Raw genomic sequence first — 288,358 nt, forward strand, 5'->3', positions numbered from 1 at the left:
CACAGAGGCCACTCAACACCTTTATTGCAAACCACAACAGCTAATTAGAGAGAGAAAACAGAAGGGAATGCCTTGCCACAGTGGCAGGGTGGGGTGGGGGGGATGGGATTGGGGAGGGTGGGAGGGACACTGGGTTTACGGGTGGTGGAGAATGGGCACTGGTGAAGGGATGGGTTCCCAAACTTTGTATGAGGGAAGTATAAGCACAAAAGTGTATAAATCTGTAACTGTACCCTCACGGTGATTCTCTAATTAAAAATAAATAAATTTAAAAAAAAAATTCAGTTTGTTTTGAGTTGAATGAAACTGGAGGGCATCATACTAATCAAAATAAACCAGAGGGAGATCAAATAACAGATGATCTCACTCATCAGCAGTACACAAGAAGGTAAAACAAGGAAATGAACAGTGGTTGAATGATGATGGGCCCTTGAACTTTGGTTACAATATTACTCATGTTATACCCTGATATTACTAGACAGGGTAGGAGAGGAGGAGCTGTGGAAATGAGGAGGCATAGTACATACAAGTAGGTACTTGTAGATTCATTAATAAGAAAACCTTATTGTTAAAACTAAAGCCTGTGTTATTGCTATTTCAACATATTTTTTGCTTTAGGCATTTTAGAGTCATTTTTCCGTTATTATAATAGTCACCCCTATATTTTTATTTCTAGCTATTTTTCACAGACTGTAAATCTTTCCAACCTTTTACTTTCAACCTGCTTGAATATTTACATAAAACATGTTACTTATATACATGGTTATGTACTTGAATCCTTTCTTTTAAAACCCAAATCTCTGCCTTACAAGTGGAAATTTTAAACAAATGCGAAAGGAATGTCATTATTAAGGTAGGGCTTACATCTGTCATTTTGCTCTTTGTTTTCAATGTCTTAATTTCTTGCTATTAATCAATAACTCAATTATAATATTGCATTGCATAAAGTAGTTTTGAGTACCACTTTATCTTATTTTTAAATTGTTAATCAGAAATTTACTATGCGATAGTACAGTGCGTAGGGCATTTGCCTTGCACGCGGCTGACCTGAGTTTGATTCCTTCATCACTCTCGGAGAGCCCGGCAAGCTACTGAGAGTATCCCGTGCGCTCAGCAGAGTCTGGAAAGCTACCCGTGGGGTTTTCGATATGCCAAAAACAGTAACAATAAGTCTCACAGGGGCTGGAGTGATAGCACAGTGGGTAGGGTGTTTGCCTTGCACGCGGCCGACCCTGGTTCGAATCCCAGCATCCCATATGGTCCCCCGAGCACCGCCAGGAGTAATTCTTGAGTGCATAAGCCAGGAGTGACCCCTGTGCATCGCCGGGTGTGACCCAAAAACCAAAAAAAAAAAATAGTCTCACAAAGGATACATTACTGGTGCCCACTTGAGCAAATCGATGAACAACAGGATGACAGTGCTACAGTGCTCCATTGATACATACGAACCTTAGGGCTGGAGCAATGTAGAATGGGGAAGGGCTTACTTTAAAGGTGTCCAACCTGAGTTCAATGCTCAGCAAGCAAAATGGTCCCAAGTGCCCTGTGAGAAGTGACCTGAAGAGCCAGGATTAGACCTGGATCACCCACTGGGTGTGGCTAAAAAAAAGGCAAAAGCAAAAGCAAACCAATAAAGCATTGTTCCAGTTCATGTCAAAAAAAAAAGTACTACAAGTACTATAAGTAGCATGGGGACATTGGTGGAGGGTTATGGGCCCTTTAGTGGTGATGAGGTTCAGTCATTGTGCATCAAAGCCATGAACGTTAACAGAACTATAAGCATGTTACCTAAACTACAACACTAATTCTTTTTTTAAAGAAAACAACTTGGTGAAACGTAGACTGTAGACCAAACGTGATGGCCACTCAATACCTCTACTGCAAACTACAACATCCAACAGGAGAGAGAACAAAAGGGAATGCCCTGCTGCAGAGGCAGGGTGGGGTGGTGGGGGTTGGGGTGGGGGTGGTGGGAGGGATACTGGGAACATTGGTAGAGGAGAATGGGCACTGGTGGAGGGATGTAAACCAAATGCAAACATGAAAGTTCATAAGTTTGTAGCTGTACCTCACGGTGATTCACTAATAAAAAATTTTAAATAATAAAATAAAATCTCAGGGCTAGGGAAAAAAAGAAAAAACTTGGTGGGCCTCCTTGACACTTTAGAAACGCTTTTTTTTTCTTTTTTTCTTTTTTTTTTCCACTGAGCTGAGCTAGAGTGATTCTGTGTTCAACCCACTATCATTTTTCACTGTACAATCCCAGGACAAGCCCAACATAAATCCAGAGACTAAGGAGCCCTTTCAAGGGCTCTGGCCACCAGGGGGTGTTATAGTCAAAGCATCATTCTTGATTCGGCAACGACGCGTCTGAATGAATCTTGTCCCCCTCAGCGCCCCGTAGCAAGGTGCCCGCAGCCGGAGGAACCGCACTTCCTTTCTCTCGCGCGAGTTCGACCAGGCCCCTCCTCGGGCGCTCGACCCCCCCCCCCCCACCCCTCCACCCCGCGCCTTCCCAGCGAGCGCGCCCGGGTCCCTCCCGGTGTCTCGCGGCAGGGGGCGCTGTCTGCGGCGTCTCCGCGACCCCGGCTGCCGCGGCGACGATCTCCCGGCGGGCAGTGCGGCCCGGCTCTCGGGCGGTGCGAGTGCCACGTCCCAAGTGCTACGCGGAGCAGCCGGAGCGGGCGGAGCGCGGGGGGCGGGGAGCAGCACAGAACCCGGCCCGGCTCACAGGATCGCCCGCCGCCATGGGCTCCTCGCAGAGCGTCGAGATCCCGGGCGGGGGCACGGAAGGCTACCACGTCCTGCGGGTGAGTGAGCAGGACCCCGACGGCCACCCGAGAGCGGCGGCGCGGGCTGGAGGCGGGGCCGGGCCTGGGGGAGGCGGGGACCCCCCCCCCCCCCACACACACACACACGCCAGCACCACCGCGGGCACCTTCCGGGGATTCCAGGCCGGACTCCGGAAAGGAGCAGCGGCCGCGAACGCTGCCTGGAGGCTCGGGCTGGTCCGGGAAGGGCCGCTCGGGTCCCTCCTTCCCGGGAGCGCCGCGGCCTGGGGGGGCTCCTCCGAGCGCCCCCGGGGAGAGCGAGCCGGAGCCGGAGCCGGGAGCGGCTTGGCGGGCCACTGGGTCGGGGAGGAAGGGGCTGCCTTGCTGCCCGGAGTGGCTCAAACCTTGACCCTCACCCCCCTGCTCCTCCTCCGGGCCTCCCTGCTCGTCTGCTCCCAAAGTTAGCGCGGGTTGGGAGGCAAAGTCTGCAGAAGAGGCTTTGACACTAGAACCCGCGAGTGAGTTTTAGCTCCCACCTCCCATCCCCCTCTCGGGAGCAGGTAGCCGGGACGCCGCAGGAGCCCGGCGGCGCGGCGGGGTGGCCCGACAGCAGGTGTGAGTTCGTCCCGGGTGGGCGCACGCCGCGCGAGATGCCCCCGCCCCGCCCCCCGAACTCGGGTCCGATGGACTGGACGTGGACGCGACGTTGCCGGAACTTTGCCCTGCCCTTCGCTCGTCAAGCCCCTGATCTTTCACGCACCCTGTCTGGTCCATCTGGTCCGTGTTTCCCAGCCCGGCAGCCCAGGGTGGGGTTTTTTGTTGGGGGGGGGGGGCGAGGGCGCTTTCCGTCCTGTCCCCGGGATGGAGGGGCCAGGTGGAGCGTCGCGGCGGTGGCCCAGGTAGGTCCCTGGAGACGCCGCCGTGTGGTCGAGTGCCATCGGCGACGCAGGGCCAGCAGCCTCAGGGGCCAGGATGCGCCCGGAGTTAAGGACCAGCCAGGAGTGGACACGGCCTGCGGGTGGGGTGGTCCCAGGGCTCCTCGCTGCCGAAGCCTGGAGAGAAGACGCGTTGGGCCGAGATGCCCCGCGTGAGTGATGGTGGCGGCACCGTGACCTGTCCACAGAGTCTTGCCCGCCCCGTTTTCCGTCCCCCGGACTCGGGAACGCCAGCCGAGCCCAGAGTGTTTGCGCCGGGAGGGAAAGTGCTGCAAGGCCTGCCCCTGGCCGCTGCGTGCTGCGACGGGAGTTCTTCCGTGCTTAATTGGTCCCCTGAGTCCGGGTGATGGATGGCCCGTCTGATCTGGCCGGCTGCCCCGCACCTCGTCGGTTCCGCTCTCAGATTCGGATCCCACGCTCCTTAGGGGTGGGAAAGGATGATGTCCCCAGAGCGGGGAGACTGTCAGTAAACCTTACTGCCCCTCCACTACATCCTCCCCCACCCCGGTTCCTTCATTCCCTCCAGCCAGCCAGCCTCCTCCGAGTGCATCGCTCTTAGCGGCTGCGGGGTGGGAATGACCGCGCCACATACCAGATGGGAAGGGAAAGTTTCTGCCTGCCATGGTCTTCACTGTGCCCTGTCGTCTGATTTTGAGTTTCTCAGGTTTGGGCGTGTGTCGTCTCGTTTCACCTGCTGGTTCTCCTCATGGCAGATTGTGGCTGTAAATCCCTGGGGGGAGATGGGGGGCGTTTTTCTGGTATTTTCATCATATATGCATTCAGTGGAACATATTCATGTTAACTTAAAAGGCGAGGTTGAAGGAAAGCTGGCCATCCAAGGGTCTCAATTCTACTGTATTTTCATGTAAAACAAATGGAAGTGTATTTGCACTCCTGGGATCAGCGGGTGGATCCTAGCAGGGCTCAGGGGACCATATGGGGTGCTGGGGATTGACCGTGCAACCGGGATCCCTACCCGCTGGACTGTTATTCCTCCTTTTGAAGTTAATTTTCTTAACATATGTGCACTTCAGTAAATCTGTGATTATACCCATTTGATTGGGTTTCGCCATGCCAATCACTCATTCCCATTGCTGTTATATTATTAAGTTGCCTATAACGCAGATTGAACTTCCCATTTTCCCATTGTTTTTCCATATTAATTTCTTCTTGAAATGCGTCCTGATACTCCGTGTGGTGTACTGTCCATTTCGTGTATTACAGATTATTGCACATTTTCATATTTTCATGTGGTACTCTGTTCCCTCTTAACCCAAACCGTTTCACTCTCCCCACCTCCCAGTACCACCATAGATAGTTCTTGATTATCCTTTCAGAACGTTTTATGCTTACAAAATGAATACCCCATCTCTCTAATGTATTTTTTTGTTTCTGTCACTTGGAATCATACTGTTCATACTCCTACATACCCTAGTCTTCTTATTTACTAATACATTTGACTGCTTTTCTGTGGTAGCACCTACAGGTCTGTCTCATGCCTTCAGTTAGTTCTGTAGAATCTGTTGTAACATAGTTTAGTTAAGTAGCACCTCCTGGTGTTAGACTTTGAGTATTTCTTGTGTGTGTGTGTGTGTGTGTGTGTGTGTGTGTGTGTGTGTGTTACAAGTACCTATGTACATATAAAACCTTAAATCCTACCTTGTTTTCATTTAAAATGTGCCTTTTTCCCAGTTACTTAATTTTAGTGTTATTTACATAGGTAAACAGAGGTCTTTATTTTAGTAAATTACTGCACTTTTGTATTCATTAGAGATCATTTGATACATTCAGTAAGTATGTAAAAAAAGTTACATGTAATCCTATCATCTAAAAGGTATACTGTTGTTTTTTAATTTAGTCACTCAATTACAAAGTTACAAAGCTATTCATGATTGAGTTTCACGTTTACAATGTACCAACATCAGTTCTTTTCATCAGTGTCCCTCCACCAGTGTTCCTAGTTTTCCTCCCACCCCCAGCTACCTCTATTGCAGGCACTTTTTTCTTTTTCCATTTAGGCACAGTGGTTTGCAATACTGTTACTGATAGGGTATCCAACATATCACCTTACCTCCTTTTCGCACCTAGTCCTCTTCTAGAGTAACCACTTTCTCTGCCATTGTCATAGTGGTCCCTTTCCTGACTGTCCCATCTCCCCAACACTGCCAAGTTTCCTACTAAGGACCAGTTCTCCTGCCCTTCATTTCTATTGTTTTGGGGGTATTATTCTCCTACGATGTTTCTTTATATAAGTCTGGTCATTCTATCCTTCTCCCTCTGACTCATTTCACTCATTAAAACAGATACCATTGAAGTATTTTTCATAGCCTTTCCCCCCACCCTCAAGCATAACGGCAACCCTTAGCCATGTTTCACATATATTTTGCATGATACAATATACTCAGTAATAAAGTAAAAAACTATAAGAAATTTCTTCTACAACCTGAATATCCAGCAACTGAGGAATTGTTCAATGAAAGAGGGCCTGCTGACAGTTGAGAATGCTATGCATTTCAGCTTCTGTGAAAATTGTGTTTCAAAACAGTGGGTTTAGGTGTGCCTCTGCACACACATGTACATATGCACAGAGAGGAAAATAAAATGAGAGGGAAGATATATATTAAAAGAACTCTTAGTAGATGGTGACAGTTCAAGTTTTAGCAGCTCTGTAAAAGTTTCTATCTTGGTTATGAACTATATGTATATTTACCAAAAAAAATGTGGCTCTAAGAAAAAATGTGTTGCATTTTATGGTCACAGCTGGCAGTGCTCAGGGCTTTCTTCTGTCTCTGGGCACAGGGCTCACTCCTGGTGGGGCTTGGATGACCATATTGGTTGCTGGGGGTTTGACCCGACTCAGTCTTGTGCAAGGCAGATGCCCTATGCACTGAATTATCTCTCTAGCCCCTCAGTGCCACTTTTATTCCTCCTCTAATTCAGAGGTTCCTAAACTTATTTGATCTACTGGCTCCTTTTCCAGGGGTGGGGGAGATCACTCCGCAATCCCTGGAAATCTATCTTCTTTAAGCAAGCTATCGGAAATGGCTCCCCAGTCACACCCAGGGCTACTTAACTGCCTCTCTGGATCAGCCCACACTCCCCTGAGGAGAAGTAGAAATTCACCCACTTTTAGAAAATACTGCTGTAATTTAACATCAGGCAAGAAAAATGTTGATCCAGGGTTCTCAATTTTGTCAGAAGTTACTGTATATTACTGTCATTGAAATGTGTTTAATACAGAATTCTGCCTGAAGATTTTCCATTAATTGTCAAGTGAACCCAGCAGGGCATTTGCAAAATTACTTTTGGAGTTATTTCATAGATGTCAGTATGACATTTTCAGATTAATTCCTTTTTTTTTTTTCCTGCTCAGGGACTGCTCTTGGCTCAACACTCAGGAATTACTCGAGGCAGTGCTAGAGGGGCAGGGGGAACAGTATTGGCTGTGGGGTACTGAATCTGGGTCAGTCAGTTGCAAGGCAAATACCCACTGTACTATCACTGTGGTCCCCAAATTAATTCCTTTCTACACTGAATATTTTTTTGTGATAGGAAATAAATCTGTAGGTATCTAGAGTCAGTGTTTACATTTATATAAAAACTTGGGAAAATGTTATCTTGGGGCCGGAGCGATAGCACAGCGGGTAGGGCATTTGCCTTGCATGCGGCCGACCTGGGTTCGATCCCCAGCATCCCATATGGTCCCCCAAGCACTGCTAGGAGCAATTCCTGAGTGCAAAGCCAGAAGTAAGCCCTGAGCATCGCTGGGTGTGACCCAAGAAAAAAAAAAGTTATCTTTATTATTCTTTATCCTTTTCTCTAGAAGAGATTTTGAGCTGAATGTTTTTGAGGGAAAGGCCTTTGAGATGAAGTGTTTCTTCATTGCAATAAGGGGCCCTTATCTCCTGGGCCATTTACTACAGGCTGGGCAGCATTTAATACTCTCTTGAGAGGAATAACTGACAGCTAAGTGGAATTATTTCTATAGAAAACCTAATACGTAGACTAGATCTATTATATGAAATTGTTCTTTTCTCAAATGTGATATATTGAACCCAGGGCTTAGCACATAGGAGGTATTTGCTTCTCTGTTGAGCCACATTTTCTCTCGGACACTGTTAATTTTTAATTGCACCTTACTAATCTGCATGAAGTCCTGCTTCTATAGAATTTCATTTGAGTTCTTAATTTGCAGAAAGTAAATTCCCAATAGCTTATGGTTATAACGTTTTCTTTTTAAACAGTGTTCCTCAACTATTTATAACTCCTCGGCTGGAGCAATAGCACAGTGGGTAGGGCATTTGCCTTGCACGCGGCCGAACTGGGTTCTATTCCCAGCATCCCATATGGTCTCCTGAATGCTGCCAGAGTGATTCTTGAGTGCATGAGCCAGGAGTAACCCCTGTGCAACGCCAGGTGTCACCCAAAAAAGAAAAATAAATAAATAACTAAATAACCTTTATAACTCCTATACCTTCCTGGAAAAGATGTCTCACTCTAAGCCCCTTTCCTTGTCATTCACTCTGAAAATAGTGGGTTTCAAAAGAAAGCAGTCGGGCTGGCCAGAGAGAAAGTGCAGTGGGTAAGGTGCTTGCTTTACACGAACCTGGGTTTGATCCCTGGCACCCTATTTGGTCCCTTAAGTACCACAAGAATTGATTTCCTAAGTGCAGAGCCAGGAGTAACCCCTGAGCATTGCCTGATGTGGCCCAAAAAACAACAACTAGGAAAGCAGTCATAGTACAGGAAATAAGGCATTTCAGAGCCCAACCACAAGAGTGATCCCTGAGCGCAGAGCCAGATGTTAGTCTTGAGCGCTACCAAGTGTGGCCCTAAAACAAAAACAAAAATTTGTAAATACTATTTCAAGGTTATGATCTCCTCCCACCCAGATTGGTCTCATAATAAACCACTATAACATTGTTTGATAAACATTCTTTGAGATTATTTTGAATGTAGGACTCATGGGGCCACAGAGATAGTATGGCGGGTAGGTGCCTGCCCTCTACCAACCAAACCAGGTTCAACCCCAGCACCCTGTGTGGTCCCCCGAGCCCACCCTGAGTGATCCCAGAGTGCAGAGAGCCAGGATTGAGCCCTGAGCACGGCAGAGTGTGGCCCCCAAACAAACAAAAAATCCCACAAAATCAAATCAAGTGTAGGATTTAAATACATCTGGGTTGGGCCACACCTGGAGCCCAGGGGCTGGCTCTCTCTGCCCAGGGCTTAGGAATCATAGGTAGGGATTGAACTAGCCAGGCACCTTTACTACCCCACTGGTCCAGGATATTTGTTTCTTAAAACCACTAACTACACTGCATCCGAGCCTTAGGATACTTTAGAAATCCCAAGTATCATTGGACATAAGCTTTTCCCAGTTTTAGTAAGCAGTGAGCTAATTAGTGCCCGTGGTTTGGAGGGACCTGTTGGTGGCTGGTCCTGGTCCTGATCTGGTGGGGGAATTCATGAAGTGCACAGTGCTGGCTCTAGTACCTTCTGCATCATTTACAGATAGGACTTTCTAAAACATAATTTCCCCTAAAATTTTCACAAGAATTGATCTTAGAATACCAGCTAACATCAGGACATTTGTTTTGCTGGCTTTAATATTCTACTGAAAAGATTTTATGTTTAATTGGCTCGCTAATAAGATAATAGTTAATCTGGTCCAGAAAGTATTGATCAGTGAAGGTATGATACTCGCTTTGGTCTCTAAATATGTGTTGCCTAGAGAAGTGTAATTATCAAAAAAAAATAAAGGATGACTTTTTTTTTTCTTGCCAAGCAACATGTTCAGAACCAAGGCAATTATTTTGAGAGATTATACTTCCCTCTTGGCATTACCAATAAATTTACTGCAGCATGAAGAAAATGGTGCTGGGTTGCGCACTTTTTTTCTTTACCTAAGCAGCACTGAGAAATTCTTCGAGCACTTTCTCGGAAGCAAGGAATCTTGTGTCCTGCTTACATGATGATGAAGCTCTTATGGCAGAGACCACAGACTCCCGGGATTCATTGTCTCCTGTAAAAAACTAAAGAACGCCGAGGGGGCGAGTGCACTCGCGGGCTCTCTGGGCGGCTCTGTCTCACCACCCGCGTTCGGTGCTCTGGAACCGCAGTGTGTGGACTGGATCGGGACGGCCGGTGGTCAAACACAGGCGAAGGAAGAACGAGGACCAACCTGGTTGCTGATTAGTTACCGTTTATTCAGTCTTCAATCTTTTTCATCTCCCGCACTCCCAGCTCCGGCCTCTCTCTGGATCTACTGCTCCTCTCCCCCTGGCTTCTCTCTCTCCTCCTACTTGTCTCTCCCACCTTGCCCTGTAGGCTACAACCAGCCAGGTAGCCAAATCAACATAAGAAAGCCCTTCCTGAGGGCAGGGCACTCCAAAGCCCTTCCTCACTCTTAAGGTTTTTTTCTTTTCCTTAGTCCAGGAACTTATTAACATCTCAATACTAGTTATTTTTGTATGGACATAGCAAGGGATACATTGAGGCCTGCAAGGCAGCTCTCCTGGCAACATCTTGCCACAGGCTCAGACCACAGCACTCAGGCCAGATTAATCATTCCTCACCCTAGCAGGGTCCAAATCTAATATCACTGTTTGGATCATGACAGCATTTGTCCATGATCAAGCTCTTAACTTATAGTTAAGCATTAGGCACTTTGGCCAGGCCCATCTCGATGCCAGGGTAGCACACAACTCACCGCTTGCCCTGGGTCCTTCTTGTCCCACGTCGGGACCGTGCTTTGGGGGTGCTAGGAAGTAAGGGCAGCTGAGGCTTAGGTCAAGAGAACAGATGCCCTGGAGGAAAATATCATGTAGAGTCAAATGACTCCCAGGTTACAAAAGCATAGCATTTGTTAAGTCTTCCTGTGTCCATACAAAAAGGACTTGCTCTGAATAAACTATGCAAAGGACTCAAGGAGAAGAGAAAAACATTATTTACAAGTCAACAGAACACCAAGAAAGAAGCTACGAATAAACAAAGAGGAATAGGAGCACTGTAACGGGAGTAACCCAATAAACCTAAACTACTGAGGCTATGTTATCCTACAGTCTCCCTTTGGGCAAACCTTTGGATTGCGTTGAGCTTCAGTTTTTAGTATGAAAAATAGGGGTAATAGTCGTACTTCTTTAACCTTTGATGGGGGGTGAAAGGCCACACCTGGCAGTGCTCACGGGTTACTCCTGGTTCTGTGCTCAGGGATCATTCCTGTCAGTGCTCAGGGAAACATGAAATGCCAGGGATTGAACCCAGGTTGGCCACATGCGAGCAGGAGCCCCGCCCACCGTAATATCACCCCAGCCCTATCTTTAATCACTTTTAAAAACCAAAAAATACATTGTGTAAGAAATTTTTTTAAATAAATGGAGCACTTTAAAATTTTTTAAAAAACATTGTCCACCTGTTATCCTGAGGATTAAATGAGAGTTGGTGTGTAAAACTCTCATTGTAGGGTTTTAGAATATGATAAACTCAGTAAATGTTAGCCGATGCTTTTGTTATTGGCATTTGCATGCTTATATCTCCCTTTGAGAATTTTATTGCAAAGCTAATACAGTTAATATATACTAGGTATAAGTTGTATTTTCTTTTAACCACTCCAGTTATTTTTGAATGTGGTCTTAATGCTGACTTTAGCTCTGTTTATGATATGCTTTTGATCAAATCTGACCTGTTAATTTTATAAAATAGCATGTTAATTTGTGTGTGCTTACTGAAGTAAGGTTGGATTATGTTTTGAATAAGTATCAGGAGTGCTTTTTCCTACCTGTTCAAAGATAAGTCGCCACACTGTGTTCACCACCAGAATGCAAAATCCTTCCTTTCTGCCACTTGACCCACTCTGCCCTTTGCTGGCCTTCCTGCTACCACCCCACCTCAGTGCCCTGTGCCCTTCTCTGGTAATCTTGGTTCTGTGCTTCGGAGTGTTTTAAGGACCCTTAGCTTTAAAAAAAAAAAAACTGTTAGATTTGATTTGGACTTGTTTGTTTTGGTCCACACTGGAGGTGCTTGGGCTCCCCCACCGTGTGCTCAGAGGTCACTCCTGCCAGTGCTTGCCGGGATATGTGATGCTGGGGATTGAACCCAGACTACAACATGCAAATCAAGCAGTCCAGCCCTTAGAGCTACTTCTCTGGTCCTTAAATCTGGTTTTTTAAAAGATAGAAAGTACTAATGTCCTTTTCCTTGCCTTGCCACAGTGTTACTAAACACATTAATTAAAATGACTAAAGGAGTCTGTAATTAAAGTGATCTTGTTGGATTTGATCTACACTGTAGAATCTATTAATAGCTTAGCAGCACTTTTCACATTGAGTCATTCAATCTTAGAGACGATTTAGTCAGCCTCCTCACGTTTCAGTTAAAAAGAAACCAGAGATTATTTCTTGTGGTCACATAGCAAGTTTGTTATTTTGGAGAAACAAGTACTTAATTTTAGAAGAATATTAAATGAGGTGACAGGGTATTGTAGTTTCTTTTAGAACATCTTTTAACATTTACCTAACTTACAGATTTTTTTCCTTCAAAGATAGCAAATAGTGATAGGTTTTTGTTTAATTTTTAGATATTAGATTTTTATTTCAAATAGCTTCACATATTGCAAATTATTTCATAGGGTCAGCGTCAGAAGAACATGCACTTTGAATTATTTTGGTAGGACATATGAGCAGATTACTTGAATTCTTCACGTCTTTTTTAGAATTACTACACACAAGTGTCCATTCTCAAAATACTGACACATGTTGAAAAACACTGCAACTCCAGAATTGCCTCTTCCTAAAAAATAAATAACTTTAAAGTTTTTAGGGTTTTTTCTTTTGTTTTTTAGTGGCACTGTATTCCCAAGCCTCTTTGCTGTTTTGCTATTTAAGCACATATGTAACTTGAAGCTTTATGAGTATAGAATTATCATTTGGTGTTACTGAGCCTTGAAGTTTTTTTAGATTTATTTAATATCTCTGCTGTTTTTAAAAACAGCACAAAGGTGAGAGTTCACATTAACTCAAGAGCTAGAAAAGCTCATAATTTAGCTAGAAAATTAAAGGACTTATTTACATTTTTCATGTGGAGATGGAATTAGAGGTACAGTAACCAAGAGGAATGTTCCCCTGATGCAATTTTACGGAAATCTCAACATGATTAGAAAACTTAAGGGAGATCCTTTATATACCAGGCAGAAACTTGGCTAAGTGTACTTTTGACATCACCTTACACCTGGTCTGATGACCCTGTGTTTTGAAATTAGCATTATGGTTTCCTTTGTTAATGTCAGTAGCAGCTCTGTACTCCTCAGCTGGAAGGGTCCGAGTGTACTCAGATGCAGTTGGCAGACTGCCCCTTCCCACCACCTAAACCCATCTTTTGTGTGATGTGGTCCCTCCCTCTTCCAGGCTATGTGTGTATGTGTGTGTGTTGGGGGGAGGGACTCTCGGTGATGTAGTTACAGTACTATTATATTTTTCAACCCAGAAGAAGATGCTTCACCAGAAAGCAACCAGTAAAAATATAGCCTGTGGGTAAACACAGGAAGATTCTAGTGATCACTCTAAATATCACTCTACTGATACTTTCTGATGATTCACAATATTAAGAATAAGGTCAAAGTCTTCTTGGTTTTAGAAGTTGACTAAGAAAACAGCTAATGGTATCAGTCCTGTAGGGCAGTTTTTTGTGCTTTTTGTAAAGGGACAGAGGGGCTGGGGCCTTACCTGGCTGTGCTCCCAGGTAAGGCCTTTCTGGTCCTGTGCTCCGGGATCACTCCTAGTGGTGCTCAAGAGCTACATTTGGTCCTAGGGGTCAAAAGGCGGTGGTTGGCCAAGGCAATTGCCTTATCCCCTGTATTACCTCTCCTCTTATTATTATAGCACAAAGTAAAAAATGTTTTTTACCATTGTATTATATCTCATGAAAAAATACTGATTCTTTGTTATAGATTTTTGATGGTTTTTTCCCTGGTATTTTCTTGTACACATTTGTCTATATTGTGTCATGTTCCACTAAATTGACTTCAGAACCCACTGGAAGTACCAGTAGTATTTGAAAAATTGTTTTAGGCAGTGTTTATATGTAGTTATTGATTCAGGTTTCTCATCATTGATGCTAATTTATTTCTATGTGATGGAGCCAAATATCCCTTTACTGTGCTGCTCATTTCTTTGCTACTGGAGGAGTGAAAGATGTCTTCCGGTTGTCTTGGGGGACACCAGGACCACACCCGGCCATGATGGGGTGCATGTGCTGCCATGAATCCACTGGGACTGGAGACGTGGTAAAGTAATGCCTGTCTGTTTCATCAGAGGTAATCTGGAGGGGGAGGGGCAGGTGAAGCCCCCCTGCCCTGCCCCAACGGAGCCAGCCCTGGCAGCTGAAAACCTCCAGAATTCAACCACCACCATGCTCACGGCTGTGCTCCACACACCACGTTCGAGGCCATGCAACATCTCATATTTTACACCTCTGATACAATATATCAAGAGTAGCATATCACATTTGATGCAGTTTAATGTAGAAGCCAACCAGTTTTAGGAGGAAATAAATAAATACACAAACACACACATATAGATTATAGATAGATATAGATATAGGTATAGATATAAAAGCACACAAGGCTCAACCTTTAACAGCATGTTACTAATCTCTTACAGAAGAGCTTAATGGCTCTCCTGGGTGAAATACAACAATCTTCACTTACTTTCCTCTAAGAAAACTTTTTTGGATTATTTAGCAGATTATTCATAACAAGCAATACAAAATAAATTACTTTGGTTCTGCTTTGGGGGCAGGATTTGGGGTTTGGGATGGAACCATTTGAAATGTGGTGAGAAGGTGCAGTGGTGATGGGATTGGTGTTCAAATATTAAACATAATCAGTTATTATGAACAACTTTAAAAATAAAATTAAAAATAAATACATTTAAAAAAATAAAATTAATAAAATTAAATAAAAGTTCTCAGTGTGGGCTTAAAAAATAATAAAATGATGCCTTACATGCATTAAATCTGAGTTCAGTTCTCAGCATTAAAAAAAAAAAAATCTGGGGCTGGAGCAATAGCACAGCAGGTAGGGCCTTTGCCTTGCATGTGGCCGACCCAGGTTCGATTCCCAGCATCCCATATGGTTCCCTGAGCACCGCCAGGAGTAATTCCTGAGTGCAGAGCCACGAGTAACCCCTATGCATTGCTGGGTATGACCCCCCCAAAAAAACAAACAAACAAGACCCACAAATATGCTAGGTATGTGTTCTGCAACTTAGAGTACCATTGTGGCCCCTGCCTAGTAAATTTTACCTTACTGTAGCTACTTTTCCCTAGAGTGTGTGTGAAAAAAATATTTGTTGTGGTTTTTATTTTAGTAAGAAAGCCTCAGATTGTAAAGTTTAAGCTCCTAGAGTGCCAATAACCAGGCTCATATTTTCTCCTATTCATCCATGTTGTTAATACTTAGATATTTTGTTTGATTTTTGTTTTTTTGTTTTGTTTTTGCTTTTTTTGGGTCACACCTGACAATCCTCAGGGGTTACTCCTGGCCCTGCGCTCAGGAATTACTCCTGGCCGTGCTCAGGGGACCATATGGGATGCCAGGGAGCAAACCCAGGTTGGCCACATTCAAGGCAAACACCCTACCCTCTGTACTATTGCTCCAGCCCCTTAAATAGATAATTAAGTATTTGTAATACTTAAATATTTGTAATATTTAAATAAATAAGTATTAAAGTTATGTTATAATCTTTGTTTTGGAGGGGTGTGTGGAGTTTGGCCCTGTAGTGCTCAGGACTTCCTCCTGGCTCTGTGCCCAGGTATCATTCTTGGTGGAGTTTGGGGACATTTGATGTGCTGGGGATCAAACCCAGGTTGGCCACATTGCAAGGCAAGTGCTACCCTGCCTGCTGTACTATCTTTCCAGCCCCTGTTATAACCAGCTTTTAAAAATCATTGCCTATTTTCTGCTTATCGTAGGAAGGTTCTCTGTGTCTATTTTTTATTAAGATATATTTGACATGGAACATATCCTCAAATGTACATATGCTTTTGTATTTGTATATATTGCAAAACAAAACCACAGTTAAAATAGATAACATCAATCATCATAGTTACAATATTTTTTCTTGTGACAACTTTCTCTGAAGATTTACTCTCTTAAGGTTTCTCTCTTAGATCTCAGATATGTAATTGTCACTGTGCTGTACACTATTTCCCCATGATTTATGTACTTGATTTTATTTATTTATTTTTGGGTTTGGGGCTATACCCAGCAATGCTCAGAAATTACTCCTGTATCTGTACTCAGAAATTACTCCTGGTGGTTTTCAGGGGACCACATGGGATGCTGGGGATCAAACCTGGGTTGGCCAAGTTCAAGACAAATTCCCCAGGCTGGAGTGATAGTACAGTGGGTAGGGCATTTACTTTGCATGCAGCTGGCGGTTTCCATCCCCAGAACCCATATGATCCCGTGAGCTCCGCCATGAGTAATTCTCAGTTCAGAACCAAGAGTAACCCCTGAGTATTGCCTGGTGTGACCCAAAAAGCCAACAACAACAACAACAACAAAACCAAAACAAATGCCTTTTCCATTGTACTATCTGTCCAGCCCTGATTTATTTAATTTATAATGAGAAATTTATACTTTTTGATCCCCTTCATCCATTTGTATCCAAGTCCCTATCCCCCAAAACACCAAATTGTACTCTGATCTGTAAGCTTGGATTTTGGTTGGTTTTGTTTAAGGTTCCACACATAGGAGATCATACATTATTTGTCTTTTTTTTTTTGGTGGGTGGGCATCACTCTCAGAGGCATTCAGTGCTTACTTCCGGCTCTGCACTTAGGTGTGGTTTGGGGGACCACATGGGTGCCAGGGATTGAACTGGCTGTATACAAAGCAAGCGCCCTACTTGCTATACCTCCAGCTGTACTGTTTGTCTTTGACTTCACTTAGCATAATGCCTTTAAGGACCATCCATGTTATTTTCCATCCAAATCTTATTTTTTTACAAGATTTATTTTCTTTTTTTTTTTTTCCTTTTGGGTCACACCTGGCATTGCACAGAAGAATTACTCCTGGCAGTGCTCGGGGAACATGGGATGCTGGAATTGAACCCGAGTCAGCCACATGCAAGGCAAATGCCCCACCCACTATGCTATCACTCCAGCCCTGGATTTCATTCTTATGACTGACTAGTAGTCCATTATATATATATAATGTAATATATATATGTATATAATGTAATATATATGTATATATAATGTAATATGTATATATATTACATTCATACATAAATATATAAGTACCTCACATAACTTCATCCTGTTTCCTTTAATGGACATTGAGGTTGTTTCCATATCTTGGCCATTGCAAATATTGTTGCAGAGAACATCAGAGTGTGTCTTTTTTTTAGTTCGTTTTCATTACTTGGGACAAATACCCAGGATGAAATTGTGTCGGGTATTTGTGTTTTGAATGTTTTGAGAACTTTTGATTGAGAAGCCTCCATATTGCTTTCTGTATTGGCTGTACCAACTCACATTCCCGTCAGCAGAATGCAAGGGTTTGCTTCCCTCCACATCCTCAGCAGCATCCGTGCCTCATGTCCTTTCAATAAGAACTATTAACAGGTTTTGATTTGTGTTTCCATGTTTATAAATGGTGTTGACTAACTTGTCACGTACCTGTTGTCTGCCTTTATGTCACTTTAGAAAAGTGTCTATTCAGATCTGCCTTATTTAAATTGATTTTTTTTTTTGCTATTGAGTTATGTGAACTTAATGTATTTTGAATATTCCTTTGGCTACAATTTGCAATTATTTTCAACAGTCTGGTAGGTTTCATGTGCTAACGGTTTGCATGGGCTGTGCAGTAGTTCTTTTTTAAATTACCTTTGCGTTTGTGGTCTTCGTGGCTTATTTTATTAGCGTAATGCTTTCTTTCTTCCCCTTCCCTATTGCAGTGACTAGGGATGCACACAAGCTTGATTATTGTTTTTTTTACATTTTAGTTGTGTTTGCCAGGGACCGCGCATCAGATTTTGTTTCTTGCTGAGGATTGTTTTCTTTGTCATGGTGTTCATGCAGATTCTGTAGTGCTCACTGAAGGTTGTTGGGGTGTACACACATGTGCTCCCTAGGAGTTGAACTCTGATCATTGTGCTCACACTTTTTTTTTGCTTGGGGTGCTTGTCAGGGTTTTCCACCCACCCTCTGTAACTGGTGTTTATTTACTGGGTCAGGTAGTTGTGTTTTGAATTTTTTGAGAATTTTGTTGAGAATCCTGCATTTTGCTTTCTATATTGGCTGCACCAAATCACATTCCCTTCCAACAGAAAAGAAAAAATCAGTAGGTACATGACAAGATATTCAAATGACCACTTTTTTTTAAGAGTGAGGAATAATTAATAAATGCTAGAAATAATAATAATAATAAAGTATACAAGAATTTATTAGTTATAAAGGTTTGCCCTTGGATGGAAATCGCAAAATTAAGATGAATTCAAAATTTGTAGGACTTTTGGGGGCTGGAGCGATAGTACAGCAGATAGGGCATTGTCTTGCACACGGCTGACCTGGGTTCTATCCCCTGCACCCCATATGGTCCCCCAAGCCTGCCAGGAGTGATCCCTGAGCATAGAGCCAAAAGTAAGCCCTGAGCACAGCTGGGTGTGTCCTCAAAACCAAAAGAGCATAAAGCAGAGACTTAAGTAGGCATTTCATAGATTTATATTAAGAGATCTTTGTCAGTTGATAGTATTGTCAGAGCAACCTGTTAGTGTGTATGCTTTAATTGGCTATGCTGCAGACCTTATTTTCCTTGTTTGGAAATGGAAATTTGCATTGTGTTAGAATCATAGAGTATTTGCTAGGGCTCCCTCTACTGGCATCTTAGCAGTAATTAAGATACCTGTATCACTGTATCACTGTCATCCCATTGCTCATGGATTTGGGCACCAGTAACGTCTCCATTGTGAGACTTGTTACTGTTTTTGGCATATTGAATATGCCACGGGTAGCTTGCCAGGCTCTGCCCTACGGGTGAGATACTCTTGGTAGCTTGCCGGGCTCTCCAAGAGGGGCGGAGGAATCGAACCTGGATCAGCCGCATGCAAGGCAAATGCCCTGCCGCTGTGCTATTGCTCCGTTGCCCGAATTGTGCCTGGTATTAATGATGTAAATAAATTTAGGAAAGAAATTAATTTCAAGGTCCATTAGTAACAGAGAGAAGATCAATGTTTGTTGCAAATGAAAATAAAAAATAGAATCAGAAGAACTATTGAACTTTATTTTAGAATTCATATTATTGAATCTGTTTTTGAATTATGGGGGAAATTAATGCCTTTAATGTCTTTGGAGACTTTCCATTTCAAACAAGCAGTGGGAAAACTTTATACTCAGAGTGGCATGATAAGAATCAGTGTGTGGAATCAACTTTCTCAGCTCATACTGACGTGCTTTTTATCCCTTTTCAACTGAGAAGCAAACATTTGGCAGCCTAAGTGGAGTAATCTGAAATTGATCGGTGAACTAGTTCCACACCTGAGTATTTCACACTTAATTGATAGGCACCTCAGAAACAGGCTTCTCCCAGATTGTGACCCACTAGCTGTGACTTGACCTTACTTTTCTCATCATAGCTCCAGGTAGCCCTCATTTTCTTTCAGATTTGCCACTTGAGGAGAAATCTCTCTGCTATTTTGGGTTTTATACCTTTTGCTTGATAATACTGAAGACAAAATATTCCTTGTTTAAGAAAACCAAATATAGAGGAGGTGGGGAATGATTCAGTGGCTAAAATGCCTTACATTGGAAGTGTGAGATCTTGGGCTGGAGTGATAGCACAGCGGGTAGGGCGTTTGCCTTGCACATGGCCAACCCGGGTTCGATTCCCAGCGTCCCATATGGTCCCCTGAGCACCGACAGGAGTAATTTCTGAGTGAAGAGCCAAGAGTAACCCCTGTGCATCGCCAGGTGTGACCCCCCCCCCACAAAAAATAAAAGTGAGAAAGGTGAAATCTTGAGTTTGGTGCTCATTTCTGCACACGTGTCAAACACAGTCTGACGTCACTGATGTGTATAGTCAAGAGTATACAATCTCTGGTGCACAACTAGGTGTTTGAGAACCACAGCTGAAGTGTGTGGCCTTCCTGGCAAGCTCTACAACCAAGCTTGTGTGAACCTCTGTCATTGCAACAGCGGCAACAAAACAGAAAGAGGGGAGCCAGTAAGAAGAAAATTAAGTATAATTAATGTATATTAGATAGATGAAAAAAGTATTGTTTTTCATCTATCTTATCCCAGAAAGGTCTTATAAAAATAAAAGTTATATAATTATTGTATATGTTTTCTTTTTTAAATAATTTTTGAGGCCGGAGAGACAGTATGGCAGGTGGGGGACTTGCATGCAGTGGAACCAGGTTCAGTCCTCTATACCACATATTGTCCCCTGAGCCTACCAGGACTCACACCCTGGGCCACATGCAGCAGTGCTCAGGGCATACTCCTGGCTCTATGCTCAGGGATCACTCAGATATCACTCCTGGTTTTGTGCTAGATGTACTGGGTGTGCTATGGTATGTCAGGGATCAAACCTGGGTGAGCCACATGCCAGGCAAAAGCCCTACTTGCTGTACTATCACTCTAACCTCTTTTATTTATTTATTTATTTATTTTACTTTTATATTTACTTTTATATTTAAAGATCCAGAGACTATATAAAACAAAACTCCTGGGAGCACGCAGCCACAAAGCGGCTGTGCCACCTCTTATAGTCTAGCCCACTGATGTGCCTAAAGCAGCACACATGTGTTTGGTTTTGACATACTTGCTTGTATTCTGTGATATACATTCTTCGTCCCTCTCGGAGAGCCTGGCAAACTGCTGAGAATATCCCGCCTGCATGGAAAAGCCTGGCAAGCTCCCCATGGCGTATTTGCTATGCCAAATACAGTAACAATAACAGGTCTCATTCCCCTGACCCTGAAAGAGCCTCCATTCATTGGGAAAAATGAGTAAGGAGAGGCTGCTAAAATCTAAGGGCTGGGATGAATGGAGACGTTACTGGTGCCCGCTCAAGCAAATTGATGAACAACGGGATGACAGTGATACAGTGAATGTTTACTAATTTTTATTAGTGTAATAACATCTTTAATATATCCTTTTTGGTTTTGTTTTTGTTATTTTTTAATTTTTTATTGAATTACCATGAGATAGACCATTACAAAGCTATTTGAGATTGAGTTTGAGTCATACAGTGTTCCAACACCTATTCCTTCACCAGTGCACATTTCTCACCAGCAGTGGCCCCAGTTTTCCTCCCACCGACCCCCTATCTCCCCTGACTACTTCTTTGGCAGGCACCTTTCTTCTATCATTTTGTGCATTATGGTTTGCAAATCAAGTACTAAGAGGTCATCATGTTTAGTAAGGGTATTCAGTCTTTTTATCAGGAAGGTAAGGCTGGAGTAGCTTTTTTAAACTGGCAGCTTTGGGGTATAGATATTGCAGGATAACATTGTTTTGTTTTTTCTCCCTTGCCACAGGGAGCTTAGGTTTATTGGGTTACACAGTGCTCTTGAGGCACTCCCATTCCTCTCTGTTTATCTTTAACTTCTCCCCTGTGCTCTGCTTCACCTATCTGTTAATCCCTATATCCCCAAATCAGACTTTGTAACTTGTAAGATCAGATCCTTCTAAGGACTCTGGATTTTGTATTTGTAAGTGAAATACTGCTTTTCTCCTTCCCTTATGTCCTTTGCATAGTTAACTTTAGAGCAGTGTCATTTTGGATAGACACAGGAAGCAGTTAATGCTATGCTTTTGTAACTTGGGAATTAATTGACTCTGAATAATATTTACTCCCGGAATTCTGTTATATTTACTTGATTTAAACCTCAATTGCCCTTAGTTTCTGGCACCCCAAAAGCAGCATCCCAACAAAGGGACTGGATGGACCCAGGGCAAGCTGTAAGCTACCCTGGCATCAAAATGGGACAGGCCAAGTGCCAAAAAACATTATAATAAGTTAAGAGCATGGTTGTGGACGAATTGTGTCATGACCCAAAGAGAAGTGACCAGACAAGGACCCTGCTGGGGTTAGGAAGATTAATATGGCTTGAGGACTGTAGTCTGGAATCTATAGCAAGATGTCCCCTGGAGAGCCATCCAATAAGCTTACTATATCTTACTGTGTCCATACAAAATGACTATAAATATTATTAAGAAGTAAACCTAGGGACTGGAGCAGTAGCACAGAGGGTAGGGCATTTGCCTTGCACACATCTGACCCAGGTTCAATTCCCAGCATCCCATATGGTCCCCAGAGCACTTCTAAGAGTAATTCCTGAGAGCAGAGCCAGGAGTAACCCCTGTGCATTGCCAGGTGTGAACCAAAAAGCAAAAAAAAAAAAAAAAGAAGGAGAAGAAGAAGTAAATCTAAGATGATTGTTTATGGACTAAGGAAAGGAGAAATATGTCCTTGGATGAAATTCCGCCCTTGAGTGGAACTCCAAGCAGGAGGAGATCTTCATCTTAGAAGAGCTTTACCAGAAGGAAGGAAAGGGCTTTACATATGTTGATTGTGCTACCTTGCCTGTGTATAACTTCCACCCCCAACCCTTCATGATTTGCTCTATAACTAAGGCTGAGAGAGAGGGCACGAAAAGGAGGAATACAGGAGTGGGTGAGACTGGAAGGAGGCAGAGGGAGACTAGATTGAAATAAACTGCATCTGATCACCAACCAACCTGGTCCTTGTTTCCACCTTGTTCTGCCCATTGCCATCGGCTATCTGGGGTGGGAAGGCAGCCTGAGACCACCGGAGGCACATGGTGGAGAAAGCACACTCACTTATTGAATACACAGACATGACTGCCGAGGTTTTGGGAAGTACAGGGAAGTGGGGGTGGTAGTCCATCCTGACTGAAGGAAGCCTGGAGATTTCAGTCACAAAGCACGCATACCCAAATTTTCAGCAGATTAATAGCTTGGTGAGTTTTGCGCCATGAGCGTGAAGTTTGGCCAAGGGCATGGTGATGATTTTGGATTGTGGGAGCAAATCACTACCTCGGGCTCTGTGTGGATAGACACTGGGCTAATCCACCTCCCTCCTATGTGCCCCGGGTTGTTCAGCCTTGCGAGGGTCCAAGATTAACTGCAGTTTTTTATCTCTTGAGATTTGTTTATGAGTCTCTGAAACAAGACTGATAAATGAGCGTGTGTGGCTGAGCCAAAGGTGGTTTGTGGGCATGGCTCCTATGTATCTTACTTTTGACTGTTTAATGTCTTGGAAAACTTGGTCCTGAGTTGGAGTCTGACCAAAGGCATAGTGGCAATTGTGGGGTGTCAGGCAGGCCAAGGTTACGATCAGGCTGCCGATGTTCTCGCCCGATGAGTCCAGGTAGACCACAGGTGGCACCGTGCCCTCTGAGCCAGCGGGGACCAGCCCCACGACAGGGCTGCTACTGTTTTTGGCCTGAGCACCCCAGATGGGCCGAAGCCACCAGTCCAGCAGGACCTGACCAGGTGGTACACGCCCCCGTCCTCCATCTCCAGAAGCTGGCACTCAGGGAGGTTTCCTCTGTAATAGCTGTAATATGCTGCGGGCGGCACAGTGATTGACTGTCCAGTTTTAATAGTGCTCTCACTGAGACGGTATCCAAGGGGCACCCATATTCACTCATGCAGAAATTTTATTACCCCATCAGCTGTTCAGAGCTCTAGGAGCTGCTGTCCCTCCACCAGCTCTGGCACTTGCTGCTGTGCCACCGCCATCTTGACCCCCCAGTAAGTCCTTTTTTATAACCTGTTTAATGCTCAGAAAATATTTTGTTCCAAATATGCAGGAAACTTGCATGAAACTTGATCAGTTCTCATCGGTTCTCATAAGTTATTGTTTAATAATGACAACTAGTCCTTATAGTGACAAAGAAAATCCAGTTTTGTCTCTAAAGAACATCTTCAGAGGCAATGACAGTATAGTTTGGTTCTAAATAAATAAAAATCAACTTGAATTCCAAAAGTAATTAATGATTCTGAGAGACTTTGGCACTAGAGAAACATTTTGGGAGTAATCTGGATTCTATCATGAAAGCATTAAAATCTGCTCCTATGTAAATAACAACGGGTTTCTACGGGGATGAACGTATATTACTTACATCGCTTCAGAACTGGCCGGAGGAAATAGTACAGAGGGGAGGGTGCATGCTTGGTACACTCCTGACCCATTCACTCTGCGGCATCCCAGGTGGTCTCATTAGCCCCTACAAGAGTGATCCCTGGGTCCAGAGCCAGGAGTAAGTCCTAAGAAACACTGATTAAGCTGAGCCTTCTGTCCTCCTATGTATTTGTTTGTTTGTTTGTTTGTTTGTTTGTGTCATACTTGGCAGTGTTCAGAAGCTGGGGGTGGACTTTGCACCTGGAACATCCTTAGAACTTCCACATGCAAAACATGCTCCTCAGCCCTTTAATTCTTTCTTGTCCTTGGCACCTTTAAAAAGCAGTTCAGGTGTTTTGAATTGTGTTTTGGTTGTGTGTGTTCCCCTTTGTTGTTTATTTGGTCAGAATTCTGCTTCATTGTACAACTTTGTACTTTATAGTCTAACCTCTTTGGTCTTGTATTCCAGTGAGTAGGGGGTTCTTTGCCCTTTGTCTCCCCTCCCCCTTTTTTTAACTATTCCTCAGTAGATTATAATAAATGTCTTGACATCAGCGACTATTCCAGTGTTAGCTTTGTAACTAAATGGTGCCTTGCTAATAGGCATGGAATAAGTGCTTGTTAAATTAATTTTAATTTGTCACTCATTTGTAGTGATCTGCTATGTCACATGCTGAATATTGGGAATTTTTCCCCAGACAGTCACCAAAAAAAGTAAAAAGAGGTATGGAATAGAACCATAGAGAAAAGGTCACACACAATGCAGATTAAATAGGTACAATTAAGGGAACCACAAGGAAGTTAGGAGAAATAAAAAGAGAAACTATCTATTTCTCTATCGAGAAAATTAATCATTTTTACTGAAAAGTACTAGGTATTAACATTTAACTTGCAAATTCTTTTTGTTAGCTTTACCTTTTTCATATTTGACATTTCTTTTCTTTTCTTTTTTTATAGGTACAAGAAAATTCCCCAGGACATAGAGCTGGTCTGGAGCCGTTCTTTGATTTTATTGTTTCTATTAATGGTTCGAGATTAGTAAGTTCAGCATTTTAATAGTTTTGGCTGTAGTATTTTGTAATCATTTGCAAATGGAACTTTCTCAGGTTGTCTTAGATGGATGTTGATTCATTATTGACAAACAGATCTTCAGAGTATGCTGCCAGTTCTTAAAAATAACTTTAAAAATAATGAACATTCAAATGTGTAATAATATATATTACACATATATTAACATATATATATTAACAATATATATTACATATATACTGCAATACCTCACAATCCAACAATTGTCTTAGAGGAATAGAACCTCTGAAGACTTCTACTTTAAATGTTGAAATTTTATTTAATCAAAAAGAAATCATCAGGGGGCTGGAGCAATAGCACAGCAGGTAGGGCGTTTGCCTTGCACGTGGCCGACCCGGGTTCGAATCCCAGCATCCCATATGGTCCCCCGAGCACCGCCAGGAGTAATTCCTGAGTGCATGAGCCAGGAGTAACCCCTGTGCATGCCGGGTGTGACCCAAAAACCAAAAACAAAACAAAACAAAAAAAAAGAAATCATCAGGGGCTGGAGCAATAGCACAGCAGGTAAGGCGTTTGCCTTGCACGCAGCCGACCCGGGTTCAATTCCCAGCATCCCATATGGTCCCCTAGCACCGCCAGGGGTAATTCCTGAGTGCAGAGCCAGGAGTGACCCCTGTGCATCGCTGGGTGTGACCCAAAAAGCAAAAAAAAAAAAAAAGAAATCATCAAAGTGAAAAGTTACACTTTTCTAAAATGTCAGGATTTTGCAAGTTCTTCTCAGATCAATTACTTAAGACTCATTTTCACATGATTTACCAGTTTCACTGGACCTTTCACATGATTTACCAGTTTCATGATAGATAAGTAGTTTTAGTGGCATCAGACTGAGCTGTGTTAAAAAAGTGCAGAATTAAAGCCAATTCTTACAAGCTGTGTTCATCTTACCTGAGTAAATAAAGTACTGTTGGAAAAAAATGAAATAATTTCAGCAAAGAAAATTACACAGTAGCCTTTTTTAACTAGAGTCAAATTTTATTCATTACTTATCAGTATCTGTCCCTTATTTATTTTAATAAAACATTTAACATGTTGTTTCCATTATCATTTCCTTCCAATTCCTGATAAATAAAGTTTATTTTTAAAGGGAAGAATCCAAAACTAAACACAACTCCATCAAAGCTCGAGATTTTAAAATTAAAGTCATATGGGGTGTTTTGTTTTTCACTGAAGCTAAGTAAAGTTGGGCCGCAAATGCTGTAATGTTTTACAGAAAGTTAGGACTTATTCCTAATGTAAGTTGTTCTTAATTTCATAACATCTTTTACTTGGGGGAATCGTTTGAATGTTAATGAAACTTTGTTAATGTTTAATTTGTGTTAATTATTAGTGCTTTAGGGCCATAGGAAACAACCTAGGAGTAATTAAATTTTATTAAGTAAAATAATATCCATGTGTTCACAGAATAAAGACAATGACACTCTTAAAGATTTACTGAAAGCAAACGTTGAAAAGCCTGTAAAAATGCTTATCTACAGCAGCAAAACACTGGAGCTCCGCGAGACCTCAGTCACACCAAGTAACATGTGGGGTGGCCAGGGCCTGTTGGGAGTGAGCATTCGTTTCTGCAGCTTTGATGGGGCAAATGAGAACGTGTGGCATGTGCTGGTACGTATCTGCTGTTACTTGCAGTTTAAGCAGCAGTGTAGGAAGATGTTTTAACAGTGCTGAGATTATATGATGAGATTATAAGGGTTGTGCTGTTAGGGGATTTTTAGTTACTGAAAATCAGAATGTGTTGCCTTTAAGATGTGAATTAACATGTAATTCAGTGCTAGGTATTAGGAACTCGTGGGTATCATGCTGAGTCAGAAGAGAGGTCAAATCAGAATGATTACTCTGGTGTGGAATATAAAGAAACGTATCACTGTATCACTGTCATCCCGTTGCTCATCGATTTGCTCGAGTGGGCACAGTATCGCCTCCATTGTGAGACTCGTTGTTACTGTTTTGGGCATATCTTAATACGCCATGGGAAGCTTGCCAGACTCTGCCGTGCAGGTGGGATACTCTTGGTAGCTTGCCCGGCTCTCCGAGAGGGGCGAAGGAATCAAACCCGGGTCGGCCGTGTGCAAGGCGAACGCCCTACACACTGCACTAGTTGGTCCATGGTTAACAGAAGCTGAGAGTCAGGCTATAAACCTGAGTCAGGCAGAGGGGGTCGGGGCCTGAAGGAGACGACTTTGAGGAATTGGTGGAGGGAGGGGCACTGGTACTCTGGTAGGTGTGGTTTTGGACCTCTGTATACCTGCAATTATTATGAATGGTATTGTAAATCACAGTACCTAATTTTTTTTTTAATTTTAATAAAAAGAAACTTAAAAAATGTATATGTGTGTATGGATTAAGAAAAAAGTCTCGAGGGACTGGAGCCATAGCACAGCAGGTAGGGCATTTGCCTTGCACGCAGCTAATCCAGCTTTTATTCCCAGCATCCTTTTTTTTTTTTTGGGGTCACACCTGGTGATGCACAGGGGTTACTCCTGGCTCTGCACCCAGGAATTACCCCTGGCCGTGCTCAGGGGACCATATGGGATGCTGGGATTCGAACCCGGGTCGGCCGCGTGCAAGGCAAACACCCTACCCGCTGTGCTATCTCTCCAGCTCCTATTCCCAGCATCCTATATGGTCCTCCGAGCATTGCCAGGAGTTATTCCTGAGTGCAGAGCCAGGAGTAACCCCTGTGCATTGGCGGGTATGACCCAAAAAGAAAAAAAAAAATCTTGAGAAAGAGAAGCAAATATAGATGCCTAAGATTTGTTTTATTAATTATTCATCCATTAGAAGGTATGTTAAAGCAGATAGCCACAGAAGTATCTCAAATTCATTAAATATTTTATCTTAAGATTGTGAGATTTCAAATACATTCTGTAGATTTAGTAGAAACTAGTATGATCTAGCATGTTTAGCAAGATAGGTTTTTGTTTAGGTCACTATAATTGAGAACTGTGAACTATAACATTTGTAGGGTTTTTTTTAATATATACATTGATATTGGTGTGTCTGTGTCCCCTAGGAAGTGGAATCAAATTCTCCTGCAGCACTGGCAGGTCTTCGACCTCATAGTGATTATATCATCGGAGCAGATACTGTCATGAATGAGGTAATGTGTTACTAATGAAATGTAAAAATTTCTCTTTATGTTCTTTGTGACTTTGTATACTGCATACTTTGTATTTAGGGTTGAAATTTCTGTCTGTGCTGATCAGAGATAATTTATGCCCTGAGGTCTTTATCAGTGAGATGCCTACAATGGGAGTGTCTTACCAGGGAACTGTGACGACAAACACATGGTGTGATCATGGATAGATATGGTGTGTGCTATACAGAAAGCTGTCACATACTACAAGACTACATTTTCATGTGGTCATTACGTTGTTTTTTTTTCCCCTTTTTGCTTTTTTATGTGATAAAATTATCCCTGATATAATAGTTTCTTTTCCTTGTCTTTTATCTAGTGAAAAAATACATTGCTAATCAAAAATGAGAGAAAAAAATGGGGTCCCTGAGTATCCCATTTTTAATAATGGAAATAATGCCAAATATGTAGAATCTGTGTGTAGAAGAGTTTTACTAAAATTGCTGACAGGAGGACCAGAGTGGTAGTACAAATGTCTTACCTCGGTATTCCAGATGGTCCCCTGAGCACTGCCAGGAGTGAGAGATTCCATTGTGCCAGACCCAAAAATCCAACAAAATAAAAATTAAAAATAAAATGGCTAACTAGAGACAGTTCAGGGGCTAAGGCCCTTCCTTGCTTGCAGGTTCGATCCCCACCACCGCATATGGACCCCTGAGACCTGCCAGCAGATCCAGCAGTAAGCCCTGAGCACCACCGGGTGTGACCCAAAAATATAAGAAAAACAGAAATTTTAAATTGCTGACTAGGTCTTTGGAATAAAGCTTTATACATATAGAAGGTTCATTCGTACTGAGTTAAACCTTGGTTGGAGAATTGATTTTGAGAATTTTATTTTTTTAAGGCTAGAGGCAGGGCCGAGAATCTGTACAGCTGGTTCTTGAATAGCCTGTAGTTAGCTTTGTTAGAACAGTGATAAGGGAAAAGATCCCGGCCAGTAGTGAACGAAACAACGTTATTTGTTGAGAACCTGGTTTTGTTTGTTGTCTCACTTACTGAAGTTAAGCAATATAAATATATTTTTGTCCTGTGATATTTTTATAGTCTGAAGATCTGTTCAGCCTCATTGAAACCCATGAAGCAAAACCATTGAAACTTTATGTGTATAATACAGACACTGATAACTGTCGAGAAGTGATCATTACACCAAATTCTGCATGGGGTGGAGAAGGCAGGTAAGATCGTTTTTTTAGATTGTCAGGGCTGCTTACAACTTACCAGTCAGATGTATTTTGAACATTTGTTGTTCTGATTTTAAAACAATTCACTGGCTTATTGGAAGACTTCACTAGAGAAATGAAGAACTTAAAAGTTGAATGAGGGGTTGGAACGATAGCACAGCAGGTAGGGCGTTTGCCTTGCATGTGGCCGACCCAGATTTGATTCCCAGCATCCTATATGGTCCCCTGAGCACTGCCAGGAGTAATTCCTGAGTGTAGAGCCAGGAGTAACCCCTGTGCATCGCCAGGTGTGACCCAAAAAGCAAAAAAAAAAAAAAAAAAAGTTTAATGAAATCATTAATTTTCTGTAAAGCACAGATTGAAGGGGCATGGTAGATATATTGTACGGTTGACCCTTAGGGGCATGCAAGGAAGGAAACTGATCCCAGTGCACTTGAAACACTTGAAACTCTGCAAATAACTTTTGACTCACCAAAAACCTGCAGCTTATTCTTGACCATAATTCTAACTGATAACACAAACAACTAATCAGCACATATTTTGTATGTTGTTTGTATTATGTAGTGTAATACATACAAAAAAGTAAGCTACATAAAAGAAAATCCTAAGGAGGAGAAAATAATTTATGGTACTGTCTCTTACTTATTATTTAAAGGTTCATGTATAAATCAACCCATGCAGTTCAGACACATTGTTCATGAGTCAACTCATGAACAATACTGGTGTCACTATACTGGTGTAGGCGTTAGGACCCTTTCTGTTACTTTAATGAAATAGTTGTCAGTTTTATTTTTCCTGTTTTATTCCCCAAGAGTAGGGTAACTCTGTTTAGCTTCTGGTGAATTTTCTTGGTACTTTGCAGAAAGTGTTGACTTTCAGAAATAGGTTATGTGAACCAAAGTTAGGCAAAGTACAGAATTACAGCAACCACAGAAAGGCAACTATACTTTGTAAAATCAGTTTTCCATAACTGTGAATCTAGTCTGCTCTCTAATTTCAAAAAGCCAAGGTCTTTTGGTCTTTGAACTATTACTTAAACTATATGGATTTTATAAATTATTATTTAAGTCTTAGCAGAGCCAGAGAGATAGTACAATCAGTAAGTGACTGACCCGGGTTTGATCCCTGGTACCACATACAGTCCCCTGAGCCTACCAGGGTTAATCCCTGAGAGCAGTCAGGAGTAAATCCTGAGCACCACCGGGTATGGCCCCAAAACAAAAATCAGTAAATGTCTTAATTGAGTTACTGTGCAGATGTTATAAAGAAACCTAGGGTTTGAAAATTAACAATTTTCTGTAAAGTGGAGCTAGTTGATGCAGGAAAGGTGTTTATTTCTTCACAGTATCTTTCCCATACGTGAGATTTTATCCCTCAAAATATTTTGACAGAAGAATACTAAATTTGTTGTAATTTGAGAAAAAGTGAAAAGCAGTATAATCTTAAAAATATAGGTTTTATTTTTGTCCTTTGCCCAGGTTTATGAACTCAGAAATCTATTTTATAATAGAAAAATACACTCTAGAGGCCAGAGTGATAGTACAATACGTAGGGCTCTTCTTGACTTACAAGTTTTTCTTTTACAGCCGACCCAGGTTTGATTCCTATCAATCCATTGGTCCCCCAAGCACCTCCAGGAGTGATCCCTGGGTGCAGAGCCAGGACTAAACTCTGAGTACTGCTGGGTGTGGCCCCATAAACAAAAAAAGTGAAAGAAAGAAGAAAAGTACACTCCTGGTTCTAGACAAATAGCGCAGGGGTTTAAACTTTTCCTTTCTCACTGCCACCATTGGCTCCATCCCTGGCACCGTGTTCCTCCCTGACACCTCTCATGTGTAGCCCCAAAACATAGAAAAAAAAGAAAAAAACACCCACAATAGTGATTGTTGAGCATGGAATAAAAATGCAAGGAAGAATTTGTATTGATGGTGAAATCTAATAGCAAAAGAACATTTCTAGGGGCTGGAGCAATAGCATAGCGGATAGGGCATTTGCCTTGCACGCGGCCGACCCGGATTCGATTCCCAGCATCCCATATGGCCCCCTGGGCACCGCCAGGAGTAATTCCTGAGTGCAAAGCCAGGAGTAACCCCTGTGCATCGCCAGGTATGACCCAAAAAGCAAAAAAAAAAAAAAAAAAAAACATTTCTAGTTTCTTAATTACATAATCTGAATACAACTATGCCCTGATTCTTGGCGCCCTTTCCTCAGATTCAGAGGAATCATTCTCTTCAGCAGAGATTTTTCTTTTGGATGTGATTTCGTATCATTGCTTTAGATAGTCATACTAAATGAGTCTGCCTCTGGTTTTTAATCCTTCCTTAGAAACCTCCCATATTTCTTTCATTACTACTTTTTTTTTTCCCTTTCTTTTTTGGACTGTCATATTTACAAAGGATCTCTTATTCCCTCAAGTATTTTCTTGCCAACACCGTTGTTTTGATGAATAAGCATTTTGTGTCAAAAATGTAACTACCTCTGAAATGCTATTATTGGTCAATGTAAACTATTTAATCGGGCTGGAGTGATAACACAGCGGGTAGGGTGTTTGCCTTGCATGCGGCCTACCCTGGTTCGATTCCCAGCATCCCATATGGTCCCCCGTGCACCGCCAGGAGTCATTTCTGAGTGCATGAGCCAGAAGTAATCCCTGTGCATCTCCTGGTGTGACCCAAATCTCTAAGATGGACTTAGGTAGGAATTGCAGTGTTGATGGTACAGAAAGTGAGAGAAGAAGGAATAAAGTGATTCTTTAATGTGAAACAGTATTGTGGAATCAGATTTAGATAAGGCAGAGCTGGTTGGCCTGACTAGCTGCTTTTCCAGCTGTAGGTGGACGTAATATCATGCCAGTAACAGCTCCTTCAGCAGAGGAAAAACACAAATGACTACAAGGCTTTAAAAGGACCTAGTAGTAGCACTATAGCACTGTCGTCCCACTGTTCATCGATTTGCTCAAGTGGGCACCAGTAAGGTCTCCATTGTGAGACTTGTTGTTACTGTTTGGCATATCAAATACGCCATGGGTAGCTTGCCAGGCTCTGCTGTGTGGGCGGGATACTCTCAGTAACTTGCCAGGCTCTTCGAGAGGGACGGAGAAATTGAACCCGGGTCGGCCGTGTGCAAGGCAAACACCCTACCCACTGTGCTATCGTTCCAGTTCAGGATCTAGTAATGTAGTAATTAATTTTTGGTATCTAGTAATTTAATAATCTAGTATCTAATAAGTATCTAGAGTATCTAGATAAGGTACTTATTAGGTACCAATAAGTATCTAGAAATAAAAGCAGTAAGGATGGAAACATAAGTTGAAGCTTAACCGTAAAGGCTCTGTGGTCAGAAATGTAGGTATATTTTGGGCAGCGGAACTGCTGTGTTATTGATGGGTAACTGAACAGTTCTCAACAGTAGAAACTAACAATCACTGTCATATAAGTAGACATAAATGTATTGTTATATAGTCACTCAAAATTAAAGAAACAGCCAAAGAAGCAGAATGGAAAAGGAGAGGACTCAGAGTAACTAGAGATTTAAGGAGGAGGGATTAATTTAGCAAGTTCATCAATATTTTACTGAAGGGATGAAGTTGGTTTTGGTTTGGTCATTTCTATGATTTGTGATTGAGGATTAGAGATGTAGAGAGGTCAGAGACCCGATATTGATCATGAGCCTCTACTCGGTTTGGGTGGTCTGAGTCTCCTGTTGGCAGTCCCACCAGCGCAGCACAGTGGCAGAGAGAAAGAAATGGTAGAAGGCCAACAGAGTGCAACAGGGGCTGGAGCAGTAGCACAGTGGGTAGGGCATTTGCCTTGCACGTGGCTGACCTGGGTTCAATTCCCAGCATCCCATATGGTCCCCCGAGCACCACCCGGAATAATTCCTGAGTGCAGAGCCAGGAGTAACACCTGTGCATTGCTGGATGTGACCCAAAAAGAAAAAAAAACCAACAGACTGCAACCTACTGTGATCATGTCTCACTAGGAAAACAAACTAGGAGTCTAGTTTATATATACATGACTGATTTGCATCAGCTTCCGAGATAGAACCATGGCGTCTACAAATGACACCATCAGATGGAAGTGCTTGGAGCTCTTCAACCAAAAGGCTGTATTTCATTCATTCAACCAGTAATTGCTAATTGCCATATGCCAGGAACTGTTAATGCAGTAAACAGAACAAGCCCTCTCCTCTTAATGACCTTACTGTGGTACTGTGGGGACAGAAAATAAATATGCAGTGTATTGGGTAGTGATAAATAATTATGCAGTGAGGCTGGAGCAATAGCACAGTGGTAGGGCGTTTGCCTTGCACTCGGCTGACATGGGTTCAATTCCCAGCATAGCATTTGGTCCCCTGAGCACCACCAGCAGTAATTCCTGAGTGCAGAGCCAGGAGTAACCCCTGTGCATCGCCAGGTGTGACCCAAAAAGAAAAAAAATTAGTATGTTGGGTAGTAATACATGCTTGAAAAAGGTAAGGAAAGGAATTATCCGTGATACAGGAAGGGTGCTACTTCGTATAGGTTGGTCAGGAAAGATCTCTGTTAAGAGAATACTATTTAAATAATACTATTTAAAAGAAATTTGTATTTATATTTTAAATCTCAAAGAAATGTGTGTTATGACTGATAATGACTTTAAGAAAAATAATGTTTTCGTAGCCTAGGATGTGGCATTGGATATGGATATTTGCATCGAATACCTACTCGCCCATTCGAAGAAGGAAAGAAAATTTCTCTTCCAGGACAAATGACCAGTACACCTGTTACTCCTCTTAAAGATGGGTTTACAGAGGTAAGAGAACTTTGTTTTCCACGTTGTATCATACAGTTCGCACCAGAAGAAGTCAGATGTTGATATGTGTGGTAGGGCAAATGGTGAGTTAATTGTTGATTGTGGTGAATCTGAGACTTCTCTACACTCTGCTGATGGAGGTTCAGTATATGAGTATAAATTTCAGGGAAAAACATGAAACTTGGAATGCAAATTTGAGCATCGTCATGATACAAAGAAAGGGTAATTAAATTTAACCCAAAGAGCATTGAAAAAATTGTGGCAGAATTGGGTCTGAAGAATCCAGAGAACTGAAGCTGAAATTTTAAAATCCTTGGTAATTAGATGAATGGGCAAAGGAGGGGGTCCAGCTAGAGAAGACCCCATTTCTAGAAGAAGGGCATAGTCAGTAATGAACATTACTTTAAGAAAGATTAAATATAAAGCATGTCTTTGACTCAAGCTGTTTCAGAGAGGTGGCAGTGTGCAGATGTTACAGAAGGTACAGAATTACAGAGTATGCTGAATAATGGTAGGTGATCAGGTGATGGTAGCTAATGCTTACTATTTCAAGGGATGACTGGAGAGGAAAGAAAGCTGGGAACTGTTGCAGGAACACGGAGAGACTGGGAGTGACCGGCTGGCACCATGTATACTGTGCATAGTCCTTACCAAGTGCAGGAATTAGTGGTCTGAAGTCAGAAGTGCCCTATCACAGTTTGACAATATATTATCGAAATTACATCTGTAGGAAAAGTTCTTTGAAATAAATTTGAGTAATTGATTTTCTTTTTTTTTTTTTTTTTTTGAAGGTCCAGCTCTCCTCAGTTAATCCTCCATCTTTGTCAACCCCAGGAACTACAGAAATTGAGCAGACTCTGTCTGGACTCTCTATCAGCTCCACCCCCCCAGCTGTCAGTAATGTTCTCAGTACAGGTATACAGAACAAAATTTAATTTTTTTTTTTTTGCTTTTTGGGTCACACCCGGCAATGCACAGGGGTCATTCCTGGCTCATGCACTCAGGAATTACCCCTGGCGGTGCTCAGGGGACCATATGGGATGCTGGGATTCGAACCCGGGTCGGCCGCGTGCAAGGCAAACGCCCTACCCACTGTGCTATTGCTCCAGCCCCACAGAACAAAATTTTGCTTCGTTAAACATGATATTCGTTTCTATCTCAGGCTACATACAGAATTTAATCACTTTTCCTTGAAAACTTTAAATGAGTTCTGTCACAAAGCTAATACTGATCACCAAGTGCATACACACATGGCCAGCATTGATCTCTTACTAACATGTTTTAAACTCTAGGCTTCTCTTGGGTTATACAAATTATACCTTTAAGTTCTTTTTGTCTATTTACTCAACAAATATTTGTGCATCCCCTGACTTGTGGGCACTGGGGATATAAGGTCTTATAAAAGAGCAAGGTGCTTTTTTTTCTTATATAGACTCTTGCCCAGTATACATGCATTTTTTTCTCATTTTCTTTGTTCCTTGTCTATCCTAAATGTATGCTCTTTTTTATTCTTTTTCATTTGAATTTTACTCCACAATTTACCTAATATAATTCATATACTATGCAATATACCCATTGTGTCTTCTTCGTATAGTTGCAGAGGTGTGTATTTGTAATCACTTCAGTCACTTGTAATTGATTGAACTTCAACATTTCATTCCCCCAAAAGTGACCTGTATCCATTTTTAGTGCTTCCTACAGCAAGGCAGTTACAACTTTCTCTTCATATTGTTTTACTTAATCCAGACATTTAATATGTGTGGTCTTCAGTAACTGACTTGTTTTACTTAAAATGATTTTCCAGGGTTCAGCCCTTTTTATGATACTATGATTTTTTTTCTTTTTAATCTCAGCATATGACCTCTACTACAGAATAGACTTAGTGAAAGTGAATTGGATTATTTCCCAGGACAACAGCGCACTTTTGTTTCTGAATAACTCCTAGCCATTCCTCTTCCAAATAAGGGTATTCCATAGCCCTGTCACAGCTCTTCTGATTTTGAGGAGATGGCATCTCTCTTTAAGTCTCTTTTTATTGTTTAGTTTTCTTGTCACAAAACAGTAATTCATATTTTGTCAAATGAAAATGTGGACTGAGATCCCTGATCTTATTAATTGCATTGCAGATAAATATTTTTATATTAAAGACTTAATTATTTAATATTCCTTATTAAAGAAATAAAGCAGTTATTGCTCAAAAGTATTAGAAATCAACATTTTCACTTTGAGTAAATCATAAAAAACAGATATGAGAAACAACATTTTGTATTTAGATTTCTTTTTGTTTGCCTGGAATTGAGCCCAGGTGCACATACATGTAACACATGTCTGAACTCTGCCACTGAGACGCATTCTCCCTCAGCCTCTGTGTGTGTTGTACATCTGCAGTTTTAATTGTATTGTTCCAAAGTACTCCGGTTTTACAAACTTCAGGATATTTTTGGAGGATCAGAGAAACTACTCAGTGGTCATGGCCACCTGTGTTGACCTGAATTCAAACCTTGGCACCATATAGCCACCCCTTCCCCCTCACCCCGCCCCCTGTGCAGACCCAGAGTTGCCCTGCCACCCACACCCCCAACCCTCAGAGAAGCTGATGAAAGCAAAAACTTTCCCAGGCGCATATACCTAACATGGTGTTCAACTTCAGGAGCTTCACAGTGCCCATTTCTAAATTTCTGAAACCATTTTTTAACGGGCCCTGCTTAAATCAGGGCTAAAATCATCCAGTGACCCTAACTCAGGTTAGATCATTTGGAGCGCCTCCTGCCTTGGTCTGAGCTCTGCTAACCTGTGTAAAAGCTCTGCGTGTGTAAAAGGCCGTGTAGCTTGAGGCGCGATGACAGCCAGTGAGACAGCCAGAAAATGGGACTGCTCCCAGCCCTGCCTGTGGGGACAGTGGGGTGCTGAAGACTCTTCTGATCTCCTCACTGTGGGCCAGCAAGTTCGATGGCGTTTAAAGACGGTGCTTTTATTTCAGGTGTACCAACAGTTCCATTGTTGTCACAAGTAAACCAGTCCCTTGCGTCTGTGCCACCAATGAACCCAGCTACTGCATTACCAGGTAATTGGCAGAAAGTCTAGAGATGTGTGTAAAAGTAGCCTTATTAATGCTCTGCATCTTTAAAAAAAAAAAGTGACTCATACCTGTGTACTGGTTGCTTTTGTCTTTTCATTTCATTTTATCTCTGCAGTAACTTGGTGATAGATGGTAAAGAAGGGGCGACAAGGTTTTAGCCATCCACTCGCTAGCTGCTGGACTTTAGGCTGCTTACCCCAGCCAGCTCCCCGACCCTCCAGCCCATGCCAGAGTAGCATGGGGCAGGGCCAGGCGTCCAGTCCACTCCATTCCCCAGAACCTCCTCGCTAGGACTCTCTGGTAGCTCTGTGTATGAACAGACGTATCCTGGGAGAGAACACCCCTGATTTATAGGATTTTCAGTAGCTCTGACATTAAGATAGATTTTTTTATGTCTCTTACTGAGACATAAAGAGACCCAGTCCCTTTATCCAGTAGCATAGATCAAATACTGTTTCCCTGATCAAATATACTTGCATTGTGAGAGCCACTGGCTATATGCCTGGCGTTTCCTTTATAAGACACTGAGTCCTTCATGTTTGTTCTACTCACGGGCCCGGGGAAAAGGGGGAGTATGGTACGATGGGGCCTGGGTAATTTGGGTGAAAGGGGTACACGGGAATTCTTCACCCGTTTTAGCAGCTGACTGGAATGATTTCAGAACTCGGGAGAGCCGGTGAGACTGTAGACCACAGCCACCATAGGAGAGAACTCAGCTGTTTTTCCAGACACTGGGCCCGATCACTCCTGCTTCCTGGTGTTCAGCACTTTAACCACCCGCTGTGCCCTTGAATCACTTATGTATAGAAAGATGCTTCCGTCCAGTCGGCCGAGCTGTTGGTCTTGTACATTAATGAAACTGGCTTCTGTGCAGGAGGTGGACCCGGGTTCCCTCACTCTGCCGTGGGTGGGCGGTTGTTCGGGAACAAGGACTGGCTTCCTCTCCCTGGTGCAGTGACATGCCTCCTGTTGTCTCCCTTCTCCTCAGGTCTGATCCCTTTCCCAGCAGGACTGCCTAACCTGCCAGCCCTCCCCAACCTCAACCTCCCCACACCACACGTCATGCCAGGTGTCAGCTTACCAGACCTTCGGAACCCGGGTATGTTGCCGATCTTACACTTCTAAGGGCTCTGACCAATAAAGCTTGACCCAGGACAGCCAGTCCTCTACTTCAGTTTCTCATAGAAAGGGTAAATCAGTTTGACAAGGGCTTGTGGTTCTCCTCTTGCTGGCCCCCCTGTTCTTCCTGTTTCTTCTCCCTGCTCCCCAACAGCTGAGATTAAAGACCAGTGGGGCTGCATCGGTGCTCCTGAACACCACTGTGCAGCTAACAGGCCACTGCAGGGAGGCAAGTGGACTCCATGTGGTGTTTCTCACCGTGGGGACCACTGCCACCAGGGAAGTAGTGAGACGTGTTTCTGTGGACCAGCCCAGAAACCCAGCCTTGAAACATCAGCCTTGCTTAGTGGGCCAGGGTAGTTATTTAATCACGATTCTTCATTAACAAATGTTCGTATGATCAAAGTTCATTTTAGCAGCAAGTAGCATAGCAGCTATTGCAGGGGTTTGCTCTCAGATTCTCTGCTGGTGAGAAGGAAGCGCCAGAGTGATGCGCTGGCCGTCTCTAGCTAATGTGCTTCCAGACTGCCTTTGACTTGGAGATGGCCCGTGTCCCAGCTGAGGGGGTGCAGTGAGTGACTTTCTGTCCCTGCCACGCACTGTGCCTTTTCTGCCTGGAGATCCACACCATCCCCAGGTCTTGATTCCTCGCCCTCAGTAACCTGTTTACTTCTCACGAGGGTTTCCGAAAGCAAAGGGAGGACTAGGAAGCCCAAAGGGGCCTCTGCTGTGCTAGGCCTCCCTTGTCCTTCCCCTGGACCCTGAGCTCTTGGCTTCTTCCACTTCCCGAAGTCACAGACCCTCAGAGCTCGGAGGGTCTCACCAGGAGAGCAGTACTGCTTGACACCAGTTACCCAGCCTGCTCTCCCAAAGCCATGCTCTCCTGCCTTCTGCATTTTCAAGCCCCCCACATGCACTCACCAGCTGCAGACAGTTCCCCCTCCAGCCCCAGGCTGGCGTCAGGCTGAGCTCCTCTGGCCCTTTCCGAGGAGGCAGCCCTGTGTCTGCTCTTCTGGGTGAGGTGCAGGGGAGCTGGTGTCATATACCCCCCCTCCCCCCCGTCCCCCAGCTCCCAGCCAGGAATCCCAGACCCAGCCAGCCTTGCAGTTTGTCTTCTCGCCTCAGCTTCAGTTTCTTTAATGAAATGCAAAGGAAGAAAAGTCACAGGAGGACTGCTGTCCTTTTGGTGTTGGGAGGATGTGTGACCTCTGCCGTTTTTGTCCTAGGTTTGCCACCTCTTCCTTCCTTGCCACCCCGAAACCTGCCCGGCATTGCACCTCTCCCCATGCCGTCTGAGTTCCTCCCGTCATTCCCTCTGGTTCCAGAGGTCTCTTCTGCAGCCGCCCCGGGGGAGCTGCTGTCCTCCCTGCCCCCCGCCAGCAGCGCACCCACTGACCCTGTCACCACCATCGCGGCAAAGGCAGACGCTGCCCCCACACTCCCTGTGGATGTGACGCCCCCCATGCCCAAGGCCCCCGCCACTGTGGAGGACAGAGCCAGCGAGTCGGCCCCAGCCAGTGAGAAGCCCGTGTCTGATGCGGCGACGGATGCGAATGCCTCGGAGTCCCCTTCACTTTGAAGCAGTGCGTGCCTGCCCGTGGAGCGCGTCTGGAAATGCAAACCACCATTAATTTCATACTAGTCTGTACTGTATCTGTAGGCGTCCTGTAAATAATCCGGAGGGGAAAACTAAATGAGAGGACGAGGACGTGGGCTTCTATCCTTCCCAGTCAGGGTGGGGCTGGCAGGCCGGGGAGGGAAAGGTCAGAAAGTGCTTGTATTTTAAAACAACCAAAAAAAAAAAAAGTCTGTAAGGGTGACTTGCTGCCAGGTTTCCACTGCCATTCTCGGGGTGTGCGTCTTTGGGGAAGGGGGGGACAGGGCTCTCGCAAGGCTCCCTGTCCCCGTGCTGCTCCTTCTGTAAGAAAAAGAGATGTTTTATGCCTAGTACCCACATGCAACGTTTCTTGTATTTTGTAAACCCATTTGCAAAGAATGCAAACCGCCCGAGTGGACCGGGAAGGGAAAAAGAGATTTTACTTTCAGTCTCTGTGAATCACATCTCTATTAAGGTTTACACAAAAATCCAGATGAAGATGTTTGTTAAAGTTACACCATGTGCCCTCTTAATCGAACATCTTTTTATTCAGCCTGTTCACAGATCCTTGTTGGGAGCTTCCAAAACTACTCAGACAACGTTTTGTAACTGCTGCTGTTGCTTTACACGACCACCATAAAATGGCATTCCAAAAAATAAACAAATAAAGGTGATGTCGCACACTTTTCAACCAGAAGGTGGCACTTTATGGCTACTTAGAGCCCTGCCAGGAAAGCATCCATACAGCAATAAATTCCAGTGATTTTCCTTTTCTTCTCGTGGTCCCTTGCCGTCACAACTCCTGATCATCACTTGCTCCTCACTATGTCACACATCTTAAATGTCATTTTCATGTCTTCTGTTTGTTTGCTTCCTCCTAAGTTTTCTAAGAACTGGTAAGTGAAGTGGAATTGATTTATTGAATGAAATTAAATGTATATTATGTTCATTTTTAAAAAAAAAGACAAAGGAGATTCACTGGTTATTGATGGGATCCTGGTACAGCAGCCTGGTTCACGCTTGGCAATGACTGAGAGCTCCAGGCCCAATCAGAGCACTGCACTGTGTGCAGTATAAATATGTCTCGAATATTTCTCTTAATGAACATTTTTTTTTAAGGAGCTTATGCTCTCTAGGGCATATAGTCACAGGCATATTTAGATACAGTTTTTTGCTTTCGAGGACAGGCAGTGTCGAGCATGTCATTAATCTCTAAATGATGATCAGATTAAAAATATATATATATATATATATATATATGTATACGAGAGCAGATACTTCAGTGGGAAATGGTCATTCCTAAGTTCCTGACTCTTATTGGAGACACAGCTCTTGGGGAAAGGTGACGGTGCTGGTCCCGTCGTGACAGGGGTGTCCCCGTGAGTCAAGGGGGTGCTGAGCCCCACAGAGGGGCTGACCACTCACAGACTTGGCCCTGGTGGGCTCACTGGATCTCTCAGAGCCTCTACTTCCTTCCAAAAAGAAATCTTAGCACTTGAGTCCCTGTGGCATCAGGATTCAATCTGTGGACAGGACCCGACCTCCCCCCCCTCCACCCCCACCAATCTCACCCCAGCACCCCACCCACCCCGTCCCTCTGAGACTAACAGGACTCCATGGCCAGCCAGAGAGTTGAGAATCACGGGAAGTCAAGACTGACCTTGGCGCCCCTCTCTGTGGCTCAGCAGTGCCCACATTCGTGCAGAGAAGGAGGAGGGGCACACAGGAGACCTGGGCTTGACCCCCAGCACTGAAGGAAAAGGAGAAAGAAAACAAGATGCTGGAGCGAGGGTTGGCAGGGGCCTCGGTTGGGGGCTGGATCGGTCACTGCGAGTAGTGAAACTACAATGACTTGGGAGTTGGTTTCTCTCCCCTGTCGGGGTATTGGAGGTGTCAGACCGAGACAGGTCTCTCAGCCCCGCCTTGTTCTTGGGTATGGTTTCCATTTCTAAGGGGAGGTTGTCGACCAGATGGAGCTGGAACCCCGACTCTGCCCTCCTCCTCCCAGCCAGAAGAGAAAGGCGCGCCTGCCTCTCTCTCAGGGCACGATGCAGAGCATGTTGGCTCGCATCCTTTCGGCCAGGTGCAGAAGTGGCTGCCTCTGGCTGCAGCAGAGAAAGGGAGGCTGTCCTACCACGTGTCCAGCTGACACAGGCCAGAAGGGGAGTTAGTGGGGCCCAGGACTCATCTGGGCTGGGCTGCACCAGAGAGGAAGGGTGCTCTGGCCGCAGTGCCAGGACTCCTAAAAACTGCCGCAAACTCCTCAGCAGCAGGCCAGGGACCACTGAAGCCTGGGAAAATTGTGATTGGAGAGTGACAAGTGCTAAGACTGCACAAAGATTAGAATCCGAGGGTCAGGAATTTAGAGCTTTGTCTTAAAAGCAGGAGCCACCAAATGCTTCCCATGGGGGCTGGCTCAGATCTGCATGTGAGAAATCCCACCTTGGAGCGTGTTCCCCCACTTCCCACCCACCCCCAACCCCCGCACTTCCCTGGCAACCCTCCAGGGCAGCCAACTCCAAAATGAGAGCAAAGCAGAGGAAAGGAAAGAGCTTGAAAGGAGATTCAGGGAACAGACTAGAGGGAGGTGGTAGGCGTCAGCCGAGGCCTCATGGAGACACTTTGATGTCTTGACCGTTCCCTTTTTTTTTTTTCTTTTTGGGTCACACCCGGCGATGCACAGGGGTTACTCCTGGCTTTGCACTCAGGAATTACTCCTGGCGGTGCTCAGGGGACCATATGGGATGCTGGGATTCAAACCCGGGTCGGCCGTGTGCAAGGCAAACGCCCTACCTGCTGTGCTATCGCTCCAGCCCCTCCCTTTGAGTTCTGTCCTCTTTTGTGCTTATTTCATTACTTACTTATGCTTAGTTCATGACTCCTTACCCTGAATTTGAAAATTGAAATAAAATCGACCTTCCTCCCTTGTGCGCCAGCATTCAAATCTGGCTCTGCCTTGGCCCGCGGGGGAGGCTTCCTCGCCCTGCAGAGGGCGCCACTGACTCCCTTAGGATCCCCTCAGTTAGATGTGGATTCCCGGCAGACCTGGGACTTTGAAAATCTTCCCTGCAGATGAGAGCACTCAACACTGGCTCTGCCTCTTGCGCAAGCTCTTCTCTTGGGCTCCCGTGAGCAGCAGAGAGCCTCGGGCTTGGACCTGCCTCCCCTGACTGGCACCACAGAAAGGTCATTTCCTTTTGCCACTTAGCCATGTGCTCAAGGTACAAGAGGGATCCTTGATTTCCAGTCCTTTTGCATTAGAACTAGAAAGAGCAATTCCCAGAATTGCCACCAGTCCTTTCTTTTACAAGCCACATGGGGTCCTGAGCAGGGTAGGAATGAGTAGTCAGTCGAGAATATCGGGGTCACAGCCAGTGGCAGGGCAGGTGGGGCTGGACCCAGACTGGTGTCCCCTGGGCTCCCCTGCTGACATCTTTGCTGCAGATGGCTGGGGGCAGAATTTCCACCCAACTGAGGGCAGCTGCGGGCCGAGAAGGACGGGAAAGTTCACCTCTCCAGGGAGTTACAGGAACCATGGTGCCCTCTGACCATTTGTCATCCACTCAAAATCTGAGAGAACATTCCATTCTCTGCTGGGTATAAACAGACCCCAGCATTTTGATGTTAGCAGAGTTAACACAAACTGGCAAACAGCAGGTGTCTTACCCTACACCTTTGGGTAATAGGAATGTTACACGGTCTAGAGGAACACAGGCCTGGCGTGTAAGGTCATGAGTACAATCCCCAGGACTGTCATATGTGCCACACACGATCCCGGCAGCCCTGCTTTCTTTGATTCTCAGGGCTGCGAGCAATTTTCTGTTGCACCAGAACCAAGTATGTGTGAGCACCACCGAAGGATGCGACCCCCAGTGAGCACCACAGCTAAAAAACTGTGATAACCGTGGCCAGAAAGAGTGAGCACTGCAGCTGGGATGCACGTGCCTCGACTCCCCAAAATAAAACTGAAAAGAGAGCCAGCATGCAACTGAAAGAGCCAGCCTTGGTGAGCATGGCAGCCAAGGGTGCTGGCGAGCATCACCACCTGAGGGGTGAGCCCTGCAAGCACCACAGCTGAATGGGGTGGCCACGGCTCCCTCGCTTATCACAGCAGCAGCAAGGGGAGGTTGGGTGGGGTGGGGAGGCAGGGTTACTATAGCAGCTCCACATGCTCTCTGCTTGGAACATAGCCCAGCCGTCAGGGTGCTTGCCTTGCATGGGTGGACCACACATGTTCACACCTGTCCTGGTCCCCAAGCCCCCCCCCCCCCCCCGCCAGCCCCCGGAGAAATCCCTGAATACCACCAAAAGACAAAAAGAATGAAAAAAGATAAAACTCTCTTCTTGTGAGCTGGATAAGGAGTGAAGGTGCCAGAGCGAACTCTCCTGGGACAATCTGCCCTGTGGAAGGAGAGCAAAGTGCCTTCCCCCATGCCCCTCCCCCCACACACACATTCTTCCTTTGAACTGTGTTTTTTATATGGAAGGTGTGAGTTGCCAACATTTGAAAATCAGGGCATTTGACTTTAATCTAGATAGCTGTTGTCCTTAAAAGTCCTAAGATCCGGGGCTGGAGTGATAGCACAGCCGGGAGGGCGTTTGTCTTGACATGGCTGACCCGGGTTCAAATTCCAGCATTCCATATGGTCCCCTGAGCACCGCCAGGAGTAATTCCTGAGTGCAGAGCCAGGAGTAACCCTTGTGCACTGCCGGGTGTGACCCAAAAAGAGAAAAAAAAAAAGTCCTAAGATCCCAGGGGCTGGGAGGAGAAGATTCAGTGACCTAAGCGCCTGCCATGCAGCCACGAGGCCGAGAGTTGGGCCCCTAGTGCTGCTGCATGCTCTGAGCGTGAGCCCAGCAGTGCTGCTCTCAGACCCCTGCACTGCAGGTGACTTCCTAGCATGCCACAGCTGGCTGTGTACAAGCACAGTCACTAAAGCTCAGCAAAAGAAGGAAGGAAAGAAAAGAAAGAAAGAAAGAAAGAAAGAAAGAAAGAAAGAAAGAAAGAAAGAAAGAAAGAAAGAAAGAAAGAAAGAAAGAAAGAAAGAAAGAAAGAAAGAAAGAAAGAAAGAGAAAGAAAGAAAGAAAGAAGGAAGGAAGGAAGGAAGGAAGGAAGGAAGGAAGGAAGGAAGGAAGGAAGGAAGGAAGGAAGAGGGGCTGGAGCGATAGCATAGCGGGTAGGGCGTTTGCTTTGCAGGCGGCCAACCAAGGTTCGAATCCCAGCATCCCATATGGTCCCCTGAGCACCGCCAGGAGTAATTCCTGAGTGCAAAGCCAGGAGTAACCCCTGTACATCGCTGGGTGTGAGGAAGAAAGAAAGAAAGAAAGAAAGAAAGAAAGAAAGAAAGAAAGAAAGAAAGAAAGAAAGAAAGAAAGAAAGAAAGAAAGAGAGGAAAAAAAGAGAGAAAGAAAGAGAGAAAGAAAGAGAGAAAGGAAGGACATGCCAGGGCCGGAAAGATGGTTGCAGAGATGAAGAACTTGCCTTCCATACAGCCAACAGCGCTCAATCTCTGACACCTCATGTTGCCCCAGGAACCACTGGAGTCCCTTCCAAGCACTGCTGGGTATGGTGTAAACCTCCCTCCCCACGAACAATGTACAAAAACTGTGGCTCAGAATATCAGTCCTGCAAGCCTGTGTGAGCACCACAGCATGTGTGTGCAGGTACCACGACCAAACACATTTCATCCCAGCCTCGAAGCATGAGCATAGAGACAGAAGGGGGAGTTTAAAGTACAGAAAATAGGAAACGTTTTGTGGTGGAATGACGGGGGAAAGGTTCGAACAGTGGCTGGTGACACAGGACCCTCAGCCACCATTTGGGCTTACATTATCCCATTCGCCTCAGTCCCCCCCCACCACACACACACACCTGACCCACGCATGCTGCCACCTCCCCGGCTGGCCCACACCTGCATCTGCAAAGCCTGTTCTTTTCGCCTGGTAGGCACAGGAGGGAAAGTGGGAGGCCAGATTTCCAAATGCTGGAGAGTCCAGAGCCCAGGAGATTCAGGATCAGAAGTGAGGTCAGCTGTGGGCTTCAGCGTTTGGGATTCATTAATTACGGAATGGACGCTCAGCGGGACCAAATTTGCAACCATGGTTCCAACTGCAAACCCGAGGTTCTCTGGGCTCGGGTAATAAACAGGGACTGTGGCAGGAATTTGCCTTTCTTCTGCCTCCTTTCCAGGGCCCATTAGTCATTCATCCCAGCATTCTTTGCAGGGATCTGGGAGAGGGTCTGAGGGGCTCTCAAGCATGGGGGAGAGAATTGCTCCCTCCGAGGTCTGAGGAAACAGCTTCAAGATTCAGTTGAGGGGCTGGAGAAATAGCACAGCAGGTAGGACGTTTGTCTTGCACACAGCAGACCCGGGTTCGATTCCCAGCATCCCATATGGTCCCCCGAGCATCACCAGAAGGTAATTCCTGAGCTCAGAGCCAGGAGTAACCCCTGTGCATCATCAGGTGTGACCCAAAAAGAAAAAAAAAAGATTCGTTGAATCTACCAAGTGTAGAGGCAGAAAGCCTTAAGAGAACTCATTGTTTCCCTATACATTCAAGTTGCTCAAATTAAAACTTTTGGATTTTTTTTTATTTTGCTTTTGGTTTGGGGGCCACACTCAGTGATATGTAGGAGGTACTTCTGGTTCTGTACTCAGGGATCACTCCTGGCGGGCTCTGGGGACCATAGCAGGTACTGGGGATTAAAGCCAGTTTAGTTGGCCACGTGCAAAGTAACCTGCTGTACTATCTCTTTGGCCCCTAAAATTTTGGGGTGTTTAGTCAGCAAAAACAATAGGGTAAAATTAATCTAGTGGAGAAATGGGAGGCTTTCAGAGCCAACCATGCTGAAGGGACCTATGTGCCTGTCACACATTCCACTAGGGACTCCTTGAATTAGACTTTCCCTAAGAAAGAGTCATGGAGGTCAAAAATGCCCCTGTGGGGTTCAGATCCAGACCCAGCGACATAATAGCAAGAGTGGATTATCTGGGTATTGCTTCCTGCGTGAAGATTATCGGAGATGAGATTCACTGCCAGGCAGGCACATGAAGTAGACGCAGCTCTAACATTTTGGAAATCAATGAAACAATGATGTTTCATTAGAGATCAGCTCCTGAACGTCCACCGAATTGAGAGGGGCTGGGAAAATATATGTGAGAGCAAATACCCATCTGGTTTTGTGGAGGAACTGAATGGAAGGAGAAGACTCTTTTGAGCCCAGGGATTTGCAGCTCATCATGGAGTTTATAAAACATTTACCCACCTAGGTGTCTGCTAGGCTTATTCTTCTCCTGGAATGACCAGAAAGAAAATGAAATGAATGAAATTCATTTTTTCTCATTTTGAATCTCAACAACACAGATAGTATAACCCAAAGTGTGTCAGTGGGGGAGTGACACATGTCATTGGGTCACTGGCATGCAGCAATGGTGCAGGAGGGGACAGGGGAGGTGAGTGAAGCTGGAGCACGGAGGGGAGGGCGGGCTGGGAAAGAAGGCTGTCACTGCTGGGCAGGTGGCTCTCCAGCTCTGGCTCATGGGTTTGGCTTTTCTTTTCTTTTTCTTTTTTTCTATTTGGGTCACACCTGGCGATGCTCAGGGGTTACTCCTGGCTCTGCACTTAGGAATCACCCCTGGCGGTGCTCAGGGGACCATATGGGATGCTGGGAATCGACCCCGGGTCGGCCGCGTGCAAGGCAAATGCCCTACCCGCTGTGCTATATTGCTCCATCCCCAGGTTTGGCTTTTCTAATTTTTTTTTAAATTTTGAGACATAGCCTTTGGACCTCTCGAGTCGCTCCCAGTGCTGCTTGGGGAAATGCCATGCGGTGCCAGGGATCCAACTGGAGCCTCCCTCATGCAAAACATGCTTTTCAGCCCGTTGAGCTCGCTCTCTGGCCAGCTTTCCCCCAGTTTCAATAGAAGATAGATGTTCTATGGACCAACCCGCATTTTCAAAAATAGACTTGCTCTGGATGAGGATAAAGAAGAGTCCTTTACATACTTTGGGAGGAAGGGGGGGGGGGCGAGGGACAAACGGCCTAACCCTTACATACTTCAGTGAGAGAAAGAAATCCAAGTGCCCGCGCAGATGTTGGCGAGTTTTCCTTTGAATCCTAGGGAACCCCGGCAGGTGGCACTGACAGCTCCGCTTAACGGGGGCTTGCGTCCCCCATGCCCGCAGCGGGAAAGCTCTGGGGTCAGGAGCCGGCTCCAAGGGGGGTCGGAGGGTTGAGGGATTTTGGTTCGGGGACCGCCAAGCCTCAGCTCAGTCCCCACGCGACAGCCACTTTCGCTCCGGGACTCGGTCCTCCGCGCAGCCCGGGCGTGCGGCCCAGCGGGGCTCGCAGTGCGCGTCCTGGACACCAGGTGGCGCCACGAGCCCGGGAAAGCCGCGCCCCGTCGGAGGCCGCGGGGTCTCCGGGCCGGCCTCGCAGGGCCCTGGGCGGGGCAGGGGTGGGGGCGCTTTTTTGTTCTGGGCTTCGGGCTCTGGGACCGCGACCCCTGCCCGCCCGCCCGCCGAGCGAGTGGGAACCCGGGGTCGCTTCCGCCACGGCCATCTCTCGGCGGCTCGTTCCCGAGTAAACGCGGGCCCGCGGGGGTGGGGAGAGCCGAGACTCCACTCAGGGTCGGTGCCCCTTCCCAGCTCCACCCCTCCTGCCTCCCGCGCCCCCCCCCCGCCTCACCCCTACACCTCTCCCCCTACAGCATCACCCCTCATGCCTGCCCCCTCACTCCCCATGCCTCTTCCCCTACAACCTCATCCCTCACGCCTGCCCCCTCACCCCTACACCTCTCCCCCTACAGCCTCCCCCCTCCCGCCCCCCTTCACCCCTCAAGTCTCTCCCCAGTCTCATCCCTCACGCCTCCCCCAGCCTCACCCCTGCACCTTTCCCCCTACAGCCTTACCCCTCACGCCTCCCCCCTCAGCCCTCACACCCCTCCTCTCCACCTCACCCCTACACCTCTCCCCCTACAGCCTCTCTCCCTACAGCCTCCCTCCTCACACCCCCTTTACCCCTCAAGTCTCTCCCCATTCTCATCCCTCATGCCTCCCCCAGCTTCACCCCTGCACCTCTCCTCCTACAGCCTCACCTCTCACGCCTCCCCCAACCCCGCCTCACCCCTATACCTCTCCCCCTATAGCCTCACCCCTCATGCCTCCCCTGCCTCACCCCTATACCTCTCCCCCTACAGCCTCACCATGACCTCATGCCTTCCCCCTGAGACACCCCTCATGCCTGCCCCCTGCCTCACCCCTCACATCTCTCCCCACAGCCTCACCCCCGCACGCCTCCCCCAGCTTCACCTCCCATGCCTCTCCCCCACACAGCCTCACCCCTCATGCCTCTCCCACACAACCTCATTCCTCATGCCCCTCCCTTACACAGCCTCACCCCTCACACTTTCTCCCTCCACAGCCTCATCCCCCCACTCATACCCGCTCCCCCAGCCTCACCCCCTTACACCCTCTTCCTCCTTGCTCTCTCTCCTCACTCCTGCTCCCCCCTTGTTGTCCCCCCAGCTTCTCCCCCACTCACGCCTTCTCCACCCAGCTTCACCCCCACTCACACCCTCTCCCCCAGCCTCACCCCTCACTTCTGCTCATCCCCCAGCCTCATGCCCTCACGTTGGTTCCCCACCCCCCACCCCCCAACCCCCACGTCCTTGCTGTCTCTCTAGCCTCTCCCATACTCGTGCCCTCTTCCCCCCAGGCCTCAGCACTTCACGCCCTCTCCCCCTTGCTGTCCTCATCTGACACCCTTACTCCTTTTCCCCTTGCTCTCGCCCAGCCTCACCCCTTCATGCCCTATCACCCCCACCCCGCCTCACTCCTCACTCCCTCTCCCCACTTGCTGTCCCTCTAGCCTCTCCCCAAATCATGCTTCCCCCCCTTGCTGTTCCAGTCTGACCCCTTGCCCCTTCTCCCCTTTTGCTCTCCCCCAGCCTTACACCTTCACACCCTTTCCTTCCTTGCACTTCCTCCCAGCCTCTCCCCACCTCACCCCCTCTCCTCTTTGCTATCCCTCCCAGCCTCTCTCCTCCTCAAGCCCTCTCCCCCCTTTCTCTTCCCCTTCCCGCAGCCTTACGCTCGATCTTTCCCCTTGCTCTTCAGCCCTAGACCTCGCCCTGGACTTAGAACTTGGGGGTAACACCACTCCTCCATCGCCCCCGTTATCCCTGAGCGGGTAAGGCTGAGCCTGGGCCTTCCCCCCTGCTCCGCCCCTCCCCGCGCCCGACCAGGCGGACACGCCCCTGCGTCCTTCACCAGCAGCCTGCCACGGAGTTGGGCGGGGCTTGGGTCCAAGTGTCAGGATCCCAAGGTAGCCCGCCACGTGGCTGATCAATTAGCAACGGTATCCGGTGGGATGGATCTAAGAGGCGGAGGGCGCAGCACGCTTCCGCCAGAGGAAATCGAGGAGGGCTCCCCTGCGGAGGTGACATTAGTCAGGACTTTGAAAAACCACGGCTGGGTGGTGGGGGCACCCTCGAGCAGAGTGGGAGGTGGTGTCGTCAGGGAGGAACAGCACCGGCGGGCCAGGTGTGTGGACACCGTGTGTTCTGGAACCGCGGCGGGGGGGGGGGGGGGGGCTGTAGCGGGAAGGTGCGCTGCGGGGTGGGTGGGAGTCGCCGTGGGCTGCAGGCGGGGTTGGGCCACTCTGGAGCCGAGATCGCAGTCCCGCGGCGCTGGTAATAAAGGGGTTTTGGTTCCGGTTCTGTCGGGGAGTGAGTTCCGAGAGCTGGACCTGACAACAGTCGGCGGCTGGGGGAGCCTCCCTCTCCGCGAGCGGACCTGTCAAAAATGGACCGTGGGCTCCGGGGAAGCGGACCCACAGCGCCCGGCTCCGCGGTGCCGAGATGCGGCTCTGCCCGCCCCGCCCCGGCCTCCCCCCGCCCTCCCCCAGCTCCGCTCTGGCGGTGGCTGCGGGTCTCAAAGGCCTGGGAAGGCCCCCAAACTAGGCGCGAGGGTGTCACCTCTCAGCTCCCTTCCCACCAGCTCAGACACAGCCTCCGCCAGTGTCGCTCCCGGGGCTCAAAAGCCCCAGTGAAGGGGACAGAGAAACCGTACAGCAAGCAGGGTGCTTGCCCCTATGGTCCCCTGGCTGCCAGGTGTGGCCCCTGAGCACTGCCAGGTGTGGCCCCTTCCCCCACCCCAGCCAAAAAAGAAAAGAAAAGAAAATGCATAAACCCCTATGAGAACTGGAGCGGTTGCAGAGTAGAGCAGTGCTTGCCTTGCACCCGGCCCGCGCGTGTTTGATCTTTGCCACCACATGATTTCCCCCCATTCCCCCACCAGGAGGGAATCGGCCATGCAAACACACACACACACACACACACACACACACACACACACACGCACACACACGCACACACACGCACACACACACACACAGGTGTGCGGTGGGAAACTAGTACAGTAGGGGAGGCACCTGCTTTGGCACCAGCTTTGCATGGCTGAATCTGGATGGATTCCCCCGTACCGCTGACGGTTTCCTGAGCATGCCAAAACTCACTCACCCCTGAGCACAGAGCCTCTGGGCACTGCTAGGTCTCTGTCTGTCTGTCTGTCTCTGTCTCTGTCACTCTGTCTCTCTGTCTCTCTGTTCCTGTCTCTGTCTGTCTCTGTCTCTGTCTCTCTCTGTCTCTCTCTCTCATATGCCAGAACAGAGCACTCAGGTGATAGAGCACTGCCCAGTGTGTTCCAAGTCCCTTAGTCCAAGTCCATCCCCGGCACTGCGTGTGGTCACCGAGCACAGTCAGTGGAGTCCCCACCCTTTGGGTTCGGCCTCTATTTTAATTTAAAAATTAATTAAAAACTCGAACACCAATGCCTGGGTTCGTCCTCTATGCTGTGTTGAGGGTTTTTCGGGTGGTGGCGGATGGTCTTGGGGACACAGGGAGTCGCGAGGGGAGGTGGCTCCTGGGTCACCTGCTGTGCTGGGAGGCCAGTTTCACTGTCCCTGTGTCCCAAATACTCCATTCCTGCTCCCTGGGTTCAATCAATGGGTTCCCTTCACTGCAGCGGACCCTCTCCCAGGGGACCCACAGAGTCCTGGGATACCTTAAGGGGTGTGGTTCCCCGACCCCACCCCTCCATAACTGCCTCACAGCTATCAGGCGAGGATTGGATATCTGGGGATTAGAAAAGGGGTGGGAAAGATCTTTCAGATCCCCCTTTTCCAGGGGAGACGGGAGCAGCATGTTGGGGTGCACTCGCCGAGGGCTGCTTACTTACACTCGCTGCTGGACTCCTACTAGCACAGGATGAGCAAGTTAAAGTGATTAGCAGTGCTCACTTGCAAAAGGTTCCGTTCAGAGACTTTTTGTATGGCGAAATGCAGGCTGGGAAAATGAGCACAAGTTCTCAGCACGAAGGACAAGAACTCAGTCCCAGAGCATGTAAAAGCAGAGGCTCTCTGCTTCCTCTTAGAACATAAGAGCTCCGAGAGAGAGGCATTTGCGGGCAAACATGTTGAAAGATGACTGTGGGTGCTGGGGGGATAATACAGCGGGAAAGGCGCTCGTGTTGCACACAGCCAACCCAGTTTGATCCTGCAGGCACCATATACGGTCCCCTGAGCCCCCCTGCCAAAAGAAATCTGAGTGCAGAGCCACGAGTAAGTCCCGAGCAGCCACTTCCAGCCCCAGACCAAAAACAACAGAAACAAAAGGCTACTGGGGTTAGATCAATGATATCATCATCTGGGAGTTAAACAGTTCATGTATGCAATAAAAGTGATGAAATGACCTGAGACCTTATTAGAGAATTAGCAGAGAAAGAGTTTTCAGTCACTTAGTTAATATGTTTCCCGGTCATTCAGCATCTTCTAGTGCCAGACACTCCTTGACATTAAGGAAGCAGCAGTGTGGAGAAGTGAAAAGAGCCTTTCTTTTCTGTACTGCAGCTTTCATTGTACTTCTAAGTTTTATTTGAGGAAAAGATTGGTTTAAAAGTATAAATGTTTCCATATTTTAGAGGAACCATGTCACCACCCCATGCTCAGAGTGCCAACATATCATCAAAAGCCCCAGGGGCTCTTCAGCTGTGCCCCTTCCCAAAGGACCCTCAATTCTGGGGGCAGAATCTAATTTGTTCTCCTTGAACATTTCCTATCCCTCCCTTGTTCTGTTTCATATCCCACAGATGAGTGAGATCATCTGGTATTTGTTTTTATCCTGATTTTCTTTGCTTAACTCCATACAAAAAAAAAAAAAAGCAAAATTTATCTTTTCTAAGGGTTTGTGTGTTTATATCCTGTCATCTCATCTTGGCCATTCGTCTGTTGCAAGGAAAGATTAATTAACCTCAGTGATTTCTGATTTCTCCATGCTAACATTGGATCAACAGTTTCTCACCTGAAGACTCAAGGAAAACAGTCAGAGTTGAAGTCTGGTTCACATTGAACCAGCATTGGGGTCAGGGTTACTGCCTGCCATGGCTGCTAAATGTCTGGGTGTAACTTATGGTCTCATGATCCTCTAGCAGCACATTCAACTAGTTGACTCAACACTGCAGACTGAACCCACGAGGGCAGAACCATAGCTAGAAAAAAGTTTATGTCGACTATGGAACTCCAACCCGTGTGGATCAAGGTCAGCTGTGCATCTCAGATTAGAATTCCCTAAACAATTAACATGCCGCTAGATATACTTGCCAATACCTCGATTTGCAGCTGAAAAATATTTTTGTAGCTCTGATCACTAGGCAAGGACTAAGATTAGTCACATTATTTCATGTTCAAAGTTAACAATTTTTGTTGAGAAATGATTTTGTTGTAGGTGGCTAAGCCTCCAACATTTCCACTGTACTTTTTTTTTTTTTTTTTTTTTTGCTTTTTGGGTCACACCCGGCGACGTACAGGGGTTACTCCTGGCTCATGCACTCAGGAATTACTCCTGGCAGTGCTAAGGGGACCATATGGGATGCTGGGAATCAAATCCGGGTGGGCCTTGTGCAAGGCAAACACCCTACCCGCTGTGCTATCACTCCAGCCCCACCACTGCGCTTTTTATTTGGTGGCACTGATCACAAAACCATCCACTGTGTGGTCATTTCTCAGGACTGGGACACTCATCTATGTGTTGGCCTCTCTTGGATGCTGTCCTACACAAAGGCTTATTTCACAGACTCCTTAGAGCCCAGAGAGTGTCTGGCAGGGAACAGCACCCGGCAGACACCTTATTGGATGAAAGAAGGGTCTTTGAGGGGCTTTCTGACGGGGCTCATCTTACCAGGCTAATTTTCACAAATCTAGACTAGGCGAGCTATACAAATCCTGGATGCATTATTTTCTAAATGCTCAGAAAGGACTTGAGGAGGATGGAATGTTCTTTAGGACTGAGCTGTTATTTATCCTTTTATTATATTTTATCCTTTTATTTAATTAATTTTTTAAAACTTTTTATTAAATCACTGTGAGATAGACCCTTACAAAGCTGTTCATGTTTGGATTTCAGTCATACAGTATTCCAACACCCACCCTCCCTCCACCAGTGCACATTTCCCAGCACCAGTGTCCCCAGGTTCCCTTCCATCACTCACACTCCCACACCTGCCTGCCTCTATAGTAGGCACTTTTCTCCTCTCTCTCTCTCTCTCTCTCTCTCTCTCTCTCTCTCTCTCTCTCTCTCTCTCTCTTTCTCTCTTTCGCTCGCTCGCTCGCTCTCTCTCTTCCCCCCTTTTGGGCATTGTGGTTTGCAATAACCAATATCCTTTTAATTTTGAAAATTCTTCTTTGGTTTACTTGAATTCATTCATAACTAAACCTATACACATTATGTATTGCTACAATAACTACAGTTAATCTAGCTGACATCTGTCACCATATAGATTTTTGTGTGTGTGGGTTGTTTTGTTTTTTTTTGGTGTTTTAGTGAAACTTTTCTTTTGGCTTTGTTTGGAGTCACATCCAGCTATCCTCAGGGCTTGGAGGACCATCTGGGTTGCCAGAGATTGTACTGGGCCAGCTGTGTTCAAAACACTGTCCTTGCTGCACTCTCTCCAGTCCCAGTGACTAGGTCTTTCATCAGTGACATTGAGAATCTTTCCATGTTCCTATGGGCCAACTTGTTCATAATTTGGGAAATGACTATTCACTTCTTCTGCTCATTTTAAAATAAGACTGTTCTTTTGTTAATGGGTTAATGCAACTTGAACATTAACTCCTTATCACACATAAGATTTGTATACATTTTATCTTATTTTGTTGGTTTCCTTCTCATTGTGCTTGTGATTTCCATTTTTCCATCCTACAGTCAGTGGATGTACCACTGACTTATTTTTGCTTTTACTGCTTTTGCTATTGAAGTCATATCTAAGAAACCATCACCGAGCTATCGAAAGCTTGCTGCCTATGTAGTTCTTAGGAACTTTATGGTTTCAGGTCTTACGTCCAGGTCTTTAATCCATTTTAAGTTAATTTTTGTGTATGGCATAGAGTCCAATTTTATTCTCTTGCTCATGGAGGGCCAGTTTTACTGACACCTATTTATTGAGAGACTGACCTTATTATATATTCTTTTTTTTGGGGGGGTTCACACCCGGTGTTGCACAGGGGTTACTCCTGGCTCATACACTCAGGAATTACTTCTGGTGGTGCTCGGGGGACCATATGGGATGCTGGGAATCAAACCTGGGTTGGTCGCATGTAAGGCAAACGCCCTACCCGCTGTGCTATCACTCCAGCCCCTTATTATATATTCTTGATCCCTGTGTTGAGTTAGTTGACCATAATTGTGTAGATTTGCTTCTGTCCTATCTAATCTGTTCCATAAATCTCTGTCTTTTTTAGTTCAGCTTTTTTGGGCCACACCTGGCTATGCTCAGGGCTTGCTCCTGTCTCTACTCAGGAATCATTCCTGCTGGGGTTCTGGGGCGATATAGGAAAATGGGGATTAAGCCCAGGTCAGCCATGTGAAGGCAAATGCCCTACCCCCTGCACTATCACTGAGTCTGGTCTCTTTTTATTTCACTGCCATCCATACTTGTTTGTTTTATTTTGCTTCATTTGGGTGTCATATCTAGCAGTGCTCTGGATTCAATTCTGATTTGGGATCAAGGGGTTTATATGCAATGCTGGGGGTTGAATGTTGATGGTCTTAATTCCTGTACTGTCTCTTCAGCTCAACACCCTACTGTTTTGTTTGCTATAAGTTGTAATATAGTTCAGAAGTAGAGGCAGCTTTGTTCTGTCTCAAGGTTGCCATGACTATTCTGAGGCCTTTCTGGTTTCATATAAACCTTTTCTCATTTTCTGATTGTTCTGTTTCTGTAAAGAATGCTGTTGGTGACCTGGGAGAGGATCACCTGACCCTGGTTCAATCCCAGGAACCACATAGTCCTTTGAGTATTGCCAGGTGATCCTGACATTAGGGAGGCCTTGGAGGTCCCAGTATCACAGGACCTGGCAGACCACATGCCTGGTCCCTAGCACTGAGCCGTCAGGTCCAGATTACTGAGTCTCACTGGACATGGTCCCTAGAACCTGTGCGTCCTGCTTGGGCGGGGCCCCTCCCAAATGAAAAATGCCATTAGAATGTGTGATAGCACAGTGGGTAGGGCATGTGCCCTGCTCTCGGCTGACCCGGTTTCAATTCCTCTGTCCCTCTTGGAGAGTCCGACAAGCTACCGTGAGTATCCCGCCTGCACAGCGGAGCCTGGCAGGCTACCCATGGCGTATTCGACATGCCAAAAACAGTAACAAGTTTCACAATGGAGACATTACTAGTGCCAGCTTGAGCAAATCGATGAACAAAGGGATGACAGTAACAGTGACAGATTAGAATGGAAATTACATTGGATCTGAAATTGCTTTCAGTAGAATGTTATTATTATTATTATTATTATTATTATTATTATTAGTTTTAGGGACACACCTAATGGTGCTCAGAGCTTGCTTCTTTGTGCTAAGGGATCACTCCTGGTGGTGCTCAGGGATCCATATGTGGTGCCAGGTGTCAAATGAAGGTTGGCTGCATGGATGGCAAATTCTTTACCTGCTGTACTATCACGTTGGTCCCTAGAATGGACATCTTAAGAATATCAAATTCTTCCAATCATTGTGGACAGAATATCTTTCCATTTCTTCTCTGTCTTGAAGCTTTCAGTGTACTGGTCGTTCACCTCTTGGTTACATCTATTTCTAGTTTTTCCTTTTGAATGCGATTACTATAAATGGGTTTGTTTTCTTAATTTCTTTTTGATGTTTTGATAGTATATAAAACATATGTATATTGTTTTGCACCCTCCAATTCACTAGATTAGTTCTAACATTTTTTGGTGCAGGCTTTTGGAGTTTTCTTTCTTTTTTTGCTTTTTGGGTCACACCCGGCGATGTACAGGGGTTACTCCTGGTTCTGCACTGAGGAATTACCCCTGGCGGTGCTCAAGGGACCATATGGGATGCTGGGAATCGAACCCGGGTAGGCCGCATGTAAGGAAAACGCCCTACCTGCTGTGCTATTGCTCCAGCCCCTCAGAGTTTTCTATATATAAAATCTTGCCATCCACAAATACTGAGTTTTACTTATTTACAATCTAAATGCTCACTTAATTGTTCTTGTGAGAATACTATGCAATTCTATTCTATGCTGGATAAAACTGAACAGAGGGATTTGACTTTTTTGGTTCCTGATTTGGGGAAAGGAGGCTTTGCTTTTTACCACTGAACATAATGTTAGTTATGAATTTGTGATATCTGGCCTTAATTTTGTCAGGGTATCTTCTTTCTATACCCACTTGAGTTAAAACTTTTTTTTTATTATATATGTTAAATTTTATCAGATGCTTTTCTCTATCTGTTGAAATTAATGTATGATTTTAATTCTTGTGTTGAATGATGTATCATGTGTATTGTTTCTGTCTAATTTGATTGCATTGTGTAATCCTTTAAATATTGTTGATTCTGATGTTTTTGTTGAGATTTGCACCTACGGTCATAAGAAATGTGAGCAGGTACTTTTACTTTTTTAAACAGGAGCCACCCACCGTGGCCTTCTGGGGGCCCAGAGCTGCTTCTAGAGTTGCTCAGCTCAGTGAGGTGGGCCTCTGGACAACAGGTCAGGACTAGGGTCCAGCTGGACAGTGCCCTGGCCCAGAGTGCTCAGGGCCACCAGGGTCCTATGAGGCAGTGATGGGGGTTTGCAATGCTGGGGACAACTTCAGGGCTTTGTACGTGCAAGGCCCACATCCACCACTGGTGCTTCCTCCCAGCTGTCTCATTCTTGTCTGGGTTTTATATTAGAGTAATTGTGTGATCTTGTAAAATGAATTTTGAAATGTTTCTACTGGCCCCTCTGAAGGTCTTTGCACAGGGCTCAGTGTCTTTAAGGGTGGCAGCCTGGTTTGTGTAAGACACTTGGGTGAGGCCAGATGCTGTGTCCACATAAGCCAATGTAAATTCTGAACCCTTGCTCAAGAGGGAGTGGTCCATGGAGAGTGAATCTTTACTTAACACCGCCTGGGGCCTTTTTGGAAACTGTGACTGTGAGACAATGAATAATGAAAAGCAGTTTTCCCAAGGGCTAATTGCTATACTTAAGCATTCCTATAGCATATTGGCTCATAAAATATAACTAACGTTCTAAAACAAAGGCCTCAGGGCTGGGAAATGGTATAGGGCTAGGATCCACGCCTTAGGACAGACCTGTGTTCAATCCAGGACCACATGGGCCTCCAAGCACAGCCAGCTGCGGTCCCAGATGGCCCGAGAGGAAGTGGGGTCAGCTGCAAGTTTGGGGCCTTCCCTGCTGTACTCCCTCTCTGGCCCCACGGAACTGTATTCTTTTGTGGAAAACTCCTAAGTGGGTGTCTCTTGAAGTGCTTGGGAACCAGTGCTGTCCTCATGATTCACCACCATCTGGGCTCCTCAGATGAATGCCAGGGCCCAAAGGTGCAATGCTGGGCCCAGGAAGCTCTACACACGTCTGTCTGCACATGCACGCACTCGGCTGCAACGCTTAGTGGAGTGGAGGCTGCACTCCGGTTGTGATGCTTGCTGGGGCTCACAGCTGAGTTGGAGGAACACACTCATACACTCGTGGCTATGGTGCTCCCCATGGAGCACACTTTGTGCACACTTGGATGAGGTTTGTCAGACTCCTCCACCCCCACTTTCTGTGGCAGTGTTGGAACTCAGTTCACAATACCAGCTCACGGCCTCATGCGTGCAATGCAGGTACTTTGGGTCCTTAAGACCTATTTTATTAAAAGATGTTTTGGGGGGAGCCACACCTGGCTGTGCTCAGAGAACAATCCTGGTGGGCTCAGGGCACCATATGGGATGATGGGGATTGAACCCGGGAGTGCTGTATGCAAGGCAAGCGCCTTACTATTACTGTGCTTACTGTACAGTAAGTACTTACTGTGTATAATAGTACAGCTGTACTATTGCTCTGGCCCATTAACAGCAATCAATGCATGTTGAAGAGAAAGGTCCATCTCTTCAATAAATGTAAAAAAAGAGACTGGTCCAGCATATACAAATAAAATTGGACCACGGTGCCTAACTTTTAATGTTCATTGCATAGAAACATGTGTTGTCATGTATGGCTATTACTGCAATTTTACTGTTAATTTACTAGTTCTAACAGGTTTGGGTGAAGTCTTTTTAAAAATTTTTTATTAGAGGATCACTGTGATGTACAGTTATAAACTTATGAACTTTTGTGTATGCATTTCACTCATACAATGATTGTTTACCCATCCCTCCACCAGTGCCCATTCACCTCCACCAATGATCCCAGTATCCCTCTCACCACCCCCACCCCATCCCCCACCACCCACCCTGCCTCTGCTGGCAGAGCATTCCCTTTTGTTCTCTCCTTTTGGGTGTTGTAGTTTGCAATGGAGGTATTGAGCGGCCTTCATGTTCGGTCTATAGTCTACTTTTAGTTTGCATCTTCCAACCCGAATGGGTTCTCCCAACATCCTCTACTTGATGTTCCCTTCTTTATCTGAGCTGCCTTTTCCCCCAGCACGTGAGCCCAGTTTCCAAGCTATGGGGCAGACCTCCTGATCCTAATCTCTACAACTCTTGGGTGTTAGTCTCCCACTCTGTTATTTTATATTCCACAGATGAGTGCAATCTTTCTGTGTATGTCTGTCTTTCTGACTCATTTCACTTAACATGATACTTTCCATGTTGATCCACTCATATGCAAATTTCATGACTTCATCTTTTCTAACAGCTGCATAGTATTCCATTGTGTAGATGTACCAAAGTTTCTTTAACCAGCCCTCTGTTTTGGGGCACTTCCCCCCCCATATTTTGGGTATTGTAAACAGTGCTGCAATGAACATACAAATGCAGATGTCATTTCTACTATACTTTTTTGCCTCTCCAGGATATATTCCCAGGAGTGGTATGTTGGGTCAAATGGGAGTTAAATTTCTAATTTTTTGAGAATCGTCCATATTGTTTTCCAAAAGGGCGGAACCAGTTGGCATTCCCACCAGCAGTGAAGGAGAGTCCCTTTCTCCCCACATCTATGCCAACAGCGGTTGCTTGGATGAAGTCTTTAGTATTTTGGTATATTCCACCTACAAATATTGTTTTCTTTCTATTTAGCCAGGTCATGACTTTCTATATTGTGTTAAATAGACATGATGAGAGCAGGCATTTTCCTCATTGATCCTTCTTCAGCTTTACGCTGTAGAGAATGTTAGCTGTGAACTTGTCGCATCTGGCCTTTTGTTATGTAGTGGTATAGTCCCTGTGTACGTACATGTTTAAGAGGATGCTGAATTTTGCCAGCTGTTTCTTCTCCAGCGACTGAGACTATCACGATTTTATTTTGGGGCTACAGCTGATGGTGCTTGGGGACTACTTCCAGCAGGGCTCTGTGGTCCCAGAGGCCACACCCAGGCCTCTCTCATGCAAAAGCATGCAGTCAGCACTTCCCCCTTACCCCCTCCCCCCACCACTATAGGCTTGGACAAAGTGCTGTTGCATTCAGCAGTTTGAACTTTCTAGCCTCAAGATAGGTAACATGCCTTCAATCTTTTGTTGACAAAGTTTGCAGAAGCTGAACTATCCTTGCACTCTAGCAATAAATCCCACCTGATCATGAAATTAAATTCATTTTTTAGGTTTTGAGGCCACACCTGATGATGCTCAGAGGACTGTATGGGATTCTGGTAATCGAACTCAGACTGACAGCATGCAAGGCAAATGCCCTAACTGCTGTACTGCATTTCCAGCCCCCAAACTCTTTTAATATACTTATTTTTCCTCCCTCCTGACTTGTATAGTCACCGGAGATAATGCTTTGTAATTTTCTTTTGCTGTGGTGTTCTTGTTTGGATTTAGTATTAGGGTAATGCTACTTTCCTGAGCATCAGTGTTCCTTTTTTTTTTTTTTTTGGGCGGAGAGGCGGTACCCTTGGCAATGCTCAGGGCTTACTCCTAGCTTTGCACCCAGGAATTACTCCTGAGTAGGACTTAAGACAGGTTAGTTGTGTGCAAGGCAAGTGCCCTACCTGCCGTACTATCACTCCAGCCTAGGTCAAAGTGGTTTTTAAAGGAAATCACATGATCTACTTCTTCTAGATCTGTTTACATACATGTTTACATGTGTGTGTGCATGTGCATCGATGTATATTTATGAACATTATCCTACATGAGACTGGCTCCTTTGTGTCAGTGTTTAGTGTTTGCTGCAAGTATACCATAAATGCCCCAGATGTTTCTATTTGTGTGGGTTAACACTTCTCCCCTCTGTTGACTTGGGGTTGCACATCAGGTTGTGCTGCTCACACGCTTGACCAGGATGCTCCCTGAGGTTTGCATTTCTTTCTTCACTTGCTCATTAGGGTGCTCTGAAGCCCTCTATGCCCACCAGAAGCTGTATTTCTTGCATATGGCACTTACACATTTTTGTAGCAGTGGTGCTGAGTGAGGTTGTGACCATTGTGGTGCTTACATACTTTGGCTGGAATAATGGGGTTGGAAGTCAATTAGCTGCTGGTGCACCCAGCAGAGCTGCCAGGGTCAATCACAGGACATGAGCGACACTGGGGATTTGTACTCCTGACCATACGCTTCCAAAGTAGGCCTTCTGCATCTTTGATCTTTTACACCTTCCAATTGTTTCTATTCTTTCATGTTTGGTCTGTGTATCCTTATATCTGAAACCATTTCTTGACAGTAACCTATTTTAAGTATCTAGTTACTGTAGCTCTTCTAAATGTTGAAATTCAGTCCATTTAGTTAGTTATTGATAGGTATGTGTTTCTGCCATTGTCTTCTGATCGGTTTGTATTTTCCACCCCCCCACCACCTTTGACCTGTCCCTTTATGACTTGATTATCCTTAGTGGGATGTATGCTTAGACTGCCCCTTCCCCCTTTTTGTATATCATACACTTTTGTGGCTAACTCTGAGGCAAGCTTCATTTCTTACAAAGCTTTTTACTAACATGCATGAACAGCTATATCCCATATCTGTGAGGCTCAAAGGAATAAAAATATAAACTATGACAATGGTTAAAATTCAGTCCCCAAAAAACAGTAATTTTACATGAACGCAGGTCACTGTGGTATCATCAGTCACGATGGCTTGGATATAATCTTGCTACTCACAAGGTGGAGTTCTACGGAGAGGGATCCGGTATTGGACACGCAGCACAGCACGCATGCGCCTGAACATGCAGCCTTCCCTGAGCTGCGTGGAGGAGGGACATCTGAGTTTGCCTTTATCACTGCTCACAGGCAGGGAACCTGTTAGGATAGAGAAGCACTTCCAAGTTGATGGTTGCTGTGTGCAGGCTCAGAATGACCATTCCAATGCTCTCATGCCTACCTCAGCCGTGTCCCTAAGTGACCCGGAAGCCTTTGACCCTACCTTCTACACCACGGCCATTACATGTCCTGGTTGGTAGGAGCCCAGGCTGTGATAGCTGAAGATGCTTCTGAGTTTGTCCTTGGTACAAGGTGCCTCAAAGGCAATTACAGATGTGAAAAGTAGGCCTAGAGGCAGTGTGATGTCTCTCAAGTCATAGAATTGTCACAGTCACCAAGTCAAGGTTTGATTTTGCTTTCCCCACTTTCATTGTTCTCGTTAATGCCCCCCCCCAAAAGTAGTGGATTTGGGATGAGAATAACAGTACAGTGGGTAAGGTGCTTGCCTTGCATGCAACCAACCCATTTGGTTCCCCTGAGCACCACCACTGCAGAGGCAGGAGTAACCCCCGAGTACTGTCAGATGTGGCCCCAAAACCAAAAAGAAAAAAAAGTAGGTTTAGTTGTTTGCAGACGAAGACATGTTCTAGGATGTAGTATGAATAGCATTATTTTGAACATTCAAAATGACCAATACTTAGAAAGTCATTCTCTGGATCAGGTCATTGTAACACCTAAATTTAATGTCTGTTATTTTTCCAGCAATAGTGTGTTCACACCCCCTGACCATGTCATGGAACTTAATTCAAACATACCACACATACTTCACTAAGGACAGTGGGATGTTGGCTACATACATCTACTGCTTATTCAAAGAAAAATTTAATTACAAATACTAGGGCCAAAGTGATGGTACAGTGGGTAGGGTGTTTGCCTTGCATGCAGGTGACCCTGGTTCAACCCCCAGCATCCATATGGTCCCCCCCCAACACTGACAGGAGTAACTCCTGAGTACAAAGCCAGGAGTAACCCCTGAGCATCACTGGGTGTGACCCTCAAAATCCCAAATCCTTATGGCATATGTGGCCATGGTGTGAGCTTTATTCACTATTAGAGCTTATACAAGGAGCTTTGTTCTAAATTGCCATACTTTCTTAACTTCCATTTTCAGGTAACCTAAATTACAATTGTTTTGAAATCTGAGTCAGGTTGCTATAAAAGTGATTTCTTGAAATCAGGACTTACATCATCATAGGTAGGCAGAATGCAGCTAACATATAGAATAAAAACAACAGAATAATTCTTTGAGTGTTAAAAACGATGATAACAGCAGCTCATTGTAATGTTTATAACTCACAGGACATGGTTCTAAGTGATTTATGCGTCACATCATTTATTTCTCACAAGTATTCTGTTAGTAAGGTGCTCATCTTTCAATTCTTGTGCTTTTTCTCTTGGTCACAGCAGTAATGATCCAGATATCCTGAGGTGCCAGGGACTGAACCAGGTCTCCTGTAAGTAAAGCTTCTCCGGCTCACCAAATTCCTCCTGTTTAAGTTGGGGCTTTTGATGGGGAAGCTGCTATACTCATTTATTATCAGGGGCCACTCCTGGCTCTGCACTTTGGGAACCATATGATACATGGGCTTGAATCCCAGACTCCCAATATGCTCAGTCCGTTAAACTATCCCTCCGGCTATTGTGCTATTCCTTTCTGGTTCTTCTAATGACACCCAGTGGTGCCAGGGAGTCACACAGGTGACTCTTCAGGGGATCACAAGGTGCCAGACTGAACCAGGCCTCCCACATGCTTAGCAAACGCATTCAGCTCCTTGAACCTTATTCCTGACCTCTCTTTGCCAACTTTTGAAGTTGGTTTATACAGTTACTCAATAATTAAAATTTTTGAGAGATAAAAATTAAAATCCTTGAAAGAGAAGAAAGGGAAGGGATAGTGGTGAAGAGGGGTGGTGATATATACGTGGAGATGAAATGTATTTTAGGACAATAAAAGCTAACGAAAATTAACCGACAAGTTGTATAAATTCTAAAACTGATGCTAAATTCCTGAATTTCAGGTACTAGAATTATAATTGTAGTTTTTTGGTTTAATTCTACAGAATTGATCCTAATTATCAGTCTCAAATATCTTGATAAAAAGCTAGGTGATAGAGACTTCATGATTATAGTTTAGGAAAATTATCAAATAATGTCAAGAACTAAGGTAGGTTTAGAGAAAGGTCTGCTAGTACAATTTTAAAGGCATAAAGAGGGCTATCTTTTTAAAGACAAAACAAGGTCAGAGAGCTCAATGTGCTGAGTTCATGCTTTGCATGTGGGAGGCCCAGGTTTAATTCCCAGTCAAGCTCTGCTGGGAACAGGCCCTGAAGTTGCTGGCAGTGCCCTACCCACCGGCCCCCAAGGGGAAAACCCCACAATACAGCAGTATAATTAAATTCTAAGAGTAACAATCTAAAGGGATACATATAGCCTACATTAGCAGTAAAACAGCTTGTAATACCTGATGGTAAAACATTATTGCATTTACTAAGTAACAATGAGTAGTGAAACACACACAATATCCTCTTTAAAATGTTTCACTGAAACTCAACCATTTGGCTTAATGTAATGAGGTATTTGTAGAATTATTTGTTCACGTTTTATGATGCGCTTAAATGAAAAGATGGAAAGTATTCATTTTAGAAGGGGAAGGCAGCCAGTAAGAAAAATATTAGATCAAGTTTTTATTAAAAAAAAAATCAAGTACCTAATCAATTTCTAACTTATTGAGATGGTTGCTACCCTTCCTCCGCCTCGCCTTATACTCACTTTGTGCACACACACGCATACACATACACACTCAAGTAGTTAATTCACATCAAAATAAGATTTAAAAAATAGTTGCAAAAGCCTGTACATTTTTCATTATATCAGTGCTAACTTTTAAAGGGAGGTAAGACCTTTGCTATTATCTCAGAGATTAAGATATGCTTTATTAAATTCTGAGGACAAAATTCTTAAGTTCAGAAAAATCAATTTAAGCTTCAAAAGATATTAGAATCAGATTGTCAGTGACTAAAATTATTTGGTGATAAAGACCAATTCCCACGAGAAGATAATTATTCAGTTAGCTATTTTTAACTTGCTGGGTTACTGGTATATTACTTATTGAAAACTTACAGCACTTTAAAAGAAAAACTTTAAGAGGAAGGGTTGGTAAGTTGAATCATCTGTACAACTTTGATTCTACACTTGATCTTATCCAAAAGGCTGAGAAATGATTATTTACTGTAAACCTAGGTAAGGGAAAGGAGTTTCATTTTATGGGATTTTCCTTGTCTGGTTTTTGGGACTATTCAACCTCATATTAAATTTACATGTCGACTCAATAGCTCACCAGAATTTAATGAAACTGGGCATATTCTTTTAATTCAGGTTTATTATGAAACACATGGTACTTTGATTCAGAAAGGTGAAAACTGAATGAAATTTGAAAATTTTGGGCATTACCTAAAGCTATCGTTTCATTACTGTGTCAATGATTTTTTTTTAGATTAGGATTTCTCCCTCACTCTACAGAGTATATTCGTTAATTCACTCCTGCTAGTGTCACCCAGCATTAGGCAGTAAAAATACCAGGCCTATTTTTTGTTTTGGTTTGGGGAACTGAATCTGGGCCTCCCCTATGCAAAGTTTGCATTCATACTTTATTAGGTTTAGTTTACTAGTTTATCAATTCTTTAAATATACTTCAAAAGAAGTATATTCAACAGATTTTTTAAAGGAGCCATATCAATCAATAGCCTGAATCTTGAAAGCTCCCTTTGAATGTAATTTTCAGTCTTTTAAATTTTAACTGTCATTGTTTATTACTCATTGTTTTATTACTGTTTTGGCTACATTCTCTACAATTTCAGCAGCATCGTAAAGAGACAATGTGTCTATGTACAATGAGAAAAAAACACACAAAATGGCTTGTAACATCAGAAATAAGAGCCTAAGTTCAACTGTACAACATTAAAGAGAATCTGTGGCGAGCACAACCTCCTTTTTCTTGGCAGCATGAACAACTTATATATATGAGTTCAGCATTATGACTGTGACAGTGAAGAGAGATCCTCATAGGAGTGGAATACAGAATCCTGAAAAATTCTTTCTATCATACAGGGCAGTTAGAAATGTTCACATTTTAACAAATCTGTACAAACCACAAGAAATTTGTTGTTTATTAGGATGGCCATCCTACCTTGCTTGGTATCTTCTAGGACGTAGAATAACCACAAAGGATTTATAAATCTAGCACATATGTACTCTGGAGTCCTAGAACCCAAGGAACTGACTTAGAGAAATCTCTATGCCCCATATGGCTCACTTTTACATGCCGTGATTATTAATGAGTAAATGCCTGTTTTTCCTATCTCTCTATGATGTACAGTCAACTTGCACCTTTAAGGAGGTCATTTGATTAGCAAAGAAGCAACATCATTTAGCAGCAATTAAAGCGCCTTCAAGAAGACTTAAAAAAAATACAATATCCAATTAGAAAAGCCATATTTTTAAACATTTGTACAAGAATAGGCTGCTGAAATTTGGTAATTGAATTATGACATCTGTACAACAATTTACAATAGAGCTAGAAGGGAATTTCATTATCCTGCATAGAACTGGTCTACATTTGGTTACATACTGTCATCTGTTAAAATGAACAAGGCCTGGTGATAAAAGAAAAGTATCTGTTGAAAGCACTGGAGATATTACAATTTAGTGGATTCAACTGATTTCAAAACAAGCAGCTCATTTTGTCCAAGGTGTAAAGTATGTAGGAGTAGCTCTCCTGTTACATAACCAGTGAAGAAAAACGGACATGTGATTTCGAGGTACAACTTGGTAAAAGCCATAACAGGCAAATGACAAAGTCTAATTTTGTCCAAAGATTCTAACTCTCACATTCTATTTCTATAAAATACAACTTTCACTGTCATTCAGTTCTTACTTTGGTTTCAGCAGATTAACTGCCGAATGCTGAAGAATGTATCCAGGCACTATAGTTCCTATGTTAGAAATGTCTCATTTTTTAAATGTGTTTTTAAATAATGAAAAACTACCCTTCCTTCATATTAGGACTCTCTAACATCAACCAAATGTATTATAAACGTTATTTACAGTGTTTTCCCAAAGTAATGATTTTTCTTCTTTAACATGGTCTTCCTGTTTTTGTACAACAGGCAGTCATTGCTCAAAGTTATAGTCAAAAGTATATTTATTCATTGTCCATGATCCATCTCATACCCAATGATGTATTATGAAGAACTTCAGTTCTCAACCATGTCCTCTGTAAAAATGGTAACAACAAGAACAACAACGACAACAACAAAAACCCACTCAAAGTGTTCTCAAACTCAAGTATACATCTGGAAGCAATTCAAAGGTATCATGCCAATTTGAAGGAGAGTCAGTAAGTAATTATGCTTGAAGAAGGAGGTGTAGGGGATGCTGTCAGCCCGACCATGTGTAAGTTTCCTGAAGAATTGGATCTTCTCATGTGCGGGAGAAGGTATGGGTCACTTGCCAACTGGTGTACATCAAAGCGATCTTCTTTTCGGTATGCCAAACAGCGTCTTATAAAGGCCTTAAAGAGAAGTCAGCAATTAGAATTACCTTTCCCTTTAAAAATTAATCAATACAGATGAGCAGATTTAAGAAAATAAGATTTGAACTGCTAAACAAATGAAATCTAACTTTTTCTCCCTGCAGCAATAAAATTTTCATTCCAAATTTAAGTTTCAGCCCCTATAGAATTTATTTTGCAGTCTAAATTATTACAACTATATAAACATATTGCCGAACCTGCGTTTCTGCTTAATTTTTTTTTTTTTTTGCTTTTTGGGTCACACCCAGCGATGCTCAGGGATTACTCCTGGCAGTGCTTGGGGGACCATATGGGATGCCGGGGATCGAACCCGGGTCGGCCTCGTGCTAGGCAAACGCCCTCCCTGCTGTGCTATCGCTCCGGCCCCTGCTTAAATAATTTTACAAAATTCTTTCTCTTGAATTTTCTAAAATAGTTTAGTCTTGCCAGAGGGAATGATATTGTATTTAGCCATGTTTTTTCCTTACTAAGTATAAAAACTATCTTTCGATGAAAGGGGACATCTATTAGTATTTAAGATTACACTCTGAAAACGCCAATGGCATCACTATCCCCCCCTTCTTAAACTAGTTTATAGGGTCAAAATGAACTAAAGAAGGCACACAAATCATAAATATACAGAATAAAATGAACTGCAACTAGATCAAGACAATGAACTTCGCCAGAAGAAGCTCCTGATCCTTTCCATGCACTGGATCTGGGTCTAACTGAGGTACCACTGACTTTAACTTTTACTACCACAAGTGAATTTTGCTTGGTTTGAATCTTATCTAAATGAAATAGATTGTTTGCATTTGCTTTTTCAATCCATGTTTTCTGATCCATCGATTTCAAGATAAAATGTTTAGTTTGTCTTGAAATTCTCAAGTTATACATAAATTCATGTACACAGCATAAATTCAAGTTCAATCACAGTTAATTAATACCTTGTTTGCTGAAAACTCATTAAAATATTTTCTCTATTAGTAATCAACATCTAGCTTACTAATATTCAATCTTTTTAATCCTTTAGGTCTTTTCTATTAAGATGATCAAAAGAAGGAAAAAAATCAAGAGGAAATAATATGCTGAAAAGAAGAAATAACATGTTTCACAGGATGAAAAGCTATCACAAGCAACATTATGTTAACAAGGAGGGAATATACTTAAAGAAGCCCATAGCAGGTGAGAAGAGATTATTTGGCAAAAGTATATTCTGTAGTGAAAGGAGGTTATATGAAAACAAGCAAATGTCACTATACCAGCCTTTCCAGGTTTCAGAAACATGACTCTGACACACTATGACTATGAGGTGTCTAGAACCAGAAATTCAAATAAATGGAATTTCTCTTTGGTAAATTACGCCCATGGCCATTTTTTTTTGTCAGATTCTTTATAAAAAGTTCTTGCATGGACTAAATTAATTTCTGTTCTAACTCATTCTATGAACAGAAAGGGAAGAGAAAATTCAGATGCCAAGATCTTTAAAAGGAGTCAGATTGGGCAGGAGCAACAATACAGTGGGTATGGTGCTTGCCTTCCACACAGCTGACCATGGTTTAATCCCCAGCATCCCATATGGTTCCTTGAGTCCTGCCAGAGTGATCTTGTGTGCAGAGCCAGGAGTAAGCCCTAAGCACCACCAGGTGTGATACTTAGTTCCCAAACAAAACAAAGAAGCCATGTTTTTCCTTTTTCTTTCTTTTTTTTTTTGCTTTTTGGGTCACACCTGGCAACGCACAGGGGTTACTCCCTGGCTCTGCACTCAGGAATTACCCCTGCGGTGCTCAGGGGACCATATGGGATGCTGGGAATCGAACCCAGGTGGACCGCATGCAAGGCAAATGCCCTACCCAACTGTACTATTGCTCCAGCCCCGCCATGTTTTTCTTTTTTTTGTTTTTGGGTCATACCTGGCGATGCACAGGGGTTACTCCTGGCTCTGCACTCAGAAATTACTCCTGGCGGTGCTCAGGGGACCATATGGGATGCTGGGATTTGAACCCGGGTCGGCCGCATGCAAGGCAAATGCCCTACCCGCTATGCTATCGCTCCAGCCCCGCTGCCATGTTTTTCTTTATAGAAAGAATAATGCTTTCAAATATTAGTTACTTTAATTTTCAAAATCTTTTAAAAGTTGTTCAAAAAACTTGAAAAGCCAATAAATACATGGAAGAAACTGAGCTAAACTATGAGTAAACACAATATCCAGTGGACAACGATCTTCATATGTGCAGCATCTGCTTATATGTGCTCTAAGAATATAGAAACTGTCACTGTCACTGTCATCCCATTGCTCATCGATTTGTTCGAGTGGGCACCAGTAACGTATCTCATTGAGAGACTTTTTGTTACTGCGTATATCCAATACGCACAGGTAGCTTGCCAGGCTCTGCCTTGCGGGCTCGATACTCTCGGTAGCTTGCCGGGCTCTCCAAGAGAGGCGGAGGAATCGAACTCGGGTCGGCCGCGTGAAAGGCGAACGCCCAACCACTGTGCTATCGCTCCAGTCCATAGAAACTGTATTATCTAAAAATTACACTCATCAGCTTAGACTATTGAGAATCAATATCACAAAGTAAGTTTCATGATCAGTGTAACAAAGTAGTAGTGAAATACAAGAAAAAGTTCATTTGTTATTAATTAGATACTAACAAGGTAGCCTTAACTCATAAACTGCTGTAAGTAAGCAGGGCTAAGGAAGATAGGACAGTTTTATCAAGAGCTAGAACACAGGTCAAGGGGATAGCTCAATGAATGGCACAAGCCTTGTATGTGCTGGGTGAGTCTGAACCTTGGTATCACACATATACAGACTCTTCTCTCCACCAGCAGCTCATCCTTAGGCCCTAGCACTGAACTGCTTTGCAGGTTTGGACCAGTATTGCTAGGAGTAACATTGAGAACTGCCTGGGAGGTCAAAACAAAGAAACAAGTTGGGCACTCTGGAGCCAAAATTCTGCTATTTATGAGCTGATAAGATTCTAAATAAGGCTAAAGGGTTACTGATCTTTTTTACTTTATAAAAGGGGAACAAAAGCAACAAATACGCCATAATACCATCCCCAAGTGATAGTTATATCTTTATTTCTTAATAGTTTGCAAATGTCTTGGGATTTTTGTTGTTGTTTTTGGGACACACCTGGTTGTACTCAGGCCTTACTCCTGGATCTGCTTTTAGTATCACTCCTGGCAGGGTTCGTATGTGGTGCTGGGGAATCAAACCAGGGTCAGATGCATGCAAGACAAGCACTCTGCCCATTGTACTATCTTTCTTGCACCAAGTCCTCAATATTAACAGGTTTATAAAGAGATGATGTGCCCAGATCTTGTTTTTCTTTCCCTGATTTTCAAAATAAACCAGTATAGAGAACAAATGTGGGTCTTCTATAGATGAAAACGACCACAACCAAAGGCCTAAGCAACTCCTGTACTACCTTCCCACTGTATAGATTTTCCCTGCAATAATCCCCTTTTCTTGTCAATACATACTTCATTTTAAATACACTTACGACATGACATTTATCTCATAAAAGTTATTTTCATATATTTATACCTTTGCTTCACTGCTTACAACTGGTTTTACAGGGAACTGGACTTCTGTGGCTTTTAATATTGTATTTTCTTGAAGAATGTCTTGTTGAGATTGGTTGTGACCAAATGGCTAGAAATAATGAAAATGTCAGTAAATTTAGTTCATAAAATACTTAACCAAATCCGGTCAATGAATTTCCAAGATATGACTGTTATTTAAGAAAATCTTATCCAAGGGGAACACAAATACACAAATGGCTGCATGTCTGGCAGATATGATACCCCAGGTTTGATTCTAGATACTAATGACCTGAAGCATGATTCTTCATGGGAGATCCATCCCCTCCCCACCCACCCAACACCAATCTAACCTCTGTTACTTGGGTGTTGGGATACAGTTATCATGGAAACAAGAATAAATTGAGGGCATGGTAAGAAAACCCATCTAACCAATTATTTAAACAGGGCAGAAACACTGTTAACAAGCAGTAGAAAATCCTAGATCTGATGACAATATCGAGGATGGGGAGAATTTTTTTTTTTTTGCTTTTTGGGTCACACCCGGTGATGCACAGGGATCACTCCTGGCTCTGCACTCATGAATTACCCCTGGCGCTGCTCAGGGGACCATATGGGATGCTGGGAATTGAACCCAGGTCTGCCACGTGCAAGGCAAATGCCCTACCTGCTGTGCTATCACTCCAGCCCCAGGTTGGGGAGAATTAAGACTAAGTTTGGTGGCATCCCCTTGAAGAAGCACAGCTGGATGATAAAACGTTAGGACTGTACCTGTATTGCAAACCAAAAGTGCTACTGACAGCAACTGCTGTAATGAGCTTTTAATACAAAGCTTTGCATGCAGGAGATGAGAGTTGGATCTTTAGCACTGCATGGTCCCTAAGCATGGAACTGGGTGTGGCCACCAAACAAAAAACACAATAGCAAGAAGCAGGCCTTACTTACTGATAACATTTTGCATTTAATGGTAAAATCAACGTAATTTTCCAAGTCTTGTGTATTCTGTACTTTAACTTACCTTTCTACCATACAGACACTGAAAGAAGATGACTCCGACTGACCAGACATCAACCTTGTTGGAAATCTTTGGTGGCTCTTTTCCAACTACAAAACACTCAGGAGGTAAATACCTATTGTTAATAGGGGAGAGAGAAAGGGAAGGATACTGTCAGCAGCTGTAACTTAAAATCTAAGTGTAGAATCTTAGAAATCAAATTTTATCCTTACTCAAACCTTAGGACTTTCATCAACAAAAATCACCAAATGTATTTACATTTCTTGTGCCATTTGATTCTATAGTCAAAGCACACCACTTTGTGATAAAGTATACAATATATGTATGTGATCGACAGAAATGAAAAGGTGTTAGAAATTAGAGTACCATCCCTTCACCAGTTCAAACTATAGGCAGTTCTCTCTCTTTTTTTTTGGGGGGGGGGGGTCACACCCGGTGATGCACAGGGCTTACTCCTAACTTATGCACTTAGGAATTACTCCTGGCAGTGCTCAGGGGACCATATAGGATGCTGGGAATTGAACACGGGTCGGCCGTGTGCAAGGCAAACACCCTACTTGCTGTGCTATATTTATTTAACAGCCCCGGCAGTTCTCTTTCTTAAAATACTGTTTAGTAACTCTTTTTCTGGGGTGGGGTAATTAACACATCTGGCAGTGTTCAGCGTTTACTGCAGTGCTTGGAGGACCACATGCAGTGCTGAAACTGGAACTGGAGTTGGCAGTAAGAACCTTAACCCCTGAAATTATCTCTCAGCCCTGATCTTTAACCTGCACAGCACTTGAGCCCATTTTTTTTTGGGGGGGGGTGCAGGGTACACCCAGAGGGGGCTTAGGGAACCATAAGGATGCCAGGTACTGAACCCAGATCGGCCACATGCAAGGCAAGCATTCTTTCTCTCTCTCTCTCTGGGTCATAGAGCTCATCTTTCGTAACACACACACACGCATTCTGGGTGTTTGAATACTGAGGGTTCACTAGGAAGTGCTTGGGAGACACTTAGGAAGTGCTTGGGAGACACTGTGATGGCTGGGATTGAATCTGGGTCAGCAAGGTAGGAGTCTTACTTAACCCCTGTACTATCTCTTCCACCCTTATCTTAATCTAGTAACATTTATGCCCCCTCCTCCCCCATTGCACCTTTTCAAAATCACTACACAAAGCAATTCACTTTCTCTAATGCCTTCCTCTAACCCTCCGACTCAGTTTTCTTCAAGACTTGCTCACTTGACCTTAGATAAGCCTTGGCAGCTTCCCACCAGGAAGTGCTTGCATACTAACTGCTGGTTAGTATGACATTAAACTAAAAATCATAATCAAGTGAGAAGTCAAAGAGTTCTTATTTTTTGTGCAGTTTTAAATATAGGAAGTATGTGAACTATGTTGCATATTCAAAAGTGCCATACTTATAAGTATAAAGAAGAGAAAAATGAATGTCAGCTCAGGCTTTAAGTAAAGGTCCATCATAGATGCAAGCACCTCCAGGTAGATGTGTGGCTTACCTAGACCAAAAATTCTGTAAAGGAGTACACCTAAGTTGGAATTTACTTTTTTCTTTATAAAGTTTTATATTCAATAAAAGCTGAAAGACTTAAATTGCAGCCAAAGACAGGTATTTTATAAAAAAACATGTGAAATATCTTAAAGAAGACCCACTAAAGGTACTGGCAGAAATACTCTTCTACCCTCACCTCCAAATCAAGTAAAAAGATTTCTTAAACAGTGTCTGTTTGGTGTAGATTTTTGTTTTTATGAGGGGCACACCCAACTGTGCTCAGGTAGCATATAAAGTGCCAGAAGCTGGGTCAGCCGCACATAAGACAAGTGCTCTGTCCTATCTCTCGGGTCCCTTGTGTAATTTGTGTGTGTGTAACTCCAACAAGAATAAACCCTGAGCACTATGCTTCACTGTCCATACAGGTAGAAGGGGGTAAACAAGAAGAACAATTGTAGTAACAAATATCACACACCCCTAAGTGACACCAGGATTTAGTACTTGGTTGCATTAGAGACCAAAGAAATCTGGCGCTCCTTATAGCTTCATCTTCTGAGAATGAAAACAACGTCATCCTCAGAAAAGCATTACAAAGGATATTCTACTTTATTACTAAGTATTAGCTAGAAAACTTAGTATAAGTAGGAACTAAGCTTAAAAAAAGATGTGGTATACATTATATAATTTCCTATGTGGAATACTCAACACATGCCCTTCTTGCTTTGACAAAGAAATGTAAGTGCCTGTCTCCTGCCCACTAATGAGAGAGAAACAACATAGTGCATCTGAAGTGGGACTGAAGACCTATTATTTAGAATATGGTTTTCAAGCTTATATAAGTCCAGGGTCCTATCAAGAATTCTTGTTTTTGTTAATTTTATGAGGATTCGATCTTATCGCTAAAAAGTCTAAAAAAACACTGAGTTTCAGGATGTTACTCTGACTAGTTTGATAGATAATATAATGGGTTTTTAAGACTTAAAGAAGTGTATTTTAATCTATTTCTAGAAAAAGCCCAAAACTTTAGATACTCATTTGCTAAACTAACTTATTCTGAAGACAAAGTTTGTTTTGGAATTTTATAATAATCTATATTCTCCACTTTGATGAATTCTTCCACTTCAGTAATTTTAACAAATTTGAAAATCACAATAAAGTAGTTTTCATGAGCATGTAAACTGATGGGGATGGCATTCATTTACATGTAAAGGCATGAAGATATCAAACCATCTCCAAGCCACTATCAAAAAAGGTCTACAAAAATTTAGCCATAAAAACCACACCTGAAGAATTTAAAAGTTTGTGGTTATTGCTTATATACTTATGAAGATGTTTTATTCACATAAACATAGTTATGATAAATATACTAAAACTACAAGAAAATTCACAAATTCTCCAAACTAAGGGTTTCTGGCTATTAAGCGCTAAAAGTTATTTACTAACACCAAGTCATCCTCCCCGGTCCCTCCAGTTTGCTGGTGTTTGCAGGGAAGATCAGATGAGAAGAGCACTGATGATAGTAGTCTCTTGATTTCCTATAGGTAATCTCAAAGATAGATGACAATTAAACTCTTACAAAAGATGGCACGCATCTAGAAACTTTCGTGTATTCTTAATATACTTGCCAGTAAGTGCCTGCTCCTTGGGAAGTTAGATCCATTCCATCTACGCCATAGCTATCATCGTCCATAATCTTGGATAGACCAAAATCAGTGATTTTAATTTCTCCACATGCTGTTCCATCTACCAGAAGAATATTTCCTAGAAAAGAATATAAAGATCTTTTAATGTAAGAGATAAAAATTTTTTTATACATAGATGAAAAAAAAAATCACCCATTTCAGTGATTATAGCCTGCTTTTAAGTAATACCAACACAAAAGGTAAATGAAAGCATCATATTTCTCCCCCAATTTAGATTAAAATCTGCAATGGTTATGCAGTAACATGCAATCTATATTGACAAGATGGCTTTTGGGAAATATATAATATTTATTTTTGTATTTTGGGCCACACACAACTGAGTTCAGAGGCTACTTCTGGTTCAGTGCTCCGGAGGACCATGCTTCAGCCCTGGCACTCCACTGACTTTAAAAACTAAACTAAAAGTCCCATTTTTCAGTTAACATGGAGACAGCATAGGGATTAGAGCACATGCTCAGCTTGAATGAGCCTAAGAATTGAAGCCCAGCATGAGATGTCACCCTGAGTACCACTGGGTGTGGTCCAAGTATTTAATAGGTCAACTGAGAATTGCTGGAGTTACCCCAGTCTCTTGGTATTGCTGTGCCCCCACCCCTCCAGGTCATTTTTCAGTAACTTAATATGACTTAAACCTTTATTTACTCTACTAACTTGAGGAAAGGGTGGATAAAAGTTCCGCACGCATGGTCCCAGAGCAACTGCTGTCCTGGACCGATCAACAGAGGTAAAGGAAAAATTATTAAGTAAGAGTCAGGTAAAAGTCAAGATGTGGCTCATGTGGTAGGGTACAGGCATGCCCCACCCACCACTAGGAGTGGCTCTATAATCCCAATCAATGCCAGGTGGCCCCCACAACAAAAGATTATTAGACATAAATCATTAATTACCTGGCTTTAGATCATAATGTATAATAGGGGGTTTGATTTCATTGAGATATCTTAGTGCATTTACAATCTGCATTACAATAGACCTAGCTTCTTTCTCTGACATTAATTTATGTTGCTTCAGATAGAAATCCAAATCATTGCCTTCACAGTATTCTAACACTGTACAAAACCTACAATGGAGAAAAAAAAAGATGTGAAATATTATCCAAAAATTCAGAAACAATGGAGAAATGAAATGAAGGGTATTTGTCTTATCATTGAACAGGGAAAATAAAAGCAAACGTATCTTTTCTTGAAACAATCCTTATAATCACTTACGTGTCTGTATCCAAGGAGAAATAATCATAGAGTTTGACTATTCTGGGATGATCCAGTTCTTTGTGTATCCTATATTCTCTACAGGCATGTCTATGGAAAGAAAACTCATTAATTCTCTGTGATCATTAAATATATATTCAAATTGATAAAGACCATAAAGTGTAATATTTACTTGTGGTAGTTTTCCTTCTTCTCATCCCTCCAACTTTTATTAAGCTGATGGATCTTCACAGCTGCATACCTTTGTTCATAAAGATCAAAAGCCTAGGGTTGAAGGCACACAAGAGGTAGGACTAGGGACCAATGGAAGTGCTTTAGAGGATACATTTGTCTTAAGAGAGACACGTATGATAGTTTTGTTGTACTTTGGAATAAGATAAAACATAATTTTCTGTAATCATGTCTGCTAAGATTATATATGTCCTATGACATTAACAGAAATAAGGTGAAAATTCCATGGTGCTAAACTAGAAAAATTCTTAATCTGAATTTTCATGTTCAAATTTTATAAATGCAGTGCTAGATCACAATACAACAAAACTATTATTTGTTTTTAATATGGACCTGCTCCCACCTATTATTGGCAGTAATAGAAAGCATCCTAGAAAACAGTGGCTGTAAAGTAAGCCATTTTTTTCCCTGTATTTTAGACCCGCACTTCCCCTGCTTTTTTGAAAATGAACAAATTTCCAGCTGTTTATAAAAAGGCTAGAGTGCAAGAATGATCAGTTTTAAGGCTTTAGGTTATATTGTGATTATTAATAAAGTGGTCCCCTTAAAAAGAAAAAAACTCTTAGAATATATATTCATATCCTGTTTCCTTCTTCCACAAATCAATTTAACATAAAAATAAGCAGTACTATAAGGGTTTATTTTATTATGAAACTATAAAATCATGAGGTTAAGAAGCAATATAGGATGTTAAACTAAGTAAGAATATATACTTTGGAGTCAAATAAACTTATTAGCTGATTGATTCTGTATTAATGCACTCTTTATAATGTCTGCCTCATTAATAACGTCCGGGTTGTTGAGAGGATTAAATGGTAAAGCAGAAACTATTTGGAATAATAGATGAAGCATAGTAAATACGTAGTAAATACTGAGTAATTGCATAACTACTAATAAAAGTGAAGCTTAAAGAAACAGATACAAAGGTCCAGGGCCAGAGAGATAGTACAGAGGGCAAGGTTCTTATATTGCATGCAGGCGACCTGGGTTCCATCCCTGAGTAGAGTGCCAGGAATAAACCTGAGCACTGCTGGGTGTGGCCCCCAAACAAAACAAAAATTCATGTGAAAGCATATAGGATGAAACTAAAAGTAGTTACATATCTCCATTTTCTAATTTCTTTCTTTTTTGGGGGGTGAGGGGGCACTCCTGGTTGTGCTTAGGGGATTACATAATGTGCTGGTGATTGATTCCAGGTCTACACGTACATGGCAAGTACCTTACCTTCAGTACCTTCTCCAGCCCCTGCATTTTTTTTTTTTTTGGTTTTTGGGTCACACCTGGCGATGCACAGGGGTTACTCCTGGCTCTGCACTCAGGAATTACTCCTGGCGGTGCTCAGGGGACCATATGGGATGCTGGGATTTGAGCCTGGGTCGGCCGTGTGCAACGCAAACGCCCTACCCGCTGTGCTATCACTCTAGCCCCGCCCCTGCATTTTCTATTTCTTACATAAATCATTTCTTAAAGTCTTACCTGAGTTATAGATAATGGAAATACAACTGACAGAGGGTTGTCATAAAAGCTATTAACTGAGGTGACTATACAAGTGAAACAATTACTGGTTTATGATTAAAGCAAAGGAAACAGCAAAAATAAAAACTAACTCAACTAAGGCTGTCACTACAGGGTAAGAGGATAAAAATGAAAAGAGGTTGTTTTGGTAGGTAGGATGGCAGTGGAATTTCGGTGGTATGAGGAGTATTTGGAGGTGATCAGGAGTAAATGAAGAGTAAATTTTAATAAATCTCCAAAATCCTATAGGGTTATTAACCAATAATAAACCATATTTTTATTTTTTAAAAAGATAAAGCAATTAGTAGGTTCACAAACTAGGCAAGTTCTGGCCTAAGGTAGTGCCAATTTTACTTTTCAGTTCCATTGTGAGCTATTAATGATCTTTCCTAATATGTGGGTAAACCACTAAGTGCTTGAGGATGAACTACCATTAGAATGAGAGAAACAGAAATTGGAAAAGAGCCCTAGGGTCAATTTTGATTGTCAGGTGAGTAAGATGAGGCGCATGCCTAATGCTTGTCCAAGTTAACAACCACCAAAAAGTAGATACTGGCTGAATGAAGATCAGAATTGGAGTTCTCTGAATAAAAATCTGCAATTTTCACAGAGCGAGAACTAGGATCCAGGATACTTTCAGCAAATCAAGGCATTATCCTGGTCTCACTGAAAAGAGGAATTTCAATAATAATTTGGCGGCCGTAATTTACTAAATAAACACTGATGTAATTTACTAGTAACTATTTTAACTGCATAAGCATTACACCCCATCTTAAATACTGGCACAAAAGAAAAGTGCGATATGGTCACACCCTACTTATTGGCAAAAAATTGGCATATCTCTGATGATTACGTAGCGAAATGTAGCAGTTAATTAAGCACAAGGACTTTGTGGTGCAGGTACTGTTACTACTCCTAGATGAAGACAGTAGGCAGAGGATGGCACAGGAATCAGGATTAGTTAGGATTGAAACCCATAAAATTTCTATCCACTAACTATCCTATTTTGATACACAGTGAAATGCAAACTGTCACAACTTGAAAGGGAAGGCAATAGGATAGCCTTCAATAAAAACTGAAGATTAAGGTTGAAAATATGACCTTCAATATGATTTCATCCTGATGAAGAGAAAATGGGAAGCTATTGAGACTTTTAAAATAGGGTTGTTTGGTAATCAGGTTGCCTTCTGTCTGAAAAGTCATTTACTACAGTATTAAAAAAATATACACTGGAGAAACTCCACACCCCAGAGAAAGTGTCAGGAGGCTGGGGCAGAATCACAAGCCAGAAATGAGGCCCTGAGCCAAGAGACAGAGGAGAATGGTCATCACGGATGTTAACAGCAGACATCAGAACTTGGTTATGTGTTGGGAGGCGGGGCGGAACAACAGGAAGGTGAATGGCAATGGTACTTTTTAAGCAGGCAGCAGTTTCAGAGGAAAAGTTTTTTTTGGGGCGGGGGCAGGAGGGGAGAGGGGGTGGGACTGGGCCACGCCTGGCTGTGTTGAGGAATGACTCCTGGTAGTACTCAGGGGGACCATATGTAGTGCTGGGAATTTGAACCAGGGTTGTAGCAGCACACAAGGCATATGCCTTACCTCCTATACTATATCTCTGAGGATAGGGTTTTTAAGAAGAGGAAGAGTTGGGGTCACAGAGATAGTACAGTGAGTGAGGTAGCAGAGACCCAGGTTTGATCTCCAACATTGTATATGGTTCTTCAAGCTACTGAGCATTGCTGGGTTTGTGGCCCTTCCCCTCTCTCCCCCACCAACCCTGCCTCTATCTCCCACCAAAGAGGAGGAAGACAATTTCTATTTCAGATATGAATTTGCAGGGGCTGAAGGCCAACCAACTAAGTTATGTACATAACCAGATACGAAGTGCAGAACGAAAGTATGGGCTATACATAAATCTCTTATCTAACTATAGCTGTAGCCAGTATGTACCAGAGGGTGAAAGCAAATAGATGCTATGAACTGGAAGAGAGTGATTTGAGACAGAGAACACAGAATGATGAGAGAATTCAGGAACTACATTACTTAGTGTTTGGGAAGAAAGATACAACTGAATGGGAAAAGAACAAGCTACAAAAACATGAAACACAAGTGAAAATTTCTACATAGGCATCTACAAATTTCTGGCTTTAAAACAGAAATTTGTGTTGGAGTGCAGACTTCATGTATTTGAAGTCCTGGGTTTGACTCCTGGTACCCCTGCCTCCAAAACAATAAGGCAGATATTTGGGTAAATTCAGGACATGTGAAAAAACTGACACAGTTTAAACTAAGAATATAACATTTTCATAAATGAATTCTATTAAGTGGCACTTGCCTGTCTTGATTTCAATGGTAAGTAGGCAACAAGTTATCAGGGTGGTTAGGCAGGTGTAGGATAGTCTTTAGACTTTTGAGATATGACAAGGGGTGATGTCTATCTACAAAGGTCTACCAACACAGTCACACATTTTTCCCCCCGGTCATAAGTCAGGACATAAAATAAATTAAAAATATAATCAATACACAAAAACAAGTACTTCTTCTTCTTTTTTTTTTTTTTTGCTTTTTGGGTCACACCTGGTGATGCACAGGGGTTACTCCTGGCTCTGCACTCAGGAACCACCCCTGGCGGTACTCAGGGGACCATATGGGATGAATTGAACCCAGGTCGGCTGCATGCAAGGCAAATGCCCTACCAGCGTGCTATTGCTCCAGCCCCCCAAAACAAGCACTTCTTAATAATGTACTTATTTTTATGCTGTACTAGTATGAAAAAAAAATTTTATGTTACCTTATACACTTCACTAAAGCCACCTCTACCAAGCAGATGAAGTAATAAATATCTTTCATTTAATGTTGGGTGATCTTTGAACCTAAGGGTGAGGAAAACAAACACTCAGGTAGATGAAAAGACACACAAAAAAGTACCTTACAATAAAATTTCATTCCCTTATCCTCTCTCTTTTCTAACTCAGTACAAATTTCAAATTCCACTCCATACTTTTTATCCCTTCACCTCCATGACTATAGTTAACATTCTGCTGTTCACAAAACTTAACTTATATAGCTGAATATTCAGGCTAACTGACCAATTAAAGTACTTGAAATATACTTCACAACAACTATACTTACCAAGTGTTTTATACAGTTATGTGTCTATTCAGTAAGAATTACTTCCCTTGGAAAATTTTTATATCGGAAGTTATGGTTAATCAAGATTTTATAATTTGACACAGTAATACTTCAATTAGTAAAATGGCCATCATAATTGATTAAATACTCATGCACTCCTGATATGTCAATGATAGTTTTATTACTATGAGCGCAAATAAATTGAACAACAGCATCAGAGTGCAGGGTTTAAGGCATTTCTATGCTGCTGACCCTGGTTTAATATCTGGTCCTGCAAAGTCCCTTAAGCATTGCAGGGAACAACCTGAGCACTGCTAGATGAGGCTCACAACCCCGAAAATAAACAAATAAAAAATGATACTGCAACCATTCTAAATATATGTTAATTGGATTGAAAGTTATATCCACCGACAGGTTTAAACATATTTTCACAGAATAATCAAATGTAGGTTAGTTACACTCCACATGCTTTATTAGAGTATTTATCAGGTAAAAACAAAGCTATTTTATGATATAATTTCACTCACTTGATACATTATAATCTAGCTATGATTTCTAGGCAGATGAATAGAAATGTGTCTTTTTATTTTTTAATTTTTTTTTTAGTTTTTGGGCCACACTGGCAATGCTTAGGGGTTACTCCTGGCAGTGCTTGGGGACCATAAGGGATGCCACGGATGAATCTGAGTTCTAGGTAGACACCTTACCCACTGTTCTATATTGCTCTGGTTCTTGAAATGTGTCTTTTTAAGCAAGATATCTGTTTCACACTACATCACAGCTACACTTCAATTCTGATACTTAAAAGTCATGAAATTTTAAATTACATGACAACTCTTAAAATGGTAGATGGGGGCTGGAGCAATAGAACAGCGGGTAGGGCATTTGCCTTGCACACGGCCAACCCAGGTTCGATTTCCAGCATCCCACATGGTCCCCTAAGCACTGCCAGGGGTAATTCCTGAGTGCAGAGCTAGGAGTAACCCCTGTGCATCGCCAGGTATGACCCAAAAAGAAAAAAAAAAAAAAAGGTAGATAGCTTTCCTGTAGTCTACATCAATTACAACTTAGTATGCTTTGCTTAATTTCCATCTTGTTCAGTTTTTAACTTCTTAAGGTCCCATCAGTCAACTGGTATTTTTGCTTAATTTCTAAAGCATTTAATATTTTTGGCATGTAATTATACAAACCAAAATTATACAGACACTTTTAACTTGTACTTTCCCTATGCTAATTACTGAATAATGTTGAATACATGACTTACTGTAATCTATTTAGTCAAATAAATCCTCCTCAACTACTGTAACATTACCTTCAGCATTATTCAAGTCAGTCAACAAGTATTTATAGCATGTCAATCAAGTACTAGACTCTGGTTTAGGTTCTGAGGATACAGCAAGAACAAAACCGAATCCTGGACCACAGAAGAGCTCCCAAAGGACTGAAGCATGAGGCTTGAATCTCAGGTTCAGCACTATATGGGCCTCCAAGCAGAGCCGGGAGCAGTCCCACGTATCGCCAAGTGTGGCCTCCAGAAGAAAGCTACTACATCCCTACTCTACAAGCAGCTTATAGGCAGTGCAAGGAGACAGATATTAACTGAAAAATAAATTCATAACTCCAAATAGTGGTAAGTATTGTGAAACAAAGCAAGGGAAGGATAGGGAAAGTAAGAGAGGGAATGGAACTGAAAGAGGGAAAGAAAGAGCTGCTGTTTTAAATATGGAGTCAAGGGATATCTTCTCTAGTGAAGCATGATAAGAAGCAAGTATATTTTTCATATATTTAGAAGGAACACTTAATTCAACTAAGCACAAAAGCCTTAAGAAGATGAGCTTGACCTGTTGAAGAGTGCCAGCTGTGTAAGTTGTAAGTGAAGAGAAGCTTGAGAGATGAGGTGGTGAGGTTAACAGAGGCCAGTCAATACAAAAAACCATAGGAAGCCATTGGAAGGACTCATGATTTTTTTCTAAATGTACTACATGGCCCAAGACAAAGCTCACCACAGCAGGGGAGAAAACTTTTATCATGAAAAACTGTAAAATACCAACAACTTACTGAGAATTATCTTCATTGTTTATTCTTTTAAGCTCTCGAATATGAAGATTTCTGACTCTTTCCAAACGTTCAAGTTCTGCCTGAATTTCTGCTTCTTCCTGAAAATAAAAAGAGGGACTATAACAAGCTCAATTTATTTGCGATATAAAGAAAGTATTTTTACCCATGTATCATTACCCCCCCATGATGGAAAGAATAGTATACATAAAATACCATAGAGTTAAAACACCAAAGTGCTCTTTTCAATGCCTGAAAGATGGAAAGACATATGGCAAGTCTATTTCGAGAAACCATCCTACACAGAAAATCTATACCTAATGAGATGCTGAATTTTATTCTTATACTACAAGAAATCTATTTTTATAATGTCTAAACTAAAGAAAATGCAAGGTAGTCTGAAACTCTTAACAGAAAGTAGGCAGAAAATTAGATTTTTGTTCTATCCAAACTCTAAGTGGGAATAATTTTCAGTATAAAAAAATGAAATCAAGATATTTTTACAATAGTTAAAAGATGATGAAAGGGAAAAGAGAGAATTACTGATTATTCATAATCTTACAGTAGTTGGTAGAAACACACACAATCTCGGCACTAAGCTTGGATAAATTCCAACAAAATCCCAGAGACATCACAGCAAGCATTTCATAGCAATTTTTCATGTCTTAAAGCACATTAAAAAGCACTACTAGATAACCAATTTCTCTCTCTCTGTCTCTCTCACATACACATACATATACATAACACATATCTGTTTTTAAAATACATATCCTATCCTTCAATAAAAAAATTATAACCTATTATCACTTATAGGATGAAAAAATATACCACTTTTCAATGGAACATTCTAGAAATACTTAAAAAAGCTAGTTTAATTTTTGGGCTATACCTGCTTAGCAGTGCTCAGGTTTCTGGGGGGCTTTTGGGAGGCTATAACCTGCTGGGGATTGAACCAGTATTGGCTGACTAGCACCATAATCCTTGTACTATCTTTTTTCATCCTCCTAAATAACCAATTAGGATTTAATAAATATTTTTGGTAAATAAACATAGACTGCTCAGGCTTAATTGTATTATGTTATTGTTAGAAATTAATACCACGCAAAATAGGGATTATTTCTGAAACTGAACTTAAATTTTTACTTTACTCTTTCTGATTTATCCTCTGGTATTTAAAAACATCTTATATGTACATAAAAAACAAAAATGTTTTATTTTACACAAAAGTAGAAGTATAATAACTACCTAAAGCTTAGTATTTTGGGGTCACACATGGTTCTGTGCTCAAGAGTCACTCTCAGAGTATCTCTGGGGATCATATGTGATGCTGGGGATAGAACTGAGTTGGACACGAGCAAGGTAAATGCCTTCACCCTGGTACTATCTCTCCAGCCCAATACCTTAATTATTTAAAGATGGAAATCAATTACAAATTGTTGCAGAGATAATTAATGAAAATCAGGTATTACGTGACAAAATGAAAATTTTTTAAATGAATAAAAATCAACTTTGTAGGATTTGGGGAGATTTTTAAAAACAGATACATGGGGCTGGAGCGATAGCACAGCGGGTAGGGCGTTTGCCTTGCACACGGCCGACCCGGGTTCGATCCCCGTCATCCCATATGGTCCCCTGAGCACCGCCAGGGGTGGTTCCTGAGTGCAGAGCCAGGAGTAACCTCTGTGCATCGCCGGGTGTGCCCCAAAAAGCAAAAAACAAACAAACAAACAAAAAAAAGATACACTAGACCAGTGATTCTCAGTTGGGGAGCTATCTGTATTTGTATCTGCAGGATGGATATCCTAAGGATTGCCACAGATGAGAATCCGTAATCGGGAGGGCCACAACACAAGACCAGGGGCCAGCTGACAGGACAGATGACATGGTTGGAGAAACATGCACTTAACAATCTTAATTTAAATAATATTCCCCCATTTAATGAAACTTCATAGACGCTTTCTTGGGGGGTGTGGAGGGAGATGAACACAGCTGGTGGTGTTGGGGGTGGGTCACGGGGGTGGTAGGGATCTAACTGGGTGCTCTTTACATATAAGGCAAGTGCTCCAGCCCTTGGAGCTATTTCCCATTCTAATGTTGCTTCAGACACAAATATTTCTCATTTTAATTAAAAAGGCAATATCCTAGGAGATTAATAATGAAAGATTCATTATAAGGACACAAAATGTATTAAAAAGCTTTGAAACAATAAACCAAAACTTCAGTTTAGCTATTTTAATCATACAAAGTAGAGCAAGAAAATGACTATGAAGATATGCCCCTGAGGATGAAAAAAATTCTAAATTATTTACACCACAGAACAAGAAAACACTAAGTTTTTCTCTTCCCAATTAATGTGCAAACTAAAATGTTAAGCCGGTGAAATTTTTAAAACAATTTGATAAAACTGTAAAATACCAACTAAAATATCAGTTAAAACTCTTTTAAACTTTTTAATTTTGGGCCACACCTAATAGAGCTCAAGGATCATTACTAGAGGGACTTGGGGGAACCATATGAGGTTACCAGGGATGAAACCCACGTTGACCATGTGCAAGGCAAGCAGACTTACCTTCTAAATCATTATCTCTCAGGCCCCAACTGCCTCAGCTTTTATTTGAAATAACAGTATTTGGATCAGGATATAGTATATAAATATATATTTTTAAGATTCAATCAGTTTGTTGACACAGTTATATTTAATTTACAATTTTGGGTGATCTTCAGTTATTTGTATGATGGTAAAACTATGACAAAACAGTACTTAAAAAAAAAAAGTACATCTGTATAGCCTTGTCTCTTAAAATAATGTGGGAACTATGTCCCATAAAACCTTACAAAACAAAAGCACAGGGACACTTCATTCAGTCTGAACTGTACGTTGTAAGAAAAAACTGTGGGAAGAATTAGGGGGAAAAACCTGGATACTAGTCATTTAAAAGAAAATATCAAAGGAAGGAATTTAGTGTCATTTATAGATAGATATAAATCCTTAAAGAGACTAATAAGTTAAGTTAATTTTGTTGTAATTTAGTATCTATTAGACAGTATCTTGGACTTTAAAACAAAATGATACACTTTCTGGGGAGAAAGGTAATTCCGTAATTTCTCTTAAATCCCACTGAGAAGTATATATATATATTAGAGACTGAGGTTTGTGGCCCCCTGAAATTCCTATGTTTAAAGTTTAAATCCTAGTATGAGGATATCTGAGAGGTACTGTGAGAGGTACCAAGAGTGAGGCTGAACCATAAGGAGGGGTCTCATCATGGGAATTGCAGCCTTATAAGAGAGAGAAAAATCCCTTTTCTCCTGTCAATGGGGCAGAGGAAAGGCAGCTTCACCAGAAACCAAAACCAGCCGTATCTTGATCTTGGGTTTCCAGCCATCAAAAACCGCAAGAAAATAAAACTTCTGCTGTTTAAGCCACCAACTATATGGTAATTCTTTATGGCATCTTTAATAGATTAACACATAGATTTAGGCAAATATCAAATATTACTTCTCAGTACCCTTTCCATATACAAGGGACAAGGCAATAACCAAGAATATGTTAGCCTCAACAACAAATTTATCTTTGGGATAGATCATGTCCAAAAACCAATCCTTTAGATTATGCTCTCCTTGCCTGAGATGAACATTAGCCTCTGGGCCCTTCCCAGAATTAATCTTCTTCAGAGGGCTCTGAAGAAGAAACTGTGTCAAGGCTCACAACTGACTTCAATTCACTAAAGAATGAAATATTCAAAGGCATGGCAAAGCTAGTCAAGATCATGAAACCCAGCCATGCTCAGGGCTTGCTCCTGGCTCTGAGCTTAGGGGTCACTCCTGATGGAGCTCTAGGAACTATATGGGGTTCTGGGGATTGAACGTGGGTCAGTAACATGCAAGGTAATTTCCTTACCCGCTGTACTATCTCTCCCCCCAAACCCCCCCACCCCAGCCCCCACCTCAAACAGTGGTTTTTAAAAAGTGGTTTGCAGGTGCCAAAAAGTTTACCTGCAAAATAAGTACCTTCTAAAATTTTTAACTTAAATTAATTTTACATAGAAGGTAAATTCCACAATAAACAATTAGTCCCTCACCAGATATTGGGCATAGAAATGCTTTTAGTTTGTAGTCAAAGTCTCTTTTGGCAACTTAATAGGCACTAAGATCAATATTCTAAGTTGAAAGTAAGTTACAGTACATAGAATCTATATAAAACACCAGGGTGGATAAGGAATATCTTTGAGCATTTTAAAAAGGGCAACTATTAAAAGAATAGTGGGGTATGAAGGCACATGAGTCATAAAAACTTAGTTATAAAATGCATTTTCACATGTAAAACCGATATATTTCCTGAAAAAAAAAAAAAAACCTAAGCAAACTAGTTTAAACTTCATGAGCATTCTTGAGTGAAACCCACTTAAAATTTATTTTTGTTTTTGTTCTTTAGGTCACACCTGGCAGTGTTCAGGGCATATTCCTAGCTCTGTGCTCAGGGATCACTTCTACGGGGCTCCACAGGCAGTACTGGGAATTGAACTCAGGTCAGGCATGTGTAAGGCAAGCACCTTAACCACATATCATCTCTCTGGTCCTGAAAGTAATTGTAAAGAACTATCTTTCTTTAAAGCAATGATAAAATATCTATCCATACACACAAACACACACACATACACATATATATAATTTTAATTTTGCCTATATCTGTGAGGAATGATAATGGAAAGGAAATGCTGTATGGTTTATTATGAAGATAGTGGAAGTTGTTCGTAGGGCTGGAGTGATAGCACAGCGGTTGGGCGACTTTCATGCGGCCGACCCGAGTTCAATTCCTCCGCCCCTCTCGGAGAGCCCGGCAAGCTACCGAAAGTATCGAGCCCGACAAGCTACCCGTGCGTATTGGATATGCCAAAAACAGTAACAAAAAGTCTCTCAATGAGATATATGTTACTAGTGCCCGCTTGAACAAATCGATGAGCAATGGGATGACAGTGACAGTGGAAGTTGAGAAAAACAATAGATTGAAAAACCTTGAATAAACAATTCAATAGCACACACAACTGTATTATTTGGTCTAGGAAAATCAGTTCAGAATGAGGTTTTCAAAAAATGTTATAGGTGATGAGGTTGCTAAGTGGCTAAAGTGGCTAAATCCTCAAAAATGAGTAACTTCAGATACTGTATCAATCTCATGAAACTTCTTATAATGTTGTCCTAAGGAAAACAAAAGGTAAAATTAATAAAGGGAACTATTCTTAAGAGGTAATAAAAAATAAAGCTGCTGGGGGCTGGAGCAATAGCACAGTGGGTAGGGCGTTTGCTTTGCATGCGGCGATCCGGGTTCGATTCCCAGCATCCCATATGGTCCCCTGAGCACCGCCAGGAGTAACTCCTGAGTGCAGTGCCAGGAGGTAACCCCTGTGCATTGCCGGGTGTGACCCAAAAAGCAAAAGAAAAAAAAAACCTGCTGAAGATAAAGAATGGAGAACTACCAATTTGCTTCAAATTTGTTCTTACTTTATGTGTTCCAAGGTTATTTATACTATATGGTTTCCCATGTCTTAAAATATGAATGAGTGTTATCAATAGGACCAACCAACCAAGCAAAAAGCCTACAAACAAAAAGTAGGTTTGAATTTAAAGAAAGAAGACAGCGTCTGCCTTAGAGGCAGGCTGGGATGGGGGACGGAAGTGAAGGGAAACCGGGGACACTGCTAGTAGTAGGAAATGTACACTGGTGAAGGGTACATTGGAACAATGTATGACTGAAACCTAATCAAACTTTGTAAACTGTATCTCACTGTGATTTAATAAAAATTAGAAAGATTACGGAGAAATAAAGAAGAAAATAAAGCAGATTTTAAGATCACTGTCAACCTTTAAGTATGATTGAGAAACAGAGTAGAGAGAAGGGACCAAATTTAGGAGATTCAAGGGGGTTGAGAGCATCGGGTTTCTTTCACCTGTGTAAACACTCCCTCCACTCTCAATGCCAGTCACCTCTCAGTTATTGCTGACAAGAACATACTGTATCTCCCTCAGATGTGCTTAATTGGCTTAGATAATTATCTTAGAATCCTAATGGTTTCTTCTCAACACTTCATTTCCTTCTTGTTTGGGCAAATGGTAGTAAGGAAGGTGTTTTATTCTCTTCAAATGTATGAATACCTACACTAAAATCCCTAATCTATTTAAATAAAATCCTTTATTCTCACAGCAGCAAATAACAATTGATGAGCAAAATTAATACTTAAAACATGCTGAAAAGGAAAAGTGGTAGTGCTGTGTGAATTCCTTTATATTAAACATTAACAGAGACACCAAGTACTAGCACATGCAGGTACAATGACATACTTGTATCCGACAGCCCTTCTTCTAGTTTGCCACTTCCTTTTATCTTCCTTCAGAACTTTGGTGTACTCCACAGTTACGAAAAAAAGATTCAAATTTCTGCACAAATAGTTAAGAGCCTAGAGCCTAGTCTTTTAGATTTCCTTTGCTATATACATATGCTTATAACTGGCAAAGAGTGGCAATTCTGATTGGGAAGTGTTGGGTATCCAGCAACTGTTTTTTTTTTTTGGGGGGGGTCACACCTGGCGATGCATAGGGGTTACTCCTGGCTCTGCACTCAGGAGTTACTCCTGGCGGTGCTCAGGGGACCATATGGGATGCTGGGAATCGAACACAGGTCAGCTAGGTGCAAGGCAAACACCCTACCCGCTGTGCTATCACTCCAGCCCCCCAGCAACTGTTTTTTGCTTCTTTCGAAACAATGATCTCTAGATCAGTGTTCTTCAACCTCTTTCCACTTGCGGTCCAGCACGTGTCCTGACTGCTAGTCTACAGACCAGCAGTTATAATAAACAAGGCAGCAGTACAGTGGTTTTCAACTTATCTGCACTTGCAAATTGGCACCAGTTTATGTACTGGCCAAATGAAGACCACAGCCATTTTTTCCCCCTTTTTGGGTCACACCCAGAGATGCTCAGGGTTACTGCTGGCTCTGCACTCAGGAATTACTCATTCATTCATTCATTTGCTTTTCGGGTCACACCCAGCGATGCACAGGATGGTACTGGGGGACCATATAGGATGCTGGGAATCAAACCCGGGTCTGCCTCGTGCAAGGCCTACCCGCTGTGCTATCACTCCAGCCCCAGAATTACTCTTAGCATTGCTCGGGGGACCATATGGGATGCTGGGGATTGAACCTGAGTCACCTGCATGCAAGGCAAACACCCTACCCGCTGTGCTATCTCTCCGGCCCCAAGACCACTGCTTTTGATCGTCTTACAAACCAAATTAAATTCTGCCCTGGCCAATAGCTAACATGACTTCTAAGATTCTTCCCCCACACTTGCAAAACAAACAAACAAACAAACAAACAAACAAACAAACAAGACCCCCAACCACCCATTGCCTAGACTGCAAATGGCTGAATATTAAACACTACAGAAATAAAATAATTATACTTTTCATTTTGGAAACTGAATACTATCACGATAAAATGTATGATTATAAACGGGAAAACACAGAACCTGGAATGTATTTGTAGGTCCATATTGAGAGTAGGAGGCAGAATATAAATACTGCAGCTAGTTTCATGTTCTCTCAACACAAATTATCTTTTATACAATATTAAATTACTATTTAAAACATGTTGACACCAGTGCCATGATTTGTTTTAATGAAGCCATAACCAAGTGCATGCCCAGTGGCAGTGGTTTAAAAATGTAAGCAATAATGAGGACAAAATATCGTTTAAAATTCTAGCAATGTTTTTGGCACCTTTCCTGCCCACACATGGTAAGTTAGGAACCTCAGAACATTCTTCCTCAACTTTATCGTGTATAAACTTTTCTTTCATTTTTTTGTATAAAGTTTATGTACTTTCACCAGAATTCCTCTGAAAACTACTGCCGACACAATAAGTATCCTGTTATGTAACATGACTGGCTTTAAATAAGAGAATTCCTAAAAGAGTTCCTCTCGTAATGACCGAAGGTAAAGGTAAACATAGACTTGGAGATTAAGCCCCCAGCATTATATTATCCATACTTTCATATGTTTATTTAAACCTAGCATGACAATAAGTGTCACATATGCAAAACTTAACTGTTTGTGGTCATATTAGGAATTCATCAGTTGACAATGAAATTTTACAAAGACCAAAGGAGGTGTCAAAATATGTAGATTTGCTGGTGGGGAAGTGGGTGGTCAATTCACCTAAAACCAATACCCTGATTTTCCACTGTTCAAAAGATTTGTAGAAAATCCAGTCTTCCATTTCAGCTAGTTGCATGGTCCACTGTGAAGGAGAGATAAAAGGGCTGTGTGCTTGTTCTGACCTATAAAGATTTCATCATGGAAGATTATTACTGACGCTGCTGCTGCCTGTTAGTGGTTGTTTCACTTTGCAGGTGCCAATATGGGTCAGAGAAGAGGATTTCAGTGGCAAAGTTGTTGCTATATTGTTATCTCTTCAGAATGGAGGCACAAGGATAGATGAATACCACATGGAGCAAAAGGGGGATAGAAGGGAGAAAGAGAGATAGAAAGAGAGAGAGAAAGAGAGGGAGATTGAGGAAGATAGTCAGGTGGCATGCTGGCTGCGATTTTTGTTTTAGTAGAGAACTGAGAAGACCGAGAACTGTTTAGTAGATTTCTTCAGTCTGAAAGATACATGTGTTGGTACTGATGATTTTTGACTAATCCTGTTTGAATTACAAACTGGTATGATTTTTCAAAAATGTTCTGGTAGTTTCAAGGTTTTTATAAATTCTCTCTCTCTCTCTCTCTCTCTCTCTCTCTCTCTCTCTCTCTCTCTCTCTCACACACAGACACACACACACACAGAAATCACAGACAACACCATTCCCTATAACATTATCTGATGTTATTTACTGTTTTATTCAATATAAGGATTGTATGTATTCTCTCCAGCTAATAAAAAATTTAAACTCTAGAAAATGAAAAACTTGAAGACTAGGGTTGGGGGATAAGCTCAAGAGTTGTAACACAAGATCTGCTTGTGGGAACTCTGGTTTTCATACCCTGTACTACATGGTTCCCAAACAACACCAGGAGTGACTTCCAATCACTGAGCCAGTTATGAACTGTCCCCAGCACCATCAGGTAGCACTGTATCACTGTCGTCCCGTTGTTCGTCGATCTGCTTGAGCAGGCATTAGTAATGTCTCCACTGTGAGACTTGTTATGTTTTTGGCACATCGAACAGGCAATGTCAAGTATGGACCAAAATTCAGAACCCGCCCAAAATTAGAAAATAAAAAGCATTACATGGTACATGGTACTTACACTATAAACTCAAGTGACACAAAAGCTATTGGTTCTTAGTAACTTTGAAAATTCTTATTTATTTATCATTTGGGGATAATATGATGGTAACTAGCATTTTTAAGCAATAATATGAGATGACTGTTAGAAGAGACAGATACTCAATGCTTCATAAAGCACATTTACTGCAAAGGGACACGAACAAGTTTTGAGTAGATATGTTTATCAAAACTTTCTGAGCAACATTTATTGTGTAGCATTTTATTATATATATTATCATTCAATTAAAATCTGGAGGGATATAAGTGTGTATCCTAAATGTATATTTCTCTCAGTGTCTGCAGTGATTCTAATTTAGGATAATGTGCTTCTGCCCACCCGTATCCAAATGCTCCCAGTAAGACCCTATTACCAGGTTCATGGCAAAACCAGAAATACCATTTTCTGTGCTCTGTGTAGTCTTAGCCACAAAGAGCCTAGTCAGTTATTCATGCTTCTCCCTTTGATTTATCAGAGACAAATTTAATATGTCATAGACAGCTAGATCTTTTCTTACTCCAGCAGCAGCAGACTCAAATATTAATCACTATCTAGAAGATGAAAAATCTACTCTCTCATTCTAGATCTGTAAACCTGAACTCAAACCTCTGTAGACAATGAAAGTCTGCTGTGAATATTTTCTTTTATATCCTATACACCTGAAAATGATAATGATGCTCAAAAATGATAGTAGTTTATACAAAGCATCTATAACAAGGATGGTAGTTTTTCAGAGATTTATAGAAAGTTAAATGTGTTAATTTGGTAAGAAACCTTACAAAGCATGCTCATGTAGTTCTTGAAATCACAAAGATAAATAGCCTTTTTAAACTAGAATTTATCAAAGAATGGAATAAAAACAGGTAACGTAAAAGCTGCACTATAATTTGTTTCCTTAAATACCCAAATTCTACATGTGGTACAGGTATCACTGTAGGATAGTAAGGAGATCTGCTTCAAAATAGCAACAATTTTAAGGAGAAGAATATAGGAGGCTGGAGTTTAATCCTTACACCATATGCCACTCCCCCATGTTCCCCCATTCCCATGACACAGCACCACCAGTGTGGCCTTGGTGGCCCTAGCATCACATCACCAGGCTCAATGGTTAGGCTCACACAGTTGAGCTATGACTGGAACAAAAGCCAAGCACAGTCGCCAGATTTTTTTATTGTTCTTTTTTATTATGTCATATCCTTAAGCTACAAAAAGGGAAAAAATATGAGATGATCTTAATAATTCTTTTTTTTTTTTTTGCTTTTTGGGTCACACCCAGCAATGCACAGGGGTCACTCCTGGCTCATGCACTCAGGAATCACCCCTGGCGGTGCTCAGGGGACCATATGGGATGCTGGGATTTGAACCCGGGTCGGCCGCGTGCAAGGCAAACGCCCTACCCACTGTGCTATCACTCCAGCCCCAAGAAATATAAAGTTTTATAAGTGAAATAATTCACTTGTTATCCATCTAAAATATTACTGAAAAAAAGTATATAGGAATCACTAAAATAGTACTGAGGAAAGGTTCAAGTTTTGGCTTTTTGGCTACTAGCTATACTAATTTACAAAAATATATATCTGGCATTCAAAAAGCATTAATGTTTACTCTAGAATAGTTAAAACTTTAAAGGCCCCCAAAATACAATACTATATGATTTTCTTGAAACAGTTATCGATGAACAACGGGACGACAGTGCTACAGTGCTACAAGTACTTGAATCATGCCTATACAAGGGAAAGCAGAGGAAATAAATCATTTAGTAAATGCACCCACCGGTGAGCAATGTGTGTATAAAATATTTAAAATTCTTGGTACTGTAAAAAAGATGACATTAAATTGATTTTAATTTCAGAAGACAAAACGAGTAATAAGTTTATATTTACAAATTTGGTGATAACTAGAAATATGTTTGTTCCTAGCCATGGTCTTACTTTTGCATGCTTCAGCTTAACCCTCATTCCTTTTTTGACCCTCACTAAATAGCTATGGATTTATTTTATTTCTAACCCTACCGTATAGCACAGAAAGAGAACTGAATGCTATAATTTAATGAATTGTAAATCATCATCATCATCATCATTATCATCATCATCGTCGTCGTCATCACCCCATTGCTCGTCGATTTTCCAGAGCAGTCTCAGTAATGTTTCCATTCGTCCTAGCCCTGAGATTTTAGAAGCCTCTCTTTACTTTTCCTTCCCAACAGTGCAGCATTGGAGGCTCTTTCAGGGTCAGGGGGAATGAAACCCCTCATTGTTACTGGTTTTGGCATATGAATATGCCATGGGGAGCTTGCCAGGCTCTCCAAAGGGGAGAATCAGGCCATAAGATGTCTTGTGGCTGCAAACCACAAAGCGGTCACGCGCTTCTGGGACCTTGGTTTTATAGTCTCTGGATGTTGGCTGTTGATGGGATTACACGGTGCCAGTGAGCAATTTGTGGGTGTGACTGCTGTAGATACTGGAAAATCGAGGATCTGGGTGGAAGAAGCACGGTCCCGACCCGAGCAGGCTTGGAGATCTCAGCTCCGGGTCCTGCACACCTGGGTTCCTCTGCCAGTTCCTTCATGCGTGAGGCTCATTCAAATGTGTGGAGTGGGGGTATTCACTATTCAGTAACTGTGATTTGTGAAATACAATGAATGTCATAAATCACTTATTTCAACAAAGTAATAAGTCCACTTAGTTTCCTGTGTCCAAAAGACCTCAGGAAAGGTGACTGTTTCCTTTGGTACCAACAAATTTAATAATTCTTTTTTTGGGTTTCTTTTTGTTTTGGGGCCACACCTGGAGGTGTTCAAGGGATTCTCCTGGCTTTGCATTTAGGAATCACTCCTGGCTGGCTTGGGGAAATCACATGAGATGCTGGGGATAGAACCCAGGTTGGCTGCGTGCAAGACAAGCACTCTTGGTTTGTACTATCGCTCCAGTCCCAAATTTAATAATTCTGATTAATTTTTATTTTTTAATCTTTGTTTGCTTTTTGGGTCACATCCGGCCATGCACAGGAATTACTCCTGGTCTGCACTCAGGAATTACTCCTGGCAGCTATGTGCAAGGCAAACGCCCTACCCGCTGTGCTAATCACTCCAGTCTCTCTGATTAATTTTTAAGAGCTTTTTATTAAAGGGAGTGTAAGAACAAAAGAGTCACTTTGTCTAATCCTAAATGGACATACTAAACACTGTACAGGTTACATACACATCTAACATTCATGTTACAGATCTAGACTATGCTAGAAGCAATAGCTGGGGTAGTTTGTTATCAACTTAAACATAGGAGCCTAAGGAGCTGACAGAAGTGAAAACATCTTTTTCCAAATTCGAGCTTGGTCTTTTGTCTAAATTTTATTCAATCTACCTTATTTAGATTTCCAACTGTCCTTGAGACTACCAAATAGCAATAGCTTTGCTTCTCTCTCTCTCTCTCTCTCTCTCTCTCTCTCTCTCTCTCTCTCTCTCTCTCTCTCTCTCTCTCTCTCTCTCTCTCTCTCTCTCTCTCTCCTTCCTTCCCTCTCCCCTCCCTCTCTCTCTGCAATACTCAAGATACTCTGAGGTTACTCCTGGCTCTGCACTCAGGAATAACTCCTGGTGGTTGGGGAACCATATGGGAAGCTGGGGATCAAACCTGGGTTAGTCGAGTGCAAGGCAAATGCCCTCCACAACTGTACTATCACTCCAGCCCCCAAACAGCTTATTCCTAAAACATGTAACTTAGTGCTTTTTTAATGGTACAAGTGAAAAATTAATATGCAGTGGTTAGTAGGCAAGAAACTATTTTTATTTTTTTTTACAACACAATACTTTTTATTTAGTAGAATACTAATGGAAATACTAATCAACTAGAAGTACAAAAACATAAGGAATTCATTTATTATTGCCAGCTCTCCAAATTAATAACATCATAGTAATAAGTGTTTTTTCTTTATGGTATTTGTTATACTTTCATCATTTGGATTCAATAAGAAACTATTTATTTTTGATCAAGGTGATACTCCTTACTCAACTGTATTCTCTATATGTACTACTAGCAAGGGTTATTATAACCATTTATTCTTCTCACCCAAATAGTATCTCAGAAGAATATGATTTAAGATATTATTTTACAACATTATTAGCTTATCCACTTGCCCAAAATATTTCATAGTGGAGGACAAAAAAAAAGTTAGAACTCTAATCCAGTACAGTGGATGAAAGCTGGATCCCTTCCCCCCAAACAACCCCAAATCAGGAAAAAGACTGTGAAGGTTACAACTATTATAAAGAACAGCTAAATACAAAACTAGAGAAGTATTTAAAAAAATGGAAATTAGAAAAGACACAGTAACTCAGAACGGAGCAGATCATAATTGGTTAATAATGAGACATTTAAGTATACCTTATTGTAGAAAATAGGAAGTATTTCAGTGAAACTAAATATTTTAAAGTACCAGGAAAAATTTTAAACCAAACCAACCAAAATCAAACGACACTCTGAAGCACTATAAAGCAGCGAAGTACTTTTTGCAATACAAATAGCCAGTTCCGAATTTGAATGCTTTAATTTCAGATTTGTAATGGTTTCATAAAGTAAAACACATATTAAACTCTGTTAGTGATTTAAAATTTACCATTATATATGAAAATAATAGCCCTCAGTTAAAGCTCTTGGTGTGTACCATTCTCATGAAAGACAATTATTAGAAAAGAATTGGCCTATAGAAGGATATCAAGCATAGGTCTCTATGAATTCAATACCAAAATAGCTTAAGTGGGTGCTGGGGAGATAGTTCAGGAGCACGTGACTTGCATACACAAAGCCCCAAGTTAAAGCTCCTATACTGCATGGCCCCTGAGCACCAGTAGGTATGGCCCTCATGGTCCCCAGCATAGTAGGTCAATGCAGCACAACGCTGCTGGGTACTCGACTGACCTGGATGGCCAGTTTGCAGAATATTGCCAATGATCCCTAGGCCCACATCCCCACCCAGTATTGTTTGGGAGGCTTCCCCTTCCTTCCCTCTGAAAGGAGCTAAGGCAGGCAGAGGAATAATTTCAACTCCCTCCATGCCACAAAATCTCTTCTTCCTTTCTATAATTCTATTACTGTTTTAACTGTTAGAGAAAACAGAACAAAGTTGCCTACTACATCTCAAAGAGCAGGATAAAAAGTTAGTAACTATAACAGAACAGGAAGAAATTTTACAAAAAAGATAAGGATTAACTGTTCAGATTAGGCTAAACTTTTCTAAACAGTGGTAACTGATCGTATCTGAATCAGAAGAATCTGGAAATAAACAACTTAGTGAGTGAGCAATGCTTATATATGTTCATATGTGTAAACACAGATATACACAAATTTTATAATAGTTTTTTGGTCTCTGTAATTAACCAGCAGGTTCAAAGCATGGTGGTAATATTACAAAAACAAGATGTTTACTATGGTTTATTATGATAGTAGCTGGGACCATAATGGGATTCTCTAACCCATCTCCCCTTACCCACTCAAAGGAGATCACACTATGATATATGTTCAATTACTTCACAAAAGTCAGTTTTAGCTAAATTTACTGTATTAAAAGTCAAGTAACCTAACAAGCAGAACTAAAAACAATTAAAAATGGGTCAGAGATAAAGAATTTTACTGCCAGTAACTTCATTTGGGGGGGGGGGGGGAATATACTCAATGAACCAACAATAATAAGTTGAGTTTATAAACAAGTACAAAGCTGAACATGATTAAAACTATAATAATTCACAGCAACATTCCCCTAAATCTTACCACTTCATACTATTATGGATGATTAAGCAACAAAATTTCCAATGCACATATTTTAACTGACACATTTAATCAGTTATGTATTCAGTAGCTTAGAGCCAAAATTATGCTATTTACTTATTTTTAATTGTTATTTCAACCTATCATGAAATGGACATAAACAATATAAAATTTTATGGTCATTAAAATACAGCATTGATTTAAAAAAAAAGGCCCATATCAAGTTAGTATAACAGAGTAATCTAAAGACCCTGGAAGCATACCTAGAAATCACCACCCTAAAATGGAACAAAGAATTATCAGCATCTCAATGTTGCCACAGGTAAGGAATACTATTTTAATATGTAATGTATGCATAATATAAAAATGCAACTTTAGTGCCCCTCTGGAATTTATAATTTTAAGTTTGGGCTCTTTCTCACTTTGAGTTCTTCAATAAGAGACTTGGAACATAACTCTCATTTCTATTAACAGACTAAAAATCCAGCATATGCATCACATACCTTTTTGAGATGTCCTAGTCTAAGTTTGAAAATTTCTTCCTGCTCATGATATTCTGCCAAAGTCAACCTGTCAAAAATAAAATTGTAATTCTAGATATTAAGATTATTATTAACAATCAATACTGTAAGATAAAACTAAATGGAAACACTAAAATGTTAATAACTTTCCACCCCAAACAAATATGAAGTAATAAACTAATTTTATTAGTTAAACAACTATTTAATAAGAATCATGTACAAACAATGATCTAGAATTTAGATCAATACCCAAACATTTTCTCTTCTTTTGGGGGTTATATCCAGTGGCACTAGGTTTCACACCTGGCTCTTCACTCAGGAATTACTCCTGGTGGTGCACAGGGGACCTTATGGGATGCTGGAGAGAGAATTCAGGTTGCCTTTATGCAAGGCAAATGCCCTACCTGCTGTACTGTCACTCCGGTCCCTCAAATATTTTCTCTTTACAATTCAGCCTCCACTTACATTGCCAGAGGGGAATGAAAAGACAGAAAAAAACAAAAGGAACTAAAATAATCTAAAGGAACAGTGGTATGAAGTAAATTAAAAAGGTGTATGGTAGAACTGAGAACTGAGTGCTGAAAGTAGTTAAAGGGATATACATGATAACCTTTCAGTACCTGTATTGCAAATCATAATGCAAAAAAAAGGAGGGGGAGAAGAGATGAAGGGAGAGACAGACAGAGAGACAAAGAGAGAGTGAAAGAGCGAGAGAGAGAAGGAGACAGAGAGAAGAAAAGTGCCTGCCACAGAGGTGGAGGGGGGAATTGAAGAAAAACTGGGGGCACTGATAGCAGGAAACCCACACTGGTTAAGGGACAGGAGAAGGGATTGGCATTGCAACATTGTATGACTGAAACCCATAGCCATGAACAACTTTGTAACTGTGTATCTCAAGGTGATTCAATTAAAAAAAAATGGAAATTTAAAAAAAGGTGTACGGTGCTAGTTTGTGTTTGGTATTAGTCAAGGTTGGAATTTTGATTTAAACACCAAAAAGACAACCATGCAAGGGCATACCGACTATGTTCTAGGCACAATGCCAAGATTTAGATGGAAACATGTTGGCACATAGAGGGAAAAAAACAAGCATCAGTACATGTCAAAGAGGCTCTGAGCAGTAGAAGGAATAGCAAGAACCAACTTATGCATAGACTTTCAAGCAAAGGAAAGAATTTCAATTTTACAGTGTGCTAGGAAATCATTGCAAAGGGAATCAGAAAATTTTAGGTTCTGACTCAAACAAACAAACAAACAAAAAACCTGTATTTTTTTCTCTGCTTTTAGAGATAGCCATGAATAAGCAATATAAAAATGATATAACTATAGCCACAGCACCAAATTATTATTTTTGGTTTCTGAGCCACATCTGGCTGTGCTCATGGGACCATGTGTTGCTGCGGAATCAAACACAGACCTCCAAGCCTGAGCTTCAGTCTATTGAGATCATTATCCAAACATTTTCTCTTTACAATTCAAGCTGAATTGGTCCAAAACACCAAATTCTTTTCTTTTTTTTTCTTTTTGGGTCACACCTGGCGATGCACAGGGGTTACTCCTGGCTCTGCACTCAGGAATTACTCCTGGCGGTGCTCAGGGGACCATATGGGATGCTGGGAATTGAACCCAGGAAAAAAACCACCAAATTCTTTTTTTTTTTTTTTTTTTTTGCTTTTTGGGTCACACCCAGCGATGCTCAGGGGTTACTCCTGGCTTTGCACTCAGGAATTACTCCTGGCGATGCTTGGGGGACCATATGGGATGCCGGGAATCGAACCCGGGTCGGCCGCGTGCAAGGCAAACGCCCTACCCTCTGTGCTATCGCTCCGGCCCCAAAACCACCAAATTTTTAATAAATAAAAATGGACATGAGACTTAAACCTTAAAAGTACCTCATGGTTATTTTATTAATTTTTCTAACCTGTAATTTTTTTTCTAGCGTGACTAAAAAAAAATTGAGCTTAACATATACAAACCATTATAAGATACGTACACATTTTTTTTTTTTTTTTTTTTTTTTTTTTTTTTTGCTTTTTGGGTCACACCCAGCGATGCTCAGGGGTTGATCCTGGCTTTGCACTCAGGAACTACTCCTGGCGGTGCTTGGGGGACCATATGGGATGCCGGGGATCGAACCCGGGTCGACCGCGTGCAAGGCAAACGCCCTACCCGCTGTGCTATCGCTCCGGCCCCAGATACGTACACATTTTAAGGAAAAAACCTGATTCTGGGGGCTAGGGAGTAGAGTGGTCAGGGTACATGCCTTGCATATAAGAGAACCCGAGTTCGATCCTGGCACTGCATACATCCCAACTCTCAGCACCACTGAAGTGCCCCAAACAATGGCAGGGTTGCCTTGTGGCCCCCGGTATCACTGGGCCTCAGTAGCCAACCATCCATCTACTAATCTAAGCAGCCTCTGGGAGTGCCCTTACCAAGTTTCCTCAGCACCACTTTGAGGGGTGAAGTGTGGGGAGTAGGGAAGTGTGGAAGGGTGGAAGAAGCAAAGAGAGGGAAGTGTTTCACAGTCAATTACTCCCATTTCATACCTCATTTTTGAAAGATATTTGTCAATTAAATCCCAAAGCCCTTATTTGTTAAGCTCCTGGTGTGATATACTCATGTTTTGTTTAATTCCTACATTATCATTTAGTACAAACAGTATTTCCCTTGTTAGATGCTATGAGTTTACTGATTCAAAAGAAGCAGTATTTCAAGAAAAACAAATTCTTTAAATGTTCAGTTGGGGGATAGAGCAATAGTGGAGCTAGGAAATCACTGCAAAGGGATCAAGGTACAAGCAAAGCAGGCAACTGATATCAGTGTGATCCTTAACATGATCCCCCAAACATCACCAGTATAGCCCAGCAATTGTGCCCCCTCTCCCCCAGAGACTTGCAGGATCTGAGTATGACATTCCCAGGAGAATCTCACTCCACTCTCAGGGTTTTGCTAGAACTGTGAGCCTGGCTTGTTCATTTTTTATTTCACTAAAAAGAACTTAATATTTTTCTGCCCAATTTTTCTGGGGGGGGGGAGGTTGGAGGTGCTGGGTCTCATTCAGTGATCTTCAGAGATTACGCCAAGCTGTGCACTCAGGAATAACTCCTGGTGGGCTTGTGGAATCATATGGGATGCTGTGGATCCACCTCTGGTTGCAGCGTGCAAGGCAAGTGCCCTACATGCTGTACTTTCTCTCTGGCCTCATTTACCCAGGTTTAGCACCACTGCTGAATTTTATTGTCATAGCTGACAGCTCTTAGTAAACTTAGAGAAGTAATTTTTCTAGTGTGAATGTCAGCAAAGAAGGAAAATAAAAAATATAGCACATGCCGTAAATACTTGAAGCCATGGGCTCAATTCTTGACACTCCATGCCCAACCCCATCCTATGGGGACACAACTTTAATATTAATCATTTGAGATATACCAACCAAATAATAAAAGCATAGCTAAGAATGCTGAGAAATTGGAACATGGATTTGTTGCTGGTATGACTGCAAAATAGTGTAGACATAAAAAAAATAGCCGAGGAGTTCTTCAACAGAAGACACTCTGTTTATGACAACATCACTTCATAATAGCCCAAAGTTGGAAACAACTTTAATGTTCATCAAAGAATAATAAATGGGTAAGTTGTGTATGAATACATTATTCACATATAAAAAAAGAATGATGTACTGATATACACTATTATTTGGATGCAACTCAAAACAGTACACCTAAGTGAAAGCATTTTTTTTTTTTTGGCTTGTTGGCTCTACACTCAGGAATTACTCCTGGCGGTGCTCAGGGGACCATATGGGATGCTGGTATTCAAACCCGGGTCGGCCGAGTGCAAGGCAAACGCCCCACCCACTGTGCTATCGCTCCAGCCCCTAAGTGAAAGCTTTTTGTATTAACTATGCAGAAGAGGCAAAAACAGAGAAAGTAGATTATTTATTACCAGGGGATGAGAAGGAGAAAAAAATAGGGAATGATTATTTAATGTGTATGATATGTTCTGAATTAATGGTTTTTAAACTAAAGGGAGTCAGTGGTAAGATAATACTGTGAATGCACTAACTGCCACTGCATTTTATATTTCAAACGGTTAATGATATGTTATATAAATTTCACCTCAATCAAAATGTATCAATGCGGAGAAGTAATGGGGGTGTGTGGGAGGCATAAAACTGGTCTGCCTCTGAAAAACCCAAATGTTAACAAATATAACTGAACTGAGAATTAATGACTTACACTATGTTCTACTGTGGTTTGCAAAACAATACCACCCTCAAAATCTATGTCCAGGCCTTGAGAATCTATATCCAAACGTGAAAATGTTAAATTACACAGCAAAAAAAAAGTTAAGGTAGCATATGGAATTAAGGCTACTGAGCAGCTGACTTTCTAATAGGCAGTTACTCTGGATTATTCTTATGAATACAATGTAAACAAGAATCCTTAAATAAAGAGCAGGTGTGACAGAATCAGTAATTCTGTGATGTGACATGACAGAAATGACTGGCTCTTGTTGGTTTGATGATGGAAGGGGATCACAAGCCAAGCAATGTGGCAGTCTCTAGAATAAAAGTTCCCAAACTGAAAAAACAAGCACTTAGTGGCCTCCTGAAAATAAGTGAACACACAGAAAGAGCTCATCAGTTGCATCAGATATACTGTTGATATCTCCATGCCAGCCTCCAGGAAATACAGCTCTAGAAGCTGGCAAAGAAAAAAAAATAGATCCTCTTCTTCAATCACTAGGATTAACACAAAATGATATTTTGACTTTAAGTTCACTATATATTTATAATCTCTAAAACTGTAAGACTGTAAGATAGTAACTTCAAAAAAATTTTTTGATTATAAATTTTGTAGTCAAAATTTATGGTAATTTATTACAGTAAACGGAAATTAGAAGACGAATGTATCTGAAATTGGCACATTTAAAAAAATGTAGAAGTGGCTTTGATTGGGCAGTGGGGAAGAACCTATAAAAAATTTGAAGATCATGATTTTTATTTGGACTGGAGTGATAGCACAGCAGGTAGGGCGTTTGCTTTGCACACGGCCGACCCAGTTTGATTCCTCCATCCCTCTCAGAGAATCCAGCAAGCTACCGAGAGTATCCCGCCCGCATGGCAGAGCCTGGCAAGCTTCCCGTGGTATATTCGATATGCCAAAACAGTAACAAGTCTCACAATGGAGACATTACTGGTGCCCGCTCGAGCAAATCGATGAACAACGGGATGACAGTGATACAGTGATAGTGTGATTTTTATTTATTTGATGGGGGTCGGGGGAGTTGGCCACCCCTCACTCAGGACTTGAACAGGATTGAACTGGGATTGGCCACATGAAAGATAAGCACCTTATCTCCTGTAGTATTTCTAAGGAACATTAAAACAAACAAAAAACAAAACAGCTTATAATACCTTGAGTAGCAGAATGTTTGCAGACATACGTATACTAATAATTCTTACTGTGAGGACTCAAAAGAAAATACTGAAAACTAGAGGAGTGAAGATCCTTTTTATTGTTAAAGTGAAACAGTGAAAATGTTTATACAGAGAGCCAAACTTGTAGGAAATGAACTTGGGGGGAGGGCTGGAACAATAGCACAGCGGGTAGGGTGTCTGCCTTGCACGTGGCTGACCCAGGTTTGATTTACAGCAACCAATATGGTTCCCTGAGCACCGCCAGGTATGACCCAAAAAGCAAAAAAAAAAAAAAGAAAAAAAGAAAAAAGAAAAGAACTTGGGATTTAGAATATTTCTGAAGTTTTGATCTGAAATTTTGAAAGGTTTGGAAACCACTGGTCTGTAGAAAAAGAAAGAGTTTAAAAAGGGGTACATTTGAGGATAAATATTGGGGAATGACCTTAAAGAAAAATAAATAGGCTCATTAAAGATCTCATGAGAGTGAAGGAAATTAAAGGAATGTAAAATGAAACATGTAAGAAACAGTGCTCTCTTAGGGATGGGTGTTCGAGCACTGTTTAACTGAGATTTAAACCTCAAAGCTTTGTAACTTTCCACATGGTGATTCAATAAAAGAATTAAAAAAAAATACAATTTAAAAATTAAAAAAAAAACAGTGCTCTCAACTAAAAAAAAAAAGAACCTATATTAAGATATAAAGAGGGATATAGGCTGAGGATGAGATCCTGGGTTTGATTTGAAGCTCAGTTAGACATGGAAAACTAGGGAAAGATGATTTTAGTGTCATTAACTGAATGACTATTGTTAATGAAGAGACAGAGGAACTACCTCAAAGAAAATGAACTCTCTCTTCAAGGATGAATGAAGAACTTCACACTTTCTCCTAATCACCCATGCTTTTAAAAAAAGCAACAAAATTGCTAATTTATGATAGGTTATTAATCTGGAAGTTAAAAAACATCAATAGCGTTGTTTTGACTCCAACTTATAAAATAATTTCAAAATTAGGAAAGGTCTGAAGGAAACAGATTTGAAGTACCAAAGGGAATATTAGCACCACCTGAGTTAGGGAGACGGCCCCCCACATGCTAGAGCACATGCTTTGCATGGAGAAGACATCGGTTTGATTCATCACACCACATGGTTCCCTAGTATTTCCCTGAGCTGCAGCTGAGCATCGCTGGGTGTGGCTCAACAACGTCCTCAGGCGCCTCCCGCCAACTCTCCCACGAGTGATTACCATTTTAAATGGAAAAAATGTGAAGGGTTACAATCAGAAAACTGGCTTGTACAATTAAGGAGACGTTAACACAATACTAACACAAAATACAGAAAAAGTCTGTGGTTTGAGTGTGTGTGAGCACGTGTGTAGCAGACTGATATGGAAAAGGTAAGAGTTTTCCTTTTTGTCTCTTTAGTAACTAGTTCTGAATAGAATGCACTAGATTCCTGTGAAGCATTTAGGCAGCACTATTAACTAAGTAAAAATAAGACTTTCAAAATTTATCTGTAAGTATTTGATACTCATGAGAAAAGAGGTCGGGAGAAAGAAGTTTGAATGTTAACACGTATGCAGTAACTCAGAAAGCTATTCAAGGAAAATATGAAGTGTAAGGAGAAAAGGGGCCGGAGACAGATCCCTACAGAATTTTACAAACTGGTAGAGAAAATTACGTATGTAAAAATCTCAAGAAGATACTGCCAGAGAATTTAAAGTGAAAATTCAGATAAGGATGTATTACCAAGATTAAGGCAAGAAGAGTCTTTTAGGGTACAGGTGGAAGTGGGACGGAGATAAAAACAACATTCAGCCAAGGGAAAGACCAACATTTAGGGCATTTACCATCAAGGAAATTGTTAACCCTAAAAACAATTTCAGGTGAGAAAGGAGAAAATGAAAAGACAAGAAGAGACTAAGCACACAAAGTGTTTAAAGAAATCTGATAATGAAAACGAGAGACTATGGAGCCTAGAGTAAAATTCATAACTAAGGGAGCTATTTTTTGTTTTCTAATAGAACTGAACTAAAAGAGGAAAAGGCACAAGATATGCAGTAGAGGATGAGAATCAGACCATGAAATTCTTCCAAAAAGGAAAAATACATTCATATAAAATACTGAAGGGGAGTGTATGCGCCCGTGCATCAAGTGTATGTATTTACTACTAACATAAATTGATAAAGTTTACGCTATGTTTAGATTCATCTATACATCAAAAAGTTTTAATAATGATGTTATATGGGGCATGGAAGCATGCTTTTCATATTTTATCATGTTCTTCCAAATATTCATTTTTTTAATGGTAAGCATGTAAACTTTTTTCAAATGTGTATGTCCCTTGAATTATATTCATTGTTAATGCATAAAAATTACCAAAAAAAGCAAAAAGGGGAAAAATACCTACAACTTGTCAAGGTACTGCTTTACAGTTGAAAAATATATTATTCACATTAGTTAATATTCAGAAAAAAATTATTGGAGACACTGAAGAGCAAAACTGGTAACTTTAATTGGGGCTGGAGCGATAGCACAGAAGGTAGGGAGTTTGCCTTGCATGTGGCCAACCCAGGTTCGATTCCCAGCATCCCATATGGTTCCCTGAGCACTACCAGGGGTAAACCCTGTGCATCGCCAGGTGTGACACAAAAAGCAAAAAATACTGGGGCTAATATATGCCCATTTTTAAAATTCAGAATTCAAATTTGGGAACTATTAATTTAGAGATAAAATTTCAAGACTGTCTTCCTGACTAGAGCTATTATATTACTTAGTTGTTGGTTTAATTGTAAGTAACATCCTTTACTAAAATGTATGGTCACTGTCAGTACTTTTAAAAAGAATTAAATGGAGGCTTACAGTTGTGGTAAATTCGGTCTAACAAAGGGATCATTTTCTGCTCCATTGACAGCTTTGTTTTTCCTCTGTTTTGGTTCTGAATTGGTAGAGGGTGCCTGAGAATTATTAGCAGTGGGAGGTTTGCGTTTGGCCAGAAGTTTCCTTTGTCTTTCAATGTCTTCCCTTTGTTGGTTCACCCATTCTTGCTGCCTGTATAGAAATAGAATTTAAAAACTGTATCAAACATTTTATTACTTTTCAGTTAAGATATAGAGACTCATATAATATAGTCTTAATTAATTGCATGCCTGCCCAACCCTGTTATACATCGTAATCCAGGTTTCATTTTAATTATTTGTTAAAACAGATCTTCCCTAAATAACCTGGACTGGGAAAAGTTATGTTGCCATAGATGATTTATCATATATAAATAGGCTATATCACTCCACGAATATAGAGACTACCGATATGTTATAGTGTACTATAATCTCAAGAGAGCCTGGCAAGCTACCAAGAATATCCCGCCTGCACGGCAAAGCCTGGCAAGCTACCCGAGGTGTATTGGATATGCCAAAAACAGTAACAACAAATCTCACAATGGAGAAGTTACTGATGCACGCTTGAGCAAACTGATGAACAATGGGACGACAGTCCTACAGTGTATAGTGTCAGTATCCAGCATATATTAGGTATTCAATAAGTTATTTGTTGAATGAAATAAATGAGCTATTAAAGAAAAAAAGTTTTAAATGTAGAGGGTTTTTTTGGCTATTCCCAGTGGTGCTAAGGTTTTAAACCTTGCTCTGTACTCAAGGATCACTCCTGGTAGGACTTGGGGACTGTATGAGATGGTGGGGATTGAAATCAGGTCTGCTGCGTGTGAGACAAACGCTTTACTTGCTATACAACCTCTCTCTGGTCCTTGAGAGTAGATTTTCATACAAGCATCTCATCACTTAATATTTGTAGAAAAACTTAATAAAAGGCAAGTATGAATCTAATAACTCATATTCTATGTTTATCTGTTAAAAAATTCTGGGAATGAATAAGCTATATTTTAAAAAAGAGAAAAAAAACCTTGATTTTTTAAAAATAAATTATTTATTTTTAATTAGTGAATCAACGTGAGGGTACAGTTTCAGTTTTATACATTTTTGTGCTTGTGTTTCCCCCATACAAAGTTTAAGAACCCATCCCTTCACTAGTGCCCATTCTCTAACACCAGTAAATCCAGCATCTCTCCCGCCCTCCCCAGTCCCATCTCCCCCCACCCCACACTGCCACTATGGCAGGGTATTCCCTTTTGATCTCTCTCTCTGATTAGGTGTTGTGGTTTGCAATAAAGGTGTTCAGTGGCCATTGTGTTCAGTCTCTAGTCTATATTTGGCATGCATCACCCTTCCCCCGCATGACCTCCGACCACATTTTACTTGGTGTTCCCTTCTCTGAGTTGCCCAGAATGAGAGACCAGCCTCCAAGCCATGGGGACAACCTCCTGGTACTTATTTCTACTATTCTTGGGTGTTAGTCTTATAGTCTATTATTCTATATTCCACAGATGAGTGCAATCTTTCTATGTCTGTCTCTCTCTTTCTGACTCATTTCACTTAGCATGATACTTTCCATGCTGATCCACTTATATGCAAACGTCATGACCTCATTCTTTCTAACAGCTGCGTAGTATTCCATTGTATAGATGTACCAGAGTTTCTTCAACCAGTCATCTCTTCTAGGGTACTCGGGTTTTTTCCAGATTCTGGCTATTGTAAACAGTGCTGCGATGAACATATAAGTGCAGATGTCATTTCGACTATACTTTTTGGCTTTTCTGGGATATATTCCCAGCAGTGGTATTGCTGGGTCAAATGGGAGCTCAACCTCTAATTTTTTGAGAATCGTCCATATTGTTTTCCAAAAGGGTTGAACTAGTCGGATTTCCCACCAGCAGTGTAGAAGGGTCCCTTTCTCCCCACATCCTCTCCAACAGCGAAAAACCCTTGATTTTAATGTAACAAATTTAGAGAGAACTGTGACAATTTAAATGAAATAAGAAAAAACAACAATATTACTGTTTTCTTTTCGAGAATCCACAGCTTATCATTTCTAAAAACTAATTCAATAGAATTAAAAAAATTAAAATTTTTTTCTGAGAAAGAAAACAAAGAAAAATATTGCATCTGTTACAAAAATATAGGATGAAGATTTTTAGTAGTTTGCCCAGAGCATTAAGTAGAACACCATGATGTTTTAAAAACCACTGCTCCCACAGCATTTTAAGATTTTATAACTGACACCAGGTTCCCTTTTAGATTATGTCCCCAAACTATAACTTAGAAACTATAACTTAGAAACTCTACACAGTTATGACACTTAGATCTAAAATAAATCAAGAGTTTCAATTTCCTTGCCACCCCCAATCCCATTCAAACTAGAACTACAGAACTTGTACTTCTCTTGGTAGAAATGAGTGTTAATAGCTTTACACACACTTCCTTCTGCTATGGTTTTAATTAGTAGTAGTAAAAGAGGTAGGAGTGGAAGAACCAAGAACAACTTAAGTAGATCTTCACTGAAAAGCTCAAGAATAGTAAAACCAGCACAAGACTAATCCAGTTTTCAATTGGAAAGGATAATAAACCTGTTTTAAAAAAAAAATCAACTTTTAAAGCTACTTTAGAGTACAATAAAAATGTTATAAACCAGACTTCCAGTTCATTATAAAATGATGTAACTCAAGAAAGAGCAAGAAGAGCCAGAGGGAAGAGATGCATGGGTAAGGATGTGAAACAGTGGGTGTGCCACTCTATAACCTCCACACATGCCTCATTCTGGAAGTGCTAGACTGACTTCAAACAGCTCACTGAAGTTTTAACCTCCTGCAAAATTTGTATTTATATTATGTTACTTAATCTTTGCTTTTAGTAGCATAAGTTCTTGCTTAGGAGACACTGAAATTTTGTTTTCTATAGAAATGTATCTTCCTATTTAGCTCAAACATTTCTTGTGAACACTACTTTTTCAACAATGTATCCTTTAATACTATTTTCACCTGTCATAAAAAAACAATTGTTTTGTTTTTAAACAATACAATACTTTCTAAACAATACTGTTTTGTTGTTTGTTTTTTTTTTGTCACACCTGGCGATGCTCAGGGGTTACTCCTGACTCTGCGCTCAGCAATCACTCCTGGCATTGCTCATTGACCATACAGGGTACTTGAAATCGAACCCACATGCAAGGCAAATGCCCTCTCCACTGTACTATCACTCCAGCCCCACTAAAACTTAATTCTAATGACACACACTACATAGGAACTTTTCATAGCACCCAATTAGTCATAGAAACCCAAATTTTGTAGCATCCCAAGGACACTGACCTTTATTATAGTATACCTATCACCAGGCACATCTGTGCTAAAAAAAAAAGGGCATATAATTGGCTGAGGTAAGTCATCCTATAGAAAGTATGTTAAAAACTGCCATCGAGAACAGCAAAGTTTAATGTCACGTTGTGTAAAATAAAGTTTTCCCTTTATCTTCCTTAATTGAGCTGACTCTTAAAAAGTTGTAGTATATGCTAGTATTCCTGTTTTTCACATAAAAAAATTTCTTTCCCCAGAAAAAACATGGAGCAGCAAAGATCCATACTCCTTAATATATAGTCAGTCTATCCTTACCTGCCACCATCTGAGCTCAGGAAAATATTATAACAACAAAGTTGTCTTTGTTTAATTTACCTCAAAATGCTCAAGGCTTATGTTCAGTCCAACTGATTTATGAGTTATTATATGAGGCAGGAGAGAGAAAAGTTTCTATCTCTTTATGTATGAATAGAGTGGGCAAGAGCTAAATTAAAACAAAAAAGATTAGAAAAAAAACTAAGCAAAAGAATCCCAGGATTTATAAGTTATAGCTACATATCTTCATATAAAAATTTTCATAGAAATATCTATTTCAAATAATATATAAAACTCAAAGGTAAGTTGAATTTCAGAAGATATACTTTTCTTCTGTTCTATCTTCTTTTTAAATATGTTAAATTCTATAATACCAGATAGTAAACATATAGAATATAATTCCAAATCTATAACCTAAAAGCCAATGGAATACATTTTTAAAAAAAATGTAAGAATGACTAACTTTACAAGGTTCTGAAATGCAAAGCCATCTGTCCATTGTTCAGTAAATGAAGCACCATGTCTAACTGTTGTGAAGTGCCCAAGGCGTAATCTGTCTTGCATACTCTTCTCTCTGCTTGACAGTTTTTCTTGCGTACTCTGTAAAAGTCAGGAGGGGTGGAAAATTACTCACTTTCACTCATGTAAATTTTAAAAGCATACAAGGCAAAGGAGTTACAGAAAAGATAAAATGTATTTTAACCTACCTTTTCAATAAGCAGTTTCTTGCTCATTGATATGCACTTATTTAATCGTTCCTTGTATTTTTCAAGTAATTTTTGTTGTTCATCTATTTGCCGTCTGAGATCACAGTTAGCCTAAAGTATAGGAGAAAATTAAAAGGTCTATAATTTAGTGTATTTTCGACACTTTGAAATAGGTATCTTATAATTTAAGTCACTGTGGATCACAAAGTTATTTATAATTGGATTTCTGGCATGCAACATCTCAACACCAGTTCCTTCACCATGTCCACTTCCCTCTACCAATGGCCCCTGTTTCCTTCCCACCCAACAGTCTGAGTACATAAGAGGTAATTTTAAAACTTAATTTTTGGTACTGCGCTTACAATGTTCTTACTGACAGGGTTTCACGTAATCACTTTACCACCTTCCTACACACTCTCTTCTTCTCAGCTGAACACTTCCCTCCACCACTGTCCTACTGGCTGCTACCCCTATGCTTCCTGCTATGCACAATTTTTATGTTCTTTGTTTCTACTGCTTTTGGGCATTTGTTATTCCCCTATGTTTCTTTATATCTGCATATGAGAGAGATTATCCTGGCACTTTAAATATTTTATGGTGTGGAGTTTGTGCCCAATTCAATCAGCTTAATCAATGGCTGAATAAATAGCAGTACTTCTACATTTTTTCTTTTTTTTGGCTTTTTGGGTCACACCCGACGATGCACAGGGGTTACTCCTGGCTCTGCACTCAGGAATTACTCCTGGTGGTGCTTGGGGGACTATATGGGATGCTGAGAATTGAACCCAGGTCGGCCACATGCAAGGCAAATGCCCTACCCACTGTGCTATGGCTCCAGCCCCAGCAGTACTCCTACATTAAAAAAAAAAATTATGTTTTGTGTAAGTTACATAAAAAATAATTGATTAAAAATATATATAGAAATATATATAAAAAATTAAATACTTGCTTAGCAGGAGATAATATAGTTAAATGCTATTTAATTATACAGCAGAAAGCATGTAAAATTTGTATGCACACCCCATGTGTTCAAAACCACATGTTAAGGTATATAAAGGTAGCTAAATAAAGTACATTACCCTTACTTTAGTTCAATTTTTTTATTTTTAAAACAGGGATGGGTCATGGGGAGAGAGCTCAACAGGCTGGAGTGAATGATTTGCATACAGAAACTCTGGGTTTCATCTCTGGTACCTGATTAGTTCCCTGAACCCACCAAGTGTGTCCCAGGAAACAACCAAAATCTTCTTGAAATAAATCAAGGTAACGTTTTACTCATTTGGTTAAAAATGAAATATAGGATCAGGAATGCAACTGTGGGAGAGCACTGCCTTGACTGTGTAAGGTTTAATTCCCCCTGCACTGCAAAAACAAAAACAACCTCACCCCCTCCACAAAATAAAACTTAACAAAAAAACATAAAAACATAAAAAACATGGGGGAAAAAAAACCGAAATGTGGTCTATAAATTATCTAAGAGTGAAAATACGTGAGCTCTTCGGAGTGGGGTGAAGATGGCTATGAGCACCCCTGGGACATCAGCACAAAGAAAGCATAGACACTGAAGAGGGCATAGCAACCTGCAAAGGTGAGAACCTTGTCATCACAACTCTTGGAAGACACAACTCTGGAATGAAGAACTGTGAGCAAGTCCAGGGCTAAGGAGTGCTTCCCCTTAGGGGAGGGGAGTCTCAGAAGTCTCAGAAGCTGAACGAGGAGAGAGAACCCCAAAGAGTCCTCTAGGTTGGTATCAGACAGAAAACACCAACCTGGGATGGGATGGGAGACTATTGAATGCAAAGGACTTACAGAACATTCGTTTTTGGTTTTGATTTGTTTGCTTTTTGTGTCACAACTGGTAAACACTCAGAGGTTACTCCTGGCTCTGCACTCAGGAATTACTTCTGGCGGTACTTGGAAGACCATATGTGATCTCATGGATTGGACCCGGGTTGGCCACATGCAAGGCAAAACGCCCTACCTGCTGTACTATGGCTTCAGAACATTCGTTTCTTAATCAGCACATGCTAAAATCTCAGGGCTCACTGAATCCAACAGCCAGACATCACCTAGGCATACCACTTCAAGAGAGGTGCCATCTCAATAAAACCTGAAAGGTTTGTGGCCTGAGCTGACAGGGTCCTGTCCAACAAACAGGTTCCAGTTGGAAGTTCAGGTTTCTTACATAATTCAGCTTTGTACTAATACTCCAGTGTCCTAGAGTCCTGGACTTTTGTTAAACTCAACATAAAGTGCCACCACACCTGGTGAGTCCCACCCAGGAGGGTCTAAGCACCTTTGGACTCACTGTTCTAGGTTCCACCCAGGTTACATCTGCCATTCAACCTCGCAAACTCAGAGCTGCAGCCAGTTCAGAATCAGAGAGAGCTCCCACAGAGCAGGTGCTCCAGAATTAACCCCCAATCTAAGCTGGAACGCACCAAGTGCAAAGGATCCAAAGGGTCCAGTTCTGTTCCTGTGCCTACTGTGTAACAAAGAGAATGGAAACAGGCAGTGCCCAGCACAGACAGGATGCAGGTCTCCCTAGGCAATAGTTGGGGGCTGACATTCCTGAGAAAGCAAGCTGGAGGTGTCGTCTTCAAAGAGGTACTGGTAAATACAATAATTCCCCATCAGCTATAAAGATCAGCTTGTTAAACATAAGTTATTGGGTACACATGACCACATCTCCAGTCACTGGTCAACTAGATGGGCTGAAACACCACATACTAGTAGACACCAATAACTGCAAACCCAAGGCCAGAGGGTTAGCTAGTCCTTGGTGTCATAGCAGCTACTAGGCACAGGGGCCACAATTCCCTATAGTCATTCAAATACACATGAAGCAGAGCCACAGGCAGCTGATTGATCTAACAAGCACTTAAGAAATTCTCACAAGGCATTTGTGGCTGCCAGAAATTAGTAAGATCATAAGGCACTGAACTAATACTGAGAACAAAGTACTAGATTGCTGCACAGAAACTCAAAAGCTCCACCCTTAGATCCCACTAAGCACCAGGAATATTGAAAAAAAAAAAAAAAGAAGAAATACAGTCCCATTAGATAGGGACAGAAGCACAGGGAAAGTCCTTAAGTACATCAGAACTTTTCATGCTGCCTGAGAATGATTTAAGAGCAAAAATCTTCTCAATGTTTAGTGAGCCAAGAAAAAAAAAAATCACTAAAACAGATTCAATAAACTTGAAAAACTGATGGAAAAAAAATTAAGGAATTCATTGAAACAATTGAAAAAGCTAAAGAAAATACAGTAGCATAACGTTTTTGGTAGAAAACAGAAAGAGTGGCCTTAAGGACAAGATATAATGCAGCATCAAAAGAAGAGGAATGGGGCTAGCACTGTACAAGAGGTTAAGAGTTTTGCCTTGGAGGCACCTGAGCCAAGTTCAATCCATTGCACTGCATATGGCTCCTCAGGCACCACCGGGGATTACTCCTGAGCACTGTCGAGGGTAGCCCCCAAACCAACAGAACAATACGAAATAAGAATTCTAAAGGAGAGGAAAAAAAGAAAGGGAGGGGGCTGGAGCAATAGCACAGTGGGTAGGGGGTTTGCCTTGCACATGGCAGACCTGGGTTCGATTCCCAGCATCCCATATGGTCCCCTGAGCACTGCCGGGAGTTAATTCCGGAGTGCATGAGCCAAGAGTAACCCCTGTGCATCGCCGGTGTGACCCAAAAAGCCAAAAAAAAAAAAAAAAAAGAAAAGAAAGGGAAAGTATGGCTGGTGGAAGAGATAATAGTTGAGAACTATCCCAGTTTAAGGGAGACCTGTGCATTGACCCAGGAGACCCAAAGAGTATCCAAAAGAAAAAAACAAACCCAGAAAAACAAGCCACACTGTTAAAAAATGGTAAGAACTGAAAAGAGACCACGTAAGGTAGCAAGAGAGAAGTAACGTCTCAAATATAAGGAAAATAATATAAAATTCCCACAGATTTCTCAGATGAAACTCTAAATATGAGAAGCAATTATTTAGAGTTTCTACTGAGAGAAAAGAATTACTGAGAGAAAATTACTGAGAGAAAAGAATCTGCAACCAAGAAAGAATGTGCTATCCTGCAAGGGGATCACTCAGATCTGAGTTATAAAAGCATTCTCAAACAGGAGCTCAAGAGATATGCATTATCTATAACATCATTGTAAGGAATAGTTATTAGGCTTCTACTGAAAAAGAAAAGGCTGAATGACAAAAATGGCCAATATCTGCACAGAAATATGGCAACCAATCACTGAATTCTTCAATCAAAAAGCACAGGGCAGCTGGATGAGTCCAAAAACAAAATCACAACTTTTCACTGACTATAGGAGACACTTGAGTTCTCAAAAGTAACACCAGTTGAGAATGAAGGCTGTGACATGCTCCAGGCCACACCCACACGCTTGGGCCAAGCCTCATGCATGAGTGATGTCCGACAAAACCCAGGTAATGCGGAACTTTGTGACCTTGGACTCTGGGCTCAACGGACCACAAGCGGAGATCCTCTGCCTGTTTCCCCCAGGGCAACCCAGGGGTCACGCCCACAGACCATCTCCTGATAATCTCCTCATTGGCCACCATCCAGATCATGCGACTTTTTCTCCCAGAAGGGAGCAACGTGATGCCCACCCGCCATAGCCATGTCACTGGACTCCTCGCCAGGTTGTTTCACCCAGAGCGCCCCAGAGGGGGGTGGGTGAGAGCCTTCCCCGCTCCAAGGAACCCAGTGCTGGCAACTGAAAATCTCCAGAACCCAACCACCACCATGCTCAAGGCCACTCCTGACATGTTTGGGCAGAGCTTCACGCATGAGTGAAAGTATTCCTGGACCTCGCAACACATTATAAGACACTCCCTACCCATTCCCCATTAAGTACCACACCACATTTGATAGAGTTCAAATAGTAGGCAACAAATCATAGAGGGAAATATATACGTATATATATATATGCATATATACACTTTCAAATATATACACAGAAGCTCACATCACTCAACCTTTAACAACATGTTAGTGATATCTTAAAGAATGTCTTAATGACCACTGCCAAAATAGAACAATCTTCACACTGTTTCCTCTATAGATACTTTTTTGTAGCATTTTCAGTGGTTTTTCATAACAGACAATACAAAATATATTATTTTGTTTGTGCATTGAGACAAGGATTGGGAAACATCCCAAATTTGGTGGTGGAAAGGTGTAAAGGTGGTGGGATTGGTGTTTGAATATTAAATGTAATCAAATATTGAAAACTACCATACAAAATAAAAAAAATTAAAAAAAAAAAGAACGAGGGCTGTTTGCCTCATGAACTGGGGGACAAGGCACCTAGAATAGAGAATGGGTCACTAAGTCAATGATGGTTGGTGGGATTGTGCGCGATGGGAGATGTGTACTGAAAATAGATTAAAGGACCAAACATGATAGCCTCTCAATATCTGTGTTGCAAACCATAATGCCCAAAAATAGAGATAGAGTATGGGGGAAATTGTCTGCCATAGAGGCAGGGGGTGGGTTGGGATATGGGGGTATACTTGGGGACATTGGTGGTTCTAGAAACTGTGCACTGGTGGAGGGATGGGTTTTCAATCATTCTATGACTGCAACTCAAACATGAAAGCTTAAAAGAATGAAGGCTTTAAAATAATCATAAGGCTAATCCTAATTATAAAAATAAACAAGGTAAGCCATAACTGTATTAGATCAAATAGCAATAAAACTAAAGAGAATAAAGAGGAATGGAAATTACATACTGATTAAAGGGTCAGTAGATCAACAGGATTTAACTCTTTAACATAAATGCAGACGCCATTGGGCAATACTAGCAAGAGACAGGGATGAATGGAGACGTTACTGGCAACCGCTCGAGCAACTTGGTGAACAACAAGACGACAAGTGATACATCATAAATGTACAGAATAAAGGGGTAAAGAAGTGATAAAGCAACTGCTAACAGACCTGAGGAGATAGGTCGACAGCAACATAATAGTTGTAGTACAAAACTTTTAATACCCTACTTTTGTCATTGGACAGATCAACTGAAGAGCAATCAATAAAGAAACAAGAGTCCTAAGTGAGGAACTGGAAAAAAATGGGACTAAGATATATGTACAGGATCCTCCTCCAACTCCAAAGCAGAATGCACATTCTTATACAGTGCAAATGGGACATTCTCCAGGATTGATCACACGCTGGGGCACAATTTTACTGTTCATAAAGTTACAAAAATAAAAATTCCACCAACTTCAAAACAATACCATAAAGGTAGATTAATTATAAAAATAAGGCTTGGGAAAGCCCCAACAGTTGGAAAGCAAACAACATATTATTAAATAACTACATGATCAAAGAGGAAAATCAAAGAAGAAACAGATTCCCTGACATAAACGAGAATGAAGATGTAAGCTATCAGAATCTGAGACACAGCAAAAGCAATTACTAAGGGGATTCAAAGATACACTGGCTTACATTAAGGAAATAAAAAGCTCAAGTCAGTAACCCAACCTCACAGCATGAGACACTGGAAAAAGAACAAATAGAAGGAATAAATATCAGAGCAGAAATCAATTATATAGAATAAACCAATGCAAAGGGTCAATGAAACCAGGACATGTTTTTTTCAAAGAATAAACAAGATTGACAAACCCTCAGCTAGACTCACAAGGACAAAGACAAGAGAAAACTCAAATAAGATCATAGGTGAAAAAAAAGAAATTACAACACCTGAGGATTACAAAAGATCAGAGAGGTTACTATGAACAACTTTATACCACTAAATTGGAGAACCGTGAAGAGTCATTACAACATTCCATGACTGGATCAGGAGGAAGAAAACCTGAACAGACCAATCACAAGGAAATTGAAACAGTTATTAAAAACATCCCCAAAACAGAAGCCTTGGTCCAAATGGGTTCGCTACCGAGTTCTACCAGAATGATAATGAATTCAATGTCGTTGAAATTTTGATGATTATTGCATTTGATTGCACATAATGTATTAGGTAGGATGGTTGTTTTGATAGTGCTCAACCTTCCAGTCTAGGAACAGAAAATATTTTTCCATTCCTCTTCTATTCTTTCAATAGTGACTTAGCCATTTCCAATGTCAATGTATACATTTTTCACACCCTTCATTACATTGATTCCAAGGAATATGATATTTGGGGATATTATTTTAAATAGGGTTGAGGGACAGAGTTATATTACAGCAAATAATGCACTCGCCTTGCATGCAACTGGCCCAGGTTTAATCCGTGGCACCAAATACAGTATCCTGAGCACAGCCTGGAGTGATCCTTGAGTGTAGAGCACAGTATAAGACCTGGCACACTGGGGATGGCTCCAAACAAAACAAATCTGTTTTTTATTTTAAAGGGCATGGGTTTGATCCTAGCATACAACTGTCCCTGAGCACTCTCAGGAGTAGCCTGTAGGCACAGAGTCAGAAGTTATCCCTGAACACCTCCATAAGTGGTCCAGAAACACAAAGCAGGGAATGGGGGGAGGGTGGTGGTGGAGGTAGGGAATCAACTGAGACCAAATAATGAGCAAAAATCACAATCATCTATTTTACAGAAGAAATGGCTATTAAACATTCTGAAAGATAAACAAAAAATAAATACATAATGAGAGTAAATTACATCTATCAACTGGAGCAAAAAATAAATTAAAAAAAATTGATTATAGGGCCAAAACATAGTATTGCTGGTAAGGCACTTGCTTTGTATGCAGCTGACCCTAATCTTGTCCCCAGTATCATATGGCATCCTAAGCCCCGCCAGGAGTGATCCCTGAAAACAGTCAGAAGGGCTATTTGCATTGCAAGTGGCCTACCTGGATTTGATCCCCAGCAGCCCATATTGTTCCCTATACTCATCAGGAGTGATTGCTGAGCATAAAGCCAGGAGTAAGTCCTGAGCTATGCCAGGTGTGGCCCCAAAACAAATTAAAAACAAAACCCGAAAATACTTAAAAAAAAAAAAGTTGTAACAAGTCTATGCAAGAATAATGACAAACAAAAATAATCTGGTGTCCAATGCTGATAAAGTGTACAGTGATAAAAAACAAATATGCTAACAAAGTGCACTGGGTAAGGTGCTTGCCTTGCACACAAGTGACCTCAGGTTTAAATCCCTCCTACAACATAGGGCTTGCCCTCTGGTCAAAGCCACATGAGATCTTTGGTCACACACCCAGGAGAAAGCCTTAGGAGCAGCTGGGTATAAAGTGTAACTGAAGATGTGCACGATCTGGTTATGTCTTTAAAGCATATCCCATAAAGAAACTCTTCCATATTTACCCTGTAATAATTGCATAAGAGTATTTCCAGTAGAACCATTATCACAATGCCAATATCCATGCTTTACTATGAGTGAAATATACATACTGCATTATAATCACATAAGTTTAATGAAGAAAAGCAAAATGAAAGGTAAGTGGAATATAATTTTGCTTCCTAAAAGTTGAAAAAAAAAAAACGGAGATAATGCTATTAGGAATGTAAATAGCTGGAGATATAGTAAAGGGCTTAAGGTGCTTGCCCTGCACACAGCCAACCCTAGTTCCATTTCTATTATCACATATGGTCCCCCAGAGCACTGCCAGGAGTAAGCTAAAAGCACACCCAGGTATGCTCCAAAATACCAAAACCAGAACAAAAAATGTATGTACACAGCTAATAAATTCATGAATATAAAGGCAATGATAAATAGAAAACTCAGAATAACAGTAAATGAATGTGAGAGAAGGAATATGATAGGATCAGGGAACACACTGGAAGCTGCAAAAGTAGCTGGTTACTATTAGAGATATATAGTGTTAGATTCTAAGTGTTGTCTTTAAAGTATTTCTACATCAATATTTCTTTTTTTTGCTTTTTGGGTCACACCCGGCGATGCACAGGGATCACTCCTGGCTCTGCACTCAGGAATTACCCCTGGAGGTGCTCAGGGGACCATACAGGATGCTGGGAATTGAACCCGGGTCAGCCATGTGCAAGGCAAACGCCCTACCCGCTGTGCTATTGCTCCAGCCCAGTCTACATCAATATTTCTTGATGCTAACTAAAATTAAAATTATAAGGAAAAGCTTTTATACTAAATGCCCAAGTGTTAAATCACATCAGTTTAACAGAACCCTTGAGTTTATAAAGTATCTCTCTGGGATATAATATGACTGAAACCCAATTATGAAAAACTGTGTAACTATCTCACTGTGACTCAATTCAAAAAATAAATAAAATCATATAAAAAAAAGTATCTCACTTTCTGACGATTTTAACAATCAGCAAGTGATAAGAACCACAGCTGTTTCATACTTTACTCTCGATATTTTGTTATGTCTTTTAAATAAAGTTTTCAACTAAACATCTCACAAGATCGATGGTCATATTTCTAAAAAAATTAACTTTCAAAATAACATAAAACGGATGTCCTGTTTGCATTAGCTTCCTCTTCTTTAACTATTTCTCAATTTGAAGAGCTCTCATAAAATAATTCTTTTTAATGTAATTTTTCTAATTGTAGCAAGGGCCACACTTGATGGTGCTCAGGGTCTTAAACATGGACACTTAAGTACTCTATCACTTAAACCACACCCCACACCTTATTTTTTTTTTCCTTTTTGGGTCACACCCAGTGATGCACAGGGATACTCCTGGCTCTGCACTCAGGAATTACTCCTGGTGATGCTCAGGGGACCATATAGGATGCTGGGAATCAAACCCGGGTGGGCTACGTGCAAGGCAAATGCCCTACCCACTGTGCTATTGCTCCAGCCCCCCCACACCTCATTTTTATTTTGAAGTTGATATGTTTATTCATGCCCTTATACAATCAAAAAGCTTATTTATTTATTGTTTTGCTTTTTGGGTCACACCTGGCAATACACAGGGGTTACTCCTGGCTCTGCACTCAGGAATTACTCCTGGCGGTGCTCAGGGGACTATATGGGGTACTGGGAATCGAACCCGGGTTGGCCGAGTGCAAGGCAAACGCCGTACCCGCTGTGCTATCGCTCCAGCCCTAAAAAAGCTTATTTTTTACCCTCAGCTATAGTCCTTTTGTTTCTCTAACCAGCAGTTTCTAAATTATCTCACAAAAATATTTACTCATTTCCCCACCTCCTTGACATATTACTTACCCTGAGCAAGTCATCTATGCGACCTTCCTTCTTTTCTAGATCCTGATTTTTATTACTTTCTAATGCTGCTAATTTCAGCATTGTGAGATCAGTCTAAATAAAAGAAAGCTATTTTATTATCCCCATTATTGCAAGCAAACAAAATTAATTTTATTCTGATTCTAAAGAGAAAAAATTATTTTTGTGTGTAGCTAAGCACACTTTTAATAGCTTTCTAAGTTCCAGTACAATAAGCTTACATAGAAATATTTAGAGGGTTACTAATTTTTTTAGAATATCAGTATGTTGCCCTTTATTATAATTCAACATAACCATTGCTATAAACTACCAACTATAGCCAATTTTTGAATGTGCCAAAAATTCCCATCAGCTGTACAGTGACTGAAAGCACTGGTAATCAGAGTCTAAAGATCACCCCAAATTTAATGTTTTCATTTATGTTTAACAGTCTGAAACTGATGAGACAGTGCTTAACAAATAAATTAGGTAACTGAGGTAGTCTAGCAAAAGACCCAGTCTCCCAATTCTTAGTCTGGGGAGAGTGTTATCTATAGACCTTTACATGTTAAAAATTAAAACGAGAACATCAGCATTCTAAACTCATAAAACTAATCACAAGTTATCTGGTTTTCAGATGACTTTTGTGAGTGTAAAGATAATGAATATAAAAAGACACTCAAATGAACAGCTCTAATGTCCACTTATAATAAGCGTAACATCTTTATGAAGATATCAAGTATATGTATATGGATGCTAAATACAAAAAGAACCAATTAACGTAATTAACGTGCTATGGCTATTGTGCTTATTGAACTTGTTTAAATAGCTATAATGTGTAACAAAGGACAAACCACAAGAAAAAGTAGGTATTTCAAATTCTCAACTCCTAAGAACTGGTAATTAATTTTATTGACATATAATCTTATTTCATGATTATGTGCAAAGCAAAGATACTGAAGTTATTTGTATGAAACTATTCACAGCTTTCTCAGAAGTCATGCAAAGAAATGTCAATTACTATTTACCTGAGTAATTTTAAAAGATAACTGCTTTGGTTGTAAAATAGGGTGGTCCCCAAAAGCTAATGCAGTAGGAGAAGGGCTATTCGGTCGAACCTTTAAAAATTATTAAAATATTTACATTAGTAAGGGCTTCAGCTTAGCAGTAACTACTTAATGTTTCTTGAATTTTTTATCAGAGTAACAACTTAAGTCAAACATAATTAAATTTTTAAAACTTTATCATCACTATTCAACAAGCAATCATCGACTACCTCCCTTATATCAGACCCTCAACAAAAAGCAATTTTGTCTATAAAAAGAAGTTAATGAGTCGGAACAAAGGAAAAATAAATTATTTTCAAACAAAATATTGGAAATAGCCTAACGGTTTACAGGCAGGACAATAATAATGTCTGGTCAGACATTATCATGTAGTATATCATTAAATTACTGGTGAGTATCATGGTTCATGTAGCCAGTTTTAAAACATATTCGCTGAAGGAAGCAATTACATGCCTGTATCAGTGATATCACAGTTAAGTTACTGTTGAGTTGTATACTGTTGAGTTACTAATTCTGTTAGTAAATTGTTAGTGGTACTTTACATATGATGTGTTCTAATGTACAAAATGAGTAAGACATGACTAAGTGTATACCTGTTGACAAGGAACTAGAAGAGGATGCTACAGTAAAAACAGAAAACTTGGTAAGTGATAACTGAGTAAATTTTTTAAATGTACTTTAAAAATCACTGGGAATGGTCCCCAGTGCTGCTGGGGAAACCTCTATTAAAAAAGAAGCTGAAAACAGAAATTAGAAATGGGTATGAGTCTATACAGAAAGTTCCTTTTAATTTCACAAGTTATAAAGCATTTCTTTACAGAAACATTATTTCCAGAACATGAATAGTTCAAAAAAATCTTAAACTTAAGAATTTCTTCTGGTTGCAGAAGACTCAATAACCAAATATATGCTTTGCATGTATGAGGTCCTGCATTGGATCCCTGGCACAAGTTCCCCAACTACTGTGAAGTATAGCAGTGCACACTGCTGGGAATAAACCTATAATAATATTTTAGCAACTTACTTTCTGAAATGAAGCTATAGTATATCATATTAAATCAAATTTTATCTCACAATATCAGTAAAAATTACATATTTTTTCAGTGCCAGGGAATTGAACCTAGGGTTTCACCCATGCAAAGCATATACTCTATAACAGACACATATCCCCAGTCTAAAATGGTTTTTTACAAAGATAAACATTTACACACATACATTTATCAATAAAAACATAACATGAAAGTTATTCCATATAAATCAGAACTCCTGTATATAAGACTACAAATGAAAAACTTACAGATGAGGAAGGAGTGGAATGTGAATGTGAATTTTGAGGAGAACGGATTGCAGGAGGTATGCCTCTTACTGGACTTGAGCCATTCCCACCTTGGTACTAAGAACAAAAAGGAAATACTTCTATTTATAAAAATAAGTTTAGAGATATTATTTCAAAGATGGCATTAAGAATATATCTTATTCTAAATTAAAACTGGGTCATTGAAAATCAAAACTAAATTCTGTTAAAGCCAAAACTCAAAAACAATTAACATGTTTACATGAAAGTACTGGTAAATTATTATTTTTTGTTCTGGTTTTGGACCATACCTGGTGGTGCTCAGGACCTACTCTTGGCTCTGTGCTCAGAAATCACTCCTGGTGGGCTTGAGGGGCCTATGGGGTGCCAGGGATCAGACCTGGGTTTGCTGTGTGCAAGGAAAGTGTTCTACCCACTATAGTATCACTCTGGCCCCTAAAGTAGAATGCACTGGGGAGAGGGGGCATGCAAACAGTGCTTAGACAGCGCTCCTAGTAGGCTTGGGGGACCTTGTATGATGCCAGGGATTGAACCCAGGTCAGATGCATATGAGGCCTGCTTTATTCTCTCTCCAGTTCTGGTGAATTATTCCAATCTCTAGTACTTAGTGTACAATGCCTTGAATACAGTGGATATTCAAGCGCTATTTATTTAAACTGGTGCTACTACTGGTGAGATTCTCAATGACTCAGGAACATGAAACTCACGAACCCAGAGGTATCATGTAGTCAATAACAGGTTGTTTTTTTCCCCCTTTTTTTAAGAAAGGAAGGAAAGAAGGAAGTCCCCTGCCCCCTCAAAAAATAATGGAGAATAAAGAAAGGAAAACAATGGGGAATAAAGAATTATTATTACTTTATTTTTAATTATTTCATTTGTTCATATACATACCTCTCGGAGAGCCCGGCAAACTACCGAGAGTATCCCACCCGCACAGCAGAGCCTGGCAAGCTATCCGTGGTGTATTCGATATGCCAAAAACAGTAACAATAGGTCTCATTCCCCTGACCCTGTAAGAGCCTCCAATCGTTGGGAAAGACAAGTAAGGAGAGGCTGCTTAAAGACTCAGGGCCAAACATGATGACCTCTCAGTGTCTGTGTTCCCAAAAGTAGAGAGTGAGTACGGGGAATATTGTCTGCCATAGAGGCAGAGAGAGGGTGGGAAAGGGAGGTATACCCGGGATATTGGTAGAGGGGAATGTGCACTGGTGGAGGGATGGGTGTTTGATCATTGTGAGATTGTAACCCAAACATGAAAGTTTGTAACTTAAAAAAAAAAAAAACTCAAGAGACATTACTGGTGCCCCCTCGAGTAAATCGAAGAACAACAAGATGACAGTGATACGGTGATTTCATTTGTTTATTTATTATTCATTTTGTGGGGAGGGCACACCCAGTGATGCTTAGGGGTTACTCTTGGCTTTGTACCCAGGAATTACTCCTGGTGATGCTAGGGGGACCATATGGGATGCTGGGGATTGAATCCAGGTTGGCCATATGCAAGTACCTACCCAAGGTACTATCTCTCTAGCCCCAAGAAAGTATTTTAAAAATGTAGCCTTCCCCCAATTAACAAATTCTACTCTTACTCTCAATATTATTTTCACCTAAGAAGATTCTAATAGTTGTATTGTCTTATAACACAAATCTGGCACAAAGTGTTTTATTTTGAAATATTACAAACTAGGTAAAAATCTAAATTTACCACTGCTTATTATTTTTAGGGGCTTTTAAAATCATACCTCTACCATTCAGTCTCTATCCATGGGGCTCAAATATTGCTGTTGTGCAATAAAGACTATAATGATAGTAGAAAGAATTTGGAACTAGAGGCTGTCAGGCTGTAAGGTCTTACATTTGTTCTTCCTTTTAGAATTTTCTCTTAGGTACCATTATTTTGTATCTCTGCTCCTCAGTTTACTCTATGTAAAACAGGGACACTAACACTTGCTTTACCTATCTCCTGGGTGGTCATAAGGAAATACGCAAAAAGTACTTTGAAATTATGTGCCCTGGGGGCACCACTTGGGAGTGCTGGGGGTCACTACTCTCAGAGGTACTGAAGGAACCGTGAAGTGCCAGGGATCTAACCCTAGACTCTCGGATGCAAAAACATGCACGCAACAATTGCATATGTCTTTGGCCCTGCCCTATTAATATAAAGAAAAATTTAATATTCCCAGAAAAACAAGGCATTGCGTAGTATTGAAGCACTGCTCTAATCAGAACAGATAATCAAAAGATGATTTTGAGGCCAGAGAAACAGTACAGAAGTTAAGGTGGTTACCCTGCACACAGCCAACCCTGGTTCGATCCCAGCAGTGCCGGAGCACTGACAAGATTAATTCCAGAGTACAGAGCCAGCAATAAACCTTGAGCACTGCCAGGCATGGCCCAAGATAACCTATTCCTCAAATGACACTGTGCATTAAAGAAATTTTTTTCAGTATATACGCAGAGTTTGTACCAAGAACTGGAGATATTCCTCAATGAACTTACTTCAAAATAGTCGCTAATTTTGTGGCCACGTCCCCCAATACTTTTTCCTAAAATATAAGAGTAAAAAGTTTTATAAAGCCAGTCATCATTATCATTATCAGAATAAAAAATTTAGTGCTAACTAAATTTCCTTAAGACACATGAAAGTCACACATTTAAGAAAAATATGGTACTTCAGATAGGCAGTGATAAATACTGAAAGAATAGAGTGCTCAGAGTCAGATAACAATTCTAGAAATCCAAAAATCAAATGAAATAATTCACTAAGAAAGTAGATGTTTAAAAGCCACCATTGCAGAGAATCAAATAAATAAATGACACTAAAGCATTTTTAAAACAGTTTAACAACTATTAATTTCATAAGTGAATCAATGAATTAAAAAAAAGTAGCAGCTATATCACTGTCAAATGTATTCATAACTAAGCAATAAAATAAAAACACAGGGAGAGAGATAATAAAGTGTTAAGGGCACATGCATATGCCTGATCCAGCTAGATTCCTGGCAACACATGTGGCCCTAGCATTGCTGGATGCCACCCTGAAAGTTCCCAGTAGTACTTCAGTGACTTGGATACTGCTGGCACCATAGAGCCAGGCCTCAGCAATATCAGATGCAAGTCCAATTGGCTGAGACTCAGCACTGGGCCCTTGGACCTCTTGGTGCCTCTTGGGAGAATCCCATCCCAAATAAAAAGATACAAACACTGGTTTAACACAGACCCGTAACATGCATTAATTTAAATTCTATTTTAAATAATAGTCTAAGAATTAGTGCTTCCTAAGTCATAGGTTTTTAACTAAGTAACTTTAATTATTTTAATTCAGATACTAGTGATTTATAAGTTTCAGGCAACCTAGATATCAAATATTTTTATATTAAAACATTGATAAAGTACTCCAAATCATTACAGAACACAATTCCTTAATGAAAAGTTGCTCTCTAATATAAACTTTTCACAAGTCTCATAAATACTAATTAAGAAGTTGCTTGATATATGTATACATATATGTACATATATTTAAAATTTGGAAATCCTTATGTGCACTAGAACTACTATGAAACATGATTTTTTTCAAATTGCAAAAGATAAATTAAGAATACCAGGGATTCAAATGCTTATTATATTCAATATTGACTTACACTTATTGATTTATTTTATTCAGTGGATAACTGCTCAGTTGCATGTACATGCCAGGTGTTACTAAATTATATACATTCACAAATTCAACACCTAAAATTTCTTCTTGGAACAACACAGGGAAAATTTTAATAGTAGGTACTCAGAACTTATAAATGATATCAAGAAATTTAGAACAACTGTTTTTGTATAATTTAGAGATCAGCGAGGACTGTAAAGGTTCCTATCAAAAAATTGCCTTTAGCCTATAACAACTTTCCTACAGATTTTAAAGAGGTGCTATTTATTTTTTAAATGGAGATCTTTGTTTCCTAGTCAAAAGATCTTCCTCCAACTGAACCAACTTTGTTCAATTATCATCTTCTACCTTACAAAGCATATGTAACTTCAGAGTAAGCTGACTCTTATGGCCTCCATTTTTAGTTTCCCCTCTTCCCTCCTTTTTCTCAGAAATCCTTTTTTCTTTAGGTATTATCTGGCTCTCCACATAGCCTCTAAGAATAACGACTCATTTTCAGCTTCAGGAATGGGCCTGATTTTTGTAATGGCAATATATACCTTTGTTGAGATTAACAAGTTTTGAAACGGACACATGACCCAATTCTAGTCAGTAAGATGATAGTAAAGAACATGCTTAAAGAGAGGAGAAAAAAGAAACACAAAGTCAGACTCTCTCAAAAGTAAATACAAGTGAGGAAAGCAGTGAGGAATTACAATTGAGGAAAGTAAGTTTATTTAAAAGGAGGCAATCACCCCATAATCTATAAGAAAACTAGCCAATTTTGTAGATGGCATACCACAAAGAAAATGTGGGATCTTTTTTAAATTTGAGGGTGAGGAGTGTAAGGGGCTCTAAGTAATATAAGGAGGCCAGGGACCACTTCTGGTAATTCTTAGCCAACTGGGCCAGGAACTTACTTACTGATCAAGCCTGAGGATGTAGTGGTATTTGGTACTGGAGACCACCAAAGCCCCAGCTGTGGTGCTCAGAGGCTGCCAGGTATGTACCCATCTATGCGAGGGAGGCCAGGAAATAATAGGGATCGAACTTGGGTCTTACATGCACCCTAATCTTTGCTCTATCTCTCAGTTCCAAAACTACGGGTTCATAGAGATTTAAGCTGAATCATCTAATCCTGAAGCTGTCATATTTGCTTTTAAGTGAGGTGGTTTTTCAGTTTATATTTTACAGATGCAACTACTTCAGAATCACTAATACATCTTTATAGTAAATGAAGTTTCATGTCCATTAGCCACTCCAAATGAAGTACCAAGAACCAAAAAGGAGGTCAGGATAGACTGAGACACAAAGTTACATAGAAAAAAAGGGCTAGAGAGGGGGGATTGGAGAGGGAGCACTGTGGGAAGGACACTGGCCCTGCACACAGCTGACCGGAGATCAATCCCTGGCATCCCATAAGGTCCCCTGAGCACCACAAGGATAATTTGAGTGCAGAGCCAGTAGTAACCCCTGATCATCACTGGATGTGGCTCACCGTTATCACCCCCCAAACACACAACACCACCACCCCCCAAAAAAAGCTACAGTGAGACTTCTTCTGAACAAAGATAGCTATAGCAAGTATATTCCTTGCTATATATATATATATGCTAATGATATATGTGTGTATATATATATATGTATATATATATAAATAAATATAAATACCACCAAGCTTATGGGCTCATGTCCCTTGACCAGCAGTTTTCAACTGTTGACGGTATTAAAAGGTTGGAAACAGCTGTAGCTATCTGCTGTGTTGGGGTCTAATACCAAACCACAGGTGTTGCAAGGATGAAAATAGGCTATAAGATCGGCTCTAAGAATGTAATGTATTTAAAAAAAAAAGTGATTCAAGAGTTTTTTTAAATTGGCTGGCTAAATGAAATAGCAATACTATTCTACTGTTCACTTTAAAAAATTTTGTACACTGAAATTTTTCTTAGCTCCTATCATGAAAACAAGAGTGTAAGAGAGAATGAACAGATGTGAATGAAAAAATGGTTTTAATAAAAGATGATCATTTTTATATAGGGAACATTTTTTTGAGAGATCTGAGAAAGTTTGTAACCTGCCTATTCTTTTCCTTGAGGAAGAGAAGTTTGGGCCAGATCCAGTAGTGCCAGGGATATAACTAGGATTACCTGCATACAAGGCAAATGCCTTATCCCCTGTATAATCCCTCTGGCTCCAGGGGTATGTGTTTTAAAGCCAGTTTTTACCCAAAAATAAGAAATCATTTGAATACTATGTTCATATAAAAAGAGAAACATAAAAAATTAAGACAATGTTTGCCAGGTTTGGACCTGATTCTTATCTTACTAGTTCTCAAATTTGAAAGCAGCAGAAATGTTAAAAAGTTAATAGTAACTAAATATACTAGTGATTTAACACAATATACTATAGCTACAGAAATCAGACACAAAATTTATTTATTTATAATTAAGGTATTGATTGAAAATAAGAATACTTAGTTATTAAATGGCTATTTGCTTTGAAGGAAGATTTTGTTTGCTTACCCTGACTACTTTCATTCTGGTTTTCTGCTTTTCTCTTTCTTCCCCTGGATGATTCCGATTGCTTCTTCTCTGGTGTCTATAGAAAGCAAGTTATGAATTTTAAATTACAGTTTTAACACACAAATTGTAATCATATTATTAATTACTATAGTCAGAGTAAAAATCATTTTTGAGTAAAAGAAGTTGATAATCAAGTGTTCATGGTATGTAAACGTGTAACTCCTTATATACAATTTATTGAGTTTTCAACTAGCAATAATCGCATTTCAGATAAACCTCTGGCTATGATACTGCTACTGCACAAAGCTTGCAGTTTATTTAGAAAATAAACTTCCTATTAGAAGTAAATTCAAACTTCCTGTAAAATTCAAAGTACAAAAGTTCTTGTACAAATTACCTGAAATTCACATATTCACAATTTGACTTAAGGAAGAAGATGAAAAATCTGAGGGTAAATGATCTTTAAAATTCTTAACTGGGGGGCTGGAGCAATAGCACAGTGGATAGGGCGTTTGCCTTGCACAAGGACGACCCAGGTTCGATTCCCTGCATCCCATTATGGTCCCCTGGGCACTGCCAGGGGAAATTACTGAGTGCCGAGCCAGGAATATCCCCTGTGCATCACCAGGTGTGACCCAAAAAGAAAAAAAAAATTCTTAACTGGACAGTAGGGGAGACAAAAAGCCACCAACTTTTTCCTATTAGTTTTTTACTATTTATACATAAGCAATATGTAAATATTAAAGTGGATGAGGCGAATAATCAGAACAAAGCCTAAACATACAATCCTTACTAAGAGGCACTACTCATCCTGATAATTATCCAATACTTTAAACGATTGACATTAAAAAAAAAAATCAAAACAGAGAGGCCATCAAAAGAGGCTTACGAGAACACAACCACAATAATTAATGGATTGTGGCTACTTTCATAATACAAATTTAGAATTGAGCAGATGCAGAGACTGAATGGCCCACACAACTAAAATAACTTTAGAAACTAAAGAAAACTTGCAGCACTAATTTAAAGGTTGTTACTTAAGGTTGTAGCACTGACTTAAAGATTGTTCTAAGATTAGTCTTGTTCTTTTGATTGATATGAAGTTTTTATTTGGCTAGAATAAAGTTTTTTTTAAGTCTGACAAACTGGTGCTTAATAAAAAATTAAAACCAAGAGCAAAAGCATAAAGCAATGGCATGGGTCTGCAAATTCTAGAAGCTTGGCAAGTACATTTGGTGCTAAAGGAGCATAGATTAAAGAATGAATTATCAAGGCAACTTAAAAAAAACCTTAAGGTTCAACCTTGAATCTCAATAATTCAACATTTGAGATTTTTTTTTTTGTAGTTCCCAAACAAGGAAAAAAACTAAATCCAGTCTGATGACAGAATCATTTTCTAATTAAAAACTATGAATGAAAATATATCACCTAATTCTTACTGGGAATCCATAGTTCCTCTATTATCTTGGGGATTTTAAGTTTTCCACTCAGATCTGTGTTCTTCCAAGTCCTAACTACTTTAGTTTCTCCAAATGACATGCTCTAAAAACCTACATATAGAACTAATGGGATGGGGTCTGGTGAGATAGTACAGGGAGCAAAGCACTTACATGGCTTACTTGTAGCTGATCCAAATTCAAATGCTAGCACCCAAATGGTTCCCCAAGCATTGCCAGGAGTAATTCCTGAGTGCAAAACCAGGAGCACTGTGGGGTGTGACCCCCAAAACAAAAAAAGAGCTAATGGAATGAATTAATCAACTATATAGAAAGTCTGTTTGGTGGACGGAGGGACAATACAGTGAATAGGGCACTAGCCTTTTATGTGATTGACCCAGGTTCCCCAAGCACCGCCAGGAGTAATTTCTGAGATCAGAGCCAGGAGTGATCCATAAGCCATTGGTGAGTGTGATCCAAAAGCAAAAACAAACAAGTCTGTAAAATTATGTCCAACAAACTGCCTATTTCTTTTGACATCACTAAAAAGAGATCATAAATTCCTCCTAGCTAGCAATCTGCTAAGGAGGTATGGTAGAGTTAACTGGTTTCATTATCAAAATTATAAATCAATCCGTTTTTCTTAGAAAACTTTAAGGCTATCTAGAATGAAAAAACATCACTAACTAATAATGTATTTCTATCCTTCCCAACTCAATTTATATAAAAACATACAATCGAGAAAATACATTTTTTTCAGATAAGTTTAATGCTATACTGATTTTTAAAATGATAGGATTCCATCTGTATTCCACCATAAATTCTAACTACTTTTGAATAAATATAAGCACATGAAATAATATAATTCTGAAAGTTATACTGGAAATATTTCCTATCTAGAAAACAATATTATAAGTGGTGTCCATGCCATTTTCTTTTCTTTTTTTAGTTTTTGTTTTTCGGACCAAACTGGGCAGTGCTCAGGAATTACTCTAGGCTCTGCACTCAAGAATCACTTTTGGCAGTACTTGGGGGACCATATGAGGTGCTGGGGATAGAACCCAGGTTGGCCATGTGCAAGGTAAGTGCCTTAACTTGCCGTACTATCTGTCCATCCCCACATGCCATTTTCTAAAGTGTATATCAAGGATATATTGGTGAAAGACTCAGAGGTTGCATTTTACTTATTAATTTATTTAGTGGGGATGGTTGTAGTCCCAAGGGACAATTTTCAGATAACTAAGTCGTTAGTTCAACCCAAGGACTCGCTGCTATGACACTGCAAATAAAACTCAGGTCGGCTCTCTTTAACTGTCTCCTCCCTCGGCACCTCTGAGGCTACATTAAGTAGAGTATGAGGTGGCTCAATTGGGGTGAGTAAAGTTTTATTTACTACAAAGCTTCCAAACGACTAATAAAATGCTAAAATATTTACTGGCTATGTTTAAAAGGATGTAAGTGGAAAAATGCATGTAGAAATATTTAAGCTTATCTGGAGCAACATTCATTAAATACTTCACTAATTATATACTTAAGGCCTTTAAAACAATAGTATTACCCAATATTTAACATAACATTGTTTCAAATGTGCATCACTGAAAATCAACACATGCATATTCTCAATTAAATTCATCATAAAAGTCTTAATTCTCTCTTCACAATGTATGGAACCCTTTGTCATTGATTTACTTACTCTCCTCCCTTTTGCCTTTCTGGTAATCTCAAAAATTTGTCTTACAGTCTTATTTGTTTCATTTGGAGTTTGTTTGTTTTCTCTATACAACACATTATGAGTAAACATCATACAGTGTTTGTATTCCTCCATCTGACTTATTCCACTAATATAATACCCTTTAGATCCATTCGTGCTGCTGCAATGGCAGTATTTCAATCCTTTGAGCCAAATAGAAAAGCTATTCTAAGGCAAAATTTCCTCTAAATTTAAAATTTTCTGTAATAGAAAAGTGGAATGCTTTGGATAAAATATCATTTTGTTTAAACAAACAAACAAAATCCAACACTCACACACAGAAGAAAGTACCTACTACCACCAAATGCATAATGACTACAGTAAGGAAGAAAAGACAACAGACCTACTGCCTAGAAACCAAATAATAATGGAGTGGGTGGGGTAATGACAAAACTGAAATTACTTTTAAAAGACTATACTTTAACTAATGAGAGGTGATGAGTTGGAAATAGTTACTAAAAAACTAAAAACATTGTACAAAGACCATAATAGAACATCCAGATATAAGAACAACCTAAAAGTACATGTCTCTGTAACAAACACAGTTTTTTCCCCTTCTTGAGAATTTTAATTTTTTCACTTATGTTACAGTAATACTATCAAAGTTGATCTCTGACCTCACTTTAATATCATAGATTAAAATTTCAAGTTCTGTCAACCCAAATGATCTTAATCTCTTCAAAAGCAAGTGCCACGGGATCTGAAGTAGACCAAAAAACCCCGAGTCTATTATTTACACAATTCAGCTCAGTATTTATCCCAAATCAATTTTCTCATCAATTAAAAAATGTGGTAACATAGAGGAATTATGAGATTACAAGGAAAACATAGTCCTGCAAAGTATGGAATATAATGTATACTCTGTAAATTTCACTATGCAATATTCTCTTGGGCTGGAGCAATAGCCCAGAGAGTAGGATGTTTGCCTTGCACATGGCCGACTTGGGTTCGATTCCTTCGCCCCTCTCTAAGAGTCTGGCAAGATACCGGGAGTATATAGCCCACACGGCAGAGCCTGGCAAGCTACCCGTGGTATATTTGATATGCCAAAAACAGTAACAACAAGTCTCACACTGGAGACGTTACTGGTGCCCACTTGAGTAAATCGATGAGCAATGGGATTACAGTGATACAGTGAATATTCTCTTATCTGGCAAACCTAAGAGATAATTGCAATTAAACTTTAAAAATTGCAATTTCACTTGGAGTGTAAATGTAGTTCTGTGAATATTTTTTTTAAAAAAATGTCTTTCTTCAATGGAAGGTCAAATATAAGAAAATAAAAATCTTGATGCTTTCTTGAAGCTATGGAAAACAATCAATATAAATTGTTTCATGAAAACGGCTTCTAACAAGAGAAATTATTTAAAATTATCCCTATAAATAGATTACAGAAAACTGTAACCAAGTGAAAATATACTGTAAGATCAACAAAGAGGGAGTGGATATTAAATTTATTCTTTACTACCTTAGATGGAGTTCATCAGTCCTGACCAAACTAAATCAAATATTATTACCTCTAATAAAATCACAATAGATAACAGATACATATTAAATTTCTAATAATATAGATTAAATTTCTAATGAGAAAATACTTTAAAATTAAAGTTACTCTTATATTGAATAATATTATCCTAACAGAACAGTGACTTTTTAACCTACTAATTAATTTTCTTCTAACTAATTCATTTGGCTAGAGATTAGATTAAGGGAATGGGGAGATAACTCTAAGGGCTAGAGTACAAGGTTTTGCCTGTGGGAGACCTAGATCAATCCCTGGCATCAGAAAGATTAAAAGGAAAAAAACCCAGTCAAAATTAATAAAATGCAATTACATTTATGTGTTTATTTATTATGACCATTTATCAACACTTTCTCTTTTCTGACATTTCCTTTGAGTTAACAATTTATTTGTTATATGGTGCTGGCTTAGACCTCAACCTAACACCATGCACAAAAGTCAGATCAAAATGGATTAAAGACCTCAACATCAGACTACAATCCATAAGGTACACTGAAGACAAAGTTGGCAAAACCTTCCACGATACTAAAGCTAAAGCTATCTTCAAAGATGACACACAACTGACCAACCAAGTGGAAACAGAGATAAATGGGACTATATTAAACTAAGAAGCTTCTGCACCGCAAAAAATACAATGACCAGAATACAAAGACAATCTACAGAATGGGAAAGGATATTCACCCAATACCCATCCGATAAGGGGCTGATATCAAGGGTATATAAGGCACTGGTTGAACTCTATAAGAAGAAAACATCCAACTCCATCAGAAAATGGGGCAAAGAAATGAACAGAAACTTTCCCAAGGAAGAAATACGAATGGCCAAAAGACACATGAAAAAATGCTCTTCATCATTAATCATCAGGGAGATGCAGATCAAAACAACTATGAGATACCACCTCACACCACAGAGACTGGCACACATCAAAATAATGAAAGTAACCAGTGTTGGTGTGGATGTGGGGAGAAAGTGACCCTTCTACACTGCTGGTGGGAATGCTGACTGGTTCAGCCCTTTTGGAAAACAATATGGATGATTCTGAAAAATTTAGACATTGAGCTCTCATTTGACTCAGCTATACCACTCCTGGGAATATATCCCAGAGAGGCAAAAAAGTATAGTCGAAATGACATCTGCACTTATATGCTCATCGCAGCACTGTTTACAATAGCCAGAATCTGGGAAAAACCCGAGTGAACAGATAGATGACTGCTTAAAGAAACGTTGGTACATCTACACAATGGAACACTATGCAGCTGTTAGAAAAGATGAAGTCATGAACTTTGCTTATAAGTGGATCAATATGGAAAGTATCATGCTAAGTGAAATGAGTCAGAAAGAGAGAGACAGACATAGAAAGACTGCACTCATCTGTGGAATATAAAATGACAGGATAGGAGACTAACACCCAAGAATAGTAGAAATAAGTACCAGGGGGGTTGCTCCATGACTTGGAAGCTGGCATCACATGCTGAGGGAAAAGGCAGCTCAGATAGAGAAGGAAACACCAAGTAAAGTATGGGTGGAGGACCTGCTTGGGATGGGAGATGCGTGCCGAAAGTAGACTATAGATTGAACACGATGGCCACTCAATACCCTTATTGCAAACCACAATGCCCAAAAGGAGAAAGAGAACAAAAGGGAATATTCTGCCACAGAGGCAGGGTGGGATGGGGGGGTTGGAACTGGGGGATGGGAGGGATACTGGGATCATCGGTGGAGAATGGGCACTGCTGGAGGGATGAGTTCTTGAGCACTGTATGACTGAAACAGAAGCATGAAAATATGTAAACCTATAACTGTGCCCTCATGGTGATTCACTAATAAAAAAATAAAAAATATTTTAAATTAAAAAAAAAAGAATTTATTTGTTAAATATGATAACTCATAAAATTAGGACAGTTACCCTTTTTCAAATGATCTTGTAAGCGGTCTTCAAATCAAGACAACCACTAATAAAAGTCATGCATAGCAAATATGAGGGAGACAAAAGAAACAAAATTTAAAGGTTCTGGCAAATTTAGAATAGTGATTTTTATTACTTTTGTCCACTGAGGACATTTCTTTGACATGAATCCAGAAGACCCCTATAAACCAAATTTAACCATTTGGGATAATTTTATGTACACAGTGTTACAGAATATACAGGTTTATATTTTAAAGATACTGTTGAGAGTTCAAAGGGCAAAGTGCATCAAAGCACATAACTGATTTGCATACAATGAACCATCCCTGGAATGAATCACTTGATAATGGTAAATGATCTTTTTGATATGCTGCTAAATTTAGTTTGCTAAGTTTTTGCTGTGGATTTTCCAAATCAATGTTCATTAGAGAAACTGGTAGTCAGAAATTTTCTTTTTAAGTAATGCTTCATTGAAAATGTTAGTAAGGACTCCTGTTTCTTCAATATTTTGGAAGAGTTTGAGAAGTAGAGATCTGTACTGTCCGCACTGTCATCCTGTTGTTAATTGATTTGTTCAATCGGGGACCAGTGACTTCTCTATTGTGAGACTTGTTACTGTTTTTGGCATATCGAGTACAGGAAGTCTTATTAAAAGTTTGATAAAACTCATGAGTAAACCCATCTGGACCACAGCTTATGTTCTTGGAATTACTATACAATTAATGAAAACTTCTAAGTGATGTCAATTTAGGCTGAATACTTTTTTTTTTTCTGCTTTTTGGGTCACACCTGGTGATGCACAGGGGTTACTCCTGACTCTGCACTTGGGAATTATTCCTGGCAGTGCTCAGGAGACCATTTGGGATGCTGGGACTTGAACCTGGTTGGCCACATGCAAGGCAAACACCCTACCCGCTATGCTATTGCTACAGCCCCAAGCTGAATACTCTTAAATATTTATATGATAAAATATTTTATTGTTCTTAAGTCGATACCTTACACTGGCAAATTTGATTACTATAATCATAAACCTTAATATTTCAATAAAAAGAAAACCATTCCCCCCCACAGATAAGTCATGTAAGTTATGAACTATTTTAGTTATACAAATACAGCACAACACAATAATTGGTGCAACCCTTTGAAATAAGACAGGTACATTAGACTTTAAACTATAGGCAAATTAATTTGAGATTATTTCCACAGTTAAGAAATGGTAAACATGAAGTTGTAATTGAACTCCACAAATTGCTAATAAAAACACTATTTTCTCTCCTTCATTACTGGGATGGTTCTTGTCTCTTTTGGGGTTACACCCACCAATGCTCAGAGCTTACCCCTGGCGGTACTTGGGGGACTGTATGTGATACCAGTGATCAAACCTGGGTTGCTATGTGCAAGGCAAACACCCTATAGGCTGTACTATTGCCCCAGCCACAATGAGATGGTTTTTTTGTTTTGTTTTGTTTTGGTTTTGGTTTTTTTGCTTTTTGGGTCACACCCAGCAATGCTCAGAGGTTACTCCTAGCTCTGTATTCAGGAATTACACCTGGCGGTGTTTGGGAGACCATCTGGGATGTCGGGGATCGAACCAAGGTCGGCCCTGTGCAAGGCAAACAGCCTACCCACTGTACTATCACTCCGGCTCCCAATGAGATGGTTCTTAACAAGAGATTTGTCCCCAGCCGTAAAGAACTTCTGAAAATATATGTAGATAATTTTGGTAGCCACACTGGGGGGTTGGGAGTGGGGAAAAGACTAGTTGGCTGCAGGTATCTAATGTGCTGAGGTAAAGATGCTACTGCATCTTACACTGAACTGACAAATTTCCCCCTCTTAAGAAATACCTGACTCCCAATGGCAATGCTAAGTGGTTGAGAACCTTGCTGTGATGGATACTAAAGAATCATTTGCAGTTGGGACAAAAATGGATTGCCTGGACAACATGTTATAAGTGAAGAAATGATTAACTATTTTCTCAACAAGTATTTACTAGGCAGTTATAATAGTCAAACACCAACTTGGTCCCACCTAAAAGTATGTCTCTTCACTTTTAAAATCATTACCTTCCTCTTTTTTTTTTTTTTTTTTGCTTTTTTGGGTCACACCCGGTGATGCTCAGAGGTTACTCCTGGTTCTACACTCAGGAATTACCCCTGGCAGTGCTCAGGGGACCATATGGGATGCTGGGGATCGAACCCGGGTCGGCCGCGTGCAAGGCAAACGCCCTACCCGCTGTGCTATCGAGCCAGCCCCTACCTTCCTCTTTTAATTTTGTTTTCATTATCAATTTAGAACTTTCTTGTTCTAAATTAACCCCCATCCAGCCACACTAAATAAACCTTTAGAAGGAAGCATTTAATAATACCTGACTAAATAGTTTGCAAACTCATTATTTTAGGAATTTTAGGAATTCATGATTTTAACTCCAAACTGGAGCTGGAAAGCAAGCACATGTAGGAAACCTGTGTTTCATTCCGTCATGCATGGTTCCCTGAGCACTGCGGGGAGTGACCCCTGTGCACAATGTGCCCACCCCAATCCCAGTTAAGCCTCCCACCATACACAATTCATACACACTTTAAAGAGCACTCTAGAATGATCTAGACAGTGTATATAAGAATATCTAAGTATAGACCTTGCTATTCACATTCTAAAAAAGTTCTCCAGATGATTCTTACACAATCCTGACCCAACTTTTATAAACAATAACTAGTATTAGACCCATGTTTGACTTAAAACTCACTATTCCTTTCACAAGACTAAAGCTGTATATGCTCATATATTCCAACTGGATAGACTCATCCACTTCCTTTGCTATGAACCCTCTCACATACTGGAACTATAAAGTATATTTTAGCTGAAATCAATATTAATACTAGACCTGGCGTTTAGAAATTAAACAGATTTTAAACAGAAAAAAAGTGAAAAAAATAAAAGTGATTCAAGAAGGAATAAAAATAAAAAAATTTTCAGTGATACCTTGCTACATATCACTAAATTCATATTCAATTTTTCCTTTCTTACTAGTTGTTCAGACTAAGATATTAAATAAATATCCATTCAAATAAACTGTGTGTGAAATGCTGAGTTTTAAGAAAAAAAATCAATCTAAAATCTAAAATTTTATGCCAGTATTATCAGTATTTTCAAATAGAATCCAGCTTTCCCATTAACTTAAGTTACCTAAGTGTTCACTGAGAAAATGTTCAAGTTAAACATGAATTTGGAGAGGAAAAGGAAATATGAAAGTAGAGGTGGGTATATATCTAAAACACAGATAGAAAATGTTTTTGTTATTCTTACAAATTGTATAACATACTATCAGAAGACAATACAATCAACTGATGTTTATGTGGAATTTTAAAATATCTCCTCTAAAAATTAATTTATATTAAAAAGTCTTTAGAGAAAGTTATAGAAAAAATCATCAGTTCTGAAAATAACAGCCCTCCTAAAACCACATTTCAACTAACTTTAGGTCTAAATCCCTACTGTTCTTAATTTCTACTTTCCTCCAAATACAAAACTAAGCAATTACATATAACAGGACCCCTTAAAAATTCTTCTTAGAACTAAAATAAAACAGGGCCCGGAGAGATAACTCAAATGGCTGAAGCACATGCTTTGTATTCGGGAGTCCCAGTCTTGATATCAGTACCACATGGCCTCCCCAAATACTGAATGGAATGACCCCAGCACAGCCAGGTGTGGCCTCTAAACAACAAAAACAAAATCAAAACCCATAAAAAGCACTTAACAATCCAAATGTTCCTCATCTGAGTTTTTTTTTTAAATAAAATGATCTGAACTCCAAGACTACTTGTAGAAACAAGTGAAATGAGAAATGTAATCAGAACCTTCATAAAACAGTCTTCATTAACCAATGGCAGAGGTAAATTAAGGTAATCAGGGCATCACATCTACACCATCCTGTTCTTTCATTACAACCATTATAATTCTGAAAGTGGATCTAAATTTAAATGTCAAGCTGCAACAATTATCTCAGTTTCCAAATGCTTTTAACTTAAAATCCTTAATTCTAAGTTAACTCATTCATAACAAATTACTTTGGATCAGAAGTAAATAGTAATCAACCCCAGTGGAGAGTTTTAAAGACCTGACAACTATTTAGGAAGAAGGGGTATGAAACCTTTGGTTCTACAATAAATAGAATGTATTTTAAATTGTTGAGACAATTTGGGAGCTAAGGGGTGGGTAAGAGGGGAAGACTGCCTGTACCTGTTAGTCCTAGGGGCTACTTCCAGCTCTTTGCTCAGGGTTTACTCTGAGGACTAAGTGGTGTAGGAGACTGAACCAGAGTTGGACACACGCAAGCTAGTAACTTAGTAACTTAACTCCTTAACTCCTGTACTATTTCTCTTGCTCCAAATTGTTAAACTCATTAAGCTCTGATTCATGTTATATGGGAGTATTACAAAATCCAAAGCCCAGTAAGAAATAAATGTTGAGAAATATGTTACAGAATATTTAAAAAGGGGAAGGGAGGAGGAATAGGTGTAATATTAATATTCACTATAAATCCCATGTGAGCTACAAGATAACGTAACTTATTTTACTATGAGGTAGGGCTGAGAACAGCAACTATAAAGTATTCAGAGAAAGTAGAAAAGAGGGAAGGGTCCTACAAAGTAAACTTCAAATAGATGTTTCAAGGCAGTTTCTAAATCTTGTTAATACACTAATAACCAAGAAACATGGGATTCTTCTCTTAGCCTCATAAAATAATCTGAAGTTTTAGCCAGCCCGATAAAGCAAGCAGATTTCAGGCATTCTGAAACATTAAAATAATTTTTTAAGATGAATGATCCCTTACCACAAACTACCTTCCCTGTATCCTCCCTACTGCACATCCACAGCCTATTTGTGCTTTTTCCTTTCAGCCACCCATAACCCTTTACCTTCACTGCAAAGAAAGGTTATCAGGAATGCAATTTCATCCAAAAAAGGAGAGGATGTTTCTAATCAGTCCTATTCACAGATAACCCTGCCCACTCTGAGAACTAGATCTCACCATTCATACGTCTCCATAGGAAAAAAAAGCATTCCATTTGACTCTTAATTTCTCCTCTCTTCTTGGCAGTTCCATGTCTGATCACAGTGCTGTTTTGACCCTTTCCCTAGCACAATAATTCAAGTCAGGTTCTAGACAGTGTCTCCTGAGCTTCAGTCCAGATTCTGCCATAAGTATGCAGTATTTGCTGTCACTATTTCCTCATTTTCCAATAGTTCCTTAATCAATCTGGCTCTTGTTCCCATTTACCTACTAAAATAAAGCCTAAGTGATAATAAAATTCTGTCTTCTTATAGTTATTATCTTAGCCAAATGCAATAACAATTTTATCATTTTTCTCCATTGTTTTCTTCTATTTTTCTTCCAACTTCTTTTTTGCGTTTTGGGTCACACCTGGCGATGCACAGGGGTCACTCCTGGCTCTGCACTCAGGAATTACCCCTGATGGTACTCAGGGGTACCATATGGGATGCTGGGAACCAAACCCGGGTCAGCCACATGCAAGGCACAAGCCCTACCTGCAGTGCTGTCGCTCTAGCCCCTTGTCTGCACCTTGTCAGTCTTTCTCTAATACACCCATCTTGCCTGCTAACATTATACAATCAGGATGAGTTCATCTACAAAAGCAAGTTTTAAACATCTGGGTCCCTCCCACTGACAGTCTGACTACAGAAATTTTGCTGGGAGTGTGAGGAGATCTAGAGACAATGGTAAAGGAATGCTGGCACTTTAGTGGTGGTCGTGGTGTAGCAATACTGAGTGCCTCAAACACTAATATCAGCAATATGACAAATAACTGCCCAATTACAAAAAAACTATGGATACAAGAACCCCAATACAACTCTCTTAAAATTCACTAAGACACCATAGAGCTTTTATTCATGAGTCATAACCACTAATATTTACCAGATTTGAATTTAATACTAAAAGTTTTAAAGCACCTTAATAAGTTCAAAATCCACAAATCATTAGAAAGATCGGGGGGTGGGGGAAGGTATACTGTGATTCTTGGTGGTGGAATATGAGCACTGGTTAAGGGATGGGTGTTCGAGCATTGTATAACTGGGACTTAAACCTGAAAGCTTTGTAACTTTCAACATGGCGATTCAATAAAAGAATAAATTAAAAAATAATAATTAAAAAAACAAAAAAAGGTAAACATAGACACTTTAGAGAAATGCAAATAAGAAAATCAAGTTGCCCAACCTGTCAAAAAAGGGAATTTACCTACAATCTCAATATCCTATCAAATGCTTTTATAAATTTTACAATATGATGTGGGGAGTACTATTTTTGGTAGTGTGCTTTTAAAAAACACTTTATAAGCATTTTAATTATCTCTGGTACTCTTAAATAAATGCTTCAAAAGCTACAAATATTGTCGGCTTTATAGTAAATTTTATACTTTAAAATGTTTACATTTTACTTACTGTAAATTAGACTTATGTTCCTAAGCACTTCTCTGAATATCTAATCATGCCATCAGTGTAAGGTGCTTATGGAATAAATATTCCGTCTTATAAAATAACATAGTATGAGACTGACACCCAAGGACAGTAGACATGAGGGCCAGGAAAATTGCCCCATAGTTCGAAGCCTGCCTAATGAGCTGGGGTTCAGAAGGCAGCTGAAATAGAGGAGGAATCACTAAGTCAATGATGGTTGGAGGGATCGCTTGGAATGGGAGATGTGTGCTGAAAGTGAATAAGGGACCAAACGTGATGGCCTCTCAGTATCTATATGCAAACCATAATGTCCAAAAGTGGAAAGAGAGAGTATGCAGGAAATTGCTTGCCATGGGCGGGGTGGGGGTGAAGGCTGGGGTGGGGGGGATACTGGGGACATTGTTGGTGGAAAATATGCACTGATGGCTGGTGGAGGGATGGGTGCTCGATCATTATATGACTGAAACTCAAACATGAAAATTTTGTAACTGTATCTTACTGTGATTCAATAAAAAAATATTTGTCCTAAATGCAAAAAAAAAAAAGAAAGATAATGTCCTATCATAGTACTCTGGAAATTTCTACTATAAACTCACACACACAAAAAAGGTTAAGTTGTCAAATATGTTTTAGCATGATTGTAAAAAAGGGCAAATAATGTCTTAGAACAGTTATAATACGTTTCTAAAAAAATTTTTTGGTAAAAAAAAAAAGAATCCTGGGCCGGAGCCATAGCACAGCGGATATGGCATTTGCCTTGCACATGGTTGACCCAGGTTCAATCCCCAAGGCACTGCCAGGAGTAATTCCTGAGTGCAGAGCCAGGAGTAACCCTTGAGCATTGCTGGGTGTGGCCCAAAAAGAAAAACAAAAAAGAAAAAGAAAAAGAAAAAAGAATCCTTTGCAGGCACCCAAGTTTTAAGGTTTCTCAGACTCTATACTTTGAGATCTGCTTACCTATGCCCAAAACTCCTACATTATCCCTAGTCTGATGTCTGCTGAGCTCCAGACAGTTCACTAGTTCCTATGGCATAAATGGAGAGCCATCTGCACTTGTTTTTTCCATAGGTATCTAAAGTCAGTGTTGACCCTCACTAAATTCATAACTTGCTACGCCAAATCTATTAATCTTCAGTATTCATTGCCTATTTCAGTCAAAGGCATGATCATTCACATACACAGTGGAAAGATCAAGTCAATGTATAAAGCTATAGCACTGTATCACTGTCATCCCATTGTGCATCGATTTGCTGAAGCGGGCACTAGTAACGTCTCTATTGTGAGATTTATTGTTACTGTTTTTGGCATATCGAATACGCCATGGGTAGCCTGCCAGGCTCTGCTGTGTGGGCGGGGTACTCTCAGTAGCTTGCCAGGCTCTCCGAGAGGGGTGAAGGAATCGAACCCGAGTTGGCCTCGTGCAAAGCAAATACCCTACCCGTTATGCTATCGCTCCAGTCCAAATTATCCTAGATTCCTCTGTTTCTCCTCTATTCAAAGTCATCTGATTCTACTAATTCTACTTTTTACATCAAGTAGAATCAAGAACTTTAAAAGTTCTTCAGGTTATCTAAAGTGCAACAGTAATTGATAATCACTACCTTATGCTTGAAACAAATCCCTCATCACGCTTCCATGCAGTAACAAAAGTATTTCCTAGTCTCCCCTACCTTCAATCTCCTTATACTTTTCCACTACCTCCTGTGATAAATTCCTAGTTTTTTCTAACAATGTTCCTCTCTTGAATTGAAGGAAGACATCTCTTCCCTGCACTCACTTACAAGCAGAATATATTAGGGGCTTTTTCACTACCACAGTACCTTGTGCTTGCATCTATTAAAATATATTCCATACTGTTTATGAAAGTTTGTTCTGCTACAGGAATCACTTCATTAATTCATAATTACATATTATAAAGAACGATGGTGGGGTGGGAGATATGTAGGGCCATGTTCAATTTGTACAACATTTTCTGTTTTGCTAGAAAAAGGAGTGGTTGGCCAAATAAATTTGGGAACCGCTGAATTAGAAAATAATAGTTAATAAATCCTTATAAAAATACGATAATTTTTTGTGCCCATTGAATCAACCAAGAAAAACATAACAAAGTAAAACAAAACAAACAGCTTCTTAAGTATTAGGCAACTTCATTAGCAAAAAGAAAAGTCTTGTTCCACAATTTCTACACACATAGAAATTGGGGTGGAAACATAGTACAGCAGGTAAGAAGCTTGCCTTGTGAATACCCGATCTGGGTTTGATCGCCAGCATCTTTTATGTTCCACTGAGCATGGCCAGGTGTCATTCCTGTGCAGAGCCAGGAATAACCCCTAAGCATCCTTGTTCATTGATTTTTTTCACCCAAAAACTGAGGGGAAAAATTTACATATGAAATAATTTATATCTAAACTTGATATGAAACTTTTAATTGAAGCAATTTTAATGAAAATGAATATGAAATACCATTTTATAGCCTCCTCCCCCAAAAAAACCCACACCCCAAATCAGATTCTGTATGTTGAGATGAGTACTGAATAAGATGAGAATAGGAAAACAGGATATTGGTTACATAAACTCTTCAAAAATCCTAATAGGAAGTAAGGATTGATAAAACCTCAATCAATGAACCAGAATAGCAAGGAATGTATCTTTTAAATACATAAATAACGCCAGAGGAAACCTAAAGGAATATAGATAAGCATGGTGGAACCAGGTGGGTAGTATTAAAATTATTATTTTAAATAAACTTACCATTAAAGAAATGAAACTATTATCTTAAATAGAGCCTTTAGTGCTATTTCCTCATAAAACCCAAAAATTATTATTAAAAAAATTAAAATTGACCAGGGCACAAATTACCAAAAGAATAAATTTGCATCAGAAGACAATGAAATACTACATAAACTTTAGTTTCAGGTACCAAGAAACACAGAACTTCGTTAACTAGAAAACTAGACTGCATTAGCTTAACCGCCAACAACTTTACTAAATAACCTATGAAATGGCTAGAGCGATAGATAGTACAGTGGGTAGGATGCCTGCCTTGCATATGGCCACCCTGGGTTGATTCCCAGCATTCCATATGCTCCCCTAAACAGGCCAAGAGTAATCCCTGAGCATTGTTGGGTGTGGTCCAAAAACAAACAAAAAACCCCCAAATGATGACCTCTAAATAAAATAAAGTTAAATATATCATTGTTAGTCAAGTTGCATTTCATTGCAAATGCCATTAGTTTTTCTTTTAAAAAAACACTCAATATTTTAATTAAAAATACTGCCAAAAATGATACTTAAAATTTTTAAAAGGAAAATAATATTTTCTAATGACCTGATACTTTTTAAAAAAGTATTCAGACATGGGATCTGTAACTCAGGCTGGGAATAATATATGAATAACAATTAAAAATATAGATATAACTACTACAGATGATCTTTTACTATGTACCATCATTTAAAAATATCTTATCTTAGGATGGAGAGATAGCTCAGCAGGCTGATGCAAATACACTGAATGCAAGGCCTAGGTTTGAATCACAGCACTACATGTTCCTCTCACATGGCCAGGATTGGATCCCTGAGAACCAGAAGTAATCCCTGAGCACTGCTGGGTAGAGACCATCTCATCCCCCACCAAAAAGTAAATATGAATTTAAAAATTCTATCAAAAAACACCATACTTGGTAAACAAAAAGGGTATCAAAAATTACTTTATTCTCCCTCATAAGTTTGTGAAAAAAAGAAGCATGTGAAATTACTAAACAGGTTATATAACTGGCAATATCAAGAAATGTTCCAAAGTCCAGGACACATAAAGTGAAAACATTCTTGATAGTTTTTAAAATCTGTGGTTTGACTAGATCTGAAACTACAATGTTTAAGGATTTAATGTAAGTGTGTTAACTTGGAGAAAACTAAACTGTGATCATCTGGGGCTGCTAACGCTTACCTCAAGGGAACCTACTGCAGATAAAGTCCCGTCACTTGCACAGTCCTTTCAGCTGCCTGCCAGTTGTCTCTGTGGAAGGGAAAGCCTGATGAGTGAGAGCCCTATGCCACACTCCTTTGGAGTGTCAGGGTGCCTGAAGAAAACTGAAAAACTGTCTACCTGGAGATTCCTTGATGCTTTCAATAAAACAAGGCTAAAAAAAGATGTCAACTCTGATAGTCCCTTTCCACTGAACACCAAAAACAAAAGACTATGAGTTACTGACTACTAGCCACCGACTGGTACGTGGAAGGTGATAAATTTATACTAGCCTAAGTAGGAAAAAAAGGTTAAAACTGGATCAAGTAGAAATAAGTTAACACCAAAAAAGAAACACACGAACACACACACATGCATACACACATAAAAATGTTGAAAAGTAGACAGAATTATAAATCTGAGAAGAGAAAATATTGCAGACTGTATCTATAAAAAACTGAAGTTGCAGCATCAACAAGTAGACACTAAAACCCTAAGAACTTCCTGTCTACACATTATGAAAAGATGCCAGTATTTATTATGCTTAATGTGAACTATACCACAAATCCAAATGCCTACTTACAAAAACCCCATGCATTTTCTTAATGGGGTCAGTAGGTGTAAAGAGAGGGGATTTTAAAAATATTTAAAAATGTGAAATGTGAAACCAACAGCACGAAATCCCAGAAGAAATTTCAGGGGGATTGGGTGTAAGGAGATCAGGGTTGGTATGTTATCTCAGATAGTAAATGAACCCTCACTCAGGACCAAAATAGGAGCAAAGTATAGAAAAACAAACCCAAGCATTTAAAAATCCACCATCTCCTAGAATGAATGGCTAATGATTATCTCCCATTAAGATTATATACCACAACTATACAAGTTCAACTACAAAACCAAATTATATTTTCTAACATCAAATACAATCTTCAGTCTGAAATCTTTGCTTCCTAGACAGAAAATACTCCCACAGGCAATTTAAGCATTAACCTTAAGCACAAGGATTAATGAAGGAAAATAATGTAATATTAAAAAAAAAAAGCAATTTCAGCTTTTATTTTAATAGTATCATACTTTGAATTGTTACTTACCTCCGACTCTTTGTCACTTAAAGATCCCAAGCTTCCAAAACTGTGATTAGAGCTTTCATTATTTGTTGAGGCCTGTTAAAGATTTTTTGAAAATAAAAATTAGGAGGAATTTTAAATAAGACATACTACAAAGAAAATAATCATCTTCATAAATAGAAAAGGTGCCATTCCTTTATGTCTGAAAATCAAATGAGGTATAAAAGGAATATTAGTTTTCTACAGTATAAAATATCTTGGAAAGTTTTATCAAGTCACTAAGTTCTGCTATCTTTTTACAAATCGGGGAACAGGGAGGTGGAGACTGAGTCATATCCAGTGGTGCTCAGGAGTCCAAAGGGGACCAAACCCAGTTTGACTCCATAGGAGTGCTTTAATCCCTATCCTTTCTCTCCAGCTCCCAATATTTTTCAGTATCTGACCCATTAGCTGAGTGTTTGGGGTGAGTCACATTCTGGTGCTTGCTTGGAGGCTACTCCAGCTGTGCTGGAGAATAGGAGGTGTCAGCTCCAGCCACTGAGTCATCTCCCCAGCAGAGCTGATTTTTCAGAACACTAAACTCAAGAGTAAAGATTGGGATTCAACTGCAGCCATGCTCAAGGCACTCTCCACCAGCTCAAACGAGCCTCACCTACAAGGGAACCTGCAGAAAAACCCAGGTATGTGGGACCTGTGAATGAGATATCCAAGCCCGCTTACAACGGGGCTGGGGCTTCCTCTTCCCAGCTCCCCAGCAGCTTGACAGTCACAACCACAAACTGCCCCCAGCGCCATATAATCTCATCAATGGCCAAGACCCAGAGATTGAAATAAAGCTCCTGGAAGAGAGCAACACAGAATATCCTGGAGTGCGTGGCCACCTTTGCATCCTCTCACACTCTAGCCCACTGATGTACCAAAAGTAGCACACATTTGTTTTAATATATCAGTTTTAATATACATGCTTGTTTTAATACATTGGTTTTAATATTCATGCTTGTAATCTCTTATATAAAGGCTTAGATGGCTCCAGGGTGAAACACAACAATCTTAACACACTTTCCTCTTATGGTGGTGGGAAGGTGCATGGTGGTGAATTGGTGTTTGAACACTCTTTGTAATGAACTATTGTGAACAACTTTATAAGAATAAAGTTTTTTTTAAATAAGATAAAAAATAAAATGATGTAAGGTCATCACAAAATAAATAAAAATAAAGGAATTTGGATTATTGTAAGGGTAACAGGATCCTAAATTTACTATCTACTATAAAAACAAATGTTTGTTTTATCTTAAAGTATTGTATTCCTTAATTCCTCTTACAATCATTATATTCTATATGTACACATTTGCTTTTGTTTATATTAACGAATTAAGCAATTCTTGATTTCTAATCTTTATTTTAATGTTGGATTAGATTTTTCTCAAGATGACAATTTAAGCAGTTTTACTCAAGGGTTTATACAATATCTTTAACACCTTTAAATATGACAAACAGAAATGAACAATAATTCTGTACAATAAAATGTGCTTTGTTTCCAATATAGCTTCTATAAAGCTTATAATTTTGTGGACATTTTGACCATAAGCACAATAATGTCTTCCAGTAATTTTAGATCAGAAGACAATGGGCTGAACCACATATGACAAAAATGATGCATAAATGAACCTCCTATAAAAGGAGGCTAGCTGATCTTTTCTATTTGTAACTGCTAATACTATTAGAAAGCTGCAAGTTGGCTCTCAATCACAGTAAAGATTCTAAACTGATGATTGATCAATTTCATACATGTCTAATACAATGCTGGGGACTTTAACAGCTGCTTTCATCACAAAATAACATTCAACCTGAGTATGATTCAAGCACTATTTAGAAAAAATGATAATCTAATTGGGGCAAGAATGTCAAGTATAAGAAAAAAGGCATCATAAATAACAATCAAGAAGCCTAAGTTATAAAGATTCAAGAACAATGGAAACAGTGGCAATGATTTCGAGTACCCACAACTTCCCACATAAAAATGTAAATACTCAGAACTGAATTTACCTGGGCAGAGGGGAGAGGGGGGTAGCTAGGAGGGATCACTGGAACATTGATGGAGAGAAGCAGGCACTCTGGTGGGTATGGTGTTGGAATAATATATGCATAGAGCTATCATTAACAGTGTTATAAATCACGGTACCTCAGTTAAAATGGTAGGGTTTACATTTACAACAAAACTGGGTAACCTAGGGCTGGGCGGATAGTTAAGGGGTTAAGGCCTGGAACACAGATGACTCAGGTTCAATCCCTGAACACCAAGTCAGGAGTAAGCCCATAGCACTGCTCAGGGTAGCCCCCAAAATTATAAAGCAAAACCAAAACCTGGGTAACAAGCAATTTTCATTAATGCCTCTGCAGGGGTTAGTATTAAGGTAATTAGTTACCACCAAGACCTATACAACATGAGAGGAAGTTCAAGAGATGTCTGAGGGTCAGAGAGATAGTTTAACATGCTGAGTACTTACTTTGCATAAAACCACAAAAAGCTCTAAAATAACCAAAGCAATCCTGAGACAAAAAGAATGGAAGTATCATATTTCCTGACTTAAAGCCATACTATAAAGCTACAGTATGGCATTAGAATTAAGAGATACACAAATTAATGACACAGAATTGAAAGCTCAGCACGAAATTCTCACAATAAGTACAGCTAATTTATAATAAAGGAACCAAGAACATAAAATAGTGCTTATACCATATTCTTAAGTAAGTTAAACATACATGTACCCTATTCCATACCTAAGAGAAATTTATACAAGAATATTTAAAACAATCTTGTTATAAAAGGTAAATACTGAAAACATCCTACAGTCATTCCACAAATGGTAATAAATTATAGTAAATCCACACAAAAGAAGAACATTTACCAATTAAATATGAATAGTTGAAACATGTCATTATGGGAATAATCTCAAAAATAAACCAAAGAAGTCAAATATTTAGAAAAAGCACACTTCATAATTCCACACATATAAAACTTCAATACACACTTTTACTGACAGAAATCAGCATGGAGGGTGGGGGTAAGTGAGCATTTTGCATCTAGACACTAACCAAAAAATAGTTTGGAGGAACAAAATGTTCTATATGTTGCTTGGATTGATATTGCACCATATAAACAATTGATAATCTTTGAAAATATACAAGTGTTTATGGTTTTATTTGTAAGTCTCAAAATATTGAACACAACCTACAAGTTCCTCAACTCAAACATTTGGATTAAAAATAGGTGTGCTATATTTATACGACAAATTATTACTTAATAACAAAGAGCAATAAACGGAATAAAATATAACATGAATGAATCTCAGATGCATTATCCTACATTAAAAAGTTAAGCTCAGGGCCAGAAAGATAGCACAGTGGGTAAGTAACTGCTTTGCACACAGCCAACCCTCTAGAAGGATATGATCTCCCAGCACTGCCAAGAATGAGCCCCAAGTACTGCCAGGCGTGGATCCAAAAAACCCCAAAGAGTCAAATTTGAAAGCTACTATTATAATACTTATTTCAATTAAATGATATTCTTATAAAGGTGAAACTCTAAGAGTAGAAAACAAATCAGTGGTTGCTAAGGGCAACCTAGAGGGGCTGCGTACAGAAGGGCATGTGGGAATACTTTAGAAACTGTTTTATGTAATAATTGCTGGAGTAGTTATTCAATTGTATATATTTTGCGAAAACATACAGAATTATGCAATAAAAGGATGAATTTTACTATATGAAAGTATAACAAAAATTGTGGGGGAGATGTGAGAATCTCACAAATGATCATTTTAAATCTACATATTTTTATCGAATCATGCGAAATACACAGCTACAAAGCTGTTCACAATTGGGTTTCAGCCATACAATGTTCCAACACCTGTCCCTTCACCAGTTTACATTCCCCATCACCAATGTCCCTAGTTTCCCTCCTGCCACCCCAAGCCCCATCCCAGCCTGTCTCTATGGCAGATACTTTCTTCTCTCTCCTCTCTCTCTTCCACTCCCTCCCTCCTTCTTTTATTTTCTCCCTTTTAGGCATTATGGATTGCAATACAGGCACTGAAAGGTTATTGTATATGTCACTTTACCTCCTTTCAGCACTCAGTTTTTGTTCAGTGATCATTAAATCTTTTAGGCATTATGGTTTGCAAGATAGGCTCTGAAAGGTTATAGCATATGTTACTTTACTTCCTTTCAGCACTCAGTTTTAAATCTACATTTTTTTTTTTCTTTTTGGGTCACACCCCGCGATGCACAGGGCTCACTCCTGGCTCATGCACTCAGGAATCACCCCTGGCGGTGCTCAGGAGACCATATGGGATGCTGGGATTCGAACCTGGGTTGGCTGCGTGCAAGGCAAACGCCCTACCCACTGTGCTATCACTCCAGCCCCTTAAATCTACATTTTTAAATGAGCAATCTGATACAATAGCTGGAAAAACCACAGAACAAATCAAAGTACTAAGGAAAAAATTATAAAGCAATAATCAATGGGGGAAAAAAGTGAAATAGATTGAAACCAACATCTTTTAAAAAGAACATCAGCAAGACTCAATAAAAAAGAAAAACATGAAAAAGAATAAAATTCATAAAGGTTAAAAAAATAATGTAGCAATATTTACTTCCATGAAATAAAGTAGATTAATAAGCTAAGTAACAGTAAAGAAATTTAAATGGTAGTAGAAGACCGCCTTTCCCAAAAACCTGCAGGCAAAAAAGGCTTAATGGTGAATGTTTACTGTTCTTTCCATGAACATTAAAAAAAAGAATATACACAAGTTGCTAAGAAAATGAAACAAAAAAATTTTCAAAATAGTGAAAGGGGGGATGGAGTGACAGTACAGCAGGTAGAGAGCTTGCCTCGCATGTGGCCGACCGTGTTTGATCCCTGGCACCACACATGGCCTCCTGAACCCCACCAGGAGTGATCCCTGAGCACAGACAGGTGTGGGTTAAACAATTAAAAAAGGGACTGATGTATTTTGACTTTTTGTTTAATGTGATGTTGGCACAGGAACACAGGCAGACCACTGAAACAAAAGGGAAATTTCAGAGACAAACCTGCATATATATACAAGGCAACTCAATGTCTGATAAAGGTTACCTCATAAATCAGTGGGGAAAAAAGCCAGATAATGTAAGAAGCACTATGGAGAAAACTAGTTCAACTGATGAAGAAAAATCGACTCCCTATCAAAACTACATAAATAAAGGTGAAACATAAATCATCAAAGAACAAATATGACAATAAAACTGTAAAATTAACAGAATAACTGTGGTAAGAAGCATGAGGGGCACCACAGGTTCCAATGAACTGCATTTTTGTTTTTACACTTCTTTTTTGGGAAGCACTTTCAATATTTTTAAAGACTGGAAATTAGTATGTCAGGACTTTTATTCCTTTTCATTTTTTTTTGTGAATATGTGGGTAGATACTGGTATGGTATTTGGACACACCCAGCAGCACTCAGGTGGCCTGGTGCTCAGGGGAACATGTGGTGCCAGGAATCAATCCAGACATACAGAATGCAAACCAAGAGATCCAGTCCCTTGGGCTCTCTCCCTGATCTTTTATTCTTTCTTAAAGAATATCTAAGGAATAAAAATAACACTTTTTTTTCCCAATCCTAACCCTAAAAAAATAAATAAATAAAAATAAAAATAACACCACTTTTTTAGTAGAATAAAGGCCATCCTACTACAATTAAGTATCAGAGGTCAACTAGATCTTTTCACAAATATAGGATTGAATTTTACACTTGAGATATTTTGTTATTATGTCATACAAAATAATTACTTCATCATAACTCATTGTTGTCCATCACTGGTTCCTACCTATGCTAAAGCAAACAAACTAAAACTACTGAAATAACAAAGGAAAGGATGATGGTGTGATAGGTCAAACAATGGCCTCCAATGACACCCAGTCATAATCTCATAATCCGTGTTATTTATTTATTTATTTATTTTTGCTTTTTTAGGTCACACTCAGAGATGCATAGGGGTTACTCCTAGCTCATGCACTCAGGAATTACTCCTGGCGGTGCCGGGGGACCATACAGGATGCTGGGAACACCCTACCCACTGTGCTATCGCTCCAGCCCCCCGTGAATGTTATTTTAATATAGCAAAAAGGGACTCTGCAGACATGATAAAGGGTAAGAATTTTAAATCTTACAAGATTTATAAATGGGACTATACAAGATTTCCAACTGGGGTGGGCATACTTAGATTAGACAATTACACAATGAGAAGAACCTTTTTAGGTGTACTGAGAGGGAGATATCTATTCCAAAAAAGAAAGAGTAAGCGAGATGCAATACTGTTGGGTCTAAAAACAAAGAAAAGAACCAAGAGGAATGAATGAACACAACCTTATATACACCTTGACTTTAGCCCAATAAGATCATTAGAGTTCTGGTAATAAATGTATGTTGTTTATTATTTTTGGGAATCAAGGGAGTTTTTTGAAATAGAGTTTATTTAGAAAGTTGTTCAAAGCAACTAAGTTTATGGTAATTTGACAGTGGAATCAGAAAAATATTTTAATCATTTAAAAGGATGCATTCAAATCATAAATCATCACCTTACAGTTATCTTCTTGCTTTGCCCAAAGTACTGCATGAATACTAAAAGACCAGAAACCTACTTTTATAATACAGTTCAGCTTTCATTGACCTAATACTCTAGCTGAAAATTAAGAAATCATCATTTTCCACCAAAAAAGGTCAAGGGAAAAAAATTACAGTGGATTACACTTTTTTGCTACTTTGTTTTTGGGCCACACCAGGTGATGTTCAGGGTTTACTCCTGGATCTGTTAGGGGGGGACCATGAAGAATGGAGCTTGAGTCAGCCACGGAATGGAACCTGGGTCAGCCACATGCAAGGAAGGTGCCTTACCTGTTGTACTATTTCTTCAGCCCCAGATGATTACATATTATAAAGTAACAAATCAGGCAGTAAATATCAAGAAACAGTAACACTTTTAAATTCTAAAACTGATGGTGACACTGACTTTGTAAGTAAAATCTAAGAAAAAATTCAAATGACAATATCCTACATGAATTTTCTCCACTTCACCAATCAGTGAAATGAACAATATATTTCAAAGAAAATAAGCAGGGACACAACATTCTCATCAGTTAGTCATTTAACTAAAGTACTTCATCATAAACCATTCTGTAACTTAAAACCTCAATCATCTAATTATGCTCGAAGGACAGATAACTATACCCTTCAATCCTTTGTGATGTTCTGCACCAAAATCTTGGTACAAACAGATTAACAGTGTTTAATATTGAATTTTTTACTGGTTATTTTCCATTAAAACTTTATTCCTGCTGTTATAAATTATTATTACAATAATACAAAAAAAGCCTAAAATCATTAAGAAAAATCTGACCCAAAGGGTTCAAGGTGATGACCTGTTTGTCTTTTTTGTAGAAATTTCAGCATTATAAGTCTTAAGACAAAAAAATTAGTGAGCTTTGTTAAGTTAAACTGAGTCCAGTTCATCACAGAAACCCTGAGTAAAGCTAATAGACTTATGACAAGAAGTTATCAGTATATATTATCACCATCAAATTATAAAATATGCGTAAACATGGGAAATAAATTTGAAAAGAAAGTAATTCTCATAGAAAAATAGGTAAAGAATTTTAACAATTTACAAGGGATTCTCAAAAAGTTCAATGAACTGCAATGCATACTAGAAACTCAGGTTTGATCCTTGGCACTAGATGGTTCTCCTAGCACTGAGTTGGGAACAGCCACCAAACACTGTTAGATGTGACCCCCAAAATAAAAAATAAGTAAGAAATCTAGATGGTGATAAGTATTTTTGAGATGTGGAAAAAGATACTCAGTGCATTCTTTTGAAATTCTATTCAGTTTTGTACAACCGTCCTAAACAGCAATATTTTACCATGAACATACACGTATCTTAAGACCTGAAATTTTATTTTTGAGGATGTATCTTAAATGATCACAATGGCTCAGAAGAGAACAGGACAAGAAATTCCTGCAATTTGAGGTAGGGAGTTGAAGACAATCTGATGTTTATTATTGAAGTCCTAAGAATTTCACTCTTAAGCACACATGTAGGTTTCCTTTGTAAAATGCACTTTAGATTATTTAATCTGAAGAATATAAAGATTATAATCAGACTCACTTTAGCTCCAACACTGCAACTGCCAGTGCTCCCAGTGCTCCCACTTGCTACACCTGTAAATCTAGCCTCCAATAATTCTTGTCTTCTTGGATCCAGACTATGAAGTTCATCCATTGCACCTATTAAGGAAAAAATAAAAAAGATACATATACTGGTATTAACACAAATATAACATATCTATTTGCATGCTCAATAATGCATTTTGAAATCTTCATGATCAACAATGAACTCTGCTAACACATAAAATTAAAAGTTTTTAAGATTTCTGTAATTTTCATGCTCATTTACAAAACATTTTTGGGCGCAATCCACAGTAAGAAAATGTGACTTAGTCTATAGACACATAAATTTAAAAGTTCCACAAGTAGAGACAGAAGAGATAGTACAGAGTTTAAGATGTATTCCTTAGGTACACCTGACCCCGATTCAATCTCCAGAACCACAAGACTCCCCAGTATCACTAAGCATTTATCCTCAAGGCCCCTGGAGCATTTCAGGGGTGGCCCTGGTGAACCCCAGCACTGCTGCAACGACACACCCTAGCATTTAACTGCTAGACTGGTTGATTTAGTATCATTGGGAGCGGTGTCCAGGCTCCCTGAGTACCATCAGAGAGACCTAACCACCAAGAAAACTACTTCGTGGTGCAAACAGATCCCTCTAATGTTGTCCAGTCTATTTTATAGTTCATTAAAAAATTAAAACACTAGGGTCAGTGATTTGGATAGTGAGGGAGGGCATGCCTAGCACATGTGAGGCTCTGGGTTGAGCCAACACAACAAAAGGGGAAAAAAAAGTGAGTGACAGAGAGACACAGAGATTGAAAGAAAAAAACACTGGCCATGAGCTACTTATTTCATGAGCCATCAATGGACTGCAATGTTTAAAAAAATATTAATTTTTAATTCTATGCTTATACAAAATTATAGCTTATCTGACTAGCTACATTTTAAAATAGGAAAGACTGTTTTATTATGTGGTGGAAAGACATCCATCCCATATCCATTCAGAGGCAGAATATAGTCAAAATGTTCAATTTACCAAAAACAGTATGCAGATGTAATTTTTTTAGTAATTACATCATATGTCTATGAATCTGTTTACGGAATTTCATAAATCTATCTTTACTGAATTTCATTTGAATGCTAACCATTCAAATTATTATTTAAAATGTCCTGGAGTCTCTTTTCTGAGATGCAGTTACTGTGAAACAGTTTAAAATTTTCAACATTCACTTTTAAGCTTTAATAGGTTACAGCTAATTTCTAGAGTAGTACAACCCAGGTCGAACTGTATTCTTCTTGAATCCTGTGAAGCAGTGGATTCTCCACTTAAATGGAAATATCAACTCTTCTGTCTTATGTGTGTTTTGGGAATTTTTCTGTTTCTTTCCAAAAGTTTCCTCCTCCCTCCACCCCCTCCACCCTCTAGGAAAAAAAAAAAATCACCCATGCAATAGTAGGTATTTAACTTAAAATGCAAGCTGAGCAGCTCTATGCAAACTTTAAAACTTTCTATCCTGGGCAGTTCTTGATTCTCTGTTCACTTGTCTTAAAAAGCTAGATATTCTGGCTTTTCTGATTTCCCAATTCTCAACTCTAAGAAGACAGCTAGTCTTATACTTATAGAATCCCCTTCATGTACTGATACCTGACAAAAACCTCCAGGTCAAAAACTAAAGTATTTCATGTGTGCTTCACTCACCTGTTTCCACTCCCTAAAGAATTTGTGCTCTATATAACCTGGCAATTCATCTCTAGAAATTGTTGTTTCACAAATGTCAAAGGCAAGAATGAGAGAGATGGTCAACAAAGTTGATGTTTCAGGGCTGGGGACACTGGAGGGAAGTGGTCACTTGAAGGTGAGTCTTCTGATGGGATGGTGTGTGTCTGTACTATCACAGAATTCTATATCATGGCTTGTCAAAATAAATTTGAAAAAAATTAGAACCGTTATTTCATGTAGTTTTCCATTATAACATTTAAGTTGCAAGGATAAAGGATGACTCCATAATGGCTTGTCAATAGCACTGTAGCACTGTCGTCCCTTTGTTCACGATTTGCTCCAGCGGGCACCAGTAATTGACTCCATTGTGAGACTTCTTGTTACTGTTTTTGGCATATCAAATATGCCACGGGGAGCTTGCCAGGCTCTGCCATGCAGGCGGAATACTCTGGGTAGCTTGCCAGGCTCTCCGAGAAGGACGGAGGAATCGAACCCAGGTTGGCCGCATGCAAGGCAAACGCCCTACCCGCTTTGCTACCGCTCAATACCCTATTTAAATTATAGAAAGAAAATAAAAGTTCATTTCTAACAATTGACTCCATATGTTCTAGAAAATAGATGAGAACATAAGCATACTGAGGAAAGACCATGAAAGAGTTGGAAAACATAAGCAGAATTTCTAAAAAAAAAAAAAGTGTCTTATATGGAAACTGGATGAATTAAACAGATAATTTGATATTGCAAAGGAAAAGATTAGTGAATTTTAAAGACATGGCAGAGTGAAGTGCTCATATAAAAGTGTCAAAAATAAGCAGAATATTAGCAAACTGCTGTATATTCAAGCAGTCTGTTTTTTTGTTTTGTTTTGTTTTATGAGCCACACCCACAGATACTCAGAGCTTACTCCTGGCTCTCTGTTCAGGCATCATTCCTGGACAGAATTCCAGGGACCATGTGGGGTGCTGCGGATTGAACTCGAGTCAGCTGCATGCGAGGCAAAAGTCTTCCCTGCTATGCTATCACTTTGGCCCTCAAGCAGCTATAGAAGTTCACCATGAATCCCAGAAATGGAGTTGTAGACATAAAATATATTTAAATAATTAATGATTTAGAGTTTTCCAAAGTTGATTAAAACTGTTATCCTGTCAGCTTCAGTGAAGTTTAGAGCAAAATGAGTAAATTACACCAAATACGTATTTCAATTGCTTAAAACACAACTTAAGAGAATAGCTTAAACCAGCCAGATGATATGGGTAGGAAAAAGCACTGTAGAGGAGTGAAGATAAAAGTGCATAGTTTTTAGTTGCTTAAAAGCAATATCAACTACTGAAAGAAAAAGTCATGAATTTAGAATTTTATATCCAAGAAAAAAAATTGTTGTAAACAAAGATAATGTATGTCCTTCACTGGGGCCCCTCGGAGGGGGTGGGTTGAGTTTCCCTCCCTGCACTGAGCAGAGCCCCGGCAGCCGAAGACCTCCAGAACCCAGCCACAACCATGCTCAAGGCCCCTCTCCGCACATTCGGAGAAGCCTCACACATGAAGGAATTGGCAGAGAAACCCAGGTGTGCAGGACCCGGGGCTGAGATCCCCATGCCTGCTTGGATCGGGACTGGGCCTCCTCCGCCCAGATCCCCCATTTTCCAATAGCTAGGTGGTCACACCCACAAATTGCCCCTGGACAGCTGTGTAATCCCATCAATAGCCAACATCCAGAGACTATAAAACCAAGCTCTGGGAAGCGACATCTTATAGCCTAGTTCTCCCCCTCAGAGAACCTGGAAAGCTACTGAGAGTTTCCTGCCTGCATGGGAGAGCCTGGCAAGCTCCCCATAGGGTATTCATATTCCAAAACCATTAACAACGGTGGGTCTCATTCCCCTGACCCTGAAAGAGCCTCCAATGGGACATTATTGGTGTGGGTTTAACATCCAAGATACACAAAGAACTTTAGAAACTCAACAACAACAACAACAACAACAACAACAACAACAAACTAGCTATACAGGTGTCTTAACCAGATACAGATGGACAAAATCACCTCCAATCTGTGTGAACGGCTTATATCTAAATGAGTTACAAATACTGGCATGAAAAAAGAAATGTGGAGAAGAAACCCTTCCATATTTTGGAAAACTGTATGGAACTTCTGCAAGAAGCTACAAAACAAAAACAAAAACAAAAACTACCATGTAACCCAACAATTCCACTTCTGAGTACCTATCTGAAAAATTAGTAAAGTATCAATTTTTCAAAAAGTTGTATCACTGCACTGTTTATTGCTACAACAGCTAAGATGCTGAAGCCCATCACAAGATGACTGAATAAGTAAGTGTCTATAAACAATGGAATTCTACTTTACAATTTAAAAAAGATGAAATTGTCACTCACAGCAAATGAAAGGACCTGAAGAGATTATGTGAAGCAATGTATGTCAAGAGAAAGACAAAGAGGGCTTCACAATTAGGTACAAAATATAAAATTTACTCTAAAATGTTCTTTAACCTATGTCTGTTAATTCTCTAATAAACCCTAAGCTGACATAAGAGTAATTTGCTGGGCTGGAGAGATACTACACCAGACAGGGCAGGATGTTTTGCTATAAATGAGGCCAACCCGAGTTTGACACACCATATGGTACCCCCAAGCCATACCAGGAGTGGTTCCTGAGTGCAGAGCCAGGAATAAGCCCAGAGCACAGCTGGATGTGGCCCAAAATAGAAAAAGAAAAAGGAAAAAAGGTTTATGAAAGGGAAGAAAGAAGGTTATTATCAGAATCCAGAGTTTTCAAAATATACTAGAGCCCTTCATAGCCATCCTCTGCTAAAGGTTAAGAACATTTTCTACAGACCTTATCTTTTTAAAATTTCCTTCCTCGCCATTTATCTTCATCTGGATAGAGGGTTGGATGGAAAGTGATTATGTTCGCATCTTGATACATGACCCCACTGCATCCCTTCTTCTTCCATCTTAAAGAGGCTACTCTCTTTAAAAAGCCAAATCCTTTACTACCTGTCTTTGATTCTTCTTTATACCTAAGTGGTTTATCTCTGTATGCACCTTAGGTCCCCATAATCTGGTTTCTATTACAAGTATACTTGTAACAATATACTTTTCTGATCATCAATATTTCTATCTCACGTAATCTTCCTATTCATGAGAAACTATGTATTAGTCGAACTTTGGAAACAGCATCTGCTTTACACCCCAAACTCTGTGTTTTAAAATAAGTTCTAATTTTCAGAAATTATCTGTATCTTTTCTGTTTTTCCTCTTGTTCTCTGTTAACTACAAATATTCTTCAAAGGTTAATCAGTGGTCTGTTCTTTTAATGTTCTCTCTACCTCCAAGTTAATGATTCATAAACATTATATATTAAATTAGTCCAGTCTTAAGCTTGGCACTAGAGGGGGAAAAAACCAAAACACCAGCTATAAGGGGCCAGGCACAAATCAAAGGGCTGGAGTACATGCTCTCTGCAGGTGGGAACCCAGATTCAATCCAGGGTAGCCATTGTCCCTGACATGGCTGGAAGTGACCCCTGAGCACCAAGCTGGGAGCTCAGAGACTTAGATCACCAGGAGGTGTGGCCCCCAAACTAAAATAAACATACAAACACAGTAACATGTCAATAATATGTTTTACAATTCAAGATTGGCTGCATAAAAAACGTTGAATTCTTCCCTGGCACAGAATCACTCTAAAAAATTTTCTTAAATTACATTTAAAAAGTAAGTATATAGTTGCTGTAAATATTCTTTGTACCGTTGTGACTGTTTCATTTTCTTTGAGTAAATTTCAGGAGTTGAATCATTGGATCATAAGGATGTTGCATACAAACTAAGAAACTGTTAAAATTTCTAAAATAGTTCTATTACTTTAAACTCCTAAATGCTTGCTAATATTTAATGTTCACATTCTTTAGCTATTCTAGTAAAGTGAAATGATTACCAGCTTTGATTTACATCTACTTGATTACTAAGGAAATTAGCACCTCTTTGTGACCTTAGTGGGAATTGTATTTCTTTACTATTAATGATGTCAGAAACCCTTTCATGTGTGTTAGCTAGTTTTTATTAGGTTGTTTTGTGTTTTAACCCCCACCTCACGTCCCCACATTTTCCTTATTCTGCTGCTGCTGTTGTTGCCATGACTATGGGTAGCACACTTGGATTTAGTCCTTCCAAACTTGTTTGGGATGTTTGCTGGGGGATGCACATTCTGTGGTGCTTGTTCAAACTTCAGGTGCAATTCTTGCAAGGGTTGATTTTTTTCCCCTATGGTGCTGGTGTCATCAGGACTGCACTCAGCGTGTTAGGCTGTGCTGGAAATGAACTCTAGACTTCCTAAGCTTCTACTGAGGGATGGAGAGATACAGTAGCGGAGGGAGTTAGAGAAGAAAGATGAAAAACAGGGTAGGAAGGAGAAGGAGAAAAAGGGTACAGAGGGAGGGATGAAGGGAGGAATTTTCTCAAAAAAGCCAGGAATAAAATGATATTAAATAAATTCATATTTATTTATTTTAAATTTATTAAATTTTATTTAATAAAATAAGATTAAAAAAATCTCTGGCTTTTCTGGTATGGTTGGTAATTTTGTTTCCCCTTATCGTGTTTTAATAAGCAGAAATGTTTAGTTCTGGTGCAGTGAAAAATTATTGAAGATTAAAACTATAGTTATTAAATTTCTAAGAACACTCTGCATGCCCCCAAAGTAAAAAAAGAAAAAAAGGAAATGAAAATAAAAAGCAATAACACTAGTAAGTATAAGGTACAGGCATAAGTAAGTACAAATATATAGACCAATGGAATAGAGAGACCAGAAATAAACTGCCACAAATAAAGTGTCAAATAATTTAAACAAGTGTGCCAAGATCATTTAAAGAGGAAGGGACAGTCTTTAACAAATGGTGCTGGGAAAAAGGAAAATATATATGCAAAAATATTAAGTTGGACTTTACTTTGAAACCATATTTAAAAATGGATTAAATGCCTAAAACCTAAAACAAAACAAAAACTGTTACAAGAAAAGATGTGGGTGAGTGAGGGGGTGCAGTGACCCAGTGGTTTGATCACATGATTTGTATGCAAGAAGTCTGGGCACTACGTGGTCCCCAGAGCATCTCCAGGAGTGATCCCTAATACACCAATATGTCACTAAACATAATGCCTTCCTGCTCCATCTACGTTGCAGCAAGACCTTTTCTTTTAGCTGAGTAGTAGTCCACAGTGTACATTTACTACAACTTCCTTTACCCATTTATCTGTCACTTATCCATTTCCAAGTCCTGGCTACTGTACTAAGCACTGTATTGAACACAGATGTGCTTATATCTTTTCAAATTAATGTTTTTGTGTTTGGGGAATAGATACCAAGAAGGTCATGTGGGAGATTTATTTTTATTCTTTTCTAAGAATTGCCATACTGTTTTTCATAGAAGCTGAACCAGACATTCCTACCAATAGAAAATGAAGATTCCTTTCTCAGTACTGCATCCCTGCCAACACTGGTGCTTTCCAGTCTGACCCGGCATTCACAATGATATAAGACTACCACATCTTGTTGTTTTGATCACCAATTCCCTAATAAGTAATGATCAACACCTTTTCTTATGTTTACTGGCCTACAGGCCATCCATATTTGACTAGACTCTTCCTCTCCCCCATTTCTGTTGTTGAGTTTTGTATTACATCTATCTTTGATATTAGCCCTTCATCTGATAGTGTGTTTAAATATTTTCTCCCATTCAATAGATTTACTTTGTTGTTGTTATCTTCGCCAATGAAGTTAAATTTAGATATGGCTCATATTCTGAAGAGTTCTGTGCATGTTTTCCCTCAATATAAGTTATGAATTCTGATTTAATCAGCAGGTCTTTAATCCACTACAAATTAATGTTTTGTGAATGGTGTGATATAGAGTTGTGTGTGGCTACCCAGTTTTTGCAACATCATAAGTTAAAGAGGCTTTTCCTGCTCCACTTCATGCACTCAGTTCCTTTATCAAAGATTAACTGGTCATAAAGCTGAGAGTCTATCTCTGGGCTCTCAATTCTGTTCTGACCTGAGAGTCGATCTTTTTTTCTAGTACCACACAGTTTTGATTATTATTGCTTTAAAGAATAATTTGAAGTCAGAAAGTCCCATTCTTTTTTCTTAGACTAGTTTTGGCTATTTGTGGGATTAAATAATTCCATACAAATTTTAGTAAAGTTTGTTCTAAGTCCTTAAGAATGTCATTGAAATTTTAATGAGTACTGCATTGAATCTATATATGTTTAAGGCTTTAGAGAGAACAGTCATTTTGACATTTTTTTTTCAATCCATGAACATGAAATATTCTTCAATTTTCTGGTGTCCTATTTCTTTCAAAAGTGACATATTTTGATGTGCAAGCTGTTCACATCCTTTTATTGCTAGGTATTTGATATTTTGATACATTATTTAAAATGGGGTAATCTTACTTTCTTTCCCTTCTAGTTTGCTATCTGCATACAGAAATGAAACCAACCTTTGTGTGCCGCTTTTGTAGCCCACCACTTTTCTATTGTATTGGTTTATTGCTCGTAAGAGGTTTTTTTAGTAGTCTTTAGGGTCTATGTATATTTTCATATCATCTACAAATAGTGACAGTTTGTCTTCTTATTTTCCAATTTGGATACCTTTGATGTCTTCTTTCTTGCTTCATTGCTGTAGTAAGGAGTGCCCAAACTATATTTACACTGAACAGTGGAGAAACTGGACATCTTTGCTTCTGTCTGATCTGAAAGAGTGCTGTCCAGTTTTTGTCCTTAAGCATGATGTTGGCTGTGGGTTTGCTGTAAAAGGTTGTTGATATCTTGCTTCTGTTCTATTGTTCCCCGCCCCCCAATCATGAATGGATGTTAAAACTTTTTCTGCCTCTAATGATATGTCATGATTTTTAGTTTTTTGTTGTTGTTGTTGCTGATAAATAACACATTAATTGACTTGTACATACTGAATTATCCCTGCACGCCTAGAACAAATCCCACTTGATCATGGTGTAGAATCTTTTTTATATACTGTCTGACTTGTTTTGCTAAGATTTTGTTGAGGTTCTTTGCATTAATGTTTAGCAGGAATAGGAGTCTGTAGTTTTATTTTTTAGTATTATTTCTGCTTTTTATTTTAGCATGATGTTGGCTTCATAGAGGGTGCTACAAAGGATTCAAGTTTCTTTGATTTTCAAGAGTTTGAGGAGTATAGGTAGTAAAATCTGTGAGGGTTTGGTAGAATTTATTAGTGAATATTTTAAACTGGGCTTTTGTTCTTAAGGAGGATTTTTAATTACTATTTCAATTTCCTGACTCGTAATTAGTCTGTTCCAGTTTTCTACTTCCTCTTGATTCAATCCTGGGTGATTGTTAAGAGTTGAAGAATTTACCTATTTCTTCTAGGTTCTACAGTTTAGTGGCTGGAGTTGTTAAAAGTAACTTCTTGTGATCTTTTTCTATTTCTCAGGGTTCTTTTATAATGTCTCCTCTTTCATCTCTGATCTATTTGGATTTTTGCTCTTTAAAAGTAGTTTTTTAAAGAGAAAAAAATGATTTTCTGAAATATCTAAAAGTATTGTTGTTGAAGATCTTTGCATTACTGTTAATAGGGATACAAATCTAATTTATTTGTTTCCCATAGTTCTCATTAGAAATACAACTTCCTCTAAGACTTCATTCCGCCCTTCTTGAAGTCCTAGAAAAAGCTAGGTATCTTAACTAGGGAGTAATTTCCAAACAAAAATTCTTTTTTTTCCTCCCTTGCTTTTTGGGTCACATCTAGTGATGTTCAGAGGTTGCTCCTGGCTCTGCACTCAGGAATTACTCCTGGCAATGCTTGGGGAACCATATGGGATGCCGGGGATTAAACCCGGGTTGGCCACATGCAAGGCAAACGCCCCACCCACTATACTATCAATCCAGCCCCTGAACAAAACTTCTTTTTTTTGGGGAAGTAAATAGATTTTATTCAGAGATTTCTGAGGGAAGGAGGAAGGAATAAGTGGGAGAGAGAATAGTGAAAATAACGCGCTCAAGAGGGGAACTCGGGCTTCTCCGAGGGTGGAGGAAGCCCCTACACATAACCGAGCTTTAGACACAAAAGTATAAAAGCATGAAAGTACACATCTCAAGAGGGCAGATGCGGGCGACACATGTGCTCGGCCATGTGGGCACAAGCAGCACATGGGCTCAGGCAGCATATGCGCCCAAAAATTCTTAATAGGGGTTGTCAACCTCTTAGTCCTTGAAGATCTAGTAAGTTTTTAAGACATTTTATTTTATTTATTCCCCCCGCTCTTTTAAGACATTTTAAAGAGATGGTATACTCGAGTCACTGCTATGAATTGAGGCACCAAATAGATACTTAATATCAATATCAGCACACCTCTATGAGAACATAACCTCAAACACTACAGCCTTGCTACTAAAAATGCAGTCCACTGAGGCCGGAGCGATAGTCCATCGGGCAGGTCGTTTGCCTTGCACGCGGTCAACCTGGGTTTGACCCCTGGCATCCCATATGGCACTGCCAGAAGTAATTCCTGAGTGCAGGGCCGGGAGTAACCACTGAGCACCACTGGGTGTGACCCAAAAGCAAAAAATAAAAATGTTTTTTAAAAATTTAAAAATAAATAAAAATGCAGTCCACTGGCCACCAGCAATTGTTATTACCTGATACAATAGAGAAATGCAAAATCATTTTGACAGCATGAACAGTATAAAGCAGCTTAATATTACTTAAAATCCAAACACCAGGTACCACTAAAATCACTTTACCACAGACAGCTACATTGTGTGTGTAGGTGCTGCTTTGGATTGTAATTTTGAGTTAAATTTGTTTTAAAAACACTCTCAGGAAACTGGAGCAATAGCACAGCAGGTAGGGCGTTTGTCTTGCATGCGGCCGACCCGGGTTCGATTCCCAGCATCTCATATGGTCCCCTGAGCACCGCCAGGAGTAATCCCTGAGTGCAGAGCCAGGAGTAACCCCTGTGCATCACCAGGTGTGACCCAAAATGCAAAAAAAAAAAAAAAAAAAAAAAAACAACCAAAAAAACAACACTCTCAAACCCACAGAAAATATTATTTTCAAAGTCAGTATGTCTAATAGTGTTGAATGAACACTATCCTCTTCACTGAGAAAATATCAATCTAGTCCTAAAATAAAAAATTATAATAAATTATTACCATTAACCTGTTTTTTTAAAAAGCAAACAAAGACCATGAGAGCAAATGAAGTACACCATTGACAATACTTTTTCAATGGCACTTGATAAATTAAAAAATTCTCTGCAATGTATTTGCTAATGAACAATATGAGGGATAACCACAGGTTTTGCACATCTCACATGTTTATAGCTTTATAAATTTGTCCAATGATGTCTTTTTCAATTCCACACATATTTTTCATCAGATGCAGCACATCTTAACAGATCCCTTTCAAACTATTCTTAATATTTTTCTTAACTTTGAAAATATTCTTGCCTGCAGTTATTTTACACAGACTATTCACAGAGGCTATTTTTCTACTACTTCAAACTTGGCAATGACTCTCTGAAAAAAACAACAATTAAGTAATATCAATAACAACTGTCAAATAATCAAGAGCCAAGGAAAACCAATCTAAATTATTTGCCTTGTATTTTCAGTTGACTACTGATGTTCTTTCAAATTTACTCAACTCTGAAATCAAACTGTTCATGGCAAAAAAGGTAATATTCTTTTAAAAGTTTATTTTTTCTGGATGCACTTCCTTACCCCAATCAAACAAAACTGAAGTAATTCACCATTAGTAAATGATTTTCCTTGCCTGGCTAACGAATTAGCCACTAGAAAACTTTCGGTGGCAGACTCATTTTCATTTTTTATGAAATTATGATCTTACAAAAATATTTTAAATTTCCTACTTTTTCTGTTAGTCAAAAATCAAAGTTGGAAATAGTGTGATGTGTGCTTAATCTAATGCCAACTTATATAGTATGTTTTAATCACAGCTACAATGTCAGTGTATAATAAGAGTGTTTTATTATTAAATTCAATAACAAAATACACATTCTACTGTGCCTTAGAAGCCTGTGAGTCCATTTCTAGTCCTTTGTTGTTATTGCTGTTGAAATAATGGCAATGCACTGGTATAAGAAGCAAAATAAATATTACGGACTGGCAAAACACATGGGACTCAAAACAAAGTCAAATTATAGTTGCACCACTAAAATCTGTAGTATATGATAAAAGTAAGAAGTATAAGATTGTCATACAAGACCATTGTCACAACAACTCAGTTCTGCCTCTATAACGCAAAAGCACTGGTTTCAATAAAATTTTACTAACATGTATTTTTCTTATTCTCTCTTCCTTCCACACACATTCACAAACTCAATCAACAAATACTAGTTATTTTATTCCAGCTTGCAGAATGGGAAGATGTAGACTGTTTGGCCTAACCCCAGAACCTTTTAAAAACTTTGAGACAAGCATAATTAATCCCCAAACAGAGATGTCACAGGCAAGCAGCTCATGGATCCTGAGAGCTGAGAGCCTGTTATAAATTCCATAACCTACCTGTAAGAATGGTCTATACCAAAAAGGTTAGAAAGAAGGACTAGTTTGGGTATGGATAAAATGGAACCTCATATACTGTTAGTGGGTATGTAAATGGTTCTAGTCCCCAAGGAAAACTGTGGAGAGTTCTCAAAACTATTGTGAATTTTATATATATATATATATATACACACACACACACACACACACCCCTTTATCTATCTATACAAACATGCATGTTATACACACAAATATGAGCACATACACAGAGACACACACAGATACACAGACACAGACACACACAAAGAGCACTTGCAAGTGCAAGGAATGTTCTCCCAAAAAGTTCTAAAATAGAAATTCGCTAAAACTTGCCCTAGTTAAGTTACTTTCTCCTTGCTACTACTTGTCAACTGGTATCCTAGTTTTTTTTTTCTTTTCTTTTCTTTTTGGGTCACACCTGGCGATGCACAGGGGTTACTCCTGGCTCTGCACTCAGGAATCACCCCTGGTGGTGCTCAGGGGACCATATGGGATGCTGGGATTCGAACCCGGGTCGGCTGCATGCAAGGCAAACGCCCTACCCGCTGTGCTATCGCTCCAGCCCCTGGTATCCTAGTTTTTAAGCATTAAGTATTTGAAATTTTTTTTATCAGTTTCATTCTTTGTCTTATTATTAATGAAAAACATTCTAGTTGAAATAAACCACAGAAAGGAAAATGTATAAAGTCCCAAATACTACTTCCTTAAAAAACCCTACTTTTTAGAGGTAACTATTTGATGTTACTGAGTATAATACGAAGTAAAGTGCTAAGCATGTTTGCACATACTTCTTTTTTAATTTGTGTGTGTGTGTGTATGTGTATGTTTTCGAGATGCCAGAAAGAAGAATTATTGGGTATACGGGAGATTTTTTTGGTACTTCTTCAGGAATCTCCATACTTTTTTTTTTTTTGCTTTTTCGGGTCACACCAGGCGATGCTGGTCACACTGAACAGCTTTTTCAGGTCACATCTGCCACACTAGGAGGGGTTACTCCTGATTATGCACTCAGGAATTACCCCTAGCAGTGTGCTCAGGGGATCGTATGGGATGCTGGGAATCGAACCTGGGTCGGCTGCATGCAAGGCAAACGCCCTACCGGCTGTGCTATCACTCCAGTCCCTCCATACTATTTTCTATAAATGCTAAGATAAATGAAATTTCCTCTGATAGTGAAATTATGGCTCCAATTTTACATTCCCACTAGTACTGATCATTTTGAGAATTTTGTGTATATGCCATTCTCAGTTGTGTGAAATTTAAATATCTCTTAGATATTTGTATTTTCACTAACCTGATAATAATTGTGATATATGCTTTTCATATGCTTATTAACCATTCTTTTTTTTTTTTTTTGGCTCTTTGGGTCACACCCGGCAATGCACAGGGGTTACTCCTGGCTCTGCACTCAGGAATTACCCCTGGTAGTGCTCAGGGGACCATATGGGATGCTGGGAATAGAACCCGGGTCGGCCGCAGGCAAGGCAAACACTCTCCCCGCTGTGCTATCGCTCCAGTCTCCTTATTAACCATTCTTATGTCCTCTACAAGAAGGTGTATATTCATCTCCTCTCCCTGTTTCTGAATTATTATTTTGTTGAGATTTGAGTTTTTTAATATTTTGAATAACAGCCTTTACCTGGTAAATAATATGCAAATATTTCCTATCATTTACAGGTCGTTTTAAAAACAATTATTCAGCCTTAATTTCTTTTGTCATGCAAATTCTTAAAAACTAATACAGCAACATTTTTTTTTGTTTTCTTTTTTTTAGCCAGTGAAGTCAAATTACTGACGACTATTCTAAGATCCATATCATGAAGTTTTTTCAAGTGTCTTTTTCAATGTATTAAATGAATTCTGATCTCATCTCGATGTCTTTACTCCACTTTAATTTTTGAATATGCTGTGAGGTATGGATCCATCTTCATTTATTTGCATATGGTTATCCACTTTTCCAACATCATTTGTTGAAGAGACATTCCTTGCCCCATTTCATGCACCCAGCTCCCTTCTTATAGATTACAATCTCATAAAGCTGAGGGAGTTAACTCTGGGATTTCAATTCTTTATCATTGATATGAGAGCCTGACTGTCTTTATTCCTGTGGCAGGCAGTTTTGAAATTTATTATAATTAAAGTCAGGAAATGCATATCTCCCATTTTTTTCTTATAATATCCTTGATTATTTGTGGAGTTTTATTACTCTCTACAAATTTTAGTATAGTTTTTTTTTTTAAGTGCTCAAAGAATATCACCAAAATTTTGGTAGGGATTGCATTTAATCTGCACAATGCTTTGGGTAGGTAGAATGGCCATTTTGACAATATTAATTATTCCAGTCCATTGATATCTCTTCATTTCTTTCTGTCCTATTCTGTTTCTCCTAACGGTAATATAGTTTTGTATATTAAGTATTTCATATGGGCTGGAGCAATAGCACAGCTGTGGGGCTTTTGCCTTGCACACGGCCGACCTGGGCTGCCCCTCTCGGACAGCCCCGAAAGCTACGAAGAGTATCTTGTCCGCACTGCAGAGCCTGGCAAGCTACCCGTGGTACATTCGATATGCCAAAAACAGTAACAGCAAGTCTCACAATGGAGATGTTACTGGTGCCCACTGGAGCAAATTGATGAACAATGGGATGACAGTGACAGTGGCAACTATTTGGTATATTTCCAAGGGAAGAGTAATGATGGACTGCTCCCATCTCAGTTGATTCTCATCTCAGTCTATTCTATCCCAATTGTGCAGGTGAAACAAAGGCTATAGGGTTTGGGGGCTACCCAAGAGGTACTCCAGCTCAGAGCTCAGATGTGCTTGGGGTACTATGGGATTCAAACCTAAAGCCTCACACTGAGCCACACCTTTGGTCCAACATTTTTTGTTTTTGGGAGGTAACACCCGGCAGTGCTAGGGGACCATATGTGGTGCCAGGGATTGAACCTGAGTCAGCTATGTGCAAGGAAAGGTACCTTACCTATTCTATGATTGCTCTAGCCTCCCAGCGTTTTAGTTACACATTTACTTCCCCACTTGTAGCAGGGAAGTAAATGTGTGACAGGGAAGGAAGCCTTATATGTAAAAAAGTCCAAGGTGAGGGACCAGAGAGATAGCACATTATGTAGGGTTATTACCTTGCAGAGAGCCAACTCTGTTTTGATCCCCGGCACCACATATGGTTCCCTAAGCACCTCCAGAAGTGATCCCTGAGTGCATCCAGAATGGCACAAAACACACACACACACACACACACACACACACTCTCTCTCTCTCTCTCTCTCTCTCTCTCTCTCTCTCTCTCTCCAAATCGAGCACCATTAAAATACCACTCAAAATACTCTAGCACTGTAACACGGTTGTCCCGTTTTTTATCGATTTGCTCCAGTGGGCACCAGTAATGTCTCCATTGTGAGGCTTATTGTTACTGTTTTTGGCTTATCCAATATGCCACAGGGAACTTGCCAGGTTCTGCAATGTGGGTGGGATACTCTCGGTAGCTTGCCAGGCTCTCTGAGAGAGATGGAGGAATCGAACCCGGGTTGGCCGTGTGCAAGGCAAACGCCCAACCCGCTGCGCTATCGCTCCAGTCCATACCACCTGAATGCGCCTGATCTCGTCTGACCTTGGAAGCTAAGCAGGGTCAGGCCTGGTTAGTACTTGAGTGGATTTTTAAGAATGCAGATAGTGGACTTATAAGAATGTGTATTTACTGTAGTAATATAGTTTTAGAATTTAGAGCATGATTTCAATTCCCGAACTGAGTTCAAATCCCACCCTGCCACGTGAATTAGCTCTGTCCATAAAATGATGGCAAAAGGAGCCTATAACAGGAGCCTATATAACAGGACAGTTATATAAATTGAGAAAACAAATTTTAAACCCTTAGCAAGTTCCTAAAATATGTAAATTTCCAAGTCAATTTTTCATAGGAAAAATATGTGCTCTCAATGCTCACAAACACAGCAATTCTACATAACAAAAAAAAATCTTTGTAACTAAATGGCAGCAAACTTCCAGAGAATGAAAAAAGTTTAGGCTCAATACACAAATTAGCATAGAAACCCATTATAATCATAAGGGTCCTCCGGAAAAACACATCTTCCAATGACCCAATCACCCAAAAAGCAAATTTTCTACATTTTAAGTAATAAGTAAAAGCACAATTGTTATGAAGAGAAATTATCAACTTGTCAATTTAGATATATAATACAATGGGAAAATTAAAAAAAAAGTTTTGAGGGGATGCTTTATTTTTCTTTTGGGGCCATATACAGAAGTTGCTGAAGGGCTATTCCTGACCTGGTGCTCAAGGGCCATCCCAAACAGTGCTCAGAGGACCATACAGTTCTGAGGACCATACAGACTGAATCCAGGCCTCTAGCATACAGACTAGATAGATATATATTTTTTCATAGTTTGAAAAAAAAGGGAAAACTGTGATTTTTAATAGCTTAAACTGTATAAAGTTAGAAATATGACAAATTTTAAATCTATGAAATAAGTTCATATAAGTTCAACCTAATTACTACTAAGTGATCAGAACGACCTATGATATAATCAGTCCCCTAATGTTTTCACAAATTTATGACTACCAAATTTTTAGTATTTAAAGACTTGAGGAAGCTGTGAGTCATATCAGTACCAGTTTTTTATGTATTAATCTAAAAAAGCTGTCAAAACAGTGACAGGTAGTCTTATTAAATATATACCATGTAATGCAGTTCCTCACATTTATACTATCATTTTCTACTTAATCTATAAAATGCATTAAATATTCTGAATTGTATCACTTTTCCTTTAAACGGCGGCAGTCATTTAAAATTTTCCAGTGCAAATTTGTCTCATGAAAAAAAGTGTATTTTTTAAAAAATATAAGAAAGCAATTTTACTTCTTTGCCCTGATCAATCAAAAATTAACAGTATTCTCAAAAAGAAAAAAAAAAAAACCAAAAAGGGGCTGGAGCGATAGCACAGCGGGTAGGGCGTTTGCCTTGCACACGGCCGACCCGGGTTCTAATCCCAGCATCCCATATGATCCCCTGAGCACCGCCAGGGATGATTCCTGAGTGCAGAGCCAGGAGTGACCCCTGTGCATTGCCAGGTGTGACCCAAAAAGCAAAAAAAAAAAAAAAACCAAAAAATTAACAGTATTAAAAAATGTAAAAAATAATGTTTTAAAATTAAGTCCCACTCATAATCCTAAAGATGATCAATGTTAACATTCTGATTCTTTTTTTCCCAGCTTTATTTTTTCTCAAAAAATTATACTTTATAGTAGCTCCTGGCATTCAGATATTTATGTCTACAATTTCAATCATTTGCAAAAAAGAACCCGACAGTTCATGATATAAAAAACATTTGCTGACATTGCACTAAATGAGAAAGACTAATATAATCTCCTTATCTATTCTGTTTACACTAGGCTTCATTATAGTCATCTATCCAAAAATCACATACAGATCATCTAACTTTATTCCTTCCATTGATCAAAAATACCTTTTGGGGAGTCCTACAAGATAAACCAGTTAATGTTGATGACAAAAATAAATAGCAGATCTTTGTCATAAAAAAACAAGACTCAACTTATACACTTAGGTAATTATGTATGTTCATTACATGTTAGTGTTATTGCCCTAATAATATGATGCAGCATACGTATTTTAATGGGATTTACTTAAACTTCGTAACAAATAACTTTCACATTAAAGTTGTATGTTGGGTACTGGAGGTTCACGGCAATAAATCCCAACTCAATGAATTTAAATTTCTTTCCATAACAAAACCCTTTTTATTTTCCTCTATTTTTATAGAGGTTTTTGTATTTTATTTTATTTTATTTTATTAAATCACCATGTGGAAGATTACAATGCTTTCGGGCTTAGGTCTCAGTTATACAATACTGAAACAACCATCCCTTCACCAGTGTCCACATACCACCACCAAAAAAAAAAAAAACCCACACAGTACACCTCCCATCCCGCCCCCCCACCCCTTACCTTGTAACTGATAAGTTTCATTTTACATTCTGTTTACTTTGTTTACATTCAATATTTCAACACAAAGAGGGGTTTTTGTATTTTAAGGGCATTCAAAAATTTCAGAACCAAGAGTTATCATTACTGTCAAGATTCTATACTAGTTACTATTTTGTACCCAAGTTCTTCCAACTAGCAAAAGCAATTTTCTATATTATGATGCATTTCCATAAATATTATTTTCATGGCTTCCTAACTTTCCATTAAATGAATATATAGTAATATGTATTTACTCCCTTACTGCTGATGATTCAAGTAGTTTCTAATTTCTAGCTATTAGAATCTGCAAGAAACATCTTTCCCCTTAAAATGCTTTATCTGAATTTAGAACTTCTTCCTTAGAATAATGAATGAGTTCCAAAGGTATTCTTATCAAGGTGCAGGGGAGGGCGACGGGGAAAACTTGTATTTATCTTTTCCCACACCCTCCCCAATAATCTGTCCAGTACTCCCTGGGCACTAACACTGCCTATCTCTTGCCGAATTTTCCTACTAGGGAACAGTATGTACTATACGCTCTCACTTATGAAGCAGAGAGCTCAGTCTAAGAACTCTTCTCCTCCTGCTTATACCTTGTATCCTTATGATCTAGCCATGTATCTTTACTGTTGATGTAATATATTCTCAACTATGAATGCAACTACATGCTGAGCCAGATGAGCCTTTCAAGCAAATCTCTTAACATGGGGGTGGCCTTGAGGACACCTGCCACAACATTTAAAGCCCAATAAGCCTAGGAGGCTATTTTAGGACAGGCTAATAGAACACCTGATCACTAGTGAGGACCCATGTTTATAGTCTTAATTATTCTATAATGCACATCCCTATCTCTTGTTACCTTTTCTAGCTTTAAGACTACTTTCTAAAAATGTCTGATTTAGGTACAATGACTTGACAAGAACTAGGATTGCCCAGATGTTTGCAGTTATGGAAAATGCAGGCAAGTTAATTTCACACACCTCTTTTCCCTCAGAGCTTCCTTACGAGTGCTTTATAGTTCTTAAAACTCCCTGGCCAACAATCATTCTGAGTGCAGCTGTATAAATGATGGTGTATCTCCTCTCACTAGAATATAAGCTCAAAAAAAAAATTAACTTAGAATTTATCTTCACTAAAATACCAAGGTGCCTAAAAGGCTGACTAGTACATAATAGATTTCTAATAAATATTTACTGAATAAACTGATATTTCAGTTTTTTTTTTCTTTTTGGGTCACACCCGGCGATGCTCAGGGGTTACTCCTGGCTTTACACTCAGGAATTACTCCTGGCGGTGCTCAGGGGACCATATGGGATGCTGGGAATCGAACCTGGGTCGGCCGAGTGCAAGGCAAACGCCCTACCCGCTGTGTTCCAAACAAGTCCAAATTATCAAACTGAAGAAGTCTAGAAAATGTAAAATTTTTACCTGTTCTACCACTTCACAACTTTCAACGTCGGCTGTCTCATTCATAAAATGTGAATAAACAGAGCCCAAGGATGTGGTTCAGTGGTAGAATGCACTGCAAACACCTACATTCAACCCCCAGCACCACCCACATTGCTGAGTTTGATCCACGTGGCAACAGTAGTATGATTCCCAAACAAAGCATGCAACCACTGGAGAGCACCGAAACTAGGTGTGTGAGCAACACAACCAAATGTGTGATCCTACATATTCAAAAGCACTAGAAAAGATAAGTGAAGGGAAGGGAAGGAGGTTGCGAATAACATACTGACATGGTTATGATGCAATTTTATATGAGGCAATTCTCCTTGGCTTAATCTATGTGGTACTCAAGAACATGATAGGTATCGTGAAATACTCTTTCTTGTGATGTAGCTCTGCAGTAGAGTACTTGCCTCACATGTATAAGATTCTATAATCTCTGGCATCACCAAAAAATATTGCTTTCTTTAAAAATATTACAATTTTTGTATTTCTACCTTGTTATAGATCCCAGAGCAGATATACAGAAACTAATTAGGCAGCCACTGTAGTGATTCAAGAAATGGAAGACAGCAGTTTGGACTAGACCAGTAGCAGATCAGAAGGATTATCTAAGTAACAAAAAATATACAGGACTTGGTAATATTTTGAACTTGAAAACTAAGGGTAGTATTTGCAGCTTGTTTCTGGATGGCTATTAGTAAGTATGAAAGCAGACCCTGTGTGATCTCCTTTTTGAAGACACTGAATTTGGTGTATTTTAGGGACAAAGGATGTAAGGGAGGATAATCGAGTTTCTTCCTGCAACGTTCACTTATTTTATTCGAGGCAATGAAGCTCAGTGAAAGGCCTACTCTACACGTAATTGTTCACTTATCATTATCAACAAGCATGGGTGACAAGAAAAAAGACTAGGCACCAAAAAAGTCCTACTTAACAAAGAGAAAATACCAAAAAAATGGGAGGAAAGACTTTCCACTGCCATTAAGATATTAAGCTATTTATCTATGCCTAGATAGTTTAATCTATAACTACTTAATCTATAACTATATTTAATTTATAACTATTTATCTATGGGTCATTTATATGATCATCTTTATTATATTACAAGCAACTGGACTATAAAAGATTATGAATAAGATATCCTGGAATTCACCCTATGAAAAAGTAACAAAAGTTGAAAAGGATGTTTTTTAAAAAAGCCAAATGACTTTTCAGCTAAGTATATTACAATCACTTTTACGAATAACTCAACTTCAGTATAAGTCTAGACATCATACCGTGTAACAACTCTAAACAGCTTAAAATTCTATTTGATTATAAGACATAAGCAAGGTTTGAGTGAACAAACCTATATATTTAAGTAACATTCCTATTTCTTTTTTAGTCTTATATGTACTTCAATCTTCTCAGGTTGCTATTCAGGTCTTTAATAAAAACTACAGGGGCAAGAGTGATAGTACAGCAGGTAAGACACTTGCTTTGCATGCAGACAACCTGAATTTTAAACCCTGGCACGTTTGCCTTACCGGGTTCGATTCCTCTGTCCCTCTCGCAGTGCCCGGCAAGCTACCGAGTATCGCACCTGTATGGCAGAGCCTGGTAAACTACTTGTGGCGTATTTAATATGCCAAAAACAGTAACATGTCTCACAATGGACACGTTACTGGTGCCTGCTCAAGCAAATCAATGAGCAACAGGATGACAGTGACAGTATCTCATGGTGATTCAATTAAATTATAATAAATGGTAGTTAGCTAGGGGCTCAAGAGATAATACAGTGGGTAGGGAGTTTGCCTTGCACATTGCTGACCCAGGTTCAATCCCCAGCACCCCATATGGTCCCACAAGCCTTCTAGAAGTGATCCCTGAGCACCACCAGATGTAGCCCAAAAACAAACAAAAAAAAATATGGTTGGCTAACAATCCAATTTTAAAATGGGCATAGCACCTGAATAAAGATTTCTCCAGAGATGATTGGCATAATTAAATGCTTATTGGAGATTATCAATATCACTAACAATTGAGGAAATGCAAAAATTCACAGTAAGATATTGCCTCAGAGACATCCAGATGGCTACTGGAAAAAAACAAAGGATAACCTTGTCAACGATGAGGAGAAATTGGAAAGCTACTGCACTATCAGTGAGATTATAAAGTGGTGCAGCTGCTATAGAAAACAAAATGGCATTTTCTCAAAAATGTTTTTAAAAATGTAAAAAAAAAGAAGAAAACTACTGTTTGACTCAGCAATACCACTTCTGAGTAAAAATCCAAAAGGACTGAAACAGGGCCTCCAAGAAGTGTTTATACATCCATCATATTCACAATAGCCAAGACATAGAAGCAACCCATGTAGCTAAGCCAATGCTATCAAGAAATAAACAAAACATTGCATAAATGGAAATATTAGCCTTAAAAAGGAAGGAGATTATGACACATGCTACAACTCTTTGGGTGAACTCTGACAGCATTAAGCAAAACAAGCCACCAACAAAATCTCTACATGTTTTGATTTATATCACATAAATATAAATACAAACATATTATGTGATACAAAATATATCACATATATACATATATGTAAATCAGCTTAAGACAGCAAAAATTAAAACTGGTATAAACAACTTAGGAAACTAGTAAAAGCTTGGGAAGTTATGGGAAATTACGCTATATTATGAAGAGGTAGGCAGATAGAAGGGTAGGCATCACCACCTGTTTTTATGCTACTTGCCAATGAAAAATGGCTCCCCCCCACCAATTTTGGTTTGAGGGTTACACCTAGCAGTGGTTAGAGCTTATTCTTGTCTCTGCACTCAAAAAACACCCCAAGTGGGGCTCAAAGAACAGTGCTAGAGAGCAAACCTAGTTGGCCAATTACCTGCTGTGTGTACTATCTCTCCGGCTTGGCTTTTATAATTTTTTTTTAAATGACAGAGCTGAGGGTAGGGACAGCAGTAGAACTTATTATATGAGACCCTAAATTCAATCCCCAGCACCAAAAAACTGAAATAATTGAGGGCGGGGGGGAGAGAAAACCAAAATAAAATGTTTTATGATAAGTAGAAATTATTTGAAATTCAAATTTCAAGTATAGCTCTACTGGAACAATACCATGCCCCTATTTACAAACTGCCTATGGCTGAACTTGTACTAACAAGAGCAGAAAACAATTACAACACTATATGGCCCCAAAGTCTAAAATATTTATTTAACAAATCCTTTACAAAAAAATGTTTATAAGTTCACATCCAATAACTAGTTCCAGAATGAGTAATTGGGGAAAAGGCAGAAGTAAAATGAAACAAAGGACTATAAACTGATACAGAGATTTTTATTAAAATAAAAAAGCCACAGTCTATTGTTACTTTGTTTTTATCACCCAAGAAACTACACATACACAGAGAGAGGTGCACAGGCATGTACACACACTTTATTTTTAATGCTAATAATATCTAGAGTAAGCCTCAATCATAGGATTAACTTTTATTAGCTCTTACAGCACTGTGGGTACTTTCGGTTTTCAGTTTTATTTTTTGTTTGTTGTTGATATTTTGTTTGGGAGTCACACCTGGTGGGGTCAGGGTTTACTTCTTCGTGACTGTTCTCAGGGTGGGACTTGGGAGATCACACGGGATGCTGCGGGGATTGATGCTCCTTATCCACTTTTCTATCTTTGTAGCCTGTCTGTGGGCACTCTTAATAAATACAGGAGTTACAAACTACTTAATTACACAGTTTCACTTTCTCAAATAACTGATTGATACCTTTATGCAAAGAAAAGACAACAAAACTGGTGAGACAACTGATGATAATAAAAAAAAATTACTTTTACAAATAAAAATAAGTTCAACAGAGTAAATTTGGGAGCTATAATCTGTCAAGCAAAAAATCAAAGATATCAAAAATGCTTCCAACATCATTTTAGTCTGTCATAACTATCATGTATCTATGCTTTAACCAGTAACATATTAGTAGAAAACTCAAGAAAGAACATTTGTTAAATCTTAACACGGAAAATAACACATTTATCCTGATTTTAGGAAGTAAAGAATAAAAATGAGTTGGAAAGAGCTGATTGGGCTGAGTGCATGCTTTGCATGCAGGAGACCTAAGTTCAATCCCTGGTACCACATGGTTCCCTGAACACTGCTGGATGTAGCCCAAAAACAAAATTTTAAAAAGGAGAATCAAATTTCAAATGAGGCTAAGGTTCAACGAAAACTTATAAAATGAAACTCAGACTTTCAGATAACTATGCTAAATAGTAGGCTAAAAAAACTATGACAGAGAAATTTTTAAAAAGCACTGAGCTGATCTCAAAATCTAAAACATATATAGAACTCAAGTAAAGAATTCAGTAGAGAATAGTGGGTTGCTCATTAGTAAAGTGTCCTCCTTGCAGGAATGAGACTTGGAATTTGATTCCTGAAAACTGTCCCCATACGCTGAGTGCAATGCCATCAACACTGCCATTTGTCATCTCTGGTACCTCAACCAAGTATGCCATCTCCAGTATACTAAAAGCAATTAAACAACAACAAAAGTCTGGCAAGCTAAACCTCTGCGTAGGCAAATTTCTAACTTTAAATACATGTACGGAAAGGAAGCAGCAGAAAGTAGAAAATACTAAGAGCTAAATATCTGTAAACGCATATACAAAAAGAACAGCAAATTACAAAGTCCTATGTCATAAAGGGAACAATAAAAATCAGAAAATAAAAAAAACAAAACAAACAGATCTCTAAATTGGTCTCTCTCTCTCTCTCTCTCTCTCTCTCTCTCTCTCTCTCTCACACACACACACACACACACACACACACATACCTGATGAGATTTTAAAAAAGGGACACAGATATTACTATCTGAAATGAAAAAGAGGATCTCACTATAGATCCTATAAACACAAAAAGATTACAAGTGAATGTTATGTACAGTTTCATGTAGACATATTTGAAATTTGGCAAATAGAGACATTCACAGAAAATACAATTTACCACAAATGACATGAAAACTGAAATTCTCAAAAGCACTGTAACATTATAGAAATGAAAGCCATTACTTAAAACATCTACACACAGAAAATTTTAGGCACAGAAAGATACACCAGTGAATTCTACCAAACACTTAAAGAAGATATAAAACCCTTCTTGTATAAATTACTTGGTAACAGTTTAAAAAAAAGGTTCTTCCCAGTTCATTTTTATGTAGTCAATGTGCTTTCTTGATTCTAAATTTGACAAGGGCACGTGACAAAGGCATGTTACCAAATTGTGAATGTAGGTGCGTAAGTACTAAATGAAAGGCCAAAGAAACTAGTTATTTGTATAACAGTAGCTCAAAATTAAGTTGGAATTATTCCCAGGAAAACAAGACTGATTTAATTTAAAGAGCAGTAATGTAATAATTTGCCACATTTAAAAAAATGGAGCTGGTGAAGACAGATCAAAAGGGCCCTGCACATGCTTACAGTTCATTCCTGGGTATCACATGGTCCCTGCCTTGAACATGCCAGGGATCACTATGACAATGACAGTTGGAAATGATCACACTGGACAAGAAGAAAGTGCTGAAAGGAGGTAAAATGATGAAATTTGATACATGATAACCTTTTGGTACCTATATTGCAAACCACAATGCCTAAAAGGAAAGAGACAGAGACTGAGAGAGAGGAGAAAAGTGCTTGTCATATATGGCAGGCTGCTGCTGGTATTCGTGGTGGTGGGGTGTGGGAGGGAAACTGGGAACACTGGTAGAGGGTAACTGGAGACACCAGTGGAAGGAAATGTATACTGATAAAGGGTTGTTTGTTGGAACATGGGATGACTGAAACCCAAACTTAGGCAACTTTGTAACTGTGTCTCATGGTGATCCAATAAAAAATGGGAAATCAGCTATCATTAAATCATTAAAATTTCCAATAAAGTTGGGGTGGAGTAAAAAATGTTAAAAAATGAATTATTATTCATAGACCATATTTATAGAAATGAATGTAATGAGACAAGTTACTAGAATAAATTTTGAGCAAGATTGCTGCTTACCATATCGACATACAAAAATTAACTATCTTTACAGATCGCAATAGAAAATGAAAGGTAAAAAGAGATCCTTTAGAATAACATTAAACAGCTAGTAGTCTAACAATGATACAAGATCATTAGAGAGAACTATAAATGTTGAAACAATGATGAGAATACACTGTATACTTGGATTAAAACACTCATATAGATGTAATCGATATAGGGCAATCTTAAGCCCCCAACAGATTGGGTGTTTATTTGTAGAACTGAGCCAAAAATAGCCAAAGTAATCTTAAAGAAAATCACTAGTGTTTATTAACTCAAACATAGCAACTCAAAAGACCCATTTACAACATCCAGTTTCTGTTGGTCAGGAATCTGCCCAGCATGGCTCAAAGGATTCTGTTTACAAGTCTTACAAGAGTAAAGATATCAGCCAGACCATGTTCTTGTCCATACACTTGAGGAGTGAGTTTGTTTCCAGGTTCATTTAGAATGCTGGCAAAACTGATTTCTAAGCCGTTGTAGGAAGAGGACACTTCCTTACTGTCCATCAAGTAGGGACAAGTCTGCTTCTAGAAACTATGTACCTGAGCTCATGTTATATCCAAAGCAGCGATAGATTAGATCCTTCTGAGTCAATAACTCCTCTTACCTCCCTTTATACCTTCTCTTCTGCTGCCTTCTATTTTTTAACTAAGAGCTTGTATGAATACCTTGTGTCCACCTAAACAGCCCAAGATAATCCCAATATTTTAAGATTCATTTGTAAGTAACCTTAATAACATCTACAAAATCTTTTTAGAGCAGTGCCAGGAACAGTATTAGTTATTATTACCATTACAATCAGGAGACAGAATTCTTCAGAACATCTCCAGAATTCTATCAAAAGCCAAAAAAGTGGGGTCAGAGTAATAGTACAGGGGGTAGGACATTTGCCTTGCACTCAGTCGACCCGGGTTCGATCCCTGGCATTCCATATGGTCCCCCAAGCACCGCCAGGAGTAATTCCGGAGTGCAAAGCCTTGAACACCGCTGGGTGTGACCCAAAAAGCCAAAAATAAATTTTAAAAATTTACAAAGTCAGGAAAGTTAGTTGTAAGCTTATTCTAAAACTACAGTTTTGTCCTGAGCACAAGAGCCAGCTTTCCCCTAAATAAAACTATAGTAATTTAGAGTGTTGTACTGGCGCAAAACAAATGATAAACCATAGAAACAAATCTGCTCTGGGTGAGACACATGATTCACAATAATAATACTTATACTTTTTAGTAAGTAGTGCTGAGACATCTGAATAGTCACAATGAAATAAAATTTAATCCTTCACATCACACACAAAAAAACAGCTGAAGAGGATTACAAATTTAAATATGAAAAACACAACAATAAAGTATCTGAAAGATAATATAGGAGAACAAAGCTTTGGGAATAGGGGCATAAAAAGTTTGGTGGCCCACTTTCCAGTAAAACAACCATTTAAACTCAAAAAAAAAAAGTCATGGTGTAGGGATGTAGACACTGATGATGAGACTGGTAATGGAGCATTGCATTCCTAAAACTCTACTATGAGTAACAGTAAATCACGATGGCTTAATTAAAATTTTTTATTTTAATGTCTCTGAAAAGTGATCCAAGGGCACACAGGAGACATATATTCAAGAAAATATACTAAAATTTGAGCATAATAATATGATCATGTGATAATAAACCCATACTTGTGATATAATTATTACCACAATACAGTTCAAGTACTAAATAAAGTGCAACATGTTTTAAGAGTTGAAAACTTAGTAAATGACAACAGACAATATACTATATATTAAATGATTTGAATTTCCTTATTTATATAGGTTAAAATCATCTAGCAATTAATCATGATAAACTGACTTGCTGAGTCATCTTCTGATAATTCCATCTGCTCTTTAAGTTTTGTTGCAGCAAGCAATATGAAATAAATTTTTTATATATCTGCCAAAGGCAGCAGGGTGGGGAATGGGAAAGTCCCTGGGGACATTGATAGTGGAATTGATGTTGCAACATTGTATACCTGAAACAATTCTATTATTAACAACTTTGTAAATCATGGTGTCTTAATTAAAAACAAATTTTAAAAAGAAAAAAGTGAAATGCACCCCCCTCCCAAAATTAGATGAGTATAGCAAGCATTATATCTGAGACAAATGCCATTCCCACTCACATCCCAGAATGACTGAAAGAAGTTCTCTAACAGATGACTGCTGCATAAATTCCTTCCCAGTTAAAGAAAGACCACAATTTCACCCCAAAGAGGGAAGGCTGCTGGCATCTCTCACCACCCACCCCCCTCTTGTCGTAGAAACACTATCCAGGCAAGCATTGATGAAAAAAGCTGAAGGTGGCTTTCCCTAGCCAGCTCCCCATTAGACAGCAAAAGTTCTATTTACTGCATGTACCAGACCAAAATATTGGGTCCTAGTTGCTGACTCATAAGGCAGATTCTTTTATTTGGGCAGGGGTATATACCCAACACTGCTCTGGGCCATACCTGCCAGCACTCCTGGGACCATATGCAGTGCCAGGATTTGGGCCACTGTAGCGAGGCAGCAAGACAGTCAAATGCAAGACAAGTACTTTAACCTCTGCACTATTTATTTCTCCTGTCCGACAGATATGCTTTACTTTGAGGGTCGAGATAACAAAAACAGGTTATAATCCTTACCCAGGGCCATGCCCTTAGAGCCAGATATTATAGACGAGATCTGCCTCTGCCATAATTGCACTAAATAAAAGCAAAGATTCTTAGCAAGGTAAGACACCATAGAACAGAAAGTTTACTTAAGGGAACTGACTTCATTGGAACACATTGTGGGTTAAGTTCTAAAATCATAAGTACATAAAATTTAGAGACTAGCAACTAAAGGAGAGTACTGGCAACTATCAAGCTACCAAGCAGCTACAAGTTTAACAGAGAAAATTAGACAAATAGATAAGAGCCCTCCTAGAGTAAAGAACAAGTCTCGATGTCTACCAGACACTTAGCTTCTGCAGGTGCTTCACTTAAATGGGATCAAATGGTGAGGCAACTTGTACTGAGAATGCTGAGGGAAACAATAAAGCAATCAGCTAGCAATTAGTGGAGACTGACTGTTGGGTGTTACAGCAATAGAAGCAGATCAGCCAAAAAGTGAGATCAGGGAAAGAAACAAAGAGTGGTGGTTAGGGAGAGTACACGTGCTGGATTCAGCAAAGAAACCAAAGAAGCTATTACAAATACGTTCAAATAACTAAAGAAAATTGTGCTTAGAAAAATTAAAGGAAGGCATTATGACAATGTCTCATCAAATAAAGACCAATGAAAATAAGAAAAATCACCTACATTAAATGAACATTCTAGAGGAAAAAATGTACAGTAACTGAAATAAAAATAAAATTCACTGGAGAGGCTGAATAGTACATTGGAGTTGGCAGAAGAATCAAATTCAGTTCTGGCAATACCAGAGAATAATGAAAACCTACAAGAGAAAACATTAGTGCTAATAGAGAGCAGAATCACATAGTTCTCCTTTGTTCCTTAAATGATTTTATGTAATAACACTGTTGAACCTACAATATATAAAAATTTAATATGTTTAATAATAAGAGCACAAAGAAAGCAGGTGGGAGAGACTACTGGAGTAAAGAAATGACATCAAATGATAAAAAAAAAAGTTTTAATAGAAACTGAAGAGAAATGGTACTGCTTCCCTTGCACACCAACAACTCAGTTCAATCCTTGGTACCACATATGAATCCCTGAGCACTGAGTAGGAGTAAGCTCTGAGCACTGTTGTCTATGGCTCAAACACTCTCCCTCAAAAAGAGGAAGTGAATAAGAGTGCTCTATAAGACTAATGTTTCTATAATATCACTGAATTTTAGTACATAGCTGAACCTTATCTAATAAGTTAAAAGAGCAGTAAAGAAGCCCAGAAGGCCAGAGAAATGATATACACCTACATACATATATAATAAAAGCATATGAATCACATTAAATGAGAATAGATTAAATAATACATCAAGATGCAGATTTGAGACTTAATTTTAAAATAAAATTGAACTAAATGCTTTTTATCAAAGACATACATTAAATCAAATATAAACAGGGGCTGGAGTGACAGCACAGCATGTAAGGCATTTGCTTTGCACTTGGCTGACCTGGATTTGATTCCTAGCATCCCATATGGTCCCCTGAGGACCGCCAGGGGTAATTCCTGAGTGCAGAGACAGGGGTAACCCCTGAGCATGGCCGGGTGTGACCCAAAAAGCAAAAAAAAAATCAAATATAAACAAAACAAAGTCTAGAAGATGGTGTGTTCAAACCCTATTGCTGCCACATGCATCAAAATAATGAGGAAAATCCTACTGTTTGTGATCCTCAGCAACAAGGGCACACAAGATGGTTAAGTGGCTTAAGGCACTTGCCTGGTAAGTGAGAGGCCAAGATTCAAACCTTCATATTTTGACACCTCTGCTGCTGTTAGGAATCTGCAAGTTGGAAGGGCCTAGGAAATGATCAGCGCACGTGCGTGTACACACACACACACACACACACACACACACACACACACACACACACACACAGTGTCACTGTCATCCCGTTGCTCATCAATTTGTTCGAGCGTGCATCAGTAATGTCTCCATTGTGTTACTGTTTTTGACATATTCAATATGCCACGGGTAGCTTGCCTGGCTCTTCGAAAGGAGCAAAGAATCGAACACGGGTCGGACTCGTGAAAGGCGAACGCCCCCACAGCTGTGCTATCGCTACACACACACACACTCTCTCTCTCCTCTCTCTCTCTCTCTCTCTCTCTCTCTCTCTCTCTCTCTCTCTCTCTCTCTCTCTCTCTCTCTCTCCCCAAAAGCCTGGAAATACAAGAAACAAAGGGCGATACACCGCCCCCCCACACACACACTTTATACAAGCCTGAAAATACAAGAAACAAAGGGCGATATACACAATCCAACAACAACAGCTGGAAGAGTTCAACAATAAAATTTCACAACAATAAAAATTTAACAAATAGGACTAGATGGAAGATTAATAAGCACACACACAAAAAAACTAAAACACAACAAACCAAGCAGACCTATCAGATGCCTGAAACAGTGGTTTCAACCATTTATAGGTGCCAGTCTGACAGGTGTAATAAGGGTTGAAAGTCATTGATTTATCAACCACTTGAAAGTATTTATCAACCAGGGGGAGTATGTTCCTCAGAAGACCCTCAGCATATTCCAAGGGGGCCACAGGTGAAAATCCTGAAAAGGGGAGCCATTACACAAGAATAAAGGGCCAAGTGGTAATATGGAGAGGCCAGAGGAAAATGGTCAAAAGAGGACAATCAAAAAAAGGTTGGAAAACTGATCTAAAGACAATCTCATCGACCAACAGAACACATATTCTAAAGAACACATGAAACAGTCTCGAAGACTGATCACACATTAGGTCATAAAATAAGCATCAACATATTTGAAAAAAAAAAAAAAGGTTGAAAGCATGCACAGTATGCTCTTTGACCTCAATGGAATTAAATTAGAAATCAATTACAGAAAGACATTTGGAAAATTCACTAATATATGGCAATTTATGCATTCCAAAGTGCCAACAGCTCTAAATAATAAAAAAGAAAAACACTAGAAAACACTTCAAGTCAATAAAAACAAAAACATACAGGGCTGAAATCTTAGAAGAAAATCCACAATAATAAATACCTCTATTATAAAATGCATAAAGAAAGACATTTTTATAAATTTGGGATAATTCTTAAATACCCACAAAGAGAGTGGGGGAAAAGCCACAAAATGGCAGACAGGGGGAGGGTTACAATAAAAATAATCACTTATACAAAGTACAAAGGGTTTCTTCAAATAAATTATTTTTTGTAAAGAGAACACAATGGAAAATTGAGCAAGACTTGAAGAGTCATTTCACAATATATGCCAAAGCCAGAAAAAAAAAAAGGTAAACATCTTAACTCATCAAAAAAATGTAAAACTACAAAAATACTACCACCTCACAACAATTAGAATAGTGGGAATGAGGAAAACTAATAACTATAATTGTACAATTGTTGGTAAGAATGTGAAGTAATAAGCACACTGATAAGAGAAACACTTAGAACCATGGAAACGTAAACTGGTAAACAACTTCAGGAAACAGGAAACTGGCAGTATCTGCTGAAGGCAAATACATATATACCCTATAAAAACGCAGTGTTTACTGTTAAGTGTATACTAACAAATATTAATGATATGTGAAGACAAAGACGTACGTTTGTAAAGCTTTATTTAGTAATGTAGTAATTTTGAAATGTAAAGCTTTATTTAGTAAGAAGTAGAAGCAATCTAAATGTCCATCAACTATATTAACTATTTGTGTGTATTCATACAAATATTAAGGAGCAATGCAAATGAACTAGTTTATAAGTATTAGCATAGCAAATGTAGTTAGAAATAAATATACACCGTTTGAGGACATTTATAACAAATTAAATGCCCAGCAGCGACCATTTGTGCTGTCTTCCTGCCCCAGTAGTGTTCAATTTCTAAACAGAGTGATAGGCAGTTACACAAATTATGGATTAGGAGAGATAGTATAGGGGTAAGGTGCTTACCTTGCATGTGATGGACCCCAGTAGGATCCCTGACACCTCACGGTTCACTGAGCAACACAAGAAGAGATCCCGAAGTGCAGGGAGCACCACTGGGTTGTGGACCAAACACTCCCCCTTCCTCCCCACCACGCACAACTAAATGCCAGTGTTAATTTACTTGTATGCACTTTTGTTATGCTTCTAAATGAAAGGTAAAGCACCATATAAATTTTTAAAATAATATTGACACAATGAATCACAGGAGAGTACTTGAACTTTAGAGGGTGTAACTTTAAAAGACATACTTAAAACTATCAAAAAGAGAAGAGGTGATACAACTCAAAAAGGTAAGACATATACCTGCCTAGCAATGCCAAGGTCTTAATTCCATCCCTGGCACCAAATGATCCCCTGAGCACTGAGGGCATATCCTGAGTGAGCCCTCACCACTGGGTATGGCTCTGGTGGCCCCAGAATAGCCACACCCAGCACTACGCCTAAAAAATGAAGCATCAGGTTAATATCTCTAAGTGAATAGTGCCAGTAGAGCTTTCATCCCCCAGCATCACTGCTTGTGACCTCTATTAAAAAACATTAAAAAAACACATTTTAATCTGCTTTTAATTTAATGAAAGTATAAAACTATATCATGAAGAAATATAAATATGTAAAAAAAACATAAGGGAGAAATGATTCCATTAAATACAATAACTGACATACCAATCATTCATTGTTTTTGTTTTTGGACCACATCTAGCAATGCTCAGGACTTCCTCCTGGCTCTGCACTCAGGAATTACTCCTGGTGGTGCTTGAGGAATCATATGGAATGTTGGGGTTAGAACCCAGGATGGCCCCCATCATATATCCCTATGCCTGAGAGACTTTGAAAAACTGGAACTGGGAAACTGGAAAAAACTGGAAATAAAAATCAAAAGGTACAAATACTGAGTTCAATTTTACAAAGCAACTGCAGCACAACAACTAAAGCAAGAAGCTACCATTTACTAGTTAAACTGTAGGAAAATAATAATTCCCTTCTCTTCAGAGCACACTGTTCATACTTCAGAAATAGAAATATAATTTCCTTCCTTCTGATTTTCCTTTTGAGAGACTTTCCTTCACGGCATTGTAAACAGTTGCTGTATGGTACACAAGAGAAAAGCGCATCTTAAATTTCCAGTTCCTGTTCAGTTCCTTAGAGGACTAACTGGGTTCCAAGAGATACTGAGGTGTCTAGTAACAAATCTGTTTGTTTACACCAACCAAAATGACCACCTTGTGGTATCCTAAACCAAAGCTTTTATCATAGCTCATCTGTTTATATCAGAAACTAAAAACTGCCCACTCTAATTTAAGTGGCCTACGATAGTGTTAAAATGTAGGAGTTACAGGCCAGAAAGGTATTATAGTGGATATGGCCCTTCCCTTGCCTGTTGCCAATCCAAGTGCAATAACCAGCACCACCAGAAGTGATTCCTGAGCACAGACCCAGAATGATCCCTAAGCACAAACCAGGAGTAAGCCCTGAACATGGCTGGATGTGGTCCACAAACAAAAAGTACAAATTACATATTATGAAATACAATCTTCCTCATCAGACCTTGATCAAGTTTTTAAGATACAGGAACTATATTTCTTTGTTTCCCCCCATGACAGGATTTAAGTTCAAAATATTTGGTCAATGGGGCCAGACAGATTAAAACAGCAGGTAGAATATCTTGAATGTGTCTGACCCAGGTTCGATCCCCAGAACCTCATATGGTCCCCTGAGCACTGCCAGGTATGACCCCAAACCCCCCAAATTTGGCAAACAAATAAGTAAACTATGTCAATAAAGTTTCTATAAGATTCAAAAGCTGACAATTCATCTCTGAGAAACAACACACTCAAAATCATAATTAGTCACTGGCAAAATAGATAACAAAAATATTCACCCTCTTTTGTGTAGTTAATCAAATCCATTAAATGCATACAAAAGAAATCATTCAAAGGAGGAAAATGATTATATGCATAAATACCACAATACTACATTGTGAAATTAGACAATTACTATTAACTTTTGGTTAACATATCAACATGGACAGATGAGAAAATGTAAATTAAATGCTACTTTTCAGTAATCCATACCAGCTGGTCTTGTGTTTCTCTGAAAAAGGAATAATTCAATTCTATGAATATGGGGGAATAGGAGAGGGAAACTTGGGACACCGGTGGAAGGAATGGGGTTTCTCGGATGATGGGTGTGGTATTAGACAGATAAATGCATAAAAAGTGTGATTAACAGTATTCTAAATCCATAAATAGGAAAAATTCACCAATGTGCATACATATACAAATAAGAAGTTACACAACAGCTCAGAAGTGACAAGGATATACCTCTAAATCTAACTGTAGCACTAACTGTCCCATGCCACTGTTCACTGATTTGCTCAAGTGGGCACCAGTAACGTCCCCATTGTGAGACTTGTTACTGTTTTTGGCATATCCAGTACCCCATGGGTAGCTTGCCAGGCTCTGCCATGAGGGTGCGATACTCTCGGTAGCTTGCCAGGCTCTCTGAAAGGGACGGAGAAATTGAACCGGGGTTGGCCGCATGCAAGGCAAATGCCCTACCCACTGTGCCATCACTCCAGTCCCTAAACTACAGAAACTAATTCCTAACACAATGTGACAACACTACATACCCATTGTAAATACATAATTTTAAGCCCTTCGTACATATTAAGCAATTAATGCTCATTTATACCATTTTATGGTACAAAGAACCCACCACTCAAAATACAATGCAAGACCTTTTATAATTTTCAATGCATTTTCCTTTAAAGTCTATTTCTAAAATTATAAAGGCTAAATGCTAATCCAAATCTAGTCAAATGTGATCAATTCTCAAACAACAGAAAGTTACAAGTAGTGAAAAATAATGAAAGAAGCAATTTAAAACATCGTTTGTAATCTGCCTCTGCCAGGCACAGCTCTGTTAGATATCTCCAGCCGGTCAAAGACAGTCCACTTCAGTCAAGTATTTCTGGTTATATGAAACTTTTATCCAGACAGCACTAGTTCCTTATTCTTGCCATTTCACATACAGAAGAAAAAAACCTTACATTTGAAAGTGCCATTATTATTACCAAACATAACAATAATAGCATTGACTGGTTAACATGGAAATTCTTATTTAGTTCTCACAATCCTATGAAGGAATGATTACAGTTCCATCCTACAATTTAGAGAATATACAAATGAGAAACTAAAAGGTGAAATAACTTACCAGAGTAAACTCAAAGTTTTACAAATACATTCTTGTAACTATTAAGCTACATTTTCTATATGCAATTATGCTTTAAATATGGCACTGATATGCAAAAACTAAGCACAGTTTTGTCAAGTAAGTCAGAGAAGATGATAGATACTGGGGGACACTGCAGGAGATAAGAACTTGCCATGTGCTGTCATTTATCAATTAGCCTTTTGGTTTTGCTGCAATTTAAAGCTGTAAGGTCAAGAGGAGAATGCATGTTTGCCACTGCAAGTCCCTTATACCACATACAGTCCCTTGAGTAGCAACCAGAAATGGCCCCTTAAGGTGTGGCCCTCGTACACATACACAAAAAGAAACAAAAAAAACTGCATGATAACCATTTTAAAATAGTAAACGTGATAAATTCCCAGTTAAAAAACATACAGGGGCTGGAGCAATAGTGCAGCAGGTAGGGCGTTTGCCTTGCATCGGTCAACCTGGGTTCGATTCCCAGCATCCCATATGGTCCCCTGAGCACCGCCAGGAGTAATCCCTGAGCATTGCCGGGTGTGACCCAAAAAGCAAATAAATAAACAAATAAGTAAATATAAAAAACACACAAGAAGTAATATGATAAAATAGATTAGTTGTTCCTCATCAGATGTACAACCTTCCAGTTATATGCAAAGTGTTGTATGAGTATTTAAGTCCAGAAATTCCCAGGATAAATTGAATTTATCTGTTCAAAAAATAAATACTCTTCTTACACATTGTGGAATATGGTATATGTTACAGTACCTCTGACAATAATCTGACAATATTTATTAAAAGTTCTTAATTTTTGAGACCCCTCTCTAATGCCATGAACAAAAGACCTTGATATTAGAGCTGAATCCTTAAGACATAGAAAAAAACTCAGGAAGAACTCTCCATGATAAAAGTTAGAGGCACTTTTAGGATGCAATACCCTTAGTTGTGCACCAGGGCAAGAGAGATAATTGATCCCCAGCACCCCATGATTCCCCGAGCTAGGGCTAGGGTGGAAAGGTGGGGTCTGCACCTCAAAATAAATGATGTCCAGAATATAAAGATACCCCACAGATGGGTATCTATCTACCCACCATTCACTGAACTGTATATATATTTTGTTAATATTCAAAATATATACAGCACTGGTAGAACTTTGTGACAAAAAAAAGAAATTCCAACATCATGAAAAACTGAAAGAAATGAATAGAAACTTCCTCAAAGAAGAAATACAACTGGCCAAAAGGCACATAGAACAAGTGTTCTGTATCACTAATCATCAGGGAAATGCAAATCAAACAACAATGAGATATTACTTCACTCCAGAGAGACTGGCACACATCAAAAATAATAGCAACCATTACTGGCATGAATGGCATAGGGGATGAGGAAGGGACCCTCACGCATGCTGGTAGGAATGTCAACTGGTCCGGCCATTTTGGAAAACAATATGAACATTCCTCAAAAAAATAGGAATTCCACTTCCATAAGATCCATCAATTTCACTCCTGGAATTATATACCCCAAGGACCTGGGAGCAAAATGCAGAAAAAACATCTGCATTCCTATATTCATTGTAGTATTACTCAAAATAGTCAAAATCCCAAATGCCCAAGAACAGATGACAAGGTAAAGAAACCATGGTACATATACACAATGGAATACTACTTGGTCATAAAAAAAGATGAGGCCATGCAATTAACTGCCACATGGATGGATCTGGAGAGTATCATGCCAAGTAAAGTTAATCAGAGGGAGAGGGAGAGGCACAGAATGATCTCTCTCACATGCTGGATATAAAGAAACATAGTAGGGAGTAACAAATACCCAAACTCAATTAAAAAAAAAAGAGTTTCTGGTAGGAAATTATCATGGAGGTTGAACACAGGAGAGGGGAAGGTATAAAGTGACATGGGTGAAGGTAAGTGGTCACTGGTGAAAGGACTGGTGTTGGATTATATGCCTGAAACTCATAAATAATTCATGAAAACCAGAAATTCATGAAAATCATGAATAATTTTGTAACTTTGAAATTAGCGTGATTCAATAGAAAAGTTCTTAATCTTTTTCCCTCTTCACTTACTCTATTATTGTTTGCTGCATATCACAGGGTCACACACCTAGTTGTAGAGTCAAGGATCACAATGACAAACCCAAGGAATCACACTAGGTGGCAAAGTAGGGTGGTGTCCAGAATCAAATCCAACACCTCAAAGCGGACACTGTACCATAGAGTCACATTCCTGGAACTCTTCAACTGCTTAGTACCTTTTGCCGTGGTGATTCCATCATGGGACGCGGGGGGCAAGATGAAGGAGGGAAGAAGAAAGGAGGGTTGGTTTGTTTTTACTCAAATATTCATTTTATTATTATAATAAAAACTAAAATGAAGAAATTAGAAAATCATATATTACAGTTGTTTTCGGTCTATCATAATCTTTCTCTTCAGAAAACTGCGGTTTGTCTTACCAGTGTGATCTTCACATCTGTGTCATTGTAAGTTCCCCAATTCATCATGACCACAGTAATAGTGGCTACCTTGCCATGCTTCATTTCCCAGGTCCCAATTATCGGTTAAGTAATTGACAATTAAGAGTATATTAATTAGCATCAACCAAGAACAAACATGGATATCAGGAAAGAGAGGCTACCTTCAAGTGCAATTCGAAGGTGACAGGTATATAACAGGAGTTTCAAACCAAAAGGCTAAAAAAAAACCAGAAATGTCGAGCAAAAGCCACTGAGACTACTTGAGATCTTGGATCTAAGCGGTTTTAGAAGTCATTTCATACTCATCCACAAATACAAACTGAAGATATATGCAGCAACAAACTCCTTTTCTAGCTTAACAAAAGTTTTTTGCACTTTTATCACAAGCTAAAAGAAAAAACAAACTACCTAAATAAAGATTAATTAAATTATGACACATCCATTCAATGGAATAAATTCACAGAATAGTGTAACTGTTACTAGCATGCACTTAGGAACCCAGTCTGAATCCTGGTTCTGCTATTGTTTTCTATATTTCCTTAAGTAAGTTAATATCCATTTCAATTTCTTCATCGTAAAGAAATCTCATAGTATCAAGTCCACATAATTATTAGAAGGCAATAGCTGCGGAGCCTCTATAAGGCCTTCCATTAATTTGTATTTTATTTATTTATTTTGGATTGTGTACCACACCCAGCTAAGCTCAGGGACCATAAGTAGGTTGACTATGTACAAGGTAAGCAATGCACCCACTTATTCTCTCTTCAGCCCTGTATTCTTAAAAAAAAAAAAAGCTAAATTTAAAAAATAATACAAAAAAGCTGACTAAACCATGTAATTAGTGATTTTTTTTTAAAAAAAAATCTATGCATAGGGGCTGGAGTAATAGCACAGAGGGTAGGGCATTTGCCTTGCACTCGGCCGACCCGGGTTCGATTCCCAGCATCCCATATGGCCCCCTGAGCAACACCAGGAGTAATTCCTGAGTGCATGAGCCAAGAGTAACCCCTGTGCAACACCAGTTGTGACCCAAAAAGAAAAACAAAATCTATGCATAGAAAAAAGAAGGGCGGGCGGAATTTAAAAAAGAAAACACATACTATCCCCAAAAAACAAAAACCATAATCAGAAACTCTCAGATCTCTTTTTTTTTTTTTTTTTTTTTTAAATTTATTTATTTTTAATTAGAGAATCACCGTGAGGGTACAGTTACAGATTTATACACTTTTGTGCTTATACTTCCCTCATACAAAGTTTGGAACCCATCCCTTCACCAGTGCCCGTTCTCCACCACCCGTAAACCCAGTGTCCCTCCCACCCTCCCCAATCCCATCTCCCCCCCACCCCACCCTGCCACTGTGGCAAGGCATTCCCTTCTGTTTTCTCTCTCTAATTAGCTGTTGTGGTTTGCAATAAAGGTGTTGAGTGGCCGCTGTGCTCAGTCTCTAGCCCTCATTCAGCCCGCAACTCCCTTCCCCCACATGGCCTTCGACTACAATGTAGTTGGTGATCGCTTCTCTGAGTTGACCTTTCCCCGGAACGTGAGGCCAGCCTCGAAGCCATGGAGTCAACCTCCTGGTACTTATTTCTACAGTTCTTGGGTGTTAGTCTCCCACTCTGTTATTCTATATACCATAGATGAGTGCAATCTTTCTATGTCTGTCTCTCTCCTTCTGACTCATTTCACTCAGCATGAAACTTTTCATGCCCATCCACTTGACTACAAAATTCTTGACCTCCTTTTTTCTAACAGCTGCATAGTATTCCATTGTATAGATGTACCAAAGTTTCCTCAACCAGTCATCCGTTCTGGGGCATTCGGGTTTTTTCCAGATTCTGGCTATTGTAAACAGTGCTGCGATGAACATACATGTGCAGATGCCATTTCGATTGTACTTTTTTGCCTCTCTGGGATATATTCCCAGCAGTGGTATTGCTGGGTCAAATGGGAATTCAATATCTAATTTTTTGAGAGTCGTCCATATTGTTTTCCAGAAGGGCTGAACCAGTCGGCATTCCCACCAGCAGTGAAGAAGGGTCCCTTTCTCCCCACATCCTCTCCAACAGCGGTTGCTTTTGTTCTTTTGGATGTGTGCTAGTCTCTGTGGTGTGAGGTGGTATCTCAAAGTTGTTTTGATCTGCATCTCTCTGATGATTAGTGATGCAGAGCACTTTTTCATGTGCCTTTTGGCCATTCGTAAGAAACTCTCAGATCTCTTGAGAGAAAGTATAAGTGTGAATGGCTTGGTGGGGGGAATATGGGACCATATATGGTGCCCTATGATTGAACCCAGGTCAACTTCCTGCAAAACAAGTGCTCTAGCCTGCTGTACTGTCTCTCAGGCCCAGCAGTCCTGGGTTTGATTACCCCAAGTCCCACCAGAAGTGATCCCTGAACACAGATCTTGGAATAGTTCCTGAATACCAGCAGGTGTGGTCCAGAAACCAAAAAAGTAAATAAATAACCTCCCCTATTCTGACGGTAGAAAATTCTTTAAATTGTTGTAATAGTGGTAGGCCAAAATATAAAAAAAAAAAAAACAGCAATCCAATTTTGATTATTAAACATGAAAATAATAGTTCTTCATTAGTGTACAGCTAATATTTTCCATGAAAAAAATAAACACCTGAAAAAATGTAAGATTTGCACAACTGGTACACTTTTTTAAACTGGGTTGTCTGTCACTGGGGATTCTATGCCATATTTTACTCCTATTTTCACACATATACAAAGCTTAAGCAAATATATATATAATTTTGAGGAAAATTGGATTAGTAAATTAATAATTAGGAGAGAAAGGTAAGAAACTAAGTCAAATTTCGAGCAATATATCCTACGAGTTAGAATACATAGACTTAGGTCAGGGAGATGATACCAAGAGCCAGAGCATACGCACTGTATACAGGAGGCCCAGATTCAATCCCCCATGCATAGTCTTAAACAACTAGGCAGGCATAGTCCCCAACATAGCACTGCCAAGTGTGGTCCAAGAAACAAAAAAAAAATTTTCACTCAGTCCTGGTTCAAATTTCAGTCTTATCATTAACTTCTCTGGAGACTGGAGAGACAGTCTGGTGCTTTGCATGCAGGAAACCCAGTTACGAACCTGGAACTATATGCTTCCCTGAGCACTGACCACGAGTGATTCCCCATCCCCAAGCACAGAACCAGGAACAGCCCCAAGTATGGGCAGATGTGGCCCAAATCCCTAAACCCTTAAAATGAAACACTGGTTTTATTGGTTCATATTAGGCAAATCACTTCTCTGTGCCTCAGTTTCCCCATCTATGAAAGGATAATACTGAACATGTATGAGCAATAAAATCTAGATGATATGTTAACCCTATACACATTACTTTCTAAGATATTTGCTTGCTCAGAAATATTAAAATGAGCACATTCTGGATCTGAAATATGTGCTTATTAATATATATAATCATGTCATTTTAAAGAAAATTTAAGTTAATAAAAAAATTTACTTTTGCTGTGCCAATATGCAATGAGACTATAAAAATGAATGCTGAATTCAAAACCTTTCTATCTTATAGACAATATAAATAAAACGATAATAAGAAGGGTCAGGGAGATGGCTCAATGGGCTGAAGAGCATGCTTTGCAAGTGAAAGGCATGGACTCAAAGGGTCCTTAAAGCCATAAGGGTCCTCACAAGCACAGAGACAGGAGTAGCCCCTGAGCACTGCTTAAGTGTGAACAAAAAACAATGATAAAAACACAAAACAAACTATAGACAGAAGTAGCCTGATGGCAGTGACATGAAATAACTTCAAGAGGAACTAAGAAACAGAGGCACCTAACTCAGAGGAGCAAACATTCCAGCACCAACTTCTGAGGTACATAATTACTTCAGTTCATTAGCACTGTAGCACTGTTCATCCCTTGTTCATCATTGCTCAAGCGGGCATCAGTAACGTCTCCACTGTGAGACTTGTTGTTACTGTTTTTGGCATACCAAATATGCCACAGGTAGCTTGCCAGGCTCTGCCGTGCGGGCGGGATACTCTCGGCAGCTTGCTGGGCTCTCTGAGAGGGGCGGAGGAATCGTACCCGGGTCGGCCGCGTGCAAGGCAAACGCCCTACCCGCTGTGCTATTGCTCTAGTCCATTAAATCAACCCGATTATTTAGCTGATTTAACATATATATATATATATTTATTTTTTTTATTGAATCACCAAGTGGAGGGTTACATAGTTCACAGGATTATGTCAGTTATACAATACTCAAACACCCTTCCCTTCACCAGTGCCCATCTTCCATCACCAACCCCCCCAGTATATCTGCTGCCCCTCCCACCTCCCCAGTCCCCACTCTTGTATGTGATAAGTTTCACTTTGTTTACGCTTTATCTCGATTACATTCCATGTTTCAATACACAACTCACTACCGTTCTGGGGTTTCCCCCCCAAAAGAAAAAGACAGTCCTATTGCCAAGGAAGCATTTGATAGTTCTCCATTGCTAAGAATATAGAGATATTAAGTCCCGCTGTTTGTTACATAACTTTTCTTTTTCCCCCTTGCCCCGCACCACCGAGTTCATGCCTGTTTAGTAATCGCCATGCTGTCTGACAAAGGGAAAAAAACCCGAAGAGGATGGTTATTTCCCGTCATCAGCCATCGTGGGGCTCTGGCTTAGTTGATAGTCTAGTAGAGTGTCTGCAAGCAGTTTCTGGAACCAAAGGTCTTGCGCTGGTATCGGCTCTGGCTCGAGATTCCACCAGCGTCCCGCTGTTCCATGTACATAATTTTCCCCCTTATATCCCATTCCCACGCCACCAGGTCTGTTTGCTTAATGGACATCACACTATGGTTGACGCCACGCCGCGTTTCTTCCCGAGAAAGAAGGATATTTCTGCTCAGCCTCGTGGGGATATAGCTTAGTTCAGTCTAGAGAGATGGCTACCACTTTGATTGCCTTCAATATTTCAGCAAAAGACTTACTATTCTTGTTAGGATCTCCCACAAAAGTCCAACCCATTAAGAAGGAACCATTACATATTGCTGATGCTAAGATGACATTAGGTCACGCGGCCGCAACAGCAGCGGCCGCGCGGTTTTGGGTTTCTGTATAAAGTCCAGGGAAAGTACAACCAGAAATAACATCACTACAAACTTTTACCCTTTTATGGTGCTCATAAGATGGAGAAACCTAGAGAGAGGCTCGGCGTCTCCATTTTGCGCTCAGAAAGCCGTGGACCCTGCGCTGTGCTCGGGAGGAAGGGATTGAGAGAGAGAGGTTAAAAGAGTTGGGGAATGCCCGGTTTCCACTCTCGCAGCCCGCCGTGGGGTCTCCGATCCCGTGCCGGAATTAGTTCAGTGGGCTGCTTGGAGTCCAAGGGCGCGCTTTTGGGTTCTTCCATCATGCTCGATCCACAGCACGGCCAAAAGGCAACATATATATTTTTAACATAAATGTTTTAGAAAGTAGATCACTGGGGATGGAGCAATAGTGTAGTAGGTAGAGCACTTGCCTTGCAGGCAGCATACCCAGGCTTGATCCCTGGTGTCCCATATGGTTCCCTAAGCACCGCTAGGTGTGATCCCTAAGCAAAAACAAGATCTAGAATGGAGAAATAATGCAGAAGGCACTTGGTTTGCACATGGATGGCGCAGGTTCAACTCCCAGCATTGCCACAAGTGATCCCTGAGCTGAACCAGGAGTTAAGCTCTGAGCACAGGTGGGTGTGGCCCCAAAAACAGAAGGAAAAAAAAAAGTAAATGAGATCACCTCTTTCACACCACTCACCAAGCTCATAATTAAACTTTTGGTAATAAGAAAGATAACTATCTTCTCTTTGAACTGAAACAAATTTGAAAAGGTCACACTGCTTCTTGAAAAAATATTTCACTAATAAAAACTACAAACTTTCCTCTGCAAATTATATTAGGGCTTTAAAAATTGGTACTTTTGAGCTAGAAATGACTCACTTTTACAGATGAAAGAACACACACACACACACACACACACACACACACACACACACACACACACGGAAAAAAAGCAGAGTCAGAAATCTGAATTTATGTCCCAACTCTTTTATAGTACAAAAGCCAGAGAAAAACTAGAGTTTGTACTAAATTTCTTCTAAAAATTCCTTTCAGCTCTGTAATTTTCATCTTATGAAAGTGAAGCAGAGAAAGAAGCAACTTATCTAAGGTCACACAACTAGTTAATGGTAAAGGAGAAAGTACACTTGGATTCCAACTACAAGCAATGCACTTTCCCATTGTACCATATTGCATCTCCAATTTAGCAACATTACTCCTCAATGGAAAATTGTTAACAAAGCATGAAGGATTTTATGACACCAATCCTATGGCTAGTCTATAGAAATTAACTTTTCATATCAAATGCAACAAATAATGAAATATCAAGCTATATAGGTCACCGCACTTATTAAACTGACCTCATGAAAGTTAAGAGAACTTATGCTTAACTTCCCACCACCACTTAAAATCTAACCCTTTAATCCAATTCACATTATGTTACAAATAAAATTAAAATGAACTATCACTTAATGATTAAAAAAAATCAGATTAAATGCATTACTTCTGGAATGACATAAACAAATATAAATAAAAGACAATGTAGACTGTTAATAGTTTCTTTTTCAAAATTGGGAATAAGCCCTCACAGCTTTCTAAAATTTTGTGCCCAATTATACAACTCCACTAAACTGTTACCATAACCAGCACTGATTCCCTAAAATGTTTTCAAAGATTATTATATTTCACAAAGAATTTAACAAGATTGCAAGAAGGCTGACTGTGTTGATTCCAGAACATACAGGAAATCCTAAGAGGAAAAGCACAATAAAAATGCAAAATAGCAATAAAGGGCTGGAGCAATAGCACAAATAAAGTCAACAATAGTTTCATACTAATGACTTACAAGAACATTAAGAAACACTCATGGATATGTATGTGCCATTTAACTCTATTAAGGGATTTTCAAATACAGAATGTTTACATTTTTAAGTTGGATGAAACTAAAGTCACTTAGTCCAATAGCAACCAAAATAAAAAAATTAATCTTCCTCCATCCCTCATGATCCTGCAGTCTGCTTTAAATTTGTATGAGTAAACATTTCAAAAGGCAGTTTTCCCCATTGTTGGACTAGTCCAGTTGCTACATTCTTGGGGCAGGGGAAGGGTACACCCAGCACTTCTGGGGAACCATGCAGTGCTGGGGATGCAATCCAGGGATCCCACATGCAAAACATTCACTCTAACCCTTTGATTATCTCCCTAGCCCACTTCTCATGTTTTTGCCAACATTAAAAAGAATAATGAATCCAATCTATGCCTTCCTAACCTCACCCAATAGTTTTCCTTCTAAAATAGCAGAATAAATCACTTCTATTTGTTTTTGAAATAGAGATTTCTCTGCTACCTTAAGTAGGAAAAGTTCCTAAGAAGCCTTTCATAAGACAAGATAACAAAATGTTAATAAGTTTTATCTTTTGTCATAAATGTGAAAATCCTCTATGGATTTCTTTCCATTTAACAAAAACATATTAATATTAAGTCTTCAGTACATACAAAGTAGAATAAGGCAAACTTTCCAAAAAGTAGAAGTAGGGGCTGGAGCAATAGCACAGCGGGTAGGACGTTTGCCTTGCACACAGCCGACACGGGTTTGATTCCCAACATCCAATATGGTTGCCCAAGCATAGCCAGGAGTAATCCCTATGAACTGCTTGTATGCCCCAAAAAGCAAAAAAAAAAAAAAAAAAAAAAAAAAACAAGTACAGAAGTAATTTTACATGAAAGTAAAACACATTATTTTAAACTGGCAAGATGGGACAGAAAAGAAAATTCATCTTTCATGTACCTGTACCTATACCTGAAGACAGATACCACCATTCTCATCCTTTAAAGTAGTCTTTCCTTTATACTCAATGTACAGTCCACAGATTTGCCGTTAGTCCTAGAGCTGTTAGCCCACAATGAATGTGAAAAATCACTCGTAGTCTGGCAGAGAGTAGAGCTCAAAGAGCTGAGTGCATGCTATGTATATAGGAGGTCCAGGTTAGATCCCCATCACTACATGGACTCATGAGCACAGTAGGGAGGAAGCCCAAGCACTGAGCAGGAGAATTGAGTATGGTCAATCAAAAAGAAATCTACCACTTTTCAAAGAAAACATAAGAGTTCTAAAAAGTTTATTATATAGCCTTATTTTCTAACTACATGTCTGAGAAACTAGATACTGTTCACTTTTGTTACTCAAAATATTTCACAACAAAGGTGGAAAAAAATGCAGTTGTCTTCTTTCTGGTAAGAAAACAATAAGTGATTTGTAAAAATAACAATGCCAAAGTCTTACTAAATTTTAGAACATACTCATTAAAACAGTATAACATATAACCAGCTTATTTATGTATTTTTGAAATGCTCTAATTGTGTTTATGTGTGTATATGTGTATATGATATATCCCACATAAACAAAAATCTGAGGTCTCCAATAATTTTTAAGAGATAAAAGGAATCCCAAGACCCAAAAAGACTAAAAGTATAGCTTATTTCTCAGAGATAGAATTTTGTTCTCAGTTTCTTTCTTTTCTAATAAGCAAATGTGCTTCTGTGAAGAAGGTACCTACCATATAGTATCTCTTCAAAAACTGAAATCTTGGGGCTGGAGCAATAGCACAGCGGGTAGGGCGTTTGCCTTGCACGCAGCCAAGCCGGGTTCGATTCCCAGCATCCCATATGGTCCCCTGAGCACCGCCGGGAGTAATTCCTGAGTGTAAAGCCAGGAGTAACCCCTGTGCATCGCCGGGTGTGACCCCAAAAGAAAAAAAAAAAAAAAAAAAACCTGAAATCTTCATGTGGGGACTCATGTGGGGGTAGGCATACTCCACAGTGATCAAGGCTTACTCTCAGTTCTATGTTTGGTGGTCACACTGGTACCTGGGGGATCATACGCAGTGCCAGGGATTAAACTGGGTGCCAAGATTCAACTGGCAAGCACCTAATCCTTACCTTCTACTACCTTTCCAGTCCAAAATTTCTTATCTTCAAGAAATTAAAGTCATATTTTTAACAGTTATTACTTCATCATATGGAACCAAAAGTTATGTCTTCTATCTAGGAAATAAAGTCTTTAAATGTGGAAACAGTACAATTTAATTGTACAGTGATAACTTTTTTTTTTTTCACCAAACTACTTTCACTACACAAAAGAAAGCTAATTATTCGCAACTGGCAAGATGGAACTGAAAAGAAAACCCATATCTTCCATGTAATCATTAGACTCTTACCACCTTATCAATTATCAATTCAAAGGATCACCTACTGATATGCAAAAAAAAAAAAAAAAAAAAGGAAAAAACCCACCACCTACTTATAGCCAATAAGACACTAGATTCTACCCTCTGGGGCTGGAGCAATAGCACAGCGGGTAGGGCGTTTGCCTTGCACGCGGCTGACCCGGGTTCGATTACCAGCATCCCATATGGTCCCCTGAGCACCGCCAGGAGTCATTCCTGAGTGCATGAGCCAGGAGTAACCCCTGTGCATCGCCGGGTGTGACCCAAAAAGCAAAAAAAAAAAAAAAAAAAAAACTAGATTCTAACCTCATCTACTGTTGGTGGGAATGTTGTGTGGCTCAACCTCTCTAAAATATGAGATCTCTCCAAAATATAGGAATAAAACTCCTAGACAACGAGTGGTACCACTTCTTGGTACCTATTCTCGAAAAGAACATATACACACCTATGCTATCACAATACTTTGTACAATAGCTAAGACATAGAAAGAACCCAAATGCCCAACTAAAGGTCAGCAGATCAAGGTGTGGTGGTACATATATACAACGGAATACTATGCAGCTTTCAAAAAGAACAAAATCACACAATTTGCTGTGACATGGATGAAACTAGAGGATATCATGCTGAGTGAATCAGGTGGAAAGGGATAGATACAGAACATGTCCCTCAAGGTGGCAACAAATGGGCCAAAGGAAACAAGACAGAAAAATTGACAGACACAACTGAGTCTGTTTCGAGGGAGGGGGGTTGAAAGGGAGCATTAGGGCCCATGAGGGAGGGAGGCTAGGTATGCTGGTGATGGGTATGGTGTTAGAATGGGTATGTGCTTGGGAAGTCATCATATTTATAATAGTATTACAAATCTCAGAACCTCCATTTCTGAACATTCTATTTTTATTTTTTATTTTTTGCTCTTCGGGTCACACCAGGCAATGCACAGGGGTTACTCCTGGCTCTGCGCTCAGGAGTTACTCCTGGCGGTGCTCGGGGGACCATATGGGATGCTGGGAATCGAACCCGGGTCAGCTGTGTGCAAGGCAAACGCCATACACGCTGTGCTATTACTCCAGCCCCCAACATTCTATTTTTTTTTTTAAAGAATAGGTTCCTAGATCACAATAAAGCAAAAATTTTATTTGAAATTTTATTTATTCTCACCCCTTAATGGCAGAATCATTAGTAGACAAAATGTAATTGAAATTCAATGGGAAAGAACAGGAAACCTAAGCTAGACTGCTCAGCAACTCTCTGAGAATAAGACTGTTCTCAGAGGAAAGAGGAAACAAGAGGAAAGGCCAATACAATCAAGTCTACGGAGAGGGAGAGAAATTACCTAGAGGAAATGGTGGTGGCACACTGGAGGTAGGGGCGGTGTAACACCATATATTTAAGTAAGCCTAAAATATTAATACTAATACAATAGTGAATTATTTTACCACAATAAAATCATTCAGGAGCTACCGAGCTCTGTATGTGGGATGCTCAGGCTATATCCCTAGTACTGCATGGTTCCATGTGCATTGCCAGGTGTGTCCCAAAAATTATACCATTTTTTTTTAAAGTGGGGAGGAGGGGCTGGAGCGATAGCACAGCGGGGAGGGCATTTGCCTTGCATGCGGCCAACCCGGGTTCGATTCCCAGCATCCCATATGGTCCCCTGAGCACTGCCAGGAGTAATTCCTGAGTGCAGAGCCAGGAATAACCCCTGTGCATCGCCAGGCATGGCCCAAAAAGGAAAAACAAACAAACAAACAAAAACAAAAAAGTGGGGAGGACCAAAGAGATCATAGTGAGTGGGAAGGGGATTTTAAATCTCTTGCCTTGCATGTAGTAACACTGGTGAGAACGGCTGCACTGCATTCTGCACCACATACAGTCTCCTGAGCACTGCCAGGAGTGATCCCGGAGCACAGAGTCAGAAAGAAGCCCTAATCACAGCCAGATGTGAACCCAAAACTCCCTCAAAACAAACAACCCTCACAAGCTAGGGATACAGTTTTGGTGAAGAGCACATGGCTCACATGAATGAAGCCCTGAGTTCAATCTCACTGACATACATATATACACATATAATTATAATCTTACATTACTAGTTCAAAATGGTGGAAGAGAGTGGTGTGAGTTTGGACCCATAATTTGTGGTGCTCAGGACTTATTCCTGATGGTCCTCCGGGGATGATATGTGGTGCTGGGAATCATCTGTTTTTGAGTACGTTTTCTTAAAACTAAGTTTGTTCTCTTTGAACATGCATTCAAGTTACATTAATAGTAATGTTTCTTGCTAGCAGTCACCTGAAATGCTAAATCCTCTCGATTTACACAATATACTAATACCAATGTATCTATGGCAAAGGTTCAAACCACCTGTTAAAAAATGGGAGTTCGATCAATAGAAATCTTCATGTTGGTACCTGGGCTTTATATGTACAATTTGATGCTAGCATTAGCTTCAAGATGAACCTATAACCAAAGAGGATTAACCCAGTTGTAACTCATACACTGGTTAGTCAAATATATATATATATATATGACACAATCATATCCTATTATTTAATTAACAAATACTAGTTTGCTATACAACAATCTAGTATAGGGCTATGAAGACAACCCAGAGCACATGCTTTACATTTGGGAGATGATGTTCAATCCCTGGCACCATTTGGTCTTCCCCACCCCCAACAGCACCTAAATGGGAGACCTCTGAACCCCAGGTATGCCCAATACCCAAAACCCAATAAATATTGTCATCTAAACTCATGCAAAAATTCTGATTATTTGTAAATTCATGCTAAAGAATTCTAGTCTCTAAAAATTTGGTTTGTGGGCCACACCCATGGGTGCTAGGGGTTACTCCTGGCTTTGCACTCAAGAATCACTCCTGGAGGAGCTGGGGTGCATGGGGGGTGGAGCAAAGGGGATGCCGAGGATCCAATCTGTCGGCTCCGCTTGTGCAAGGCCTACCTGTTGTACTGTCTCTCTGGCCCAAGCCTCTCAAATTTTAAATATCAGGTTAGAAAGGTAACAATAAAATTCCAACTTCTCCATAAAATTTGAAGTAACTTGAGAACTCAAAATCCAGACTTTGCAGCCCCCAAACTGTTAATACCCATAATATGGTAGTGGATGAGCAATTCAACTCTGTTCTCAGTATCTACTATAGAACTTGGTTCATAGAAATGACTCCATAAATATTTGAAAGATGATGAACGATAAAAAAGATCTATTAACCTTACAAAAAATTAGAAAATAAGTCCCAAGATCATTCATTCATTAAAACTTCATTATCATCATTAATCATCTTAATGAAACTAGATGAAAGTAAAAGCTTGCTCAAAACACCAATACTCTATTTACAAAATATTTTTTAAAACATTCCTCTATATATATAGTCAACCGCCAAATGACTAATATACGAAATTTGAACTAGTTAAGAAATAAACTTTTATACCTTAATAATCAGAGCTCAGTGTTGGGGTGAAATGAAAAAGGAAAATGTCTGTCAACCTATTGAGCATGTCTTAATGGATGCCATAAATCAAACCTTTCCATGAATTTTCTGGAGCAGATTCATGCCAATCTTTGAGCCTATTGTCACTTTCACACATGCTCACAGGAACAAAATGACAAAGAATGCTGTGCCAGAATCACAGGATCCAGGGCACAAAACACTTGATTAGCAATTGTCGAGGCTCTGAGTACTACACATTAACAGGTATTTTCAAAATAAATGAAAATCACCGATACCTACATAAATCACAGAACCAAGGATTCAGTAGACTACTGGACTTCCAGGTTTTTTTTTTTTCCAAGCCGTGACTATCATCTCCTTCTCTGACAATTGGGAGTGAACTCCCCGTTTACCCATTACTAAAGAACACCGCTAAACCTTTCCCAGACAAAAGAGCGTACGTTTTTCAACCGATTCCGGGCGCATGCATCTTTCCCCCAGCAAACGTGTGTGTGTGTGTGTGTGTGTGTGTGTGTGCTCTCAAATCTTGTGTGTGTGTGTATGTGCGTGTGTGTGCTCTCAAATCTCATTTTCCGCCGTACCCTTCAAGTTTAGAATACAGCAAGTTGAAATTTCTGTCAAAAGCACTCCGCTGCCTTACTAGCTGGGTAACTGCTACATCTGGTGGCAGCACACTAGCATGCCAGACGCCAGCAAACTTAGAAAACAATTGTAACCGAGGCGGTGCATGCCCGGCCAGATCCTCTGCGCAGGAGCTGCCCGCAGCCCCCCACCCCCACCCCTACCCCCCACCCCACGACCCTGCCGGAGAGCAAGAAACAGAAGCCCGACCAGCCACGAGGGAGCAGAGGAAGACTCACGCCCCGAGCCCGCCCGAGGTGATGGCGAAGGAGAGAAAGTTGCCAGCATCTGGAGGGGGCGGTCTCAGAAGCCTGCCCACGAGTCAGTGGGGTCGCAGAAACGGCCCCGAGCGGCCAAGCCGGAGATTCGAGTGGGGCTTTGATCATTTCTGCGGCTCTCCCATTGCTTCCCCCATCACACACACACGCGCGCGCGCGCACACACACACACACGCATGCACGCCAAGGGCAGGGACCCCCCCGCGCGAGTCGGGGAGGGGCGGGGGGGACACAACCCTCCGGGTCCGGGAGGCAGAGCGGGCGGCGCAGGGACCGCCTCCAGGGGAGGAGTAGGGGAGGGAAGGGGAGGGGGCTCGAGGATGAAAGCCGCAGCCCAGGAAAAAAGCCACCGGAGACCCGAGGCCAGGAGGTTAAGAGCACTGAGTGTACGAGCAAATGGAGCAGAAAGGGGCGCGCGCGGCCGGGCAGAGGCTTCCCAACCCGCGCCGCACCGGCTCGCGGGGCAGCCCTGGTGGCTCCGCGCGCCTCGCCCCGTCCCCACCCGCGCGCGCACACCCCTGCCTGGGTCCGTCTCCCGCCGCCGCCGCCACCACCAACCTCCCACCCCCCCCCACGCCCTCAGCCCCCCGCGAGCCACCACCCACACAGCCAGCGGCCGGACCTCCCGGGAGCCCGGCGGCCTCGCGCGACCCCCCCCCCCACACACACACACACACCACCTCGGGTCGGAGGGCTCGGGGTGGGGGAAACCGCCGCGGCGCGGGCGGGCGGGCGCGAGCGAGGGAGCGAGCGCGACGGCGCTTACCTTCCCTGGGCCTCCCGGATGGCGGCGTGTGATTCAGCAGGGACCTGGCCGCCGCCGCCGAACCCGGGGTTGGAGACGTGGAGAGCTGGGACCAAGATGGCGGCCCCTCCAAACTTCCACTGCTACTTTGGACACTCATCAAGCTACTTTCTGGGAACCCGACTCCCCCCCTGCGACGGCGGCGGCGGCGGCGGCAACGGCACCGGCACCCGCCTCCGTCATGGCGGGGGCCGCGCTGAGGGCGAAGCGGAGGAGAGAGCGCGAGGGCAGAGGGAGGGGAAGAGTCAAGGGGATGGGGGAGGAAACCGAGCCGAGGGGAGGTGCGGAGGGAAGAGGTGAAGGCAGGCGAGGGGACGGGGAGGAGGGAGAGGGGGCGAAGCGAGGGCGCGGGCGGGCGCGCCGGAGCTGAGGCGGCCGACGAGGCGTCGAGGGGGCGCCCGCCGAAGCCGGGGCGCGGGCGGAGCGCGGGCTGCGCCGGCCGAGGAGACTTCCGCGGGCGGAACCTGCCGGCACCTCTGCAGTGCGTCTGCCCCCGGCGTCGCCCGGGTGGCGGCGGCGGCGGCGGCGGCGGCGGCTGCGGGCGGTGGGTGGCGGCTGAGGCGGCGGGATAACCTCTGCATCAGTTACAGGCGGCGGCGGCGTCACGCGCCGCCTGTGCAAACACTATCGCGAGGCTCCTGCGCCTCCGGTAGCGGCGGCCGCGGCGGCCGCGGGAGCAGGCAGGGGGGAGGGACCTGCCAGGGGTTGGGGGCGGGGGTGGGGAGGGAACGAGCGCGCGAGGGAGGAGACGCGGGCTGCGCTGGGGCGCTCCTTGGCGCGCCGGGCGAGCTCGGCGCGGCAGCCCCCGTTCGGCCGCCTGGCCGCCTCTCGGGCGCGGGGCGCTGGGGTGCTGGCGGGGGCAGTGTCCCGCGGCGCGGGCCGGAGGGAGACGCGCCCCGCACGCTGGGTGTGTGTGGGGTGGGGGGGGCGCCCCGGCCGCACCGCACCGCACCGCGCCGCTCGGGGCTCCCGCTCCTGCTCGCCTACCACCTGCCTTCCCCCCCACCCCTTCTCTCCCGCGGCAGCGCGCCTGGCTGCCGACCCACAAGCCGTCTGTGCAGAAATGCTGCGGCTCGCGCCGGGCCGTGGTTCCCCAGGAGTTGCGCGCGATCGCGTGTCCAGATGGAACGGAAAAGTTGCGAGTTACCGCTTTCTGCTCCCCCACCCCACCACCACCACCGCCGTGCACTGTGCAACAACTTGTGTGCACCTCCCTGTCTGATGAATCGGACGGATCGCCTCAGAAAAGCGCCAAGAAATTTCAGGGTTTTTTTTTTTTTTCCCCGGGGGGGGGGGAAGGGTGTTTGATTTGGAAAGGGGTGGAAATAAAAACTTTAGTTTTCTGAAGAGAGACGCCTCCTTAGCGGCGTTGGCTACTGCATGTGTGGTATATAAAAGCAAGGCTTTGTTGTATCACAGGATGAAATTAAATAGATGAATGTGATGACCGAAGTCACGCGTTGAGGGAAATAGTCCGTCTTGGAGAAAGAAGACGATCTGGTTTCTAGAAAGTTCTCGTCCGTGCCGCCGCGGAGTCCCGACGACAAAAGTCTCAAAGCAAATTACAGCGTTTGCAAAAATTTACAGATACGCTGCCGCTTTCAACACATCTACACGTACGGACACACAAGGGACTGGGCATCCTGTGCTTTTATAAGAGCAGTCAAATAGTTAAAGGGAAAAATACAAGGTTATTGCTCTCCTTGAAAGAAAACATTGAAAAGAACACTAAAAGGTTATGATGGAGAGTAACTGTACAAGCAAGAGGAAATGGCATGATTACTAGCGGGACAAAAAATGTCATTTCTCTTTTTCATTTTTATGACACTGCATTTTTCATAGTAATGTTTTGCTTAGATAAACTATCATACTAGAATTGTTTCGTTTTCTTCTGCTTCGGATTCTTCTGTGAGTTTCTAGACACACTTTTTCAAACTGAAGAAGCAGATCTCACAAATTAAAGGACCTTGTGAGGTATGTAGTTGCTAAACAACAAACTGCACATACAATTAGATGAGGCTTGACCCCTGAAACCATTTCTATAACCTGTCATATTTTCCAGAATTTTCATATAAGTGGATTTAGACAAGTTGTACTCTTTTGTCTGGATTCTTCCAAATTATTCTGAAATTGATGGTTGCATTTACCAATAGATTGTTTCTTTGGGGAGAGGGGCCTCCCCAGAGATACTGGAGATCCTGGGATGTGCAGCAATGCCAGCCTAATGGTTCCCGCGGGACCATAGGAGCCACACCTGATGTGCTAGAATGAGGGGTAATTGGGGTTTGGGTAATGAGATGTGGGGGGTTAAATTTGGGGCTTTAACCGGGGAAGCCTTGCAGTTTTGCCCTTTTGACCCTAGACCCGACCCTAGACCAATTTCCTTTTTTTCCATGGTATAAGTGCACCACACTTTGTTTATTCATTCACTTAATTTTGCATTTCTACGTTTTTTAATCTAACATGAAAGTTTGTTTGCATGTCTTTATATTCCTTTCTCTGGGGCACATACCTAGAACCATATGTACTGTTAAATTTTATTTTGTTTTGGGGAGCCACACCCAGCAGTGCTCAGGGCTTACTCTGGCTCTGTGCTCAGGGATCCTCACTCCTGGCAAGCTCAAGGGACCATACAGGGTGTCAGGTATTGAACCTGTTGGCCACATGCAAGGTGAGCACCTTACTCTCTGGTCTATCTCTTCAGCCCCACTATTAGTTTTTTTTTTTAATACCAAAGTACAAGTTTTAGAGCCAGAGAGAGAATGCACAGGACTGAGAGCACACGTTGCAAACAGTTGGTCCAGGTTAGATATCCAGAACCAGTAAGTCCCTGAGCATTTGCAGGAGGGACCCCTTAGCAAAGCAGGGACTAAGCCCCAGGACCACTGGGCATAATGTCCCTCACATTAAAGGGGGGGGGGGGCGGAGTACAGGTTTTGTTGTTGTTTGCATGGGGCAGGAGGGTGTGTGTAACTGGTGCTGTTCAGAAGCTTTTCTGTGGCCAATGATCACTCCTGATGGTAATGGTGCCATGGATCAAACTGGGATTAACTGTGTGCAGGGCACACATCTTTAAACCCTGACAAACTTTATAAGGGAAACAGTTTTGATAACTACATGTAGGTAAATATATGTTCTTTCCATATATTAAGAGTGAGACTGATGAAAAGAGGGTAAGACAAAAACCAAAATTTAAGAGAACAGGTAACAACTTTTCTTAATTCAATTTTCCATCTATAAAAACCTGCTTAGAGTCATTGGGTCTAAAGCTGCTACCAATTTGAAAATATTAGGCAGAGCTCTGTTACTCTCAAGAGTAGTAAACAAAACCAAAGCAGAGATTCCATGAGAGATTATCTTTCTTCCTACCCTCTTCAGAGCTTTAGGTTACTTTTATTGTTTTGTTTTTGTTCTTGAGCCACACCCACCAGCTACTTCCAGTTCATTGCTCGGGATCAAGCCCTAAGGAATGCTTAAGGGATCATGCAGTGCTAGGTTACAACCTGGGCTCCCCCCCTACACACTCACTCACACATACAAAACATACATACCTGCCCTTTGAGGTATCTCCCCTGCCCCTCTGGTTACTTTGATGCCAGTCTGGGTTACATTTTATGTAGACTGGTTCTTTTTATTTTAAATGATATCTAGAGCATCACAGCATATATTATCAAATTACCCTAGATTTATATTTGTTATGAGTGCTGCCTAGGAACAACAATTAAATAGTTTCTGCTTTCTTATTGCTTACAATAAAGATAAAGAATGCCAATTTATGAAGCGGTCACTGCCAACAGAAGGGAGCTAATTAAATAAACTGGGACTTATCCTGGAAATGGAATGTCATCCCGTCACTTTAAGTCATCTTCAAAGAATACTGAAAATAATGATAATATTTTTATGGTATAATAAGTGCAAAGATGGGTATGATCTTAACTTATAAGTATACATAATAATTCACTGAAAAGATTTATTCCACATAAAAGTTAATAATAGCTAGCTATTATTCTTAAGATTCCATGATTATTCATACTTCCTTTATGCGTTTTCAAATTGTATACACTGAATCATGTGTTAAGTATGAAAAAGTATATACAAATTCTGCAAATATACAATTTTATACAATTATATATTAAAGGAAGGCTTTTAAATAATAAGTATAACCTTCTTGTGCAAAATTAGCCAGTGCAAAAACATCCCCAAAATGTTTGGTAGAATGATAGGATGGGTACAGTGCTAGATTTCATAGTAACAAAAGAAACAGAATAGTCCAGAGAGCTCAGATTTGGACAAATGGTCAGACCCCCTACTTTGGGAAAGGAGATCCTTAAGGAAAAAAAAATTAATTTGAGGTTAAAATTATTTTAATTGAAATTCTTGAAAATTTCAATTATTTGAGGTGGTTTACAATACTGTTAATGGTAGGGTTTCATTGTTATGTACACAATGTGTCAACACCTCACAGAAAGAACCTTTCCAACACCACACTCTCCACCAGTGTCCTCATCCCTCCACCATTGTCTCAGGATTGCCCTCCACATTCCCCTCACTACCATCCCCCCAGTACTAAATTTCATATGTCTTTTTTTTTTTTTTTTTTTTTTTTGCTTTTTGGGTCACACCCGGCGATGCTCAGGGGTTACTCCTGGCTTTGCACTCAGGAATTACTACTGGCGGTGCTTGGGGGACCATATGTGATGCTGGGAATCGAACTCGGGTCGGCCGCGTGCAAAGCAAACACCCTACCCGCTGTGCTATCACTCCAGCCCCCATCTCTTATAGCTGAGTAATATTCTATTGTGTATATGTACCATTTATGCAGTCAACTGAAATGGACACTTGGGTTGTTTAGTCTATTTGACCTATAGTGAAAAGTGCTATACATATAATAGGAACACAATTATTTTTTTGGAATAGAGTATTTGAAAGTATTTTGGCAAGCTTCCTTGGGAAATATTCCCGGAAAGTCAACCTGGGAACACAGGAGTGAACAGAGCAAACAAAAGAAGAGCACAGTTAATCTGTCTAGAGAGTCAAGAAGACTGGGGAAAAAGTTCTTTCTGTGAGGTAAGCCCTTCATAAGGATAGTAACTCAAGCCCTTTGTGAAAAAGTCTGGCACAGACCAAGAGCCTTGTCACCACCTGGAAAGGAATGAATGATGAGGATCAATGAGCTGGGATATGGGTGGAAAAGCCAGCCCAGAAGAGATCTCAGTGGTCTCCCGAGATAAGATCATACACAGAGGGAAAGAGCTGAGCTTTGATCTATAGACTGAACACCATTTACAACCACATTCACTTGACTACTATATGTTATTGTAAAAATATTTATAAAACATACCACCGTACAGATCTAATTAAATATATTTTATATCTTTTAACATTGATAACTTATAAATTTGAGAAAACAGGCTGAAGATGTAACTCAGTGGTAGATCACATGCTTTGCATGTAGTATGAAGTCCTGGATTTCATGCTTAACACATACTTATTTACACAAAGACATACACATTGTGGAACTAACTAATGCCTAAATGATTTTAGGCTCCTTCCTCTAAACAAGAAGTGAATCCAAGCACTGGATTCACTGAATGAAGTTTACTTTTTAAGTACCCTCACACAGTGGTACCCCAGAACCTGTTCGTGCGACACAGAGAACAGACTGTGTACCTCTCTTCCCAACTCAAACTTGAAATCAACTGTGGTGAGATATTTTCACCTTCTATAGCAGCGAAAATCACAAATGAGAGTTTGTCCTCCCCACCAGATTTGGGACTTAAGTGCTCAGCACACCATTGCTTCCACAGTATAAATACTATTACTTTGTTGTCCACTTAATCACCTTTGGCTAACAGACTAGGATGGGCATGGGCCCTTGTCTATCGTATTTGCAGTTGTAGCCCCAGCAATTAGCACCTGCCAGGCATACACTCAGTTTCTAATACATATTTGTTGTGCCAATTATTTTTCCACATTTCTGACTAACAAACACTAGAGACCCCTGGTAGTAGACCAGGTTGGTCACTCTCACAGAGAAGGAAGGTCAAATGCTCCAGCTTTCATCACATACTTGGCCCTTAGTTGGCCTGTTTGTGATTTGTGGCTTTGCTCAGCTGGAGGAGATATTAATTTTTCATGGGCTATATTACATTATAAGGTTTTTGTTGATAATATTATGACCTGGAAGTTATATTTTAAAGAATATATGCTAGAGGAATCCTTGCTCATGTGTACCAAAAGAATGTCCACAACACTGAAGTTTGAAGCCACCAAAACCTGAAAATCACCCAATCTCCCTCAACAAAAGAATGGATAAGCTAGAGTTATGCATATTAATACAACAGACATTAAAATGCTCAAAAACATAATACTTATTTTTTAACAGTTTAAAAGAAATAAATAGGGCCTAAAGGAGAGTACTGTGATAAGGTGTTTGCCTTACATTTGATCTCTGGCCTAGATTTGATCTCTGATATTCCACATGGGACTCCCCAACCCCACCAGGAGTGATCCCTGAGCACAGAGCATAGAGCCAGGAGCAAGCCCTGAGTACCATCAGGTGTAGCCCAACCCCCTCTCCCCCAAATAATAATATATTTAATTAATTAATTAAAAGGATGTTATAGAAGTTATGGAAGGATGAAGTTAGTTTGATTTCACTCATAAGATATTCAAAAGCACTGGAAACTAATAGATCATTCGGGAATATAGATATGGCAAAACTAGACAGATAGAAGAAAAGGGAATGAGAAGGCAAAAGTCAAAGTGGTTACTTAATGCAGGGCAAAGGGGAAGTGTGGCTGTGGAGGAGTGTTTGTTTTACTTTTTGTCTTAACACATTAACGCTAGCATTGCAATTTGTGTTAATTAAACCACATTTGGGTGTGAGCCACTGGTGGAGCACACTGGTGTCAACGTGTTAAATTACCCATGTATGTGAGATCTACTATCGTCTGTGGAAAATATTTCATTACCAATGTTTAGGAAATGAGGAGTGCTAGGCTTTTTTTTTTTTTTTTTTTTTTTTTTTTTTATCACAGTGAACTGAGATGCTTACCCGGACTGACCTCAGAGTTGATTTCCTTCTTTATCCTACTGAAGGCACACAGCTTGGACCTTTCAAGATGCCTCAACCATTTTTAATTTGCCACCTTAGTAGTCTTCTTCTTTTTATCTTTTTCTTCTTTTACTTTTGGAGGGAGGGCACACCCAGCTGTGCTCAGATCTCACTCCTGGCTGTTTGCTCAAGGACCACTCCTGGTGGGGCTCAGAGGACCATATTGGGGGGCCAGGGATTGAACCCAGGTCAGCTGGATGCAAAGCAAACACACTACTCACTGTACTATCTCTTTGGCCCCTGAATGGTCTTTTTGACAGAAACTTAAGACAAATGGCTTGGCTACATTGGGTTTTGAGAGGTTACTATTTTGTTGAGTTTGTTCTGTCTGCCTTACACAATTCACAAAGCCACTGCTCAAAGATTTTGGTTTCCCACTCCCATTTGAAAACTGTCCAGGCGAGGTTATAATTTCTCTGCACTCTCTAGCAATGGGAATGGTTTTCTTCAGTTTATCAACTCATGGTGGGGGTGGAGTGGGGAAGCACCTTGGAGAGGAGAAGCACCTACACATGAAAACTGGAATTGCTAGATTCTAAGGACAGATTAATTGTGCTTGAGGCTAAAAATGTATAAATCAACTTCAGAACAGTCTTAACCTCTCTTAAACCTTCAAGGACAGCTTATTATAAAATGTTTACAAAACAAAATGTACTGCAAAATATTTATAAGGGGCAGGAGCAATAGTACAGCAGGTAGGTACTTGCCCACCGTTGTCGGACACTTGCCTTGCCCATGGCTGCCCCAGGTTCAGTCACCAGGATCCCATATAGTCCCCCAAGTCTGCCAGAAGTGATCCCTGAGCAGAGTGAGGAGGAAGTTCTGAGAACCACCAGGTGTCACCCCCTAAAAAAAAGGTTTGCAAAGCAAAGTTCAATAAGCAAACAGCATTCATATTGCACATTTAAAATAAAAAATATACCTTTTAGCAAAACAGTCTTACAAAAGTGATTAAGAAAATATATGAACAGGGGGCTGGAGCAAGAGCACAGCAGATAAGGCATTTGCCTTGCACACGGCCGGCCGATCCGGGTTCCATTCCCAGCATCCCATATGATCCCCTGAGCACTGCCAGGAGTAATTCCTTACTGCAGAGCCAGGAGTAACTCCTGTGCATTTTTGAGTGTGACCCAAAACTCAAAATAAATAAATAAATAAATAATGAACAAACTGTAATCTTGTGTTCCACTTCATTCATCCTAAATTTTACCAATTAAACAAAATTGTAAATTCCTCACATAAACAGAAGAACAAAGGTTTCTACCATGAACTTTGTTTTAAGGTCACATCTGGTGGCGTTCAGGGCCTACTCCTGACTCAGTGCTGGTGGTCACGCAGTGCTCAGGGGACAATGAGGTGCTGGGGATTGAACCCCGGTCCTCTCCATAAAAGTATATGCTAAGCATTTTCAGCTCTTTCCTTGGCCCATTGCCTTAAACTTTGTTTCTGCAATGTAAATTTCTTTTGCAGGTAAAGAAATTCTTTTCACAGAAATTAATATTTAAAAAATCTTTTATTTTTGACAATATCTTTTCAACTGTAGAGTTAAAATCTTTCAAAATCACTTAACACTTTCCTGGCAATATAAAGTAGGTGCAAAATCTGTCTTAAACAGGTACATGCCAAAAAGAAGTTGAGACATCTAACTTCATATAGAAACTTTGAAGCAATATAAAAACACCGCATATGAAGAGAAATTCCTTCTCTTCCCACTTCTCCAAAGGAAGTCAAAATGCCACCCTGAAGCAAGAGTGGAATTTCTGTGATGCAAATAATATCTTGAACAATAATAATAATAATTGTTCTTTAATCTAGGTGCTGGTTAGAAGTCTATGTTTATTTAGTTTGTGAAAATGCATCAAATAGTGCACTAAATAATCAGGAAATATTTTTTAGAAAAGATAATATGACATTTTGCAATTCTAAGTATATGTACACACACACACACACACACACACTATACTTTGTGTTTTTGTTTCTAGGGCCACACCTGGTGAAACTCGGGACTTAATCCTCACTCTGCATTCAGGAATCACTCCTGAGCACTCACAGGACCATGTGGGATGTCAGGAATCGGCTACATGCAAGGCAAGTGCCCTACCTACCCACTATATTATCTTTTTGTCCCCAACATACACGTGTTTAAGGAAAAATTAATTTGTTGTGAACTGAAATGGAGTAATTTTTTATTTAAAGGAAAATGTTAATATAAAGGGAAATGAATGGGGAGGGGGCTGGCTCTCAAGCAGTGCTTACAGGACTCATGAAAGTGTGGAGGGGGGTTCCCTGTGATACTCAGCCTGTAATGCTGTGCTGCTTGGCCCAGAGGTGATGGCAGTGCCAGGGATGGAACGCAGGGTCTCCAAGTGTCAGGTAGGTGTTCCAGTCCTTTGATCTATTCCCCTGCCCCAAATGGTGTTTTTATGGGAAGAAGTGAAGAAAACAATATCTAAAAATCATTAAATACACAATGAAATTTCTAAAACTACCTCTAGGAGAAGATGTAAGTTTCTCAGGTAAGTGTCTCTGTCTCTTTAGGAATGGTTTATCACTTGTATATTCCTTAATTATGAAGACTGCTATAGATTGGTAAATACCTGTTTCAAAAAAAAATAGTTATTACATACCTAGCCTGTGTTAGGTCCATTTGTTTGGTACTATAGTAATGCAGAAGTGAGTCAAAGAACAGAGAGGTGGCAAGAAAAGAACAGTCAGGCTAATGGACTATCTTCCCAAATGGAAAATGATCCAAAGTGAAGTACAGATAAACGATGATGTAAAGGCAGGAGAGAACACATTTGAGGCTTCTAAAGGAAGAGTAATTTTAGTTGAGCCTTGAAAGGCATCAAAGAAAAGTAAATAATTATTTCTTTTATAAGATTCAAACTTATCCTTCAGAATACAGATGGATCTATTTCATATACCAACTTACGAGTCTATTTTACTATCATAATTATCTCTCCAGTTTCCCAAGCTGGACTAGGGCCCCTCTGCTAAGTCTTGGCTAGCTATTTAATATGAGGGTCCTCAAATGTCAGCCATGCTGATTGGCCATGTGGTGCCAGAAATCACCTGGGCTAGCCCCCAAAACGCAAAAAAGAAACCTAATTAAGTCAAATAAGGCATTATTGGTAATCAACCAAAAAAAGCATGTCAGGAATATTCTCCCATAAATTTGACACTATTTGATGAGTCATAAAATCATGACTCACTAAATCATAGAAAGAACTCATGATTAGGAAGACAGAGGCTGGAAGGAGGCAGTGGAAATGTTTAAAACAGACTAGAACACAAGTTAATAACAAGATGAATTTAGCTAAATTGAAAATTCTAACAGAACTAGCTTAAAATCATATTGAGATTTTATATTTAATGGTGGGTTGGGGGAGCAGAGGCATTTTGGGGTAACATCTGGCAGTACTCAGGGCTTACCTCTGGCTCTATGCTCAGGGATCACTCTGCCACCACAGGGTGAACATAACAAGGAGTGCCCATCCTGCTGCCCCCACCACAGCACAACTACATTCTGTTTTTTAAAAACTGTTTTACCACAAAATTTATTCCTTAATAGTTACCAGAGAGAAGGGGGAGGAGTCAGGTAAAAAGCATAGAGGAAATATAATATAGTGGGTAAGGTGCTTTTCTTACATGCAGCAAACACTTGTCAGGTCCCCAGCATCCCATATGATCCCCAGCATTGCCAGGCCTGATCCCTGAATGCAGAGTCAGGAGTAAGCACTGAGCACAATCAAGTGTAGCCCCCAAAGGAGCCAACTGTATGAAGGACAGAATTAGACTTTCAGTGGTGAAAAGTATATATGCATACCTATGTATATATATGTATATATAACATAGTATGTACAGGTATTATTAACTAATGCACACCTGAAGCCTATTTAATGTAATTGTTCACTGTAGCCATGAGAATGATAAAATTAAAAAAAAATTTTTGAGGCACTGATTTCATTCTGAAGATTTCTCCTAAATCAGAAAAAAAAAATATGGTGTTTTCCTTCTGCACAAAGATAATTCTCAACATTATTTATGATAATAAAAACACTGGAAATAACCTAAACTTAGGGTCATGGATGTAGTCCAGTGACAGAGCAACTGCTTTACATGTGTGAGGCTCTGGGTTCAATTTCAGGTGCTGCCAAAGAAGAGAGGAACCTAAGTATCCAATAATAAGAATGTGGTAATAATTATGACTCAAGTACCATCTAGAAAAAAATACAGTCATTATAATAATAGTAATGTTTTTCCAATAACTGAAACCAACTATTTGTTTATAAAAACAGTTCAGTGAATAAAGCATCATATTTTTTTAAAAAAGCACAACATAAAAATATACAGCATAGTTCAATCATATAAAATATGCATAGTAAAAAGATTGGAACAAAGTATACTAAAATATTAACATTATCTGTCCTAGTATGATAAAATGATTGTAGATTTTTGATATTGCCCTTTATCCCTTTTGACATTTTCTAAATATTTTTATAAGAAAAACAATTACTTTATGAGCAAAATACCATTTTTTTAATGACTAGATTTGCTACTCCAGATTAGACTGGTCAAGATCAAGAAAAAGAAAGCTTAACAAGGAATAGGGAAATAAAAAATGTATGGTGTCTTCCTTCCCTTAACATTTCCAACGGGTCTACTTGGCCTTTTACTGCTACAAGTAAACAAATATAGATTTTTAAAATATTGGTAGAATGCTCGCAGGGAGCTCCAGAAGCAGAATCAGGGGGAAAAAATACCTTCAGAGACACAGCAGAAAATGAGAGTAAACAAAATGAAGTCTGTGGTACAAATGACAACACTGCAAAGAACCAGTATGTACACAAGGCAACAGAGGACATGAGCATGGTAGCAGTGAGATGAAGCACAATACGTTTAGTCATTACATTTAGAAGTGCTATTAATAGAGAAAGCCTCTTAGATCGTGTTAAAAATTAAAATCCAATACTTCGCAGTTTATAAAAAGTACATCTAAATAAAATAACACAAAAAGACTAAGAAGAGGGCTGGATCTGTAGTACAATGAGTAGGGTGCTTGCATTCGGACAACCCAGGTTCGGTCCCAGACGCCACTTAGGGTTCTCCAAGCCCAATTAGGAGTGATTCCTAAATGGAGAGCCAGAGTCGGCCTTGAGCACTGCCATCTGTGGCCTAAAAACCATACACACACACACACACACACACACACACACGACTAGAAAGAAAAGAATGTAAGTAAGGTTGCAATAAATTAGGAATGCAATTAAGTTAAAATTAAGGCAAGAATTCTTAAGGGTTCTTTTGAATTAATAGAAACACTACATACTCCCCAAGAGTAAGCGGCAAAAGACACAGGCAAAGAATTCACAAGGAGGAAAATATTAGTTAATTATAGAAGTGGCACTGCCTTTCAGGTGTTTTGTTTTATTCTCCACTGTGGGCACATGACTAAACTCTACTTCCCAGACTCTTTCCATTGAGATGCCGCCATGTAACTAGATAGTATAGACAATGAAACATAAGCAGAAATAAGTTTGTCTTACGCAGGACAATGACTTAAGAGTCAGGGAATCAGCAGCATACACTTTTCTTTCATTGAAGTATCTTCCTTTCTTTCATAAACTATCATTCATTAGGGATGATACTTTAGAAAGAACACATAGGATGTGAAGTCAAAATGGTATACTGGTACTGAATCTCCCCTGCAGAAAAATTAATCCTTGTTGTTTGTTGCTGTTTTGTTTATTTGGTTGGTTGGTTTTGGTCTTGGGGTGACACACTGAAGTGCTCAAGGGCAATTGCCAATCAATGTTTGGTGCTCAGGCTACCATACAAGAATAGGGATTGAACCCAGGTATATGGCAAACAAAGCAAATTTAATAGACCTTTGAGCTACTTTCCTGGTCCCAAACCTATGTTTTTCAAGCTTATGAAGTTTGCTGCCTTTATATATATATATATATACATATATATATATAAAATCAATTCTTTCCTGCTTCTATTAATACAATGTCAAATTGCCCAAATAATCAAGAAATCCAAGCTGAGAGACAAGGTATGACTTTTCATCCGTTAAAACACTAAAAACTTAAAATAGTACAGTAGGAGAGAAGATAATCAGTGGATCATCAACATTATCAGTATAAATCAATATAAATGTGTCAAATAAATATCCACATAGAAACATACTTATGTTGACCTCTTTCTCACATGAAACACAAAAATGTTCCAGATAGAGTACAGATCTAAATAAGAAAAAAAGATTTTTGTTTTGTTTTTGGCCACACCTGGCAGTGCTCAGAGTTATTCATGGCTCTGTACTCCAGAATTACTCCTGGCAGTGTTTAAAAGACCACATGGGATGCCCTAGATCGAATGCAGGTCAGCGGTGTACAATGCAAGCACACTACCTGCTGGTCTATCTCTCAGGCCCCCAAATAAGAAAAACATTTAAAAATAAAGATTTTTTAATAAGAATTTTATTTTATTGAATCACCATGTGGAAAATTACAATACTTTCAGGCTTAAGTCTTAGTCATACAATGCTGAAACAACCAGTGCCCACATCCCACCACCAAAAAAAACACCACAGTACACCTCCCATCCCGCCCACCCCCGAACCCCCCACCCCGCCTTGTAACTGATAAATTTCACTTTACTTTCTATTTACTTTGGTTACATTCAATATTTCAACACTAACCTCACCATTATTGTTAGGAGCACCCCACTAGAGTCAGACCTGTTGTGAAGAGAAATGAGGTCGCGCGGCCTCGCGGTTTTGGATTTCTGTACTTTAACAACTAAGCCCAGGGAGATTTCTTCCGGATGTTGGATCATTGCAAGCTTGTAAACCCCATCTGTGGTCATCATAATATGGCGGTCCCCACGCCCTTCCTCCCCGGGAAGGGACAGGCGAGAGAGAGAAATACCTTTCCCTTCCTGGGCGGGCATGGGGTGGCGGCTTAGTTCTCAGGCTGGAGACATTCTGCGAGTAGCTGCCCATGTTGAAAGTGGTTTAGCTGGGTCTGGATTCACGCTCGTGCAGCTACGGAGGGGCCGCACACGCGTGCGGCCCTCGGGATCACATCTCGGCAGCGGCAGGAGAGCTAAAAATAAAGATTTTAAAATAAAATAAAACAAACAAACAAAACAAACAGCATGAAGTGTCGATAAGCAAAGGTTTCTTAAACTGGACACAAAATGTGCTAATCATAAGTAACAAATTTGGCAGGTGGAACTGTATTAAGATTAAGAACTTTTGATCAACAAACACACATGCTTTAAAAACGGTGTCTTAACAGATACAAATACAATGTTGGATGGAAGAAGATAGACATGAACATTTACATACTGGGGTGAGTGAGATAGTAGTACAGGGGTTAAGGTAATTGTTTTCCATGCAGCAGACATCAATTCAGCAGGTGTGCTGCTTGCCCTGTGTATGACTAACCCAGGTTCCATCCCAGGAATTCCATATGTTCCTCAAAGACACCCCCCACCAAGCGACCCTGGAACACAGAGCAGGGAGTAAACCCTAAACACAACTGGATATGACAAAAAAATTACATGCTAGAGATTCCATTTACCAAAAGCTTCAAAACAGGTAAAGCCATATTTTATAGTGCTAAAAACTGATACAGAGGACCATTGGGTATGCATAGCAAAGTTTCTGGTAATGTTCTATTTCTTGATTTAGGTTCAGGTTCTGTAGTGTGTTTCCACTGAAAATTTATTAAGCTGTACACTTATATTTGCATACTTTGGTGCATATGTGTTTTACGTCAATTCATGTCTATATATAATAAAAAATGACCACAGATACATAATACCAAATTATGGCAAGTATCTAGTTAAACCTATTCTCATATATTACTAGTATCACAAATATGCTGGTACAACCAATTTGGAAAATAATCTGAATAGTTATGTACAACATACATTATCAGTTTTACCCTTCCCTTTGTTATTGTGATGACTGGGGTCACATACTACAGTTGTGATGCTCACACACATTTGATTGCTGTGTGTCAGAGATTATTCACATTTTTTGGCACCTCGAATGCCCAGCACATTATGACAGCTTTGAAAAGCTACTGGAATCCTGCTTGATGCATGTGAGATGGTGGCAGGGATTAAACACTAGGCCTCACACTTTCGAGGCAAGCACTTTACCACTGAGCTATCTCCCATTTTTAACAAGTCTCCCTAAGGAAAAAATCCAAAATATAGAGGGGAAACTATAACTAAATATGTTTCTAAAAAGATAAAATGTCAACTCTGACTTTAGCAAGTATTATTGATATACTTTTTAAAAATATATATATTTTGGGGGATGGAGCAATAGCACAGCGGGTAGGGCATTTGCCTTGCATCCGGATGACCCGGGTTTGAATCCCAGCATCCCATATGGTCCCCCGAGCACCGCCAGGAGTAATTCCTGAGTGCATGAGCCAGGAGTAACCCCTGTGCATCGCTGGGTGTGACCCCAAAACCAAAATATATATATATATATTTTTTAATTGAATCACCATGAGATACACAGTTACAGAGTTGCTCATGATTGGGTTTTAGTCATACAAAGTTCCATCACCGGTCCCTTCACCAGTTCACATTTTCCACTACCAATGTCCCCAGCTTCCCTTGTTTGTACAGTTTTTTTTCCAGCGGGTTATGACTGCTTTGAAAAGTTGAGCACAATATGATAAAAGTCTTCAGGATAATGTAAGGTGATAAAGGAAAAAGGAAATTGTTTAAACCAAATTATTATAACTAAATAAGATATAATTTACAATAAAATTAGTAGAAAGAAAAACACACAAATGATGCATATACAACTTCCTGCCCAGTCTCATCCACTCACATGACTCTTAAGAATCACATATGTAATAATGACTCCTAAGTCTGATTCTCCAGTTCACATGATTCTCCTGAGCTCTAGAACTTTTAAACTGGTCACTACATATCTCTCCTTGGATGTTCTATGGGCCCCTCGGTTTCTACCTCCTATATTCATTATCTTGGGTAGAAATGATGCAAGAAATAAGACATCAGGACACAGTTATTCAAACCAGAGATCTGAAAATCATTCTTGTTTCACTCCACTCTTCATTCCACACCACTCAGCTCTTTTTATTCCCTAAGTCTAATGCCTCCTAAAATAATCTTTTTAAGTTAATTTATATTCATCCATCCATCAATTCATCTCCCCATTCATCTATCTATTCATCTATCTTCTGCTATTTTATTTATCATTTCTCTCTTAGATTACTGTAAACGTTTTCTACGTAGCCTTCTTACCTTACCTTCAGTTTAATTTCTTTCAGTTCAGCTTCTGTGGTTTTATTTGAAACCTGAACATGCTTTTTTTACTTAAAAATTCTTTCATGGTAGCTAAAGATATAGCTCAAATAGTAGAAGCCTTACCCAGCATGTAAGAGGCCCTGAGTCCAATCTCTAAACTGCAGGACCCTGTTAGAATCACCACACCAGGTGTGGCCTCTATCAAAAAACAAAGAACAGGGGCTGGAGCAATAATACAGCAGATAGGATGCTTGACTTGCATGCACCCTAGGTTTGATCCCTTGTACCCTATAGGGTGCCATAAGCCCTGCCAAGAATGGTTCCTGAGCGCTGAGTCAGGAGTAAGCCCTGAGCATGGCTGGGTGTGCCCCCCAAACAACTAAACAAAACCAAGAAAAAACAACAATAACAAAGTAAACATCAAAGTAAAATTCTTACATGATTATTCACAAGTGAATGGGTAAGATGCACAATCTCTGGCACAGCCTACATAGTAATTTTTTTTTTGCTTTAAAAAAAATCTTGTTATCACCTGCCTGTCTTTCCAGTTTTCTTTCTGGTTACTCCCTCATGGGAATTCCTTGCTCTGGTCACACCAAATTTATTACAGTGGCCAAACAGGTTATACTCTTTCCTTCACTTCTGTCAGTTTCTTCCAGCTCAGAATTCCCTTTTATGTCCCACCTCCTACTGATGTTACTTTGCCATTCCATCATCAAAAACATAGTTCAAGCTTTTCATTGACTGGGACGACCTCAAGGATCACATTTTTGTATGGTTGTAATAATGTGATACACAACACTTTCCATCTTGCTTTTTTAACTAACATTAAGACATGAACAATTGTTTTGAGTTTGCTAAAGTACCTTTCATAATTACTATTTTAACATGTCACAATAACTTATATTATTATCAATCAATCACAATATCCCGTTAATCACCGATTTCTCGGGCAGGCTCAGTAACATCTCATTTTGTCCTTTCCCTGAGATCTTAGGAGTCTATTTCGACTTGGCCCTCCTAAGGATGTTGCACTGGGGGCTCTTCAGGGTCAGGGGAATGAGATCCAGCTTGTTACTGGATTTTGCATATGAATACACCATGAGGAGCTTGCCAGGCTGTCCCATGGGGGCAGGAAACTCTCAGAAGATTGCCAGTTTCTCCTAGAGGGAGAAGTAGGCCAAAGATATCCTTCTGGGAGCTTGCTTTTAAGTCTCTGGATGTTGGCCGTTGATGGGATTACACACACCTGGGTTCCTCTGCCGGTACCTTCATGCATGAGGCCTGTCTGAACATGTAGAGAGGAGCCTCCAGCATGGCTACAGCTAGGTTCCGGTGGTTTTCGGCTGCTGGGAGCTCTGCTTGGGGTGGGGAGGGAAGCTGGAGCCCATTCCTTCTGAGGGGCCCCGGGGAAGACAGCCAGGCGTGCGGGCAAGAGACTCTCTGAATATTAGTATATTATTATATTCTCTATAATATTTTCTGTAATATTAACTTATATAATATAGTATATATATTAGATGTAAGAATATAATATGTTATATTCTTATATAAGAGTATAATATCACTGTCATCACTGTCATTACTGTCATCCCGTTGATCATTGATTTGCTTGAGCAGGCCCAGTAACGTCTCCATTCATCCTAGCCCGGAGATTTTAGCAGCCTCTCTTTACTCATCCTTCCCAATGGTGCCGCATTAGAGGCTCTTCAGGGTCAGGGGAATGAGACTCATCATTGTTACTGTATTTGGCATATGGATACACCATGGGAAGCTTGCCAGGCTCTCCCCTGTGTGGGCAGTAAACTCTCGGTAGCTTGCCAGGTTCTCCAAGAGGGAGAACTAGTTTATCAAATGACTTGCATTTTGGGAGCTTGGTCTCTGGATGTTGGCCATTGATGGGATTTAATGGAGCCGGGGGCAGTTTGTGGGTGTGACTGCCTAGCTACTGGAAAATGGGGAATTTGGGTGGAAGAGGCCCAGTCCTGATCTGAGCAGCCTTGGAGATCTCTATTATTATATTATATTCTTATATCTATCTTCTCTACTTTCACAGCGTACTGTGTTATAACCTTTATTAAGTTACTTACCACTTTGCTTTGCATTTTTGTTTTACATGTTCATCTCTTCCACTTGAATGCAGATATTTTTAAAATAAGTCACAAAATTGAATATTTTATTTTATTTATTGTGGGGATGGGGATGTTAGGCCACAATTGGTAGTGTCAGGGTTTACTTCTCGCTGTGTGCTCAGGATCACTTCTGGCAATGCTTGGGAAACTATATGTAGTGCTGGTGATTGAAGCCAGGGTAGGCTGCATTCAAGGAAAACACTTTAACCCCTGCACTATCTCTTCGGGCCAGAGGCAGAGATGTTTATTGCATTTCTTTCTGTACTCCTAGTACAGACTCTGCTACAGAGTAGCAAGTTCACAGGATAAAAATAAATGAGCAATGAAATGATGTTGTGTGTGTGTGTGTGTGTGTGTGTTAGTCCATAGAATATAAGTATTTTTTTCCTTTCCTTAATTGCTCAAACAACTTACTCATTTAGATTCAACCTTCTTATAAAAAAAACAGTGGTAGAGGAAGGATTTAGAACACAATTTTCAGTAATATTATATTAGCTTCATAACTTTAAATTAATAAAATATCTTATGACTCCCTTTGCTATCTATCTATGAAACTAGATATGCACATTTGCTATCTCCTGCTGTTTCTTAACACACTTCAGGGTGTCTAATTAACGGTTAACTCTCAGTCCTTATCTTACCAGTACTTTTAACAGTATTTGACTCAGCTGATTACACTCTGTCTTTAGGACATTTGGGACCCTATCCTGCTTTCCCTTCTACCATAACGCCTCTTTTTAATCAGCTCTGCAGTCAGACCCTCCACTTCTTCTCATGCACTAAGTACTGGTGCTTACAAAAGTACCTGGACTCTTCTCCTTCCTCTGTCTTCTTCCTACAATCATCCATTTCATTCCCTTTGACCTGGTTGTCCAGCTTGGCAGTCTTTCAGAATCACCTGACAAGATTTTAAAAACAATAACTCCAGGGCCCTTTTTACATCAGAATCTATAGAAACAAATTAGATAGGTTTAAAAGCATCCATATCATTTTAATATTGAAGCAGTGTGGGATGGGTTCAAATACATCTCTATGCAGAATAGTTCAAAATAGACGATCCCTAACCCTGCCTTTTCTCTGATCTTCCACCTCATGTATCAAACTCTTGGTGCATTTAATAATTAGCACACCCAAAATGAAGCTTTTAATTTGTGTCTGAAAGACCCCAGTCTGGTCTTTCTCCATTCTTCCCATCTGCTGCCCCAAACCCCAGGAATTATCTTTGGTTCTATACTATCCCCACTTTTAACCTCCACATATTTAAGTTAAAAACTCCTGGACACAAAAGGCATCTACCAATGTTAACATTTCTCCTCTTCTCTAAGGCTACTATTGCCCAGGCAGGCATCCCTGAGAGAAAGCAATAAGATAGTGAGGGTCTCCCTGCTCCTGTTCCTGCATTCCCACCTCTCACCCACAGTGGCCAGAGAGATTGTCAAAAAATATAAATCTCACATCATTCCCTTGCCTAAGATCCTTTTCTTAGAGGATCCCCTTCCTTTTCAAGGATTATTTGGCCTTTTACCTCTATAAGTAAACAAATATGGATTTGACAAATAATAGTTGAGGGGACCAGAGATGTAGTACAGTGAGTAGGGTGCTTGATTTGCAACTGGGGTACTATTCCTGGCACACCCTATGGTCCCTACTCCCTCCCAGGAGTGATCCCTGAGCACAGAGCCAGGAGTAAGTCCTAGGCACTGCTGGGAGTAGCCCCCAAATCAACATATAGTGATGGAAAGCTCTCTGGGAGCTCTACTAGTAAAATTGGGAAAATGTATATTAAAATAAAATCACAGCAGAGAATGAAAGCAAGCAAAATCAAGTCTGCGGAACAAGACAGTGTTGAAAAGAAGCAGTTGGTACACATGGCAACAGGGGCACAACAACATGGCAGTAGTGAGACTAAGTTTAGTTATTAAATTTAGAAGCAGTATTAATAGGAAAAACATCTCCATTGTGTTAAAAATTACAGTTCAGGGGCTGGAGAACTATTACAGCAGGTAGGGCATTAGCCTTGCATGCCACTGGCCTGGGTTTGATCCTTAGCATTCTGCAGGGTCCCCTGTGCACTGCCAGGAGTAATTGCTGAATGCAGAGCCAGGAGTCACCCCTGAGCATTGCCAGCTATGGCCCCAAAGCCAAGCCAAAGCAAAAAAAAAAAAAAATTAAAATCCAGGGTTGGAGGGATAGCACAGCAGGTAGAGAGCATGCCTTGCATGTGGCTAAATCAGGTTCAATCCCAAGAACCATAAATGGTCCCCAGTGCCCTTTCAGGAGTGATCCCTGAGCAGACAGTCAGGAGTAAACCCTGAGCACAGCTAAGTATGGTCCCAAACCAAACATAAATGTTTTGAAAATTAAAATTCAATATTTCGAGGCTTTGGCAAGGGCCGGGATGTAATTCAGTGGTAGAAAACTTGCCTTGCATGTATGATGCCTTGGTTTTAATCCCTGACACTGAAAAATGAAACAAAAACCCTTTGGTAGTTATCTTGATACGAGAAAGAAGTTGCAACCTTGGTCCACAAGTGACTTGGTTTCTGTCTAGATCTTCTGCCTTTCTCTCATACTTTTAGGCCTTGCTTGCCCCATTGACCTTCCTAAAGATAAATTTTTTTTAAATACAGCAAATTTATTTGGGAAATAAAGGAGGGGGAGAGAGAGAGAGAGGAGAGAGAGAGAGAGACAGAGACAGAGACAAACAGTCTGACAGAGACAGAGAGACAGAGAACCAGAACATGGGATTATCCTGAGTAGAAAAAAACAGAGAATGAGATAATGGCTTTTGAAAGAAGGTTCTATACATTTTCTCCAAATTATCTTGGCCTGGAGTTCTTTGCCTATATAAAAGTTAACCTGCATATTGTCACAAAGAAAAAGCCTTGGACTATTGATGGTCCTTTCATATTCTCATCATGACCTTTAGATTCTCTGTAGTTTCTCCTTTCCTGAGGGGGTCATCTGTGAAATCCCCTCATGCGGAGCTGTGCAAATTCCTTTCGAGTGGGGATTACACATTACCAGATGTTTGCGGGCTCTTGGGGTGGCTCTCTCTTGCCGCCCCTCTCTCACCGCCCGTATTTGGTGCTCTCCAGCCGTTTCTCCACCCGAGATGGCTGTTGCCTTGGACGGGCGAAGGAAGAACGAGGGCCAAGCTGGTTGCTGATAAATTGCTGTTTAGTCAATCTCTCGTCTCTCCCAGCACTCTCCAACTCTCTCTAACTCGCTCTACAACACTCTTCGTGACTCTTCTCCAATCTCCACAGCCACTCTTTTTTGTTTTGTTTTGTGTCACACCTGGCGATGCACAAGGGTTACTCGTGGCTCTGCACTCAGGAATCACTCCTGGAGGAGCTCAGGGGACCAAATGGGATGCTGGGAATCGAACCCAGGTCAGCCGTGTGCAAGGCAAATGCCCTACCTGCTGTGCTATTGCTCCAGCCCCTCCCCAGCCTTACTCTCTTACTCTCTTACTCTCAGCTCTCAACCTTCTCTCTAACTCTGTGTCTCTTCTTCTCTCCATCTCTTTCAATCCCCCTTTCTCCCTCAGCCGCTCTTTTTTATCTCTCTCACCATGCCCCACCCAACCACACCTCCCTGCGGGAAGTGCAAATTCCTAACCACCTGCAGCCCACAAGGGCAAAACAGACTTAAGGCATGTTTCTCCTCTCCTTAGGCCAGCAACTTAATTAACATCTTTATTCTACTTCCTAATATTTACCGTTCTGTATTAACACAGTAAAAGTAACTTTTAGGCTTATAGGGTGACTTTCCTGGAGACATCTCACCACAGACTCAGACTATAGCGCTCAGGCCAGATCAATCATTCCTAACCCCAGCAGGGTCCAAATCTAGTTATCACTTTTTGGATCATGACAGAATTTGTCTATAACCAAGCTCTTAACTTATAGTTAAGCATTAGGGCATTTTGGCCAGGTCCATTCAATGCCAGGGTAGCTCATAGCTCACCCTGGGTCCATCCAGTCCCTCGTTGGGACCCTGCTTTTGGGGACTAGGAAGTAAGGGCAACTGAGGCTTAAGTTGAGAGAGCAGATGTTCAGGAGATAATACTATCTGGAGTCAATCAACTCCCAAGCTACAGGCTTGTCTTTTTAACTGTCTTCCTGTATCCATTCAAAAAGCAATTGCTGTGAAATAGCTAACCATGCAAAAGACATTAAGGAGAAGAGAAAGACAATATTTACAAGTCAGAGTCTGATCAGGAGACAAAGGTAATTGACAGGTTGAGGGACAATCAACAAACACAAGCTCCCAGCGGCTAGGGAGGAAGGGCAAATCAACATTATACAACAGTCACCCTTCCTGGGTGGAGCCTCGGTGCCTTCTGAAAGATACTCTCTAGAGAGCAAGTATAGTCCCGTCTAAGAATCTTTTCAAGAATTGTTCCCTCTGCCTGGGAAGTTCTTCCAGCCAATCTTACCATGGCCTGTTCCCCCACTTCATACAGGTCAGTGGACAAATACCTCCTCCTCAAGAAGCAGCCCTCAAAGCCTCTCTTTCGGGATGGGGTGGACCACACTTCACAGTGCTTAGGGCTTATTGCTGGTTCTTGTGTTTAGGGATCACTATTGTTAGTGCTCTGAAGACATACGTGGTGCCAGGGATCAAATCAGACTCAGCCACAAGCAAGGTAAATGCCCTACCTGCTATACTCTCCCTGGTCCCAACTGCTCTATTTTTAGTACAGTTCCCCTTCTGTCTACCTTTCTTTTCCTTTTCTTTTTTGAGCACACAGGTGATATATATATATATAGGCTATTCCTGGCACAGTGCTCAGAGGAATGTGAAGTGATGGGGGAGTGAGTAAAGCATGGGATCCAGTTCTTGAGCTACCTCGTGGAGCCACCTCCTTTTCTTTAGAGTTCTTCAACCCTATCTGAAATTATATTAAACACATGTATCCTTTCTTTTTTTTTCACACTAGACTGCAAGTTCCATGAAGGCAGACTTTCATTTGTTCAGACCTGGTTTCCCAGCACCTAAAACACCATCTATTTTCACCTATGGCATACTTGAATTTAGTCAGACATCTCTGACAATGAAGGTATGGTAGTTACACTAGTAGCATTTTTTCTTTGTTTGCATAATACAAAACAAAGGTATATGTTATAGTAAACATATTTTAGACTCAATAAAATATGATAGTAGGCATTGGATAAATATACCTACTATCATGTTAGGACATTGACTAAACATATGAAAATAAATATTAGTATACTGAGGCCAAAAAAATCAACTTCCTGGTTCTCTTATACCTAAAGGAGATAGAAGAGATATTTGATTAAGATTTTGAGTGTTTAGAAAAAAGTACATTCAGAAATAAAAGATGTTCATGGGTGCAAGGTAGACAGAAAGTGCTGAGTTTCTCCTTGGTTTCGCTGTAGAGCACTTGGCATGAAGAAATTGAAGCACCGCAGAGAGAAACCAATTTTAAAAAAGAACTGGTTATCTAAGAATGAAAGGTATCAAGGATACTGGAAAAAGATTCATCCAGAACCTTTGTTCACTATAAGGACAAGGTAACTTATATTGAACAAAATTTACTTAGAAAGATGTGAGGGGAGAGAAAGAGAAGTGTATGTTTCAAGAGAACACGGGCTTGACAGAGACAACCTTAAACAAAATATTCCTATATTGATGCACTGATGTTTTATTATTAGCTAGAAATTCTGCATGTTTAGTATATACCAGGCACCACATAAGATGTTCATGTGCATTATCGAATGTGATGCTAACACTAAACTCTGTGAAGGAATGTACTATTGTTGGTTTCATTACACAAATGAGAAAAGTGGGGCTTAGAGGGCTTATAGGGTTTGTCTAAGACATGCAGGTATTTAGGGAGACAAGAAAGCTGGAGACCAAAGTTCAGGCTCTCAAATTCTTTGCATATTACCTTATATGTATCTCAGCGTACACAGACTATGCTGTGAATCTCTCAGTGGTACGATTTTCATCTCTCTCTCTCTCTCTCTCTCTCTCTCTCTGATTTTTGGGTCACACCCGGCAATGCACAGAGGTTATTGCCTCATGCACTCAGGAATCACTCCTGGTGGTGCTCGGGGGACCATATGGGATGCTGGGAATCAAACTTGGTACAAGGCAAATGCCCTACCTGCTGTGCTATTGCTCCAGCCCCTGATCTCTCTTTTTTTTATTTTTAATTTAATTTTTTTTACAAACTTACAAACTTTTGTGATTACGTTTCAGTCATATAATGTTTGAGTACCCATACCTCCACCAGTGCCCATTTTCCACCACCAATGTTCCCAGTATCCCTCCCGTCACCCCCACCCCTTCCCACTCCCTGCCTTTGTGGCACGCACATTTTTTCATATTCTCTCTCTCTCTCTCTCTCTCTCTCTCTTTCTATTATGGTTTGCAATACAGGCACTAAGCAGCCATCATGTCTGGTCCATAGGGCTCGATTTCGATCTCTTAAGGATGGGAAGTGTGGTCCTCAACTCCTCACTCATTCCACCTTCCTGGCCCTCTTTCCTCTTGCTTGACTATCAACAAAGGGTAAATAGCCTTAGATACAGACATATCTGATAACAACAGTGAAAATAAAGCTATCAAACAGGCTAGAATAACTATAGAAAGGTCTGATGATCAAAATAACCCAGGTTTCTTTAGCAAAACATTAATTGAAATGGATCAGAAATCAATCTGCTTTATGAAAACCACAGAGAAGCTTATTGTCTAAATAGAATCAAATGAATAGGTTTCAATGTATATGGCTTTTGTATCTTTTGTTAAACATTCATAGACTTATTAAACTGAAGAAATGTAAACTTGAGTTTAAGCTTCTATCACTCTGTTGGTTTGGACTACCAATTTAATTTAATGTTATCAAAACCAATTTTAATTATCAAATATTGCTATCTTTTACACTGGTGAACTGATGACATTAGCTTCATGTGTGCATTTCTTTTCTTTTTAAAAAAATTTTTATTAGTAAATCACTGTGAGGTACAGTTACAAACTTATGAACTTTCATGTTTGTATTTGGTTTACATCCCTCCACCAGTGCCCATTCTCCTCCACCAACGTTCCCAGTATCCCTCCCACCACCCCCACCCCAAACCTCACCATCCCACCCTGCCTCTGTGGCAGGGCACTGTAAGATAAGAGAACCCCCTACAAGTACAATATGACAGAAACATGGCGCAAAATCCCATAACAATAATCTCTCTCAATGTCAATGGCCTAAATTCACCAATTAAGAGACACAGAGTGGCAAAATGGATTCAGAGACTGAACCCAACATTCTTCTGCCTGCAAGAAACACATCTGAATAGCCAGAACAAACACAGACTCAAAGTCAAAGGATGGAAAACAATCCTGCAAGCAAACAACTCCCTCAAAAAAGCTGGGTGGCCTTACTAGCATTTCTTTTCTTTTCTTTTCTTTTTGTTTCATGGGCCACATATGCTGGTGCTCAGGGCTTACTTTGGGCATGCTCAGCAGGGTTGAGGGGGGCACAATATGGTGAGCAGGAGGATCAAACCCAGGTCAACTGTATGTGAGGCAGTGCCCTACCTGCTGTACTATTTCTCCAACCCTTCATGTATACTTTTCATTGTGTTGGATAATTCAATGCATTTTCAATGCTGTAATTTTGAATGACTCTGCAAGGTTGTCAGGTAGCTCTCACCTGCTCAGTTACAGCTTTTTTTTTTTTCTTTTTGGGTCACACCCGGCGATGCACAGAGTTTACTCCTGGCTCTGCACTCGGGAATTACCCGCTGGCGGTGCTCAAGGGACCATATGGGATCCCGGGTCAGCCACGTGCAAGGCAAACGCCCAACCCACTGTGCTATTTCTCCAGCCCCAGTTACAGCTTTTTATAGTCCCATCTAATGATGAATTTGAAAACTATTCTAATATTTATTGCTATACCAGAACAGTCTTATTTTTCATATAAGAAGATGTGGAATAGAAATCGCCAACTACACTGGGACATTGTCTGTGCTACTGTGGTGACAAGCATGGTTGTATAGTGGTGTGACCAATTTATTCATTTCCTTAATAACCTTCATCATTGTAATGAGTCATCCCTGTCTCTTATTCTAAATTATAGGGCACCGTTTTATTACCAAACCAAATGAATATACATGAAGATATTTTTTCCTTTCTTGCTCTCATTTCCAAGATCCAATTTTTCATAATCTTGCTGTTGAAAGAATTAGACAAAGGCAAGCTAGAATCATGGTTAAGAGGAAGAAAAGGTTAGAAGAGGTGTGGATTCTCCCACTTACACCATTTTTTCCAGACATCTTTCAGAGACTTTGAAATGTGGCTCAGTTGCTGTGAGTCTGCCATTTAAATGAGTCCCCTCCATTCTTCTTATGAAAAAAAAGAAGAGGATGTCATTTTCTATGTGATAATCAAGCAGGCAATATTTGCTGCTCATCATTTCACAATTCTGTATATCAATTAATGACGGAAAAAATTTTTTTAAGAAGCTATCATCTCAGAAGGCAAGAGAGCACACCTAAGGAAGTGGTGTTAGAGAAATTCAGAAACCAAACTGATGAAACAGGTTGCCTCAGCTCGTTATCAGTTGTTTTATCCAACTGGATATTATTCTTCTTAGGTATGGGTCATTGAAATCACATGCTAGTAACATAGGAGTGCCACTGACTAAGGAGATCAATTTGTTTTCTCCTAGGATTCCTGGAAACAGGGGAAGAACTGTCAACAAGTTAAAATTGCAACATATCTTAACTTGTTGCTTCAGTCATGCTGGAGATTTTTCTACATTTAAACCTTGGCTTAAAAATGAGAGAATGTTACTGAGACAAAGATATGAAACCAAATTTTCAGCCAAATGAGTCACTTGACTTGTTAGAAAGAGTATGTGGGTAAAAAACAAAGGCAAGAAGAGTTGCTTTACCATATAGTTCAAAGTAAAAGCAGAGACTTCTCATGCCATAAAAAATTATAGGCCTAGTACAAATGTTGAAAGTTCGAGATGGTTAACTCTAATGATCGAGGGGTTTTATTTAAATCGAAGAACAGAATCATTCTATAATAAACCTTAAGCAGAAGAAAGTTTCCATTCGATTTTAAACAAAACCAATAAAGATTTGCTATTTGCTCTGATCTTCCAACAGTAGCCAAATAATTAATGTCTCATTAAGTCGCTGAAACAAAATATGGTGGTTTCTTTTCTTTTTATTAAATGAAAATAAAACATCAAAGTTGGTGGTAAAAACCTCAACATCACCAAGACCCCAAACTGTCAAGTGAAAGTAATGTTGATTTGGTTTCTCACTCCAGTTAATTCAAATCATTCCATGTGCTTAAGCAAAGGTATAAAAATATAATGATTCTGAAGCATTAGTAAGCATCTGAAAAAATGGAGCAGAAAACAAAAGCAGCAACACGAACCCAACACGACTTTAGGGAAATTTTCACTTTTTATAGCATAATTGTAGAAAAATATGACAGAATTCCTGTTGATTACCGTAGTAATAATTACTTTAGGCACAAAGTATAACATTATTATTAAGAAAATGTAAATCCAAACATCAGTGAGTTGTCATCTCACACCAGAGAGACTAACACCCATCACAAAGAACAAAATAACCAGTGTTGTCATGGATATGGGGATTAAGGGATCCTCATTCATTGCTGGTGGGAATAAATGTTGGTTTGTCCAGGCTTTTTGGAAAACAGTATGGACATCTCAGAAAACTAGGAATTGAACTCCTGTTTGAGCTAGCAATTTCACTTCTTGGCATCTACCCCAAGGGCCCAAAAACTCTCTCCAAAAAAGACATTTGCACTTCTATGCTTATTGCATCACTATTAACAAACACCAAAATTTGTAAACAATCCAAGTGTCCAAGAGCAGATAACTGGATAAATAAATTATGGTTTCTTATCAATTGAATACTCAGCTGTAAGAAAAAATGAAATCATGCAATCCTATTTACATGGATGGATTTGGAGAGTACCACATTGGGTGAAGTTAGTCAGGTGAGGGACAGATACATAATGATCTCTCTCAGTTATGAGATATAAAGAAACATAGAAGGAGACTAACAAATGCCCAAAGGCAACAAAAACTGAGAACTGGTCTTCTGTGGTAAGCTCCGGTGTATGTGTGGGAATGTCTGTGGGGTGGAGTACGATTGGGGGGATACTGAAAAATGGTGGAGGGAAGGGGACACTGGTGGAGGGTGTATGCTGGAATGAGTTACTCAAGAATCCCTATCATATGGGGCTGGAGCGTTAGCACACGGCAGACCCGAGTTCGATTCCCAGCATCCATATGGTCCCCTGAGCATCACCAGGAGTAATTCCTGAGTGCAAAACCAGGAGTAACCCCTGTGCATCGCTGATGTGACCCAAAAAGAAAAAAAAATCCCTATCATAAACAGTATTGTAAATTAACTGTATCACTGTATCACTGTTCATCCCACTGCGCATCGATTTGCTCGAGCAGGCACCAGTAACGTCTCCATTGTGAGGCATGTTGTTACTGTTTTTGGCATATCAAATATGCCATGGGTAGTTTGCCCGGCTCTTGTGAATTACACGGCCGAAAATAAAATTTTTAAAAAGGGAGACTAGAGAGATAATTCAGTGGATAAAATGCTTGCTGTGGACATAGCTGACCTGGGTCTAATTCTTGGCATACTGTATGATCCCCCTGAGCACGGGGATGAGTGATCCCTGAGCATGGAGCCAGAATCAGCTACCCAGTTTTCCCAGCACACTTTGTTAAAGGGCTTTTACTTGCTTCACTTTCCATACTTAGCTTCTTTGTTGTAGATTAACCAGCAGTAAATCTGGGGGTTTCACTCAGGACTCAATTTTGGTTTGTTAGTCTGTGAGTCTGTCTTTATTACAGTACTATGCAGTTTTGACTATTACAGTTTTGTAGTACAATTTGAAGTTGAAAAACACAGTACTTCTCGTCTTTTTTATTTCCAATTAAGAGTTGATTTGGTTGGGGCTGGAGCAATAGTACAGCGGGTAGGGTGTTTGCCTTGAACTCGGCCAACCTGGGTTTGATTCCCAGCATCCCATATGGTTCGCTGAGCACTGCCAGGAGTAATTCCTGAGTGCAGAGCCAGGAGTAACTCTTGTGCATTACTGGGTGCGATCCAAAAAGAAAAAAAAGGTTGAAAAGAGTTGATTTGGCTATATGAAGTTTTGTTGGTTGGTTTTTTGTTTTTTTTTTTTTTTTGCTTTTTAGGTCACACCCAGCAATGCACAGGGGTTACTCCTGGCTCTGCACTCAGGAATTACTTCTGGCGCTGCTCTGGGGACCATATGGGATGCTGGGAATCGAACCCGGGTCGGCTGCATGCAAGGTAAACACCGCCCTACCCGCTGTGCTATCACTCCAGCCCCAGCTATATGAAGTTTTATAGCTTCATTTTTTAAAAAAAAAAAGAAAGAAAGTTCCTATAAAATATTTTATAATTAAAAATAAAAGAGAAAGAAATAATGGACCAATGGCGAGAGTAATTGTGTCCAACCCCAGAGACTATTTTATACCTAACTTAACTGCAGTGTTAACCTCTCCCCAAAATGGAATTTTAAGCCAATCATTCTGGAATTTCCTAGTCAGCACTGGTGAGGTCATCTGCCCGATAAGACCTCCCTAACCATCCCCTAAAGGATGATGACTTTGCCTGAATAAGCTTTCTTTTTTTTTTTTTTTTTTGCTAATAACCTTGTCTCACTGTCCTTGACTATAAAAAACAACCTCCCATCTTGTACTCGATGCTTCCTAATGCTTTTCCTTACTAGATGGGATGCTGCCTGACAAATGGATCATTTAGTAAAGTAAATTATACTTCGAAATTTATTTGAATGAATGTTCTTAGTTTGGGTTTGGGGGCCACATTCCACAGTGCTTTGGGCTTACTCCTGGCTCTATGCTCAGAGATCACCCCTGGAAGTACTCAAAGGACTACATGTAGTGCGGGGATTAATCAGGGGTCAGCCACATGCAAAGCAAGCTCCTTAACTCCTGTGCAGATGTTTTAAATATTATTTGGGTCGAATTTGTTGATAGTATTATTTATAGCCTTGGATTTCTTTCTTTTTTCTTCTTTAAAAGCTCTACATACTCATTTCTAGGCCTTGTAAGCTATGCTCATAAGTCTGAGATCACTTTCAAAGAATTCATTCTCTGAAAAAAAAAAATTCATTCTCTGGCTGGTAATACAGTGCTGCCTGGACCTAGTGGTGTTGGTGGAGGGATGGGCCTGAGTTGCTGGAGGTTGAAGTAGAGGGTCGCTCATAGGCCAGGTTTATGTTCTACTCCAGCATTCTTCAACCACTAGTCTGCAGATCAGTGCCAGACACAGGTAAGAAAGGTTGAAAGCCATTGGTCACCTGCCTTGGTTGTAACTGCTGGTCTGTGGACCCATATGCAGGATAGGTGCAATATGTAGGTATAGGAAGGTCGAAGAATGTTAATCCCATTAGTCCTTTGAGCCTTATGACCCCTAATTTCTTATCCTACTCAGGAAGATCTCCCTTTTTAAAAAAATTCTTCTATATGTTGGTAGTTTCTTTGTTTTTATGTTTAGATCTTTCGTATGTTTGCTTGTTTTTGTTCTGGGGCCACACCTGGCAGTTATCAGGAGCCACTCCCAGCATGGAGCTGTGGGAACCATGTGGTGTAAGGGATCACACCTAGAGTACTCAGAGGCAAAGTATGCTGTGAAGTCCTTTGAGCTAACCTTACATTTAGGTCTTTAATCTATAATTATTTTTTTTTATTTTAAAAAAATCACCATGATGTGTAGTTACAGAATTACGAACTTTCATGATTACATTTCAGTCATTAAATGATCTATCCCTCCACCAGTGCACATTTTCCACTACCAATGTTTTCTCTATCCCTCTTGCCACCTCCCCACCAATTTATTAATTTATAATTTTTTTTTCTTTTTGGGTCACACCCGGCAATGCTCAGGGGTTGTTCCTGGCTCTGCACTCAGGAATCACTCCTGGTGGTGCTCGGGGGACCATATGGGATGCCAAGGATCAAACCCAGGTCAGCCGCGTGCAAGGCAAAGGCCCTGTGCTATCGCCCCGGCCCCAATTTATAAATTTTTAATCCTATGTCACTGTCATCCCATTACTCATCGTTTTGTTCTAGCGGGCACCAGTAACGTCTCTCATTGAAAGACTTATTGTTACTGTTTTTGGCATATCCAATACTCATGGGTAGCTTGCCAGGCTCTGCCACGCAGGCTTGATACTCTCGGTAGCTTGCCGGGCTCTCTAAGAGGGGCAGAGGAATCGAACTCGGGTTGGCTGCATAAAAGGTGAACGCCCAACCGCTGTGCTATCGATCCATGAGGTAGAAAATGCAATCTTTCTGTTTCTTTGTTTTGCGGACACAGCCTGACAATGCTCAGGGGTTATTCCTGGCTCTGCATGCTGGAATTACTCCTGGTGGTACTCAGGGGACCACATAGAATGCCAGAGATCAAACCTAGAATAGCCACATGCAAGGCAAACACCCTACATGCTGTACTATTGCTCTGGCCCCAGGGAACTCAATTTTTCTATGACCAGCAGATTAATGACCTGTCAGAGGTATCCTTTCTCTAAACTCCATATCCTATAAAGGTTACCAAACTTAACATAAGTGATTTTTGTCACTGTCACTGTCATCCCATTGTTCATCAGTTTGCTTGAGCGGGCGCCAGTAAGGTCTCTATTGTGAGACTTGTTACTGCCGTGCAGGCGGGATACTCTCAGTAGCTTGCCCAGCTCTCCAGAGGGATGGAAGAATCGAATCTGGGTTGGCTGCATGCAAGGCAAATGCCCTACCCAATATGCTGAAGGATTATTGTAGGTATGATTAAAGTGATAGGTTCTGAAGTGAAGAGATTATCCCAGATTATGTGGGTAAATCCATTCTAATCACGTGACTCCTTAAAATTGGAAAGTCTTGGATCTGGTGGAAGTTCATGGGCACTTTTTAAAAAAGAGTGGAGTCTGCTAGTTTGTGATCAGAGGAAGACTTGGCTACATAAGAAAGATATGAGAAAGGCAATGTTGATTTTTTTTTTGTTTTTTTTTGGTTTTTGGGTCACACCCGGCAATGCACAGGGGTTACTCCTGGCTCTGCACTCAGGAATTACCCTTGGCGGTGCTCAGGGGACCATATGGGATGCTGGGATTTGAACCCGGGTCGGCCGCGTGCAAGGCAAACGCCCTACCCGCTGTGCTATCTCTCCAGCCCCAGGCAATGTTGATTTTTACAGATAAAAGAGGTCCTCTCTACAAATGAAGTGAGGTGATGAACAGGCACTTCCCTCAAAGAAAACTTACTGATGGTGAACAGGCATATGAAAAAAGTGCTCATAATCACTCTTTTAGGGAAATGCAAATCAAAATGATGAAGTATCATCTCATGCCACTGAGATCGGCACTGTAGCACTGTTGTCCCATTGTTCATCAATTTGCGGGCACCAGTAACATCTCCATTGTGAGATTGGCATATACAAAAATCTGGAAACAGTCAGTGTTGGCAGGGCTATGGTGAGAATGGAACCCTCATTTACTGTTGGTGGGAATGTCATCTGGTTCAGCCTCTATGGAAAGCAATATGGACACCTATCCAGATATAGGAATAGAACTACTATATGACTCAGTGAGATCATTTCTTGGCATTTATCCCCCCAAATGCAAAAACATTAATTCAAAAAGATGTATGCATATCAATGTATCACAGACTTAGTACAATAGTTAAGATATGGAAACAACAAAAATCTCAACTATGCATGAATGGTTCAAGAAGTTGTGGTATATATACACAATGGAATACAGTGCAGCTCTAAGAAAGAACAAAATCATGCAATTCTCAACAACATAGATGGATCAGAGGATACCAGGCTGAGTGAAATCAGTCAGAAGGAAAGGGATAGTTACAGCAAGTACTCTCTCATATGTAGGCATTAAAGATGCACAGCAAGGTAACAAAAAAGGTCCAATGACATCACAATGGGAGAACTGATTCACACAATTGAGTAGGTGATGGGGAGGGAGGATTTGAGAAGGTAGGTTACTGGGGTCTTTGCAGGAAGGACATGGGCACAGTGGTGATTAGGTGTGGTATTGGAATAATGTGCATGAGAAACTATTAACAGTATTGTAAGCCAGATAATCTTTTTTTCCCCCGCTTTTTGGGTCACACCCAGCGATGCACAGGGGTTGCTCCTGCCTCTGCACTCAAGAATTACTCCTGGCGGTGCTCAGGGAACCATATGGGATGCTGGGATTCAAACCCGGGTTGGCCACGTGCAGGGCAAATGCCCTACCCACTGTGCTATCACTCCAGCCCAAGCCAGAGAATCTTAAGAGAGAGAGACAGACAGACGACAGACAGACAGGGGGGGTGGAGAGAGAGAGAGAGGGAGAGGGAGAGAGAGAGAGAGAGAGAGAGAGAGAGAGAGAGAGAGAGAGAGAGAGAGAGAGAGAGAGAGAGAGAGAGAGAGAGAGAGAGAGAGAGAGAGAGAGAGAATCGGGTCAGGAATCAAAGAATAAGGGTGGATTCTATACTGCAAAGGGCAAGATAATAAATCCTCAACTATAGCCCCCAGGAAGCAATAGAATCTTGCTGACACCTCTGTGCTACCCCATTAAGACCCATGTCAGACTTCTGAGCTACAAAATTCTTAGATAATAAACCTGTGTTGTTTAAACCACGAGATTTTATTCGTGGTACTGGTGCTCAATTTCAAGATCTCATGCATACAAGGCAACGCTCAACTGTTGAGTTACAGCTCCAGCCTGCCACCAGCTTTTTGGTATTTTTTTAATGTATAAAGAAATATGTCCCATTAATGGCATCATTTATTAAATATTCCAATCTGTTCCTACTAAATTTAAATACCATCTTTTTTCGTTTGCCTTATTTTGGTTTGGGGCCGCACGTGGCAGTGATCAGGGCTTACTCCTGGTTCTGTACTTGGGGATCACTTCTTGCCATGCTGGGGACCATATGGGGTGCTATGGATTGAACAGGGGTTGGGTGCAAGGGCAAGTGCCTCACCAGCTGTACTATCTCTCCAGTCCTCGAACATCATCTTTACTGTACACACACACACACACACACACACACACACACACACACACACACACACACACTTCTAACTATTCTGATCCTTTGGTTAGAATGGATCTCTTCCTCATCCAAGGTCATACCATTACTTCATAATTGTTAAATGCCTTGAATAATCTTTTCTCCTCAATTTAATCTTGACTCTACCTTTTTATTTAGGACCTCAACATTTCTCTCATCTTCCCTTGCATCTTAACCACTGTCTGTCCCTGGTTTTCCTCTATCTCATTTTCCTTTCTATACAATAATTTTATTAGAATTCTTTTTTATAATACCCAGACTCAGCAATGCTGTAGATCAAATTCAGGGAATCATACATACTGGGGGTGTGTTTCACCACTTGAGCTATCTCCCTGGCCCCACTGGAATGATTTTTTGAGTTTTTTTTCTGGTCACATCCGGTGGTGCTCATAGCTTCCTCCTAGCTCTGTGCTCAGGGACCACTCCTGACCTGGCTCAAGGGCCCATGTGGGGTACTGGGGATTGAACCAGGTTGGCTGCATGCAAGCAAGCACCCTGTCCATTATAGTCTCTCTAGCCTTATCCCTCTAATGATTTTAAATACAAGTATCACAAGACTTTTATCTTAAATCCTTTATATTCATTCTTCATATTTAATATAAAGTTGCAAATTCCCTGGCCAAGAGTGGTATGAAACCAAGGCTGTCCTTTTCACCAGTGCCATTTCTATGTCTCTGGATATGTTCGTGCTGCTGGACTAGCTTCCCTTCCTCTTCAACCCAATTAGCACTGTACATTCAAAACCCAGAATAAACATCAGCTTCTCTTGGCAAACTTTTCACATCACTACTGCTAGATCAAGCTAGTGCCCTTCCTCTGCACTCACTCCCACTGTAGCACAAATGTGCCTTTGCAGCTAAACATTTCTAGTGTGTTGGTTTGTGTGTTGGTTTGCTTGCCTATTTCCCTTACTAGATAACCAATTCATTAATGTATTGCTTTTTTTATGGGGAACTCCCCAACAGTGCCTGTGATCAGGTACCAGTCCTGACCATAACTGGTTTGGTGGTGCCAGATCTGACGATTCAGTGCCTTGACTTGGGATGTGGTACTACTTAGGCCTAGCAGTTCTAGGGCCAATGGGGTCATACTTTAAGGTACTTGAGGGACGTAGTGCCAGGGATCAAATTCAAGGCCTTGTGGATACAAAGTGTGTGTTTTTTCCCTTTGAGCTACTACCCTAGCTCTGATAGTGAACTTTTATTTTTTTTTGAGAGGGCAGATATGACAAAGAATGCTTGGGGGATCCAGGGGCTACTGCTGCTGGTGATACATGACCTAGCTGTGTGAGCATGACATGTGATGCTTAGGAACTGGTAATGTTGTGTTGTTTGGACCCAGTGACATTGGGGACTAGCAGGGCCTCACTTAGCAGTGCCAAGTTACCATGCAATGTTGGGGATCCAACTCATCTCTGGATCCAAGGCATGCACTCCAGCCCTTTGAGCCATCTCCCCAGCCTCTGATAGTAAACTTCTTTAAGCCAGGATAATTATCCTCTACTTCTCTACCCCTTAGAACTTATCAGAATGCTAATTTCCTTGCAATAATAAGGAGATAAAAAATAGTGAAATGAGTGGTCCCCCTCTCTGGGCTAAACACTTTTCATAATTCAGTAAGAACGAAGTGTCAGCTCATAATTTTGTGTTCTGTGAATCTGTTTTTAACTAAAAATAATATTGTCCAGCTTGTTCACTCATCTTATTCACAGACTTGGCTACAAGTGACTTTGGGATGTTTCCAAAGGAAGAAAGTTTCCTACGTTGAACAAATTCAAAAGAACATGACTCAGACTCCAAAAGTAATCCAGAAGAGAATTTCTAAAATATTTGGAGTAGGAATGGTATTGTTGGGTTGTTTTGACAGGAAATAAGTCTTATTTAAATTCTTATGAGAATCACCAAACTTGGTTTGGTACCCCCTGCCCATTTTTTATCACTTCCATATGCTAGCTAGGCACATACCATGTCAGAGGGAAGTGTTACAGTTACATGTCTCTTCTATATCATTGATGACTTTGAGTCAGGGGAATAATACATATCCTTATTTTTGAGAGTATCTGTAGATAGTTTGCATTGTTAAAGTGATAATAAGAGGAGAGCAGAAGACACTTCTGTCATTTAGTGTCTAGGAGTCAGAGAGATGCAGGACCATCCTAATATAACAAAGTAGACCCCTGTGTCCAAATGCCACAATGGCTTCTTTAAGATGCCAGTTTCATTTGTCTTTAGTTTCTCATTGATCAGAAGAAGCTGAAGCTAAAAGTCACTGAATCATAAGTGCAAAGGAATTGGGAGAGGTGGGCAGAAAAACTTACTCATAGACTGTGGGTTATGTAGGCTTACATAATTGATCAGCTGCTTTGCATTACTTTTTTTTTTTGGTGGAGGGGATCACTCCCAGTGGTGCCCCAGGGCTACTCCTGGCATGATACTTAGGGATTATGCCATACTGGGGATGAACTTGGGGTTCCACATGCAAAGCATGCTCTAGAGCTTTCTCTTATCTCCTTAGCCCATTGTCATCACCTTTACTAGTTCTATGTTGATAAAATAGTTATTAAAATCATAGTTTAAGTTTCTTGGTTGGCTCAGAAAAAGGTTAATCATAAAAATAGAAATAACAATAATCAGGGGTGCTTTTTTCTTGCATAACATTGGCTTGTCCTTGCTCCTCCCAAAGGGATCTGAAGTTTATTTACTCCCACAACAGTGCCCCTGAGGCACACCCAATTCCATCAGGCACTAATAATCTTATATTGCTATTCTCTTTCTCTTAGGCCCTTTGCATGGTTTATTTAGCCATGTGCTTTTTTTTTATAGACATAGGAAGACAGTTGATGCTATGCTTTTGTAACACGGGAGTTAATTGGCTCTGAATAATATTTACTCCTGGGTATCTGTCATACTTACCTGACTTAAGCCTAAATTACCCTTACTTTCTAACACCCCAAGAAAGAGGGTCCTAGCAAGGGACTAGGATGAACCCAGAGCAAGCTGTAAGCTACCCTGGCATTGGTAAGGAACAAGCTAAGTGCCATAAGAAGCATACTAAGTTAAAACCACAGTCATGGAACAAACTCTGTCATGACCCAAAAAGAAATAACTGAATAAGAACCCTGCTGGGGTTAGGAAAGACTAACCTGACCTGAAGATTATAGTCTGAGATATACAGCAAGATGTCCCCAGGAAGTGCCAACCTTTAAGATTAATATATCTCTTACTGTGTTCATACAAAATGACCCACGGCCCAGCACATGTGGCTCCTGAACACATGTGTCGCCCACATCTCTCCTCTTGAGATGTGTACTTTCATGCTTTCGTGTCTAATGCTAGGATGTGTATAGGGACTCTCAGCCCTTGGTAAAGCCCGTATTCTCTCTTGAGTGCATTACTCTCTCTCTCTCCCCACTCCACACCTTAAAAACCTCCAAATACTATCTATTTACTTCAAAAATATAGCATAAGAAATAAATTCATTATGATTGTTTAAATGGATTCCTAGCTGAGGAAAGGAGAAAGCATTACACCCTAGATGGAACCCCATCCTTGAGCAGATCTCCTAATAATCTAGAATGCTGAACCCTCAGATGAGATTTTGGCCTTGAGTTAATCTCCTAGAACTTCCCCTGAAGGAGTGGCTTTACATCTGTTTGTTGTTACGATAATGTTCAACCCCACCCATGTGTACCCCCACCCTTCATGATTTCTATATAACTATGCTGTAAGGAAGAAGCAGAAGAGAAATTACTATACTATAAGGGGAGAGATGGAACTTGGCTAGGGAAAGTGGGAGAGAATGAACTACTTTGGGGAAAAGGGAGAAATAATTATGCTGTAAATAGGGAAGAAATATTGACACTGTAATGGGGAAGAGATCTAACTATGTAGAAGAAAATATTGACACTGTAAAGGAGACATCTAACTATGCTGGGGAAGAAATAACTATGCTGTAAGAGAGACAGAGGAGAATGAAGCTGCAAAGATAAGGATGAGAATGAAATAAATGGTCCCTGACTACCATCCAGCTTGGGGTCCAGTTTCTTTGTTCCCCCATCCCCTGTCCTTCGTCCATCTGTTGGTAAGTTAGCCAGGGGAATGGTTCTTGGCCACTCCAATGAATGCAAGTGTCCCGCACCCACACTCCTTGAAACTCACACTTTCTTCTATCATCCACCTGTCTCTAGGAGTCTCCTTCATATTTGGTTTCCACCTCCAGGAATCTCCCCTGCCACCACTCTAGAATATAGCCACCACTCTAGAATATAGACACCCTGGCCTGGAATGTCTACACTTGATCTACACTTGATATACCTTTCCTCATTGTCATGATCTTTCACTTGGTGGGGAGGACACCTAGGTATACTCCAGGGCTTCTCCTAGCTTTGTGTTGGGGACCATGTGGTTCTGGGGATTGGTCAGTGTTGGTTGCATGCAAGGCAAGCACCAAAACATCTATACTATTTTTATTTTTGACTGCCAGGGTCCATAGTCTTAATTGTTTGAACTGGTAATCTCCCAGATATTACGCTTTCTAGCTTGTTTTACTTTTCTCCCAATTTTATATTTTGGTTTTTGGATCACACTTGGCATTGCTCAGGATTTACTTCTAGCTCTGCACTCAGGGATCACTCCTAGCAGGGCTTGCTTGGGGAAACATATGTGGTGCTGAGGTTCAAACCCAGGTCAGAGGCATGCAAAGCAAATGTCCTACCCCCTGTATACTGTCACTCCTGCCCTTCCCTCCCATTTTCTATATTCTATAATTCCAAGCCACTAAAAGTCTACAATATTTTCATAAGTCTTTCCTCAACTTACCATAACTCTGTTATTAATTGAAATTTACAGTTTGTGCCAGTGTCATGTGTTGCAGTACAGACTGAATTTAATTTTTTTGCTGTGCTGGGGATTAAAGCCACATACCTGCAAAGGATGTGCTTTATTATTGAGCCATCCCCCAGCACGTGAGAAATTTTAGGGAAATGGGGGTTACTATTTCAGCTAAGTGGGAGATGTTTTGAGCTGCTAAATTTTAGTTTCCTTTAATGATGATCAACCCTCCCCATTTGTACAGAAAAATAAAAGGCATATATATATATATATATACATATGTCCAAGATACATCTGAGGCAGAGAATGATAACTTCATTTACATATATTGGGAAATGATTACTCTATAGGTTTAGCTAACATCTGTCTTCTGATATAAATGGATACACTACAAAGAAAAAAGAATAGGAAAAAAATTCTTGTGATGAGAACTCTTACAATTTATTCTCTTAACTTCCTTATACATCACAGAACTGTGTAGCTCTGATTATTATGTTGCATATTAGATTCCCAGTACTAATTTATCTTACAACTGAAAGTTTGTTCCTTTTGACCACCTTCTTTCAATTCCTCCTCTCACCACTAATCATGATTTTTTTGGAAAATAGGTCTCCACCATTCCCTTGGTCCATTCCTAGTTCTAAAACAACATAGTTTATTGCTTGCTTCTGCTAGAATATCAACCTCACATTGCAAGAACCTTGTCAGCTTTATTTTATAGCATCCCCAGTGCCTAGAACTAAACCTACTGCATAGAGGCACCCAATAATTATTTGTTGAAAGAATGAATGAAAAAGTAATTTACTACAAGAAGAGATTTCATTGTTCAGCAGTAAGAAAGTGTTATGTTCTACAGCAAAAGAAAACTTGTGACTGGAGAGTTAGGAAAGTGGATAAAGTAATTGTCTTGCACACAGCAGATCTAGGTTTGATCCCTATCGTCCTATATGGTTCCCCAAGCCCCACTGGGAGTGATCCCTGAGCACAGAACCAGGACTAAGTTCAGTAAGCTATGAGCACCTCTGGGTGTGACCCAAAAACCAAAAAAAAAAAAAAAAGGAAACTTTATATTGAGGAGAGATTGTTTAGCATACTGTGAACTTTGGACTGCATTGCAAAATTATGGGAGGGTCAAGGAGCAGGAACCCAAATGCATAAAATGAAATATAAAAATAAATATCATTGAATTATAAGGAACACTCAAGTATGGTGCAAAGGTCAGTGAACTACCTCTGTGTTTGATCTATGGGAAGAATATCTGGCAGACACTCAGTAAAGATAAGATCAATTCTCAAGAACACCTGAAAAAGTTCAAAATTCACTCTAGCAATAATCCTGGGCAAACTTAAAAATCTTATTTTACTGACTTTTAATATGCACATTAACATCCAAACAAAATACCACATAGGTGTAATATTTAATACTTTACCAATGACAAAGAAATTATAATTGAATTACATAACTTGTATTTAATAAAAACCTATAATTATTTCCTTAAAAGAGACAAAAATACTGCAATCCAGATGAGACTCAAAAGAAGCACTTGAGCACTGCCAGGTGTGACCCCAAAACCAAAATGAGCAAAATAAAAAAGTCATTTAATAGGATACTGATGAAAAATTGTTCAATGAGTGCCTTCAACTAAAAAAAGTGTTATGGTAGTTACTGACAAGAAAACATGAAATCCCTTGAAATTTCATATATGAAAGAAATTAGCTAAATGATCTAAGATTTTGAAAGTTATCCTAATTTTACACGAATTTCCAATGAGTTGTGATATTGGAAGATATTTTCTAAATTTCCAATTAAAAAATTTTCAAACCTGGATTATCAATGACAAAATTCAAAGTAGTCACATAGAGAGGGAAATAAAGAACATAGGTTAAATTTTCACATTGCATTTTATGTGGGGAGCACACCCAGTAGTGCTCAGGGGTACTTGGGGGCATTTCTGATCCAATCTGCGAGCCACATGAAATAGGGGATCAAACCAGTCATCCTGTATACAAAGCATGTACTCCAGCCCTTTGAACTCTCTTCTCACACCCAAATATTTTTAAAATAAAAGTGTGTCTAGCAATTAATAACGTTTGTGTTGTTTTTCAGGATCTTGCAATATTCATGACATTTATCAATTTTAAAAACATTTTGTTTTAATGCCTTTCTTAAATACTTTTGTTCCTAAATTCTGCATTCTATATTGGCAGGTTTCTCCTTCCTTCAAGGTGGGTTACTTGAAGGAAGTTACTTCCAAACCCTGCTGTATCTGGACTAATGAGTGTCCTAAGTAATCTGGAAGGCTTCTAGACTTTCTTCCCTGGGCACTGGGACAAGGAAGTATAAGGAGAGGGCTGTTCTTTTAAGTCCAAATTGAACTGGCTAGAGATGGCCATTGGATTTGTCCTTTCCTCTGAGATGCACCCTGAGTTTACTTAGTCTTCTTAGATGAAGGACTTTCCATGCCAACCAGGAAAAAGCACAGAGGACGGAGGTTTTGTTTTTGACTTTGGAGACCTCCAGAGTAGTGTTCTGGAGGACCCTGCAGCCACTTCCAGTAATGTTTGGTCCATCAGCATCAGGGCCGAAATAAGGGTCCTAGTGCATGTTAAGGCATGCACCTCTGCCGCCAGACCTCCTGGCCTATATCCAGAAACTGAGGTTTTAATTTTTTTGCTATTTGTAATAAAGACAAAATCTCCTGGCCTCCTCTATCCTTTGGAACTTCATTTTGTCACTGACCTAGATTGGCAGTTTTTACCTAGAGACATAAAAAGGGGTGTCCTGAGCCTAGAATCCCACCTCCCTAGGGGAACCCTGTGAAACATATAGCTCTTAAGTCTGTGTTTTTTTAATGTAATAAATTGGGGAAATACCATATACTAGAATTTTCTCAAGAGATTCCCCCAGCCACACTAGCATTTTCAAAGCTCTGAGAAATGCACAACTGGGTTTCCTTTGACCATGCAGTTTCAAATCTAATTCAAACACAGGATGCTCCCACCTCCTTCTTCCTTCTCTTGGTTGCTTTAAGGATGGGGTCACACATTTTGCATGGCTAGGGGCAGGCTGATCTAGCTGTGCTTTCAGGGAGTTGCACAGCAGGTGGAGGGTTCTCACACTGCACCATAGTGCTTGTTGAGAGCTACACTCTGCCAGATTTTTTTGGTGGTGATGCTTGTGCACTTACTTGTCAGGGGTCACACTCTTTAGCTGTGGGATTCTTACACATTCTGATGGCAATATTCATCAGAGGCCGCACAGGACTTGTCGAGGATCACACTTCCTGGTCATGGTGCTCACACACCTTTTAGTTGTTTGTGGTGCTTCCTATACCTGCTGCAGTGTGGCACAGGGATCAGGAATAGCAGAACTGCTAGGATGATGCTGAGCACATGTGGTGGCACACCATGGATTGGATTTGTGGCCTTACACTTTTGAGATAAGCATTTAAGCCAGAGAGCAATCCCACAAGCCCACCAGAGGATCCTTTTAATCACAAAGTACATTTGAGAATGTTTTCTCTAAATAGATACACAAACATATTACTTTTATAATATAAACGACAAATCTCTGAAGGGCATTTGGATTTGATATGATTTTTTATTTGTAGTGGGTTGGGGCCACTTCTAGTGATGCTCTTGGGCTACTCCCAGCTCCATGCATGAGGATCACTCCCAGTGGTACAGGGGGGAGGGGGAGTCATATGTAAAGTTAGGGATTGAACCAGAGTCAGATGCAGATAAGGCAAGTGCTTTAAGTCCTGTTCTGTCTCTTTGGCCCCACATTTGGATTTTAAAGATTTCTCAGTATCAAAAAGAAACCAATCTGTTTTCTTTTAAGGTGTTATGAAAAAAATGTTAGAGGAAATTTAAAATAATGTTGGGGGAGCATTTGTTCACATGTCAAATCCCAATATCTTGATGACTGTAACTGTTGATTACTTTAAGAGACTTGAGCCTGTTCACAACGGATTGCAATGAAGGATGTTATTTGTTAAAGGATGTTGTTTGTTACTTGATTATATTTTCCATGTAATTATTCCTAGATTTGGAGTTAGTTGCCGAATGAATCATACTACTTTTACATGCACTTCTTTAGTTGCAGAATCTATGAAACGACTAGTTAAAAAAGTTACTAATTTTCCTAGGCTAACAATAAACTACTTCAAATCTCTGTAAGAAATCCTGTTTATGGGTCTGCAGAGTATCATGCTGAGTGAAATGAGTCATAGGGAGAGACATAGAATGATCTCGCTCGAATGCGGGATATAAAGAAACATAGTAGGGAAATAACTAATAGCTGACGACAATAGAAACAAGAGCAGGAGAACTGGTCCTTAGTAGAAGCTTGGCACTATGTGGGGGGTGGGGTAGGTCAAGAAAGGGATCACTCCCACAATAACAGAGGGAAGTAGTCACTCTAGACAAGGACTGGGTGCTGAAAGGTCAAGTGACATTCATGATACCTTCTCAGTAACAATATTGTCAACCCCTGTGGCTTGTAGGCAAAAGAAAAAGTACCTGCCATAGAGGCAGGCTGGGGGGGCCCGAGGGAAACTGGGGACAAAGGCACAGACAAGTGGACACTGATGAAGGGATTGGTGTTGGAACACTGTATGCCTGAAACCCAACATGAATAACACTGTGACTTTATAATTCACAGTGATTCACTGAAAAAAAGAAAATTTTGTTTTTAAATAGAAAGAAATTCTATTTAAATTTGCTCTTTTAAACTGCTTAGGCCAGAGACATAACTATGCGGGTGGAGCACGTGCTTTGCATGTGGGATGCAGGGGTTCAAACCCCTTGAGCACCTGGGTATGGCCCATAGTCACTGTAGCACTGTCTTCCTGTTGCTCATGGATTTGCTCGAGCGGGCACCAGTAATGTCTCCATTGTGAGACTTGTTGTTACTGTTTTTGGCATATCGAATACTCCATGGGTAGCTTGCCAGGCTCTGCCGTGCGGGCGGGATACTCTCGGTAGCTTGCTGGGCTCTCCAAGAGGGACAGAGGAATTGAACCCGGGTTGACTGCGTGCAAGGCAAACGCCCTACCCGCTTTGCTATTGCTCCATCCTTTCAAGGCCCATAAACAACATTGAGAAAATGTTCTGCACAGGTATAAACTTGTAGAGCATACGAAACGACATATTTTGTAAAAGAAAGGGATCCGAGCCCAACCAGATGCTAAATCAAGTCCATGAAGCAACCAGTAGGCACACTTGGAAATATAAATACAGGGGTGGGTGGCAGGGTGTGTGGGTGGAGGAGGAGGAGTGGTGGAAGGACCTGCTTTAAGACAATTGCTACCAGTAGGAATTCAGAAACTTTACCAAAACCCTTGAGTCCTTAAGAACATAAAATATATCTCTATGGTGACTTTTAATGTTTTGTTTGGTTGTGGTATTTATTTATTGCTTTAATAATGTGTTGCTTTGGTCTTGGTGGATGGGTTATTTTTTTCCCTCTTGCTTCCATGCCAGTGCACAGAGGGCATTGTTCAGCTCTCTGCTGATAAAATGTCTTTCTTTAGTCTCTATTCGCATTACTCTGCAAACACAATGTTCAGGAAGTGTAGGAAAACGAGTTTCTGCAGCCAGGGCCAACATAGGCGGCTCTGCAGGCAGTGGAAATTTGCTCCTGTGTCTTGCAGTCCCAAGCTATGACCTTCCAGGCAGCCCCAGTGCCACCTTCCAGCCTTGCTTGCAGAAATAAACCAGCTGCAAAGACAGCAAAGGTGCAGGGGTGGAGGGGGGAGGTTGCGGGTGGGAGATGGGGTATGGGGACATACCTGGGAATGCTCAGGGTTTACTCCTGGCTTTGTGCTTAGAGATCCCTGCTGGTGTTGCTGGGGATCAAACCAAGGCTGGTAGCACGCAAAGCAAAGTCCTATCTCTCTGGCTGAGGTAAAGGAATCTTTATTTATTTATTTATTTACGTATTTACTTATTTGCTTTTTGGGTCACACCCAGCGATGCTCAGGGGTTACTTCTCGCTCTGCACTCAGGAATTACTCCTGTGGGTGCTCGAGGGACACATACTGGATGTCGGGGTTCGAACCCAGGTTGGCCGAGTGCAAGGCAAACGCCTTCCCTGCTGTGCTATCTCTCCAGCCCCGGTAAAGGAATCTTAAAGAAATTCTAAGATTTTTTTTTCCAACACATGAAGCAAAGTTGATCATTTATTATGTAACTTGAAGTTTCACACTATTATGGAATGATTTATTTGTGGTTGAGAAAAAAGTTAAGTGGAATAAAATTTGAATAAAAATCAGAAGTGAAAGTCATTGTAATTATTTTACATTAAGAGAAACAAATCCTTTTTATTTTTTAATATTAGAAAAAAAAGTCAGAGGATGGAAATTCAAAGCTCTTGGCAACCACCCCATGAATCATCATTCTGCTCATTCCCTGCTCCTTTTCTAATAACCCCCTCTTCCCTCAATCAGTTCAAAAATGCAGAATATCTCTGCCTGGCAAGTTGGCATCAGCAGCACAATTTCCCTGAGATACATTTTCATATATTTGCTGTCAGTAGAGAATGAACTGGTGAGAGTCTTTCAGCCCTGAAAATTAAAGACATGAAATATTCTCCACAACCCCAAACACCTTTTCCTTAGCAAGATAATGTGGCACTAAGAACAAAATGACATCTGACTAAGATATTTGCCATGTATATGCCATATACTGTGTTAAAATATGTGCCACATTTCAGGGGTGCAAAAATTAAATATATCCTCTTCTTTTACTCCTGAAATAATTAATATTGTGCATAAATAGTCAACACTATTCATTTGATAAGATAGTATCTTCTTAGATTTCTTTTTGACTCAGGATATGAATAAAATCCTAAAAGTTACAGCAGTTGTAAAGTTTTCCACTGAGTTCCCCATTAGCTCAAAGGTTCCATAGCTGTTTGAAGACAGATATAGATGGACTACTCAATTTTATTTAATAATTTGTAGATAATTGTCCCTTGTTATTTAGAAAACATTAAAGCCACAGGAAGTTTTCTTTTTGGGGGAGGACACAATTGATGATGTTTAGTGGTCACTGCCAGAATATGCTGGGTGTAGGGAGCCAGAGCACATTGCGCATGTGCGCATGCGCATGATCGCGCATGCGCAACGACCGCATTGCGCATGCGCAACGACCGCATTGCGCATGCGTGGCAAGAGCCAATAGAGCGCCACCTCATATGGGGTGATTGGCGAGAGCCAATAGAATGAGCGCCACCCTATGGGGTGATTGGCGAGAGCCAATAGAATGAGCGCCACCCTATGGGGTGATGGGCGAGAGCCAATAGAAGATGAGCACCACCTTAGAGGCGGGGCAACCAGGCTATATAAGGACTGCCATTACCCGGGTTGTTGTTCTTTCTCCTCATGAAGTTAATGGAATAAAATTGCTGCAGAAGGATCCTCAACCCGTGTCGTCTCACTCTTTGCTGGCGAAGGGAAATCGCGACGCGGGCTACGAACAGCTGGGGTTTTCACCTAGCAGTGCTTTTTAGGGGTCATAAGTGTTTGGGGGAGATGTGATACTTGGTGCTAAGGATGAGACCTGGGCCTTCAGCTTGCAAAACATATGCTCTAGTCCTTTCAGCCATCACTCTGGTCCCACAGGAATTTTTAAAGGTCTTCAAATATTGACACAGATACTAAAATTATCTAGGTGTGTAGGTGTGTATATATGTGTGTGTGTGTGTGTGTGTGTGTGTGTGTGTGTGTGTGTGTGTGGACTGGAGCGATAGCACAGTGGGTAGGGCATTTGTCTTGCATGCGGCCAACCCAGGTTCAATTCCTGTGTCCCTCTTGGAGAGCCCAGCAAGTTACTGAGTGTATCCCGCCTGCATGGCAGAGCCTGGCAAGCTACCTGTGGCGTATTTGGTATAACAAAAACAGTAATAACAAGTCTCACAATAGAGATATTACTGATGCCCGCTTGAGCAAATCGATGAACAACAAGATGACAGAGCTACAGTGATATATATATATGTATATATATATATATATCACTTGTACCACTTGTATCACTCGTTGACCCGTTGATCTTCGATTTGCTTGAGTGGGCACCAGTAATGTCTCCATTTGTCCCTGTTGTGTGCCAGTGCAGCCCAATGATATCTGCTTGCTCCAGGAACAGGAAGAGCCTCAAATCATTCATTCAGGGATTTGACGAAGAAATCTGACCATCTACTTGGTGGGCGGCCACGAGGTTTTCTGACGTTCCGTGGAATCCAGTCGGTAACAGCTCTAGTCCAGCGGTCATCTCTGAATCACATTACATGATCGGCCCATCTGATTTTTTGATACCTTGGCAGACGAGACAGTGTCCCTGATTCTTGACCGTCAACAGAGGTCAGAACTCTGAATTCCTTTTCTCACTTGAGCGAGACATGATACTCCTAGCATAGCTCTTTTGATTCCTCTTTGGGATATCCGAATAGCGTTCTCATCCTGTTTGCGTAGGGCCCAGGTCTTTGAGGCATATGTTAGTGCAGGAAGAACAGTGGAATCGAAAAGATGTGCCCGGAGTCTGAGGTCCTTTGTCCTCTTAACCACTTCTTCGACGCTCTTGAAGGCATTCCACGCTGCTCTCTTCTTCCCGCGCAGTTCTGGCACCAAGTCGTTCCTCATGTTGATTTCTCGACCCAGGTACACATAGCTGCTGCATTCGGAGATGTTTGTTCCATTGAGAGCTAATGAAGCTTCAGGGACTAGTTGGGATAGACGTAGATTCTACAAAAATCAGTGGAAATTCCTTTCTGTAGGGTAAGTTAGAACATCTTTTTAATTGGTTCTAAGGACTAAATAGCTTGCAAAAGCAATGAAAAAACCAACAACCTAATGCAACAATGAAAGAAATGTACAGTCACATAAGTTGTTGGCAAGAGATAGGGATTCACGATGGAGGGGTTCTCAAGCATTAATGAGAAAAGTGCCAAATTCTGATCCTTGACTAGTGTTTTAGAAAATTACTTGGTATTTTTATTCAATGTTTTACTTTGCTAAAATGTAATTTTTTCTAGTCTCTTTCAAACTGAAGCAATGCCTAGAATCTGCATTTCAAGTTATCACAGTTTGGGACTATAGTAGAACTAGAAAACCCAAATGTTCTATTCCTTTTAGAAGCAGAAAACACTTGCTGCAGGAACAGTTTTCTGAGAAAAAAAATACAGATCCACAGTAGTAAAATTTGAAATCACAACATTTATAAAGTGACCACAGAGCCGGGAAGATAGTTGTGAAGCTCAAGGATAAGTTAAGTAAGTGATCAGCCCCAGATTTGACACAATTGAAAGATCCAGACATGGCAAAATATTTTAAAATCCCATCTGATTTTGTTTTATTGTACTGGCAACTTCAGCTGACCCCATTGACCACAAAGAAGCAAGAAGAGAACACACAGAAATGAAAACCCTGGGATTCTTTTTCTGGGGATATGTTAGACGTGAAAATAAAATGCCTCTGTGGAGAAATCTTTTGTAGGTTTTTAGTAAAACACTCATACTTGAAATCTTATACTTGTAATCTCTGGTTATGAGAACATTTACTTTCAAGTCATAGAAAAAAACTTTATAGAAAATGAAACTGGTTAAATAACATTTTCTTTTAGCATTTAAAAACTACAGATGACAATTAAAAACCAAAGGTACAAATGTTAACACATCCAACAGCATTTAAGATGGTATTTTTATTTATTTATCTTTTGTTTGAGGGCCACATCTGGCACTATTTAAAAGCTATTCCTGGCTCTATGCTTGGGGTTGAGGTGGGGAGGGGGTCACTCCTGCTGGTGCCTGGGGGTGAGGGTCTATGTGAAGTTAGTACCTGAACCCAGATCTCCTGTCTGTGAAACATGCACTTCAGCTTACTGAGTTTTCTCCATGCTCCTCAACATGGTGTATTTAAAGTGCTATAAGATTCTTGGGTCTTTAACAAGACTCTAAAATCCACATTTCAACTTGTACTCTCATATGACTCCTTAGAAAATGAAAATATGAGATCCATGGCATCAAACTTTCTGTGGATAAAATAGATAAGTTCATATTCTCATAATGGAAACAGGATGATTGGGCCAGAGTAGATGTTCAGTAAATGTTTCTTGTAAGCAATGTGAAAGGATATATTTTTAAAGTCATAACTGAAGTTCAAGTGTTAACGTAAGGGCAGTGATCATTTATGTTCTATGGTTACCAGAGAAAAACAAGTACAGAGGAAAAAGGTAAAAGGCAAAGGACAAGGGCTAGCCAATTGGAAATACATTGTAAATGCATTTTGCATGCATATTTAATGTTATTTAAATGCATAATCTCAATTAATGTGCTATAAATGTGTCAGCTCAATTAATTAAAACATGAAACTTTTCTGCTTAGAGCAATGGATCAACACAGCCCCAATATTTCAATTGCAAAATTTATGTAAATTATTTGTATCTTATGGATGAGTAGAATAAGTTTTAACATAAAAATAAGCACATTTAAAACTATAATGATGAAGAAATCCTAGAGTAAATATGCCATAGAGGGTTGGAATGGGTTTGGGTAGGATGTATAAAAAGACCATCATAACTATTCTATTGGCAGGTTGTGAAAGAAACTGGATTGGATAGAGTTGTTGATCGGCTGACAGTGATAAGAAAAGGAAGTCCTCAAAGAAGCTATAGGGATGGCTAAAAGGTTAATGAAAATAATGCCCTCCATCACTTATTATCTGATAAATGCTAAACAATGAGATATCATTTCACCAGTGAGACTGGAACACATCACACAGCACAAAGTGTTTGCAGGGGTGTGGGTGAAAAGCCACCCTCAACTCTTCTGAAACACAGTATAGATACTTCTCCCGAAAGGAGTAACTGAACTCCCTTATGACCTAGCAATTCCATTTCATGGCATTAACCCTAAGGACCCAAGAACTCTACTCAGAAAAAACACTTGCACTCCTATGTTCATTGCAGCATTATTCACAATAGTCAAAATCTGAAAACATCACAAATGTTCAGAAATGGATGACTGAATAAAGAGGTTATGGTACATATAAGCAATGGAATACTACTCTTCTTTAAGAAAAGATAAAATCATGCAATGTATACCTACTTGGATGGCTCTGGAGAGTATCATGCTGAGTGAAGTTAGCAAGAAAGAGACTGACAGACATAAAATAATTTCTCTCCTATGTGGGATATAACGAAACACGGTAGGGGCAAAACAGATGCACCAAGGCAACAGAAACTGAGAACTGGTTTCCAGCACAAAATTCATCGTAAGGAGAATTGGGGTGGGTATACACTGGGATGATGGTGGAGGAAGGTGGACACTCTGGTAGAAGGTGTGGTGCTGGAATTTTTATATATGAACCATACCAATAATAGTTTTGTAAACCACATTGCTTAAAATAAAAATGTAAAAACAAAATCCAACCCAAAAGTCAAATTCCTTCCAAAAAGGAAAGGAAGTTAGACCAGAATTCCAAGACTTGGTAAAAGATAAATCTGACTAAATAATGGACATGAAAATTGGTCTTCAAAATCCTGCAGAGCGGCTGGAAAGACAGTACACTGGCTAACTCATTTGTCTTGCACATGGTCAAACAAAGTTCAATTGCTGACACCACACACAGTTCTCCTGAGCATTGCCAGGAATCATCCCTGACCACAGAGCCAAGAGTAAGCCCTGAGTACAGCTGTGTGTGTCTGTGTGTGTGCCCCAACTGTCCCCCACCCCAAAACCTCCATGATCAGAAAAATCTGATTTTAATGAATTTACTCTTCATTTTACTAAAGCAAATATTTGCCTATTTCAGTTTCTTACTGAATATAACTTAAGACCTTAACTGTCACTGTCACTGTAGCACTGTCACTGTCACCCCCTTGTTCATCAATTTGCTCAAGCGGGCACCAGTAATGTCTCCATTGTGAGAGTTTGTTGTTACTGTTTTTGGCATATTGAATACGCCACAGGTAGCTTGCCAGGCTCTGCTGTGCGGGAGAGATACTCTCGGTAGCTTGTCGGGCTCTCCGAGAGGGGCGGAGGAATTGAACCAGGGTTGGCTGCATGCAAGGCAAATGCCTTACCCTCTGTGCTATCGCTCCAGTCCAAGATCTTAACTATGTATAAGTATATTACATGTGTGTATACATATCTATATCTATATCTATATATATCTATATCTATATCTATATCTACATCTATATCTATATCTATATCTATATATATAGCCTCAGTGTGCTTGGGGAGTTATACAGTGTCAGGAATCCAAGCCATGTTTTCCTGCCATCACTTTTATCACTTGTATCACTTGTCATCCCGTTGTTCGTTGATTTGTTTGAGCGGGTGCCAGTAACATCTCCATTTGTCCCTGTCGTGTGCTAGTGTAGCCCAATGGCGTCTGCTCACTCCAGGAACACAAAAAGCCTCAAACCGTTCATTCAGGGTCTTGACGCAGAAGTCTAACCATCTCGTAGTTGGGCGGCACACAGTCTTTTGACATCCCGTGGAATCCAGTCAGTAACAGTTCTAGTTCAGCGGTCATCTCCAAATCGCATTACGTGTCTGGCCCATCTGATTTTTGACGCCTTGGCAAATGAGACAGTGTCCCTGATTCTTGATTGTCGTTGGAGGTTGGAACTCCGGATTCCTTCTTTCGCTTGAGAGAAACATGATACCCCAAGCATGGCTCTTTTGGGATACCCAAATAGCGTTCTCTTCCTGTTTGCGTAGGGCCCAGGTTTCTGAGGCGTAGGTTAGTGCAGGAAGAATGGTGGAGTTGAAAAGATGTGCCCGGAGTGGGAGTTTTTTGTCCTCTTAACCACTTCTTCAAAGCTCTTGAAGGCGTTCCATGCCATATGTTTCCTGCCATATGTAATCTTATACTCCAACTCTTTGAACTGTTTCCCTGGTTTCCTGTTGATATAGTTTATAGTTAATTACTACTTTAGAAAACATGGCAAAAATCTAAACCATGGAACTTTCACGTTTCCTTTTCATCAAAAATGCCATTTCCTAGCATCCTACAATTATTTATAGTCATCCCACAGCTAATTTTATTTGTTTATTTAAATTGGTGAGCTTTGAGTGGTGCTAAGGTGGCCTGATGGCCACTGTTGGCAATATTCTGTCAACCAGGGCAGCAGTTCAATGCAGGGACCTACAGATGCAGTGCTGCTCAGCCTGCAGTGCTATGTGGTGCCAGGGATTGGAGGGGGGCCTCCAGTAGTATTCAGAGCTCTAGGGCTGTACCCACAGACACTTGGGAGGCCATGTGATGCCCAAGATCAAATACCTTGGCTGGTGCATGCCAGTTGTACTATCTTCCTACCCTCAATTAATTTATTTGAAATGTGCTTCAGTTTATCCTTCAACTGTTCTGCTTTCTCTTATCCCTGGCTGTTCAATTTCAATTGAGTGATATTGTTACACAAAGCATTTTAAAATTTTGGTTGGTGCAATCACAACATTTAAACTTCTGTTACTATCTGGAAGCTGGATTTCCTGTCCCACTGCATCAGTAAGATGACTTGCAAAGCCCACATTTTATATCTTGCTGTTGTGGATTGGGATCCATAAAGGAAGACTTATGCTTAGGGGTTTTAAATTAAGGCAAGCTAAATAAAATTGGACAAAATAAAATTATTTCAGAGATTTATATAGCTCCAAATTAGCATAGGATATATATTAGGATCAGTTTCAACTTGCATTATTTTCTATTTATTTAAATTATTTAAAATTGTTCTTGAGGGGCTGGAGAGATAGCACAGCGGGTAGGGCGTTTGCCTTGCACGCGGCCGACCCAGGTTCAAATCCCAGCATCCCATATGGTCCCCTGAGCACGGCCAGGGGTAATTCCTGAGTGAAAAGCCAGGAGTAACCCCTGTGCATCGCCAGGTGTGACCCAAAAAGCAAAAAAAAAAAAAAAAAAAAAAAAAATTGTTCTTGATAAGTCAAATTACATGACTGAAGAGACATCACTTAAAATATTTTTTATCTTTATATTTTTATTAATTGATTTGGGGGTTTAGCGCTATATTGGTCCATGCTCATGGGCTACATCAGGCAGTGCTCAGGGGACATGTGGTACTAAGTTTCAATCTCCTCTTTGCATAGCTTGTGTTCTACCCTGTTGAACTCTACAGTCCTGCAACCCCATCGCATATGATCTATCTTCCTCAACCCAATTTCATCACAAAAACCTGTACATTTATGAACTAAGTGGTAATTAATTTTCAATTCACTTTATCAGTGCTTGCTAATTATGATTTAATTGCCATCTCATTGTTTATAGAGACACACACAGTATTTCATCATTCATCACTGTCAAACATTCTTGAAAAATCGCAGATCAGAGAATGACTTTCTCTAATGTCAAGCCCTGCCTGACATCCTTAGCCATTTGGAAAGTTAGCAGGGCCATATACATCCACAACCGTTCAAAAAGGAAATCCCTTTTGGGACACACATGACAGGAGGTCATCAGCCTCAGCTGGTGAGAAACTCACTGCTCTTTTAGCTTAAAGCTTTTGGATCTATGTGTCTGTGCTAACCCCTGAGACTCATCCTCAGGAGTGGGCTAACAGCTGGTCTAAGGAATTCTTACACTTGGGTTTTAATCTCTGCTAGGAGCGACTCAGAAGAAATTTATGTGATTTCTTCACTTAAAGTCTCCTTTTCTTTAAAAGGAGTTGTTCCACCTCTTAACTATTTTTTTCATAATCCTGTCTCCCCAGATCTTAACAACTTTAGCTCGATCAGAATACAACAGAGAGAGGAAGAGTCTCTATCCCCTGGACCTGGATACTATTATTTATCTGGATACCTGGGTCTGGATACTATCATTTAGATTATGGCCACTCCTACTTACCTGTATGCCTACCTATCTCTTTATATCTATCATCTATTACTTACCTCTGTTATCTATCTCTATCCCTGTACCTATCCAAACAACAGGGGATTGCTGTAGAAGCTGGATTTGGGGTTTGTTACTGGGTTTTGTTTACAATTTATTAGAGTTTCTTCTTTGCTTTGGATAAAAGTTTGTCAGCTAATGAAATACAAGACAATATGTTGATTTTCAAATAGACAACAAATACTTTGTGGTTTAGCCTCTAAATACTGCATTAACATAATATACTAAAAACTTATTCTTTGTTTTAAAAATATAAAACTGAAACTCAAATGAGTATCATGGAGTTTTACTTGCTGAATCTGGCAACTTATTAAGACATTCACTCACTCATTCCACTTTCACAATAACCTGGTAAAATAAGGTCTGATTACACTCTCTTTTTTCGATTTGAGTATTCTAGCGTTAGCTAACTCCCCCAGTTTATGAACAAGGGATGGAAATTCAAGTTAACCCTTTGAAACTACTGATTAGGAATTTGAAACAACATTCAAACTTAAGAAAAATATATGATGCCATGGCCTACTAGAATCAGAAGGATCCCAGGCCTCACAGGTTTGGAGAGAGCTACAGGAAGTTCTTAGGTGCAGTGAGGGGTGAGATGTACTCTTACCACACCAAGTGCTGTGTTCCACTTGGGAAATTAATTTCTCTAATATAAAAGTAGAATTTTATATTTATCTGCTAAATTGTTAGTGTCAGCCCTTTTTGGGGGGTCCACACCCGGTGTTGATCAGGGGTTGTTCTCAGTGGTGCTTGAGGAACCGTGTATTGCCAAGGATCAAACCACCTCCTGCATGCAGTATACCTTTGGGTGTGCTGAGTTCCTTCCCTACCCTATATCTGACTTATTTTGATGACATTTAAAGTTCTTTCAAATTTTAATTCTAGAACTTTTATTTATTTTTTTAATTAATTTTTTTAATTGAATCACCATGTGGAAAGTTACAAAGTTCTCAGGCTTATGTCTCAGTTATACAATATTCAAACACCCATCCCTTCACCAGTGCCCATATTCCCCCACCAAAAACCCCAGTATACCTCCGCCCCCCCCCCAACTGCATAACTGATGAATTTCACTTCATTTTCTCTTTACCTTGATTACATTCCACATTTCAACACAAAACTCACTATTGTTGTTGGAGTTTCCCCCCAAGAAAGACAGCCCTACTACCAAGGAAGCATTTGATAATTAGTTTTCCATTGCTGAAAATGAGGAGATATGTAGCCCCACTGCTCCAAGTACATAACTCTTTTTTTCCCCCCTTTTTCCTTTTCCTTTTTTTTTTCCCTCATCCCCCTTCCCGTGCCTCATAGTATGGTGGACACCACGCCACGTTTCTCCCCGAAAATGGGAAACAACCGGGAAAGAGGAATATTTCCTCTTCTCAGCCGGCGTGGGGCTGTTGGTTATTTCACAGTTCAGAGAAATGGCTGCTACTTTGATTACCTTCAATATTTCAACAAAAAAACTCACTGTTATTATTTGGAGTTTCCCCCCCAAGTTAGACCTGCTAAAAGGAACTGTTTCACATTGCTGACAAATAAGAGATGTTAAGTCATGCGGACGCAGCAGTGTCTGCACGGTATTGGATTTCTGTATAAAGTCCAGGGAAAATTCTGCCAGAAATTGCATAGCCCATCTCACAGTCCCAGTGCATTGCTGTAAGAAGTTGTGCTGGATGCTCAAATGTGTTAGGTCTCTGGAATCAAAGTCTTTAGGTGTAGAGAGTCCATTTCACTCTCAGCAGCTCCAGATTTATCTGGGCCAAGGGCGTGCCGGTTACACCCACTTCCCATGATTCCCTAGGAGCCCCAAGTGTAAAAACCGTATACCTCTGGGTTAGGAGTCTTAGAAGATGGCTCCTGCCATGTGGATGTTGCTGCCACTGCCATTTTCCGTGCAGAAAGACAGGGTGGAGAGGAAAGATCCATCCTCATGTAGCACGGAGTTGTAGCCCAGCTCACAGTCCCAGTGCATTGCTGTAAGAAGTTGCACTGGATGCCCAAATGTGTTAGGTCTCTGGAATCAAAGTCTTTAGGCGCAGAGAGTCCCTAATTCTAGAACTTTTAAAGATTTGGATCAAAAATAGTTGTTAGTTTCTATTAAGGAATGCCTATATTTTAAGAATTTGATGTAAGCTACAAATTCTTCAATGGGGAAAAAACATATAGGAACTGTGCCACCATTTTGCATGCGATTTGCAACTCATCTTTATCAGTAGATCTAAAAAATCCCTAAGCTCTGTGCTCATGGATCAATCCTGGTGGTGTTGAGGGGACCAAATGCTGTGATGGAGATTAAACTTAGGCTAGCCTCATGCAAGGCAAGAGACTTACCTACCTTACTATTTCTCTGGCCCTCACCTATGCTTTTTTATTATAAAAGCAATTTAAAAGAAATATGTACTCCCATCCCCTAATAGTGAAGTATATATTCTGATAAAATCAACTAAACATAAAATCTATTATCTTGGGGCTGGAGCAATAGCACAGTGGATACGGCATTTGCCTTGCACGCGGCCGACCCGGGTTCGATTCCCAGCATCCCATATGGTCCCCTGAGCACCGCCAGGAGTGATTCCTGAGTGCAGAGCCAGGAGTAACCCTGTGCATCGCCAGGTGTGACCCAAAAAGCAAAAAAAAAAAAAATCTATTATCTTACACTTGGTTTTTATTTTTTAGCTACACCTGAAGATGCTCAAGAACAATTCCTAGTTCAGTGCTCAGAGGTCATTCCTGGCAGTACACAAGGGAACCATGTGTAGTGCTGGGATCAAATTATGGTCAGTGCAGGAGGCAAGGCAAGCATCTTAATCCCTTCTTGCACTATCTCTCCAGCCCTATCTTAAACAGTTGTAAGTGTGTAGGTGTGCATTGTTAACAACCCATTCACATTCTTGTGTAACTGAAGTCCGGAAGTTTTTTCATCTTAAAAAACCATGTGGGGGCTAGAGTGATAGCACAGCGGGTAGGGCGTTTGCCTTGTATGTGGCTGACCTGGGTTTGATTCTCACCATCCCAGCACCGCCAGGAGTGATTCCTGAGTGCAGAGCCAGGAGTAACCCCTGAGCATTGCCAGGTGTGATTCAAATAGCAAAAAAATACCAAAAAACAAAAACAAAACCAAAAAACCATGTGTGTATCTATCAAAAAGAAACTCTCTGACCCCATCTCCAGTCCCTGGAAACCACCATTTTATTTTCAGTTTTTATGAATTTAACTATATAGGCATCTCACAGAAGTAGAAGCATACAGCATTTGTATTATTATAGCTAGCTTATTTCACCTTATATAATGTCATATTTTATCCATGATATGGATATATGTCAGAATATATTTCTGAATTACCTTCTTTTTCGAGGCTAATATTTCAACTTATGTTTATTCTACATTTTATCTATTTATCTGTCAATGGTCACTCGAGTTCTTTACATCTTTTTGCATTGTGAATAATATTGTTATGGGCCTGAGTGCAGGGAGTAGAAACTTATACAAACTTTCTTGGAGAAAGTTTGGCAGTGTCAATAACTTACTATAAATTAATTGATGAGACATAGAAATATTAAAAAGAGATTACAAGGGACTGGAGTGATAGCACAGTGGGTAGGGCATTTGCCTTGCATGCAGCTGACCCGGGTTCGATTCCCAGCATCCCATATGGTCCCCCGAGCACTGCCAGGAGTAATTTTGGAGTGCATGAGTCAAAAGTAACCTCTGTGCATTGCTGAATGTGACCCAAAAAGAAAAAAAAAAAGAGATTATGATAGGGACTGGAGAGACAGTTCAATGAGTATAGACAGAAACACATTTTTTGCAGGTAGGCATACAGGAAACCCAGGTTTGACCCTCAGCACTTTATGGTTTCCTGAGTACCACCAGCGGTGACTCCCAAACACTGAGTAGCGAGTAGTTCTGTCCCCCCTGCACCCCAAGCATTTCACAACAAAGCAAAATGAAAATAAGAGGAGATGATAAAATTATGATTAAGAGAGAGGTAAAATATTTGAATGATCATGTTGTATAAAAAACAAATTTAAAAATGTGTTTTGAATCAAAAGTTAGAAAGATTTGAATTTGTGATATTACTGCTAAATTGGAGAAATCACATAAAGATTTTTAAGAGAAGTATCTTTTTATTTTTTAAAAAAAAAGCTCTGCTGTCAAAGTAACCTGGCAGTGTTATTGTCCTGGCGACACCAGCTCTAAAATAGAAAATAATTTGTAATCTTAGTGTATGCCAAGATTTTGTTTTTTAATTTTAGTTGCCATTAAAAGTAGCTTATTCTGGCGGAGGATGTAGCTTAGTGACAGAGCACATGCCTTGTTTAGATGAATCCCTGGGTTTGAGCTCTGGTACCCATGCCTTCCACCCCAAAGATAGCTAATAGGGGAAAAGATCAAGAACGGCTTAACATTTTAAGAAAGCAAGGATTTTCTTTAATTTTATTTATTTATTTATTTTTAAAATTTTATTTTATTATATTGAATCACCGTGAAAAAAAATACAAAGCTTTCAGGTATAAGTCTCAGTCATATAATGATTGAAACCCCATCCCATCACCTGTGCACATGTTCCACCACCAAGGACCCCAATATACCCCCTCCGACCCAGCCCCCACCTAAGTAGCTAATGATCTTCATTTTATTCTCTATACTTTGAATACATTCAATATTTCAATAAACAACTCACAATTATTGTTTGGAGTTTTCCCCCAACAATCAGGCCTGCTGAAAAGGCATCATTTAAGAATTTACCAGTAGGTTGGCTCCATAGCTTGGAGGCTGGTCTCACATGCTGGGGAAAAAAGCAGCCCAGATAGAGAAGGAAACACCAAGTAAAATGTGGTTGGAGATCTCTCTCGGGAAGGGAGATGCCTGCTGAAAGTAGACTAGAGACTGAACACAAAAGCCACAACACCCAATTGAAGAGAGAAAGAGAGAGAGATCAAAAGGGAATACTCTGCCACAGAGGCAGGGTGGGGTGGGGTGGGGGGAGATGGGATTGGGGGTGGGAGGGATACTGGGTTTATTGGTGGTGGAGAATGGGCACTAGTGGAGGGATGTGTTTGTGAACATTGTATGAGGGAAAAACAAGCTCAAAAGGTGTGCATCTGTATCTGTGCCCTCATGGTGATTCACTAATTAAAGAATAAAATAAATTTTAAAAAAAAAGAATTTCTTTTCATTGCTGAGAATAAAGATTCTATGAGCTTTCGTGGCCGCACGGTTTTGGATTTCTGATATTTTAGTCCAGTTCACAGTCTAGATGCATTGCTAAGGATTTTCTTTAATATTATGATAATGTTGAAGGAACAATGGAATCAAATTGTCTAACTGTCCTGACGAGGGTCTGTAGGCTTTGCTCCCCAGTACTTTCTGGCCACCACCACTTAGGCCTCACTGTCACTCTTGTTTCTCCAGCTTTAACATTCTCCTTGAGATCACACCCAGGTAACAATAAGGGATATGCAGGTAGTTTGGTCCCAGAGGGGAAAAAAAAATCATTAAAATTTCCATAATGAGCACATCCAGTGTGGGCTGGGTAACACAGTAAACAAAGACAGTTTTCTGTGCAAAATAAGACTAAACTAAACAACAATGAAACACCCAGTTTTTTGTTTTTGTTTGTTGTTGGGTGGGAATTGAAGCCAGGGCCTAACATACAAGAAAGTGCTCACTGCTGAGCTACATCCCTGGCTCCTAAAGCCAGTCTTAAAGCTCAAGGTTACATTGGACTCTGAACTTTTTGCAGGACACTGCAACACCTTCTCATCTGAACCATCTACAAGACCTATACTGAGATGTTCAATAAGGGAGAATTTGCAAGCTAATTAAATCAAGGCATGCTTCATTCATTTGTTTTTGTTGTTGTTGTTTTGGGGTCACACCTGGCCATGCACAGGGGTTACTTTTGGCTCATACACTCAGGAATTACTCCTGGCTGTGCTCAGAGGACCACATGGGATGCTGGGAATCAAACCCTGGTCAGCCACATGCAAGGCAAACGCCCTACACACTGTGCTATCACTCCAGCCCTGCTTTATTCATTTGGAATGACATACAGTATGAAGAAATTAGGAATTTCTAATGGGCAACCATCTTTCCCAGCTGTTATTGGCAGGAGAAAGGAAGCTGCATTTAAACCTGAATATATCTCAGAGGCTGAGAGTAATTTAACTAGTAGGTTTATGCACCTTGGTGCTCCAGGGAGAGCAGTTATGAGCAGCCAGCCTAGAAGACACTTGTAAAGATTCTATTTTATCTCACATGATCTTCACTGCAATCTCCTTTGGGCACACAAAACCTTACTTCTGGTTTATTTCTTGACTTCCTGCCCTGAGTAAGAAAGTATTCTTACAAATGAAAAGGCATTCTGAAGACAGGCTCTACTGTTCTGAGAACTTGAAACGTATGTGGTTGTCAGCACCCATAACTCAGTATAGAATGCTAGAGAATCTCTCGCCCAACAAAAACTTAAACAAGTATTGTTCTTTTACTTCCTATAATAGTTTTTAGGGCAGAAACTTTTTGTTTTCCCCAGAAGTTATTTCAAACTGTTTGTCATGGGTTAATTCACTTCCTCTTCCTTTTCTTGCATAGTTAAACCCATATAAGATGCCAGAGTACCGTCACTCCATATTTAGACATTCTAAAGGTTCTTCTTTTATTTGCATGCCAGTTTTATTTTCCAATGCTATTTTCCTCTGACCACACTAACTCCATTATTCTATATTATAAATCTATCTGATGATATCTGAGTTAAATAGTTGCTCCCTCCTTCTCATCTCTCACCCCACCCCCCTCTTTAACAAGCCTTGCCTGTGTGGAAGTCCAGAAACTGACGAGCATCTGCAGAAATGCAGCCTGTATTTTAGTGTAGAACAAAACCATTCCAGATCCCCTCCCCACCAAACTCCCGTCTTTCTTACGCTAACTTCTTGCTACTTGAACCTAACACCCCCAAATTTCCTGAGCTCTCTTGGGTTGATATTACCTTTGTGTCTTGTAATAAGTCTCTGATGTTTGATTTCATCATATCTTTCCTGCCTGGGTAAGTTAATATCTTCCCTTGAGCAAATAAGAGACATCCTATTAGACTTTCTTTGTCAATGTCAACGTGGTCTAAGGGAAAAGGATTCTGAACCAGGAGATAGAAGATTTCAATTCCAGCCCCAGCTTCTTTTATAAGTAGTTATTTGACCTTGGAAAAGCAATTTAAATCCTCTGGATCTCAAGCATATGGGTCCCCGGCTGTAATAAATATTATAAATCCATTCTGTCCTCATCATTTTTATCATCAGAGAACATTTATCAAATGCCTACTTGGTGAGGGCACCTTGCAGGGTGAAGTGGACACTCAGGGCTCCTGTTAATCAGGGGTCAAAAGCAGAGCCTGAACCCTCATGTGATGGTTCCCAAGGTCTTACTTCTCTGGGAAGAAAATAGGGGGACCATACACAGCAGACATTTTATTAAAGTAGACTTATTTAATATATTTTTTAAATGTCCTTTAAGATTATATCAAATATATAATTTTGGCTTCAGCAATTTCATCTCTTTTATGAAATGATTGCTTATTTGATGTTACTTTACAAAGTGTCCTTTTAGGGATTAGGGGGCAAGCTTGAGTGCCAGAGCACACACTGAGCATGTGTGGGGCCCTGACTGTGACCCCTAGCACTGCATGGCTCTCCCCAGGCTGGATTAGGCAGAATTAGGCCCTGGTAGCCTCACAAACCACTCAACTTTGCTGGGAGTGGCTCTGGACCCCTTGAGCACTACCGGATGGGGCTTCTGTACAAAATAAATATTTGTTTCAAATCTGGGTTAGAGAGTTAACACAGGGGTTGAGAGTCTTGCTTTGCATATGGCTAAGCCCTGTCCAGTCTTCAGTATGTGGTCCCCTGAACACTGTCAGGAGTGATCCCTGAGCAGAGAGTTTGAGGTTTAGGAGTAAGCCCTGAGCACTGTCAGTTGTGGCCCAATCAATCCAATCAACTGACCAATAAAATAAAATCATTGCAACAAGCTATGTGTAAGTTTTTCTCTAATATGTTGTACCCAAGAATATCATGTGTCCATGCCTAGCTCTCTGTGTCCTATTCCCGAGGCTGTTTGTTGCAACTTGTTTCCCCTTTAATGCTTTCTTGATAAATCTCAGCAGGATGCCAGGAAAATTAAACTGATAAAATGAGCCACACCCAGCAGTGCTCAAGGGCTATTTCTGGTTCTATACTTCCAGTGGTGTTCTGGGGACCATATGTAGTGCCGGGGATTTGAGTCATGGTTAGCAGGATGCAAGGCAAGTATCCTACCTCCTGTACTATCTCTCTGACCCTAAACTGATGCAATTCTAACTGTGGTTCTCAAATTAGGGTGGGCATTAGTATAACCTGATTTTCTTACTAATGACAGATAACTAGGTCCTACCCTAGAGTTTGGGTTTCACTGGGTTTGGAGTGGGCTGTGGAAATTTAATTTCTATTAAATTTCAGGTTATGCTACTGATGCTGATGGTCATGGAACGACACTCTGAGAACCACTCTAAGATTAATAACATTGGCTCCTCCACCCTTCCTTTTTCTTTCTAGTTGTGATGTCGGAGGTGAGGGAGGTGTATGTGTTTCAGAGTTCTGTGGCACCAGGGATCTCAGCTGCAATATTATCATAATGACATGCAGTGACATAGGGCCAGCAATCAAACAGCCAACTACATCCCTGCCAGGCAAAAGCTTGACCACTGAGCCATGTCCCCAGGCCCAGATAAGAACTTTGAATCCAGCCTTCCGCTCTAGAATTGGTTGCATGCTAACTTGGGTGTGTAATTTTTTTACTTTATGGGGCTCTTTCCTCTTTAGAGAAGTCTTCATTCCCTCATAAATGTGTTTCCTTTTTGTTCCTCAATAAAATTTATTTAATTAAAAAATTTTTTGAATCAATCAGAATTTGGCAATCAGCCACCAACTGCCCTTATTGTCACAAATTGCTTTTTTCACTCTGCTTCAACAGCTGAGTTAGCAACAGGTTAGGTTTAAGGGATGTGATGTGTAAATGAGGCAAGATCAGAGGGTCTTGATTCAACGATGGAATTCTAACTCCCTCTGCAATCACATTCTCTTCCAACTCTTAGCATTCCCTCCACCTCACCTACACACAGACCCTGAAATCAGTGTCAAAGGAAGCAAGGATGGACACGGTGGCTACTTTCCAACATGAATGAAGAATGGGAGCACTTCTTCAGTCATATTCTTTGTAATGAGACCTTTCTATTTCCCTGAGGAAACTCTCTAAGAAGCCAAATCTACATTTTGGCTCTTCCAGGTTGGAGGAAAGTCATTCCAGGCCCAACAAATGCTGCAACTTTCTTTCAAGAATGTGCAAAGCAGGACACTGATAATGTATTCTCTTTCTCTGATAGAGCCTTTAGGTCATGTTAAGTAGAAATTCAAAAGGAACCACAACAAACAACAAACAAACAACCCCCCCCCCCAACAACTTTAAATGAGAACTATACAGTCCTTTCTTACAGTGATGCAATTTTTTGTGAAAATGTTTCAATCAATTGTTCTTCAGAGGCCCAAGGGGGGGGGGACCAATATTTATCTGGTGGTTTGGGAAGTCTGTTGGCTTTACAATCTGCCAAAAGCCAGGAAAGATGATTTAGCAGCACAGGAGAAGCGGTCAGCTGTCCCCTTATTTCAGGCCCTTTTCTCTTAGAGGGAGACTGGCAGATAGGTTCCCTTTGTGGAATACTTTACTTCTCCAGGCTTTTCCTTTTTAAAACAATACGCCCATCACCATGTGTTTCAAATGCAGAGGTAGTTCAAGTAGTAGAGGTCAAGCCTACCTGTGTGTATGAGGAGTTCCTGAGTTCCATCCCTGGAATTTCTTGCCTTCCAGCACCTTTGGTGGTAGCTAAGCACTGCCAAGTATGGTCTTTACAGTCTCCCAGTACCTGCATGAACACTGCCAGGAACAACCCACAGGTTGCTCACCCCTCAACCCTGCTGGGGACATCCCCCTATTAAACATACAAGCAAAACGAAACATGAACTCGTTATTACTCATTTTCAATAATAATAGCTAGCTTATATCAAGGTTATTTATTGGCAAGTATTATTATAAGAAATTTCTTGTTTTAATTTATTTAACCTTACAACAGTCCCGTAAGTACAATTATTAACTCCGTTTTGTAGACAAGGGAACTGAGGTGCAAAGAATTACATAATTTCCTCCAAGGTACATCAATTTTGCGGTAAAGAAAGCAAAGCATTCAAACATAGAGAAAGAGAGATAGAGAAAGAGAGAAAGAGAGAGAGAGAGGAGAAAGGGAAAAGAGAGAGAAAAGAAAAGAGAGAAAAAAATAGAGAACTCAATAGCTTAGGTGCATGCTCTGCCCCCAAACCAAAAAAAAAAACAACTAAAAAAGGCATTGATACAAACTTCTAGATTAATTAAATTCATTATTCAATGTCTTATTGAATCACCTGAAAATCAGAGCCTTTTAATGGGTTGATTTGTGTCTCTTCCCTCAAAAAAGGATATGTTAAAACTCTAACTCAACAACACACACACACACACACACACACACACACACACACACACAGAATATAACCTTCTTTGGAAACTCGGTTCTTGCAAATGTCATTAGAAAAAAATGAGGTCATATGGGAGTAGAGACCTTTAATCCAGTATTACTGGGTGTTCTCATAAGAAGGTCATGTGAAGACAGAGACACACAGAGATAATGCCATCTGACTAAAAGGATTGGGTTTGGAGTTAAGCAGCTACAAGCCAACACATGTCAAAGGTTACTATCAGAAGCTTACAAGAGGCAAGGAAAGTCTCCCCAACAAGACTCACACAGAATGTGACCCTGCTAAGACCTTAACTTATGACTTCTAACTTCCAGAATTACGAGAGAATACATTTTATTTCTAGCCACCCAGCTTATGGCACTTTGTTATGGCAGCTCCAGGAGACAAATACAGAACCTATACATTTATTTTCCATGTTCTCAGGTTTCCCTACAAACTTCAAAAGGCAGAGCCACAGAACACCTGGTCTGCTTCATTGCACAGAAACAAAATCCTGACCTGTTTATTTGTTCAGGACCTGGTGTGATTCCCAACATATTGTAGGTGCTTAATAAATGCTTGTTGATTTAACATATTCTTCCAGCATTGACTGGCTACTTATTATCAAGATTATCTAAAACTGGGATAGCACCTTTAAAAGTCAAGAGCAAAATCCAGAGAGATAGCACAGTGGTTAAGGCACTTGCCTTGCAGGAGGCCAGCCCTAGTTTTATATCTGGTACCAGAAGGATCCCCCTGAGAACTGCCAGGAGTGATCCCTGATCCCAGAAGCAAGAGTTAACCCTGAGCCAGGAATAAGCCCTGGTGTTTCCCCAGTGCAACACCCCATCCCCCCACTCATCAAGAGTAGACAGTCCTCCCTCTCAAGTATACAGGTGGCTAGGTAAACATTAGCCACCAAAATTTCTCCCTTATCCCTAATATAAGTAAAGATGATTGCATTAAAAGAATTGTGTCACTGGTCTTCAACTTCTGCATAATGTGTCTTCTCTTTGATATTTTCTTGCTCCCCTCAGGTGGAAGTGTTAACGAGTGAAGAAAGCTATGAAAAACACATCTGGAAGGGGGCTGGAGTGATAGTACAGTAGGTAGGGTGTTTGCCTTGCACGTGACCTACCCGGTTGGATTCCCAGCATCCCATATGGTCCCCTGAGCACTGCCAAGAGTGATTCCTGAATGCAGAGCCAGGAGTAACCCCTGAGCATCACGGGTGTGATCCAAAAGGCAAAAAAAACAAAAACAAAAAACAAAAAAACAAACACACAAACAAAAAAACAGACCAGGAAGGGAGAAGGACAGTCCCCAAACCTAATCTTGGGTGTGTAGATAGTAAAACTGGAGCATGTTTCAGCCATTGCACTGCACTGTAGTAGCACTGTTATCCTGTTGTTCATCAATTTGCTCGAGCGGGCACCAGTAACGTCTCCATTGTGAGACTTGTTGTTACTGTTTTTAGCATATTGAATATGCCACGGATAGCTTGCCAGGCTCTGCCATGTGAGCGGGATGCTCTTGGTAGCTTGTCGGGCTTTCCGAGAGCGGTGGAGGAATTGAACCCGGGTCGGCTGCATGCAAGGAAAAAGCTCTGCCTGCTCTACTATCTCGAGGACTGGGTTGCAGCCATTAGTACCTAAAAAGGACTATGCATGTACTTTTTAAAAAACAAAACTCGGGCCAGAGAGAAAGTATAGGGGTTAAAGCACTTGCCTTGCATGCAGCAAGTGTCACCCACCCTCCCCCCAAAAAAACCCTAAACAAACAAAAGATTCTATTTAGGTTGAAATAGAACCTTATAAAAATGGATTTTCTTCACCCCAAATAGCAGTAATATTTTCTTCTTATCCCTAGATAAACCACAATACACTTATTTCTAGGTTTTGCTGACAAATCAAAACCACACAGTGGATATAGGCATGGGAAAAAAAGAGAAGAAATAGATAAGTCACTTGTCAGCATCTATGGAGTAAGGAGTTAAATATACAGGCGCTTAAAAAAACAAAGATTTACCTCCAATCAAATAATAAAATGGTTACTCTGTAAGTAAATTTATTAAATTTGTTAAATAAAGAGGAAAGAAAAGTGTAGGCAACAGTCATATTTTCATAAAACAATGACAAATTTTCCTCCTTTTTAATTGAATCACCATGAAATATACAATTGAAAAGTTGTTCATTATTGAGCCTCATTGATACAATGTGTGAACACCTATCCATTCACCAGTGCACATTTCCCACCACCAGTGACCTCAGTTTCCCTTCCCACCTCCCCATGTCTCACCACACATCCTGCCTCAGAGGCACTCTTTCTCTCTGTCTCTCTGTGTCTCTCTATCTCCCTGTCTCTTTCTCTGTTTGTCTCCCCCCACCCCATCTCTCTTCCCCAATTGTAGGATAACATAGCCTCAGGTAGTTTAGGTTTATTGGGTTACTCCCATTATGGTGCTCCCATTCCTCTTTGTTTATTTGTAGCTTTTTTCTTGGTGTTCTGTTGACTTGTAAATATGGTTTTCTCTTCTCCTTGAGTCCTTTGCATAGTTTATTCAGAGCAATGTCCTTTTTGTATGGACACAGGAAGACTTAGCAAATGTTATACTTTTGTAACCTGGGAGTCATTTGACTCTACATGATATTTTCCTCCTGGGCATCTGTTCTCTTGACCTAAGCCTCAGCTGCCCTTACTTCCTAGCACCCCCAAAAGCAGGGTCCCGACGTGGGACAAGAAGGACCCAGGGCAAGCGGTGAGTTGTATGCTACCCTGGCATCGAGATGGGTCTGGCCAAAGTGCCTAATGCTTAACTATAAGTTAAGAGCTTGATCATGGACAAATGCTGTCATGATCCAAACAGTGATAACTAGATTTGGACCCTGCTAGGGTGAGGAATGATTGATCTGGCCTGAGTGCTGTGGTCTGAGTCTGTGGCAAGATGTTGCCAGGAGAGCTGCCTTGCAAGCCTCAATGTATCTCTTGCTGTGTCCATACAAAAATAACTAGTATTAAGATGTTGATAAATGTTTGGACTAAGGAAAGGAAAAGAAAAAAACCTTAAGAGTCAGGAAGGGCTTTGGAGTGCCCTGCCCTCAGGAAGGGCTTTCTTATGTTGATTTTGCTACCTGGCTGGGTGTAGCCTAGAGGGCAAGGTGGGAGAGACAAGTAGGAGGAGGGCAAGTAGGAGGAGAGACAAGTAGGAGGAGCCTAGAGGACAAGGTGGGAGAGACAACTAGAGAAAGGCTGGAGTAGATGCAGAGAGAGGCCGGAGCTGGGAGTGCGGGAGATGATGAGAAAGATGGAAGATTGAATAAATGGTAACTAATCAGCAACCAGCTTGGTCCTCATTCTTCCTTCGCCTGTGCTTGACCACCGGCTCTCCTGATCCAGTCCACACGCTATGGTTCCAGAGCACCGAACTCGGGTGGTGAGACAGAGCCGCCCAGAGAGCCCGCGAGTGCGCGCGCCCCTTGGCGTGCCTTAGTTTTTTACACCCAACCTCTTTATCCTATCTTTCTTTTTGGGCACAGTGGTTTAATATTGTTAACTGGTATCTGCATATCACTTGACCTCCTTTCAGCACTCAATTTGGGTCCAGAGATCAAACATCATTGTCATAGTGTTCCCTTCTCTGTCCTAACTGCATTCCCCTTCCTCTCTGATGGCAAACTTCCTACCATAGACCAGTCCTCCTGGCCCTTGTTTCTACTGTCCTTGGGTATTACACATATACTTAGCTTTTTTTTTTATGTATATATCTCGAAAATGAGTGCAATCGTCTTTCTGCCTCTGACTCATTTCACTTAGCATGATACTCTCTATGTCCATCCATGTGTTTAAGAATGCTTATATATATATTTATGCACTTTTAAGTGAAAGGATATTCAGAACAAATTGCCACAAACTTATTACCCTAAAACTGTAGGGAATAATCAAATTCATAGAGAGAGGAAGCAAAATAATGGAGTCCAGGGCTGGGCGAGAGGAGAATGGAGTGGCGCTATTGAATAGCGAAAAAAGTTTCAGTTTTGCAGGATTGAAAAAATGAGGGCTCTAGAGATTGATTGTACAACAGTGGAAATGTATTTACCACTGAATGCAGTACACTTGGAAGTGGTAAGGTGGCAGATTTTATAAGTCTTTTACCACACCTAGTGCTGTGGATATAGTTTAGCTATAGCTTGTCTTGCACAGGTGAGGCCCTGGGTAGAAACATAAGCTTTAATATCATGGAGCTCGAGCAAAGGGCTGGAGGACATATTTTGCATGTGGGTTTGATCCATAGTACTACATGGTCCCCTGAGCACCACTAGGGAGTGACACCACACAAACACACACACACACACACACACAAATGTTTAAAACCTTGAAGTAGACATTATATTCTATCTTAAAATATTTTGTTGTTGGGGCCAGAGAGCTAGTGCAGTGGGTAAAGCCTTGCATGTGGCAGATCTATGTTCAATCCCTGGCACCACATATGGTCTCCCTAGTTCCATTAGGAGTGATCCCTGAGCACAGAGCCAGGAGTAAGCCCTGAGCACGGCCAGGTGTTGCCCCTAAAGAAACAAAATTGTTCTTGTTTGGGGGCCTCATTTGTTGGACCTCAAGGACCACTGTGCTCTGTGCTTGGGGGTCACACCCAGCAGTGTCTGGGGACCATGTTATGTCAGGATTCAACCTAGGTCTCCCACATGCAAAGCATGTGCTTGGCCCCCATTTTCTGAGCTAAAACCCCAAACCCTATTTTCAGAAAACTGAGGCAGGGGAACTTGTGTACGAGAGCATGATGTCAGGAATGGCTGAGCTGGGATTTGAATCTAGGTCAGTCGGAGTTTAACTGCCTCCCCCTAAATTGCAGTGATATATAAGAGGCAAAGTAAGTAATCTCTATTACTTGTAAAACAAATAAATAAAACAAGTAAAAAAAAGTAAATAAATAAAACAAACAAAAACAAATAAAAGAAAGCCTAAAAGTATCCCCTTAAGTTCTGGAAGCCAGAACTCTAAAAATACTTCACTGAGTCAAATTCAAGATGTCAGTAAGACTGGAATCTCTAGGGGAAAACCCACATCCCACCACTTCCAAATGCTGGGAGCTGCTTGATTTGTGGCTGCACATCACTGCAATCACCCACCATGCTCACATTGCCATCCCTCCTGTGTGTGTCAAATCTTCTGCCTTTTTTTTCCCCCCAAGGAGTCTCCTTGCTCATGCCTTGTGTTGCCAGGGATTACTCTAGCTACACTGACAACACTCAGGGCTTTTAGGCCTGCATCTGGTGATGCTTGGAGGACCATATGTGGTATGGGAATGAAATGGGGTTTGGCTTTTCATAAGACCAATAAAGCAGTCCCTGTGTTATCTCTCCAGTTCTTTGCTTCTTTCTCAGCAGTTACCATGATGACACTTCAGGCAACCCCTGGGTACGCAAGGATCATCTTCTTATTTAAATATCCTTAACCACATCTACAGAGATTCTTCATGGAAGTATTACTTCTCCATATTGGATGACAGTTATAGGTCCCAAGAATTATCACCTGTTATATTTTGGCAGCCACTACCCAGTCGATCATAAATTCTTCCGAAAGCATTAAGTCAGGGAGCAAGACAATCACCCTCCAAGATGAACCCAAGGATGCTGTCTCTTGCTATTCATATTTTTGCATAGTCTATTCCTCACTGAATAAGGTCATCTTCATGAACAAAACAATGGGGCAGGCATGTTGGGGTGTGATATTTAGACTAAGATGTTCTTATTTTGGGGGCCCAGAGTTCACTCCTGGCTCTGCACTCTGGAAACACTACTGACAGGCTCAGGGGACGATGAGGGGTTTGAACTGGGGATTGAATCTGAGTCAACTCCATGCCAGGCACGTGCCTTCCTGTATATTATCTTTATTGCCCCAAAACTAAGTCACTATGGAGAATTGAGCTTCCTGCTCCGCTCTCTTGGATACACAGCTGTGAGAGCAGCCAGTTACCATGAGAGGACACTCAGCAGCCCCAAGGAGAGGCTGCGTGCACAGGACAGGGCAGCTCCCATAAGCACAGGTTGCAACTTGTCAACCAGGTGACTGTGCCCCTCTGGAAGCAGATCCTGGGGCTCCAGACTGATCCTGACTAAAGACTATAACAGAGATAGTGAGATAAGGGGAGAAATCAAGCCCCAATCCAACTAAGCAAAACTATACTAAAAAAAGAGCCTTTCTTAGGAAGTAAGTGAAATGCATGATACCTTTCAGTAACAGTATTGCAAACCACGGTACCTAAAAGGAAAATGAGAGAGAGAGAGAGAGAGAGAGAGAGAGAGAGAGAGAGAGAGAGAGAGAGAGAGAGAGACTGCAGTGGGGGGCATGCAGGAGGAAAACTGGGGATATTGGCAGGGGGTGGGGGTTGGGAATGTGCACTGGTGAAGGGATGGGTGCTAGAACATTGTATGACTGCAACTCAGTCATGAACAACTGTATATCTTATAATGATTCAGTAAATTAAAAAAAAAACACCTTTCTTTTGGTATTGAGGGTTTGGGATGGAGGATGGGGAATCATACTTGATGGTGCTTGGGGTTTACTCCCAACTCAGTGCTTGTGGGACCATGTGCCAGGGATCAAATCTGGGCCTTTGTGTGTGAAGCCTGTGCTTAGCCTATCGAACTGTCTCTTCAGTCCTCTATCCACACACTTAAGTAAAATTATACATTAAAAAAAATTGAGAGAGAACATTTGGAGCTCATTTGCTATTAATCTCTGAGAATAAGAAATAGATTTGAGTGGCCCACAGCAGTCCACAGTCCCCAGAGCAGAGAAAGCCTGTGGTTTTGTTGTGGTTACCCTGAGTCTTCTTATACTGGGGAATGTAATTCAATATCTGACTTATTGCTTACCTAGTCCCTATTCTCCCTTCCTCTGGTATTAGTGCCCCAGTTTTTCTCTAGGGAAATACTCTGGAAGGACATAAAGGAACAAAAGAACAAAAAGTTAGACTCGGAGATGGAACTGATTAGAAAAATAAATAAAGCCCCCTAGATGCTATACATATGACTTTTATAATCTGTATAAATCAAATATCTAAAGGAGTCCCTAGTTATGTGAGGCTGATTCACTTTCCTAAACCTCATCAGCTCCTTGGAGCAGAAAAAGATGATGTGAGTTAGAAATCCAAATACGGTCACTTGCAGTTAGGGTTTTAACACATGAATTTGGGGGACCATCATTCAATATCCACGTGCTCCCTTACAGTTCTCAGAGCCTGTACCCCCAGTCAGGGTGGTATGTTAAGCTGACTAGTTATAGCCAATCAACAATCAGCAAAGACATTTCAAATTGAAGGACATGAATTAGAAACAAGTCTTCAAAATTCCAGGGTAAATTTATAATTAAGCAAAAGATTGCATATTCTGAGTAATTGTTAAATTATTTGGAACCCCCCCTCAAGTTAGAGGGGTTTAAATTTTTCAATCTCAAACTTACTACAAAGCTCTAGTGACCTAGATGGTGCAGTACTTGAATAAGAATAATCATGTATATCATTGGTATAGCACTGAGACTCCAAAAAGTAAAGATTTTCAACTGAGAGATTTTCAGTAAGTTTTCCAAGACAATTAAATAAGGAAAGAATCATCTTTTCAACAAATGTTCCGGGACAACTAAATTCACATGCAAAAGTACAAACTTAGATGCCTAACTCACACTGGATACAGAGCTGAAAGGAATCAAAGGCCTACCTGTGAGAACTAAATATGGCACCAAAAACACAAGCAACAAAAGAAAAAAATAGATGAACTGAATATTATCAAAATCAAAACCTTATGCTTCAAAGGACACCATAGAAAGGAAGAAGCCAGTGGGGCAGAGGCTCAAAGGTAGAGCATAGGCCTTGCGAGCACTGGTCGTGATTACCAGTCATAGTTCTGTCAGTGGGATCCAGGAGTGACAATAAATGTGACCTTCAGTGCACCACCATCAACTGCCTGACCTTTCCCAGCATGTGGGATACATAAAGAACAATTATAATTTGACAACGGAAAGAAAACTTAATTTTAAAATAAGAGATTTGAACAGAGATGTACCCAAAGACAAAGGATCAAAAAGCACATCCTTTGTTAAAGATGTTTAACATAATTAGTCATCAGGGAGATGCAAGTCAAAAGCACAACAAGATACCACTTCACACTGATTAGAAAAGCTATAAGAAAAAAAATAATAAAAGGAAAGGAAAACAAGGGCTGAAGAGGATATGGAGAAATCGCAACTTTTCACACTGATAACAGGAATGGAAAAATGGTTTAGCTGCCTTGCAGAAGTCTGACAGGTTCTTAGAAAGTTAAACAGGGGGCTGGAAAGATAGTTCAAAAGGGTAGAGTGTTTGCCTTGTATGCTTGGAACCCAGAGTTTGACTCCTGGTACTGCTTGGCCCCCAGAGTGCCACTGAGTACAGCCCTGGTGACTCCAGCACCACTGGTGCAGCACCACATCACTGAGGCCTGAGCATTGCATTTTCAGGCTGGACCACTGGGCTGTACCAGGAATGGCCCCAGGCACTGAAATAATGCTGGGAAAGCCCCACTAAAAAAAAGTTTGTTTTAAAAATCTTTTTTTTTTTTCTTAATAGTTTAGGTGGAGCAATACCACAGCAGGTAGGGCATTTGCCTTGCATGTGGCCGACCCAGGCTCGATTCCTCCATCCCTCTCCGAGAGCCCAGCAAGCTACCGAGAGTATCCTGCCCACATGGCAGAGCCTGGCAAGCTTCCCGTGGCGTATTCGGTATGCCAAAAACAGTAACAAGTCTCACAATGGAGACATTACTGGTGCCCGCTCAAGCAAATCGATGAGCAATGGGATGACAGTGACAGTGACAGTAGTTTCGGTAATATGGTTACACTGGTGGTGGAGCTTATAATATTTTTGTTTTTGTGTTGTGGCCACACGTGGAGGTGTTCAGGTGTTACTTCTGTCTCTGCACTCAGGAATAACTCCTGGTGGGCTCGAGGGACCATATGAAGTGTCAAGGGTTGAATTCAGGTCAGCCTCATGGAAGACAAGTACTGTACCCACTCTGGCCCCTTTAGTATTGTTATTAGGAAAAATTACTGCACTTTTCCATCACCATCAAAATGTCCAAGATACTCTGCGACTATCTGTGTGTCACCTCTGTTCTGATCTTTACTCCCCCACTGTTTGTTAATAAGTTTTGCAATCCAAGGCCGAGAGTTTGCTATTGTACAATACTGTTTATTCCCTTATTTTTGGGTTTTTTTTTTTTTTGGAGTGGGGAAGGGTTTGATTTTGGCCACAGCTGGCAAATGCTCAGGAGATATTTCTATCTTTGTACTCAGTGGTGCTCGGGGATGCTGGGGGTCGAACCTGGGCCAGCAGCATGTAAGGCACTGTACTATACACTGTACTATCATTCTTGCCTCATTTCATTTGTTTTATCTCTCTTTATTCTACAGATGACAAGACCATTCGAAATTTGTTCTCTGTCTGACTTATTTCACTTAACAGGGGATCCTCCAGTCCCATCTAGATTACAGCAAACTGGATAATTCCATCTTTTCTGGAACTACTAGCCACATAGTATTTCATTATATATATACAACACAACTTCTTTACCCATTTATCTTTGAACATTTGGGTTGCTTCCAAATCCAGGCTACTGTATTAACCACTGCAACAAACATTTATCTTTTGAATTATGTTTTTGTGTTTGGAGGATAGTAGATGCCACAAATTGGAATAACTAGGTTGCAGGGGAGATTCATTTTTATCAAAAAAAAAAACGTTAAAGAGAGCTACTGTGATTGTTACTTTCTAAGTTGAGCTGGACCTTGAGTAATACTGGGGGGCTGATGTCACACCTATTGAAAATTGGCTCCCCCAAAAGTTAATTACAGTTGCTCCTCAGTAGGCAAGGGACCAAGGGGAAGGTTTCAGGAACCCCACCTGAAGATACCGCAATAACTGCAGTTTGTTGAATTCATAGAAGTGGAACCCTCAAAAAGAAAAAAGAATAACCCTGCACATAAATGGACCCGTGCAGTTCAGACCCATGTGTTTGACCACCAAACTATGTATACCCAAGAGATCTGAAAATACATATTCGCATAAACCTTGAATATGAATATTTGTATATAGCACAATAGGTAGGGCGTTTGTCTTAGACGTGGCCAACCCAGGTTCGATTACTCCGCCCCTCTTGGAGAGCCTGGCAAGCTACCGAGAGTATCCCGACCGCACGGCAGAGCCTGGCAAGCTACCTGTGGCATATTCAATATGCCAAAAACAGTAACAACTAGTCTCATAATGGAGATGTCACTGGTGCCAGCTCGAGCAAATTGATGAGCAATGGGATGACAGTGACAGTGATAGTGACAATTATTTTTATAATTTCAAAGGGCAAACAATCAAAGTGTCCACTGTTGGATGTCCATCTGTTCCCATTGCTCCTCATTTTCTAAAATAATCATTCTAGAATGATTTTTCTAGGGTCTGGAGCCACAGCACAGCGGGCAGGGCGTTTGCTTTGCATGTGGCTGACCCGGGTTCGATTCCCAGCATCCCATATGGTCCCCCGAGCACCACCAGGAGTAATTCCTGAGTGCAGGAACCAGGAGTAACCCCTGTGCGTCGCTGGGTGTAACCCAAAAACTAAAAAATAAAATCCCCATAGAATGATTTTTCTAGAGCCAGCCATTTCTCCAAGAAATCTTGATTTCTTTTTTTTTCTTTCATTATTAGTGAGTAGAATTTAGAAACCAAGATCTAGGCCCTAGGTGTGTTCATTGCTACTGGGCTGTTCCATTGCTTCTGGGCACTATCTGTGGACAGAACAAACTTTTCCAGTATTGGGGATTTTTTTTTTTTTTGGTTCTGCTTTTGAAGGCATCCTATTCTGTAAATTACTGCAGGTATTCCCAAACTCCTTTTAGTGGAGTGTTCCATGCTAGAGTATCTGAGGAAACAAACTGCAGAAAATGGTGAGAATGAAAAATTAAGATTTCCTTAAAGCTCATGAAATCTGAGGTCATTCGTTTTAACCACATAATGTAATAAACTTAGGCTAGGCGTGACCATTTTAATTTAAAGAAGAACTAGGAAATTAAAATATTGTTTGCTGTCACATAAAACAAATAACTTAAAAACCATGGGGCAGAGAGATAGTAGCGGAGCTATAGCTTTTGTCTTGTATGTAGCCAACCCTGGTTTGATCCCTGGAATTACAGAGTCTGCTGAGCACTGCAGGGGATGGTTCTGGAAGCCCCGAGCACCGCCTGAGTGACCTGGTCAGTCCCTGGCACTACAGGGTCTGAGCAGCACTGCTTTGGGGCTTTGCCACACTCAGAAGACTAAGTATTGCTGGAAGTAGCCACTAGTGCCCTGATCACCTTTTAGGAAGCCCCTACCTCCAATTTAAAAACCAGAAGACCTATCAGAAATTTTATGCTAGCTAAATTTCCTAAAAGACACAGAACACTGAATTCTGACATAATCAGGGTCCACTGTCCATATAACAGAGGTAGAAATGTCCAAGAGAAAAAGGGTAACAAGGGCATGATTTTAATATAAAAGTCACTTGACTAGGAATATGAAGACTCCATGTCACTGTGCAGATTTATGAAGAAAACAGAATTCTTAATAGAGCCTCTGGCATCTGCTCCTATCATGGAGGGAAATCACTCCCAGAAGTAAGTAGACATTTGCCTAGAACCTGCTATTATTACACTCAGTGCATATGGTAGCTAAAAACTCATTAGTTCTATAATTCTGGCTGGAGTTGGCAAGCCACCTTCAGAAACATTTCATAGCAGCAAAGTGACAGATGGAAATTTCCTTTGTTATAAGATGAGCTGATCAGGGCAGTGGTCATACAAACACAAATCATCCAGATAACAGTGGAACTATTCTTATGTAAAGTAATTTATTTGTAGCATATGCGTTTGGTATCATTTTTGTCAAACAAGAATACATTATTGGCCAGACTTATATAATCTCCTTCAAATAAGACTGGAAAATATATTTCCGTGGCTACTATGAGACAGTCATATAGTCACTTTGCAGCAACAAAAGCTAAAGGGTAGGCATTTTAATTTCCTTCCCATAGATGCAGTGCCACTGGGAGGACTGTTTGTTTTCCTCTTCAGCACACTATTCCCATCTTCTTCCTTCTTCTTGTAAAAATATCCTAATAATATTCAGAGAGTTTCTACAACTGCTCCAAGCTCTAGATAAGAATTTCTGACCTCAAACTGGGCTAATCAGAATAATATTAATAAATAATATAATATAAATAATATAATAAATAACAAAAGCTGGTATGAGAATGGTTCAGAGATGAGCATGTGACCAAATTTGGGCCAGTGAGAACCTTCCTTCTGTTTTGTAGTGGGACTATTTAGAAAGATATTCTTTACGCTGGATAGAATGCAAGCTTGGAGTTCCTTCTGGGATCTGCTGTTAATTCAGGAGTGATGACAAGAAAATTCTCCTTCCTTCCTTCCTTCCTTCCTTCCTTCCTTCCTTCCTTCCTTCCTTCCTTCCTTCCTTCCTTCCTTCCTTCCTTCCTTCCTTCCTTCCTTCCTTCCTTCCTTCCTTCCTTCCTTCCTTCCTCTTTAATTTGCCACTAAGAGGGTTCTAACAAAATCACTCACTTCTATACTCAAAATGCCAAAAAAATACTATAGTCTTTTCTGGTTTTATTTCAACAGTTTACCCCTTGACCCAGAAACAAACACAAATAACATTTATTCCCAATATAGTACATTTTACCCCCAAAGTTCAAAATATTTATAAACCTGAAAAAAAAAACCTCTGAAGTATATGAGCCACCTTGGAAGAACACCTAACTTTTGTTAGCAAAGTTAAAAATAACATTGACCTTTTCCTGAGAATAGGCTATGTGCCAAGAGCTGTACAAGGCATTTTATAGCTTTCCATTATTTAATATTCATAGTTATGTTAATAGGTTATTTTTATTATGCCCACTTTACAGATTTGAAGCTCAGCTAGATTCATTTTCCTGAGATCATTCAGTTCACAAGTGACTGCTTTAGCATTTAAACTCATTACTTTCTGGCTCAAAGTCTATGTCCTTCTAAACAGTGTTGCTTATCTCTTTCCTTATGTCAATATTATGCCGATGTTGACCTTTCTGTCAATGTCTGCCTATTCACTCCTACCAGGTCCTTTCCCTCCTCCTGAGGTCCGAGTTGCCTATCCCAGAAATGGACACTTCAGTCAGTCAAGCTAATTAGATATACTACGGTAGGAATTCAAATATGAGACTCAGAATGCAATTCTACTCCAGAGTAGATTCTTGAGCTAAAAAGGATATGTATATATTTTTTATTTTTCTGGCATAATGATAAATATTGTTTTACATCTTTAAATTCTTCCAATAATTTACTCAATTTTCATGTATTGTTTTCCAAGGTCTCCCCTG

The 288,358-nt window shown here is 40.4% G+C and overlaps 2 protein-coding genes across 4 annotated transcripts; one reads left to right on the plus strand and one right to left on the minus strand.

Moving 5' to 3' along the window:
- Positions 1–2,601: 2,601 nt before the first annotated feature.
- On the plus strand, positions 2,602–40,625 carry GORASP2 (golgi reassembly stacking protein 2). Its single transcript, XM_055122719.1, has 10 exons — positions 2,602–2,810; positions 24,816–24,896; positions 26,349–26,552; positions 27,961–28,047; positions 29,128–29,258; positions 33,925–34,057; positions 34,849–34,972; positions 37,038–37,121; positions 38,125–38,235; positions 39,482–40,625. The coding sequence occupies exons 1-10, from the start codon at positions 2,748–2,750 to the stop codon at positions 39,832–39,834; spliced, it is 1,371 nt and encodes a 456-aa protein (XP_054978694.1). The 5' UTR covers positions 2,602–2,747; the 3' UTR covers positions 39,835–40,625.
- Positions 40,626–65,195: 24,570 nt separating this feature from the next.
- TLK1 (tousled like kinase 1) lies at positions 65,196–210,418 on the minus strand. Of its 3 annotated transcripts, XM_055120320.1 has the most exons (22): positions 209,853–210,418; positions 157,254–157,372; positions 149,076–149,147; positions 130,927–131,002; positions 127,267–127,313; positions 124,750–124,845; positions 124,046–124,072; positions 123,414–123,503; positions 122,389–122,481; positions 112,251–112,361; positions 112,007–112,143; positions 107,889–108,077; positions 99,591–99,657; positions 84,011–84,108; positions 81,612–81,693; positions 77,247–77,338; positions 77,075–77,164; positions 76,757–76,926; positions 75,792–75,927; positions 72,675–72,786; positions 71,661–71,768; positions 65,196–68,104 (listed from the first exon to the last, which is right to left on the minus strand). In XM_055120320.1, the coding sequence occupies exons 1-22, from the start codon at positions 209,989–209,991 to the stop codon at positions 67,928–67,930; spliced, it is 2,328 nt and encodes a 775-aa protein (XP_054976295.1). In that variant the 5' UTR covers positions 209,992–210,418; the 3' UTR covers positions 65,196–67,927. The 3 variants fall into 3 exon arrangements, with proteins under 3 accessions (XP_054976295.1, XP_054976296.1, XP_054976297.1); XM_055120321.1 differs by lacking the exon at positions 124,046–124,072 and having other exon boundaries at positions 209,853–210,414; XM_055120322.1 differs by lacking the exons at positions 122,389–122,481; positions 123,414–123,503; positions 124,046–124,072; positions 124,750–124,845 and having other exon boundaries at positions 209,853–210,412.
- Between the last annotated feature and the right edge of the window lie 77,940 nt (positions 210,419–288,358).

Source organism: Sorex araneus, chromosome X, assembly GCF_027595985.1.
Source record: "Sorex araneus isolate mSorAra2 chromosome X, mSorAra2.pri, whole genome shotgun sequence".
NCBI lineage: Eukaryota > Metazoa > Chordata > Mammalia > Eulipotyphla > Soricidae > Sorex > Sorex araneus.

Excerpts from the sequence above, each read along its gene's own strand:
- TLK1 (XM_055120320.1), bottom strand. The coding sequence starts at position 209,991 with ATGAGTGTCCAAAGTAGCAGTGGAAGTTTGGAGGGGCCGCCATCTTGG. Across the intron at positions 112,362-122,388 it reads GCATAGATGACTTGCTCAGG|GCTAACTGTGATCTCAGACG; the intron begins GTAAGTAATATG and ends CCTATACTTTAG. Across the intron at positions 84,109-99,590 it reads GACTAGGACATCTCAAAAAG|GAAGAAGCAGAAATTCAGGC; the intron begins GTATGTGATGCA and ends TTTTATTTTCAG.
- GORASP2 (XM_055122719.1), top strand. The coding sequence starts at position 2,748 with ATGGGCTCCTCGCAGAGCGTCGAGATCCCGGGCGGGGGCACGGAAGGC. Across the intron at positions 24,897-26,348 it reads CTATTAATGGTTCGAGATTA|AATAAAGACAATGACACTCT; the intron begins GTAAGTTCAGCA and ends ATGTGTTCACAG. Across the intron at positions 28,048-29,127 it reads CAGATACTGTCATGAATGAG|TCTGAAGATCTGTTCAGCCT; the intron begins GTAATGTGTTAC and ends ATATTTTTATAG.